The sequence below is a fragment of the Diplotaxodon limnothrissa genome, linkage group LG20 (assembly GCF_057381915.1).
Source record: "Diplotaxodon limnothrissa isolate DT_005_m linkage group LG20, D_limnothrissa_male_GT1.1, whole genome shotgun sequence".
NCBI classification, from domain to species: domain Eukaryota; kingdom Metazoa; phylum Chordata; class Actinopteri; order Cichliformes; family Cichlidae; genus Diplotaxodon; species Diplotaxodon limnothrissa.
In genome coordinates, this window is record NC_140615.1 from 33281986 (window position 1) to 33544086 (window position 262101).

The following is a 262101-nucleotide window of genomic DNA, read 5'->3' on the forward strand; positions in this document are numbered from 1 at the left end:
TTTCTCACTTTATTGGAAGAGGGAGTGATGTTACTTTCTTGGACACTGAAAGGAGATACTGAGAAATCTGTGGAGATTGCCTAGGTTCAGCTGGGGGGGGGGGCAATGTAAATCATTCTAAGACTTTCAGATTCTTAATTGGTAACCACAGTTTTGTAATCCATGCCCACAGGTTTGTAACTAGTGAGCACAAACTTGCAAAAATGTATTTCCTCAAAGAACAAGTTATGGAGCATTTGAAGAGCCAGGTTCAGTGATCCCCAAGAGAAGCAAGTCCAAGTGTGTCGTGGGGTTTTGTGACAACCTAAAGCATTCTCATTACACAATGTAATTTTGTCAGATGCTGCCTGTGTCTCCCTGTAACTCATAAGGTGCCCGTGCCTGGCCCAGAAAGCCGTAGCGAGATAACGAGAGGCTATATGCACACGGGCCAACTGAACACAGGTGAAAGTGATTAAACACAGGTTAAAGTAATGATGGAGGGGAAAAGGAGAGTAAACAAAGGAAAAAATACTGGAGACGTACAGTGTACGCTGCTCTTTTCCAAATAAGTGAAATAATAAGTCACTGAAGAAAAGGAACAGAGAAAACCAGGGGAAAAACTTAGAAGGCTTTGTATTTTATGTTTACTGCTTAAAAGATTACATATTTATTGGGCTTTTTACACCAAAACCAAGCTTTCATCCTGAAGCTGCCAGGGAAGTCCTTGATGTTTGCAAACCCGCTGGCACGGATTGCTCAGATTGTGAACCTGAGAGCTCGGTTCAAAGAGAGTACAGATTTGCACATGGCTTTTCTTTTCTCAGCTGAAGCAGTGATCCAGAGATTTCAAAAAGTAAATCAGTGAAGATGATTTTCTGTATAAGTCGAGACATTCTTCCCTAGTGCGCAACATATAAAACAATTTGCTCAATTAACCAGACCAAGATCGGTATCAAATATGCAATTATTTCAAATCATTTTGCAGTGAATTAAATTCAGCTGAGTTTAAGACAACAGTCACCTTGAGGCGCTTCATTTTAATAGGAAAAGACCACAATGTTGGAGGAAAAACAATCAGATAATTCCCTGTGAAGAGCACTTGGCAATGGTGGGAAGGAAGAACTCCAATTGAACTATGATCAGGGAGAGCAACCAAAACTTTGATTGTTAATTAAATTTTAATTAGAAACATGAAACAAGTCAGACTTAAGAATAAGAAGTGCGAGAACCAGAGTGTAAAGTTGAATATAGATTCAATTTAAGGTTCACTGTAAAACAAACAATCAAATAAAAGTTACTCCATAGAGTTTTAAATCACTCCATGATTTTCTTTCTCCAATCAGCTGATTGTAGCGAGTAGCAAATGCACATTTGATGGTTCGATGATACGCCCATCAGATAACCGAAGAATCTTTGTAACTTCAATAAGGAACAACATAACAGTCACTATTGAATTCACTCACTACTCTGATTGTTGAATATGGTGCAGTAATGAGTCACAGAAAAATGTATGTAGGTGTATTTTCAATAACATTACACCCGATAATGGTTAGGTTTAAAAAAAATAACATGGCTTCAGTTAAAATACAGTGGTTGCCAGGGTAACATGCCCTACTTTGTCTGAAACGGGGATGTCAAACTCATTCAGCATCGTGGGCCACTTGAGAAATTACAAAGTTAGTATAAAAGAGTTGCACATTTATTCTCTGATATATCTCAATATGAGGGGGGGAGGGGGGGGGGGGGGGGGGGGGAGTGTAATTTCAACAGTGCGTCTCAGTTTTTCGACATGACAAAGAAATGCTGCTGTAGTGAATAAAAATTTTCCGTCACCACAAATCTATGCTAATTGACTGAAATGTCCTTTTTGCAAAAAAAACAGACGTTTCTATAGTAGGTGGTGAAAAAGCTGTAACTTTCTGTCATTTAATTACTTATCTTTTAATGAATTACTTTGTTGTAGCATGAACAGATGTGGGGAAGGTCTTTATCAGTAGGAAAGGCTGTAACAGTGTAAAAATACAGTTAAAAGTTCAAAATTTTTGACCTCGTTCACATTTTCCAAAGACATTAAGTGGGCCAGATTGGTGTCTTTGCCAGGCCAATACTCGCCCTCGGGCCTTATGTTTGACACTACTGGTGTAAAATATCATTCTTGCTAAAATACATTTTATTAATCCTTTATTTATCCAGGTGAAAAAATCTCATTGAGATTAAAAATCTCATTTCCAAGAGAGACCTGGCATCATAGCAACAAAAGTCACATACCACATAGGTATATAACATTTAAAACAAATACAATATCCCATACAAACATGTGTAAAATATACAATAACAGATCAAATTAAGAGTACATTAAAAACAATCACACTGAGTAAAAGAGCTGTTCTCTCGTTCCTTTAAGACAGACTTAAACTCTCCCAAGCCCACATTAACTTGCATTAAGTCTCTGACATTTCTTGTTCATGAACACAAGCACAGAGATTCCTTTTTTATCATCATTTCAAACTTTTCTGAGACTGAGTTGCAACTTCATCGTGTGTATAAATCAATTTTTGTAATTTAAGTATCTTCTGAACTTTTTAGAATTCTGCATTGTTTCCACGAGAAGTTACTAAAAATTGAGTATTAAGGTATTAAAGTCTTTAATACTCTTAAATATATGGACAATATGTGGACTTTGGGACACATTTCTTAAGCTTTGAGTTCAGGTGTTTTCAGATCCTCTGCCTTTACAAATACCTGTGAGAGAATGGGTAATTCTGAGGAGCTCACTGAATTTGAACGTGACACTGTTTGGATAGGACACCACCACTCTGTCATTTTCATCCCTATTTATATATTCCACAATCAACTGTAAGTCATGTTACTGCAAAGGTGGAAGCGACTCAGCCACAATGTAAAACCACATAAAGTTACAGACACTGAGTCCCCGAGTGCTGAGGGGCACAGTGCATAAAAGTCACCAATGCTCTGCTGACTTAGTAACTGTAGAGCTCCAAAACTCCTCTGGCATTAACATCAGCACAAAAACTGTGCAAGGAGCTTCATGGCATGGTTTCCAAGGCTGACAAGCTCCTGTAGGTGTAATGTTGTAAGTCACCAACTACTTTTGTCCATAAATTGTATTAAAAAGGTTTATAAAGTCAGCTGAAAACACATTAATGACAGTCTTTTCTTTTTTTATTTATACTTTATGGTGGCATTTTCTTGAATTTCTGGAGTCAGGTAAATTCTGAAGTCTATCTTGATATCTATCATTGGTACCCCAGTTTGTTTTCAGTTTAACTCACACCACCACCATCTAAGACTAAATGTGATTTACATGTCAGTTGCAATACATCTAACATAGGTTAACCTCTGTGCCAACGCAGAGTTTTTCTGTACCTGTGTATGCTTGTGCCTACCATCTGCTCTTTGTCTTTTGCTATGAAAACAAATATTTTCCACAAAAATTCTGTCTGTAAAAGGCTGAAGCAGTGCCAGATCTCAGTGTTTGTGTTGTTGGCTTCATAATCTTGGAAAATTTACAACATATAGAGCGATTACAAACTAACTTTGGGAAGGTCCCATGAGCATCGGTGAGTCATGCAACTATCAGGAATTGTGAAACAGTTTGAGGTGTGTGAAGTATGCAAAGCCAGATTTCGGTGAGGTATGCATTATGTACACATGTCAAACACAATCAGTACACAGGTGTGTCTAGTTTTAATTTGTTTTATACAGGGTCTTCTTTACAGTTTTTTCCCCTCAGCATGATCTCTACAGTTGACTGTACGCTATAATGAAAACTGTCTCTCAACTTGAACGTTCATTTCTTGCCACCCTGACAGCCTTCGTGCACTTGCTTGGTTTGCTGCACAGACAAATACTCGAGGGGCTGCAGACAGCTGCTCCGAGGGGGAAAAAACTCTTCACAAAGCTGCATTTATCCATGGTGGGAGCTGCATGGGAGCTTGACCGCTGGAAATAAAGACACAGTATGTGAGCAAGTATCCAAGGAAATGCCGTCACAGGCAGTTGTCCCTGGACAGGAGCACACAGCTGTTAGCCATACTGCTCCTCACTCTGCTCTGCTCTGTGCAGCAGCATTATATTGGCTGAGCAACCGTGAACAGTATGAGCTTACCATCAGTGCCAAGCAAAAAGGCTCCAGCAGTGTGTTCTAAACTATATGTGCGAAAACAAGTTTGTTTTGCTGTAACAAATACCACAAGACTTGAAAGTTTTATCAGATCCTTGGTACAAAATGCTCTAATCCATGTTACTCCAGCAGAAATGTATCAGAGAGTAACCTTGAAGAGTTTGCTCATGCTGATGACGAATGTTTACAGTAATATGAGCTTTCTAGCAAGTTTCAACTCACTGCGTAAGCGTCTAGCCCATTAATTTACTGTAGTGGTATCGTTTTTTAGTAAAAATCTGTAAAGCAGCTGCCAAGCAGCAACCTCCAGGGCTTAAAAAATTAAGCTTGCTTCTTGAATTCCCACTTAAACAGCATAGCAAATTATATCGGTAACCTCTCCTCATGTTCAGCATCTTCAGCCCCTTAACCTGCACGCTTTAGTAGAGGCAGCAAGGCCAAGGTTAGCCTTCACCTGCAGGAGGATTTTACCTGAGAGCTCTCACCAACTTCTCTGTTGCCATGGCTCCACAAAGGCTTTGTTCAGTCATTTGGGCCCCGAGACGCTTTCAACTTCTATAGGAAATAAGGCTGTTTGCCATCCTCTGGCTAGATCTTGATTCTTGGTTTCCTTTAATTTATGTCCTCTCAGAGCACAAGATGTGGTTGTTTCTATCTCTTCTGGGAAGACAAGCTTCTTTCTGAGATCTGCTTGCATCTCCTACTCTCTTGGTGCAAAATAGAAGGTAGTTTTTTGATACTTCTTCTTGCCTTTGAACCCCTGTCTCTTTTCTTGTTGGAACTGAGTGATCGGCTCGATGCATATTAGTGTTGACCCTCTGAAAATCTGTCCATTTGACGATTACTGTGAGGATTTTACTTTGCCTCTCAAAGCCAGTTAAAATGTGGTTAACAATGCACAGGACTGCTCCACAGTGCATCCTCTTTTTTAAGGTTCCAATGTTTCCTCATAGTAAGCTGATCAAAAAGTTTACTTTTGAAAAGACTTCATAAAATTATGCCATAAATAAGTTGATCTTTTAATTGCCAGTTTGGACAGGATGTGTTAAATGTTGATATACTAAGCAGGTAAGTACAGTATTAAGACAGATCTGGAAACCTGTGAAGTTTTCCTTTAACACATGCAAGTAGGGACAAAGAGTTTCCCCGCCGTCAGCACTACTTGAGAGTTTTATTCATTGCAATCAGCCCGTCACAAATCGTGTGCCACGTAGAAAACAGATTATATTGCCTACCAACCCCGTCAACCCAAGCTTGTCTACATGACATGTTTCGGCATTGTTCCTGATGCCGTTTGCGCCTCTGGAGCTGAGTGAGGAAACATAGCAGGAGGTGGGCTCGTGCATACCATTATCTCACAAAGCTCTCATTATGGGAGTATTCCCATATCTTCTATACCAGCAAAACATGTCACCTCATGCTGTGTGCCTCATTCTGAACACCGCAGCGCTCAAACCCAACACCTTTTTGGCACGGGGCTCTGCTCTAACCATGACTCATTTGAGTGAAATGCCTCAAACGTTACTGATGCCAAATTATGAAGTGAACAGAAATGTATGCATGGTGCCAGGCCTCCTCTTCCTGTAAGTCAGGGAGGGGGAGCCACTTGCAACCCACCTGCAAGCCCCCTTGTTATCAAAACATTGTGTCATGTTTTGCTACCATACATCATTAGGACATATATTTAATTTACTGTAAACACCAGAGCAATAAAAATGAGGTAAGAGTCTGCGGACAAAAACATGAAATTACAGCGACTGTAATTGCCCAGGTTAATTACATAGGCTCTGTGCCCAATGCTTCAACACTAATTAGAGCATAAACACCAAATCCAAGCTTTCATCTTGCAGAAAATCTCCACATTATCTGTTTTTTCGTTTTCTTAAAAGCATGTAAACGGGGCATGCTTCTTTTATAAGGTAATTGCATGTTTAGTGGCTCCATGCCATAAAATTTATCTCTGGTTTCTCTACAGTTACCACGTGTTAGCTGTGGCATCCATTAAATCTTGTTAACTTTAAAAGCTACGATCACACTGATAAGCAGCTACAATTAGCTAAAAGTATGCTGCTGCGAGATGGAAACAATTTCCTAGACTACAGTAAAATTAAATCAAATGTAGAAGGAAGCACATTAGCTATTTGGTTTATCGAGCCCTCATCTTGAGAGCACCGTATCCGACAAAAGCAGAGTCGCAGACGGAGCATCGCGGCAGACTGGAGCGGGACTCAGGAGAGCTGGACTTGTCAGCAGCTGTTTCATTCTGTTGCACAGTGAGGAAAAGCTCTGTCATGGCCTACCTAATGGTAATTGTTTGGAGCGGTGAGAGCACAGCGTCTTGTCTGCATGCTGGTATCTCAGGAGTTTGCTGCAGAGGAGACAGCGCTTATAGCAGGGGAGTAAAAAGGGTGGGGGTGGAGGGTTCTGCTGTGGTAGTTGCTTTTATAGCTCTTTAAAAAAAATGTTTGTATCCATGTCAGTTATATGTAAAAGAAAGTAAAGACAGTGTAAAACTTACTAGCCAGAAGAATATAATTTTTCTTTGCTAAAGGAAAGCTTTGTTCCAGATATTAAGGGAACAAAACAGGCTATTCTTAAATAATAACAATGTAGCTTAAAAGTGATTAGGAGAAAATTCTTGCCTCTTTTTATCAAACATGATCAGTTGGTGATATGGAGGGACCACATAATAATAATAATAACAGTAAAAGGACTTCATTTGTATAGACTATGAATAGACACACATTACATATTACATTCGGAGACTGTTTAACATGTGAGTGTTTCTTCCTGGTCTGAAAAATGAAGCAACACAGAGATCTGCATTCTTTCTAATGGTCAGCAGGGGGTGACTCCTCTGTTGCAAAGAGAAGTCTGTGGGGGAAATGGAGTTCTAAACATTTTCCTGGGCTCATTTCCTGTTTTGTGGTCATTTTGAGTAAAACCTGAAATTCCTTTTGCAAAATATCGTCATTAATTTGCAAAAAGAAGGATTTTTAGGATATGCTAACTCGTTAATGACTTCAATCACATGCTAGTACTTGCTTATCACATCCAGTTTCAAAACCTTACGTCATGGTTGTGCTTTGTGTCAGGCTTGGTTAAGACCCAAACGCCGGACTCAGAGACAGAATTATTAACTAAAGGCGGCAGTTTTATTGCTGGAAAATACATGCTAATACTAGGTACATGAACACTGAAAAGGAAACAAACAAAAGATGAACTTGAACTAAGAATCTTGCGCCAAACTACGAATGACTAGACGAGCCATAACATGACGTGGGTATAGAACACGGCGCTTACGCAGCAAATGCGCAGGACACAACAACAACCAAGACAAGACACAGGACTTAAGTACACAGAGGGATAACGAGGGAATGAGACACAGGAGGAGAGCACAGCTTGAAGTAATCAAACACGACGAGATCAAGGGGAAGCAAAACTGAAAACATTAATACAGGACACCGACTGTCAACATAAAGCATGACGTATGCACAGCGACACGGGCTTGACACTGAAACAAGACTGACTGGATATTAGACGTGGAACACAGGAAAGACAGTGACTGCAACTAGAAGCTAGAACAACAAATATAGCATCCAGAGAACTAAAACCATAAATAACAATAATCGAGAAATATAAATTAAAGACAAAATGGCGTGACACCTTAGGAGCCAAAGGTTAATGTCCATTTTTTGTACTGTCTCTGATAACACATTACTTGAACTTTTGTATTTCTATCCATCCATTTGCTTCCGCTTATCTTTTTCAGGGTTGCGGGGGGAGCTGGAGTGTTTCCAATAAACCTAACCCCACTAACTGCATGTCTTTGAACTGTGGGAGGAAGCTGGAGTACTCACACAAACATGGGGAGAACATATAAACTCCACACAGAAAGAGCCCAGCCTGATGGTGGAATTGAACTCAGGACCTTCTTGCTATGAGCCAACAGTACTAACCACCATGCCACCTTTTGCATTCAGATTAGATTAGATTAGATTAAATTAGATGAAACTTTATTAATCCCTGGGGTGGGTTTCCAGTAGCACAGCACCGACAGAAGTTGCATGTTACAGGTACAATAAAGGGGAATGAGAGTAAGGATATAAGCATAAATATACCATATATACACATATATGGTATATTTATGGTATATGATATATACATACATTTATCACCCTTAATTTAAAAATATAATTTGCAGAATAATCACATTTTCATTATATTTGGCAAATTTTGTCTAAACATACTGTATGAAAACATTAGTGTGAAGAATGGTTCAAAGGCGCAGTGGAGCTGTGCCTTTACAGTTTAATAATTAAATGATTTTCATTCTGTCTGCGGAGAAAAACAGAGTTCGGATCCCTTTTGTTATTTTTAGTTTTGCTGTGTGTCTTTGGTTGAGACAAGCTGGGATTTAATATTTATAAAGCTACCAAAAACATAGTTTTTCTAAAATACTATTTAGGATTCTAGTCTTACCTTCTCATAATTATTACGCTCTCAATCATTTTAACATCAACTTTCAATTAGTCCCTCAGTTAAATGCCAGGTTACAGTGTAAACAAGCGTCACATTGGTCTTAACTTTTTCAAAGACTGTGTTAAGAATTACAAATCATTAACATGTTGTTCTGTAATTATGTCCTTTATTAATGTAATAGAAATGTGTTTGACATGCAGACTGATATATTTCTTATTTCTGCTCATATGTTCCAGACAACCAAGTGTAATTTCTCACGAACACTTTCCAAACCCAAATTAGTCAGCAGATGATCAGTCATACGTGGATAATTACTGAGCGCTGTTGTGCCACTGTTTTGCAATGAGTGTAGATGGACAGATGACGAGTCTGCAGACTTCTTGCTGAGTCCTAAGAGTACTTTTTCTGTACAAACTTAAAAAAAAACGTTCCTGTTCTTCAGGTGCTTCAGGTACATTTGCACCACCAGGGAGCTGTGCTTCATTTGTGGGAGTCTTGAAATGTTGTTTTTACGTGTGGTCTTGTACATGTACATTTTTATTCTTATTTGTTTATTTAATGTTTTTTTTTATTAACAGCTACCTCAATTTCCTCAAGAAGCTCTGCCTTAATGCAGGCTGTCTGGAAATAAGAATTTAATCCTAACGATTTACCGAGTTCACTCGATGTACCATCTTCTGATACAAATTGGTATTACACAGAAGTACATTCCTCCCATAATTCAGCTTCAGCTGATAAGCTCCTTTTGTCTACTTAGCAGATCGATCCAGATACTCGATTTGGCAGATTTTTACAGTAGATGCCCTTCCCGATGCCACCCTCCCATAGATTTATATCTTCTCCCAGGCTTTAAGTGAGGATCTCTTGCACGCTAGATGAGCATGTTAACCACTATACTATGAAGCCAGTATGAAAATCAATAGGGATTATTTAAATTGATTTATTATTCCTTTGAATGACTGTTATCAACTGTTCTCCATCCTATGCTGGATTTAAGGTGACAGACGAGCAGTGGGCAGCCTGGAGAGAATAAATGAGCTGAGCAATATCTTTAACAGATCCTGAGTCTCAAACAGGAGAAAATACAAGTGTTATGGAAAACATCTTCCCTAGTTCCCATTCCAGAAAAAGTCTGTAACAACTATCAACCAATTTCTCTTACGTAACATATGATGAAGGTACAGGAGAGACTCATCTCGGCCCACCTGGACCAAATCTGAGTGAATAATGCAATCATCTAAAATGCTGCAGGGAGCAAACTGCAATCTAGATAGGGATGCCTGCATATTGAGTATCACTTTGTTTAATTACTCAAATGCACTTAACACCACCCAGCCACTGCTACTAAAAAAGAAGCTATTGGAAATACCACCAAACTCTTCGACCATCCCGTGGATTATTGCTGACCTGGCATGCACAGTCTCGCAGACTGAGCAGAGATCTGTCTGATTAGGTGATGTGCAGAATAGGAACTCGATGAGGGATCATGCTATCTCCACTCCTGTTTACCTCGTCCCCCCCCCCAGACTTTCAGCACAACTCTGGGTCATTCCACAAATACTCTGAAGATTCGTCAATTGTCAGACGTGTCAGTGATGGGCAAGAGGAAGACAACAGTGCAGTGAATGGTTTTGTGGGGGAAGAGTACAACTATAAGGGCGTCGACATCATCAATGTGTGCGCTTAAGAAAAAGAAGCTACTCTATTATTCAGGTGCATAGGCCTACCCTGTTAGGTAAGCTTCTTTAGTGGCCACATGGAGCTGCCTTCAAAAGTGAGTTGATCCCCAAAGACTCTGGTGTCAAAATGACAAGTTAGCAGAATTGAAAATAATTTTCAAGCATTTGATTGACTTAGATTTCATCACCTCTGTGATTCATCGGATTACCCACACAGGTAGCTGCAACCAACAGTTCCCTGCTGTGACTCACCTTTACTAAATTCAAGTACATAGAGAGCATAAAAAGAGAACATTCTTTGTAGTGGCCAACAGCGGGCGACTCCTCTGGTTGCAAAAACGCATACTTTAGCACAGAGGTTCCCAAAGTGTGGGGCCATTGCAGGGGGGGGGGGGATGAAAAGAGAAAAAGAAGAAAGTTTGGACACTGCTAGCATAATGGACAGGTTTTTGTCAGGGCTCCCACACAAACGCAAAGCAGGAGATGAAGCATCACCAAATATGTTTCCAAACCAATTTCCTTCCAAGCCAAAGACTAGAAAATATGGTAAAGCATATCTTCCCTTTGGCTTCACCTGCACAAGTGCCGAGGTAGGTCTCCTCTGCAGAATTGGTTTTCCCTGTTGGGAGCACATGCTGGGCTCTCCAAATCACGGACAAACAGTATCCCACACTCTTGATTTTTAGTTCACAAACACTTCTTATAATGACTAACTACTCCTGACATTGGAGATGTTACCTTATTATACAGTAAAGTTACAGTGGGATACAAATAATATCAGGCTGATCCTGCCACAATTTGTTCCCCCGGTTCAAATCATGGACAAACAGTATCCCTCAGTTGTTTATGTTTTTGAACACATTTTGCACAGAGAGGCATTTTTGGAAAAATGTATTAGCAATGTTGAATATTATTACACAGGAAAAAACAACTACATGTAAAATAAACACACCGTGACGCCTCTGCCTTTCTAAATAGAGGGACAGTAACTGCGTGTGTATATGTAAGCGTGTAAAACCTGAAGATAGTCAGATTAACAGTATTTTGTCTCTATCTGCCATTCTGCAATTCATCTCATGTAAACAATAACGTGGCGCACAGCGTGACGTGAAAAAAGGCACATACCTTTGACATTGCGTGAAGAACTCTGTATTTCTCGTCCACACGTAAACGCAAAAATGGATTTTTTTTAAAAATCCCCGTTTTCAGTGATTTACGCCGTTTACGTGTGGACGAAAGGCCCAAACACATAGAAACAGCTGCATTTTCAAAAATAGACTTTTATAAAAGACTTTTACTACTAACTATAATGTATTTTATTTGTTTTATATTTATTGTTTACTTTTATTTGTTTAATAAATAAGCCCTCGGGTCCCTCACTAAAACTGTTCTGGGAACTTAATCAATGAGCACTTCTATGTCATATTAAATAAAACAAAGTCAGAGTTATAAAGTTATTATTAGAGTTAGAAAGAAGGATTATACAGAAAAATCATATCTGGTGTTAAAAACCCAAGAAAGGCTCAGCTTGAGACTTCACAGAGACACTGATACATCCATACTTTCCAGACTTTTCACTCGTGTTTTTATCTGACAGCAATGTGACCTGCCAAATATGGTCACTTCTGACTCCAAGAAGCCAAAATGGTGATGGCCAGAATGAGGTTTTGAGGTCTCAAATGCAGAGTTCAGCAACCAGTGAGGTTGTCTGTCAAGGTGGCTTATTTATTTGAACCAATCCAATATCGTTGTGGTTTTTTGCCATGGTGATGGTGTTGCAGTTTTCTCTTTTTTAAGTGCAACTTAAGGTTCAGTTTAACAAAATTCATATATTACCCAAGACAAAAAGAGTCATAAGGAAAAAAGTGGGAGCAAGGGAGAGGAAGTGTCAGGAACAGAGAGGGATGGCGTCTCAGACAGACTGTCTGGCTGCAGTGGGATCTCCAGCACTCAGCGTCATATGATTCTCAGGTCAGAGGTTATCCCCACTGATGAATATCGGGCCGAGCCTCGTCTTCCTCACAAAAGAAAGGGAGTTGTTTTCGCTCTCTGGGTCTGGAAAGTTTATTTCAGGAATCTATCCTGCCAACACGAGACTGTAAACCTGTCTCGAGGCAAAAGAGTTATGTCCACAAATATTACTACTACTTTCTTTCTAGGAAGGGGGGGATTTTATTAGCCTGCCAAAACATCTCAAAATGCTCTTTTTTCATTCAAATACATATTTGGGTTTAATCACATAGCAGTGAGAGGAGGAAAGTAATGTAAAAGTGTGCGTATTTACTTGTGAAACATATATCCCTGTGATTTTGACAGGATTTGGAAGATTATAGTTTTCAGTCTGTGAACTGTGTGAAAATACGCTGGTGTTTTGTGTTTATCCTTTCATACCGAGCGTCTCATCCCACAAGCCATCTCATTATATCCCACTGCCTTAAGATGGTAATACACCAGATTCTTGCGCGACGTAGGCGCACAACAGTCGCAGCAAGTGAGAGAATATATCAGATTTTTCCCTTGAAAGGAGTTATTTTTGTCCTCAGTGTTATTCTGGGTATCTTCCTCTTTAAAGAGCTTCCCACACATGTGTAAACTCTATAATGAATAATCACAGGGCATTTCAAATAACACTATCAGCAGGATTTCTACTAAAAGCCTGTGGGAGATTATAACTGCCCAGGAGGGACAAGTGTGATATATGAGATCACACATGTGAACAAATGGACGGCAGACGCCTGGGTATTTATAAGGATCAGCCTCCGTTGAGATATTCACAGTCGTTTGACAGTCTTTATTTGAGTAATGAAAAATCACACTGGCTCTCCTGCAGAGGCAGAAATGCTGATCTGACACCGATTCAAGTGTTTTGGAGGGTCAAGCTGGCAGAGGGAATGAGGAGGAGGCAGAGGAGGAGGAGGGTTGTAGTGAAAAAGAAGAAGCCTCTTCCTTCAAGCATAAAGTGGAGGAAAATCACTGTGGTGGATGTTAACAAGCCAGGGTGGGGCCAGGTTTTAAGTTTACACTTCATTAATATGCTGTCAGCAAGAGTAATGAACGCTAAAGGGAGGAAGATGTGGAAGGGTTGTAAAGGGATTACATGTTCACATGCTGTATCCTGTCAATAGCGGGAATTAAATCAGTGGAAAAAATTAAAAGTGTTTCAGGGTTTCCCACGATCAGTGACCCAGACAGTCACTCCACCTTTTTTAATCCCGACTCAAATATCTTGACAACCACTGGATGGATTTACATGAAACTCGTCCATATTTTAAAGTTTATGTAACTTTAAAATAAATGTGTTCTGAGATTGTTTCACGGCAGAAAAATGTGTTCACCATCCAGCTAAATTTGAGTGATGAAAAAATTCCTCTGTATATAAAATGAGTTGAAAAGGGCACTGATTGAATGGCCCCTTACATCAGCTCAAGTGAACTGCACTGAGAAAGAACGGGGACTGTTCTACCGAGCAACAGAGATTTAGTAGTGTTGGACAAAGGTTTAAGCAACAAATATACTGAAAAAACCTAAATTGTTCATGCAAAATCACTGTAATACTGCATCGTTGTCATACGTTCATTAATGTGTGTATCACTTTAATGTAACAGGTGGAGATGATTGTAAGTACTTATATAAAGCTGGGTAGTTTTATCTAAATTAGTTTTAATACATCTTCACAATAAATGGTAAATAATTTAAAATAAATAGAGTACATACAGTTCTGCATCTGGAATATTGTAGACTAGAAGGAGTAAGCATTAGAGCATGGAAATACTCAAAGCACAAGTAGTATGTTTTTCAGTAGTTCACTCAAGTAAATGTCAGTTAGATTGCACCACTGGACTCGAGTCTATTCTGAACCTTTTCAAATGATAAAGCAGATGCAAGGCTTGGTAAGTATATGTTATGGAGCTGTGACTGCTAATCACATTAAACCACATGTGAATCTGAGCTTATTTTTAAAAAAGTTACTAAAACTTAGCTTGCCATTGCAGAGGTTGTAGTTTATGCTAATCTTCATCAGTGTTGCTCAATCAGTCAACTCATCATTCTTTAAACACGGAGACTGAGCTGCTCATCCTATTCTGGAATCTTGGGAAAATCAGTAGGATGAAGCTAAATCGGGGAGGCCCATGACCCCTGTACATGATGTGGATGTTAATATTCCCAGGGTCCCAACTGGACTTTGATTTTGTTTTAGATCATCATTTCTAAGTCGGCGATAATTATTTTCTTTTGTTTTCCAGACAAATTCTTCAGTTTGGCCAAACGATCAGCACTGCAAATATGACACACCCGTCCTATAAAGAAGGGGGACTAAAAAGAGGATAGACTGTTGTTTCTGCCTCCGCTGCTCAGCCACCCCTCACGAGCTAGATAACTGTAGACTGTAAAAACAATGGTGTAACTCGAGATCCAGCAGCAGAACCGCTGAAGCCAATGCACTCTAGTATTTATATGGTTGTTTTGTTAGGGGAGGGGGAGGGAAACAACCACTCTTTATCACGGATTCAAAAATCCTGACCATGAAACTGATGGACACATGTTTTTTTGCACAATCTTGTAACATGTACAGTATAATTTATTTTTTTGTCCTTATAAAACAAAACCAAACACAGGCATAACCCCCCACCTGCAGACCATCTGCTTCATCATTCAGCTTCAGAGCTGTCCTGTCCTGTGTCCACTCTTATCACTGCAAAACCAAATCTTTTCCACACCGTCAACCTCAGACTCGCCACACCCTAAAACACGAGTCTCTGGTCCATAATCAGATCAACAAGTCTCCTGTTTTTTGTTTTTCTTCCCAGAGCCCCAAGCTGGAGTTGCTCCACCTGCCCCCCAACTCCATCCTCTGCTGTCACAGGGAAAAGATAATGAGGGATATTTGACCTTATTAGTGTCAGTAGAGCTATTTAAGGTTTAATCATCTGCTATATGAAGAAGCCTGACATGTTTTTCATAACAACTGAGCTTAGTATTGTTGTTGCATAACGAAGCCTGAGACCATTGTGCACACTTTGCTGCAGCTCGAGCAGCCACACATACATTTAAATATGATTTTCATGTAGACTTTTAGTCATAACCAAAAACCATTATCCATGATGTCTGGCTTCATAAATATTTAATGATAATTTAATATCTATAACTCATCTTAGTGATCGTGATCTATGAATTGATGGATCCAGTAACTGCAAATGAAGCATTTGGTGTACTTTTTATACTGTCAAAACATGTTTTGATCAGGAGGCCATCTGGAGGTGATACCTGTGGCTGCAGGAAGACCTTCCTATAGAAGTCTGTGGTACAGTTGTTCTTGGGTTTGACCCCTCTGAACACTAAGCTAATACGCTCCTACACATCCAGGTGACAAAAATCATACAGGACATAGCGTTTTATCTGCTTTAGCCATGCACTTGCTGCAAATCTGCAACCGCTTTAGCATTTCTTGTCATGCTGTATCTGCCTGACTGATACCTACTCTAATCTGCTGTCTTCTAAGATCTCAAAAGAGAGTTATGTTCAATAATCGTCTTTTATCATAGTGGTCCAGATTATCAAATTTAAAAGAGGGAACATTGCAGACATTTTTCTTAAGTCTTGTGGTCTCTGCATCTAACATATTGCTGCAGCCGCAGCGTCTAGGCACCAACTTAAAGGGACAACTTGTGCTTATCTCTGTGACGCCAGAGACAAAAGCACAACCATGAGAGCTGTATCAAAACTCTCATTTACCCATTGTCAGCAAAATACAAATAAACACATTTTGCAAGAGTCATTTTAACTCTCACACACAGACACAAGCAGAGTACTAAAGCATGAGAAAAGTCAGACCAGACAGCTTCCAAATGAGCACAATAGCTCCTGGGTCTGCGTGTGCAATTGTCCCTAATTATGACAATGATTCAAAGGAGCTCCACATTCCAGTGCCTCTTATGGTTTTGCTGTTATGTATCTTGGAGCCTACTGAGCCATTAATACGATACCAATCTCACCAATGGCTCCAGTTTGGGCCTCCCGTGGGCTCCTGAATACAACCTGTCCAGCTCAGGGGAATCCAAAAATCCACACCCTCCCTACGCTCGCGCACTTTTCTCCCGAAGAAGGTGGGCATCAGGACAAACAATCAGTACTAATGACAGATCCATGTCAGACAGAGGATAATTATGGGAACGGCGTTCTGAAAGATACGGTGTCATTAAAACCCATCGTCTCCACTCCAACGACAACAGACTCCTTTCCTGCTGCCTGTTCATGCTGTGAGGTGTGTGTGTGTGTGTGTGCTGTGTGAATATCAAGCAGGACCAGTGTTTCTAAACGTGTCCTGTGTCCTTGTATAACTCCCTGTAATTGCGCCAGAGGTTGCTGAGTGAACCTGAAAAAAGATGCCGGGATCGAGACAGGATAGAGACATGGGACAGAATTTGAGGGGCCACGCATGACTGAGGGAAGCCTCAAAATGCTCTTGACAGCTGCAATTTGAGATCTAAATTGCTGAAAATACTTACATAGCTGCTGTCACATTTCAAAACCATCCTCGCCCAGATGCCATTACTGCAAGATTACTCAGAGGAGGCGATGTGACATATTCAGTTTGCATGGGTTTGCAGAGAAGTGGTCGTGGCACTTGTTTGTGCAGGCAAATTATGATATTGTTCTGCAGGCGCTGTATGAAGACATGATCCATGTTTGTGCTTCTCTTCTTCTTCAAGGCAATAATTAAGTTACAGAGACAAGCAATAAATCACATAGTGGAAAAACAACATGCAGGAACAAATACACAAGAATTAAAATCAGCCTCTTTCTGTATCTGAGTGATGAGCTCTAGTCGTGAACTTTGCCTTCTGCAGTGTAGTTAAAGTGAAATTCAACACAAGTTATAAGGTTTTGCTTAACCTAACAAAGTAGCTTTGGCACTGAAACCTAAACAAACATCCCCTGGAAAAGAAAGATAGTTAAAAATAGTTCAGGTATATTGGTCAAAATTTCCACCACTACACAACCCACCTGTGGATATGAATGAAACTTATCCCATTTAGGGGTCACGGTGGGGCTGGAGGCAATCCCAGCTGTCATGGGGAGATCCAGTGTTCATCCTAGACTAGTTGTCAGTCTGTCGCCACAACTAGACCATTTGCATGACGAGAACACACCTCATTTATACGCTCTGGTGCTTTATTCCACAGTAGCACTAGAGAAAACAGTGGTTTGAGACCACAGCATGACCAAAATGTGACCGTGTGCAATGAACTTGTGGTCTTGTTACCTTTGAAATGGTAGCTTCAAAGATGAGGACCAGGTCTGTAACCACTTGTAGTAAGTTGCTGTCCTCAAAGCTACTATGCTACTCAAAGCTATGATCAGTTTGGTATAGAAGCTCATCTTGTAACTGGAAGTTTGCCGGTTCGATCCCCAGCTCTGTCTGTCTTGGTCGTTGTGTCCTTGGGCAAGACACTTCACCTACCGCCTACTGGCGTTGGCCAGAGGTGCCAATGGTGCGATATGGTAGCTTCGCTTCTATCAGTCTGCCCCAGGGCAGCTGTGGCTACAGCTGTAGCTTGCCTCCACCAGTGTGTGAATGAATAGTGGAATTGTAAAGCGCTTTGAGGGTCTTGAAAAGCGCTATATAAATGCAATCCATTATTATTATTACATTTTTTCAAAGGGATATTTCCCTTTGTATCTCCTTATTTCGGTCGTTGTGTCCTTGGGCAAGACACTTCACCCGTTGCCTACTGGTGGTGCCTACTGTCCGGCAGCCTCGCCTCTGTCAGTGCGCCCCAGGGTGGCTGTGGCTACAATGTAGCTGCCATCACCAGTGTGTGAATGGGTGGATGACTGGTTGTGTAAAGTGCTTTGTGGTCCTTAAGGACTAGTAAAGCGCTATACAAATACAGGAAATTTCAGGCGCTCTTATACTGAATATTTTTTCCTGAATTTTTCTAATAGAAAAGAAAATATTAGTAATAATAGTAATAATATACTATCGCGGACCGGGAGACCACGGCCTATTGTGGCCAAATTCAGTCAATTCAAACAGAAGGAACAGGTGAAGAGTCGCGGCAGAGAGCTGAAAGGAACGGACTTCAGCGTGAACGACCAGTTCCCCAAAGAGATCCTGGAACGACGCAAGGTCCTGTTCCCAGTTCGACGTAGCTTCATCCAGAAAGGCTCCCGTGCTGTCATCGCCGTGGACCGGCTCTACGTGGACGGACAGCTTTACCGCGACCTCGGCACCACACCGTGGTTATATTAACTGCACTCCAGATAAGAACCCGCTACACTCTTTTCTTATTCATTCACACTCTCTCCTTTAACATGAGTTTAAGCTAGTAATATCAATATGATGTCATAGCAGATATAACACCGTCACCCTCCGTCATTGCTTTAATTGGAATGTTTCCGTTTCGTTTCTTTTCTTTTTTTTTGTTGTCGCTCACAGTTCATGTGGTTTCTTTCTTTCTCTTGTCTTTCACTGCTGTGGCCACCTACTTCCCCACTCACCTACAAACAGCACCCTCTATTTCTCCATATTTTCACAACACGATCACGCAAACACATCAGCTCAACGGCAGCACATTCACAACAGCCTCACAGCACGCACAGACTTGCAGGACACATAAGCAAGCCACGCTTGTTCATATTAATGAATATTCACACACATAGTCAGACTTATGGAGTCTCTCACCACACTTCTTTTTCTCTTTCTATTTACAAACAAGGGATGTTTCCATATTCTCTCCACCTGTCTAAACGAAACACCCAGCATACATCATTAGACATACACGCACAATTAAGGGCATGCTGAGGTTTGTCACATGGAATGTAAATGGAGCTGGCACCAGAGGAAAGAGGTTAAAAATATTTAACCAGCTTAAAAAACTACAGGCAGATGTTGTTTTATTACAAGAAACTCACAAACCTGTCACAGGTTTAAATGAACTTAAAACACCTGAGTTTCCTAACGTGTTTGCAGCCGGTTATAATTCTAGACAACGGGGAGTAGCAATTTTAATACATAAAAATGTTAATTTTACAGTACTCGATACAGTTATAGATCCAGAGGGTAGATTTCTAATTATTAAACTATCAATATTGAACAAAAAACTATGTATTGTTAGTATATATGGTCCAAATGTTGATGAACCCTCATTCTTCCACGGTTTTTTTAGTGCACTCTCTGAACACCTTGATTGCACACTCATTCTTGGCGGTGACCTCAACCTTGGACTAAATGAAGAAATGGATAGGCTCAACACAACAGGAACTCAGCGTAATTGGCAGTCCACAAATATAATCAAACAGTATATGAACGACTTTGGTCTTTGCGATGCATGGCGCTCTCTTCACCCCACCAGTAAGGAATATACTTTTTTCTCGCATGTTCATCACTCTTACTCTCGTCTGGATTATTTTTTGGTCAGCAGCTCACTGCTGTGTGACATTTCAGACACTGAGATTCATCCTATAGCTGTCAGCGATCATGCTCCTGTATCTTTAACACTAATGCACAAGAACAATACTACGCCAAGTAAAAACTGGAGATTTAATATATCACTACTTAAAGATGAAGACTTTATTAAATACTTTAAAAAGGAATGGACTTCATATTTAGACTTTAATGACACTCCCGGAATATCTGCTTCTGTTCTATGGGAAGCAGGGAAAGCTGTGATGAGAGGTAAAATAATTTCTTTCTCATCACACAAAAAGAAAGAAGAAAACAAAAATATTCAGGAATTAGAAAAAAACATCAAATCACTAGAAGAAGCCTACGCGTCCCACCAAGATCAGGAAACATTGAACAAAATATGCAAAACAAAACTAGAATTAAATGAAACTATTAACAAAAAAACACAATTCCTTATACAAAGACTTTGCTTGCAGAATTTTGAACACAGTAACAAATCAGGTCGATTTCTAGCTAACCAGCTAAAAATAAATAAAGAAAAAATAACTATATGTGCTGCTAAAGATTTATCGGGGAACACAATATATGATCCTGGAAGAATAAACAACATTTTTAGGGATTTCTATGAAACTTTATACTCACCACAAATAAACCCATCTAAAAATGAAATTGATCTGTTTCTTGACAACGTAACTCTTCCAAAATTACTAGACAGTCAAGCAATGGAACTGGATTCGCCACTGACGCCAAGTGAACTCCAGGAAGCCCTGATAAGTATGCCCAATAATAAGGCTCCAGGTCCAGACGGCTTCCCTGCAGAATTCTACAAAGAATTCTGGACAATTTTGGCACCAGTATTCCACAGCATGTTGCAGGAAATCGAGGAAAAGGGCAGACTACCACCAAATATGAATTCTGCCAACATTAGTCTCCTGCTAAAACCAGGCAAAGACCCTTTATTTCCCTCAAGCTATCGTCCAATTTCTCTTTTAAATGTAGACCTTAAAATAATCTGCAAAGCTCTCTCAAAGAGATTAGAGAAAATGACCCCCCTCTTAATTCATCCTGACCAAACTGGTTTCATAAAAGGTCGGCACTCCTCAACAAACACTCGTAGATTACTTAATTTAATAGACTACTCATACGATAAAAACATCGAAACCATAATATTATCTCTAGATGCAGAAAAAGCATTTGACAGAGTTAATTGGAAATTTTTATTCGCAACTTTACACAAATTTGGTTTTGGAAACTCTTTCATAAACTGGATAAGAATATTATACAATTCCCCAACGGCTCGTATCAGAACAAATGACCAGACATCCTCCAGCTTCTGTCTCCTGAGGGGCACCAGACAGGGATGCCCACTCTCCCCTTCACTTTTTGCAATTTTTATCGAACCTCTAGCAGCAGCATTTAGACAGGCTACAACAATTAAGGGCATAAAATGTAAGAACATAGAACATAAAATCAGTCTCTATGCGGATGATGTGTTGCTTTTTCTGCAAAACACACAAACCAACCTCTCTGAGGTAATTACTTTAATAAACTGGTTTTCAAGAGTTTCAGATTATTCAATTAATTGGCCAAAATCTACAGTTCTCCCCATTAACTGCTCCTTCCATAATTCTTCCTCTGCCCCACTGCAATCCGGAAATATTAAATATTTAGGTATTAATGTCTCTCCTAAGCTTTCAGACTTAACTAAACTAAACCACATCCCACTTCTAAAGAAAGTAGAAGGCGATCTGACTAGATGGAAATCTTTACCCATATCACTCATGGGAAGGGTCGCCACTATAAAAATGATGATCTTGCCAAAAATAAATTACTTATTTTTGATGATCCCTAACAAACCATCACAAGATTGGTTCAGATCTCTGGATTCATATATTTCCAAATTCCTTTGGAAAGATAAACCCCCGCGTATTAGCTTAAAAACGCTACAAAGAACCAAGGATAGAGGAGGATTAGATCTGCCTAATTTTCACCAATACTTCTTAGCCAACAGGCTTCAGTTCATCTCAGAATGGTTAAAACATACCTTCTTAGTTGAGCCCTGGCTAGATGTTGAACAGGCACTATGCAAGGATCTAGAGATTTCAGACCTACCATTTATTAGCTCAAACATCAAAAGACATGAATGCTTTAAAAGTATCAACATCAGCTTTTCTCTAACAGCATGGTGGGAGTTTCTAAAAATAACGGAGTCTTCATTAATCCCATGCAAACGTACACCTATCTGGAATAACCCTGACATATTACAAAACAATAATATGATTAATTTCCCAGAATGGAGTTGTAAAGGAATTAAATACTTAGAACATATATTAGAGGGAACAGAATTTATTCCATTTGACAGACTAGTTGAACAATATGGGATCAACAAGACAAGGTTTTTAGAATATCAACAAATTAAATCCATAGTAAAAAAGAAATTTAACCTCAGTCAAGTTGAATTACAAACACCACTAAGTGCGGCACATTTTCTTACTCTTAAATCCCCCAAATTATTATCTAAAATATACAGAACACTTTCTAAATTAGATGAATCAATATCCCTTCCTACTGCAAAGTGGGAAGCAGATTTATCAGTCAACCTAGACCAAAACTTCTGGTCTCAGATTTGCTTAAAAACTTTTAAATTAATTAAAAATCCCAGTCTGCAATTAATACAATACAAAATACTTCATAGAGTGCACTATACAGGTCATCGGATGTTCAAGATGGGCTTTACATCTTCCAACAACTGCTCACACTGTCAAGGCAATACACCAGACAATTACATCCACGCTCTTTGGTTCTGTCCACCAGTGCAAAAGTTTTGGCGCGAGATATGTGAAGACTTATCAAAGTGTCTGAAATGTAACATTCCAACTTCCCCCTTAGTGTGTCTACTGGGCAGCTTAGATAATGTCACTTCAGAAAAGAATATAGCCCATATGATCTTCACTGCCCTATGCATAGCCAAGAAAACAGTCCTCATGAACTGGAAAAATAAAAATAATCTTAATTCTAACCAATATAGAAATTATCTATTAGATTACATTAGTCTTGACACAGCCTCTGCCACCACATTAGATCAATTGCTCTGGGCCCCTTTTATCAGCTCCATCACCTAGTGGGGGTGGGGGGTCATAGTTTGGTCCCACCTTCACTGTTGTGATTGGTGAGGGGGTACACAGCAAATCCAGCATGTCCAAATTAACACTGTCGGATTTGATTTCAACACTATTAAAGTGTCTATATGGGTCCACACCAGAGAGTGTTAATTTAACTCTTTTTGGAGAGTTGGTACGTTAACTCTGATTTAGTGTTAAACACCAAATCTGTCTGGAGTTGATAATTTAACACTTGGTGTTAAGAGTTTATATATTAACTCTCAAAGAGTATTTTAGTTTAACTACGGTACGTAAGAGTTATCTTCTAATTCATTCTAAAAAGCGGGAATTTTACTGTTCTGAACTTCTAGAAATTTCTTTTGGAAATAAACATTTACTAAAAAGATGCAATGGTTTTTGAAAAACATTTATTCTGAACTGTGCACCACAATTTCAAAACATTTTCTGAAAGATGTAACAGTATACATGTTCTCACTTTCATTAGAATTTTGTTTATCAAAAGGTCTGACATAGGTGAGCTGGTAAATGCAAATAACAGCATTCTCAACACTTATTTCTTCAATACAATATGCATGTCCTTCATTCATCACTTTGTGGAACTTCAACGCACTTCTGCTCTCCCCCATATTCCATCTTCACAAGCATATCCTGTGCGGAGATCGAATAAAAATTAGTTGACACTAATTAATGGCACAAATAATCCAGTAAACAATTGCAGCACAGTAAAAAAAAAAGGAATCCTCTTTGAGCCAGGTAATACTGAACTAAATGTAAAACTTTTTCATTTTTACCTAAACCGTGTGCACAAAACTCTGGAGGGATCTATGCTAACGTAGAATCCAGTCAGGACGTCAGCTACTGCTGTTTGCTCGGTTTTTTTTTATTTTTATGGCCGATCGTTTTCAGGCTTCAAGTAGCACCATTATACCACATTTCACATTCTACACATTGTTTTAGGTGTATTTGACCAAAGATTTGACTGAAAATTCACATGCAAGCTTTTTTCAAGGCTGTGGTATTTGCCCGCAAACAATACCTTTCAGCTAGCTAAAACAGAATATTATGCTATCACCGAGCAACATGGCTAATGCCTTTCACACAGCTTTGTCTCAACTCCAAAGAGCCACAGAAGTAAAAGCTCATAATAATAATTGAAACAATCTTTGAAAAAATGACTTACCAAGCATGGCAAACAACTCAAATATGTAGAGCAAAATGTTCTGAAACGGCTTCACTTCAGCTTCGATTGGAGCCGTGCTGGGGGCGGAGTCTGTGAATTTACTCTGTTGGTGTCATAGCCCCTGTAGGAGTTCAGAGTTAAGAGGTCAAGAGTTAATGTTTCCATTGTAACACCCCCAGATTTGACAGAGAAACACTCATTTTTAACACTCGATTTTAACTACTATCATTTTACACCTCAGAGTTACATTAAAAGAATGTGACTCTGCTTAGAGTAAAATTAACTCTACTTTTGCAAGAAGACTACTAACACCAAAACATTTAACACTTTTGAATTTGCTGTGTAGGGACAGGCTTAGGGCGTCGGGGGGTTCCCGGGAGGCATCTTCCTTGGGGGGCTCAACCCGGGGTAGCGGTCACGTCCGGTTGGGGGCTCTGTTGGCTCTCAGGTGACTGTTTCCTCGCGGCTGTGTGCAGCGGGGCTAGGGGAGGGTCTGTGCTGACGGACGTGGGTTACTGACCTGGCAACCTGGCTGCCCCTGGGTGGGTCCGGGATGGGCGTGAGGTTCTGGGGGCGCTCCGTCTCTGGGCTGGGGCCCGGGCCGGGCCTCGGGGGCTTGGGTCCTGGTTGGTGTGCTGCCGGGGTTGTGGGCGGGTGGGTGCATGGGGGCCCGGCCCTGGAGCAGGGTGCCGCCGGTGCGTCGAGCCGCCTGGGGGGCTCTTCAACTGGTGGGGGGGATGGTCACATCTTGCAGGAGCTTTCTTCTCTTCAGGAACTCTCTGCAGGAGGGGGAGATACAGGAGAGGTGGAGGAAGATCTCAGCCTGGGCGTTTACCGTCTTATGTAGTCTGGAAGATGTGTGGATGGTGGGGTGGGTGCAGTTTTCTCTGTGGTGGGGTTGGGTGGACTGTCCAGGGCTCTGTGGAGCCGGAGGGCGCTACTGCACTGGGCCCCGGTCTGATGGGCCTGGGCCCCCCTTCCCTGGCGGGTCGCGGAGGGTGGGAGTGCCTACTGGGGTCAGCGGGGGAGCTGGCCCCAGGGAGGGGTTACCTGCCCCTCCCTTCCTTCCCTCCCCATCTCCAGCTGCCTCCCTCTTCCCGCTCCTCCACAACCACCCACATATGCAGGGCCTTGGAGTGGGGGTATGTCACCAGGGTGCAGAGGAGGCTACCCCCCCCCCCCCCCCCCCCCTGTCCCCTTCTGGCTGCCTCTGCCTCAATTTTATCCCACAACTTAGACATTCACATTATTCACACTCTCATTACACATACATATAGGATCTTGGGGGTGGGCACAATCACGGAGTCCAAATTACCATCAGGGTGTATACCTCACCCCTGACATCGTTGCCCATCTCTCAATTTTAAATACACTTAGTCATTGAGGGCTAGCAGGAGGGACTATGCGCTTACCTGCTGCTCCTTGGCAGGTAGCTCCATGCCCTCCTGGGTTTTAATTACACCTTAGAACACATATGCATCAACACTACAATGAGCGGGTGGAGGGAGGTTTGGAGTCTTCTCCCACTCCCATTCTCTGCGGCCTGCTGGAGCGGGAGGGCTAGTAGGAGGAGTTGGCCGTCCGACTGCGGTCTGGGGTGTGGGGCCTCCCTGCTGCTGCGGAGTCGGGGTGGTCTGCCTCTCCCCACCGCAGGGAAAAGGGTAACACCACCTGGGTCTGGGTGCAATTCCCCCCTCCAGGGGCAAGGGTACCTAGACCCGGTTTGTAGAGTACGCTTGGGGAGTGTGATTGTGTGTACAGCGTCTCTTTATGTCTGTCTCCACGTTGGTTGAGTGTGGAGTGAGTGCATATGAGAGCATGAGGGTGGGAATGGATGTTTGTGTCTGTGGGTGCCTGTATGTCTGTGTCTATATGTCAGGTTGGGTATCAGACGCCACCTCTCTGGGGACACCTCAGGCCCTCCAAGGTTTGGAGGCCTATCTCCACCCACCACCACTTCCCCTGCCGGTGGCGGACTCCCTCAGGTGTCGGTGTGTTGGTGGTTCTTTGTGTCTGGGGGTGGGCGTCCGGGTACACACCGGCTCACTCCTTGGCGGCCGCTTGTCGGGGCCTGGGGCCTGGGGCTCGCTCGGGCCCCTTTGGAGGTGGGGTGCCCCCGGCCTCTCGGCCTGGGGCTCGGTCACTCAGGCACAGCTGGGGGCCGGCGGAGCTCACGGGCGCGTCACTGCAACTCCCCCTGACTTCTGCTCCGCGGCTGCTGGGCGAGCCCTCATCTGGGACTCTCCTCAGCTCTTACTGGAACAGTGGCGCGGCTGCCCCTCTGTTGGTCTTCCATGGTCTCTTGTGTTCTGGGGGCCTCTGGATGTCTGGAGTTTTGATCTCCTCCATACCCGCTTCACACCCTGGAGGACGGGGCTGTGGCCCCCCCACACTCCCTAGCAGATCATTACATGGAGAAACCTTTGGAATGCAAGCATGCTGATCCACACAGGTATGCACACATGGGTATTCACAGACGCGGACTAAAGCTTTCTTGGCTGCTGCCTCAAAGCACACTGTGCGCTGTCTATCTTGCGTGCTACACAATATCGTTTATTATTTAGTAAATATTGATATCTATGACTAGCTAGTTTATTGTGATGGTGCTTTGTTTTCTCTATTATTATGTTGCTCTTTGTTGTTTGCTGTCTCCTCTGTTTGTTTTTTTTGTTTGTTTGTTTTTTTTTTCTCCATACAGGTGACCCAGGAGTTCTTTTTTTTTTTTCTCTCTCTCTCTTCCCCCCCCCTCTCACCGTCTCTTCTCCCCTTTGGTTTTCTTTCTTCCTCTCCCCCTCTTTCTCTCATTCATTCCCCCTGTCCTATTTATAAAAAAAAAAAAATGACAAAGGATGAACTGAAGCTCTGCCATCACGTAATGTCGCATACTGCTGTTTCTGATGTCATTTAAAAAAAAAAAAATAAATAAATAAATAATATACTATCAAGAAAATACATTTTCTTAATAGATACTTTTCAGAACCTGATATTTGCTAGAATTTTAAAATTTCCTCTACCACTGCCAGGCAGAAAACCAAACTACTAGATGGAAAAGAAAGAAGTCATGCAGCCTACTATCAAATATTACTTACAGCTGGCATGAAGAAAGAACGTGTTATGCTAGAGGATTTTCTGCACCCTGGCATTCTCAGAGTTTAAATTCTTTGATTAAGAAATGTCACATATCGATCCCCAGGAATAAAAAAGTGTTTGTCTAACAAAATTGTCACATTAGAGTTCCAACTGAATGCTCCAGGTGCTGCTAAGCAAAGCTCAGGTTAATTATGTAAGCATTTATATATCAGTTTAAAATGAACTAATTTAATAAAATCATTAAAAATAGCATTAAACTAATCTTGCTGGCTTCCTCTCAAAAATGTATTACCGTTACAGTATCCTATCCATCCATCCATCTTCTTCCAGTTATCCAATTCTGGGTTGCAGGGGTGTTGGAGCCTATCCCAGCCATGTAACAGCTGTAATTGTGGTAGATACCAATGTGAACAAGAGGTTACAAGAGGCAATAATTTTAATTTGCAGAAATTCGTAGTGTGCATGAAATCATTTCCAGCATGAAATGACAGTCTGCACAAACATGAGTGAAATGTAGCCCAAGGCCAGAAGTGAACCACAGACCATTTCTGTCCAACCTGAAAAATCCCAAAAGTATAACCTCAAGAACTCTCAGAGCAAAATAACAGCTGGTCATATTTAAATTTTTACATATTTGTTTGAATTTTTTTCATTAGTAATAGTAGTATTAGTAGTATACTATTATATATTATATATTGTACATATATTTATTAGTTTCAGATGTAGCCATTCTTGTATTTTGCTTGTTTACATTATTGTATTTGCACAACTCTGTTGCTTGTGAAGCTCGCACACAAGAATTTCACTCACATGTGCTGTACCAATGTACCTGCACATGTGATGTGACAATAAAAGTGATTTGATTTGATTTGATTTGATTTAGTTTGTTGTGTTATCTTTAACTGTGTTTCTACTCAGTTATCGTTTGTTTGGTTCTCTGCTTTTACTTTATATAAATCAGTATTGCCTTTTGGAAAAGAAATGCTGACAACCCCAACCTCACTGGACTGTGTGTAAGCTAGGTTTTTCAACCTTAGTCACTTTTTAATAATTCTCAAAACAGCATGAACCTGATAAAAAGCTGACCTGTTTTACATGGGAATTTTTTTCAGAGACTGATCTTTAGAATTCACAAAATTTAAAGGGGAATCTAATGTGATTCTCAAACTTCTCTGAACACTTGGTTTTAGAAAAAAAAAACTTGTCTTTTTCTACTCTTACCTCTATGTGTCTGAAACACAAAAGGCGGAGGAGATGAAAGGCCTTGGCATTAAAGTGCTATGCAGTAATGTGTCAGTTTGTGTCTACACATTCAGACTCGAGATATGTCCTTCGGCCAGACTCAAACCTGTGTGGTACTGTAAATACAGGTTTCTGCTGAGCTCATCTGTGCTGTCAGAAAAAAGTGTTGGCTGGTGATTTATGTCAGAGAAACACATAGGTTCATGTCTAGCTAGAGGGCTCTTGATATTCTGTTTATTTAAAATTTATCAAAGATTTTTAATTGGGGTTATCTTAAGTTAATATCAGCACCTATGCATTTGCATGGACTACAAAGCAACCTAAGAAACTTGATTCTGTTTATCTAGACGTAGGGTTTTTCTAAAAATGCTAAATCCAGATAAATAGAATCAACATTCTGGTATTTTCTTTACCTGGATGATTAAGCATGATCAAGGAGATAACAACCTTTTTTTTCTACGAGGTAGATAATCCGGTCATATCATATGATATACTTGCAGAAATTGACAAATCTGCAGCATCTGGAACAGACTGAGTGAAATATCTAAACAAATGTAACCAGTTATTGTCAAAACCATCTAATGTGGAATACTGGCTAAACAACAACAGCTAGTTAGCTAAAATTATGCCAGCTAATGTCAGGCTAAAAATCACACTTTCCCTCTGATAAACCGTTTGATTACATTCTCACATTGTATAAGAATTTATTCAGAATGTCTCAGAGTCCAACAAAGTTAAATAGACTTCAAAGACTGTTTCACTAACAGTAGCTAAGAGCTGCTAACAGTGGCTAACAAAGGCTAACAGCGGCAAAAAAAAAACAGCAGTCTTACTGACAGTCCAGCATATCTAAATCCACTTACCTCAGTATCACTGTTATCAGTAAGAAGTGAGCTTCTCTGACTCACTGACCCATATCAGATTCTTTTCACAAGGTTTTACAGCCTCTTCCTGAGTAAATAGTCATGGAAACCTCTCACCCAGCTTAGCTAAACAGTGGACTCACAGCAAAACATGTTTGGCTTCAAAACTAGAGCTCAGTTGACTGCAATCTGCAATCTACTCTCATCTAGCAGTGAAAATTACTTTTAATTGATTTTAGACACTGTGACTTTAAATAGTGATCAAATTTAACTAAATTCAATTTTATTTATATAGTTCCAAATCACAATAAGGTGCTTTATATTATAAGGTAAAGACCCTACAATAATATAGAGCAAACCTCAGCAAAACCTCACCCCTTGCGACCAACCACTTGGTGAAAGTGGGAAGGAAAAACTCTCCATTAACAGGAAGAAACCTCCAGTAGAACCAGGCTCAGGGAGGGGTAGCCATTTTCTGTGACCAGTTAGAGGTCACAAGTGGAAGAGCTCCAGAGTTTAATAGTACGGATTAAATATAAAGTAATATTTTAACATATAGAGAGAAAACAGGTTAGCGAAGAAGAAACACTCCCAAGCATCATGGGAACCCCCAAGCAGTCTAGGCCTATTGCAGTGTAACCACAGGAGGGTTCAGGTTCAGCCAAACGAGGATCAAGGATCACGTCCTAACTGTAAGCTTCATCAAAAAGGAAAGTTTAAAGTCTATTGAAAACTACTTGTTTCAGCAAGTGGATGAAGGACTACAGCAAGGTTCAGTATAGCAAAAACAAGGATTATTTTTAACGCTTAATTATGCAAAGCCACTCTGGTAAAGTTTTAGAAGTCACAAAAAATACCTTAATAGAAAGCAAGCTGCTGTTAATGTGGAAAACCAGCACATAATAAGCATCATTGCACTGCATTTATCTTTCATCACTGCCTCTACTCAGAGGACGGTATCACGGCAACAGGTTTGTTTGGAGCAACTCCGGTATCAGCAGGACTTGGACTGCTCAGCTCTGTTTGGAGTTACTTAGGCTGCTGTGAAAAAATCTGAGGCATGCTAAAAACATAATATACAGGAGCCTGGCATCCCTAAGAGAGTCTCACTGTCTGTTTCTCTCCGCAGGTAGCCATGTTTGGAAGTGCTGACAAATAGAGAAGAAAGACAGAAAGCATGGGGTTCAGGACGGTGGCTGGCCCCTCGCCAAAAATGTCACATCCTCTTCATATTTGGACTCCAACTATGGTCACCTTTCATAACTCGGCTTGATTGCATGCTTCATTGTAACTAGAAGTGATGAAAGAATTATTTCCCTGCTTTATAAGAAATGTTGGCATTTGTAGACAAAACATGAGATAATAAAAACGTGTGTTGCCAATATAGGGTCAAACTAAAGTGAGAGACAAAACGAGCTCCAAATCATTACATTACTAAATACTTTTACTACAGTTTACTTTAGTTGGCTGAGAGTGGATCCTTAATGACTTCAGAGCAGAGTTTTTTGGGAGATTTTGCCTGAAGAAGCAGTGTTATGAAAAGAAAGAATCATTTTATCTCTCTTCGGGCATTTATCAAGAATATCAAGATTAAAATTGGCATTGAAAGTCAGGAACTAAATTCTTTTCACACCTCGTCTCACAGCAGAATATTTTTCTCTTTTGTTGACACTCAGCCAATGCAGTCACAAAGTATTTAGACATTCCCTTTTGCACACTTCACTGTGTTGCAGATATGTTTTCAAACTGATAAGAACCAATAACTTTCCTGTCAATCTACACTCAATAAAACATAAATTTAAATATAAAAAAGGAAAGACTGAAAACTTTGGAAGATGTGTGGTCAGGTTTATCCAGTTTGCTTAAGTTATTATTTGTATATGTCTTGAACTTCCACCCATGGCAAACAGAACTGACAGCACATAGCTTAGAAAGGATACAGCCTACGTAACAACCCAGAATTCATGCTGCATGCCAGGACAACAACCATGAAGTCCAAAGGACTCTCTTTAGCCCTTTATGATAAAATTACTGGAACAAATCAGACCAACAATATAAAAGCATTTCTGAAGCTCTGAATGTCCCCGACATCAATCATTGTGAAGTGGAAGTTTGAAACTAACACAACTATTCAAAGTTGTTGGCCACTGGTACAAATTGCATAAGAGGCAACAGAGACTTTTGTCAAAGCTTCCAATATCTGTCTCTGTCCTTTTTTTATTACTATTATTATTATTATAATTTCCTACTGTCACACCACCAGATCTTTTGGTTGGTAGCAGCTTCATAACCTGCTATCTTGCTATTCTTGATCTGCCACTTTTCAAACAATTCCTGTTTCCAAGTCACAAAAACGTAAAAGCTGGCATTGTTTTCGTTTCAATACTGTGTGTGTTGAAGAAAACTTTATTATAAAGCACTGTGTGAATGAATATGTACATACATGAATGTGACTTGTAGTAAAAAGTTGCCTTGAAGAGCTCAGCTAGAGTTGAAAAGCACTGCATATAGTTAATCTGCCACTGAAATTAAGACCCAGTTATGTGGTCTGAGTAAAGAGCCCATCATTTGATGGGATCAAACCAGCTGGAACGCACCATGACCCCACCCATAGGCTGCTTTATATAAACGAAGGGCATGTCCACGATGGTATATTGTGAAGAACTGAGCTGAATTTTTTTTGGTATGTTGCTGTTTTAAAAACTGGATGAGGTGGGTGAATGTGACTGGGAATCTGGTAGACCTACCCTGGTTTAGTCACTTTTTTTACCTTGATGGGGGTGATTGTTTAAAAAACAGATTTCATGTTGTACTTAATAACACCTGAAACTAACAACTGAGACCATAAACTTATCAGGAAAGTGTTTGCAGAAGTTGCAGATCAGGGGAGGTGAATTCCATTTTCCCACTGACTCACATACAAATGAACTTATTGCAACCAGAGGCATTGTCCCCCTGGTGGCCATTAGAATGCATTTTAAGACATTTTCACTTTTCAGACCTACAGCAATGATCACCATTCACATAGTCAAATTAACTTTGCTTTTTAATAATCTACCCAGATCTTGTGAAGGGAACTTGAAGAAAAAGGCATCTAAGAAGGACATCAGTTTCACCAGAGCAAATCAAACAAACTTTATGTTAGATGAAAATCACAAGTAAGAACCAAACAGCGTTTTGCAGCCCGTTTTTCTGTTTTTTGATTTGTGTGTGTGTGTGTGTGTGTGTGTGTCTCTCCTCGGTGCCAGCCCATTTCTCCTGTGGAGCCAGTGCAGCTGACTTCACTCAGCAATCAGCACAGTGTTTGAAAGCTGTAGAGAAGAGCTAGCCAGCCCCAGTGGGCCTGTTTCAGTAGTGCAGTGAATGTCTCCAGCTAGACAAGCAATATGCCTTTCACTGAGTGATCCTTTTTTCCAGCATTTAGCATTTGGTGTTGCCTTTCTTTTGTTCATATTTTATATGACACACATACACTATATGCAAAGAAGTATTATTCCTCTTGATCTTTGAATTCAACTGTTTTTTGGTCCCATAACTGCTGTTGCATAAAATCAGTCACCTACTCATGTAATCTGCCTTTACAAACATTTGTGAGCGAATGGGTCGTTCTAAAGAGCTTACTGACACTTTTATTGTTATTCTCTTCATCTGGTAGCCCTTTCCAGGAACATAACACTTGGGTAGAACTCCAAGTACCACGTCTGGACACTGGTCATCTAATATTATCCTGACTGTCAAGGTGGTGGTGGAAGCATCATTTTATGAGGGTACTGCTCAGCAACAGGGAGAGGGAGACTTGCCAGATCTCAGCAGCCAAATACAGAGGTTACTACATAAAACCTGCTTAAAATCTACTTTAAAGTATTGCTGTAAGCAGCAGTGAAGGTTAGGTGTGGTCTCCCTGAACTAGAAATAACAGACTAACTACTGATAATCCAATGGATTTAGTTGAGGGTTGAATCTGATTGAGAAATTAAGGGATGGTGCACACTCCCAGGAAAGCAACTGGACACTTCATAAAATATACCTTAGATTGTCAACCATAATTTTAACAATAAACATCATGCTGAGTCCAATAAAACATTAAACTTGGGAATAAGAACATAAACTCATCAGTAAAGCGTTTACTGAGGGTACAGACTGAGCGAGCCGAACCCTGCTTACCCATTCACCTACATGTAACTGGACTTCCTTTGTGATCAAAGGTGTCGCTTCCCTGGTGGTCATTAGATAAAAAGTGCATGTTAAGAAGAGAGTGCTTTGGAACAATTAGAGCAGCCACATACTGAATCCACTGAATATAATCTCCCTCAAAGCATCTTTTACACATTTCTTTAAACTGCAGCAAAGACCAGGCCTATATCATAGGCCACAAACACCTTAAATAATGAGATTTGTTCATACTTGGTTAAAAAGGCTTAAAAAGTGGGGAACAAACTGCGGGATGGGCCTGACTTCACTTTAACTCATAGTGCATTGCATTGTTCACATGAAAATTTCCACAAATAGCCAAGTAACGAATGGAAAAAGAGAGCTTAGACATTTAGTGCCTCCTCTCTCACCTCCTCATAGCTGACCAATCACTGAAAGAGGCTGGTTATAAAGAAATATTCAATCAGTGGCTTTAGAAACACATAGACATTTTTTTAACAGTGTAGAGGTTTCAGAAGTAATCCAATGTGCAGTTTGAACACTACATAAATCCAGCTAATGTCATTTTATAAAGTTCTTACACTCCAGAAAGACTTCAGAGCTTTCAGTTGTCTGGATTAAAATCTGATAAACATATCCTTTAGTTGTTTTAAAGAAGCTGTACTAAGAGGGATTTGCGTAAAGCCATCACCCAATGAGTCATTGACTAAGGTAGAGGAATCTCATAATTAAGGCCTCATTAAAGCTACACAGCCCAACTATGTTGGTTTACAGGGCAGACAGGAACCTCAGAGATTCACAATGGGGCCTTTCATAATACCTCACTTAGGGGAAAAGAGAAAAAGCAGTTGCTCTTAGCATTTGGGCAGATGTAATTGCAATCACTCAGCTTGTCTGATGCTGATAATGGGGCGATGGGAAATTCCTGTCAGAGTCGTGGCGCAGGCTGGTTTCGCAACCACTTTGGCAGGCTCCGTGTTCCACTGCGGGGCAGCGAATGCGTTACGGCATGCTCGCATAGCTGTCATTAAACACATTTTGGAAAAAAAAAAAAACATAAGACAATCAAAACTCACAAGTGTGTGCCACTCTCCTGCTTCTTGAGCAATGAAAAGGCAAATATTATATCGTCTGTCATCCCTGCACAGTTAAACCTGTTGACAGACTACAGCTTATGAAAAAATGGAAAGTGAGTATGCTGCAGCAATCCCACTCACCTAATACACTCAATAAATCCTGGCTGTGTTATTTTCAGCGTCTTTATTCCTCTTGACTGGTAGAAAATTAAATTGTGGGGGAATAAGAACAAATATTACGTGGTACCTAAAAATGTTGGTCAGCTCATTTCTAAATAAAAATGTAATGTTTGTTTTCCAAATTTTGGGTGTGCTTCTTCAGCAAGCAGCTTATTCCTGTCTGAAATGTGTGCTACAGTAGGTGGCTGGAATAGCACATGGGTGCGACGTTCTTGTGGTCGGTCCTTGGGTACAGTATGTGACAGTTGGCATGTCAGCAATGCTTCTTTGAGAAGCCTCTGTTGTAAGATGTTCATGCAGTGATGCTAACAACCTCATTTCACTGGCTGGACGTGCATTTGTGGCTCGTGAGACCACCCAAGAAACAATATGCTCGTATCAAAGCTTTTTAATAAGCACGGCAAGAGTAGCAATAAAGACCTGATTTATCAGGATGTTGTGAGGGACAGCAGCTATCTAGTTTCAATTAAACTGGACACTCGAGGAAAACAAAACACGTGAAAAGTAGCCTGGACAAAACAGCCATTATATTTAGCTCTCAGGGGGGCATTAACCTGAATGTTGTGTAGTGTCTTTGGCAGTTTTAGCAGGTAGGTAAATGCAGCCGTTTACTTGGCAGGCTGCCATATTGCTTGCAGAGGTATTTGAAATATTTCGAGTATTTTACAATTCAAATAAAGGCACAGAGGCATGAAAAGCTTTGTTGTATTGCAGAGAAATAAAATACAAATTCTGATAATGAATTTCTGAAATGAAGATATTGATAATTTTCCTCACATCTTAAGCAATCAATGACCATAATCTTGTAAGGAGATGTTTAAATTATGTGCAGACACCACGTGGCAACATTTTAAAGAGTTTTATTTCAATTTACAGAATATTTTAATTAAAAAATAGTAAAGTTATCTTTTAATTCTGTGGTATAGATTATGGCATTAACTGTGGATCTCAAACATAAATATCAAATTTCAATGCTTCCCAAACTTACTAATATATCAGTTATGATAAATTACAAACATGTATTTGTCAAGAAAAACATAAAATACAATAAAAATATTTAAGGTTTGTAAAAGATAAAACATAGGGGACTGTATAAAAAAATCTTAGTTCATCCAAACATTGTTCTACGTAATCTTTAAAAAGCTGTAAAAACACAATATTTTACAGGGAAACTGGAGTATATTAATTTCCTTATACACTAACTGACCTATAAATGTATTGCATTGACCATTCCAGGTGTAAACATGAAGCAGAAGAATGGCTGCTTGAGAGTGAGATAAAAAATGGCAAAAAGAGTGAGCCTTTGACTGACAATGGTGGTACTAAGGTGCTCGTGACATGACATTAAAAACTAATAATTTATTGGCATTTGTCGCAAACAATATGGACACATATCCAGGTGGTGGAAAAGGAGTATCCACACAAGGTGGATGAGATCACAAACTTTTAACTTCTTCCCTCTCAGATAAGTTGAAGATAAAAATGCTCAGCAGTATTTGCAAAACTCTTCTTTCTATAGTCTAAAAGGCTAGGTGTCAACCACAGACTGTATATGAAATATGGATGTAGTCAGGCACTGGTTTCGAAAGACTCATTTTGACAGTCAAGTTTTTACCATCACCAATAGAAACTGACTATGCTGCACATGAATCTGTTGTTCTTAAGCAACTGGCATTGTTGTGTACTGGTCACCACACAGAGCGTTGCAGACCATTGTCTACATGTTTTAGCTATTTGCTGTCACCAGAGGGCAGCTTGTGTTGTTGTTGTTGGACCTTCCGCCAACCACAGAGAAGACCAAAGTTACAACATACAAAGTGTTGAAGTGAAACTGTTACAAATGTTACAAACAATAAAAAGTGTCCACTGCAGCCAATGTTTGATCTTTAGTGGGGGGGGTTGCTATTCCTACTCTTTCTTCACTCCCTTTCCTTTTTTCAGCCAATCAGCATTCTGCTTATCTGTTACATGCTGATGGCTTTTCTCAAGGACTCCAGTCAAGCATACACAAAATCCTTCACTCAGTGTAGCAATATACCTGCACAAATGGACATGAACTAGGAATTGGTAGTATGAATTCCCGTTTCAGCAAATAAGAATACGCTGCATAATCCTCCTTACTTTTTCAACAAACAAAAAAAAGTTGCCCCCCTGCTGGCCATCGATAGAATGCAGTTTAAGGTACGTTGTAGTACTTTCATTTCTTAAACATCCATTTTTTATATACAGTCCATGGTATTAAATTGGTGACGTTTAGCCACGGGGATGTTAGCATTTGATAACTGGCACTAAAATGATGCCATAAACAAAACTGTGGGACAAGTCAAATTACCATCTGAAAAGATCAGGAATCACAGATGAAATTAGCTTACATTTTATTCTGGAGCAAACAGTTAATTTCATTGCATTATTGTTCAAATATTTAACTCAAAAATGATAAATGTAAGCATCACGTATTGGCTGTAGAGGAAAAGTCAGAGGATCAGCAAAATTTGTGGGATTGTGGGATTGTGGGTCTGTGGGACTCTATACAACTAATCCATCCTCTCACCGTTGAATATTTCAGTCTTAACTGATGCTAAAATGGCTAAAAATGCAGCAACAGTTATGATACAATACCACATGAGGCCTGTCTACTGAGCATATTTTAACTGTCCAGTGTACTCAAGGAGTCTATGTACCATATAATATAATAAAACTGGATTTTAATCCAACAAAATTATAGTTCATGAGTGTTTAGACAATAGATAGAAAAGACAAAAACATGAATGTCAATATACATTAAATGCACAAATTTACTATTTTGTGTTCCCTAGCTCTTTCAACCACTACAGAGAACATTAAAAAAATCTTGGTTTACTGCAAAGGTCTTCAACAACCATGAAAAATATACTGTAACAAACATATTCTCCATTTTATTTTCAGGTTATTCTATCTGTGAAGCAACATGCGTCCAAGTTCCTGGGGGGGAGGTGGAAGTGCACTGTGAGAAACAAACTCAGTCCATGAGTGCTTCACACTGTCCTTTCACTGACTTTCATCTGACAAGCAGTCAAGTCAATGTCAGCCTTACATCCTTCCTTCAAGCCTCCCCTGTGGTTTGGTCCTGTGTGGCGGTGCTCATAAGCAGTCCATTGAAAGAAAATAAAAAAATAAAAGGCAGCAGTGGACAGCTTGGAGGATGCCCTGCTCGTGTTTGAGGCTATACACCAAGCAGCATGCCCATGAAATCTGAACCGTTCTGTATTGTAATGGAAGCACCGGCTGCGTTATCCACAAATATGGAGGTGTACTGCCCAGCCTGCAGAGCAGAAACAAATAAAAATAAATGTAGAAAGAGTGTAGAAGAGTACTTTATGTCTTACTCTTGTGTGTCCCTGAGATCACCTGCAGCTCCAGCAGTCCCTGCACGCTGACAGTGAATATCTTGCTGTTACTTTCCAAGCCAACGATCATCTCCAGTGAACTGCAATCAGATTAAAAAATAACATTTCTGAGTAATTTTCAAACATGTCAAAGCTGCATTCTTTAAAACCCCATGAACTTCATCCAAGTGTAAAAGGCCTTATATTAAAAAGATAGTTAGTCATTGGCCAAATATGCATGCTCACTTTACTGCCAAGTTTTAGATGAGAGGAATTATTCCTTTGACATAGTTTAACGGTAAACAGGGAAACTATGTGTTGATTGTTTATGCCTATTACACATTGGCTTGCGGGGTCTATTGGTAAAATGTCAGGAAAATCAACTGCTCCAAACTAAAAAAACAAACAAACAAAAAAAACCTTGGAAAACAATCAAAATGTATTCTCCATACAAATCCTGGATCTGTATTTTTGAGCCATTTGATTCCACTGATCACATAATACTCTTTAATAGTATTCAAAATGCTGCCATGTGCCACACGTTCCATGGCAAACCAGTAGCTGATGCAAACTGAGAACTTCACCATCAAAGTAAAAGTTGTGTCAATATTGCAAAGAGTGAAACTTTTACTTTGAAGGGGAACAGTCCTTGTTTCTGGACTGCAGGCACTCTTCATAGTTTCACGACCTCTTGGCGAGTAAATGGCAATTATTTGCAGATAAGTCGGCATCTTCATGCAAAACACTGGTGACCATAGCAACCTGCTAGGAAACAAAGCAACCGCAAACAGGTTTTTGGTGCCACACCATGTACCTCTTTGTGACCATTTTTCCCCAGGGGTTGCCACCAACCTCCAGCATCTTCTCGCCAACTGGTTGGGAAATATGTATTTTTCATTCGTGAATTGCGCATGCCATATGGCTGCTGTCCAGCCTTTAGGCCTGTATTATTCAAGTCTTAGCTAGCTTCTTGTGGCAGCTTCAGAATCCATGATACAGTTGTTTGAATAATCTCAATCTTCTTGTTTGACTCTCAGAAAGAAAAGAGCATAAAGACGAGTTTGACCCAAAGGTCAAACTTTTCCTTGAGCAACTGAGCACTCTCAGAGGCTGCACAGATGGCTGTAACATAGCTGCAGCCTTTAACCACACAGTGAGAGCACTGGCTCCTGTTTAGTGGAAAATGATAAATTTTTATGGCAAATCAATCATATTGGCCTTCCCTCCAACTGCCATCACAATGAGCCTCATTTCACATTCTCTGCATTTTCATGAGTGGGAGGGCGAGACTGGCTGGGGCTTTGGCTCAAAAAAGCAAAAGCCAAGCACTCTTTTGGGTTAAGTAACCCATCATAATAATATTATTTATGCATTCCCCTCATTGTACCACACTGAAAGGGAGGCTGTGGAGCTCTGCACAGTCCAGGGGAGACTTCAGGGAACAATTCATTTCAACAGCTTTCACTGACTTTATGTAAATAGAAATTTTGAAATACTGGAAAGAATTTGGATTTGGTATGGTTTTGTAAAAACATAAAATAAAATAAATGTCCTTCAGGCCCACCCTATCTGATGCTTCGTTATTTGCCTCGCACATCCCAAACTAGAGCAGTTCTCTGCTGTGCTGTTGTATGTAACAGGCTGCCTGCAGTGTCAAAGGTGAGTCTATAAAGATTAGTTAGGCGACAAGGACAAGGCCTCTAAATGAGAGGACATTTCCTTTTAGAGACCTGCTCTGTTTTTATACAGGAAATGCCAAACTGGTTCCACACAAAGTGTAACAGACAACCCCTTTTACAGCTCGTAACTTCTGGTGAAAGTTAAGGAAGCATTAAACACCACTAAAATATGACTGTGAGAGGAGAAAAGCCAAACGTAAATTGACAAAACAAGAATCTCAAGAATGCAAAGGATGACTGTAGTAATATTGAAACCTACTCAAGATTGATTTTATTTGTGATTGGTGGCGATATTATTCACTAACGTGCCAAAACTACATTGTTTCAAAGATTAGGTGCATAATTGAGGGGATTTGGGGGTGAGTCTGTAGGAGACTGAGCTTCAGGATATTTAACAACCTTACAGGATACATACGTGTATCTGTGGCAGAGGGATTCGATGCAGATCAACACCCGAATATTGTCCCTGGCCTTAAGCTGGCTCTTGCTCCTCTTCACCTCATTGTGATCTGTAAAATGGTCAGTGATCAATTAAGATAGGACAGCAAGAGTTACAAAAGTAGCTAAAACATCAAAAAGAGTCTATAAGGTTAGAACAGGCTAAAATACAAGACAAAGACGAAACAGCATAGGTCAATAAGGCTAAAACTACACTAGAAACAAGAAAAAACTCTTAACATTTCAAGATTGAAGTGCAAAGGTTATGAAAAAAAGGAAACTTTACAAGAAAAAAATTGTAAATTTGTGGGGATGTGATTTTTGCTTCTGAACGTGTTACTTTAATCTTTTCCTTTGACATTTTACCCCCATTTCTTTTTCTTTTAACAGATGCAATATGTCATTTCAATAAAAAAAAGGATCATTGCATAAAGGATTACCAAGATTTAAGTTATCCTTTATATGTAGGAGTCTTAAAGGTATAAATCTTAAACTGAATTTCGATAGCCTTCAGTGTTAGTGATAGACTGACATGCACCCCGCCTTTCAACCTATGACAGCTGGGAAAGGCTCCCGTGCTCTGCAACCCTAAGTTGGATAAATGGTTAAGAAAATGGGCCTCACAGTATGTATATCTATATACTATAATCACCTTCTTAATTATAAACAGGCAATTAAATGACTGGATTTCCACACGTAAGGGTTCAAATCAACTTTTATAAATGAACTTTTTAGGGATTTATAGTTGCAATGATACATCAGTTTAGTCTAGTGTTACGGTTTCAGCCACACTATTTACTGTAGCTCAAACATTTCCCACTACTCCTAATTTAGACATTAAACAAACGGTGGATTAATGGTGAAGTGGTGACGCATTTATTACAAGCTAACACCAATTCTTAAAAACCCATCTATAATACAAAGCCAAGGATCATTTTTTTCATGTCCGACAATGGGCCAGATTTCAAACATTCAAGGATCAGAAGATGATAAGATGACAATGAAGTGGTCAGACGAATGAGACGCTACTTTTTATTTGCACTGGACGAAAAATCATATCGCAGCTTCTTATGGCACGAGAAGTGGTTCGTCAAACAAACAGAGCTTGTTTGGGTGTTCTGTAAACAGTTGCTTCTCTGCTAAGCTGCTCAGAGAGTCTCTGCTTCAGCGAGGTTTCAATAATGTGTGTATGTATGAACTTGATTAGAATCAAGGCTTCTTTTCTTATCACAAAACTGTGATAAGTTTAACTGTTTTAACAAAGCCAACAAAAGCATGAAGAGGAGAATGGAAGCATGCCCTCACTCCTTAGTGGAGGTCTAATCATCTGGGTGGTCTATTAGTGAGCAGGGGCTTTAAGGCTTTGCTATATTACAGTAATAAGCTTTATAGGAAAGTTACTGTGATTTACCAATATGGACATTAGCAGAGAACTGGTAGATCCCTGTGATGGGAGCTGTGAACCTCCCAGTCGACTGGTCCATTCCCGACCCTCTGAGGAAAGCTCCTTTAGCAGGCGGCTGGAAGCACAGGAAAAAAAAGATTATGGATTATGGATATGTTTTATGGCAACAGTATACAGGACCACAAAATAAAGGCCCAGCTACAGAGCACTAAGTACGGTATGTCTTCTGTGTGTGCTTCCAGGGCACTTTAGCAGAAACAATCCTACAGCCACTGCCCTTTCTCATCACTGTGGCACAGTTATGACAGAACTGCTTCCATGGCTCATTTATGCACAAGGTGTTGCATGGATTATGGCATTAATGAGACAAGGCTGTTCCATTTTTCACATGGAGGTTTACTGATGTGAAGGAGCATAAGCTATTTTCGCCTGTTCCCTTATCCATATTGGGTCGCCACGATGGGTAGCAACACATGTTAGATTTGGCAGATTTTTTTCTTTACTCTTCCTGATGCAACCCCAAAGGAATTTGTGCGTCCTCCCCAGGTCAAACCAGGGATTTTTCACTCGTTACACAAACATGCAGCTACTAAACCTAAATGTTGATGTAGCATGGGAACGCTGAGGACCAGGCAGGAGGAGAATAGCAAATCAAAGTGATAAATAGGAGATTGCTGGTAGGAGTGGGGACTGCTCCCGGCCATCTTGATAGACTGTGAACTGTGTTCCCCATATGGGCTGGATTGATCCATCCACTTTTTTGGCAGGAATTTAAAACATGCCTAACTGGCAGTGACTATTGGTTATTTTACCCGCCCTTTATATACCACTGTTTAGTAATTATTAATATTTACATTCTAATGCAACAGTTCCATATTTTATTTTTGGATTACTGCATAATTCCCAGTTCAAAATAATTTATCTTACACTGGACCTTAGTGCAGCAGCCCCCCAGTTCATTGTTTGAAACAAGCTTTTGTAGCACTTTCAATTCAATTCAATTTTACTTATATAGCGCCAAATCACGACAACAGTCACCTCAAAGTTCTTTATATTTTACGGTAGACCCTACAATAATACATAGAGAGAAAAACCCAACCATCATATGAACTTCTATGAGCAAGCACTTTGGTGACAGTGGGAAGGAAAAACTCCCTTTTAACAGGAAGAAACATCCAACAGCACCAGGCTCAGGGAGGGGCGGCCATGTGCCACAATCGGTTGGAGAGAGAAAAGGAAGACAGGACACTTCTACTTTAAGACCACCGTCCCTTTAAACCAAAGTTCTTCTGATTGACTGCTGCTCATAAACAGGTTTGATCGGCGGCTGTTTGTGGCTTCTATAGATTTTTTGTTTTGTTTTATGTGTGTACAAATATTTGCATTAAAAAATGTTAGAAATTTTTAAAAGAGCACACATTGTGTCAAAATTCACAAAATGTGTTATCCCTGAGCACATGCAGCACATGAGTTAAAGTATATCACATTTAACACATGGAGTCTAAACCATGAATCTCTAATAAATAGGGCCCCTGGACTCAGACCTTATTTTTATCCTTTGTCTCATTGTGTGCCTCTATAGTTCTGACTCTGCAAAAATATTAAAACTTTCCAAAGCCATAGTAACACGTCTTCACTAACATAGCTCTGTGTTTGCATGTTTAATAGTGTGCAGAGCCCAATGCACCCTCCTCCAGCCTTGTCAGCTAGTCCTAACTGGGCATAGTTCTTCCACTACAGCATGCTGTTTCAAACAGTGTCTATTTCTGTCCTCTCCCCACTTTATTCCAAGTCTGAGACAGAGTGCCTTTTGTAAGCTGCCCAGAGAGTGATGTGTAGAATAGAAAAAGCTGATATTTTTGACCAAAGAGGCAGTCTGAGTCTTGGAGTGGCACTGCATGCTTTGCCAGTGCCAGTTACCAGTGAGGGGATGATCCCCTCATAATTCTCCCACATGCAAAGTAAGCAGTGATTAGCAAACACTTACTCTTTCAGGGTTACGACAGAGAAACAAAATGTGAAACCCTGCAGAGGATGGTTAGCCAAAACTTTAGTTTTTCAGCCGCAAGCAGGGAACAAAGCTGGACCGATTCATAAACATTTACTCGGCTTCAAACAAACTTACTGTCTGAAAGTTCTGGAGCTCCACCAGAGTCTTCTTGTCGACCACTACGGGTCCCTTGAGCTTGCAGTGGAAAGCTTCTTCTATTCTGCGGTACGAGGTCATCCCCTCCAGGGTGAGGATGGTTGTAGGTAGCTGGCTGGGGCTGATTTGTCTGTCCAAGGCTGCTGTTCGCCTCTCTGTAGCCTCTGACAGAACATGCCCAGCACACAGTGACTCAATTGGATTTTTTTAACTATTCTCTCAGGATTATATTGTAATTTTAAAAAAGGTGTATAACTGTAAGATGAAGAAAAGAACAACCTTGTATCCAATAAAGGAGAATAAATGAATTGGGACAAAAAATCAACAGGCTTCTACCTTTAATCATCTCTTTGAACTCCTGCAGGAGAACTTCCTGAGTTACTTGAGCCCCAGGAGAGCCAGGAGGACCCTGGGGACCTGGAGGACCTGGAGGACCGGGTGGGCCTGGCTAATGGAAGACAGAGACACAAAAAATAATCATGTATCCAACTTAGCATAAAAAGTTTGTACATAAAATGGCTTAAAGTGAACATTTTTGAATAACTGTGGGACAAATAGCCTATCTTCTGGGTTTACCAGTGGTCGTTTGCGTTTGCGACATTTTCCAGGAAAGTTTCCAACGGGTCGTTTCACAAAGTCCATCCATGATCCCAGTGGATCCACCCTCTGGTGATCAGAACCCTGCACCAGAACAGAAGTCTGTATAAATTATTAGCGCAACATGAGTGTCGACTCATAACGTCATGATTGCAATCCACGCACGCCCTCCGTCAAGATTTCAAGTCAGACAAACCTTTAAAAAGTTTATTCAATTTATATAATAATCATATATTTTATAGTAATTTTGGTCAAACAGGGAAATGTCTTTCTTTCTGTCTCTCTTGCTCAGTCAACTGCAACGCTTCTCAACTGCCCATCAGTCACCATCGTCCTCCGAAAGCTTTACCTTGTGCTTATTTTTTCATTCCAGATAATTCACTCGTGTGCCACGTCACTTCTTATTTTGCCCAACAGGCTGGAATGAATGTAAACAAACTTTGTTAAGAGTAGTTGGTTTTTTTTTCTTTTCAGCACATGAAAATTTCCATGAGCACCCTGGTGAAAAATGAGTCTGCCTGTCTATGTGTAATGTCGATTCTGTGGACCGCAAGCCTCAATTACTGTAGTTTATAACAACATGTCAAAGTGGCCAACACTTTCCCCCTCACTAAAAGACAAACCAGTATTTTTTTATTAATACTGCTCATTAGATCTAATGATGGAAAATTTAATAAGTAAGATGGCATGAATATAGTATATAAACAAAGGGTTGTGTGTTTTCCAATCAGGGTGTATGTTCTCAGATAACTAATTAGTAAGAAACTGCTGTTTAGGTGAGTGAGATCTCACGGGGGGAAGTCCTCTGGATGAAACGTTTTTATACGTAGTGCTACAACTTGCTTGTTTTCATTTTGCTATAAAATGTGAGGCTGAATGACTTCCAATCACAGCAAGCTCACAAACTTACCCTAACCCTTCCCCAAATGTCAAGAGTCTTCAGCTGAGATGGAAGAGGAGATAAAGACGAGCCATGAAGGTGAGCTGTCTGAAATGGAATTTGTTTAGGTTTGGCAGCGGGACACGGATCACTTATCTGCTAAACCAACATGCCCCTTTCTTCACCGTTAAAGACTTGCATCTTGTTCCACCGCAACAGAGTAAATCCTTGTGTGTCTTTTTGTTAGGCTGGAATAAAAAACTGTTTCATGTTTGGGGATTTGCAGCACACACACACACCGCTTTTCACTCTCTGATTTTCTCTTTTCTCTGACATCAGGCAAAATAAACCACTTAACAGGCGCTGCATGTCAAACTGATCTTTGTTTTTGTTGCGATTTTGAGGCTTGGAAGACAGATAAAAGGGATTGATTTGGGCAAGAATACCTTTACACTACTCACTCAGTACGGTTTCCAAAAAACTGGAGGCCAAGTTATTTTATGATATTCGTTAACATAACAATACTATAAGCTTTTAAGCAAATGTTTAACAAAGTGTGCTTTTTTTGCTAAAATATAGATGACGAGATTGATACTACTTTTATTTCCATCTCCTAAATATGAAGCAAACACCACTGGCTTGTTAGTTTCTTTTAGCACGAAGACTGAAAACAGAGGGAAACAGTTAATCCAACACTTCAAAAGTAAGAAAATCCAGCAGCTCTCAAGCTCACTGATTCAATGCCAGCTCATAAATAAATAAATACATTTTTATTTATATAGCACCTTTCAAGACAGAATCACAAAGTGCTGCACATAAGATTACAAGTCATGAAAAGATTTAAAAAGAGAAAATAAAACAGGCAAAAAATTAACCAAAAGCAGTTTTAAAAAGGTGAGTTTTGAGTTGTTTTTTAAAAACAGCTACTGAGTCCACAGTTCTTAATGTTTGGGGGAGAGAGTTCCACAGTCTCGGGGCCACAGTGGCAAAAGCTCTGTCACCCTTAGTCCTCCTCTTAGTATTTTTTAAAGCAAGTAAGCCCTGATCAGATGACCTCAAAGACCTGCTAGGGACATAGGGCTGTAGCAGATCAAAGATGTAGGCTGGTGCCAATCTGTGCACAGCTCTGTAGGTCAAGACCAGGATCTTAAAATTGACTCTAAATTTAACAGGAAGCCAGTGTAACTGAGATAACAATGGTGTCACATGTGAGTACTTGGAGGATTTTGTCAAAAGCCTAGCTGCAGCGTTTTGCACAACCTGCAGACGATCCAGAGAACCTTTGCTTAGACACATAAACAGCGAATTGCAATAATCCAAGCGTGACGAAATAAATGCATGTATAGCAATCTCCAGTTCAGAGCAAGATAAAATCGGGCTTAGCTTAGCCACATTTCTTAAATGATAAAAACAAGCCCGAACCAGAGATTTCACATGCCCATCCAATGTGAGACTCGAGTCAAAGGTGACACCTAAATTCCTGATAGAGGATTTAACATAGAGTGAGAGAGGACCGAGAGCTTTCACTATCTGCGATAGAAACCTATCAGGGGCGCATACGAGGACTTCAGTTTTCCCCTCGTTGAGTTGGAGGAAATTTGCAGCCATCCAACGTTTGATTAAATCTAAGCAATCATTCAGACGCTGAAGCTTAGATAAATCCTCGGGCATAAAAGAACAACTGAATATCATCAGCATAACAGTGATAAGAAATGTCCTCAAAAGAGCCTATTATATGCTGGAGGGGGAGAAGATATATTAAAAACAATAAAGGCCCCAAAACTGACCCTTGAGGGACACCATAAGTGAGGGAGGTAGAGGATGACCTAAAATCGGAGACTGCCACAGAAAAGGATTGGTGATGGAGATAAGAGGAGAACCACTCTAATGCAGTTCCAGATACACCAACCCAATTTTTCAGCCTTTCAATGAGGATGTGATGGTCCAACATGAGTAGAACAGAGCATTTTCCTGCATCATTATTCATCAAGACCTATGAACCTATGAACGTGTCACATTATTTTCAATGTGCATGGTTCAGGCAGTTTTAGTATCTGAGCCCAGTATTGGAACCAATCAGCTAGTCTCAAATATTTTGGGGCTCTGAATGAATAGAGATGTAAAAACAAATGAAAACCTAAATTGTTTACAGACAATAGGCAACGGCCTTCCGTGCTCTGTATCCAGATTTTACCTTTACTCAACTACAGGCTGCTCAAATGTGACTGGTGGCTATTACTCGAACCTAATACAGACTAACAAACATGCTCATATTTGGATGTCTGTTTATAGAGATTATTCTGCACCTAAACAAATGGTTTTATTCCTAGACTGAAAAGTGAAAACAAACCTTACGTTGACCTTAGAGGGATAAAAAAGAATCCAAAAATAGGACGCAAGTCTCGGTTCAATTCTGCTTCATCTATATAAAATATGAAGCAAATCACAAACAATCCTCCCAAGGAACTTTATATTGTCAGGTGAAGATCCTACTATAATGGAGAGACGCGCAAGAGAGAAAGACAGCATGCCCCTGGCAACAGTGGGAAGGAAAAACTCCCTTTTAACAGGAAGCAACCTCTAGCAAGAACACACTCAGGTTGGAGGGGGCAGCCGTCAGTCGCACTGACAGTGACAGATTTATGCCATCATCTCCTAACATCCATCCAGTCCCCACGGTATTTTCTTTTAATTTAACAAAAAGCAAACAAACAAAAAACATGATTTCTATAAATTATTTCATCGCTGCCCTCCAGTAGACTGGTAACCAGTCTAGGGTGTACCCCACTTGTCACCTTATGACAGCTGGAGAGGCTCCGGTGCTTAAAAAAACAAATATAACTGAGCTTAACAGGTCCTGGACTTTCTGATAGAGCCAGATTATATCTTTCCAGTCTATATACTATGCTATGTTAGCCACCTGCTGGCTGTAAGTTTGATTTATAAATCTGTCAAACTCTCAACAACAAAACAATATTAATGTAACATACCAGCTCTGTGAGCTTGAATAAATACTATAAATCAACATGCTGATGCTGGAACTGTAGACAACTCAGTACAATCTGAAACAGACCCACAATGAGATGATGAGGCGGACCGGCAGGCTCTCAACTGAGAAAAAGTAAACACTTAACATTTGTTCTTGGTCAGTGTCAAAGATATAAAACTGTTAATTTGGCTCACACATGTGCCCGGTAATTACACCTCTTATCATTGCCAGGAAATCAGCATGCTCTGAGCTTGGCATCCTCTTTAATACACACCATTGCAATTAAACCATTAAACCCTTGCCCTGAAGGATTTTCTGTGCTCAAAGAAGAAAGGCTTTGACCACGGTAATTATAACCTTCATTTCTAAGCTAAAATATAACTGCAAATCACTGTATAAATAATTTAATCATCAACTTTAGAAACTTTTTTCTATAAAATATACTGTGCTCTCTTTGTGTCTGTTTCTACTGTCAGTAAAGTGCATCACTTGCCAAAAATTGTCTGATTCATTGCATGCAGCTGGGTGTATGTCTCAACCGAGAACTTCAAAGACTCCACACATGCAGACATGAAAACCATATTGCTGTATGACAAAGAAGAACCTGTCGAAAGGCCTTCAATCCCTCACTCGCTGCTATGCTGTAAAGTAAACTATAGATTCCTTTGCATAGCTCAGTATCAGCACGTATAGGTGACGAACAAACAGGGAGGGGATCCAGGTATACGTCGTAGAGTTGATGAAGAACACCGGGGCTCTGGCTTTGATCACCGCTGATGTGTGAGTGCCTCAAAGTGGCCTCGTCTCTCAGCGGGTATGAGCACACGCCTTTCCAACGCAGACCATGAGAATGTGTCAGGTATTCTGTCTGAAGGTGGGAAACGTTAAATCTTTTAGACAGTGTTTACCCTGGTCGATGATGGGGCTCTAAATCACGTCTCATTACTCAGACTCTCATCTTAAGAATGTAAAGTCTAATATCTATGGATGGATGTTAATTTAATCCATTAAATTATGATTTTAATTGTTTCTGGCAGAGAAAATATCAAATCCATCTCAGCGATTTTAAAGTTCACAAACGACTTATGACTATATCTTATTTGTTATGCAAAAAAACAATACAATTCACTCTTCTGAGTTTTCTGCACAGATTAAACAAGTTACCTTGTTTCCCCCTGCTACTATCTCTGGAGCTTAATTTCAACTTGTAGTTGTACAAGCATGAATGCATGGTCATTTGGGGATTTTAATTTGAGCAGTTCTTGGCCAGCACGGTGATGCAGTCGTTAGCAGTGTTCGCTCTGTTGCCTCACAGCAAGAAGGTCCTGACTTCAACTCCAGTATCTGTCCAGGGCCTCAACCTGATGTTCTCCCTGCAGGTTTGGGTTCGGTTAATCTGTGATTCTAAAGGTGTAAATGTGAGTGCAAATCGTTGTATGTCTCTCTGGCCAGCGTAAGATTGTACCCTCCCTTTCGCTCGATGGCAGCTGGGATAGGCTACGGCCCCTCTGCGACTCTGATAAGTATAAGTGGAAGAGGCTGGATGGGGCTCCTCTTCTTCTAGAGTGGAATGATTATAGAGCATTCATCTTTAATGACTTTTAAATAGAGGAATTGTTGCACAATTTTGACTTTGTGGTGTTCCCTAATCTAATATTCATACACTCACTTAGTGGTAATGAAGGTTCTATAAAGTCTTTTAATACGACAAGGCAAGGCCTATAACCTTTTTCATTATTGACCATGATTGACTACAACTGGTACTTTTTCTTCACCGGCATAAAAAAGATGTGTTTGACAGCACTCGTTGGACTGACCAATAGTTTATTTTTTCGCAGTGTAGGAACAAAAACCACTTGACTATGTTTAGTCTAATTTCTCTAAACAGACATCTGAATGTGCAGAAAAACAAACTGGTACTAAAAGCTGTTCTGTTTTGTTTGTTCTTAGAATAATAGGAAAGTCTAAGCAACTTCAAATCCTAGGTGAGTACAAGTTATTCTAATGTGCCACCACTTTGCCAAGGACTGGAAGAAAACCCAAACTGTCACCCTCAGATAAGAGGAAATTGGTCAGGATATTCAGGAACAATCCAGGAACCACCAAGGCCTCAAGCCTGCCATGAATTGGAAAACACCGGAACACCAGCGTCATGATCAACAGTGAAGCCAGTTTTTTATCATCGTGGAATGAGAAGATGCCGACTAAATAAGCAGGCCCTGCTCCAAAATGAACACCTTCAGGTTTGACCTGAAATTTGGTCACCCACACAGAAACTGACCGATTTGGCCACAATCACAAGAGGTTTGATGGGAGGAGTTAAGGGGAAGTTTTTAAACCTAAGAATACTACAGCAGCAGGCACTTAGGGTGGAGGTAGTGTCATGCTATGGTTCTGTTTTGCTGCCTGTGGTACTGGTACATTGCACAAAAGTAACAATACAAAAGTTTACATCTTATAAGTAAAATGCTTGCATTCAATATTTTGCCTAAAAAGAGAACTTTTAGTTCATTTGTTTATAGGTTATTTATTTATCGAAATTTGGTAGCTATAGTTTGGCTTAGCATAAAACTGGGAAACAGAGAAACAGCTAACATTGCTGTGTCTTAAGATACAAAAGTTTATCTGCAAGCAACTCTAAAGCTCATTCATTAATGCATAATTTGATCTTGTATTATAAAACAAGACAAAATCAAAAGCCTGGCTAGCTGTGCTTCCTGTCTGTGGTCATCAGCTTGAGCTAAGCGACCCAGCTCTAAATGGCAGAGAGAAAGAAATCCTGTAATTTATTTTATTTATTTCATAATATTGTTAAGTAAAGCTTGTCAGTGTTTTAGGATTAAGAATAAAAATACATGTTTTCAGTGTGTGTGTTACCATTATGTAAGTGTTAAAGCTGATGCATTAGTTATTTATAGAGAAATGAGAAAGAGGCAACTTTTCTGATTTCATCAAAAAGTAAGTGTTCATTTTGCATGAGAGCAATTTTTAAAATATCTTTATTCTTTTCTATTCCTTTTTCAAATTGGTAGTTTTTACTGCTTCATGTTCAAAATCTTTAACAGAGTGAAGTAAAAAGCACAATAGTTGCTTCTTAAACCGAATAAAGTTGAGTACGAAGCAAACAAACTTCAAATACTGAAGTGAAAGTGCTTAAATATTGTGCAGTACTTATTATTTGAGCAAATACACCAAATCATTTTCCACTGCTTGTGCCTGGCATCCATGTCTTACCATAAGAGTGAAGATAGATGGTTTTATTAACCAGCAGCATGGTGAGTTTAGAGCTTTTGGATCAATTAGTGGATCAGTTGTGATGATTGTTGATCATTCGCAGAAGCCTATAAGATTTTATTATCCACAGAAGACCGACCTGGGCCTGCACAAATAAATCTTTTCGTACGACGCTTTAAATGTGTTTGTCATGTATTTTGGGGAAAATTAAGTAGGATTTATTTGAAGCAATAAAATGGGAAATATTTCCCTGGGGCAGCGTGCCACCAAAAACACAAACACAACTGTTAAAACATGTCTCTGGGGCTGCAACCAGATACTGAAACTCTACTCTTCTGCAGGCAGCTCCTGAATTCTTCCGTGTGCGTACAAAAAAACTTATCTTATTTTCACTTCTGCCTTATCTGTTTTTCTACCTGCTCGTACACACTCGACAACATGAAACATTTTGCTGATGATAAAAGTGTTCCGCATGCAGGTTTAAGGTTGGACAGGATGATTAAGAGTCATCTCTAATCCCTTGTTTTTACATCCCTGCACTGCTCCCTGTGCAGTCATCCATGCATGGGTGGAAGTGCCTTACGCTGGGCCAACACCGCCCCAGAAGGCAGGGATCCCCAGGCTGTGTGGGACGAGGGGATCCTGCTAACCTGCGTGCATCTCAGTTGTCATGCATCCGCCCACGTGTTCCCCACCGCTGCGCTTCACAGACACAGATTGATTCGAAGATTTATCACTGAAGAGGTAAATACAGTTAAGCATGCAATGTTGACTCGGCTCTCTGCACACTGTGTTATTACTCAATTGGCAAACACAGTGTGCAAAACATAATTACTCTATCACACAGGGGCATATTTGGAAGTGTAAATTAAATGTAGTTATTATTTAATGATAAGGTCAAACATTCTTCTCATAATATGTCCTGAGCTTTTTTCTAACTGCCTCTTTGTTGTCCCAACAAAGTTGCACTTCTAGCATACGAGAGAAAGTGAATAAATTTGTGTTTATGCTCAAGACAATCTCAGCTTCCTCTTCATATAAAAAGCAATCTAAGCTGAAAGACACTTTGATCGTTGTGTCACATCTGTTTTGTGTACAAATTATAGCTTTGAAATTGGAAGTGAGTGCTCATTTTCCCTGTGGTAGGTAAAATGAGCTGTTGAAAAGCATTACCTATGCTGTGCCATCACAGATCACAGTTTGCCACTTCACAGTAAAAACTCATGAGATCTTCCTCTTTTTACATGATTCCAATACTGTTCTGGACTATGTTATATAACCACATACTAGGAACGCTCCTGGTGACTAATTTACAAGTCACTTGAATGCAAGAAAAGAGTCCAAATTTAGCAAAACTGAATCTGTCCAAGGAGCAATCCGGCAATGTTCTGCCCTTTATCCAGTTTTCGGTCGTTGGGGCAGCAGTCTAGGTAGACAAGCCCAGACCTCCCTCTCCCCAGCCACTTCTCCCAGCTCATCCGAGGGAACATCAAGACATTCCCAAGCCCGCTGAGAGATATAATCCCTCCAGTGTGTCCTCGGTTTCTAGCTAGCATTAACACAAGCTAACATTGACCCGGGTAGTCATTATATTCAAGGTACAATAAAAAATAAGTAGAGTGGTTGCTCCTCCACATCGAAAAGAGCCAATTGAGGGTGTTTGGACATCTGACTAGGATGCCCCCTGGAAATTTGAGGCAGACTCAGGACCCGCTTGGGAATGTCTCGGTGTCCCCCTGAATGAGCTGGAGAAGGTGGCTAGGGTGAGGGAAGTTTGAGCTTCTCTGCTGAGAGTGCTGTCCCCACAAATCAAACCCAGATAAGCAGCAGAGAATGAATGGATGCATGGATGGATGCATGGATGGATAATAAATCAGCTAATCAAACCTGAAGAAATACATAGCACTATATACTTATACACTATATACAATACTTTGCCTCTTCCTCACTCATATCGGAGTGCGCTGTATATGCATCTACATTATCGGTTCTCAGTAAAATCCTGCCATGATTAATGACCTCTGCAGTTGGTTTTTGTTTAAGCCACAGTTGATGAATTTACTGCTGAAGTTCTGGATATAGCAGTTACAGAAACATGACCAACTCATGATAAGAATCAGGCAAGATTAAGGGATTTTTATATAAATCCAGCATCAACCTGAAGCTGCAGACAAAATCCAAATAAAACAGCCGCTCTGTGTCTGGGAGGTGAAAACACAACAGTGTGGTTTATTTTACTGCCCAAGTTCAGATGTAACGCAAAACAGTGTTTGTTATTTGTTTCTTTTTCCCTCTGTTTTATGACTCCATTAGGTTAAATAAGCATAACCTTTTTGACTGTCTGACAGGCTGAAACTAGAGTTTACTGTGGACTCTTCACACCAACGGTGGGAGGTGTGTGCTCTCACAGTGGCCTTGTTTCCTGAGGGACTCAGTTTTGTCTCAATGTGTGGGTTGATCCAAAAGGTCCCACACGCCGCTGTATTAATCATCACTACAGATGAGAGAGAGGAAACAAAAACCCTCACCTCAGGCTAAACCCAGCCATTACTCAACACGCCAGGCGTGATGTTTGACTTGACTCCCTCCATTACAGTCATCACAGATCCTTCACTGCGCTCGGCAATGACAGATTCCTCTCATCTTTAGAGCAGGGTGCACAATAAGCCTTGTACTTTTAACGCACTGTACTAAACCTCTGAGACGTGACGGCTCGCAGAGATCACGGTTGTTTGAAATGTTCATCATCTCATTAAAAAAATTCCTCTCACAGCGTAGCTCCACACCTCACTGTTGTGATCACTTTCAAATGGAAAATCTCCAGAGGAATGCAGGGTTTGACTGCCCACTGCCAGCAGCCCACACACAGGATTGGTCAGATAGAAAACGAATGCCATCATAAGAACTGTTTCCACTGGGCACAAGGGGGAAAAAATGTAAATTTGGAGTGTAAATGTTTGGCTTGTTTGAGAATACAAATTGCTTGCCAAGACAGCTCCAATGGACGTGCTGTTTTCTCTGAGCCCTAACAGATGTGTAATAGGATAAACTAACAAACTACCCAAGACAAGCAAGTTTACCACTTTTCATGATGTGTGGCATGCTTTTTTTTTCTTTCTCTATACCCGCCAAAAGAAACCCAGAAAGAGTGGCACTGACAAATGCAACCTTCAATGCAACCTCTTCCACAGATGTCACGCTTAAATCTCAGGTTCTATCAGAGGTGACAGTGTTTGGCAAAGACACTGTCGGGCATAACACTGCGTCTTAAGAGTGATTATGCCATTACCCTGTGATTGTGGGAGATGAGATGAAAAGAATGTTAGAGAGGGAGGCAAAGGGGGATAATCCTCACAGAGGTGTTCCCTTTCAGGGCCCTTTCTATGGGGCTTTGTGAGGGGCTTACACGGCATGCTGCCCCAGTTTTCAGGGCCACACCGCCCCTATCGGATGTCCCAGACACAGCGGAGTCGGGGTAGGCCTGTGAATGACAGCGTCAATGGGCTGGGAAAAACATCACCACAGGTACTATAATACCTCTCCAGCTAACTTTCCCAGGAGTCACATCACTGCCTACAAGGCAATCCAAGAGCAGCAGTGTTTGTGAGGACACCCTGCTCCCTGTGGGACGAGGCAGACCAGCGAGATCCCGATGGGGTGCAATCTTCAGCAAGATTCAGGGCTGACACAAGGTCATCCTTCATAGCTGTTGTTTTTACTGGGCGAACCAAGTCAAATAAACAGCGCCAGGCCACAACCACCTACAAAGTGTTCTTAGAGACACAAAGAAGACCTCACTGTGTGGTTTCTAGAAGAGGGGGGAAAGGAGTGGAGGTTACCGCGAGACTGGCTGGTATATAGGGCAGTGAGAGTTACATGAGAATGCCAACATAATGGGTGGGCTGAAAGCAAAACAAATAGCCTGTTGGAAAGTTTCACAAATATGCAACACCAGCAATAAACCAATAAATAACAGAGTCAAGGGCCGACTGTTGCTCCTGAAAATGGAAGTGTACCGCAGCAATGTTGTTATGTAAGCGGGATTCATTTCTAATAAAAACACTGTTCTTGTGTTGAGAGGTTTGTAAATACCTCATCTCGCTTTACTGCACCCTGAATTGTTCACATAAGCTGAAACACTGGAGGCAGGCACCCGCAGCGCACACTAATTGACGCATTGATCACCCTTTAGATGTCCACATTCCTGGCATGCCTTGGGAAGTCATCTATTTAGAGCTTCACACATTTTGGTCCGTCAAACTGTATGAGGCCTGACCTGGCAGGGCACACCTGCCCCGACCTTTGCCACACTTTATTTATCTATTTCTATACAGCCTGTGCTGACAGGTATATGTCACATATCTGCAAGGCAACCTTAAACTAATCTGAAGTCCTAAATATATATTAAAAAGAAATTGCATTGGAATTTAATACCTTGATGGTCCCACCAACTTCTTCACTGTTGGATAGAGTTGTGTTGTACGTCTCTGTGTGCTGTGGAGTGGGCTCCTTTGGCCTCTTCCTCTCCTTCTTGGCATCCACTCCATCTAGAAGGACACACTGGGTCCAGAACACCACAGCCACTACGGCCAGAGGCATAGCCCCACACCACATCTTCACAGTCTTTCAATCAGCACCTGAATCCCTGCAGAAACAACCCGAATCTTCTGGAAAAGGACCAGTCGTGTGGTTGGACGCAAGCTGAAGATGCCCACGAGGCTTACAAACACAAGAGACTGGAGGAATGCAGCTTCAGGGACTCCCTGTCCAAGAGACTGTCTGACTGACTGCTGCTCCCCTCTTGATGAGCTCTGAGCCAGCCCAGCGTTTGCAGGGGCACTGCTAAGTCTAGCCAGACTTCCAGGAGGCTTACTCAACTATGAAATGTGTCAAGCAGAATGGTCCAAGGGAATGACAGATCTGTGGAGATCTGACAGCAAATAAACCCATTAGTGAGATTTTTCACGCTTTCTGCTCTGTTGGGGGGGTGGAGGTGCTGAAGGGGGTTGGGTTGGGGTGTTGTGGAGGGCACAGGGGGTCAAAAGAAGAGGCTGAGAGGAGGGGCGTCCAAAGCTGAGGGTGGGCTGTAGGGACTTAGAGATGGATGGCAATATTCTCTTTTCCCTCGCTCTCCCCCGCTGCTTCTTAAACTCAACAATAGAGTCCAGGCTCCAGCAGACTGGTGTGGTAGCTGGAAAAAGCTGCAATATCCACAGAAGTTGGGCTCAGATCAAAAGATGCAGATCAGCATTCAGATCAATCTGCGTGCATCCATGGGGATGCCAAAGAGAAGACAGTTGAAGTCCTGTATTGATCTTAGCCGGCCTTATTTTCTCCTTAAAGTGGTCACTCAGGTGCTGCCTACTGACTGTCCCAACAAGTCCATGTGCAGAGATTTGGTGCCCGGTGGGTCTCTTTTTTTCTTGCTCCACTGCACTCCCTACCTCTCTGGTCCCAGCTGCTCCTTTGCTTTCTGACTGAGCTTACAGGAGGGCTCACAGTGGAGTTTTATCATCACCCATTCTCCCTCCCCCTGTCCTTCTCTCTCTCTCTCTCTCTCTCTCTCTCTCTCTCTCTCTCTCTCTCTCTCTCTCTCCACGTCTCTTTTGACTCTCTCTATTGGCAGCCTCAGCTGATTCAGCTCTGTTTTATCTCACTTCTGAAGAGCTTCTTGGCAGACAAGTTATGGGATGTGTACAAAGTTGTCTATGCCTCAATACAGGCCTGATTTACCAAAGCTCCAAGCTAGAAGTAAAAACTAATTCATGCACCTTTTTGTGACCTTAAGACATTATCTTGTGTAATCTGTTGTTTGAAAGTATGCCAGGGACAGAAATCTAGACTGCAGTACATACCTGTTTGTTTTACTCAGTGTTGGTGTTCAATTCTTTGAATACTCCCAGAGGAAAGGAGTAGAAATTGCATGTTTCACTAAATAATCATGGCTGATGTGAATAAATTACTGGTCTGGGTATTTCTACAATCATTCATCAAAAAGGAATTCAACCCTGCCAGATTGTTTCTAATAAATAACATGTTAGCTCATGAGTGCATACCACATACTTTTTTTTTTTTTTTAACTTAAAATTTTAGACTGCCGTTTCATTTGTTTGCCAATTTTACATTTTAAAGCAGTGCCATCTAGAGGTAGCGGCGTGAAATACAAACATTTACCAGTGACATTTTTTTTTTTTTTTTTTTTTTTTTTTTTTTTTTTTTTTTTTTTTTTATTTTTTTTTTTTTTTTTTTTTATTTATTGACAAAGCACAAAATACAAATACAAAATAGGAAACACAATGTCAGGGGATTCGTATAAATAAGCAAAATAGACACAGTCTGTTATAGAATCACATAATATTGAACAGGGAACATAGGTTTACGGTTTTGACAGCTTTTTGATTTTGAGAATGTTGTATGGTTTTAACATATTGTTTGGTTTCATTTAAAAAGCATTTACCAGTGACATCTCACTTCCTGCCTTTTGTGCGAAGACGTAGCAGGAAGTTGCAGCCAAGAAGCACCAAGCTCAACAGCAGACGACAAAATCAGTCCAGGAAATACGTGATCTTAAATTCAAAATAAAAGGAAAAAGTCTTACGCTCAACATAAAATAAAAATAAATAAATAAATAAATAACGTTTGGCAGTTTGGAGCAAATAGTAAAACATGTGTAAGGTTTTATGGTTTATGGTTTTTATGGTTCTTGTGTGTTTTGTGCTTTTTATAGCTTTAATTTTACCACACACACACACACACACGCACACACACATAGATCTTAAGGTGACATTAGGTTCTTCAATTTTTCATATTTTCCATTTTTGGCTTAGTAAATTCAAGATGCCTAACTTGAAGCTTTGAGATATTAATTTCAATTTTCAGCTTAGCTCCCTGGCATTTACTTTTTGTTTACAATATTGACAGTAATTTCATTTAACTAACCTTTATGCTTTACTTTTTTTAAAAATTAATTATCTTTACTCTAAATATCTATTAAATTTTAATATTTTCTGTTTTAGACCACTAAAATAGACCACTGATTACTTATATCTAGCACTATTTCCACTTTTAAGATAAACCTTTATTAGTATTTTAATGTTACTTTTAGCATTACTGTCAGTTATTTTGTAATTTTTTTTGTACAACTGTTTATCTGTTGTTGTTCTAGTCATTTAATTATACTCAAAAGCTAAAAATGTTACATTTTAGTATGTGTTTAGTTGTTTTTAAAATTGTATCTATTGCATGGGCTATGTATCAGTTTCTTTTAGTTTTTTAAAGTTTTGTCTATAAGCTAACTTTTAATTTATTGATTAATTTTAAGTGTTTAAAGATTTTTTTTTAATATTTTGCTTTTTTTTAAACTTATTTTCCATTTTTTTTCTGAATCTGTGAGCTATCAATGTACAGTGCTGTGAAAACGTACATTGTATAAACAATTAAATGTTTTTTTAATGATATATTTTATTTGTTTTTGTTTTTTTTAATATCATCAGTCAAATTCTAGACAAAGATAACCTAAGTAAATCCACAATGCAGTTTTTAAATGATGATTTTAAAAAACTCTCCACACCTGAAACCTACGTAATTTCTATGTGAAAAAGTAATTAATGATCCTTCTGGGGAAATATTCTGTTACATTCAAGCTTTCCGTTACATCTAGTGTAAAACCAACATGGCCTTTCATATAAAGTCAAGCAGACAAATATGGTGGTGGTAATTTGATGGTCTGGACAACTTGCTGTAATAGTTGAAACCATGAATTCCGAATGTTCATCAGTTTATACGCTAAACCTCAAGCACACTTGGCTTACAGCAGAATAATAATACGAAAAACAAACCCAATTCTTGCTGTTAGGAGTGGCAGAAACAGTTATAAGGTTTAGGGAGCAAACACCTTTTCACACGGGACCGCTACTTAAGTTTTTATACCACACTCCTCATACCCCCACATCCATCCTTTTACTTTGAAAGGGCTGACCGGAAATTATCCTGTATTCCCAGTCATCCAGCGGTGTCCGGTTAGAGACAGCCTCTCTTAATTTTGACACTAACTGGAACCTCAGCTTGGACTTGGCGACTGACCTGGGTCTGTCTGGGCTTGTTTTCAGACTGAACCATCCCACACTTTGGAAAGAGAGTGTTGTGTGGTGAGCCACGTGTACAGGAACTGGATCTAGAGGAACCAGCGAAGGTCTGTTTGACTAGAAAGTTACTACTGGTATTAACAGCTAACTGGTAAGTCCAGAACTTATCTACAAATCATTTTCTGGTCATGTATTAAGGTATTGTTAATCTCTGCGATCACTGTCTTCCTTTACTGCCGTAACAACAGTTATTTTAGTTCCTTAGCAACGAGGGCTAACGTGTTAGCCTGCCCGTGCTAATCGTCAGTGTTTAAAAAGACATGACGAAGCTAAATTAGCATGCTAGCTGTTGTTTGCTTTACTAAAATGCTAGTGTTCGTGTAACTTTTCAGCTCCCAAATGAATATTAAGGCGGACATTAGGCAGGAACGTGAGTTTAGGCAGAGTTAAAATAAATAAATAAATAAGTAACGTTCCTGTTCGTTTGTAGCTCGGAGGGGGGGAGAGACATGTCCTTACTTACTATATAATTAAGTCTATTATTAGTTTTATAAATGATGAATTGCTAATAAGTCTGGAGGGTTTTTTTTGTTAAGTGATCTAATAAATTCGTTAAATTTATTTTGCTTTGGTGAGTTTGCTGACCAGTGTTAATTTATGATGGCGCTTGTTTGTTTAACTTTTGCGTATTTTTGCATGTTTTTTATTACTATGTGCATATCTGGTGCAGTTTTCCTCTGTTGTGTCCCCGTGGTCAATATTTCAGCAGAATAATGTACAGAAAAATGGCTTTATGCATATTTCTGACAATATTTACTGGGTTTAGAAGTGGGCGTGTTTGAGTTGCGAAAGTATCGATTTGTGTCGTTGCGACACTGAAGTCGATTTTTGTTTGTTCGTTTCCCATTTTTGTATTTTTAATTTTTTTTGAAACCCTGAATGGTATTTAATTTAAAATGAGCACATGGAATATTGAATTAACCTAAATACACTAATGCAGTAAGTTTACCAGAGTAGGAGAGAATTTTAAAAAACAAAACAAAAAAAAACTAAAATCTGAGTGATTATACTCGTCAAACAGAATAGGAAATGGGTTGTTGTCTTCAGCACTGAAACGAGCAAAGGAGAAAATGGCAACATATATATGAAGGCCTTACCAACACAGAAATGTAAACTGAATCGCTGAAAAAGCACAGCATTCATACTGATGCTCAAGAGGATGGAAGGGTACAACAGACAATGGTGGAGGCTATAATTTACATGTAGATGTTTAAATAGAGACAGAAAAGATCTCATCAAGGATCTGGATGACAACAATGTAGACTCTATATTGTAGATTAATGGGCTGAACATGGTTTTTGATTGGCAGAGCACACGTAGGGAGCTACAGACCGCCATGGAGATTAAAAAAAGAATGTGGTATTACTGGTCTGTTTGTTGTAGGGTGAAAAGAGCTTTCCATAGGCAAATGCCTACGCAAATGGATATGGCTGTGGTACCATTTAAAAAGAATAAAACACTGGTAAAAACAAAACAGGGTGATAGGATAGGGTCTGAGGAATAGAGACTCTGCCTCAGTATTGTTTATCAAATGATTTCTTGAATCTATCAACACACTTTAAACACATATAAAAACACCTTTGTCCTTTAGTTTATATTTATTGGATTTCTTGCATATAATTGTCTTAACTTATGATTTCTTTTCAGCCAGATTATGATATAAGTAAATATTTTATTTCCTCAGTTTTAGGGGTAGGGAGTAGTGGGGCCGTTTTCTAGTGTTTTCTGGCAGTATGACACCTATGACAATAACTCAACAACCTGTATTTGTTGAACGTTTAAGAAAATAGTTCTAGAATTTAAGCTGAACTAAATCTGCTGCCACCTTTCGAGGAATGGGTTTGGGATTTTAGAGAAGGGGAAATGCACATTTATATAAAGGAAAGGCAAAATTGGTGCATAAAAAAAGCAGGACAATAATTGTTATGTCTTGATTATTTTTATAGCCCTGCTTTGACCTTTCATCCAGAGGTAAACATGGCTGTTTGGAGGAAACTGTGGTGCAGAAACCTCCTGGCTGTCTCTCTGCTTTTCTACATGCTCCTCCACATCATCGATGTGCACGCACGGCCAGCCAACATGTCGGCCTCTAAAGATAAGTCTCCATCCAGCAAAGACGAGAACGAGATTCTTCCCCCAGATCACCTGAACGGGTTGAAGATGGAGCTGGACGGCCACCTCAATAAGGACTTCCATCAGGAGGTTTTTCTGGGGAAGGAGATTGAGGAGTTTGATGAGGATTCAGAGCCGAGGAGGAACAGAAAGAAGCTTATTGAAATATTTACCAAGTAAGACGTGGTTTTAATTCACTGAATAGCACTTGAGTCACAGCATTCCTGAGCAAGATGCTCAAGCATAGCTGCAGATCAAGTTTGACGCAATAAACCAAGCATTCAAGTGTTGTTAAGTCAACGTCATCCTTCAGCTCAAAAAAGCAAAGAAATATTGACTAGTGACCAGTGTGGCTGTTCTCACAGGTGTTACAATAAAGTGTAATGTCCGCACATCCATTAAAAGAAAAAAAATGATTTAGGAGATTTAGCAGAGCTGATATAAGAGGATAAGCTTGGTTCTGGGTGAAGTATTTCTTAAAAAAAATGCAGCACTGCTATAACTTTGGAAGTAAACATAGACAGAAAGCTAAAGACTACTAACTTGGACCCAGTTTTATATGCTAATATAAACACTTTAGTTTCATTTTTCAGTTTTATTTGTCATATGCAAGTTAGCACAGGGTCAACATTGCAATGAAATGTGTTTGACGAGCAGCAGTCACTCAGCAGCATGGTACAGTAGAAGAAAATATAATAAAAAATAAATAAATAAATAGAAAAATAGTAAAGAGCAAAATATTAGAGAGACGTGGTAAAAGAGAAAAGATGACTAAATATATATGTATCTATAAATATATGTACACTAGTGATTAAATAAGAAAATCTTGAAAAGAAATATGAAAGGGGGGGCAGATGGGATATTGCACAGGAATGAGCAGCAGAAAATTACAGTATTGCACTTTTTAAATATAAATATCAATAACAATAAAGTGGAGTAACCAGTGCAGATTAAACAGAGTACTTGTGAAGCTGCAAGGTAGCTTCTGAGTGCGTCCTGTGGACTGTGTTGTGTGTGTTTAAGTGTTGTGTTTGAGGTGTCGTATGGCTTGGTGGTAAAAACTGTTTTTAAGTCTTGTAGTCCGAGCAGACAGACTCCTGTAACCTCTGCCAGATGGTAACAAGGAGAACAGCTGATGTGCTGGGTGGCTGTGGTCCTTGATGATGCTGTGTGCTTTACGGAGGCATCGCTGAAGATAAATGTCCTGAATGGCAGGAAGCTGTAGGATGAGGGTTTAAATTTTTAATTGTTCTCACTAAAAGGAACATCATATTGTAGGAAGATTACATACAAAGCTTCAGACAAAAGATCATCTGAGAGGAGCCCATCCCCAACAGTTATGAATACATTGCTGCGTAGCTTGGATTACTTGCTATGAAAAATGAAAACATTGCTATGTTCCTAAGCTTAAAGTCTTAGTTAGCCTGAGAGCCATTCTTACTTGGCTCATGACATGCTGCACATAAATGGTAAAAATACAAAGCTGGAGAAGCAAAGAATGGCCGCTGATTAGTTTGCCTGTCAGTAACAAGATGAGAGCCTCGTCCAGCACAAGAAACACTTGGAGCCGGGTTGCAGGACTTAAAATTCCAGATGTTAGGAAAAATATCCTAGGGCATGATATATGTGTACCTACTACGGTTGTTGTAGAGGTGCATTTGATTTTGTTATGTACTAGGTTGTAGTTGTGGACCCTTTTGCTGTGCTGTTTACTGCACAACATGTTTATCTGCGTAGAGGGCAAATTTCAGAAATACGAGGCAGCACAGCTGTATCCAATGAAGCAATATACTGAAGTAAAGCAAGCTTTGCACATATTTCTTCATGTAGTGGTCCTTTATTTTGAAATTAACTTAGTAAATTTCCTTTCGTTATTTGACGAATTCTCAGTAGTATAAGACCATTAATGTAAGAGGTCCCAAGGGTTGGGAAATTCCTGTGTTACAATATGACAAACAAATAATTCAACCTGATGTCTTTTCCAAGCTTTCCAAACCAGCAAATTTTGGTCATTGGGTATTGGACAGCCAGGGGTCAAACCGTGACTGCCACCCAGAATTAGATCATGGATACAAGTGGTGTAAAGTGGCTTCCTCCAAAGGACGAATGGACTCTTTAGAGAGAGTGAAGAGCTTGTTCATTCAGAAGGGAATCAAAGTAAAGTTACCCCTCTTCTAAAAGAAAAGAGCTAGGTGAGGTGGTTCAGGCATCTGACCAGGACGCCCCCTAAGCACGGATCTTTCAGCATGTCCTATTTGAAGGAGGACCCAAGGAAGACCCAGGAGATTTAGTCTCTTGGCTTGGTCCAGTCCAAGCGTCAGTAAATGTTTTTATTCGTTCATCCATCCAAAGGCAGACAACTTAAAGGCTGAATTTATTAAATGGAAGAAACTAATTTATTCTCTGGTTCTTCTGAGTCACATGATTCATGCAGCTTATCATTGTCCTGGATGTTTTTAATCTATCAGCTTAAATGGCAAGAGGAAAGATTCCTGTTCACGCCGGAGAAGCAAATTCATGATAATAATAGAAAAAACAAGCAGATATACTGTAAATATACAGCCAGGGTCATAAATCACTCGGTCACTTCAGGGCTAAAGTGCTTTACATGTGTGAGCCAGACAGACAAAGCCTTAGGTGGGTCATTATCATCGTTTAATTAGACGCCTAATGGAGTAGAGACGCTGCTAATGTTCAGGAACTGGAGCTAAATTGGGAACTAATTTATTATTTTAATGATTTCCTCACAGGGTCGACTTCAACAGGGACAGGAGCATAAGTGCCAAGGAGATGCAGCGCTGGATTATGGAGAAGACGGAGGAGCACTTTCAGGAAGCCAAGAAGGAGAACAAGAACAGTTTCCGTGCTGTCGATCCAGACGGCGATGGTGAGAGTCACAGACCATGTCCCAGACTTAAAAATACTTCCTGTCAGGTCAAATCTAAATTCTGATTTCATGGGTTGTGTGTAGGTCACGTGACATGGGATGAATACAGAGTGAAGTTTCTGGCCAGCAAAGGTTTCAATGAGAAAGAGATTGCAGAGAAAATAAAGAATAACGAAGATCTGAAACTGGATGAGGAAAGTAAGTTGAGTTTTTTCCCGTCGCAAGTAAAATCTGCAAAGCTCTGCTGTAAATCTGACTGTGGTGTTAATATTTATCCGATCTTCATCTCTACAGCTCAGGAGGTCCTGGAAAGCCTGAAGGACCGCTGGTTTCAGGCTGACAACCTTCCAGCTGACCAGCTGCTGAATGAGGAGGAGTTCTTGTCTTTCCTTCACCCTGAGCACAGCAGAGGCATGCTCAAGTACATGGTCAAGGAGATTGTGCGTGACTTAGGTATGTTTTACTTATAAATATTACTTTATAGTTGTACTGTCACAAGATAATGGTGTATTTACACACTGAGCAGATGTGGAGCAACCTAAGGATTAACAGACAGTCAACCTTTTAATGGCAATAAACATTTATTGCCATTGCATTAAAAAAATAAGTCAAAGAGAAGAAAATGCAACAGAAGACAAATAAAAAGAGTAAAAATTCAGGACAACGTTATTAAACATCTTACAAAATCAACCTAAAATGGTGAGTTTTGCTAATTTTTTTAAAAATGAGGAACTGATCTCTCAGTAAGAGGAAGTTTTTTTTTCTACAGCACTGGGACTAAAACAGTAAAACGTTACAGTAAAGTTTACTTTAAACTTGCGTTTGAAACTGTAGTTGATTCTCTGATCTGAGGTCGGGAGGTAGCATGAAGTGTTAGGAGTACTGAGATGTAAAGTATAGCTGGACCAGGGAGTGATTTTTGAAGTAAATCTTAACCTGGGTGATTTCTGCGAGGTCTGGACTCAAGTGTTTTGTGAGGCCTCTCACTGCTTTGTACTGACTGCAGAAACCGCAGCATCATGCCGACATGTATGCAACGAGTTGTAGTAATATAATCGTGAGGAAACAAGGGTATTGAAGATTATTAAATTATTTGTAAGTGTGAGCTGTAGAGTGGTACAGATGTTTGACATGCTGGTTGGATTTCAGATTGCTTTATGTTGGTTATTAGTTGTCCGAAGTGTGGAGTGACACTAATATAGTGATAAAGACCAGTACAAAAGAGTTTTATCTGAGATCAGCTAAAGTAAATTAGAAGGCAATGTAATGAATTATAGTGTAAAGATGTGCTGCACACACACGGCTGTTTTAAAACATCCTCAACCATGCAACTCCAGCAGTGAGTTTGGAATTGCTTTACATTATGAAATTAATGTATCCAATCAGAGAGTCGCACACCACCCTTCAGCTTGTAACCTTCTCTTTAGTATTTGGAGGGCTGATTTGGTGATTTTTTTTTTTCTTCTCTTTTTAAGGCATTAACAGCACCATTGTGCTAAAATGTTTCGCTTCACAGTTTCTTAGATAGCAGGACAGTTCATTTGATAGAGAGAGGGACAGAGAAAAAATAGAGCAAGCCTTAGCTTTAGGCAATCACGAGACATGAGTTAACAACTTGAACTGATACAGCTCATTATTATTGTGGTCCTCTAGCTACCACGCCTAAGTTTAATAAGAGTTTCTTGAGGGTAAAATTGCTCCATGTTAAAAGAGAGCTTGAGAATGCCGCACATCAACATGGTCTCCTGAAGCCTCGTTTAATGGTTGTTTGACACAGAAACCGTGAGATGTTCAAAGCCCTGTAAACATTTATACTGATGCTTGAGGTGTGTCAGTCTCGCTGCAGTCTTCTCCTGACAGAAAACCTACAGCATCAGCTTTCCTGGTAGAGGAACAAAAGAAGTCAAAACAGGATAATAGTTTCCTGAGTTTTTACAGCCGTTGCAGCATCTCTTTCTCTTCCTGTCATTTGGGAATCTACAGTGTGAGAACCTGCATCACTGAAATGCTGGTAAAGACCAACCTTTCAATGCACTTGTGTCTCCAACTCGGCCACACATGCACAAACTGTGCTTATCTGCTGTTGTGACCTAACCTTTGCTCCATGGCATTCATAAGGGCGGCAACAGTGCACACTCATGTACTGAGAGTCAGTCCCTCCCTACACTTCCCTTTTAGTTCAGAATCGGAGGTGAAGTTATTGTTCCCGAGGCAAACACTCCTTATTCACTAAAGGTCCCAGTGTTTGTTTGTTTTTTATCAAGAAGCTGTGTGTTGTGGAGCTGGAATAGCTTTTAAAGAAACCTGATGATGAGATGAGAAGGAACGTGGGCGACCGTGGCTCAGGGGGTTGGGAATCGCATCTGTAACCGGAAGGTCGCCGGTTCGATCCCTGGGCTCTCTGTCCTGGTCGTTGTGTCCCTGGGCAAGACACTTTACCCTACTTGCCTACTGGTGTTGGCCAGAGGGGCCGATGGCGCGATATGGCAGCCTCGCTTCTGTCAGTCTGCCCCAGGGCAGCTGTGGCTACAACTGTAGCTGCCTCCACCAGTGTGTGAATGTGAGAGTGAATGAATAGTGGTATTGTAAAGCGCTTTGGGTGCCTTGAAAAGCGCTATATAAATCCAATCCATTATTATTATTATTATTATTATTATTAATTATAACAAGGAAATTATGGTAAAAACACTAAATAACATTCAGACACCTCATATAGTGGAGAAGAACTGGATAGTAATTTTATTTAGAAAGAAAATAAAAAATAAATGTATACAAGAGACGTACATGGTTTTTCCTGCTTAAAAATAACAGGTTACCTCAAACTTAACCATAGTTGAGCCACATGTAATTAAAATGAGCTTATTTTACATTATTAGATATAAGCCTGTCCATTTAATAAACAGAAATGTATTTTATTCGTGAGAAAATTTAACCCCACTTCATTAAATACTGGTTTACAATCCTTTCATCTCAGTCCTGGTGGTTTTTCTTTCACAGAGGGACTAAAGCTCTTGCATGAAAAGCATTACTGAGATATTTATTTGACAGAACTGGTTTGGTCTCTCTGTTGGCACAGACAAGCACTGTTTGTACCTGTTGGCATTTTGTCACACGGAAGTAAGCATTAACTTAGTTTTATCTAAGTGATATTTCAAGCCCAAATATAACAGGTTTTCATTTACATCCCATATGGGAAAAGAGTAAAATGTCCCGTTCCCTAATTTTCCATCTTCTCCTATAGTAAATGTTTAACGTTCTCATACTAGGATTGGCAGTTGAAAGTGGCCCCACTTGCAATTTTCTCATGCAGCGTAATGTTTACTTTTCATTTTTCTCATGAAACATAATTTTATGAACAAACAGGGCTGCTGTCATTAGGAAATCTTATACAATGTAAACATTTCAGGCAATTTTTTTGTATGTTCTTTCTTTTCCGTATGGAACTAAAAAAAAAGAAAATGCAGTTAAAAACCAGAGGAAGGCATCAGCTAATGTAATATTTTCCTTTATTTATGTCATAATAATAGTGTCACCAGATCCCAGCAAACTAAATGTGCAGGTGTGGGATTAATGCTAGGAAGTTATTAACATAAAGATAAACACACTATGCAGGTTAGAAGTTTAACATGTGAAGGACTGAATGGCTGCAGCTTTCTCAACCAGTACTACAACAAAATACTTTTATGATCACTGTAGCTGTTAAACTGGTGTTAGGTTAGGTTTTTGTGCTGGCTCACTGTGGTGATTGTGACAGCTGATCTAAACAGTGCGCCGTATAATTCTGGGGTTTTTCTTTCAGACCAGGACAGCGATAAGAGGCTGACACTGTCGGAGTTCATTTCTTTGCCCGTGGGCACTGTGGAGAACCAGCAGGCTGCAGAGATCGAAGATGAGTGGGTCAGAGAGAGGAAGAAGGAGTTTGAGGAAGTCATTGATTCAAACCGCGACGGCATCGTAACCATGGATGAGCTGGAGGTGAGCGATGAAAAAGCAACTATAACCATGATAGATACAGAAATGATATGCAACATAATTATTTGATTGGTTTTGTTTATTTGTTTCAAATAGAAACACAATGATTGAGCTGATTAACAGAAACAACAGATCTCAACATCTCTACATAAATCAAAGCACAGAAAAGAACAAATTGATCAGTAAGGGTCCAATAATGCTCACCGGATTGATCACGTTGCACACAAACAGTCGCCACAGATCCGTACCATTACATACTAGTGATGAAGGCATGAGTACTTATGGCAGTACTCTCCACTACCACCACAATCACCACTCAGACAAAATGCCCATGTTAGTGATGGTATAAGAGGAGCAAAGATTTTGTTTCTTTTTTCTTGTTTTTTTTTTGTTTAGAATGCCTAAATTTTTCAAACTCTTACAGCATCTGCCTCTGTCTCTGAACTCCTGTACGTATTATATATTATTTATGTTATATATGGTAGTAAAAGGTGACTTGGTCATGCACCCATGTCTTCAACCAACGCAAGATGATAAAACTTCAGACGTGGATGCCGAGCCAGAACGACACCAAACTGCAGTCACAACAGCGAGCGTAACCAGGCCATAACATAAATACTAGATATGGTAATTGAGAAGTATATAAACAATGGGAAATAAAAAAAGTAAACTAACATTAAAGATGATGGAAAAACTGAGTGAGCTCTTAAGTGTGATTTGGAGAAATTAAAATTAAATTAGTACAGGTTTTATTGTAATTTGTTGTAATCACAGTCTGCTCTGAATGAGCCCTGGGACTTCAGGGTTTGAGCTGATGTTGTCAGCAAGGTTATGCAAAGCCACCAAGCCAATTTCACAAAATGAGGTGGAGCGTGGCAGGAAGGAAGAAGCCGTGAAGTTGTTGTTCAGAGCCAGGTTACACTCCTTTAACACTTTGTTGGCAACTTGGAAAATGCCACCACTATTTTCCAATGTTTTAGCTTTTTACATTTGTCACTTTTTGTCAAGTTTTCACACATATTGTTTTATATGGTTCCACACTTGATAAAGGATTAAAGATGCGAGTGAGTAAAAAAATGCAAAATACAAAAGCAAAAAATAAAAGAAACCCTTCCATTTATACTTTGAACTTTTATAATTATTACATCAAAATAAAAAGTAAATCAACGTGTGTGTGTATATATAAAGAAAAAGTGACTTACTGAAAAAGATAAATTACATTTAATTTCACTTTATATGTGACTTTTCCTTAAAAGTTCCAACTGCAGGTCTCCTTTATATGGCGTGTATGAAACAGCTCAATAAGATGTGGGCTGAAATATCAACATTTTATATTCTTAATTATTAACACTTTCAAAAGGAGTTGATAATTAAGCTTCTCTTCATAGTCCTTATAAATTCTCCTTCACGTCTTTTCTTGACCTCATGATGATTATCTGCATTGTGAGTGGCTGGAAAACCTCCAACAGGAGGTATCCAGGTAGGCGTCATGGTCAGATGTACCAGCTCCCTCAGCTGGTTCTTTACAACGTGAAGGATTTAAAAACTAGTAGAGACAGAATAAAAACATTCTTACATATGTCCAACAAAATAGCTACAGCAGGTATAGCTGATATATTTTCCTGTTTCTCCGTGTTTCATCTTTCAGGAGTACATGGACCCGATGAATGAGCACAACGCTTTGAACGAGGCCAAGCAGATGATCGCTGTTGCAGACGAGAACCAGAACCATAACTTGGAGCTGGACGAGATTCTCAAGTACAGCGAGTACTTCACAGGGAGCAAGCTCATGGATTATGCCAGAAACGTACACGAGGAGTTCTGAAAACAGATCCGGCGTGAGAGACAAACCTGGAAGATTGGCGACGAGATGATCAAGATGTTCTAGTGTGCAATTCTGTATTTAAAAACCCTAGCATCAGCAGCCTCTGTCACTGCTGAGTCCAGTTAACACACTCCTCCTTCAACCCTGGACCAGTGAAGCTAACACAGTCTGCCTTTTGCGTGCCATTGGACTGTTTGAAGCGTTCTTCATTTTAAATTTAAAAGCGCTGCACCGATTCCAAAATTTATTTTTTTTTAAACCGTGAAATGTGTGTATATGAGGAATTTTCATTGCTGGTGCAGTGGTGAGAGAGACTGAGCAGCTAGGCGAGCTGTTTTTCTGCAGGATCTGTTGTCTGTATACAGTGTAAATATTCACATTTATCACACACAATGCGTCTGTCAGTGGGAAAGATAATGGTGCTGAAGGGTGTGACGCTTAGAGAGACACTAATGGAGTAAAAGCGTATATTTGTGCGACAAGATATATCACATAATTGCCCAAACTTAAGAATTTCATTTTTAGTGTAGTATAGTTCCACCGCTTTCCACAATAGGTCGAGTCCGTCCTTCCACTGTACTTAAAAACAGGGTGTTTATGTATATAAGAAGAACTTAAACTAAAAAATCTGTTTGTTGAAAAAGATTAATATATGAGTATATTTTGAAGGAAACTCAAAAGCAGCATCTAATCATGTCATTTCACCTGTGTCCGTTTCTAAATCTTTACTACAACCACTCTAATTCAGACTTAATGTTTAGATGTGGAAGAAGAATACCTTATATATAAATATATATTATTATTTTAATTTTTTTTTTTTTTTTGCATCTTTGAACGTCATGCAGACGTGTACTCATTTAGTCCTGGTGTCTTGGGTCTTATTTACCTCTTGAATCTTTAAATGCTCACAGTCGATCCATATAATTGATTTTCAGCTGCATGGACAATTATCGGATTTAACAATTTTCGCTGCATTTCTGTTTCCAGTAACCTGTGGAGTGTTGGCATCCCGCTGCAGTCTTTTCTGTCCTCTGTGCGATTGTAAAATAAGATTTATGATAAGAGAATGTGACACAGCTTTACAAAATGTACTGCAAATATGCCATAAACAATAAATATTTCTTATCAACTGATGACTGTTTGCGTTTGAGTTATGTTTATCCCCAGGCAGGAGGCTAGAGCCCTTTGGTCCTGGCTTTGAAAATGTACTTCAAGAACAGAAGAGGAAAGCCAAACTAAAGCACTGAGTGTTTGTCAATTTTGAACTTTGTTCAGTGGAACAAAGTTCAAACATGACCTTTTTTAGACATGGTACCTTAGGCAGATGTTGCATTTAATTACTGCATTTCAATGTATCAGTCTGAAACCTGCATTTAAAAAGTAACTTTAAGTTAAATTTAGTCCCATTTAGTATCTTAAAGTCATTCGAACCCTTCGCTAATCTCCAAGACCCAAATCTGTCAGATTTTTCCACCAGTGTGACAAATTCTAACACAATGATGCCTCATTGTGTGTTATGTATCTAAAGCTTCTTAAAGATTATTTTATTGAAACCGTATTTGCAACAGTAACATGTAGGGGAACTCCTAGTGTTTATGTTGATGTGTTACAAAGTAACATCTGACTGGGATTTCAGTATTTGTAAAAAGATCAACTTCTGTAAATTAATATCTCTGTTCTGAGCTTTTGAGAAGAAGAATCAGAGAGAAATGTGTTGAAGAAAATCTGCCAGTGAGCAGGTTAAGTTCACAGGCTAACTCTGAGTTTAAGTAAACCCTCTTTTGTAAAACAGAAAACCCAGAGTTTCCCTCGTTTTTGAGTTAACAAACTCAGTTTTCACTAAGCCTGCTTCCTGGACCTAGGTCCTTGACTGCCGCTGGTTTTTCAATACTTTCCTCTTGTCATCATTCCCTTCCTCTCCTTCACTTTTTTTTCTTGCCCTGGCCAACTGCCTGTATCAGAAATGACCGATTCAGTAATTATCATGTTCAAAACCATGTGGGAACTTATCGTCTTCAGTCTGAAGGCTTAATTTATGCTCTGCCCCAAAAAGCTTGATGGAATTCAGGAAAAGGGCTCATGTTTAAGCTGCTCCTGTTTAACTAAATCTTCACCTGGTTTTACTAAATGCCTTTCAGTTGATTTTAACTGACCTGGACCTTTTTAAAGTTTTAGTGTTTTCTTTTTTTTTTTTAAGGTTCAAACTCGTTTAAATCACCTTTCTTCTTCATTCTAATGCTTAGTTTGACATTCAGCAGGTTGTCTTGACCATACCGACATGCACCGAGTTGTAGCCATGTGATTGGTTGATAAAATATAATAAAGCAGTTGAAAAGTTGTTTCTAACAAAGTGGCCGCCTTCTGTGCACTGTTGTATGTAATGTGTGAAAGTATCGTGTTTTTAAAGCACACCTGAGGCTCGTATCCTGTTTTAATAAGGTTTTTATTGCGTATATACGGGTTAAGGTTCATTGTGTGTTCTATGTAATGTAGCACTTCACAACACAGCAGGATTGGAAGAACAACCATCATTTCACCAAACCAATGATTTGCTTAGAAGCAGTGACATACTGAACATCAATTAATTCTTATTTTTTTAATATAAATTGTCCTTGTCAGATTTGATTATTCACTATTAAAAATGCAGCACTGTGAATTTTTTAATCTAAATGGCTTCAGCTTCTACGTATGCCATACCCAATTTCATTTTATGTGCACGCTTTACTCCACAGACATCACTTCACAAGACAAGAACTTGTACATTTTCCCAGTATTATTAATGTGTTTGCCGTACAAATTAAACATTACTAATCTGTCTACAAACCAGCACGGCTGCAGATTACAAACCTCCCCTGAATGCTACTCCATGTCAGACACATGCAACCTTAACATTAAACTAAAAAACAGACGAAAAGAAAGTCTCCTCTGATACACCTACTCTATGCAGAAATGCATCATTCAGTATAGCAAACATACAAATATAGTCAAGTTAATGGCCAGTACTCAAACAATAAAAACACACAGACACATCATTATACAGTACAGTACGCTGCTTAGTCTCCATTAGCTTTTGTAATATAGTACAGATAAAACACACACATACATACAGTACATTCATAAATAAAACATAAAACACAGCAAGGTAACTTATCACAATGCGCAGACTTTTAAATTAAAAGAAAATGGTATAATTAAGTGAGGCATTTGTTTATATGTAAATGTGTCATTTAACCCATTATTTGATGAATGTGATGATTATTAATATAGCAGCATAACAGTAGAGTTCCACACAGCTTTCGTAAAATCAAAGTATTAGGTTGATATGTGACAAATAAATTACAGTCTGTAAGTAAATTTAGCTTTATCTTCTGCTTGTGTGCTCACAGCACGCTAACCTGTGACATATGACGCAAAGAAACCTCAAAGGTAGAGAATATTAAAGTAAAACTTGACGACGATTAAAATAGTAACACACTCTGGGCGGCAAAAAACAGTTGAGTTGAAGAAGAAGAAAAGTAATAAAAAGAGTCCGATCACAGTCGCCTGTGATGAGCTTGTGCTCGTCTCTAGTCGCGGTCTAAGTTTGGTCTTCATCAGTGTTCACAGGTAGGGATATTGGTTGAGTTTTCGCTGGTAAGCGGCACCGGAGCGTTGGAAAGGCTGTGCTGCCAGCTGTTGCTGCTGCTGCTGCTGCTGTTGATGGTTGTTGCCGTACTGTCCTGGAGCAGACCCCCCGAGGGCTAAGCTGCTGTTCTTCTGAAGCAGAGCCAAAGAGGAGTAAGCCCCGCTTGCCCTGCCATGGCGGGATGTACCGCCCTGCATCTGGTCTACAGCCTGAGACACTGAGGCCAAGGCGGCAGACGCCGGGTAGGCATACAGATTTGGCGTCGAGCCAAAGAGGGTGCTTTCGTGGAGCCGGTAGGACGAGTGGGAGGAGACGGGAGGGGGATATGTGGGCTGCCTCCTCAGGGAGCTACTGCTTGCTGTTTGCTCGTGAGAAGATGGCATCACAGACTGCTGCAGCTGAAATGAAAGACAAGAATGGCTTGTGAAGTGCAGAGTCAGTCTACAATACCTTTGGCCAGAGAATGCTAAGTAACGCCGTGCACAGAACATCATGCTGTTGAAAGCCGTTACCTGACTCAGATTCAGAGGCTGAGATCTGCTGGACGCAGCCCGCTGATTGCGCTCGGTTGTGGAATCTCCTGACCGACCAGACGCTTGTGTGGATGCCTTTTTGGACTTTACTGAGCCGCTTGTAGCTTGATCTAAAAAAAAAAAAAGACAGCCAAGTGTTAGCACTCAGAAGATCAGAAAAATCAATAAAACATAATTTTTTTCTTATTAAACTGCTGTTGAATAATCCAGTTTTGCATCTGCAGTAGCTCAATCATTTATGTGCTGCCTTTTAATAGGATGGTTCATGTACACATAGGCATGTCAACTCTAAATGTTTTTCAATCCCAAAACCAAAGAAGAATGTTGCACACAGTTTTCAAATTAAATGAGCCCCTCTGTTTGAACCGGTTTTGGACCTGAAGCTGCTGGAGCCTTGTGGGTTGTGCTTTCTCCAGGCTGGCTTTTAACTGAGGGCATGATGACTGCTAGAGACTTTGTAGGCTGAGAGGAGGTTTTGGGGCTCAGGGGGCTGCTGGTAGAGGAGTCTGAGTCATGGGAGTCGTGCACAGTCACACAGCTGATCACATTGGTTCTCTGACTTGTTCCAGAGCTGCGGGAGAAAAGAAGAAGAGTAAAAGGTTTTAAAAATAACATTTTTATTAGACCCTACTAAAAGTTGGGGAAAAGAAAGCAGTGCAACATAAGGTGACCAGATTGAAAACGAGGCTCACCAGGCAGCAGGAAACTTTGTATCATCCTCATCTTCAGAGTCGCTGTGAATGGTGATGATGCTGACGGCAGGGCTTGGTGTGTCAGAGATAACAATGGGCTGAGACTGGTCACCGGCAAAGGAAGTGCTGTTGACCACATTGGTGGCTGATTGTACTGAGGACACCGGCCTGGAGGAGAGAATAAGCAGCACACTGACTGTCTTAAATCAAATATAAACATATGCGAACAATAAGGTGAGAAATGAAAAGATCGACAGGATACCTGGGTCTGCTCTCAGCGTGTCGAGCCTTTGATCTCTTGCCCTGTTGGGATCTCGAGTGAGCGGCCCCTGAGCTGTGGTTTTGAGTCCCAGTATGACGGCCAGCACCAGAGTCGTGCTGGTTAACGCTATCGTATTGGCTGCCATGGCGACCCCTACAAAGCAGAGATATCGCTTTAGTACAAGTAAGCAGTTACACTTGTGAGAGATGCTGTTCCATTTTAACTCAAAAATGAGCACCATCAGAATAAACTACCTCCAGCCTGAAGTCTGCTGACTGTCGGAGATGTGGGCTCCCATGGGTGGCTCTGGCACCACAGCCTGCCCCGGGTTGTGAATGGACATGCCAGGCATCTGTTGCCATGTGGAGGGGATTAGAATCTGCTGTGTTCCCGCTGGCCAGCCCTGCTGTGTGAGCACATGTACACAAGCATGCTGAAAAACTGTAAGAAACAGGTGTTAAGTGCAAAACAGAAATCTGAGAGAAGACTCAGTGAGCACATGCCTCTATCACTATGCCAGCTGAATAAAAGGCAGCATGGGTTCAGCTTACATATTGTTTTCAGATTTATTGCTGTGTGTAGAGAGAGATGTATTTTTAACTGCTAAAAAGGAAAGAGAAGTGATTTAACAGCTTAAAAAGAAAACATTTCACATGGATTATGATGCCAAGCATTTATGCCACATGAATCTGGGCCAAGCAAACGCTTTCTTTGTAACAACAATAATCACCAAAGCTTAGACACAGACGTGCACTGCTGTCTTCCACCAGGTGGCACCAAAGGTTTGCTGTATAAGTATGCTAGTAGGCTAATAGGTTAGTAATAAAGAGTCACAATTGTGTTTCCCACAATTATGTAGGAAAGAAGAAAAAACGGAAAAGAACTTGTCCCCTTGGACTGAAAATGTATGTCATCAAAGATTTCTTAAGCAAGACAGGAGGACCTGACTGGACACAGGCTTAAGCCAAAGGACCACTTGAGCCCCTTTTCCATTAGTACCTCCTCGGATCGACTTGCCACGGTGAACCATGCTTTTCAGGGTTTTCCATTTAGTCATAGTACCTGGTACCAGGTTCTAAAATAGTACCTGTTCAGCCGCGGTTCCAAGCAATCTGAGCATATACTAAAAGGTGACGTTGTCAGACTGCATGCCACCAATTGGTTGGTCAGTGACGTCACTCAATCATGAGAGCATCTCATTTACGAAAATCTAAACTGCCATTTTTGAAACCTGGCAATGCTACAAAAACAACACCGTGGTCTCACAGACCGAGCAGCTGGAATATCATTGCTTCAAAGTCCACCTTTGTTGTAGGGTTTTGTGTTGCATACTAATTACGCCAAGGATGCTCGGATACATTGCTATAACAACAACCACGCACATTAGCTGGTACTTGATTGTAATGGAAAACCAGTCGATCCGAGTCGAGTCTTGGCATGCCAATCCAAGTGGGTAATGGAAAAGGGGCTTTAAAGATTGATAACATTAAATGATCTGTAATGCAGCATTTTCTGTAAGAAAACTGTAGGCATTTCATTTAAACGTTTTAAGTACAGCTGTCAAATTTAGCAATATTTCCTTCTTAAATCATAAAAAAGTAGTTGTAAATGTAAATGTAACATGAGTAACACATACTAGTAATTTAAGCATTTATCGGATCCTACCTGTGCCAGCATGCTGGGCTGGATGTGAAGAGACTGGGAGGACTGGTTCTGAGGGACTAAGGGTACTGAGTTTTCCATTCTCACTGGGTAAGCAGATGGCTTGTTAGAGGTTTGAAGACCTGCACGAATGTCAGATATGAAGAACTGGTCACAAAATATAGGTGGAAAAAGAGAGAAAACATAACTTTTTGTTTAAACTGTCCCATCATTTTTACCCTGGATGGTTGGTGGGCAAACAATAAGTGTCTGCTGGAAGGGCTCGGTCTGGGTGCAGAGCTGGGTGGGTCTGGTTTGCAGAGGAACTCCCTGCTGGGTCAGACCAGGGATGTTGATGGTGGCCTGCTGGTAGAGGCCAGGCTGATAGTTCAGCAGTGGGACATTACTACTGAGAGACAGGGACTGGCCTCCTGTAGAGGTCATCTGGAAGACACGACAAAGGAAAATTTTAAATTAATGCCTAAAAAGATGAATTGAGATTTTTACATTTTTGTATGAGAGTTGCATTTACAAGCATACAATGTCAAAGTCTTCAAGTGCCTAAAGCCAGGCTATGAATCAGAAATGGAAAAGTTTCTTTGGTGCATTCCTACATCTAGTACTTGTAAATAAGTTGTTTTTAAATGTCTCGCCGTTTGAAATGAAAGCGTCTGTACATAGAAGTGTACAAGCTAATAAATTAGCATTGTTCTACAAAATAACCAATTACATCTTCAACAGAAATTATGAATATAATCTTAAGATCAAACTGTTCCCGAGGCAGTTTAGAGAGGATCTTCTCACTTGATTGTGCTGATTAAGTTGGCTACTGAATGTGACAGTGAGGTTTGTTGCTGCACTCGGGGTGTTGTTGCTTGCAAACATATTTTTTCCGTTCTCAAAGGCGCTGCATCGGCGTTTACATATATCCATATTTTGGAAGCAGGACTTCACGCTGTGGAATAAAAACAAATACATATAAATATATACATTTAAATCAGACAGAAGCTAAACAACAGTCATCACAATCTGTAGCTTCATTTCTTTATCCACGCAGGTCTTACTGTGAGCTGTGCGGGAAGTGCAGCAAGTGGGTCATGGTAACAAATGGGTGGTTCAGCGTCTTCATAGGTGTGATCCTTTTGTCAGCGTCGAGTGTCAGCATCTTCTTCAGCAGGTCTATAAACTCCCGTCTGTCAGCCTTCTCTGCCAGGATGTCTGTGCCCTCCAGGTTTGTCATGTTCACCTGCAGGAAGTCACGGCCCATGTGACATGTTCACAGCACAAAAAAGTACCTCCTTTCAACTTTTACTAATTACTTTTCCCTGGCCTACATGGAAAACATGAGCCTGGTTCTTTACACCATGCTCCTTTAATATGCATAGCAGAACCTCTAGTAAGAAATACCAGATTATTCCCAAGGTTGTTATTTAAGTAAAAGGGAAAAGGGGAAAATATAATGCTTGTCACATTGTTGCTCATCCTGTGCATCATTTTGTTTCCCTGATTAAATGATTCAGTGTAGCTCCTGCCTTTCCAAAGCTTTTTGATGACCGAAGACAAATTAATTGATCATATTAGAGGTATCAACACAACAACAGCTATAACAGCAGGTTATGACGTGAAATGGTGTTAGTGTTTGTTGGATTGTGTACTGCTATGAACTGTGTGACAGCACTGTTTCCTTTATTCATAGAGAAAGGTCCAGTGTATCCTCTGCTAAACAAGGTAATCCAAAGAAGCATTAAAGCAAGCAAAACTCAATCAGGAGAAGAAAAAGTACACGTCACAGGGGCAACTTGAACTCCTGACCACTCGCTCTGAGATCTATTTCTTATCTTATTACACATTAACACACTTAGATCACAGTTACCAAATTAGCTAAAGTCAAATGTCGGTCTATTTAACAAAAATACAACAAAAAACAGACATATGCATTTCATTTCTTTGTTGCAATGATGCAGTTGCTGCAGTTTTTTGCTTTGTTGATATGGTCTGACTGGGGCTTTACCTGGAAACACTGTTGTTGTCTAAAATCTAGGGTATAGTTTTTGCCATCATGCCATTTTGGCTGCTGTTTGGGCCATGTTTGTGAGGGTCCTACTTTGCCCCAAAGAGGGAGCAACACTTAAAATATCTGCTTACAGCAGCTGTCTCTTAGACAGGATAACTCCTCACCTGCATCATGTCATCCAGACAGTTGAAGATGTATTTTCTTGCCTCCTTCGACTTGATGCCCATCTCTGCCTCGTGCTCTGCAGGTGTCTGCAGAAAAAGGAACCACAGCAACACTTCAGTACATGAAGTGTTTTTTCTCGTTTGGGGACTCATATCTGTGTCACCTACTTTGAGCCTCCACAGCGGGTAGCTCGAGTCAGGGCCTCGGTTGAAAAAGCGGCTGGTCTTGGTTCCTGCACTAAGGAGGTACTCTGCTGGAAGACCCTGGGTCTGAGAAATGTAGCGAATCTGAGAGAAAACAATGAAAAATAAGTATAAAATAGTGGTTAAATGATGGTTAAAATTAAAGGCACTGCCTCTTTGGTTGACAGCTGTCCCAAGACAGGCAGCTGTGTCTGATTTTTATGTAAATGTCAGTGTGTATAAGGGTGCTGCAGATGACCTGGTCATACTCTGAGGCACCGGGATAAAGGGGCCATCCTAAGAACAGCTCAGCAATGACACATCCCAAAGACCACATATCGATGGCTTCACAGAAAGGAAGGCCCAGGATAATCTCTGGAGCTCTGTAGGCCCATCAAAGCCAATAAATGTGAAGATCACAGCAAGTAATTCACAAGATATTTCATAGCTCTAGGCAAAAATGCTCACCTGTAATATCGAGACTGCAGGTAAGTTGAGCATACAGCTTTGGAAACATGGCTCGCCGAGCCGAAATCAATGACCTTCACCCTGTATGGCTGCCTCAGAGGGTCTACCAGCATGATGTTTTCAGGCTTCAGGTCAGCATGGATCAGCCCCAGGCTCTTCAGCTTCATTAGCGCGGTGGCGACCTGCTGCAGGATTGGCCGGATGCACTTGAGCATCAGAGGGCTGAACTTGCTGTGCTTCAGAAAGTCGTAAAGGTTCTGCTCCAGCATCTCAAACACAAGGCACGTGTGATTCTTGTGCTGGAAACACTCGTACGAGCGGACAAAGTTGAACTCATCGGCATTTTCCGTGCTCAGCCTGCTGAGGATACTCACCTGCAAGTAGGAGGAAGATGATATTATGTGGTAATAAACAGAAAAATGAATGCGAAAGTAACATCTTCCTTAACAGGCCAAAACATGAAGGTTCACAGAATTTATCTTCGGTACCACCAGTACTCAAAATCACATATCAGCCCTATGGCAGAAACAACACAGAGGATCAGAGAAGTCAGTAGGATTCATCCTCCAATTAAAACATATAAAACAAAACCTGTACAAAATTCTGCGGCAATCAAATAGATTGGCCACTGACTGAAATATCTAAAGTTCAGGTTATTGTATCTGTATTCCCGTAGCTGGATGTTGGCTGATCTCAACCATAACTGCCAACCATGCAGCCAGACCACTAACACTGCTTACAATATAAAGCAAATAAAAGAAACCTGCTTTTGGCTGCTCCCATTTGCACAAGGGATCACCACAGCAGGTAGCCATGCTCATTTGATTTGGCAGATTTTCATGCCGGATGCTCTTCATATTGTGTTATATTGTGAGCACAAGCGTCTCTATGGAGGTCCACGTGCCTGACAACTGCACAGGAAATATGACAGCTGTCCATGTCTACAATCTAGTATAATCCCTGCCATGTATCAGTGCTTCAATTCGCTGTAGTCTAGTCCTGAGGTAACTATTGATGTCTTATTAAAAACAAGGTGGAGGCTGACATGGTCAAACAAGCTGAAAACAGGCCAAAAGCACAAGTAGGATTGCATTTATGATGTCATATACATGCACCGCCATTCCCAATTTTCATATTATATGAAATTATATGCTAATAAAGGCTCCTTTCATCAATTTTAACAATATGTACTCACCTCAATTTGCCCTTGCCGAGCATAAGAGGGATGGTTCTTCAAGATTTTAATGGCCACTATCTCATTTGTGCCCCGCTTCCAGCATTTAGCCACCTGACCGAAGGTGCCGCGTCCCAGAAACTCGAGCACCTCGTAACTGTTGGACATGGAGCACAGGATCTCGTGCTGCACCAGCTGATAGTCGCCCTCGCTGTGGGAGTTGCTGCTCTTGGTGGTGGAGGTGGAGTGTGCTATGGACTGAGCAGTGGTGGTTCCCCCGCCACCGCCACCATTGCGGTTTGAGACCACGGGGGCGGAGAGCTCCTCCAGTATCTGCACGCTGTCGCTGCTGTCCACCTCCTCACTCTTCCTCTTCAGGCTGTACTGCTTGTGATAGAGGTCGGACGGCTGGGAGGAGGACTCTGCATCCTTGATTCGCCGGCTGGAGGAGGAAGATGAAGAGGAGGATGAAGGAGGCCCGCAAAGGCTGCCCGTGCTGTCTGCCGCCCGCACCACCGTCTGCTCCCTTGAGCCGGCCGTTGGCGGGTGGACCTGGTTGGAAGTGTACACTTGGTTAAAGTTGGAGCCAGAGGTTGAGGGTGCAGCTCCCTGGGTAGAGCTCTGCTGGTAGTAACCATTGTCTCCCAGCTGGCTTGATGCATCCCAGGAGGGGTTCTCCACTTTAAGTCTCTTTGAGCGAGAGTAGGCACTGGAGGACACAGAGGGGGAGGAGAACACCTGGAGCTGCGACGCCATGTCTGTGGAGGAGCAGGAAGTGGGTTAGTTTTGTTTTAGAGCCTCTATTTATATTTGTGTGTGTTCTTGTATGTTACTCATTTATTTATGTTTAATTATGTGTAAACAGACAGAAGCAGTTAACTGTTTTATCCTCAAGTTTGGAGCTGCAATAATCAATCAATTAAAGAATTATCTGATTAGTGCCAAACATCAAAGGTGATCAGTGGTACTATTTACGCTTGACTTTTGACCTACTTTACATCCCATTTCCTTTATATTTTCCTCTTCTGGAGTACTTGGCAGCAAAAATCATCCTGCAGGAGTAGACTTCACCTAAGCAGGAAAATGATTCTCATATAGTCTACCTAAAATCAGGTCTTTTAAACCCCGTGACTCTTTTTTTCCCCCCCAATTTGTTTTCTATTAATTTCAACAAGTCATTGGGATGTTATTTATGATTAAAGTGGACGTATTAAACTAATTTCCGGCTCTGTATTTTTATTCTTGGATTGTAGCAGGGTAGCTATCCCTAATTCCTTAAGTCTGAAACAAGCCGATTTGATTCCCGTAAAGCAAATTTCTTCTGATTAGTGACCCCTCCCATAAAAGCAGGTGGGTGGAGCTTCCGGGCACACAACTAGAACTGTACTCTACAGATGAGCACACGTCACACAGAGCCAAGAGCAGGAAAAAAACTGTCATGGTGAGCGTTTACAGCAGAGTGGAGATTTTGACTCACAGGAATTACTGGTACTTTTTTGAAATTCAAATAATCTGTAGGCCGATTAGGCATGAGTTTCATCAGTTAAAGTTAATTGTGAGTGACATGTTGTTGGTAACTGTTAGATATTGGGGGTGGACATTTAAATCTCCAGAACTGAAACCCGTATTTGATTGGTTTAATGAAATAAAAGGACAAAAATGATCACATTTTCACAAGAGACCTGGACTGAGCTATATACTGTTTATTATTCAGATTTGTGATATTGCATTTATTAGCACAGAAAAGTGTGATTCCAGTGTTTTGACCCAATAGAAACTATCAAGCTGGGGCTACATCTAAAACCACTTGACTTAGACATCATTAACATGTGTTTCCGCTAACTGGCAGTAACTAACCCCAGCAGCATTTTCCCAAACCTGACTGACAGTACCTGTATTTGCTGACTCTGCACACCGTTGCCTGTGTGATATTAAGGCCTCGTCATCTTCTCACCGAGCAGCTCCGTGTGGTGCAGCAGCGGGTCGGCGGAGCTGCTCGCTGCCTGCTCGGAGCTGGAAGGATGAGAGCTAACCGAGCTAACAGCCAGCTAGCTTTTTCACGAATATCTGAGTCATACCTGACTCCGATCCGCTGTCTCACATCGCGCGACAAACCCGCATTACGCTTGTCGTTTCTCTCGAAATGTCAGATAACATCCCGATGAGCACCGTCTCCGGGACACAGCTCCATCATCACAGTCTGCTCGCTCCACTTCCTGTCCTGCCGACGTAACCGGCGGCGAGATGTGACGGACGTCAACGGCCACGTGCGTCTCCTGCAGTCAAAGATCGTGTATCTCCCAAGTGTATCTCTCTTCCTTATTTTCCTATCTTTATTAGACTGATCTGGTTCTCTTTTAATTAACCCTGTGACTATATATGTATAACTACATTCGTGACATTTTCCCTGTAGTTTCTCTCTGAGTAGCACTGGTTGAACTGTCTGTCCTGGGACAACATGTCTATGTGGTGGAGGAGTCCAAGTACTTGACTGAAGACTAGTACAGAGTCTGTATACAAGAAGGGGATGAGCAGGCTCTGTTTACTAAGGAAGCCGAGATGCTTAATGTGTGCTGCAAAATGATTGAGAGTTTCTATCAGTCAGCTGTGGGGAGCAGAGTGTAGTTTTCTGTAGTTAGTCTGGCTCTGTGATTGGCAGCAAATTGTGCATTTTTGAAGCTGTGATAGAAAGGTGGACACTGAACAAACTGTTGTCCATAGTCTGTAGTCCTGACCACCCTCTGTGCCACTTGTACCTTCTTCAGTACTGGTGGAGCCTCAAGGACCTTCTATAAGGTGGTAGCACTAGGTTGTTAATGTTGTTATTAACAGTTATTTATATTGTATTATTATTATTATTATTATTATTATTATTATTATTATTATTATTATTATTATTATTATGACATGGAAACTAGTGAAAAATCATCAGATTAAGTGACTAATATACAGTATAAGTTTATAATTCTGTATGGAGGACCTGAGAAGCAACGTTCATGGCTGAAAAATGAGTCCTCCCGTGGTCGGCTGAGGCTGGCTCCAAAAGGAGTTAAATCCCCAAGTTCACAACATTAAGAAAACCGTCAGTATACACTGGATCATGAAAAAGATTATTATTATTGTTATCATTATTATATTGATGTGATTTACATTTAAATGTAAGGGTGTGGCTGCTTTCATTGACAGCTTCAGCCAACAGCTGCCAGAGAGGCCTCACCTCAGCTGAAGTCACTTAACTTGACCCCTTGACTGTCCACATTTCTCTTTTGGTGAGTGAAATTGTAGAAGTTTATATCTGTCAGATGCACTCAATACAGTTTGAAAATGCAGACGGCTAACTTTGCACTGCACTTTTTTTGTCTAAATATGGTCACTTCTGGTTCTAAAAGGAACAAACCCCACCTCCAAATGCAATGTCCAAAATCTGATAGGTGATGCCACAGTGGCTACGCCCATCTTTTTTTAAACAGTTGATGGACAGTTACCATGGAAATAAAGCATTAAATTATGATTTTATTATTTTATCTTCTTAGACAGCATTTTTAAAACATTCCATTCGTTATTTATATATTTAAAAATGTACTTTTTTAACCCATAGAAATTTAATATTGTTTTTGTACACCTTTTAAAATTAAACAATTTAGAGATAGATTATCTTTCACCCATCTATCCATTAATTTCATTACTTACAAATATATTAAACAGAAAAATAATGTGTAATCAATTCATTTATAGAAACTGAATTACTGAATTTTATAGAAACTGAATTACTGAATTTTATAGATAGATATACATCTTTATATAGAGAGAAAGATGGAGTTGGATGTGTGTGTGTGTGTGTGTGTGTGTGTGTGTGTGTGTGTGTGTGTGTGTGTGTGTGTGTGTGTGTGTGAGAGAGAGAGAGAGAGAGAAAGATCACATTTTAACCACTGGTACCTTATTATTTATTTATATTTTTTAAATTTAGAATTTTGTTCTCCTAATTAAAACTTGTGATAATGCTATTCTAGCTAAATATTCCATGGAAAGGTGGCTGTAAACACCATATTGACAAATAAACACAAATAAAGACTTATTGGGAAATTAGAAATTATTAGCAGACATATTGAATTTATAAACTGTATAGCTACAGTCAACTGAAATTGGGCTTCACTGTATTTTTATTATTCCCTAATTAAAAAGATCAATTTGTCACACATTTCAACACAAGGAGGCGCTGTTGTCTCAGCGACAAGGAAAAACGGAGTGAGTCGAACAGACGATGTTTATTTCCATCCATCTCTCATCTTGCCTTTTCAGATATATTAGCATTTTTATTTTTGTCTCTACAGCTTGTTTACAGCATCAGAAGCACTGCGTTTTATAGTGGTACACCACAGTAGACAAAAATACATCACCAAGACTACACCAGCATAGTCGATGCAAAAACAAAGGATAAAGAGAACATGTTTCAGATCAAAACTGCTTATCAAGATGATAATAACTAATGATATTAAATTTCTTATCCTTGAAATATAATAGGAGTACATGCATGCAGTACATATACAATCAAACATACTGGAAAGTATTGATGTAATGAATCAGCAAAGAAATGATGGTTCATACAAAACAAGTGCTCAACTAACAATGTATTTATACACATATATATCTGAGAGGAAAAGACCAGCAGATCCTCATAGAACAAAACCCTATCAAAATAAAAGTTGTAACTGAACTAAAATGCATTAATTTCTTCACTTTAATGAACTTTAAATGTGACGTTTATTTATTTATGCATTTTTTGTAGCTTTCTCTGTACACAGAGAAAGCTACAAAAAATGCATAAACTGACTGTATAGTATACTGTGATGGCTGAATTTATTCAGCAGCATCAGGCTCCTCTTCTCATTGAAATCCAGCTGTGGTGAATGTTTGGAAGGCTGCATTTTTCAAGTATTTTCTCCCTCTCTCGACTCTTGAAGGACTACCTGAAGGAGTGTCGGAAGTGCAAACTCCTTCTTTTCAGCTTTTCTGGGTTGTGGGAAGCCATGTGCGAAAATTCTCGGAAGATGTCAAGGTACGTGGCGTCTCCTGATGAACAAAAAGAGAAAACACAACAGGAAGTGACGATGAAAACCACAGCCCGAGACCCAAAGCTCTTTGAAGAGTCAAAACATCTTTCTAAATGAAAGTTAGGAAGGAAACAACAGAGGAGCCTTCTGAATGAAGGGCCGAGGCACCATGAAGCTTCCCCTCTTTCAACTTTCCAAATACTGAGCCTCTACTTTTCCTGTTGTCATGGTGACCGCTGAGCCCACCACCGCTACTACCACAACAAAAGCAACTCAAGTCTTTTGTGTCCGTGAGAGCTGCCAGGCTCAGAAAATTAAAAAGGGGATGAAAATTCCTGGTTTTCCCAGCTTGTTTCTGAGTCAGAGAGTTCAAGGCTCCTGGTATTTATGGAGGTTTCCTTTCCTCTATAGACATTCCTTATTGAGCTGGTTTTCCTATCTGTGTTTGGCCTTTGCTCTCAGAATATTTTACAAATGTTTGTTCCCACAGTCTTAAGAGAATTGAGGCAGTAGAAAGGATTTTGTTGCCTCTTTTTTTTTTCCTCGAATAATGAACAGAAGGATTTTTTAGTAGTACCACTTTATTAGGTACAGCTGTTAAGTTTCTTGTTCATGCAACTATCTATTCAGCCAATCACCTGGCAGCAACTCGGTGCATTTAGGCATCTAAAACCGGTCAAGATGACTTGCTGAACTTCAAACTGAGCATCACAATGAGGAAGAAAGATAATTTAAGACAGCGGTCCCCAACCTTTTTTGCGCTACGGACCGGTTTATGTCCAAAAATATTTCACGGACCGGCCTTTAAGGTGTCGCAAATTAGTACAACAAAATAAAACCAGTACCGGTACCAAAACAAAGAAGTTTTATTCATAACACATGGGAAAAGACCCAGGGAAACAGAGTTAATGATAAAAACAATAAAAACCCTGAAAACCATAAATTTCACACCCAAGCCCCAACTGTCGCGGCCCGGTACCAAACGACTCACGAACCAGTACCAGGACGCGATTTGGGGACCGCTGATTTAAGAGAGTTTGAATGTGGCATGGGTTGGTCTTAGTATTTCTTTGCTGACCTGTTGGGACTTTCCCAAACAGTTAGGCTATTTCTAGAGTTTACAGAGAATGGTCATAAAAAGAGAAAATATCGAGTTATCCATACTATTTGATTATTTTGCCTGCTGAATTAATACGTTTGCTCACTTACAAAGAAATGAACAGTCTCTCATTTTTATGGTCGTCTCATATTACTGAAGAGAAATTGAATATCAACCAAAAATCCCCCCCCAAAAAAAAAACCCACATTACATAGAAATTATAAATTTATTTGTTGGAATGGAAGAAACTGATTCTGTGGACTTAATGTCGCGACTTAATGAGTTGAGATCAGGAGTATCTGTTATTGATCGACTGTCTAATCAAATACTTAAATTATTCAATGATACACAATTCAGTTTATAACTTTTATATAATGTGTTGTTATTTTTATCTATCATACTGTTTAATGCACTAAACAGCCCCCCCCCTCCAAACACACACACACACACACACACACACACACACACACACACACACACACACACACACACACACACACGCCACTTCAAATATTAAATATATTAGTTATTTGCTTCATAGTTATGCTTTGTGGTAAAGTTAGTAAAGCAAGTGAAAGAAGAAATAAAGCACAGAAGAAAGAGAGAAGTTAGTGATTAGTCAGACCTTTTGTTTATTTTTTAGTATCATATTAGAAGACACAAAGAGGAAAACATAGGTAGAAGTTAGTGTTAACACACACAAGTACTGTAAATTCTGAGATGCATGTTTTTGTTTGTTTTTTTTTTGTTTTTTACAATATTACAATATTCAAAGAAATTGTACAGAAAACAGTCAAGAGACAGGAAAAAAGAAGTACAGGAAAGTTAGAAATGGCCTGTTAGAAGTTAAAGTGTTAATAGTTTTTGCGTTTATATACACAACAGTCACTGTAGACACACTGAGCTGTACAACACCTAATCCTTCAATGGCTTAATGCTTTGTCGACGACATCATTCATCTTGTAAAAACTGAGACCTTTTGGAGAGTGTTTTGGTGGTGTTGACACCACGTACTGCACAAAAAAGGAAAGGCTGAGAGACGGCATGTTTTCAAAGTGCGGAAATGAGCGAGCTACCCTTCCTGTCAATGTCATATCGTTTAAACAGTTTTACCTGGCAAATAAAAGAATGGGACTGTACAAAAATTATTAGGAAGGTTTGTGGAGTCAGAAAATAGTTGGCGGCAAAATAGTTTCTCCAACTAAATTTACTCAAAGGGGCTAAACCAGTAGCTGTAAGCATTGGGATATTACACTGTCTAAGCTTATCATAAGACTTTTTCTTTAGTGTCAATTACAAAATAACACCATTAGGCTGTAATGATGCTGAAATTCTTTCCAGTGGATAGCGTTTATATAAACTAATCTGGAAATCACAAACATCTCTACTATAATCATCTTTAGACAGTCCCAGATTGTTAAGATTCTCCATATAAAACTAAAATTGGTAAAAACATTTCTGCTCTCTAAAAGCTCTGCAAGCTTTCTTTGGTTTGAGCTAAACCCCAACAGTCTGAAGGGAGTCTGTCTGTATTTTTATGTAGGCTTTGGATAACACACTGTCGCTAACTGCAAGCTAGCAAGCGGATCAAACAAAAAGTGTTGAGCTGCCAGGTTCACTGTTCTTGTCACCCAGCCAACAGATGATTGCAGGAGAGGGTGTTCAGTCTGTTTGCATTAACTGATTTCTGCCATGGATGTCACCTCATGCACTGTTGTCGTGATTTGGTATTATATAATATGGATATTAACATTTTCCAACAATATTCAATGTTACATATTCACGTATACTGGGTACAGAACTTTAAAAATAAGCAACTGGGCTTCAGTGGACCTGGGCATCAGCCACCCATGCAATATAAACTAACAAACAATATAAGCCTAGGCGTGACACATCTGATTACCATAAACAAACATTTTAACATACAAATACTGTATATACAGTAACATGGTAGTTTAGAGTGACTTATCAAAAACCTTCCAGTGTAGTTTCTCCTAAAGAATAACTCCACCAACGAGTGATTTTTATATCATATTGGGAACATTAATATCGTTCTGTGTGGTTGTGGTGTTAATCCCCCCCCACCCAAAAAAAAAAAATCTATATCCAGCTTAAAAAAATACCATCTGCCTTGCTGTTAAGCATAATACAAAAAAATACTGATTATCTGTACTGAAATAGTCATTGCACTATGGCTCTGAGAGTCCTGTCATATATTAAAAAAAATTAAAAGTGCATCATTTTGCGTTTAATGAAAAATAAAAGCTTTACTTAATCAATCTTTTAATCACTACGCAGAAATAATTCTCACATCATTTTCTCTCCATTACAGTTATTGCAGCTTCACAGTTTCCCCTCATGAAGTTATTTAAATAAAGAGTTCCTCCACTATTTTATTCTTTTATTAAATAATGGGGGTTAATTTTTGAAAAATTGATTCAGTTAAAAACAAGTAGGAAAGAGAAACTGGCTGAACCCCCCTGCGGCTGTTTTTTTTTTTTTTTTTTTTTTTAATTATTACTGGTAAACAAACACATGCTGACTCCTGAAGGGTTTTTCCTCCTTTGGTTTCAATATTTATAAGATTTCTTTCATTTTAGTATATTTATAATTCAACCAATTTCCTATTACAGTGGCTCTTTACGCTATGCTAACTTTCAAAACATAGTTTTTCAGCATTTAAATAAAACTGCTGCCCCTAACAGCTATTTTGCTCCTGAACCATCTTCAGCTTGCTGGCTGACCTTAAAACTTTTATATCCATCAGCTTATTTGCATATGTGAGGCAGTGGATAGCATCCTGTGTACCATTTCACACTGTAGAGGTGCAAGTTTCTGGTTTGCTAATAAGATAAGAAGCTACCATATTAACGTCATAAGACCTGAACTCATCATGGCATGCATTTTTAATTTCTCTCTGCTATTTGGGCTGATTCGACCTGATGAATGTAAAAATAAAGAATTATCTTTTTACCTGATTTTGCTCTACAAGGGTCTGATATCCATATATGAGGACATTTGTTTTAAATTTTGATAGAACAGTGGCAATATAATGTCTTTGTAAGTGCATATCAGGCCCTTGTAGAGCAAAATTTAGTATAGTTAGTAGTTTTTAGTCTAGACAACCCAAAATGTGATGTCCACATATGTGGACATATGGGGACTGCAGGTCCAGGAGGTTAAAGTTATGGAAGTCTATGGAAGACATTGCTGTTGCTGTTGTACGTTCCTCACAACTTTATAGGCTCAAACTATAGTTTCAAGTAATACTGAGTAAAACTTGCATGCAGTTAATGTTGTACATGTTGGTCATTATTCAAACCATAAAACTCTATATATGACTTGTTGTCTTGACCTTGAATTGGGAATAATACCATAATGGTATTAGAAACCAAACGTTTATAACAATTAGATTGTGCATACAACAAGCTTGGGTTTGACAAGCAGATCAGATTTTCAGCTTTAAGTAGATGGCGACCATGTTTTCAATCTGCATGTGTGGAATTATGGGATTTATAGCAGTAAGTGCTGTTTGGAGTTCAAGTCCATAAGATAAAGCACAAGTCTAATGATCTCCATTTGGTAAAGTTTGGTTTCTGTGTACAACTTGTGGGATTTACACACTGACAACTGGAGACATCATATGTAAGTTGTTATTCTTACAGTAGTACATCCTAGTTCACTTTGAGGACACATGCATAGTTAGTGGTCTGTTAGTTTAAAGGTCAGCATTCACACTGTGATCACAAAATTTACATGACCGGCACCCTCACTGATAAGTCTTAAGATTTCACACGTTTTGCTGTGCTGTGCTTTGTTTTAAACAACTTCTAAATTCCTGGGAAATCTTTAAAAGAAAGTATAGTGTGTAAAGTTAGCATATACCAAAGAGCCACGTGACAGACAAATATACAGATATCCTCATCACTTTGATCAACATCATCATTTTTCCATGGCACACATCTCTAATACAACACCTCCATGTGTCTTGGGTAGTTTTGCCATGTCTACTAGAAAAAGTAAAGAGGCTTTTACTTCAGGAACCAGCCGTGTCTAAAACAGGGAATCCCACAAAATATACACCCCGACCACATGATGAAATGAAACCTAACTCTTTTGAGTTCTTTGGTTCAGAGCTCCCTGTATCCTCTGAAACCCTCAAAGTCCTAGATTGGTCCCAAATACTCTGCTGATGACATTATTTAAGGTCCACTCCTGGCCTCATAATAACTAATAGATTTCTAACGTTTCCCTGGCAGTGATTTCTCTGCCACACCTGGCCAATTTATTTCTGTTTTTGGTCCAAACTGACATCGTTAAAAGTAGATTAGGAACACTGAGTTGCTGTTAGAACCTGAGAAGGGAGCGGCCGGCTGCTAGGTTTGCGGAGAGAAACATGACAGATGTAGAGAAGAAGAAAATTGGGTAGTAAAAAGTCTTTCAGACGAACATGAAGCCTAAGATCCCCAAACATGTGTCTTCATGCATCTATTGGCACCCCCTACATTAGTTCAACCTGACCTGATTATTATGAAGCTGCTATATTGAGACAGATAAACTCCTGAATGCATTTCTTATACTGCTGCTCAGTGGGGCTGCTGATTGGGTATTGACCTGGCTGTCCAAAGGGTCCTTCTGACTCCCGCATCTCATCGTTCATCCGGGCAAGACGCAGCCTGAAGGAAAAAATGAGAAATCAAAAAGAGGATTTAGTTATTTGAAAAACACTTAATGGACTCTATAGTGCGTAAGTAAAACAACATACAGCGTGACTATATCTGCGTTGGCTTGCTGCACAGCTATACTCAGCGGATCCTGGCCATCTTCGTCACCATCGTTCTGTGTAGCTCCTCGTTTGAGGAATAAACACACCTGCCTGGAAAGACAAAAGAAAACAAGATCAATTATAACCAGAACTCAATGGTAATCATTTTTTAAAATATTTCAACCACAAGTTAGGTCACGTTTCTTTTACACTGGATGTATCTGTAAAAGTAAGGAAGGTTTAGTCTGTTTCCTTGTTGCAACCGGGGCCCACACAAAAACTAACCAAGGGCCGTGCTTTGAGAAGCCTGGCACTATTGGAGTGAAAATATGATTTATAGCCACTTTCAGTCAAACAATGGTTTTCCCGGGAGAACAACAAGCCTGAACTTCTCATAAAAGGAAAAGTCAATTCTTTTAAATCACTCATGCATGCCTTTTAAATAGGTTTCCTGCACGAGGCTCATTGTCCTGGACAAGCTTAGCATCACTCCAACAAAGCTCGCTTTACTAAACTGTAAACCATGTGTGAAGTGGTTAGAAATGCAGCAGGGAGAGTAAAACTCCTCATGACTCACCCCGTGTGTCCCAGATACGTGGCATGATGCAGGGGCCCCCTCCCTCTCGCGTCTCTTTGGTTGACGTCAGCAGCGTTCTGGAGCAGAAACTCACAGGCAATCAATGAACCCTAAAATAAAGCAGAAGTGAAAAGATGTTTACATTGGATTATGTCATAATCAGATTTTTTGTCTAATGAAAGACCGATGTGAGAAGTTTCCAGACCTCTTCGGTCGATTCACTCACCCCGATCACAGCCTGTATGAGGGGCGTTTTTCCTTCGTCTTCCTCGTTTACTAAATTGACATCAGCTCCATGAGCTAGCGCTGCAGCCATGACGGGGAGGTTACGAGCTTTCGAGGCTTTATAGAGCAGGGCTCCGGGATGAAGATCCCTTAGGTCCTCCAGGTCTGACGTCTCTGGCTCGGCCTCCAATTCAGCCTCTCCGCTCGAGTCCTCGGACACCTCACACTCTGAGGACAGCGTAACATAACTCAGCAACAGCATACAGACATAAAAGCAGCTCGTTACAGTTCATCCCCTGGACTCACCCTCCTCTGTGACGCTGTCCACTACTGAGCCAAACACCAGGATGTCTGTGCTGCCGTCTGTACTGCCTCCCAACCCGCTGTCGCTGCTCAGACCTGCCGGACCGGGAGGCGCCACAACATGGACACATTAGTCACAGCTGTCTCTTTCAGAGCAATTAGTGTCATTTTAATGGTGCAATAGTGAACACACAATCCAAGCTCTGTATTCCCATGCTTTAAAATGTGTGGTACAAAGGTGTGAGTGTCACAGTAGGGAGTTGCTTACTTCGAGGCCCAGATCCCGTATCAAAGTAGGAGAAGAGGGAGTCCAGCTCATCGGGACAGAACAGAGATTCTCGTCTGAACTTAGCAGCTGCTATGAGAGGAACAGAAAGAAAGCTTTTATATGGTGTCTAATTTGTATGAAAAACACTGGAAAACTACATCGCTAAGCTGCATTTCACCTGACATACCTGAGGAGAAGGTGGAGGGGGAGGTGTTTCCAGGCTCCTGTCGGTATCTCCGCCGTGTTTTGGGCACCGTCGTAGCGCTGTTGTGTCTTCGGCATTTCTTCACACTCCACCGCCGCTCCGACTTCCTCTCCCCGTTGATGAGTATCTCAGTGGAGCCCAGCTTCTTCAAGAATTTCTTCTCTACATATTTTGCCTTAATCCAGGCCTCTTTTTCTTGCCTGAACAAAACCACATGACATACGACTTTTGATGTTAGTGCCTCAAAGGTCACATGTTTATAGATCAGATTAGCTGCGCTTCATCAGTTCTCACCTTGAGCTGGATGGTAATGGTTTCTTAAGACCTTTTTCTTGGCAGGAGCCTTCATAGATGTGGTTGATGACGCTGTTTCCGAGTTCACACATCAACTACGAGGAAATATGACAATGATTAGGAACTTAAAGTAATAGTTTAGGAATTATATTGGGCTTTTTGCTAAAGGGTAGCTGAGATAACCCAGATCACTCCCTTGTCTTTTTGTAAAATATAAATGCTTGCTAGCTTAGCATAAAAACTAAAAAGGGAAACTGCTAGTTTATCTAAGCTAAACAATCTCACCGTTGGTTTAACATTTCTGTTTTTAAACTAATTAAACAAACATAAAGCTCGTATTGGTTTCAGAGAAACATTTTGATATACATTTTGTGTATTTTGAGTAGTTGCCTTTAGACCACAGTTAGGGCTATGCGATATGACCAAAATCTCATATCCCGATATAAGAATTCTATCATCCCGATAACGACATAAATCACAAAAATGTAACATTTTCTGTAAATTCTGTGAATCTCGGGCAGCTCGACTTGCGGGAAGTGTTTCCAGCTGCGCGTCATGTAGCTGGAGTCGAGTGTTTTAACAGATGCATGAAACTATACATTTTTAGACATAAGTTGTAAAGGCCGCCATTTTCTTTGTGAGTATTTATTACATGGCGTGCTGCGGGGAAAGCCTGTTCTAACGTTTGAGTCTAAGGTTTATTTTTTAGCACCTGTCGGCTCTTTTTTGCTTCTCATCCGTAAATAATCTGCTCTTTCACGTGATTCAGTTTATTTTGAAAAGTCTCAACAGTATCTTGAGCTTTATTGTGAAAGGTTTATGTGGTACATAAACAAGCGGACACGCGATGCTGTTACCGTCGTTGTTGCTAACGACAACGCATAAAAACAGGCGCTAATCCGTCTGTAGTGTGGTTATATTAAATCTAAGAGAAAGAGAGAACTTTAAGAAATTAATATAGTCACTACAGTGACCATCAAAACAATGAAAAAATATTGCCGTAAACAGTTTATTTTGAAACAAACGATAGCGTAAAATGAAACGATAGACGTTTTTATATCGTCATCCGATACATATCGTTCTATCGAACAACCACAGTTAATATAATTTTAAATTTTTCTGTAATTTCTTAATGAATTTCAACTTTTGCCTAAATATTATGAACCAAACTGGAGTTTCCAGTTTGTTTCATATTATTTAGTTATAATAGTTTTTATTTGTTTTAGTGTTAGTGACATAGAAGCCTTTTTTTTTTTTTTTACATTGATACATTATATACAATATAAAGTGGGTTATTTTATAACAACGTATTATGTTACGATATAAATACTTAAGTAATGGTCATGTAGATATCACATTCTCAAGAAACATGTTCATAAATGGTTTTGAAGATCAAAACAATTCCTGTATTTTTCTCTGTTTTAGATCATTTTATCAGTGCAAACTATCCTTTACTTTTATAAAAGTCTTATTATTGTTTTTATTTCAGTTAATTCAGTGTTTTTAAATCATTTTTTCCAAATAAGGTGTTCATTTTAGCTGGTTACAAGGATACTGCTTTGGAAAAAGCCAAACAAATAGGTTCCTCTTTAGTCTGACTTACTATCATATCTTATATTTTTAATGTTTATGGAGGTGTGCATGCACGACGGTCTGTTTGTCTGTTTGAACAGGTACACTCGTGTTTTAATGTGGGATTTCATCCAAACTGTGAAGCCTTTTGTCACAGTAGGTTTTAACAAGTGCTATAAGACAGTGATATCCATTTTTCATCTTCAGGTTATTCTAGTAATGTGTTAAAAACTGCCCCATGGCTGTTTAGCTGAGACTAATTGTACCTTTAATAATTCTGGTTCCCACGAGTCCAGCGTGAGTGAGCGCACCTTTGAGCAGTGAACTCCAAGACTCCTGCAAGAGAAACATATTCAGAGTCCAGAGATGTGCTGTTGATGTTCTGTAGTCAAACTGTTTAGTGCTTAAAGGGGAAGAATTTCACTTTGTTAGGACTGTAAAGCAGCAGATGGCGTCCAGCTCGACAAAACAAAAAGCAGTTTATATTCTTCTAATATGAAAAGATGCACCATGGCGTTGTGTGGTGACCTGATTTGAATCCCGGGCTCCTAATGTCATGCAAATCACTGTCTGGTATCTAGGCAACTGTTGCACGTTAGAAAAAAACTGCACTGAGCTACAAGAGGCCACGTCTGATCTCTCTGTGAGAAGAACAGTCCAAAGGAGGAGCATGAATATTCAACAGGTGGGCACACACGCATTCAGGGACGGGATTTGAGATTACATAAGCAGTGAAAATTGTGGCTGCAAAATAAACAAAACTCCTAAGGGATCAGACGCCTGAAAACGACCCTCAATGACGCCACAGTGTGATGGAATGAAACAAAAGTGCAAAGGAAGTGTCTTTCTGCAAACATGGTGCCTCCATTCAGCAGCATTACATCATATCCAGCACTGAATTCAGCTATTCAATGACTTATCACTCTGTGAAAACTCTCACTCAAGGCACGACTGATCCAATAAGCAGTGTCCTGCACTTTAATCTGTCAGCAGCGTGTGTGGCAGAACGTGCTCTCCCAACTTTAGCAGGCTGCTGGCACCTCTTCCTGTCCTCAGAGCCAGCAGCCGCCACACAGCACGAGGCAGGTTTAGAGGAAGCGCTCAGATTCTTTAAGTCCACCCTAAAGATGCTTATCGTGCTTAATTGTGCAGTTTGACATTGAGAGGCTGTTTTCACACTCTTCTTCTGTTGGGAAGTCAATATGACTATGATGACCTTCCCTTTAACGTGACACTGGCAGACTCCAATGCTAAGCTAAAAGTGACAACCTACGGAAAATATGACAAAAACAACCCAGGACTGTGGAGCTGCTGGAATACTATCAGACAAGAATGAGTCAAGGTTCCTCTTCCAGAGGACTCAGTTCCCACGTGTTTATAGACTGTAGTTAAAAGAAGAGGAGATGGTATAGTATAGTAAACATGGCCCTGTCCAAACTTTTCTGAGAATAATGCAGGCGTTTTTTCTACCTGTGGATGCCGGAGCACTCGATGCACAGCAGGATGCCGAGGTTGATTGAGGCCCAGCGAGGGTCGGCCTGACCGCAGTCGCAGCACTGCTCGTTCCCCGGCAGACACTGGATCCGCTGCAGGATGGTCTCGCCCCGGGCGCTGCGCTCCCGTGGCTCACTGGCTGAATCGATGCTGCTTGTGGATGGAGAGGCTGTTCTGTCCAGATGCTACAAACAAATGCTATCAGTTAGGACGGAATTTCATTCAATTTTAGTGAAACAAAGTATTATTTGTTATAAATTGAGAGGAAGTATGTGGAGTTGTGTCGATGTGAATTAAACTTTACAGATTAAACAAATGAGATAAAACGTTAAGTTTAAATATCCTAATAGGAACATCTGCTACGACTGGACTATTTTTTTATAACAGGTATTTTAGTCTAGGGCATTGCAGCATAATTTATTAACTGATCATAGAGCAACTGTGGGTGTTAGATAAATAGATTATAGTGGAATAAAAAGTACCATATTTGAATTAAAACATGGAAAAACATCCCATAAACAAGCATTTTTTCCCATTAATTTTGACTCACCTCTATGTAGTACGTGTCTGGGCTCTCTCTGTAGGCTGAAGCGATGCTAGCTTGAACAGCCTGAATCCACAAATGTCTTAACTTCTCAGACTCAGCCTGAAGCATACAGCTCCTGAAAGACGCCCACATTATATTCATGAATCAGAAAAAGGATTGTTGTAATATTTATGATTACCTAAAGCACAGATTAAGAAAGAATAAAGTAAAGCAAGCCACCTCCTGATGCTGTACCTGCACAGCAGTGATTTGAACAAAGCAGTCAATATTTAATTTATTTTTTTATGTGAGTTTAAATTTAGAGATACTTAGTAAATTGAAACTTTGTGATAAGTAACTTTAAAATTTGAGATATGGCCTGAATTCCTGTATTTATGACTGAGGTAGGATCTAGACCCTTGATGACCCTAAACTGGATGGATAGGATTGATTGTTGTGCAATCATTTTCTCTTTCAGCTATAAAAGTCTCACATAGATGCGTGCTAATTTTGGCTAAGATTATTACCAAGGAACAACTTCTGATGGGAAAATTCTAATCCCAATATGATGACTTCTGGCTCTAAAAAAACAACATGGTGGCAGCTAAATTACTATGTTGTGGCTTGAAAATGCAAAACGCAGAAATCAATGGGTCACTTTGCTACAGTCTATGATTATTACTAGACAAATAAACATGACACAGACACACTTTGACTTGGTGGCGTCTCTAGAGGAAAAGTTACAGGATCACCATAGTCAGACCACAGTGATCTGAGCCATTGATCCCAGTATGGTCACCAGTTTATCATTATCATGGCATCGTGCTTATTTACTTGGAGGGGGAGACGACTTCAAAGCAGAACCTCCTCTCGATGTCCTCGCATGGTTTAACAGAGCATAGCCGGAGGTCCTCCACTACCACCGTCAGAGAATCCTGCAAACACAAAAACATCTTCTCATTCCTGATATCATCAACACAGAAAACAGCCATTTTCCTTCTAGAATATACATTTTTCCTGACCAGCTGTTGGCTCCCCCTGAGGGTACACTGAGACCCGAGAGGTTAAGCATTCAGGCTAAAACAGACAGAGCAGTTTTTATTTTATGTTTATTAATCTCTGACCTGCTTAACATGCATAATTCAATGTAGATCACCATAAACAGCACTACTAAATTCTCACAAGCCACATCATCCCTAAAGAAAGCTGACATGGACTAAAGTGGACTTACCTTGAGCTTCTTCTGATAGACCAGCTGACTGTTTTGTATGGAGAACCACCGTCTAGACAGAGGGAGAGAAATAAAAACATTTGAAATGGGATGCATCACATCATCACAACCTTTTTAAGGTATTTTACTCTTTATTAGTAGTATTATAAAGTTTCTAAAGTAGGTCACCTCCTCTGTTTTTTGGATTATGTTTGGAATAACTGACTAAAATCACGGAGCCAAACAAATCTCCTGTTTTATAAAGAGATTCTCTAAGCCTTAAGAGATACAGGACCTTGACATATGGTTAAAAGCTCTGATCCCAGAGAACAAACCTTTGAGCTTCGGCTGGCTCCATCAAAGTTTGGTTGGCTGCTCTAACATATTCATCCCTCTATATTAATAAAATCTTAATAACACCATGAATTCACCTTTAACAGCTTCTGTCTCTCCTAATCTATCCTTTGCTTAGGAGAAAGAGTCAAGCAAGCCTCCAGCAGGTCCTGGTGATGTATTGACGTCACAGTTTGCGTGATTAATGCATTATGCATAGCATGAGCTAGAACTGGTCCCCACTGAGGACTCGGTTAAATGCAGAGAACACATTTCCCTACATTAATAAAAGATAACATAAAACATTTACCATGTATTTATTTACAAATGTATTAACTATGACTATGCATCTAGTCTAGAATAATTTTTTTGTTCCTTCTGCTTCAGGTTTTGCATTAAGAAACTCTTTAATGGCCCATCTATGTTAAAGGAAGGTAATAAAAATGTATCTTCAAGGCTCTTTCTGACTGGAAATTCAAGATTTTATCCTCTTTAATTGAATCTGAGATTTTACTTTATAAAGACAATTCATTATATTTTCTAAATTATGTAATTAAAATGAACTACTAATAAATTCTAGTCCTATTAGTAAATAGGAATTTTCTTTATTTCTACTTAACCTTTTTCCTTCATGTAGTTCCTGCCTATTATGAAGTATTCTATTGAGCAATATATACTGAGCCTGCTTATTAATGCCATTTGTTTGGTTGTGTTTATTGTTTCGTCCATAACTACTCGTTTTTAAGATATTTTCCTAACTATTTTCTTTACTCGTCATTTCACCAAATTATTACTAGTACTTTCGATAAGTTTGTCATTTTTGTGACTTAAAATATTCCCTTTAAAACTTCACTCGGTTTTCAGAGTACCGGGGTTACCCTGGTAACCAAACTTTTCTTTATTGCGTGACATATTGTATAATGAAAGTAAAACTGCTTTGTCAGATCTCTTTGAAAAGGAGATGAGGCTTACGTAGCATAAATGTTTGTGTGGATTTTTGTAGTTACCTGTTCCAGGTCTTAAACGCATTGCTGGCCCTCTTGAACAGGTAGCCCTCCATCACCACACCATTAGGAGCATCCACGTTAAACTCCACCTTCGATTCGTCATAGGAAAAGTCCTGAAGGAGAAGAAGGGCAAAATAAATCCTGTCTGTCACAGATGGAAGCCAAAGGCCTATTTACTGCTGGCAGGGTGTCGTTTTAACCTGTTAATGGCCAAATGAGGAAAACCAAAAATTTTTCTGTAGTGAAGAGGCTGCATCTGAGGTATTCCTCAAATACCAGCATACATACTGTATATAAACCATCTGAATCATCATAACTCGTGTGATGTAGAAATGGTCACATGTGAAGCTGCATGCCTACTAACTCTGTGGCACATTGGGAACAGATGTGACTGTGATGCAGATTATTACATAAACACAGTGATTCATGTGAAATTCGCCTTCAGCCTCTTTCATGACTGCCTTTACCGCTGGCCAATGGAAAACAAAAGCAAGCAGGTATGCAGGGGTGAAGGCCAAGTCGAGGCCCTGAAGGGTTGCAGGAAGAAATCATTTAAACTTCAGTGTTTTGGTAACCTACATTCTTAAAAGTAATTTCATATGCAGCAGGACAGAATATTAACTTATCCAGTATTAAATTTCAGCTTTGCATGCATGCAGCCCGGAGAAAATAGCAGACCTAAGCGTCCCAGCAGAGCGGGTTTTAGGCTGTTTCTTGTTCAAATGTAGAGAACACATGAGCGTTTCTGCTGACGCGACCCTTCAAACTACTCTGCTGTTTCATAACAATGGGGGATATGCACACCATTAGCTTCTTGCTGCTTGTTTAAATAATAGAACAACTTGCTGCATTACACACGTCCCCATTTTGAATATATACACATGAATGAATTCCAGAGCAGAGACAGGGACTTTGAGCGGAGTAACCAACAACTCATGGAGGCTCATAGGAAACAAAAAAACAAACAAATGCACTTGAAAACTTAAAAATGAGTCATTTATAATCATTTTGTACGCACCTCCTGCCTAAGCTTCAACAAACAGTAGACATAAAATCTGTCCAACTCCCAAAACTTTCAAAAAGGACTGTACATAAGAAGGAGTCCTTCAAAATCTTTCAAACTCAAATCTGTTGCTTTCCGTTTGCAATTAAAGTAAAAACTTTTACTACTTTTAGTATTATCTAACATACTTAGTTATATTATATTTACAGGATAACAGTTTTCCACAAGAAAAAGGGAAGTTAGACATCCTTTCTTTCGATGTAATTTTCAACGATAGTTACAATTACATGACAATTCAGAGTGGACAGTGACACCCCAGAACCCCCCTTTTAGCCCAGCCCATGCACAGACAGAGAACACTACAGGCATTGATATCACGGAGTCACAGTCTGCTGCAACCAGTCAACACAAATCTCGGCTAGCACCTGAGGAAACTATCACATCAGCAACTCTTTAATATGAAAAACTCATCATGTTATTTCTTTCCACATCCTCCACCACTTCTCCAAGTTTAATGAAATATAGTCAGGTAGACTTACAGTAACTTTATTAAACAAAAACAGCAATGAAACATAGCAAACATACCTTTGATTAGGCTTCCAATCAACAACACATGCCAGAAACCAAAATGAGATGACAAAATAAACCTGCTACAAATGGATGATGCAAAATTCCCACGCAAATCCACAGTTCAAAGTTTGCATGAATTTGAGCTTTTTCTGCATGACTGCATTTTCCTGTGTCCATTGCTCTTAACATTAATACGCATGTACGCATGTGTTACTGAGCATTATGACTGAGAGTTTAATCGGAGACTGTGCCAAGAGACAGCTATGTTAGAGAATAAGTAAGCTAAAGATAAAGGGAGAAAGCGACAGGATGTTATAGCACAAAGCATTTACCAGCACTGCTTCCTTTAAAGTAATAGAAAACAAGAATAAAGATGAATAGTGTGCAAAACCACCCACCAAACTACGGTCGAACCGGCAAAAGATCTTCATTCTCAAACGCTTCAAATGCTCCGATAACATTAAAATGCACAAAAAAAACTTGTAAAACGGCTCCTGAAAAGTGGATTCCTCAGAGTAAAAGCATGTCTGTCTCCGTGCTGCAGCTCTCACGCTTTGTGCTGCTGCAGTCCGATGAGTAATTCCAACACTGACATGTGTGCCTTCCACTACAGCCACCTGCCTGCCACCCTGTGAGCCTCCAGATTATGGCTAATTACCATACAGCTGCCAATGTATCCCTGGCAGGGAGGTGTGGAGGAATTGCGGACTTTGCTATGCTGTCCTGTAGCTGCTCTTGACCCTCCAAAAAAGCAAGTTTCAACTCCCTAAACACACCTCCCTTACTGAAGAGGACCCACTGAGAATCCAACAGGCAGCCAGCCAAGACCCCAAACAAATCCTACAACTGAAGGCTTGATTTACCGGCCACACTGACAGCAGCTCTGCCCACTTAAATCCCTGAAATGTAACTGATAAGCCGGCGAGAAATCAAGTCGACACAGCTTACCTGCACATCGCCGCACGCTGGAGGAAACACTGAACAAGCTCTGCACTCTGCAAGCTTTCAAATCCACAACAAAGATCATCTATTTTTAATGAAGCAACGTCACACAGACCAAAAAAAAAAACCATCAGTGAATTATTAAACAAGCAGCCGGCCTCAAAGTATTACGAGCAAATATGTAAACTGATGTGGAACAGCAGGCAGGAAAAAGAAAAAACAGATGGGAACACTGGATGATGAAAACACAGTGTCCTGATACTTCATCCACCTGCTGCTCCTGTACGCAGGTTGGTGTGCAAACCTAATACACCAAATGGTGAGCCCAGTTGGCTGTAGTGATTACACAGTCATCACTCATCTGCAGCATCCTTCTGTTCTCATTAATACTACAGTCTGACTGCTGTCATACCTGTAAGACATCTGCTTAGCCACTTCCCACTAATCCTCAACCAACCTGCTTGGTTTTTTCTACAAGTTTCCTGAACATCCTTTAAAATACTAAACTGATACTAAACAGTCTCCTGGAACTGATCTGTTATGCCAACATGAAGGAAACAACCACAACAAGACAACAACAAAGAACGGCACTGGTCACACATTAAGGTTAATGCTTTAATTGAACAATGAGCTTTAACAACATCCTCAATAGCAGATGTTGATGGATTAGCAGCTACCTAAATCCCTGACTGGGCTATAAGAAAACTTTCCTGTGGAAATAAAGCTTCTCCCCAAATACCTGGAAATTTGTCTAATGAGGTCTGAGTGTTTGGACATCATCTAATCTGAGAAAGGAGAAAAGTATTTACACAGAGCAGATCTGGGGCACCTATTACTTCAGAAAATGTTAAACGGGACAAAAAAGAATAGCCATTATTGCATTTTTTGCTTGGAATTTTAATAAGCCAATAAGTTAAGAAACAATTCTGTTTTTTTATTTAACAAGCTCTCAAGGAAAATATCATTTAACTGGAGTGACGTAACCAACTTACAGAGGAAAATATTTCATCATTACTAAATCACAAACAACCATGTGGAACACCTCATAATTAAAATAAACTTGGTGATGCATAAGGGGCAGCAGGCAGAACTCCGCTGGTTACCTAAATCTAGGATAGTAGGCAGAGCTTGGACAGGACTTCTCCATTAAACCTGTGGTTAAAAATGAATGGCTCTGGCATTTAGCTATCTGCACTGTGCAATGTGTACCCACACAGCAATAGTGACAGTTCTCAGTTGGAGTACTTTTAACTCCCTTTCTACCCCCCAGTTGCCCCTTTGCCCTGTGTAAGTTTACACAAACCTTATTGCACATGCTCAGTGTGATGAAGAAGAAAAGAGACCAAATGACAAAGTAGGCCAATACTGATCTAAAAGCAGCTGACAGTAAAAGAGGCTGAACATCCTACCCTCAAATCAAATCATCAAATGAGCTTCAGGGAAACTAGACATTAATTATTATAATGTATATAAATGAAATAACCCAGGGAATCAGTAAAAAAAAAATAGAGAAGCTGACTGATTTATATTATACTTTAAAAGCACATTCTGTGGTAAAATGTTAGACCGGTGTCTATTTTAGTACACCACCATGATCTCTCTGCAGAGGCCCATGTAAGAGACAGGTTCTACATAGGCCTTTCAAGCTAACTTCAGTGTTTCTAATTGTTTCGTATAAATGATTCAGGATGCACTTCAGCTTGCCCTCAAGGCTTCAGGAGTCCAACTACAGCTGCAGAAAACTTCAAAGGAGTTTGCCAATGTTCCCTGCTAACACTGTGGGCTAAGCTGCAACTGCCTCCTCTGACACTAAAATAAAGAGGTGCTTGAAGTAGAAAAACAGAATTCACATGGGAAGACAGATGAAGGCATACTCACCTGCATGAGGGTCTGGGAGGAGATGGTGGCATTTGAAACATACAAGAAGAAGAAAAGAGAGGAGAGCATTAGCACCACCAACAGCAGACTGGTTAAAATGAGGATAATAGGCTAATCTTTCAGTTTCAGCGCGCCTCTGATTATCCTCATTACTGGATTTCCATCACTTTAGGAATGAGAAACAAAACACACCTATTGAAATAACAAAATGTTTTCATTCAGTGCGGTTTCAGCTAGTTTATTTACCACTACAGGCCCCTTGGTGATCAATGTTTGATGAAGCTTAGTGTCTAACAGATCAATAACTGGCCCCACATGCTACCCATCCCTTCCCTGTGGGTCTATCCTCAGCCCAGACCACAATGCCTGGAGGCTGACCAGAGCTGACTGACAGATGGTCACTGATCCTGGGGTCCAGACGATCCAGACCCATGCTGAAAATAAGTCTTTGTAAATTATTAAACATGCCTGCCATGCCTAACCTTGTCGATTTTGTTTTTGGGAAAATTATTAGAAAGCCAATAATACTGACAATTTAAAAAAATAAACAAGGTAAGTTATACTCTATTTACTCCAAAAGTTGGAAAATTGAGTGTCACAGCAGACACAATCAACAGAAAAAATTGCAAATTTTTGAGACAATTGAGGATTTTAAAAGGGGAAAAAGCTCAATTTTAGTTACATTAAAAGTTTATAGAAAAATGTAAAAACAAAATTAAACATTTGTGAAGCAAAAATAAATAGTAAATCAAAGAAAATACAATAGCTTAATAAAATAAAGGAAACAAGGCAAATAGTTCAACAAGGTAAAAAAAAAATACAGTAAAGAAGAACCTCAATTAAAATATGTTAAATATGAGAGCTCACTGAATAAAAAAATAACAATTAAGTAGTATTTAGTAGATACTACTTAATAGGATTGGTATTTTGTTATGAAACCGTAGAGTTTCTGTACATGACATTGTGGGATCGTAGCTAAAATAGTTGTTAGCTAATAATGGTAAACAACACAAAGAATTGACAGCTCTACTTAAAGGTGACAGTGTTTTGACTCTACAATATACTTGTTGCTATGCAACCAATTAAAAATAAAGACTTGATGAGATATAATGTTTAACCTGAAAAACATTTTTATTTAACCTGTGTTAAGGAATAAACCTAAGTTAGTTCAAACTATCACCTGTTAGCATGCTAATGTTAGCTTATTATCACTAGTACTAATAGCAGTTTTTGTTCACTATAGCTAGCTAGTTTATTATTCTTTACTTCTGGTTTCTATTGCACTTTTTCATGACTGCTCAGCTGCAAGTGTTTGCAGACAAGTCCACATCTTCTATACGAACTACAGACCACCGTGGCAATCTGCCTGTGATCAAAACAATCACAGGCAATGTGGCTCAGCACCCTCTGTGTGACAGATCTCACCCATTTACAGCCAGAAGACACCCAGAGGATACAGTGTTGGTAGAGTCAAGTTTTTTTTAGAGTCTTTTTATGGCACCAAAATACAACCCATACAGTCAGCACTTTACATGACTGCTTATAAATCAGCTTATAAAAGTGCTGACAGTTACCATTCACAGCAGACAACAGCAGGATTAATATCTGTTAAAACACTTAAATCTACCTGCTTTAATGCTTTAATCAATGCCTGGAGTTTGTTAGGGGGATTAATCAAACATTTCTCAGCTGCACAAGTCTAATCCTTTTCCAGCCACAACAGATCAACTGGTCCAAGTGGCAGACTGGATCTCAGAGGTGTGATATAGTATCAATGTGACTGGAAAGTCAATTTAATTGTGTATATTTTTCCCTGAGTGAATTTGAAATATTTTATTTCAATTTATTGTATCATAATCAGCTTTTATCTATTTAAATTAGTTCATATTTTACTTTTATTGCATTTAATTTTATTTCACAATATTCCATTACATATTTTCTTATTTATCTCCTTCAAACTATTTTATTTTACTCCTTCTGTTATATGTTTTTGTGGGGGGTTTTTTAATCTGAATTTCATTCATCTTTATATTATTCTGCAAATTTGAGATTTTGTTATAGTTTTTTCATATATGGCATGACAAAAAGGAAAACAGGGAAAAGGGGTAAAAAAAATCTAATCTCTGGGAAAAATTAATAAGGAAAAGCTGTAAATTTACAAAAGAACGAGTGATACAATTGCTAGGACAAAGGTTAATTTACAGAGACAGGATGAAAAAAATGGCCAATGTATATGAAAAAAAACCTAACAAATTTGTGAGAAAAGGCTATTTTGCAAATATAAAAGAAAGAAATAGGAAATTATATAACAAAAAAAGGGTTAATTTATGTGTGAAAACAGACAAAATTACCAGGGGGGAAAAAACGTGCAAATTTCTGTAATAAACTGGGAAGAAATAAACTAGCATAACATTTTTTTTTTGAAGAGAGATATTACACGATACAACGTCCCCAGAGAAATGGTGTTGTTATGTTGGCTCAGTGATGAGCACAGATGGCAACATTACAAAGCAGAAGAAACAATTTTAAATGAAAACTCCAATCCAAGACCTTTGACCTGTGACATACTTTCTTTTAAAATCAAACTTAGTTTATTAACTATGTACACATTCTATTTAATCAATCGAGGGAAAACAAAAAAAGAGGAACTCACCCTCTGCTGAATCGTTGCATGTTTGTGCTCCATTTCCCTCTTCTCCATGGCTGAATCAATCACCAGCTGATCCAACTTAAAAGTCAATTCACACAAAAGAAGAAAAAAATCAGTTGTTTCAGTATTCATTCTGCTGTTAAATAACTAAAATATACTGTAAATCCTGTAAATACAGTCAGAGCTGGGATGATTCAGATTAGCTGACTATAACTGAGCCTTTTCGGGTAACCGAGAGAGTCACTAAATGGAAATTGAAATTATGTAACAGGCTGGTATCAATAGTTAAAATGAGGACCAATCAAACCAGGGTGCCTGAGGAAATGAGTGGTGGTGAGAACAATCACACCTCTCACCTCTGCAGCCAACTTCTTCATGTAGGGGTCGATCTCATCCAGCAGGTTGTAGCCCTGCTGGAACAGCGAGTACTGGGCATTCATAAATGACAGCATCTGTGTAGGAAATGAAAATTAACTTTAAGAAGTGCACAGATCCTTCATGCTTTTTTTGACTATATTAAAAGAATAAAATATCGGCTTACAGCATCTAGGATCTCAAATTTCTTCTTCGCCTGAAGTACATTGATCTGCAGAAAAAACAAAAATGAAGTGTTTATAATTAACAAGGGAGTGGTCATTCACCCCACCCACTGACATTTTGAATTATAAAAATATTTCTTACCATGAATTTGCAAATATGTCTGATTTCATATGTAAATTCTAATTTATATAAATTAATAAAACCCAGAAGATAGACTGCATTAAAACATTATTAGTATTAGTATAAGTATAATATGGTCAAAAATAACACCACTCTCCTTTAAGTCACTCAGGGTTAACATTATCTTTTAGTTGAAGCCCTTAACACTAAATATTATTTGACACAAACTATTAAGTTAACGCCCTCTGGTGGACATTATTATCTATCTATAACATGACCAACAAAAATAAACATCAGCTGGCCCTATGATGGGTTTGTTTCCTTCTCACTGCTGTAACAAACAGCCCTTATGCATCAGTTGGGACACAGAATGCAAAGCCTTTGCATTCTGTGTTCCAACTGATGCAAACCTAAGTGATATTTTGTGCTACGTTTAAGAGGTTACGTCCATATAGAGCACATCGCCCTGCAGCTTTAACCTTTTCCACCTCGAGACACTTAAAGTTAAAACTCAATAGATTAAGATGTCTAAGAGCTGTGAGAGAAAGCTGCCGGCAGACAAACTGAAGAAAGGAAAGAGGGCACGGCCATCACGGCGATCGCTCTGAATCAGTCTCCTTTTGTTCCCGCGGGCAGTCCTGGTAAACGTGTGGGCAAAATGAGCCCATGCTAAATGCGACCAGAGCAAAGCATGCACCACTCAAGCAGAAGGGCTCTGGCAGACGTCGCTGCAGGCTGACAGGCTACATCATGGTCTAATTGTAATGGCAACAAGAGGCTGTCTCGTGGGGGTGCAAATGAGTCTGAAGGGATTACACTGCTTCTTAAAACTTTACTCTTTTTGGGTAACTGAAACTGAAAATGATGCTCAAAATCAGTGCCTGGGTGTAGTTTTCATGATTTGTTACTCGGTACATTCTTAGATCTTAGTCCAGTGAGAGTATTTAGTACATCTTATATGTTGTCTTTTTTCTTTTTACAGTGTTTTTCTGACCTGTAGCACGTAGTCCAGAGCGAGGTGTCGGTAGCACTTGCGGGTGATGCTCAGCGCGCTAGTGGCTTCTTCGACCTCGTGAGGCTTGTTCCTGGGTGCCTGAGCGTTCTTCACCTGTGCTATTTCCATGTCCTCACGCACCCTGTCAAAGTGCTTTTTTGTCTCCTTGAATTTTCGAACATCCCTGACAAACAAAATAGAACAAAATACAAGTGAGACATTAGCGTTGCAGGTTAACGTTACGTCTGAAAAAACGTGTCTGGGCTGCAAAATGTTGTAGCCTGTTCTATATTTAAACACTTAAGAAAGGTTTTTGGGGGTAACAAGGACATGTAGGCCTTTTAAAGGTTGTGGAGTAATCCTTTTCCCACCTGTATTGAATATTTTATACATCTAAATATCTACAGGGATACTTCAGCAAATTGTAGGTTTACTTACTCTTTCACAAAATTGTGCAGCTGTTGCTTTACAGACCGCTGGGCTTGATCAAACAGGATCTGAAACAGGTCACAAATAAGACATTAGATGAAATTTATAATACTTTTAGACATTGCTAGTTCATTATTATTTATTCTTTGGCTTATGTCACCATAAAGTTATTATCACGGGATTTCATTTTGGTCATGGAAGCTGTGACCAGTAAATTTAACCAGACACTTTAGACAAGAGGACCAGAACCAGCCTGCCAAAGGGAGGGTATACATTCTGGCTTTTTCGCAGTTATCTCATATTCAATTTTACAACAATGATATCACCCATGACCAGCCATACTACCCCAATGTAATTAATATACATATATATAAACTAATAAAAAGCAAAAATATTGACAATTATACAAGGGAACAACTCTGGAAATATTACAGAAAAAAATCCTGGCTAATTTGCAAGAAGAAAACAGGAGGAAATTTACAAGAAAAAAAATTTTTTAGAGAAAAAAAAAGGTCAAAATTTACTAATGAAATATTTGCAAATTTACAAGAAAACTGTATTTCAATTTTACAGGAAATTCTTTGGCGAATTACAGTCAAAGAAATTTAATATATCAGAAAAAAACTGCCAAAATTTATAAAACAAATCAAATAAGGATAAGTTTATGAGAGCAATGTATATAATAGATAAACTCTTAAAACAGACTATTCAATTAAACAAGAGAAGTACTTTTAGTGATTTACATTTTATCATTATTGCTTTTTATTTCCTACTCTAACATTTCTTTCATCGGGCTGGCTTAGTGTGGAAAACATCTCATTGCTCATCATCATTTTTGTAAATGCATCATTTATAAAATGTGAATGCTATTGTTTATGTGGTCCACAAAGTAAAAAGCTTTCGACAAACCAGTCAGCAGACTAATATTAGAATAACTGTAAATAAATAAGTACATATTGAAAATACCATATGTTGATGCCCAATCAAATTAGTGCAGCAAATGTATATTTATTGTATTGCGTGATGTATGAACTTAGTTCAAATTCAGGATGAAATGTAATGTAGCATTTCTTATTCCAAGTCTTTTGGAAGAAAGCAACAATGTTCCTATTGTGATATGACTTTCAAAGTAACCAGCAGAGGGCGACAAAGCCCAGCTGTTTTCAAAAGATGCTCGTAAATTATGGAAATCAGACATTAATGCCTGTTTGAATGAGTGGAGAGGCAATGATGCTGTGACTCAAACACCCCTGCTCCAACACAATAACATGCTGCCTTCAGTTTGGCGTTTTACATTCGAGATCCCTCCTCTTCCCTTTCATGCTCAGAGAGTACAGTCAGTGTGCAAGAGCTGCTGCTGCTAAATAGGTCACTCGGGCAGAGAGGGAGGGAGTGAGGAAGTAAGCAAGAGGGAGGAGAGGAGGATTCTGGTACAACACAACACTGCAGTCTGCATTCAGCACAGGGTACAAACCAGTCAAACTGCCAAGGCCCACGTGTCCTTACCACAACCGAGCAGTTAGACTGCTTAAAGGGTTTCACCCTCATCCCGCTAGAATAATTGGATACATGCGTTTTGGTATGGATTAGAAGATTTGAGTTTGCCAGGCTGTATAAATAGGCTTATGAGTGTTTTAACTCAGGGATTATAGGCGCGGATGATGGGAAAGACACTCTGCTATTGTTGTTGCTGTAAGCTGTGTATAGAGGGTATATGACAGACTATTAGGGTCAGTGATGGAAAAAAAAGAAGACATTGTGTTGGTGGTTGTGCAAAAACACAGTTTTTTGTTGTTGGTTTTTTTTATCTGTGGCCAATACACCAAAAATGGTCCCATAGTTCCAGCTTTTTCTCTTAAATTACATTTTCTGTTTTAAAAATTTTGCAGGATTTTCATTGATAATTGTACAATTGCCACAGCCAAAATTTGCCATTTTTTTCTTGCAACATTTTTTCCCCTCCTAAATATGTCATTTTAATCTGATAAAAAAAACACGAGTTATCTCATGAATTTGCTGTTTTTTGTCACAAATTTGCCCATTTTGTTGTAAATTAACAAGTTTAATCTAAAAATTAAAAAAAAAAATGTCAGAAAGATTCTACAAACTTAACTGTGGGTCAAATGGAAGAGGTACTTTTAAATGGATTCTCTTGATGCCTCAAAGAAACGTGTTTGTTTTGATGGTAGCAGCCCACCCATTCGGCACTTTGCTGTAATGCTAGTGAGGCTAGCTGAGTAACCTTTCCTGCTTCTTGGAAAGTAAAATGTTTAAAATGGCACCCTGTTTGGCAGTAAACAGGTCTGATAGTGCATATGTGGTCTGCCTGTTTCCCTGAATGTATTTTAACAAGCTCTCAGAAAAGTGAAAGTGGTAGCTGGAAGTTTGGGCCATCAGGAGCTTTCTCAAACACGTGATGCCTAAAACACGAAAATCAGCAGTGCAGTGGTGCATGGCGGTCATAAACTCTCCAGGGTTGGATTAGTTTAAGCGTCGAGCAAACAGAACTGAGGTGGACTGCGGTTTAGAGCAAACCGCAGTCTTTAAAAGTTGTGGGCTCACCCAGCACACCTCTGTGATGTTTGTGTGCGGCAGGAGAACTGCTGTGAAACTTCCTGGCTTGGGGGGAAGTGCAGCCTGTTGCATTCCGGAGCTATTTTTGTGGCAAGCTGACACCCTTGTTTCACCGGACCAACATGCATCAGGTTGTCACTGCATAATGCAAATGTAATGTAATATGGGGGTCTGGGGACTGGTTATGATTTATGAAAAATGATGGAAATTGTCAGACTGGACTTCAGAGGTTGATTCCTACCTGTCACACTTAAAAAACGGACCCAGTTTTCCGTCACTTCAACTTTAGTTTGAACCTAAAGTCACAGTGTGGAGCTTCAGACTAATAAATACAGAAAATGTGTTTTTTCCATGTTCCCATTTTTGGTTTTTATGTAGTCAGAGATAAGATATTTCTGTTTTGATTGTCTCACATGGCTCCACAGAAACACTGTTTGTGGCCTTAAACTATAGTAAGCATTAGGTAATTTGGAGGGGCAGAAAAAGCTACTAAAGATCAGAAGCACTGTGACAAACCAGCTAACAGCTGGTGGTAGGTAACAGACACTGGCTTGCAAACTAGTTCAATTTACATAAATATTATGTTTTATTTAATTTACATTTTTTTCGATCTAGACTAAGAAAATACTTGGAAAGTGTAGATTTTTAATACAAGTATACGGATGCTTTATCTTTTAAACATCAAATATTGGCCTGCTATACATTAGCATGTAGTTAATATACTAACTGTACAACATCTAATTGCCATCATAACTGTATTAACAAAGCTGGGATACAAAAGACAGAATTACAACTTTTAAAAAGTATTTTTATCCTACATTTCTCATAAGTTTAGTGTTCAACAGAATACTGAATTCTCTTTTTTCATAATCTTAGTCATATATTCAATTTTGTTAATTTTTTCAAATCTTATTTTATTACTGTTATATTATTCTATTACTGTTAGCCCTGAAACAGGCTGGTGCCCTGTCCTGGGTGTATCCACCTCTTGCCCTATGGCAGCTGAGATAGGCCCCAGCCCGCACACGGCCCTGAATTGGATAAGCATAAGAGAATGAATAGATGGATGGATGACTGTTATATATGACATTTTTACTCACTCACAGGATAAAGCCTTCAGTATAGATCTGTGGAACTTTTAACAATGTTTGTTTTTACTGTATTTTTTATTGTAACAACAAAAACTGTATGATTCTATTGTCTATCTATCGTTGCTTAATGGCATCCCACCTGACAGACCAGCCATGTTAATTATGACAGAGTGCCACTTTGTTTTGACTTGAAATCTTCTTAGCAGTTAAATGTTGAGAGCAACAGACATTTCATTTCCATATTTGACAGATAAGCACAAACTGTAGAGTTAATGTCAAACATAAGTAAGTCCAAGAGTATCTGGCACACCTTCAGCATGCTGACATCAGAGCTAAGGAATGAAATGGTTGAAGACACCATTACAAAAGACTACTGTACTGACTATCACTTTTTTAAATCCCTTCGCTGATTCCACCAGCATGTTCAGACAGAATGATGTGATTTAGTCAGTCAAGCAATTATCTCAAGCCCACTCTGTGCACAAGAACACCTTTGTCAAATCGGAGTGGGTAAAAACACACTGTTGTTTTTAGACTTTATCCAGGAAACCATGCATGCTTCGTGTCTCTAGGTTTGGATTTGACTGTGAAACTGCAAGTGCGTTGGGTAACGACTTGTGACTGAGAATACTACAGTTAATCCTCCTTTCTTACGGTCAGCAGAAATTACAAAACCAAAATGCAGCATTTGAGCCCATAAACTCCGAGCTGGGAGCCAAAGGCTGTTGTCCCACATACTTCTATACAACCAGATTACATAAAAATGGATTTAATTAAAGATGTTTTAGGCTGGAAATGCAGGACAAAAAGAAGCACTTATTTGTATGCACTATGGGAATGTTTTTCCTTTTTGGAAATTATTTGGATTGTATATGCCAATGGTTGAAGTGTGATTTGTCCAGGGCACCAATGATCTATCTCCTTGAATGCATTTATAAAGAGAGCACTGATGGTGGGTCTAGTGACTTGTGCCAAACTAATCCTTTTGTTTTGGAAAGAATCTCAAACTCTGATAATAAAACTCCAAAAGGTTGATTCTGTTCATCTGGACGTATCGTTTTCAGTGGGACTACGTCCAGATGAACAGAATCAACCTTTTGGCATTTACTTACCTGGAGGATTGAGTAAGCATCAAGACATTCTGACAATGAAAATTTGGACTGAACAAAAGGACACTGTTGCTTGTGAAAAAAAACATTTGGGAAGGGTCATTTGTAAAAAAAAAAAGAAAAAAAAAAGGGATGGTCAGGGAGCAATCAAACAGGTTTTATGAGTTATTATCTAAAGACAACGGAAAAGCATTTTGTGATGCATGTCTGACAGCATGTATTAGATATTTGGCAAGTGAATATTACCCAGTAAATTACTCTAAAAATTATATTAATCCACATCAGTGTCTTTGAACTTCACTTTTTCTTTTTGTTGTGTTTTAATGTTTTGGATTTAATTCATTTCAAATTCTGAAGTATAAAATTCAGAATCTTCTTTACAAAAGTAAGTTTTTTTGCAATCACATACATCGCCCCCTGCTGACCTTTAAAGAGGATGCACATTTATGGCACTTTCCAGATCAACACGCTACACCCATTTTTTATACTGTTTAGAGTTTTTTCACATAATTTAAAGCTACAAACAGCAGCTGGTTCCTTCATTCAAAACTCTGGAAACAAGGAAAAACAGCTAAGCTAAGGCACCAGTGAAACAGGCCTAGAGACCAGTCAGTGACCCCTTTATCTAATTACTTTTGTCACTAAGAGGTTACTATGGTTGTCAAAGGTTTACATGGAAGATGCAGACTTGTCCACAAACACTTTCCACAAACTGGTCATGTATAGATTTAAAATGTGCTGGTTGGCACAGCTTTTATTTTGAAGGTGAATGTTATCCATTTCTGGCTTGTAAGTAAGTAAAGTAAGTAAAACTTTAGTTATATAGCACCTTTCAAGATAAAAATCACAAAGTGCTTCACAGAAGCTAAAACCTAAAAATAAAAATCAACCAAAAGCAAGTTTAAAAAGATGAGTTTTTAGCTTGTGGCTTGTGTCTCAACCGTTAACTTTCACCACAGCTGAGGGAGTAAGTGTGGAAGTTCTGCAGAGAAATCGGCGATTTTCATTGGAAAAAACTGCAAGGTGACCACAGCATCTGCTAGCAACCAAAGCAAACACAAAGAGGTTTTTGATGCAGCACCCTCTTAGTGACTGATTTTAACTCGTGCCAACATCGTCCAGTAACTACGCTACGTGAAGTAGCCTTTAAATTATATATCCCTTGTTAATTAATCCACTTTAAATATGCTGGTGACACCATTTTCTTTCTTTAACAGGTGAAGACATTAAGACTGTTTCAATTTTTTATGTTTGTGTGCCTTTAAAAACATGAGATGGATCCATGGGATGGATGAAACACATCACTGAAAAAACAAAGAAAGTATATTTGTTCAAGAAGACTGTTGCTGCATAGCATGGCTGATAAATAAACAGCTGTAAAAACTGATCTTAAGAAATTGAAGCATAGATCTAGTTCTGCAGCCTTATCTAGAATAATCTGGTCTGCAACGGCCAAAAAGGAAATTAAAACTACTCACAAAAATTAGAGGCAGAAATCTCTAAGGAATCTTAAAACAAATGACTACAATGAGCCTTACTGCTATTTAACTTGATTTCCATGTAGTGGTGTATCTAGAAACACCGGTTGATAAAAAATAGGCTAATTCAAATTGTATTATAGCAAGCTGGTTGATTTTTTTTTTTCTTTTTGCACGAAACCCTAAACATATTTTCTCCGGACCGCAAATCCCATCCGTTTTTGCATTATGACCTCTTTCCAGTGCACAAAGATTCACTCACATCATATTCTCCCTGTGTCAGCCCTCCCCCTCATGCCTAATGTATGTTCAGAGAGTCAAACACGTGTCAATAATTTATCGAGTATTCAAATGGAGCTTTATGGCCCAATTATGTTGATGCTGCCGCCTGTGAGAAAGAAAAATCTGTTGTGAAAACTTTGAGGGGAAAAAGACTCTCAGGATTGGAGCTATACTTGGCCTGCTGGTGACATTCACACAAACAGAGCCTGTTTGTTCTGTTGTGTGGTACTGGACTGGCAATAAAGCCAAGCTATCAGGAAATGGAAGGAAGCAGGGCCAAGACTCTTTTAAACTTGTCCCGTGTATGTGCTCAGACGCCGTTTTGTATTTCCTTTCTGGATTTTAAAGGCATCCGAGTATGCCTGTGACAAGGGCGGCTGGCACTCCGTGGCCACATTTGTACCATGCCAGATATAACGGTCATCATTTCTTATTCATTGACGCTCTGCTGGAGTCCCTTGACTACATGAGCGCCACGCAGTAAAAATCACACACAGTGTCGTTTCTGAATAAAACACAAAAATACTAAATAAATTAAAAATAAATGTTCCTACACATCATTCTCATATCTCAGAGGATTCCCTTCTATCACAGGGTTTCTGCAGGATTTTTAAAAACCAACATCAATTAGTGTATTGAGATCAAACAGTGCTGAAATGATGCATTATATCTGGGTTTTTATAAGCAAGCTATAACTACTAGCTGCTCACGATTATTTAACACAATTATTAAAAGTAGACTAAAAGTAGTCTATTCATTATACTTAACAACCAAACAAACAAAAAACTTAATCTTAATTTTTGGGGATTTTCCTGAACTTTAATTATACTTCAAATGAGCAAATGAAATAAATAAATATGAAGTTAATTAAATCTGCCACAGTCTGGTGGGGAGTGAATTTGGACTTTTATGGAGAAGCAAAAGAACAGGATGTGCTGAAAGGCAAAACGGGAGATTTATTGAAAAACAGACTGTGGCACAATAATCGTTTTATCAGCACGGCCCCAGAGCCTCTTTGGTGGTAATTCATCAATACTGCTTGAACTATAACTGGAAACTAGAGCGCTTTCTTTACCTAAACTGTTGTTGCTTTCCCACCAATTCTACAAACTCATATTCAAGTATCTCATTAGAAAGATTACACATTACAAAACTTATTCTTGCGTAAATTAAATTTAGAAATGAGCCCCTTTCTTTTAGATGGCCGACAAAGCTCATCTTGATTCTCCTTCTGCCTCCTTATGTGTACTTTTTTCGTTTCCCACAGGTGTGAAAAGTGTGGCTGAGCTTACACTCCAGTGTTTGTATTTGTTGAGAAGGTCATGAGGATCAAGCAGCAGGAGGTTAACGGCCGCTGTGGGGATTGAGGTTGTTAAAAGAGAGTTAATTGAGCTTAAAGTGGACTTTAAGCACAATTAACAATTCCACCTTCATATTCTCGGACTCTACTAGAGGAGATTTGCATGATTTACAGTTTAAAAATTTCCTTCTTTTTGTTATACTGCCTCCTGCCAAAAGAAGATTTTAACTGCTGGTGGATGGAGATAAAGGTTGGGACTCTCAGATGACCACAGAAGAAAGCTGTTGATCACTGACTCACAGGCGTTACCTGAACATATCCTGACTGTATTATTTGAAACTGTGGGCATCTCTAAAGTGCAACGTTTTTCTGGCATATGAAAAATGTTGGCTTTCGACCAAAGGGAAATGACCAGAACTGCATTCACGAAAAACTGCATTTACATGCAAAGTCACCCATCCAAAGGCCTGGTTTAAACTTGTAAAAACCCTCATTTATAAAAGACAAGAAGGAAAATCCTTATAGTTCCCCTTTAATAAACAGGAGAATTATCTTCGCTGTGAAATGCTAAGGTTTTGTTTCTGCAATCTCAGCCTCTGACACCGACTGCACTGTTTCTGCCAGGAACTACCAGGAAATGGAGATGATCCTCTTCCTTGCACTTCAGTTCATTTCAGTTTCACCACTATCTCATTCTTAGTTTCTGTCTACAAAAGCAAAAATATTTCAAAACTTTCTAAATTTATAACAGCTTCTAAGGTTTTTTTTTTAGAGTACCTATACCTAGGGCTGTGCGATATGACCAAAATCTCATATCCCAATATAAGAATTCTATCGTCCAGATAACGATATAAATCACAAAAATGTAACATTTTCTTTAAATTCTGTGAATCTCGGGCAGCTCGACTTACGGGAAGTGTTTCCAGCTGCGCGTCATGTAGCTGGAGTCCAGTGTTTTAACAGATGCATGAAACTACACATTTTCAGACATAAGTTGTAACAGCCGCAGTTTTCTTTGTGAGTATTTATTACACAGCGTGCTGCGGGGAAAAGCCTGTTCTAACGTTTGAGTCTAAGGTTTATTTTTTAGCACCTGGCGGCTCTTTTTTACTTCTCATCCGTAAATAATCTGCTCTTTCACGTGATTCAGTTTATTTTGAAAAGTCTCAACAGGATCTTGAGCTTTATTGTGAAAGGTTTATGTGGAACATAAACAAGCGGACACGCGATGGTTTTACCGTCGTTGCTGCTAACCACAACGCATAAAAACAGGCGCTTGTCCGTCAGTAGTGTCGTTATATAAAATATAAGAGAAAGAGAGACTTTTTAGTGGGGATAGGTTAATTGGTTAATCCAAATTGCCCATAAGTGTGAATGTGCGAGTGAATGTGAGTGCGAATGGTTGTCTGTCCCTGTGTGTTGGCCCTGCGACAGACTGGCGACCTGTCCAGGGTGTACCCCGCCTCTCGCCCTATGACAGCTGGGATGGGCTCCAGCGCTCCCCGCGACCCTGAAAAGGATAAGCGGACGCGAATGGATGGATGGATGAAAGAGAGAACTTTAAGAAATTAATATAGCCACTACAGGGACCATCAAAACGATGAAAAAATATTGCCGTAAACAGTTTATTTTGCGACACCACGAAACAAACGATAGCGTAAAATGAAACGATAGATGTTTTTATATCGTCATCCGATATATATCGTTATATCGAACAGCCCTACCTATACCTATAACAGAACACAAAATAATGATATAGTGACAGACATGCACACATGCCTGTAAGACACTGACATACAGGTTTATAGGCTATACAAGGCTTCTTCTGTCAAGCAGCTGTTCAACCTACTCAGTCCATTAAGCCTCCATTTGTAATGCTGACCTTCTTCTCTGCTTCCTGATCGGCAGTGAAGGAAGAGGAGGGAGTCGCTGATCTGCGACGACACATCTTTCTCCTCTCCCTCTCTTTCTCTTCTCTCTTCCCCTTCTCTTTTTTATTATGAATATATTTAACTCTGAATTTTGCAACCATGCTCAAAAAGTCTCCCTTGGATATCAAACACTGCTTATATGTCCCATTTAATAGAAAATATCCTTCTTGTCAATTCCTAATACAGTTTTATTCCTGTAATATCAGCCTTTAACCCCATCTGCATTGTCTCTTCTAGTGTATCCACTCAGAATTTTTGCATTGTGGAATAAATAATATTAAGACTTCTTTGGAAATCAAACATTCTCTGCATCAGCCATTATGACATATGGAGTTCCACACAAATTTATTCTGGGGCCTCTACTATAATACTATATACTACTGTCTACAGGAGTTTCCAAGTTAGTTTCTTGGTTGTTTCCAATCAGTCTACTACCACTTGAGACAGTGTTAGCAAGCTCCCACTGCTTCCTTGTGCATTAAATAATACAGTATGAAGTGGCAGGTTTTGTTTATTGCTACTTTTTGTCTTTAATCCCCACAGTTGTAGTTCATATATCAACTTGTATCAACTGTGACTTTTTTGTTTTTAGATCAAAGCTGAAGACTTCACTTCGAGAACTGTTGACCTCTGGTACTGTCTGAATGCAGGACAGCTTGTTACTGCGCCGCTGTACGCAAGCAGTGTGAATGTCTCCATTGTAAGTTTAGATGTGCTACATAAATAGAATTTAGTTATTTATTTCTTATTACATTATGACTTATTTGTACAAGCCTAAAACAGTTAAACACAGCGGAGCAACATGAGGAACTCAGGAGTTAAGGAGGAAGAGTTATTTAGACATTACGTGTGCCTTTTCACTGACTTGAGAATACTTTTTTTTTTTCACCTTCCACTTTTTACCAAATCTTTACGTTATTTAGATGTCTGGCCAAGTTCAACATCTTTTTAAAAAGCATTACTGGGTGTTTACACACCGTCAAAATCTTTAGATGTGGTTTAACCGGAAGGTCGCCGGTTCAATCCCCAGGCTCTCTGTCCTGGTCGTTGTGTCCTTGGGCAAGACACTTTACCCTACCGCCTACTGGTGATGGCCAGAGGGGCCGATGGCGCGATATGGCAGCCTCGCTTCTGTCAATCTGCCCCAGGGCAGCTGTGGCTACAACCGTAGCTTGCCTCCACCAGTGTGTGAATGTGAGAGTGAATGAATAGTGGCATTGTAAAGCGCTTTGGGTGCCTTGAAAAGCGCTATATAAATCCAATCCATTATTATTATTATTATTATTATTATTATAACTGAAATACTGTGGTATTTCTGAGGGTCTGCAGAAAAACTGGACAAAAATCTGTCTATTTAAAACCATTGAACATTATTTGATCATTAAAACCTTGAATTAAACTACAAATTTGATTGCTTACTTGTGAGTGAGAAACCCAGGAGGATTTCTTTATTAGGCTTACTAAAAGGAAATGAAAAGTACCTGCCAATGGGAGATTTTAATAACCTGGCAACCGTAATTTTGTTTTTATAAATGGCCTTTAAATGAGCTGTAAAGGATAATTTAATTATTCACTAACCATTAACACAACCTTTATTAAAAGGTGCCCCGTTGGTGAGTATTTCCATATAAAAACAACCTAAGGAGACACTGTCAGTGTCTGCCTTTCAGTGTGAGCTGTATATACTGACATTAATGCAGCCACAGATGGTTTCAGTGACCATCAGTGTTAAAATAAAAGGAATAAAAGGCCCTAATGTAGCCTTAAATGCCAGTTAAAATTCGAATGATACCACTCTGTCTCAGTATAATGTATATAGAGTGCATGGCTGGCTTACCATGTGGTAGTTTATGATCTCTTGCAGGCTTTCCCCGCATTTTTCCAAGCACTCCTGCACAGAAAATAACAAAAACCAGTCTTTAACTGCACAATACATCCAGAAAAATTCTCATAATAGTCTCACGCCACAATAGTTTCATTTTTGTGAATAAAAGAAGCAAATAAAATCTGTCAGAAACTAAAACCATAATTTATATGAATTCTGCATGGAAGAAAATAAAAAGATCCACAAAGCTAAAAGTAAGTCTAAGCTGGTTAATGTCACTGAGCTGTACCATGTACAGGAAAAAGAGCTATAATTGCAGGACTGATTCATGCCATTTATTTTTATTCGTTTACAATGGAAACTACAAATATGAACAAGGCTTTAATAAGAAACTCACAATTAGTCATACAGTTGAAGCCAAAAAGGCTTTTAATAGTACTTAATGTCAGTAGCAATGAAAACAGTTCAAGACGCCGGAGTCGTGAGTCGAGCCAAGAAGTAAGTTTCCAGGCCTGATTTGATCCTCGCTGACTAATCTGTTAGTAATCAGGTTTGTTCACACAAAAACAATGTCCGAGGCTTCTCCTCGGACATTAGCTGCTTTTTGAGGCTAAAAGAGGCTGATTTTTTTTTTTGGCTGATTTTTGAGGCTAAAACCTTCCACAACCATATCGACTAAAAGACAAATGAGGCCAATAATACCAGATTAAAGTCTGTGATGGATAAAACCGAGGCTTTGTTTCAGAATCTCACCGAGATCATTACGTCCTTCTTGCACTGCTGAGACAGATCCCGGATGCCGTTGACAAAGAGCTTGTTGGCGCTGACATAGGCCTTTCCTGCTTCGATCATTCCACTGCATAGCTTCACCAGCTGTGGACAGAAGACAGACGAGGGGTTAAATGAAAGATGTTGAAGCTTTCAACACACGCATCGTATTAGCAGGGCTGTAGTTCAGCTTAAGGAGATGACGATGGGCAGGCCTTGTATATCAGAAAGAAAAGAATCTGTATAAGGCCAAGGCCTAAAAAAAAAAAAAACTGGATTCATTTAAGAAGGAGAGGTCATTTTAACCGCTCTGAGCAAGTCTTGAATGGTCAAAAATAAAATAAATTAAAAGAAAGATGTTTACAGCCTGGCACAAAAATCAAGGTTGAATTTTTGATATTATCCATCTGGACACTAGAGTCTGAGGTATAACTAACTTCAGTCACAGGTGTTGCAACCACATCCGCGTGTTCACTTGCACCATCTAAGGCAGGGGTCTTGAACTCCAGGCCTCGAGGGCCGGTGTCCTGCAGATTTTAGATCTCACCCTGGGTCAACACACCTGAATCAAATGATTAGGTCATTACCAGGCCTCTGAAGAACTTCAAGACATGTTGAGGAGGTAATTTAGCCATTTAAATCAGCTGTGTTGGATCAAGGACACATCTAAAAACCTGCAGGACACCGGCCCTCGAGGCCTGGAGTTCGAGACCCCTGATCTAAGGGTTTTAAAAGCGATGGTGTGACAGCAACTTATCAATCACAACTCGTTAGCCAAAGACTATATCTTGGATACTTCTCCTCTCAAATGTTGACTGAAATTAGCAAATAGGCCTATAAACAGAGATTTACAGAGATCACAGGAGAGGGCTGTTTTCCTATAAATATCCTATAATAGTTCCAGTATCTATTATTGTAACTTGACTCTCTGCAGTATAACTCAGATCTAAAAAAGTAAAGTTTATTAAACAACTTATGATGGATAAACTGCAAATAAAAACATGCTATTTTCCCTTAAATGCTCGTCTAGCAAACCTCAGATGTGATGAGAAAATCCCTGCTCATGCAGTTGCACATGAATGGGGATGCGACCTGGCCAGCCAGCAAGCAAAATTAGCCTTTTCTGGTCCATCTTTCAGTTTCTTGTAAACCTAGCGAAGCATTTAATCTCAGGTTTTATCATTTACAAATATATGTACAAGTGTCTTTTTATCTATTTGCTTTATTGCTAACCTATAATAATTCAAAGAAGGGATACTGTTTGTTTATTTTATATGAATTTGCTTTTGGTTATGTTAATTTAAGTTTTAAAATTTTAGTTGAATAAAAAAAAAGAAAATTCTGGATTGAAATCTTGGCCTGGTTTTCATATGGTGTTTCCCAATTGCACAACATCGAATGACAGTTTTGCATATGAAGGTGTTGCAATGAAGACCTGCCTCCAGGTATCCATGAAGAAGAGTGTTGATGAGTTTGAGCAGGGTTAGTAGAAAGCCAGTTGACATCTAAAGAGCATATCGAAATTACAACGTTAAAATAAAATCATGGCAGCGGCATCGTGTTTGAGCGGTTAACGCTGTTGCAATACAGAAACATTCCTGGCCCAACCTGCAGGTCAGCTGGGGCCATCTATTGAGTTTGCCTGTGTGGGTTTCCTCCAGGTGATCCTCCCACAGTCCAAAGACTGGATTGCGGGTGTTAAAATTATACTGCATGTCCATGCATGTCTCTTGAATGTAAATAAAGATCGCACTTTCTCCCATGTGTCAACACCTATGTGGTAAATAGAAGTCTGCTTAACATGAGGCTCCGTGTGACCCATCACTGAGGTACGATCCACGCTTAAGGCCAGCGGTTTTTATAACTCAACATCACATGCTCGAGTCACAACACTCAAGCTTTTGTTTCTCTGCGTTTTCAGCTCGTCATCGCACCTGAGCCCCAGACGGGAATGGAGTCATCCAGCTGCATGTGTGCTGTCTATCCATCACCTGTGTTCACATATGGCAGTGTGTGCAGGTGGGCTCCGTATGTCAGCCCCTGACATCAGCTAGCCACCCTGCACGCATGTAAAAGAGCCAATGTTATCCAGGACTGGATAATGGACAGCAGACACCGGCAACTCAGCATGAATGTTTTTGTGCATTTCCAAGAACATTTTCTCTGTCAGCAGGTTTTTTCTGTCTGCTATAACGGCTGCTTTGTTTAGCTTCTGGTTTCATGAGAGGAAAATTAATCTCTTCTTATTTTTCACTCTGTGTTCTAATGCCAGGTTTTCTGCTTTTCAGCACCCGTCTTCTCCAGCAAGACTCATTTCCTCCCAGCTGCTAACCAGACATGAATCTGATGTGGCCTTTTCTTTGGTTTATAAGCAAACTCACCATTAGCCTAGCATTATGACTGAAAACAAGGCTTTACCTATCCTGCTATTAATAATATTAACAAAAAGCTTGCTAAAGCTCACCAGACAGCCAGTCTGCAGCACTCCCCATAGATTTGCAAAGAGATTTGTGTAGAGATAGACTGAACAAAAGTATAAAATTGCTTCCTGGTCTTAAAAAAAAGAAGGGGGGACTAAAAGTCCCTTAAACTTGCATCTCCCAAAGGTCTTTAAAAGCCAGAAGGGGATAACTTCAGAGCCATCAGCTCTCTTACTCTGTGCCCTCTTTAAATGCTTTCCTGATGACTCTAGGTGCATAATCACTACTTTCAAATCATACTGAAGTCTATTTTGCAAATTCTGATTATGATGGAGTCAGAAAGGAGGATTTTGTTCAGTTTCACAGTCAGCTCCACCCCTTAGTGCAGCAGAAACAGGTGAACACCTCATCACAAACCAATGGGAGGCGGTAGCTGAGTCCATCTTTCATGCGGTCTATGAGTCCCACACAGGCCTAGAAACCAGTCATTGTGTAGTCTCCAATAAGCTAGTGAGTGGTTGCTGGCTAGGTGTAACTGTTCACAAAGACAGTGCCACATCAAAAATCTCCTTGAGATTGATTTGCTGCAGTCACCCGTAATTTGCCATCAACTCACAGAACAGGAGTAAAAACTATAACACAAACCACAAACAGATATTGGTCACCATCAAAGCAAAAGCTGTGCCTTAGTCCTGCAAGCCAACCATTCAAAACAAGCTGGTTGCAGAGTTGTAGGGTTTCAAGGCAGGTCTGCAATGTAAACTACAGGTGACCTCAACAATCCCAAGGTTTTCCATGCAGCACCGTATACTTCTTTGCAACTAATCTGACCCAGTGACTGCCAGCAATGTCCAGTACTCACTTCTCAATCAGTAAGGAATTACACACTTTTCTGTCCTCTTGTGCAGCGGTCCCCAACCTTTTTTGCGCCACGGACCAGTTTAATGTCAGACGATATTTTCACGGACCGGCCTTTCAGGTGTCGCGGATAAATACAACAAAATAAAATGATATGACCAAGACAAAAGCTGTGGTATTTTGTAAATATAATAATAAATGCAAATTCACTGTGTAATTGTGTAACTTTTTTTAGCAGCATCCTCCTGAAATGGGCCAAAAACACTGAGAGTAACATCCTCCTCTCTGCCCCTTAACTCATTCACTGCCATTGACGTCTATAGACGTCAATTGAAAAACTTACGTTGACTGCCATTGACGTCTATAGACGTCAATGGCAGTCAACGTAAGTTGAACTGAAGCCCACCAGCAGTAAAAGTAGACCTGCAAGGAGGTGCAGGGTTTGCGCACGTAAGGGATTGCGCAGTGAGACAAAAATGTGGTGCAAGTCTTGTTGTGTTTCACTGCCAGCCATTTGAAAATGGCTGGCAGTGAATGAGTTAATACTCTCTGGTAGCTATGGTATGGTAACGCGTAAATATTTATTTCAAAATAAGACACACAACGACAACACGGAAAAAGAGCCAGGGAAACCGAGTTAACGATTGAAAACCCTGAAAACTATAAATTTCACACCCAAGCCTCAACTTTCGGTACGAAAGGACTCACGGACCGGTTTTTTCAAGTAACAAGTAAAGTAAGGGATTACTATTGCAAAAAAGTAATCCGATTACTGTAACTTTCCTGTTAGCACGCTGCGTTACTGTGTTACTAAACCGCGATTTTGTTTGTGAGAGTGTCTCATGACAATGACGTACGAGCGCGTGACGTCCGTGGCAGCAACAGACGTGTGCAGATCAACATGGATAATATGGAGCGTGGGAGAGAGTATGACCATGCAGCGTTTAATGCTTGGAAGTACTGACATTACTTTGAGTTTGATTCTGTAAAAAGTGACAAAACATTAGCATCTGTGAGTGTAAGTACAAAAACATATTTTATTTTATATGCTGGAATATGCAGAAAATATGTTTAAATGTTAAACAAACCTTTTTCTACCTATATTACCCAAATCTTATCAGCTAATATTTATGTAAATATTTAGATTCACGTAAGAAGTTAGCTTTTTATGCAATTTATTATTTACCATTTTACTATGCAGTCTTATACAACTGATGATCAAATTTCATGTAAGCCTCTTTAGAGTATGTTGATGGTTAAATGCATCTTTGTGAAGACCCTGGTAGATGAATATTAAAAATGACAGGAATGCCTGTGGTCTGGTATATGAACTAACAATGGAGGTTCCCAACAATGATGGCAGTAAAAGAACAGCCTGATTAGCGCTGGCTCTTTCTGACACATGCAAGTCAGAGTCAGGGTCAGGGTTAGGTTGAGAACAGCACCAGATGGACCTGTGACAGGAGCATTACAGCTGGAACATCTGGATGCCTTATTACAGGGAAACTGCACGCTCTGAAAGCCATGCAGTCTGATGTTTTCTGTAATCCCCATCTTGCACTGCTGCCACGTCACGTTTCAGCAAACCTGAGCTGAACTCTTCAACTGGGCCGAGCAACAATACCCCGTCCATTATGCTAGCAATGTTAGCACTAAGGGATTAGGCACTACACAGTGATATAATCCTGTGTGTAATAGGCAGGCCGTGGCTAAGGTCTGCCGCAACTCAATATAGTGTGACAAAATGGGGAAAGAGACCAAAATTCCTCTTTTTCAGCCATTAGTTCTGCAGTATTTCTACCAATCAGGGCTGCAGTCAGTGTATGTTTGCAAGGATTCCCTCATTAATAATTAAAAACATAAAACATGGGATAGGCTTCTTTGGCACACTAGGTGGGCTTCTCCAAATGTTTCTAATTTACAACAGAGTTTGGTTTTTTAAAGGGGAAAAAAAGATGATTTTATACTTCTGCAAATGTGCAAACTGAGATATTTCTGCTAAAAATATAGTTGAGATGCTCTCATGGAGAGAGGTGCATGCACGGCTGTGTAACTCTGTGGATGGCAGCAGTGTAAAAGATTGCTTTGCTTCACTTTTAAACTATCCGAACACGCAGTTCTGATAGTTCAGATTTTAACATAAATATTAACAAAATATTGACTTTTAAGTATAAAAATTCTCCTTGTAAGAAAAAAAGAGAAAAACAGAAAATAACTTGTTTTTTTAATCTTCCTAAATATATGACTGGCATCATTTTAGGGGTCTGATTACAAGCGCTAAAGGCGATCGTGGCTCAAAGAGTTGGCAGTTCGTCTTGTAACCGGAAGGTTGCCGGTTCGAGCCCCGGCTCGGACAGTCTCGGTCGTTGTGTCCCTGGGGAAGACGCTTCACCTACCGCCTACTGGTGATGGCCAGAGGGGCCGATGGCGCGATATGGCAGCCTCGCTTCTGTCAGTCTGCCCCAGGGCAGCTGTGGCTACAACTGCAGCTTGCCTCCACCAGTGTGTGAATGAGTATTGGAATTGCAAGGTGCTTTGAGGGCCCCGAAAAGCGCTATATAAATGCAATCTATCATATATATATATATATATATATATATATATATATATATATAAAAATAAATAAAAGAAACTGTCTTTACAAAGTCTTTCAGAAAAATCTGCAATAGAGATTTCTAATTTAAGAGTTTCAGATCACCTTTTTGATTGAATTTTAAGGGAAAAAAAATCACAATCTTTAAGACTGGACGATTTAGCTGAAAAAATGTTGCAAGTGAACGTTTAGTATCAGCAATCTTACAGCTTGCCACACTGACACTTAATGCAATGACCTCATTATGTTTGCTTTTCTAAAAAAAAAAAAAAAAACACACACACACCAAAAAACGTTGGTGCCCCTAAGCTTCATAAAACCGGACTGGCTTCTTTAAGGCGGCAGGTCTTGTGCCTTCAGGTGTGCTCGGGGCTGAGTTTCTGTTTCATTTATTCTGAACACGTTTTTGAAAAAGCTATTGAAACTTGGCCTGGTTTCCGTTTACTGCTTATAGAGCAAGAAAAACAAAGCAAGTACTGACAGCGTGGACTGGGAAAACTGAAAACATTATAGAACGCTTACTTTGTTTATCCAATATTGTTTTCAGTCTTTCATTCGCAATAACTTCTTTATGGAAAGAAGCAAAGGCAAGACACAAGTAGAAGTAAAAAGAAAGCCCACAGACATAAATATTAAGACAATTTGCACTACATTTTTCCCTTTCACAACATCTTACAGCATCATCTTTGTATGTTAACTAGTTAACTAGAAGAACCGTCTTACCTTATCTAGTTTTGCCTCGATCTCCACCACCTCTGTTTCTACCTCATCAATATTCGCCCTGAAAAATAAAAGCAGGAAAAATCCATTATTATACGTGTGGTAATGTGTAACAAATTGAATTATGTTAACTTATTGGAAAACAGTTGATCTGCAATAGTCTTATTATTCCCCACATTCCCAGAAATGAAACAGAGTTTTGCGGAGCCAGGCGAGACTCCGGGTGTGTTTTTAATGAGCGAGACGCCATCCTGGGAGCAGCTCAGCTCTGTCAAAACAAAGTGATAGACATGGTCTCTCCGCAGCGAGGGGAACATAGCTGTCTGGCTCATCACACAACCCCCAGTCCACCTACTCACTGTCAACACTGAAACCGCACCCAGCCGCATCTGGAGCTCCCCTCTCCACCCTTGAGAGACGTGTGATTTACACCCAGAGGCAGCATGACACAGGCCTTATGAACACCACTCAGAGGCTCCTCCGCATGCTGAGGTCATGTCAGAGTATGTGCGCTGCAAGCACGTCTACGTTCACCGCCCTTATGTGCCGCTCATCTGTTACGGTATGTGCTTCCTGTTGCTGATGGTTTAAATATGATCTACAGCCAGCTTCTTCATGTAGTCACATTTTCCAATTTTTAGCGTGAACCCCAGGGATGGAAATGTTGGTCAGTCGGTCAGACTGGATCTCTTGTTCCAGGCAACACAAATATCCAAGCAGCTGTACAGTTATCTATGAGGCCTAGAGCACACACACTGTTAAAACTTGGCTTTACCGCCAAATACCAGCAGAACTAATTACACCCAAATTCTGTGTTTGCAGATGGCTGAGCACAGCTGATTTGTCCTGTTTGGGATTTCAAATCTGGGAGAACTGGCTCATCCAGTGCTAGTGTGCAATTTGGAAGTGCTGTGTGTTGAAGTCTTCCTTCACTGTTTAATGATAAGGACTTGTTGGATGCCTGGTTGCTCAATTTAACCACCTTTACAAGCAAATGTGCATTACTGCTCACCCCTAAAGACTCAAAATCGTTTGTTGCTTTAATGCACGTTGAGCCAAAATGAAAAAAGGGAGTGACGTTTTGGAATTATCCAGTGGAGTTAAAACGCACAAGGTTAGTCTACCCAAGCGCAAGCATGTCTGCCATCTTGAGCCGCCCGTCAGAAATCTAATGTGTTCATAGTTGATGTGAATATCTACAGACTTAGAGGGAAAGCAGTAAACAACAGGTGTTGTTTGCATGGCAAATTTGTATAGCAAGGTCGATTAATCCGCTTGAACAAGCTCATGGGACGGAGGATGGCACATGTTCTCCAACCCCCACAGCTTCTACTCCCTTAATATGGAACCGAGAGGATTGGGGGAGAGAAATGCTCCAGAGAGGAAATGTCTGTCAAAAGCTCTAACTCGTGCAGAATGGAAACATGCATTACCTAAATAATCAATACCATATTATTCCACATGTGGACACGTGCTGTTGTAACCTCAACTGATCTCCTGCTGAACGGCTCTGAGCCCAACCACGCCCAGGGATTATCTGCCAGTGAGCGAAACTGTTTTCATTGCTGATGTCATTTTAGAAGCTGCTCTTTTTAAAAAATGTGATAGTGCAGCGCTTAGCAGGCGCTCGCTTTTCAAAAGGCTAGTTCTCCTCATGTGTTCATGGCTCCAGCAGTTCTTGGGACTGATTTTAATGTCATGTTTTATTTGCAAATGTCCACAGAAGAGTTTAGATGCTTAGGGTGGGTTTTTTTTTATAATAATCGACTACTTGTGAGTTATTAAGAAACGAGATAAGGTTAAAAATAGATAGCAGCTGTTCTAGCAGACTTGCTGCCCTAAAAAAAGTAGTTAACTTCTCAGGGTGATTGGTGAGGTGGATCGTGAGGTGTATTGTATTTTGGGCCATGTCTGCTGCGGTAAAGCAACAGATGAACCTGAAGGAGAAGCTTTTGATTTACCAATCCATCATGTTGTAACCCTCAACTATGGTCATGTGCTCTCAGAAGTAACCAATCTCATTATTTTGGAGTAACCAAAACAATGAGGCTGTTGTGAGAAAGGGTGCTTGTGGGAAATGTGATTATGTACTCATGCTTTCATTTTTTCATTGTAGGTAGAGAGGATTAGAAAGCTATGCTTAAACTTGGGTGATTTTGTTTAGAGTGCTGAAGTGGGGAAGACCGCAGGCAGGACAGTTGAAGGGGGGGTACAATGGGCGGGACACCAAACCCATAAGACTGTGTTGACTTCCAGTTGTGAGCCAGACCTCGCTAGACGTAGTGGGGGTAGGTTAGTTAGCTAGGTCTCCGGATCCATCTGTATTTTATTTATTTTAAGCGCAAATAAAGACGTCTGATTTTGGAAGTAAAAGTTTCCGCCTGATCGCTACCATCAAAAAGAATCCGTGAAATCGGCGTACTTCAACACTGTGAATATAAGGGTCTCTGTTTCTTCGAGTCTAAAGGAATCCCAATCAGGGGAAGACCAGAGCTCGCTGAAAAGATTGTATGTTTCATTTTGTCCAAGATTCAAGATTGATGAAGGATGGGTGGATGGATGTTCAGATGATCCTTCATGTGGTGAGAGTAGAAGCTGTGGTTATCAAGGTCGACCACTGGGCTTAGGCCAACCCTTCAAACCAGCTTATTTTTCATTATGGCTTTATCTGCTACTCATTATTTAAATCCACTAACTGATTATTGGATAAAATACAGAAAAATACTGGGGAAAAAAATGCCTACCACAAAATTTACAATGGGACATCTGAACTGTTTGATGAGATAAACCAAAGAAGATTTACTTCTGCTCAATTTAAGTTTTCTTCTTCTCTTCACGACATACAAGGCGAGTTCAGGATCAAAAATGGGTCGGAAAATTAAAACCAACGTGCCATTTATTTATATCCTACTGCTGTCACTAGTTCTGTGTCTACAGTTTAAAACTAAATGTCAAAACTGAAAATTAAAAGCTGAAAATACCTTCTGCTGGCTCACCTGCAGTACCATGATAGTCCCCACACTTTTGGAAATCACAGGTTAGTCAATGTAATGTTTGTAGGTTTTGTCTAATAAATAGAAATCTGTGATGTTTAGCCCTGCCTGACGGGGGGTCAACTTAGGCCAGGCTTTCAAAACGCTGGCAAAAACCCTGATCATGGAAAATGAAAACCTCAGAATGTTTGGCATGATAACAAATGACTGAAACTAACCAAGTGTTTCAGTTCCAGTCTGTTGGGCAAAGTGGAAAAATCCTCTCAAAACATCGTGTACACAAACACAAAAGATGCCACAAACATTAAACCTCAGTTACGCTGGTCTAACAACACCATAATGTGAACAATGTGTGTCTTGCAGTGATGGACGAGTTTCGGGTACAGCGTGGTGACACCCCAGCTAGCCGTCCCAGATGTGCAGAGACCGGCTCGTAGGACAGCTGCTCCCTCCAAGCTGTATCCCCCCCCACTCCCCTTTTTTTCTGAATGCACACGCCTCCTATAATACATGCAGATGGAGCCTCGGGCCTGTAGCCACGGTAACCGTCTCTTAAGTGGGCCGCAGAAGTCCCTGATGTGCTTGTGAGCTGACCCTCATTCACACCAAGAGGAGCGGGGAAGCCAAATAGTGCCTTACGCGACTCATTACAGGGCTGGAGCGACAAGAGACCACCTCCATTAAAACCTCATCGGGAGCCCATTAAACAGCAGTACATCCAGATGTGGTTCACACAGATGCCACCAATCAACTCACGTAAACACGGCGCTCCTTAATGGCTGATTAAGACCCAACAGCAACACCCACAGTACATTTAAAACACGCCGTCTAAAACATTCATCCGACATGAAGCCGTGTAGTTAAGCCACGGTGTAAAAACATAATAAACACAGAGATTGTGCTGAGCAAGCTGCAGGTCTGGTGGTTTCTGGCTGGTGGCGTGCTGACTGGGCATCCAGGGGAGAGGCTGAGGTGCCTTTTACTGGCCCAAAGTCACAGAACACCTCTGTTTCTCGTTAATTCGAGAACCACTGCACGTCTTAACCAGTTCCACCTGATGCTAAACGGAGATCTTTTGAAATTCTGGAAGGTAAATAAGTGTGATGTCCATGCTGGCCAGCTATTTTGTGGTTTAAAGTATCTTCTCAGGGAAAATGTTTTCAGTTCAGACAGCAGTGGTGGAAAATTTTAGTCACATCCTTCACTTAAACCAGGTTATTTTTGTGTCCACCTTTGGGTTCTGAGGTTAAGATGTCAGTTCAGCTGGTCTCTAACTATGTCTTAGTCGTGTACCGAGGTTATTTGGAGCTTTTTATCTCAAGAACAGCTGCTGCAGCAGCTTAAGAGCAGAGACCGTGATCCAAAACAGGAAAACAATAAGCTGAAATGCTAATGCAAGAGCTGCAGATTGAAGCGATAATTCTCTTTACAACAACCTTTCTCTCTAATCATATTCCACTGAAAACATTACATAAACATTACAGTGAAATAACATGTTTGTTACAAGTAAATGAAAGGAAACAGTCAGATTAGTAACATGTACATCACAATCATTCTAGACCTCAGCTGTCAAACGTGTGGTTTGGGGACCAGAACCAATCCACCAGACGTTCCAATTCAGCCCACTGAAAATTACAGGAAAGTTTAATTGGTAAAGATGTGTGAATCCCTCACCAAAGGCAAAACAGACACACAGGACACCGAGCGAAACAACACAAACACAACCTGTTTGAACAGGTGAGTTTTAAGCTGCTCTTTATAGGCTGTCACAGAGTCACAGGTGCAAAGAGAGAGTGGGAAGCTGTTCCGAAGTTTGGAAGTTAAAATTTGGAAGTCCCAATCACCCTCAGTTACACAGAATCACAGGAAGGCTCTTATCCAGGGATCCGAGAACCTGGTTTGGAGAAAAGTGGGAACCAAGATTTTAAACTGAAATCTACATCCAACAGGAAGCCAGTGCAAAAGTTTCAAAAATAGGGTGATATGTAAAGATTTATGGCAGTAAGTTAGTCAGTTTACCTGTGATGATTGTTTACTGTTGCTATGACAATCACAACAGCAAAAACATCCATCAAAATGTCAGGAACGCCTGCCATCAAGCATTGAATGAACATCAGTGTGAATCCTGACTTACTGTTACAAGCCTGGACATTTAAACATTTAGACAACCTAATCCACAAATCACCACATCCCAACAGCTCCTCTCACGAGTGGTGGGTCCCCAGCAGGATGGACTCATTTGAAATGAGTCCTGCCAACCACCACGTGTCTCAGCTGGCTTCGAAACACCTATTTGCACTTGTAATATGAATAATATGCAGGATCTTAACCTGTCAAGTATTCAGTATAAAAAGTCCTCAAATAAATGTGAGAGAAAATGTATTTTTACAGGTTTGCAGTAACACAACAAAGGAATGGAGATGAAGGAATACCTTCAGCGTTAGTTAAAATGTATTGTTTTGGCTGCAGTGTGTGAAGCTGTGTGTGATGCTGATGAGCATTCATATCAGAGAGGGTTGTGTTTTGGAGGGAGACACTGAGGCAGAGCCACCTGGTGGTCTGGGCGGACAGCAAGCAGGTGGGATGCTAAAGAGACTGCAAACACTGGGTGCATGTAATGACCCCTAAAATTCAACCAGACCGACAAGCGTCTTCCAGCTGGGGCAAAACCTGCGGCTAAACCTCCAGACAGCAAGCCCACTGGGAGGATGAATTAGCCACTGAGTGATGAAGCAGTGTCAGCACACAGCTGTGCAATAGACCCACTGTTATCTTTGAGTGATCATCAACAATCAGCACACTCTTCAGCATGTCCGCATCATCATTCAAACCCCAGTGAAGCGCGGAGGAAAGGTGGGGTCGGATGAAGGAGTGGAAACGAGGGACTGGAGACGGCACGAGCGTATCTGTAAGTCTGTCTGAAGGCGCGGTGATGGAGCACTTTCTGTCTGGAGAAACTGCATTTTGTCACAATATTGATTGCTTTAGTGCCCTAATTGAGGCTGGACTGCATGGCTGAATGGTTGATTATTGGAGGAGGGAGGGTGAGTGTACTCAGCATACCCCCTTCAGCTACAACTTAGGTTATTTTTAGCTGCATGGCTCCTAATGCCCTCTGCCCCCCCCCCCCCCCCCCCCCCCCCTCTTGCTCTTCCAGACCACTCACTGCGTGAGCTAAAAGCAAGATCACAGAGTCACCCCTGGCTATGCCATGCTGACCATTAAATATAAATCTACACAGTCCATTTTCAGAGCTCTAACTCAAAAATAACTTCCCCTGAGAGATGACTGGCAGGACTTTCAAACTGTGGATTTCTCCCAATGCTGGAGCACTGAGTGTCCTCTACTGCAGCCTTTCTAAAAACCAAAAACACTAGAGCTAGAGATAATAAGATGTTCTGTTCTGCAAATGATAGCTTTTCCTTTTTAAAATTGATTATTTTTAATGTGATGTTATTTCAGTTTTTAAAGACTGCTTTGCAAAAATAATGCATTAGTTGGAGGCGGCGATGGATGGCAAGACGATGGTCAGACACCAGGTTTTTTGGTGTCAGTTTCTAGTATTTAATTTGTATTTTATCTATTTAGCAGATCTGAATCTGTGCAATGCATCAATACAGTCGCTTCAAACTAAGATGACAAAAACCAGGTGGTTTTCATAAGGGCTCGCCACAGAAGGTACCTCCATATGTTTGATTTAGCAGATGTTTCGCATCGGATGCCCTTCCCACCCCAATGGGATGTGTCTCCTCCCATAATAAAACCAAGGGATCTTTCGCTTGTTAGGCCATATTACCAAGAGTCAAAGTTGTAAAATGGAAGTCCACAAACTAATCAGTGATGTCATGGTGATTAAACCTATCATTTGTTTACAATTACTGAACTAAACTGACAAGTACACATACATGACCACAGGCAAAGTTCTGTCTGAACATTTTCTCCTTCTCATGAATCACCATGTTGGAAGAATGCTACATTTTTTCCCGTGATATGTTATTTGAGTTGGGACTATTATTGCTGTGTGACACATAAAGCTGAGGAGGAATAGAAGCAGCCAATGAGTAAGTCGGGGTAAGCAAGCGACCTACAACTACAACCAATGATGCATTCACCAACCAAAATCCTGTGACCTCCGTAGAGATTTTTGTATTCATACAGTTGGTGTCACATTTATTTCATCTTTTACCAAGACTTGTGCTTTTCTACGGTCTGCAGTAACCCAATCATTTACGGTGCAGAGGGAGTTCAGATGTTTGCAGTAAAACCCTTCCCAACATATGTTCAAAGCCCTGACTATTGTTTCATAAGCCTTGCCTTTATTTTCCACTTGAAAGCTTAGATGTGTCACTCATACTTAAACTGAACGGCTTTCTGTTCTCCGACAGCTCAGCTCAAATTTCTGCCACAGACTGTGCTGACTGCGTCGCCGCATTAAACCCCCAAACCCTCTTCAGGAACACACATCTGTGCTAATGGCTTCGCAAAAGTGACGTGTCTGCTGCAGCGATAATGACTCATTTATGCTTCAATTGCAGCATCGCTGAAAGTAGAGATTTAGTTACATGTACTGGATGTGTGAGCTGTCACTGGGTTAACGTGGATGTATCCAGATAGGAGCACGTTCAGGGCATACTCTGCAAGTGAAGGGAAGCGTTCACCCCCACCACCAAATATCTGTTTTATAGCCAAATAGCTGAGTGGCAACCATTCACCAACTCTGGCAGACAGACTGCCCTCCAAGCCCACCCACTCATTTAGTGGGTTAATACAGAGATCACCAAACGATTTCAAGTCTCTGATCTTTGCCTCTGTGTATGGAAACTCGCTGGTGTCAAGTTCAGGGAAGGCACGGACCATTAAAATGCAATTAATCAATAAAACAATAATAACAAATGGACTATGTTAGTCAGCTCAAGATCAAAACTGATATCAGATCCAAATATTGAATCCCCAGCTTCAGTGCATGTTCTTTTATTAATTATATTGAGTTTCATTCTTTGAAAACTTTGTTTCTACTCTTCACTGTCAAAAAAGATGTTAACAGTGGGCGTTGGAATTAAGGATGTTGGTGTTTCTTTAGTTAAAAAGACCAGTATAAACATTAGACATTGTTGACATTAAGCAGATTTTAATTTAGTGAGTGTGAGCTACTACTTTTGTTTTATTCTATTATTTCACTGCTGTAAAAGCCAAATTCCTCTGCAGGTATCACATTTTTAAGTTCTGAAGGTGAAGATAAGTATTTTGCTCCAGGGGACACCTGAACTAACAGATCCAGCGGGATAAGCTTCAGGATGCTGGTTATTTGGGATCGCAGGGGCTCAGTGAAGCCCAAAGAAAGGCAGACTGAGTTAAAGCTGCTCTGTGAGTGTCAGAGCCTCTCATATGATCGTCTATCATCCGTTCCTCCCTTATGACTTCACTGTAAAGAATTCACCAGAGCCAAAACTCTGATAAGATGTCAGGAACTTATCGCACTGTATGCATGTGGAGCCCAGCTGAGCTCACTGCTAATAGGCCGCCATCAGATCTCCGCTGAGACCACTGAGAGACGTCTGGCCCAGAAACAAAGGCCAGGAGAAGCAAAAGAGAAAGGTGAAGAGATAGGGAGGATATCTGGACTGCACACGACCTCTCCAAAACCAACACCTGATGTTTTTTCTAGCCAAGTGGGATAGAGTCTGGCTGCGTGTTAAGCGCTCCACCTCAGATGACCAGTCTGCCTGCTGTGGCTGAACTTTTGCTCGTCTGCTCCCTCCACCATCACCACCACTTCCTCCTCCTTTTCCTCTGTCTCTGCCAGACCCATGCCAGCTCTCCCTCATTCGTGCTTGCATTGGCTGTGTGATACTCCTCCGAACACCACAGACCACAGCACATAAATCCTGAGGGAAGCAGCACGAAGCTTGAAGCTTCTCCTCAGAAAGAGATGGAAAGGCACAGCGAAAAATATTCAGCGTAGAAAGAAACTAAAGAAGATTCAAACAGAAGCATTAACGACTTTTTGAATGCCAACAGTAATACCACAGGGACTCATTTATACTAGCATTTGCATTTTTTTTTTTTATATAAGACCATCTCACTGTCAGAAACTATAAATATTCACTGTTTCTTTAATATTTTTTTTAATTCTGAAATGGCAATTACATCTTCATTTGGTCCCTCTGACTCCACAGGAAAAACCACAGGTAATTAAAAAGGTTCACAAAAAAGCAAATTCAACTTTTATTGCTGGTTTTTGATCCAGCTGTGGTTAGAGACGGCCATCCATCATAATTTACTCTCCAAGTCTTGGTGAGCGATCTCGTCTACAGTGATGATATAAAAGATAGATGATCCACACACAGTCTAATGGTCTCACAGCTCGGAACACATACACACTTTTTCTTTTAAAACATACAACTTAATACCACTTTACCCGACTTACATGATATCTATTCACTTCTATCTGCAAGCCTGCCAACATATGTGGACTATCTGCAAATCTGTATTAAAACTGTCTATTTTACAATGTTACATTTTTTTAAAAAGTGAAAAATATTATGTAAAACCATAAAACTGAGGTATTAGTGTTTATGTGTTTTTCCCATATCTATTTGTATTCAGTGTGTTAGCTCCTCCGGTCTTTATTTTTGGTGAAATCTGATTTAAATCATCCTCTCTTTAGTATCATAATGGTTATTTTTAGACTTCAAAAATGTCTCTACAAGGCCTTAGAAGGTTTCATACAACTTTTACACTTCTGACAGTGGCTAAACTGGCTTCATCTGCAAAATTACTGGAAAAACAAGACTGCAAGAACAAAAACGCCAACACATAAGCCAATCAAACTTTGCAAGCTGTGCACGACAGATTCTGATTTTTTATGCTCTCTCTCTCTTCCGTTAGTCTGTTATGTCCTGCTGGACCTTGAAGAATGCGTGCATATTTTCAGAGCTTCCCTTGGTGAGAGACTTGAGCTCTGATGCTGTCCATCGGCCAGCTGATCACAGGCAGCAAAGCGACAACGCAAACAGGCAGGGAAACACAGAGCAGGGGATAAAATTCCCACATAATCTGAGCAGATGAATCCCATCTTCTCAATGCTGCACGACAACAGAGAGACTCTTCAGCAGAAACATTCAAATCAAGCAACACTCCTGCAGCCAAGTGTTGCATTTATATCCTGCCAAAATGAAGGATGAAAATCAGTATGTATCTCATAACAAAGCATGAGATAAAATAAGAGGACTAGTTCGGCGTTTTAGGATTTTTTTTTTCCTGCTGATCTTGCAAAGCTTTAGATTTTTTTTAAAGCCTAGTCGTTTTGAAAGCTGTGTCTTTCCTTTGTTCCCTGGTTTCTCCTCTATTTTAACACTCTCAAGTTTCTCTTTACTCACTCCAGTCACTGCATACAATTATAACCATCTACCAATGTAACCTGGCCACCCAAAGCCTGATTAAGTGGACGGGTCTTCACATATACATGCTAGTTTGACCATGAAAGAATTATTTTGCTGTCTTAGCTACTGCTTCATCACTTCACCTCCTCTACCTGCAAAGACAGAGTAAAGTGAGACTTTATAGAACAGAAACTATACAGTTTTATCTTTAAATTCTAATATTTCAATTCCACTACTGTATAAATAGAACCCAAGCCTTTTTATTGCAGCTCAAGAGGTAGAGCAGGTTATCTACTAATCAGAAGGTTGCTGGTTCAATCCCTGCCTGCTCCAGTCTGCATGCTTTGGGCAAGATACTAAACCCTGAATTGCTCCCAATATGTTCATCACAGTGTGAATGTTAGATATAAAGCACTTAGGCTGAAAAAGCATACAGCGGGGAAAATAAGTATTTGACACATCAGCATTTTTATCAGTAAGGGGATTTCCAAGTGGACTATTGACACAACATTTCCACCAGATGTTGCCATCAAGCCAAATATTGACGTCATACAAACAAATCAGAACATATAAGTATACAAGTTAAACCACAATAAATAAAGTGAAATGACACAGGGAATAAGTATTGAATACATGGAGATAACAAGGGGCAAAATGACATAGAAAGCCAGGAGATCACCTGAAATCTGTCAGTATTGATAGAGAAATCCTGTCCCCTATCAGTACTAATTGATATCAGCTGCTTTAGTCCTAATTGATGGCCTATAAAGGCTCCTCATTACCCAGAAGGCACACAGGAAAGACTTCATGATGGGTAAAAGCAAAGAACTCTCTCAAGATCTTCGTAATCTTATCGTTGAAAAGCATTTTGATGGGAATGGTTATAGGTGCATTTCCAGAATGCTGAATGTTCCTGTGAGCACTGTGGGGGCCATTATCCGGAAATGGAAAGTGCATCAGTTCACCATAAACCTGCCACGATCAGGTGCTCCACGCAAGATCCCTGTCCGAGGAGTCCAAAGAATAATCAGGAGGGTTCTCCAAGAGCCAAGAACCACTCGGACAGAACTTCAGGAAGACCTTGCATCAGCAGGTACTGTTGTTTCAAAGAAAACTATAAGCAATGCACTGAACCGCCATGGCATCCATGCACGCTCACCACGCAAGACTCCATTGCTGAACAAAAAGCATGTCAAGGCTCGGTTAAACTTTGCGCAACAGCATTTGGAGAAGCCTGTGGATTATTGGACGACTATAGTATGGTCAGATGAAAGCAAAATTGAACTTTTTGGCAGTCATTCTACACACCATGTTTGGAGAAGACATGGCACTGCTCACCACCCCAAGAACACCATACCAACAGTCAAGTTTGGGGGTGGAAGCATCATGGTTTGGGGCTGCTTTTCAGCAAGGGGTACTGGCAGACTTCATATTATTGAAGGCAGGATGAATGGAGAGATGTACCGGGACATTCTGGATAAAAATCTGCTGCCATCTACCAGGAAGCTAAAAATGAAAAGAGGGTGGACATTTCAGCAAGACAATGATCCCAAACACAAGGCCAAGGAAACAATGAAGTGGTTTCAAAGAAAGAAAATCAAGTTGCTTGAATGGCCCAGTCAATCACCTGACCTAAATCCCATAGAAAATCTATGGAGAGAACTGAAGATTAAAGTTCATAAAAGAGGCCCAAGGAACCTTCAAGATTTAAAGACCGTTTGTGTGGAAGAATGGGCCAGAATCACTCCTGAGCAATGCAGACGACTGGTCTATCCATACAAGAGGCGTCTAGAAGCTGTAATCACCAACAAAGGCTTTTCTACAAAGTATTGAATAAAGTGTGTTCAATACTTATTCCCTGTGTCATTTCACTTTATTTATTATGGTTTAACTTGTATACTTATATGTTCTGATTTGATTGTATGACTTCAATATTTGGCTTGATGGCAACATCTGGTGGAAATGTTGTGTCAATAGTCCACTTGGAAATCCCCTTACTGATAAAAATGCTGATGTGTCAAATACTTATTTTCCCCGCTGTATATGCATATATATATATATATTATAGATTATCATGATTATGAATAGTTTCTTCCAGTAATTAGCCACAATCATGCAGCCCTGCTCTACATAATTAAAATAGATCAACCGATTTCAAACTTGTTATTAAATCATCAGATACTTGCAGACCATGAACCACCTCCTGTTAACAGTTGAAGAAAAGTCAAGAGATCACTAACGTCAGTACAAGTCGTCCTCTGGGAACCACAAACGTCCGTTTAATATTTCATGGCAATCAAGCCAACAGATGTTAAGATATTTCAGTGGACCAGCTGTTAACCAATTACACTTCCAGTATAACTATATAACAGGCGATTTTTTAACATTTGAATGTAACACTTGCTCAGAAAGAGCTGCACCTTATTCACACTTAAGAGTAAGCACTGACTGCCAAACCCCGACCCCGCCGTGACCTCTGAGCAGCTGCCCTCGGCCCTCTTCTGCAGCACAGAGGGACTCAAAGACAAGAGCAGGGCTCGTCTGCCAAAGAATCGGGAACGTCACGGCATATCTCCTCCGTTTGCTTCACAGCTGCGCAGAAAAAACAGCTGAGGTAGCCTTTCCCGCTCTTTCTGAAATCACGCTCGCTCAAATTCGTAACCGTCTGCTTGAACACATCCGCGAGGACGCCGTGCCGACACACTCCTAACAAAGACATCTACACATTTTGGACTAAAGGAAAAAAACATGTTAAAGGCAGTCAGAATAATTACCACATGATAAAAGGCTCTTTCATGTACAAAATATGCAAATATGTCAAGTACAGCTGCCTCGCTCTCATTGAAGTCATCCTCTGAGATTCTTCTAATAAGGAAAATAACGTTTCCATTTATAACTCGTCTGGCTCGCGGACTTGCGCCAAAGAGAAATGGCAAAACATCTGGATTATCTAATTTTAGCTTCTTCTCAGACAGATTAATGTTAGGGTACACAAACCTGAGTTATTAGCTGGATTTCAGGGCTGAAGACTTGCATCAAGAGTGTGTAAAAGCACAGCCCCGAAATCCACAATTATAACCCTGAAAGTCTCTCTCCTGTTACATCGGAGTTGGATCCGTGATGGTTTTCTTTCCCGTGTCAGCCTTTCCACTAATATTTCAAAGCTTTAACTGCAGGTCAGCTTTGGAACAGACGTCTCCTGCACAATATCTCCTTTCATTCTGCAGTCAGACAGCTGGATGGATTTCAGCACTGAAGACAGTCAGGAGAGAGTGTCTAAAAGCAACATCACATCTCCATCATACATCTGACTGTGGATCTCTCGCTTTTGCCTTTACGAAAAACATATTTTCAGAGACTCCTGATCTATTTGGATAACCTGAAGGGAAGCAGTCAGATACCACGTGTGTTCACTGGTACTGCTGAGTAAGCTCAGATTATTTCCAAATACATGAGCAATAAGGAGGCTCTTGAACCTACCAGCAGCTCCAGAATCAATTTCTCTGATCAGGGCTTGGGCTTGTATATAAAGCTGATGACTGTACAAGAAAGTGAAGCCAAACTAGGCCCAGTGTTTCTCTCAAACAGACTGGACGAGTGTATTTTGTGACTCATTTTAGCATTTCTTTCACCTGGCTTTTATTCTGAAATTTGATGGCTAACAAACTAGTTCCAGAGTTTTTATAGTTTGGCATTTTTAAATAAGTATAGTTTTACTGTTAGTTTTAGTCTCCTCAGTTAATATTAATATATAACTAAAATATTTTATGATATCTAATACCCCCCGGCTAGCTCCAGCTCTTCCTATCTCATGTTTCCCCACAAACTGGCTGGACACGTAGCTAATGTTGTGCTCATGAATGTCATTGGGTTGCTGTCCAGAAAGTCTATCGCCCTGCAAACGGCGCTTCTCTAACGTCGCTGACAGCGGTTCTTGTTCTGTGAGCTAGAACGCCGCCCAAACCAGAACCTTCAGCAGGTGAAGAGCAGCTCAGAGAGACTTAAGTGAACTAGGACTACTGCCTGCAGTTGCAAGTTACTTGCTGTGGGAGTTGTGTATTAAACCTACACAACTGGCAAAAAGCAATGCCAGCATTTATACTTACGTACGTATTGCTTTACAGTTTTGCAGACAAAACATTTGTTGGCAGTGGAAAGTGTCTGCCCCACCCAATGTCAAACAAATCCACTTAAAAAAAAAATCAAAGATGTTTATAACTACAGAAAGTAGTTCAATTTAGCTGAAAGAAAAGAACAAAACAAATAATATATATATTATACTGTAAGGTGCTTAATAAAGGATAAACCATCTGTATCATTTTCAAACCACATGAAGAAAATACAAAAGAAATGTATAAACCACCATAAAAACTAAAATTAGTCTTTACACACTGTACGACACATCACACCTTTAAGGCTCTTAAAAACCTCTGGAGCTTTGAGGTTAGAAACCCATTAGCTTCCTAATAATATCCCTAGTCTTTAGGGATATTATCTGAAGTCACTGAAGCGTATAAACACAACAACAGACTCAGAGAGGAAGAGAAGATGAGGTCCATCTACAAATGTAACCACCAATTTCAGCGTCCGGTATTTACAGTCGATTTGGAAGCAGACATGTTTCGAACTTCCCGCTGACAGCGCTGTTCTTGGAGAAGGGAGACAATGAACGGGAACGGAGCCAGCGAGTCCCGCGTGACCTTGACTTGTTGCAGGTCGGTGGTGAAGCTATTCTAGGGATTTCATAAACAATACGCTCCCACTTTGCTCGTAATACATGAGCGCACAACAATGCAGGTTTCACTCTCAGCGCTGTAATGGATAAAACACAAGTGTGAGAGCAAAACCACCGCTGCGCGCCGACGACCAGCGCAGTGTGATGCAACAGCCTGCGAACACACTTCAGCAAATGTCACAAAGAAATTAACACACCACATTATCTTTCTGTTCTTCTGACGCTGTGGTCTAGTGATCCCAAAATGGGAAAAAAATTAAATGTGAACAGTTAATTATTCATTCATAAGGATGAAACTACAGGACAGAAGGAAGCTGTAATAACCTTAAAATATTTAGCCTCCAGTTTTTAGCTTAATCTGGCAATTGCAACGCTACAGTCTACCTTTTATGAAAGTTCACACCCATGGCCATATTCAAACTATAAAGATTTCGGTCTCTGGTTAAATATCACCATCACTTTAAAATCCCATGTAGAACACATATCACAAAAATTGAAGACATACATTGGAGTTTTGCTGCTCACCACAGTGGATCATCTGCATGTCTAGCATCCTCCCCTGCCACACCCACCCTCACCATGTCCTCCTTCATTACATCCGTGAATCTTTTCTGTTTTTCCTCTTTTCCAACCAGCTGGAAACCTGGTTGGAAATGGTCGGTTTAATTCTAGACTGAACTGGTGGAAACACTCTGATCAGCTGCTAAATCAACTGACCTCTTCTTTGAATGGATGCCAACATCACTTTCTTGTATTCACCTGAAACCTTGCTGCGTTGAAGATTAAGTTGACTGCAGGTTTAAAAGTGTCACCACTGCACAATTAGAAAAAAGTGGCTGCAATTAGCTTTTTAACAAGCTAATTGCTTGTTAAAAAGTTTAGCCACCATGCACAATGCAGCGCCTGCTCCATACATCCCCCTTCAGCTCTGAGGGTGGGAAGGGGGTCATACAATTAGGCCACCACAGCCCAAGGGGGAAATGGCAACAGTCACGTAGGGGGAAATGTGACACAGATTAACCCTTTCAGTAGAACTCCACCCCTATTTCAGGAGCTGGCCTACAAGTTCTTCCTGTGCATCATAAAGGGGAAATGGACAGCCTCGGATTGAGTGTTTATTATTACATAGGAGGCAAGAGGATATGTGTGACGTCACAAGAGTATTGTACAACCGTCTGGGAAGGAGGGACAGGCCAAAAAAAGGTCAGGATACGTGAGGTCTGGGATGGCGGCGTAGGTTTATACTAACTCAGGGTGGTCCGAGATGACTGCAACACACAAAAATGTCAATGAAGATATTTGGGATGCAGGAGACTAAAGAAAGTCAACACACACACACGCACACACACACACTGAGAGGCCTGAGTTGTGAGAAACGTCCTGGACAATGTTCCATTGAAGGGAGGAAGACAATAAAGCCTACAGATGTGCTGCTTCTCTCAGCCTTTTTCTAGGCAGCATACCAGGCTGTCGGAGTAAAATACCAGCACAGAATAGCTCACAGAAAGCCAAACCTACAGTGCAACACCCTGACATTTTGGTGAAATAGCTGAAATCCCCCTAGTGAAAATCCCTACACAGGCGTGATGTGTCCGGCTGTGACAGGGCTGAGCTGGGAGTCTTCCCAGCATTTTTGTGGGTTAAACATGCAGCTTGGCTTCCACTAGAAAGACATACCAGACGTGTGAAGCATTCAGCTCCTTCCTGTCTAGAAGCTTGAGAGATGGTGCTTACAGAAACAGCAGCTTCGACACGGCTTATGCTCACATCCTTTTCAGGCTGCACAGACTTTAACTGGGCTGTCTGATGTCTTAGTTTTAATCCAGAAATCCACAAAAAAAAGAATTAGCTTATTGACAGACAGTCAAAGATAACAGGAGAGCTGTCACTTCCTGCGAGGTTTCCCCCAGGTGTTTCCTATGCACCGTGTCAGCAACATGCCCCTTACGTCACTCTGGACCCTCTTAACCTAACCCTGCCCATGAACCTGAAAGTTGAGGTGACCGTCAGCGGTGATTTAACCAGACCATGACACTGCCAGCAAGGAAGCATAGACAAAGGCAGGCAGGGTACAGGGTTTGTTCTGCTATTCAGATGTGAAAAAGTCACACAGACCCGCAATCCAACAGCAATTCAGCGAAGTGCAGCGTGGTGGGACAGTTGTCTGCGCTCAGTTAACAATGCAGAAACAAGGCACTGAATACAGCCCCCCAGAGAATCGCAGCATTGCCAGCTCTGCCAGACTCAGAGCGACGAAAGAAAAGAGCAGAATTACACAGTTTTGTGAGAAAACGAGGAGAGAAAAAAATGAAGCCGAGTCACGGCTCATTGGCCTCTTCGGCAAACTCAACTCTCAGAGGTGAGCCGCAAACAAGCATGGAAAACAGTGAGAAAACAATGAAAAATGAGTAAAGTGGAATGCAAAATACTGACTGCGCTGTTGGTTTAGCAAAGGTCAGTGAAATAATGTGACAGTTGGTGGTTTAGTGACTGGAGATTAGGTGGGTAATACAACAAATTCTGCAACAGAGTCGGGTTAGTAGGTCGTCTGACGCCAGTAAATGTGACAGGAGTCAGAGAAAAAGCACAACTTTTAAACATTTCTACACTTTTCTTCATTATCAAAGCTAAACCAGTGATAGCGGTCAGTACATTAATGCCGATGGCAGGAAAACAGAGACCATGATTAGAGATGAGCTGAAAAGAAAGGATTGAGTATTAAAGTCAATTTTTAAGCTGTGCATCTGCAAGCTGCTTTGCAACCCACCACTGCCCCAGCTCCTATTTCATGATATATGTGATTTAGGCTACGTCTACACTAATCTGGTCGTCTAAAAACGCTCCGCATCCACACTATCATTTTCAATCGTTTCCGAACAGTTGTTCATCCACACTGAAACGACTGAAAACGCTTGCGTTGCTGTATTGCACATGCGTGAAACGTAAGACGATTCGACCTGTCTCATTTCTGTCTGCCGTTTATTTACTTTCCAGCTCTTTGAAACTTTGTTTTTTAAATGGACTAACAATGAGGTGGAGTGTTGCTGCAAGTAACACAAAAGTACAAAGTTGCAAAAGCGAGTGAGAATTAAAGAATTTGAAGAAAAGCTATCTGGAGCATGTACAAACTGATATTAATCTTTAACAATAATTGCAGGTTAGTCAACCAGAAAATGAACCAACTGATCTACACAAAGCCAAAAAAAATTACAAATCCTCACTTTAAGGATTTGAGAGTGTGTTTCTTCAGTCACAGCAGTTTTGTTGGAGTGCAAAAAGGAAAACTCCGTCTTCTCCTTTTGCTCCTCGGTGGACTTTTAAGTTTTATTACTGCTGGAAGATATTTAAGAGATTTACGTTGTGAATCAGAGCTAGGTGTCATAACCGAAGACTCAGCAACATCCTCACACACATCGTCTCCCCAGCGTTTTGCCCTTTATGCTGAACCTGCTTTCAATATTTCAGCAAACTGACGTACTTCCTGAACCGTCCCCAGACCCTGTTCTGGTCCAGGCGTGACCAGAAGTCTACCCCCGCACACATGGGAAGGCAAGGGAGGACGGAAAGGGAAGAAAAGGGGAGAGTATGAGGCAGGGAGTGAGAGGGATGGAGCAAATCAAAAACAGATGCTTGTACACGTGTGATTCAGCATTGCAAATCTGAGCCGAGTCGAAGCCCAGCGAATTCCTCCTGCGTCTACTTTTCACACTGTCGGGGTAACAGCTTCGTATTTTCGTTGGATGTGCAGTCACTTTTCATTCCTTGGGTAGCGACAAACAGCCACAGCTGCACTGTGAAATTCCCACTACAGTCGATAACATTATCCTATGTAGCTGTGAGCTGATGTTCACACACCTGGAAGCCACCCAGCCAGGGAGGCTTTCCATGCAGCCCGGTCATCAGGGGAGCCATTATAGAGACATGACATTAAACAGAGAAAGCTCTCCAGTCACATCTTTCTATCTGTCCTATTAAACCTCAGTTAAAATCTCTGTGAAGCTTATTTTATGTGTAAAGAATTCAGTGATAAAAAATCCCTAATATGGGTTATCATGTCTGCTTTCTGTGAGTCTGCTGACAAATGACGCAGAGCCATAAGCTCACAGCCAAACCCAGAGGACAGCTCCTCACATGCTGCTGCTTTCCACTGGAGGGCAAGTTTAAAAAAAAAAAAAATAGCATATCAAAAACACAGCTGACGCACGACAGGCCACAAGATCGAAGCAGGTCAACCGCCACACGCTGAGGACATTAGGTATTTCTGATTGTCTGTCATTAAGAGATCAATTTTGGATGGCAAAGCAGATTTTTATCATCCAAACCTTTTGTCATTTTTCTGTATTGCCCAATCATGAGCGAAGGCATTAAAAAAAAAAAGAATACCAAGAAAAAAATCCATGATGTAAAATATTTTTATGCTTTTTACACCCCGTTTCAGTAAAACTGACACAGCATTTCAAAAAAAGATCAATCATGGTCAAACATGGTGGTGGCAGTGTAATGTCTGGGGTTGCTTTGCTGCGTGAGGATATGAACAACTCGTCATAATTGATGGAACCAGAAAATCCTGAAGGAGAATGACGGGACATCCATTCGTCCAAGTTCACCTCTGAATGGCTCAATACAAAATCAAGGTTTTTAAGTGGCCCAATCACTGCAAAGTTCAGAAGGAAATTAGATTCAAATGCTTTGCCGGACTTTAAACAAGTTGTTTCTGCTTAAAAACCCTCAAATGTCGCAAGACTAAACAACTCTGCAAAGAACACTGGGCCAAAATTTCTCAACAGTGTTGTGAAAAACTCTTTGCCAGTTATCTCAAACACTTGATTACAGTTCTTGCTGCCAAGGGTGACACAACCAGTAATTAGGATTGGGGGGCAATTAGTTTTTAAACACAGGGCCAGGTAGGTTTGGATAGCTACCTGGTTTTTAAATGATGGAATCATCATTTAAAAACTCGGGAAAACCGCTGTAAATTGTTCAATAAGTGTAAAAAAGTGCAAACAGAACCATCACATTCAAAAGTGCTTTATCTGATTTAAACGAATCACTGGAAAGCAAAACAACCTTATTGCAGACTTTGTGTATTCAAATCAAAGTGGCTGTTTAGCATTCATTAAACTAATTTTCCAGCTGCTAAGTGAACTCCAGAAACATTTCTCCTTTTGCTACTTTTCTCCTCCACAAAGCCCCAGAAACTGTTTTTTCTTTTTAAATCTAATTAAGTCTTTCCATTTAGAATTGCTCAATCCATGAACCCCAGCAAAGTTGATCTAAAAATGTGAGCTGTTGTCCACATTTTAAACAAACTGAATCATCCTTTCTCAAGATTTTTACTTTTCAGTCTGTCCAGTTCTTTCTTTATTTTTTAAATATATTGTTGGGGCAGAAAAACTGGAAGAAAGACCAGTGGGATTATATACAGCAAATCAGAGTGGATTCATACCCATGCCTCTACATTTCTCTTTTGGTATATAGGTCGCCTTCTCAACCTGGTAAGCTAAACCAGCACCCAGCTAGTTGGTTTTAAATACATTTGATTTCTGAGCACATCTTAGAAAACAGCTTAAACTGGCTGCTTAGCTTAAAGTTAGGTAACAGTTAACCAGATCCAGTTATTACAAAAGGTCCACAAAGTTTAGCATTTCAGCATTTAATTAGGACATTTAATTTGCTTAATTTGTCCAGATGCTGCCATGTAGGAACTTCATTTAGCTGTCGCGTAACTACTATTTCTTGAACTGAGCAGATGTCGAACTTTGAATAACCCAAAATAAGACAACCCACTAACTGGCGATAGTTGTGTTAAGCTGTGAGCTTCCAAATTGAAATTAAATGGATTTGGTTTGTTTCTTCTGACAAAAGCGGCATGTTTTTATGCTAACTGGCTGCTAGGCACACTTTCGTACTTTGAGCTTAAACAGACACCCAAAAGTGATGCTAATCCTCTCATCTTACTCCTGGACGGAAAGCAAACGAGACCATTAATTCCTTTAATGTGAAGTGAAAGCAATAAAAAAAAGAGAGAAAGAGACAGATGAGAAAAGAGAGGAAGAAAAAGCCACGCCGCTGTCCTCACAAATTACGCCGGCCTGTGCTGCAGTACATCCGACAGCTGGAATTCACAGTGTGATTAATCCAACAGGAACGTTATCCAGATTATTTATATTAACTCAAAGTTATAGTCCATTTCAAACAGCGCTGAGTCACACTGAAGCCCAGGAAGAGCTGAAGGTGAGTAGATGAAACTAGTGCATATTTCTCTATTGCTAGTGACACAGGTTACATAAGTTTTCACTGTTTCCCTTAATTTTTTTGGATGTTTCCCGTCATGTTTTTTCTCTTTGCCAACAGTTGAACAAACACATGATGCGGACTGTCTCTGGGCAAATTGGATCCCTTCTCCTGCATATCAGGGGAAAAGTTGATTTTCTCTTGAAAATTGTACGAGACATCTGATATCTGCAGACATAAAGAATTAGCATCAGATGTTCCATAATCCAATCTGTTGGGAAAAACAAATGCCAAGTTGTGAGAGGTTCTGTTGACCCACACTGTGAAGTAAGACCAAAGGCTGGGATTATCAGCATAAAAAGCTGCTCAGTGTCTGTGTGATCCTGTGCTTACTGGCCCAGCTCTTGTTTTCCATCTCTCCTGGCCCGCATTAGTCATTGCTTTTGCCGCGGGTTGCGCAAGGAATACTAATCTCAATTTACTACAACTCATCCATCATTTAGTTGCCACAGTGCTGATTCAACGTCTGCGGCGCAGCACGGTCAACCTGCGGAAACACCGGGCGGCTGATCTGAAAGCGAATCGAGAGGAACTGAGCAGCTGTGAGGTCGGGCTATTAGATTTCATTGCACTTGATAAACTGTCCGTGCTCTTGGTCTCTCCTGGCCGTGCAAGCGGCTCTGGGCCTTTGTGATCTCTCGGGACAGATCAGCACAGCACTCGGTATGCGGCGCCCTGCTTTTCACGGCTCTTTGTGTGCACAGTGTGTGAAACGTCTTGCTTTTCATTAAAATGAAATGAGGGGGACAGACGAGCGGCCTCCTTCGACACAAAAGGCACAAAAGGGGTGACATCATCTCTGCATCACAAATAGGTTTTACCAGGGATTCAATTCCATTTACACAAATCATCAATTAACTTTCAGGATTTAGACGCAGAAATAGTCTAACTTAGGTATGCAAGAGGGGTTGGCAACCTTTACTATCAAAGGAGAATTTGGGCCACATTGTAGCCAAAAAACAAGAATCAAAAACGAGAATCAAACGCATATTTATCCTTTTTAATATATACTATTGAGGTCTGTACCATCAGGTGGCTTTGACGTGCAATTCAGTTGGTGAAATATTCACTTTCTCCTTTGACTCAATGTGTGACGAGCAAGAGGCAGGTCTGACTGCGAAACCACACCCTCAGTGTCACCAGCTAATAGGCAGGTGATTGACAAATTACCCTCCTCTCTTTCTTTCCTTACTAAATATAAAGTCTTGAGCAGTCAGTCAAGTTCAAAAGAGACCCATTCAGCTGCTGTGTGACCTTTTCTTTTTCACAGGTCGTCATTAGCTGCCTGACAGCGACACATCCAATCACAGAGTAACAGAGCATCCCTCCGGCTTATCCACCACGGCACCAACACTGCGTCAAGTTCAAGGACTGTGTGCTCGTATTTGGCTTATCTCCACCTCTCACAGTAACACTGCTATCCAACTCCCAGTGTGAGAAGGCATCATCAGTTTTAATTTGCCCATCTTTATATTCGTCGAATGGTCTGAACTGGTGAAAGAGATCTAACATAAAGAGACCTCCATCGGAACTTTAAATTTAAAACCAAAGCTTTTAATACCACAAGGAAAACAAAATTAAGCTCCCTCTGTAATAATAAAACAACTTTGAGCTTTTATTCAATAAAGCAAAAAAGGTGATCTCAGGTCAAGCACTGCAAAAGCAGTCCGTCTCCTGAGCTCTGTCTTACAGATGTGTTTATCTGCTGCTTTTGTGTTTGCAGAGACATATTTCTCCTTTAATAATCCACCTTCCTGCGGCTGCTCTCCTGATGCTTTGGAGCATGCAAGAGCTCTTCATCTGGTCTCATTTTAAAAAGATAAAAGCCTCTCCAGCTAATAGCGCTGCACATTCTCAACAGGAGGGCAGCAACGATGCAATTATAAAGCCATATTTCCCTGTGTATCATCAGATCTGTTTTTGATGACACCATTTGGATATTAAGCCTGCAGGTGTGTCACCTCGATGTTGAGTTTTTGAGCGGGCAAAATGTGGGGGCAATCCCTGATTAAGACACGCATCCAACCTACTGCTCTGTGCTGACTTAATCCACTGTCATTTTCATTACCTGCAACACGCAGAGCTGCTGCCCTTAACAAGACGGTGAAAAAAGCTGAAAGCAAACATCACTGAGCTTTCTCGACATGTGAATCAAGCGCATAGACTTAAAATTAGAACAGCAGAACCAACTTACATTAATGCTGGGGAAGCTGGCAGAAAAGGATCTAATGTACGACTCTCACAGGGAAGTCATTAAACTGAACTTCATGTTTCCACATGAGCATAAATATACAATAAGATACACAAGAGACGATGTAAATTAATAATAAACTAAGGTTGTGTTAGGAAATGGAACTGACGGGGAGCAGGTGGTTATCAGTGAAGTTTTTTTGTTTTTTTTTCTTTTACAATTATGGCGCGTTCCCCACCCTCGATTGGCCGGGAGTCACCATTCTGGGAGGAGCACTCTTGGCTGAGCACAAAGGCCACTGACACAGATTCAAGATGGAAGCGGGTCAGTCGGAAATAGAGCAGAAGCAACAAGACCATGCCGGAGAAATCCCTTCCAGCAGCTGGAGAAGTAGAAACACAAGCTTGCAAAACACAAAGATGATCCGTCACAGTCGTGAACCGAGACGCCTGGATTCATCGTGACACAGAGCATTTAAGATGATTCTGATACCATTAAGAATTTAAAAAACCTTGCAATTATAAAGATTTATTAATTCATGACAGAGCAGCAAGAGCAGACCCAGATATTTTAAAATCAGGGTGTTGAAAGGGTCTTTTACACACGAATCAGTATGCACCAGGAAAATCAATCAAACACCAGCTGAAGAAGCAGAGCTGGTGATACATTAAAGGCCATTGGTGAAAATTACTTTCATTTAACTTGCTGACTTATTTCTCAATTAGCCATCTGTTCTCTAAAATGACAAAGGAACTGTGATCATTTACTGTATAAATAAGCTGTTATAATTGAGCACAACTCAACACGACATCTTCAAACGCATCAAATCTGGGACATAAAGCAAAGGCTTATGACAGCTAAGATCAAGGACTGACTAAAACCTAATGAGCAAAGCTCTACATGGGCTAACACCAACCTAACATGCATGTCTTCAGACTGTGTGAGGAAGAGAAACTAGACAGGCATGTGGAGAACAAGCAAACTCCAGCTCCAGCTCCCTTTTTAAAATAAATTGCATAAAAGCAGTGAAGCTTTAGTGCACTGGATGTAAATTTGCATGCAGTTACTACACTGTGGAGTCTTCATTATCCTTAGAATCAAATCCAAATCACTGAGAACTTGTTGCTCAGACTATAAAAGGATCTGCTAAACAATGTTTTATTATTTACTAAAATCTCTACTAAACCGAGGCAGTTAATTCTAAAAGACTGTGACATCCTCTCTCCCCTTATCCCGTCATCTGACTGTGTCACACATTCATCTGTTCACTCGTTTTCTCACAGACGCGATGAGACTCAGAAGCAGGGAGCGCCACAGGTCACTGGCCTTGGATTCCCCGCCTGCCGGGGCTCTCTGCTCTGCTGTGACTCAAAGCAAGCCCCTCATCACGACAGCAGCCTTGTCTCAGCTCGCCGCCCCCAGCTGTTGACATGGGAGGGGAAGAAGGATCATCTGGACTCTTTGCCCTGGGCCATTTTGACGCAGAGAAAAGAGTCTGTTTCTCAGCGGAAGCAAGAATCTTGCTGGACAATGGTCATATTTTTCTGAAGGACTGGAAGCTCACTGGAACGGACGCGCCAAAAAACCCGCCAAATCGCAAAACAGCCATTAATGAAACATCCTTTTAGCTTTCGGTAAACTTCTTAAGACTAAAGGATGTGTTAACTGTAAGAGTCCTAATGTTAATTTTTCCTAAAAGTTCAACTAATGTCTGACATTTAGAAAGTCTAGTTAAATAATCACCAAAATATTTGCGATTATAATTTCTGCCATCGTCACGCAGTCGTAATGTGTGAGAAATACTGGGATCAAATTTCTTTTGTGAAAAGAATAAAGGAACACTCATGTGTTTGACTCTCAGCTCTCTCAGTCTGTGACGTCAGACTAACACATCAGTGAGGAGAAAACAGCTCAAACGTTGCTCATTGCCAGTAACATGCCAGAGTAAACACAAACAGAGGGCCTCGTGCTGCAATGCAATCCTCACAGACCGGTCCAGATGTGTAGAGCATCGCTGGCTGCAGTCTCACATCTGTCCTGAGAGTGAAGGCAACATTTGTCAAAGAGATTTTAATTCTTCATATTATTTGATGAAATCAAAACTATGTGATATTTGTGTCTGATAGGACTTTCAGATGTGTCATGTTGGGTGATTATAAACACATAAATGTGTGATTAAGAACATTCACAGCTTTATGCCTTCACCAGTGTAGGTGCCAGGTATAAACAAACAACAGCATCTGAAAACTGTGTGTGAGATAACAGCTGTACAGGCTGTAATGGTCTCCATCTTTTCATCTGTCACTTTGCCTCATGCAGTCCAGAAATAAAGAGGGAGGCTATCATCAAGGTTGAGATGGTTTGGACATGTGCAGAGGAAATATAGTGGACAAAGGATGTTGGATATGGAGCTGCCAGGCAGAGGGAAAGGAGGAAAACTTGGATGATGTGAAGGAGGGCATGCAGAGGGTCGTTGTGACAGAGGAAGATGTTAGTGAGAGTGAGTTGGAGACAGATGATTCTCACTGATTCACCCTTTAAGAGAGATGCTGAAAGAAAAAGAAAGCTGCACCAAGTTTGCATGATATGTTTTTCTTATTCTAAACTGGCAATTTTTGTGATTTGTGATTTCCACATCACGTTGGCATTTAAACCTGTTTAAATAACAGATTTAAACACAAAAATTGAAGTTTGATCCATCATTCGTCCAATCAATCCACTGCCTTAAATGTCCAAACCATTTCACCCTCGCTTCTCTAACTTTGTCTTGTAAAATGTACAAAAGCAACCTGTTTTGGTCTTTGAAACTAATTACCCACCTCATAGCATCTTCAACAAAGAAAGAAAGAACAAACTGGTCTCCTCATGTCGGTAGTCCACAAACCAGAACATTCTGTGACAGTGGTTACGTACATCTTTTGTATACAGTCTATGTATGCATTTCAGGTTAGGCTACTTTTCTTGCAAGTGTGAAAACAGCACATTAAAGTGGAAGAAGAAGAACCTGACTGTCTGCAGTTTTTGCTCCACTAGCTAATCCATTAATAAGTCATCCAACCTTGAGCTGGGAAACCGAGAAGGCAGCCAAGTGTCAGAGATAATACTTCAAAACTTATTTCCTGCATGATTTTACACGTGTGGGAGGCAGGAATGAATCACGCAAGTCCCAAATGTAAAAAAGACCCGATTTCCCTGCTGCTTCCTCCCAGTCATCCACCTCCAGGGTTGTTACATAACACAGCATACTGTAGCTCCGCTTTTAGCTCCACAAAAGAGCCGTTTGAATGGTGTCTGAAAACACTGTTACAGGCTTCAGCGCCTGCGAGAACATACGTTTACTTTACTTCTTTCAGCATCTCTTCTAGTCATTTAAACATCCTGGGCAGCAGATAAAAGACTCTCCACGCACTGTAAACTGGAGGACGGCTCACTTATGAGAACATCTCTCTGCAGCAGGAAAGGAAAATCTGAAAACATGTGCAGCATAAAAAGGGGAGGAGGTACATTTTCACTCCATATCGGCAGATAGGAGATAACTTTATCCACCCATTCATGACCCAGTGAGGCTTCTCCGAGCTCTGAATAATGAGGACGGTGGCTGTTTAACATGCAGCTTGTCTCGCTGTGGCCTCGCCGCACTGCTTTGCATATGAAACGAGGAGGGAGAAGGTCGTGATGTGCCTTCCTCCGGCTCCAGATGGGAGTCATTAAGGTGCTGCTGCCAAGTCGGGAAGTCTTTGATTTGGAAGCAGAGATTTTATCTCAGGGAGCAAACAGTAAAGTTCAGTGAAGTATATTCACTGTAGTAGACTTTTAAGGTACTTTAAATGAGAATTTCCATTTCAGAAGGAAGTGCTGCACATTTATCAGAGAGATTTTGCAATAAGCTTTTAAATCACAGCATACTCTATGGCAAAGAATCCCCGTTATTACAGCTGAGGCCCATAACAATAAAATGTATTTATTTATTTAAGCAGATTAGATAGGATTACACAAAAGTTGAAGAAGTTAGTCTGTGCAACTATTTGGTTTTTAACTACCCATCCTCTTTTTGCACCTTTTTCTATAGTCTGACTTCACATTTTTGAAAATCTAGCACAAAAGAAAATCAGATCACATCATGTTCCTGCATCATGTCCCACATAGCCTTGTTACATACGAGCAACAGAAATTCAACAAGTTGCATTCATTAAAAAATCTGCAAGAGACAAACTAACTCTGCAGGATTAAAATATACCCAGTACCTAACTTTTGACTGCATTTGCCTGATTTCAACTTGCACTGTTTTTACTTTGATGCACTGGTACTTCATCTCTGAGTATGTCTAAGTATCTTTCAGCACTGCACTGGAGGGGGAAATGACCCTGATTCCCCTCCCCATCTGACCGGCTCTTGACTCTGTTGGAAGCACAGGACCAGGTTTGCTCTTGACTCTGTTGGAAGCACAGGACCAGGTTTAGATGTGGGTGTAGAAAATTCCTTACTTATTTATGTAACCTTTGGAGGACCCCTGTCAGGGGCTTTGGCATAGTCTGTGTGGAAACCTTCAGTTTCCTCTGATCCAGGGATCCCCTACACAATCAGACAGTCTATTCGATCATTTACCTGATTGCTGTAGTGAACGTTTGCTGCTTTTCCTTCTCTTATAAGAAAATTAAACTATTTCAGACCAGTAATCAGCTAATCGGAACATAAATGGGAAGGAGCTCATTCATTATGGAAATCAGTACAGATGATGCCAGGCTCTTGATTAATTCTCGAAAGCTTCGCAGTATTTCCCCTAAAAATATTTAATTGCTTCAGGGGCGGGATAATGATATCTTAGATGTCAAATGGATGCTAATGAATTGAAAACTGGCGCTGTGAGCTCAGATATCAGGAGCTTCAGAGTCAGCCCATGTGACAACTCATGTGGCTGCGTTGCTCATCGTTATCAATCGTGCTTACTGTAAGAAACGATGCTGGAAAAAATGCGCACAGTCTGAATGACGCTCCAAACTGGGATTGTAATCTAGCATGTACCAAATAAAAGTGCTGATCACTGTGACAAACCAGCGTGGCGCATTTTAATCTGAGAAAACACATGTTAAGATTTAGGGGGGGAAACACCAGCAAATATGGATAGAATTAATGCGTTCAACAGTTCAAGGAGACATTTAGGATACTGAGTTCTCTGCTCTCACCTAAACCGGGGGGAATCTTTAATGCAGTCCTCAAAATCCACCGTCATCTTGGACTGGATTGGAGTTTTCCACGAGGTTAAAACACGGATTTCATCTCCTGGGAGGATTAAAGTAGAGATGCAAGTTAGTCCACAGCGATCCTGTCTGCGTCTCCTGCTCCTGCAGCAGACCGTAGCTCGCTGACTCGCTCAGTCCTGCTCTGCTGATCCTGAGCCGCTTCACTCAGTACTAAACCCGTTGATGCCTTCAGTGGCTCCTCACAAACTCGGATTTTAGAGCTTCAAGGTGCTGAAAAACACAGTCACGCGGTTTTCATATAGAACGAGTGCTTTAATTTAAACTTGGGGTACTACTTAAATATAAAATATTATTATTATTATTATTATTATTATTATTATTATTATTATCAAATATAATAATAATAAGAATAATTAGTAAAATTAGTAGTTGTAGAAGCGGAGGGAATGTTTCAACCAACATTGAAAGGAGGAAGGGCAATGATTTGTTCTTATCTCCTAATTTTGATTTGCTTACATACAACTGGCAACAAAAAAATGAACAAAAAAATATCTTTTCTTCAGTTTCAGTTGTTTTCAGTGGCAGAAATAGGCTTCCATAAATTGCTAATTGTGGAAATTATAAGTCATCATTCTCATGCAAGTCATATCTGGTAACCACTATGCATATTTATTGAATTATATTTATATTATTATCTTAAATTCAGAAAGTCACATGAATCCAAACAGATAAATGTAGCAGATTCAAAAGTGAAATATTTGCTGATAGAAGAAATTTAAAAAATTAAAATAAAGAAATTCAAATGTAATCACATGGTGCAGCACTAGAGGAAATGCACAGTACTTTCCACCACTGTGAATAGTTGCAGCTTTTAATTATTTTTCAGATTTTCTGTAATCTAAAAATAAAATTCTATGTAAATGAGAACTTATAGCTACAGAGGTGAGACTGACTCAGCATCACCGATCTACAGCATCATATTCATGTAACAATGAATTCTTTTACTTGGTCTTCTCACTTTAGGTAACATAAAGTCCTGTAGTGCAAAATTCTTTATTAGGTTTTAGTAGCAATATTTGCTGCTAAGCTCAGTTTTCACAAAAATTCAGTATCAGTTCAATTGCAAACTGTTGATGCAGTAAAATATCTACACAGAACTGTTTTCCATGAAAGAAGAAGCCTCAAGGCTATTAGGTCTGAACACCATGCAATAGCTCTGAAGTTCATCATATCACAGTCAGAGGTTTATAGTAGATAGTAACAACACTGTTAATTTAAGGAAGTAGCATTACCAAAATGTAGGTACAAATTTTTATGTAACGCAAAATAATGGTTTCATGACTGAAAAAAATAACCACCAGAGTTTTGTAGAGAATAACAGATTGTCTAAGGAGATGTACCCAATTTCCAAGTATATGTTTTTCTTTTCTTTCTTTCTTTCTTTCTTTCTTTCTTTCTTTCTTTCTTTCTTTCTTTCTTTCTTTCAATATCAAAATGTAAATGTTACAGTAAATTTGAAGTTTTGACAGCTGTACAATATTGTTTCAACAGCAATTCGTAACAGCTTTACTATGTTCGGTGTAACTTGAAAGCAACATCGCTGACGTCACATTCCAACTTGAATTGAATGAACTAGACAACAATACACCGGCCAAAAAGATTGCAACATTTTCATTATATTTATATTAAAATTTAACAAAAAAGGAAAAACGGAAAAAAAGAAACATTGAAATATGTAGGTAACTGTAGTACCTAATAACAATGATAATGTTCATCTTAATCCAGTTCTTAAATTTCCACAAAATCCCAAATGTTGGGATACTTTTAAACACTATCTAACAAAACTAGCTTAAATAAAGCAAAATAGAACATGAGAAAACAAAATAGCTTAAAAAAAATTAAAACAATTACAAAAAAGAAAGGAGTTAATTTTTTAAAAACAATCTTTAATTAAATAATTACAAATATAAAGTAAAATGTATTCAAACAGGAGTTCAGTAATTCAAATCTAAAGAAAATATGATAAAGATAAACATAAGTTAAAAATACATAATAATAATAATAATAATAATAATAATAATGATGATGATGATAATAATGATGGTAATAAAGAGCTCAGTAAGTAAAAAATATAAATAACATAAACTAAAAATAAAAAACATACATAGTGAAGTAAAATAGATCATTAAATAATAAAGGAAAATAAAACAGAACATATCTGCGTTACTAACTGTAGTGCAGAAAAAGTGCACAGCAAATGTTAGATGACATTACAGTGGATATTACAGTGCAATGGAATGTAAAGTCTTGTGGCCAGTGCAATAAATAAAAATAAAAGAAGATTTTTTAAAAACTGATAGTCCTGTGTTATATGTATATTCATCAGAGAATTGGGATGAAAGTATTTTTATATTCTCTGGTGAGCAGATGGTGAATAAGCAAACGCCCACAATAGGTTTGGTTATAATTTCTCTTAACTTCCACACTTTTGATGAATTATGGTTTGTTTTCATATCAACTAATCATATTTTGTCAAAGCTGCAAAATCTATATCATGTAAATTCAAAAGAGCACTTTACAATGGCCTTTAATCCTGTATCCCACAACTTCGTTTTTCCCATGCAGCTCTTAAATGACTCTCTGTTAAGTACTTCCACTTCCTAAGCAAGCCTATTATAAATGCACAGGAAATGGGAAAGCTTGGAGAAAGAGCGCCTGTTTGGGATTTCTCTGCAGGTTTTCACTAAGCACCATTGTTCCTCCTATCCTGGCTTTAAAAAGGCTGCCGCTCAGGCCATGAATGGAGATGATCTCACTCTTGGGAAGAAATGGCATCATCTTTTAGCAGGAATGACAGAGACATCAGCCTTTGAAAAATATTTAATACTTTCATTGGCTGGTCTTCAAGCACTTTGGTTCAGAATGAAATACTACTGTATGCATTGCCATGAACTTCAGAACAGACATTTATATTCTCCATATAAAGAATCCTACTGCTTTTGGCAGTCCACTGCCTATTCATGTGTTATAATCATGACATTACCATTTTTATTGATTGAGTAAATCACATGCATGAAGCCCCCACCCCCCACCCCCAAACAAAGAATATATATATATATATATACATATATATATGATGGTCCTTGACTTTCCAGCTAGAAGCATGTGTTTCCATTTATCTTGTGGAAAATCTGCTCTATAAAAACTATGTAAAGATGTAACAATAGTCACATTCCCCACACTGACTGGTGACTCTTTGACTTTTTGTTTAGTAAGACAAGTAATTAATTGAATGAACTTTTACCTCAAATTTTTCTCATCATTGGACTGGTACCACAGTTTTAAAGATATTCGTGGTCATCTCAACAGGTGATCCAGGTGATATATATAAAAATATGTATTTTTTTTGCCCCCCCCCCCTTTTTTTTTCTTTGCCCTTCATCACTATTCCTCTTCCCCGCTGTCTTTGTTTCCCTCCCTCCCCCCGTCATGTCTGTCCCGTCTGTAACAACTGAAAATAAAATAAAATAAATAAATTTAAAAAATAGATAAAAAAAACTAGTTTGTCCAATATTTTAAAAAATAGATATCTAAAAGGACATTTAGCTGCACGTCACATAGCAGGAACATGCATTTAGCCATGTAGACATAGTCAAGATGACCTGCTGAGGTCTGAACTGAGCATCAGAATGGGGAAGAAAGGTGATTTGAGTGCCTTTGAACATGGCATTGTTGTTGTTTCTTTTGCCTTGTAAATTTTGAATTTTTACTTTTTATGTAAAGCTTACTTCGTCCATCATGCTTATGAATATGATTATTGATTTTATCTTCTACTTCAGCTTGAGTAAAGAAGATTTCATGGTTCACGAAAGTCCTCATCAACTTTGTCTCAGTTTTCTCAGTCTTTGCCTTACCCCCGAGCTCCTTTTACTAATCTGAGATCAAAGCACTCCCCTCCTTCTGAAGCTGTTGAGTCAGCAGTTGGCTGATCCCAAAATGCAGACTGCTGGAGAAACTTAACAGCAAACTTGGTAGCACACATATTTTCTAGACTGTTCTGGGTTTTATTATAACATCACACGATCTTGGTAGGTGATGCATATGAGCACAGGCTTTCCTTTGAAAAAGTGTGATGAAGTAACAAGTACAAATTTAGGAAAATATGCTTATTAAAGTTCTGTACTAGCTGGATGAGAGGATATCCCTATTAAATGTTATTAAATATTAAGTAATAGCAGCAGGTGCTTAGCCTCAGCTCAGTTTCCTTAAGGTCAAACACAGAAAACAAACTGAGCACGTATGAGGGATTTTGTATGGGAATCAAAAATGCACCTAGATGGTAGCAGTTGGTTGGTTTCTCTCTTAGTGCCACCATGAAGTTCAGATTTTGTTAAGGTTCATCACTGAAATTAATTAAAATGTTCACGCTGCACCATTATTAGATTCAATTTTAAATTTGTTGTGTATTTTACAATAGCTTATACAATAAATTAAATAATGAACATTATGATGACCATGATAACTCAGACTCTAAGTTTTTATATTTACATTTTTTAAAGCTTTTTCATGTTTAGTACATATACTTTTGTGCAACCAAGTGCAACCACAATTGTGTGTTGCACTCGAGGCTAAGTTATCTTCTTTGGTTTCTTAGTGTTTTAGCTCATTAGCTACACTCAAAAAAATCAACTAGGGCATGTGTTTGATTAACAAAGTAGTAATATGTTTACATCACATGAAGAAATCATTTTTATGCTCATTAAATGATTCATTCTTTTTTGTTGAATATAAATCAAAGAAAACTTTGATGAGTTAAATTCGTTCATGGCAATCCAATGAGAATGAGGTCCATCAAACCAAAGGCTCTGATAGCGTCATGTATTGCGCATGCTCCACGCCCACCGGATGCGGAAAGGTCCGTTGAGAAGTTAACGAGCGCACGTGGAGTTACTTCTTTGGCATACCTGATAGTGAGGTAAGTAATATTTCTTGATATATTTATTTAGGTTAGTGGAGTGAGAGATAAATACTATTAGTTAAAAATTTTTACCTGTGTAGTGTGGAGATTTATATATAGCAGGGAGGTTGTAGACCCAAACATTTTTCAAATGTAAGTCGGTGAATTTAATGTTTTTTTAAAAAACTTAACCGGAGTCGCTAATTGTTGCAACAGAGCAAAAACTGATGAGGTTATTTTGGTAAGTTCGTTTTTTTGTTTTTGTTTCTGTCGACTTTGAATGAGGTGTGTTTCATGGTTATCTGCGTTGGTAGGACTGTTTTTCTTCTCTGGAGTTAGCTAACTTTGAAGAGCGGGAAAGCCGCGTAGAGCCGTAACGTCTTCGCATATAGCTCCATGAATGAAGGGTTACTTTCTGCTTAACCGGAGTTGGTGATTGTTGGTAGTAGTGGTAAGACTGACCGACATGGTTTTGGTGATTTTATGAGTGTTTTATGATGCTCTATCTAAAATTCCTGTTTTTGTCAGTGGAGTTTAGTCGCGGGCAACCGCATTAACTGGATTGATGAAAGGTTTAATTCAACTAAACCAGCGTTTAGGGGAGTTAATAACAAGGAGTAAGATAAAATCTGTCACAATAATTGCATGTGCATTTTCTTTTTTTGTAATATATTCACTTAATTTTTGAATTCAGAATGATTTAGGTGGATAATTGTTTGGGTTATAGTTTCTCTGGTGCTCTGCATTAGGCTGACTAACGGTGCGTTCACACCGAACGCGATAGATGCCCCTAGCTGATCTCGTGCACATTTGCACCTCGAAGCGCGTCCAGCATGAACTGGTCGAGGTTTATATGCAATTTTCACTCGTATGAAGAAGAGATCTGGGAGGAAGTAGTGCCAGACGGTATGTTATTAAAATGGCAGCTGTCAATCTAGCGTTTGAAGAAAAAGTCTCCCTTCTCTATTTGCTGTGGAGAGCAGAGCAGTGCCTAAAGGACGTCCTCACTGTACCTGGGTCCATCAGGTCTTCCACAAGCGTGAGCAGTTTGGTGAGTTTCACCACTTGCTCCAGAAGCTCCGTCTGGATGACGGCCGCTTTCAGCTGTACCACCTTCTGTCCCTTGCCGAGTTTGAGAAGCTGCTGTCCCGCAGATTTTACCAACTCGAGCGGTAGACGTGATAAGCGCGAATGCACAAAATGCACCACACAAACTGCAGTGCGTATTTTACTTCGCGCTTCAAAGGCGTCAGTCGTGTGAAGTAGGCAGAAAAGCGTTTTCTCAATGCAAATCTGCTTCCGAAGTTTAGCTGGACCCCCAGTCGCGCTTCATCGTGCTCCTCCATTGACTTTACATGTAAACCTGAAGCTCTGGTCGCGTCTATCGCGTTCGGTGTGTACGCACCGTAACAGTCTTCACATTTCACAGTATGTAGATATTAACACAAATTTGTCAGAGTAATAACTTTGTTTTAATTAATTTCTCTCCCCAGAAATACATCACAAAATAAAGCCACATTCCCATGCTCTGAGATTCTTATGCACCTCCTCAACAATACATGGTAAGTTCATGTTTGCCTTATTATTATTATGTTATTTATTTATTTTTTTTGGATGATGCAGAAGTTTAATCTCCTTGACGTTTTCTAATGCATATTTCATTTTTTATCAGTGACGTGTATGTGGCAGTGCAAGCATTGTGTTACCAGAGAGAGCAGCAGGTACAAATTACTTCAACATTATAAACTACATCATCATTACGGAATAGGTCAACATTATCTGTGCATATATGTTAATTGTCCGTGCACATTTAAGACTTGGAGTGGACTGAACACTCATGTCTATAAAGCTCATTCATCTCAGTTTACACAGACAGCTTCAAGTTCAGTAACTTTTAAATGTGAGTTATGTGACTGCAGTGACGTCTTCTCTGAGAGAGATTTTTTTGTCCATATTGGAACACATCTGCGAAGTAACGAGACAGTTAGTTGTGTGTTTCTTGGTTGCCCTTTCAAGACAAATATTTACAATACATTTTATACACACAAAAAGAGGAAGCATCATCCACACACACTTAAAGATTTTAAAGCCAGTGTAGTTACACGTGTGGACCCAGTTCAAGTGATAGAGTCCTCTGATAATGTAAGGGCTAGCTGTTCTGAAGATGTATCCTATGGTGAATTTGAAAGTGAGTCAGTGACAGAATGTGATAATAGTGCTGTTGAAAATCAGCCCGAACTAATTGAACGGAAATTAGCAGTAATATTGTTGAAATTGGAACACATATTTCATGTTCCAGCAAAAGGATTAGATGAGTTCTTAGAGGAGTTAGTTTTTCTGTTGAGTTCAGCTAGTGTACCTCTGACAAAACGTACAATTACAGAAATTTTTAAGAGCCATAACCTCCATATTAGTCAGGCTGTTATTGAAGAGCTTGCAAATTCTGTATGTGTTTCTAACCCTGTGGCTAAAATATTGGGAAAGTGTGGCCCTCTTGCCACTCCTTATAAAAGAAAACTATACTACATACAAAATTTTAGGGTTGTAGAGCCTGTTGAGTATTTTTTATCGATAGACCAAAGGAAGTCATTTCAGTACATCCCTTTATTACAGTTATTGCAGGAAATATTGAGTCACAATAAATTGCTGGATAGAGTGATTGAAGAACAAATAGCTCAAGAAAATAGAGAGAATCTGAATGGTGATCAGAGGGTTTACAGATCTTTTCGAGATGGGGAGCATTATAAAAGAAATAGCTTTCTAGATGGTGAGAAGTTGAGAATTTCTATTAACCTTTATATTGATGATTTTGAGGTTTGTAATCCTCTTGGGACCTCACGGAAAAAGCACAAGCTTTGTGGTGTATATTGGGTCTTGGGCAATTTACCACCTGGTTCTCATTCAGCCCTTTCATCCATTTATTTGGCAATCCTTTGCAAGAGTGAAGATTTGAGGACATTTGGGTTTGAAAAAGTCTTTGATCCACTTTTGAGAGATCTGGTAACTTTGGAGCAACATGGTGTGTTCATCAGTCAGTTGAACGAGTGTATTAAAGGTAGGGCTGAACGATATATCGCATTTGCGATAATATCGCGACATGATCAAGTGCAGTTTTCTAACCGCAAAGGCTGCGATTATACTGCGATTATATTATACAATTCATGGGCTGCATCCTCCTGAGGCCGCATTTGTAGACCGATTACGTCACAGCGACGCGCCGAAGGCTGTCCAAATTACTACCATATCCCAGAATTCATAGCGCGGCCCAGCCAAACTCCAGTTTCCAGCAATGGCGGCCGCTACTAAGTTTTAAAATTACTCATACTAATCTTTCTGGGTCACAAAATAAACTTTTAACATATTTTCAGGCGAGAAAGTAGTTGTGTAAACATCAAATATCTGCTCGGTTTATCAAGATATCCCATATTTGCAAAAGTGCTTCGACGTTTTCAGAGGCGTCTGCTACCCACCAGCTCGACAGCTAGCCGGGAGCTCGAGGATTACTGATGCGGCCGAGAACGGCACAACTCCCGGCACATCATTTTCAGATCACCGCGGAGTTTCGCTGCTCGGGTTAAACGTAATATATAAGTCACTTAGACAACCTAAAAATGTTATTGTTGGGCTTTTTTCAGTGTTTTGTTTGTTCGTGAGTAAATCGGTTTGGCTGAGATTAAAGTTATTAGATTAGATAAAATAAAACTTTATTAATCCCCCGGGTGGGTTCCTCCTTGGTTTTCACACAGCTGACTAAACGTCAAACAGAAAACTTATTAAACAGAAGTATGAGACAGTCGAGAATTTACGCCAGTGTCTGGTTATATTTTAGATAGCAAGAAGCAGACGGCCGAGTTTATTAAACTCCACCGAGACAGCGGTGACGCTAATCAGAACTAGACCGTCCAATTTCACGCCTTTAAACTTTAAAGGCGTGTTTGTGTGTGTGTTTATACAATTGCTATTATGTTTGCACTTTATGTGTAATGTTACTGACTGCAGAGATCAGTAAGATGTGTGTATTTTTTATTTATTAGTTTTATTTATTTAATATTATTTTTTAATTGAATGACTGTCTAGTAGTTCACAGATGTCGAAAAACTGAGTGTGGTAAAGCCACTGATTTTGTTTATGTATATTTCTGCAATCTGCACATTGTACTGACTTTCATTTTAATGTTTACACCAGGGTTCCTTGTCAGCACTTTATGCTCAGATGTCTGTAAGCTAAAAATAAACTATTGTGTATGTTCAAATATACTGCTGTGATTGAAGAAGTTAAATAAAAATGTCAGTCATCAATTCATGCATCACCTCATGTCATCATAACAGAGGTCTGTCTTCCAGGAAAGAACAGTTTAAAATTAATGTAATATAGTATTGGCCATACTATATGATGTATTGCTTGTCTTTGTTTAATAATACAGAAGACAAATACCTTAAAAAATAATCGCATCGCAATCGCAATATTGGGGCAAAAAATCGCAATTAGATTATTTTCCATAATCGTTCAGCCCTAATTAAAGGAACTGTGAGCTGCGTCATAGCTGACAACCTAGGAGCCCATGGGCTGGCAGGTTTTGTGGAAAGTTTTTCTGCTGAATACATATGCAGATTCTGTACAGCTAAAAAATCTGAAATAAAGTCTGTGACTGCTGGTGATTTTGAGCATAGAACACCGGAACTTCATGAATTCCATTTGAAGCGTGCACAAGAAACAGCAAGTGCTTGTTGTGGAGTTAAGCGAGATTGTATTTTGAGTAAGAATCTGAGCCATTTTCATGTCACTGCAGGCTACCCTCCAGATGTAGCACATGATCTGCTAGAGGGCATAATACCAGTGGAGCTTGCGCATTGTTTTTCTTTTTTAATCTCTAAAAAGTATTTCACCTTAGAAAAACTTAACAACTTGATCCAAAATTTTGAGTATAAATGGGCAGATAAAACCAACCGGCCTCATGCAATTCCCCAGACTTTCTCATTAAAAAAAAATATTGGTGGAAATGCACATGAAAATTGGTCTCTGCTTCGTTTGTTGCCTCTAATTATTGGTCCACTTGTTCCAGAGGATGAACCTGCATGGCATATTGTTTTGGATCTGAAGGACATTGTGGAGCTTGTTGTAGCCCCTGTCCAGTCTGATGAGTCGATTTCCTACCTTGAGTGTAAAATCAGTGAACATCGCCAGAGATACCAAGAACTTTTTCCAAACAACAGTCTTCTCCCTAAACATCATTATTTGGAGCACTACCCTGCTCTGATTCGGCATTTTGGGCCTCTTGTCCACAAATGGACAATGAGATTTGAGGCGAAACATAGTTTTTTTTAAACAAATTGCTCGCCATACAAACTGTTTTAAGAACATACCTGTTACACTTGCCAAAAAACATCAGCTCGTGATTGCCTCTGACTTGCACTCTTCTGACCATAAGACACCTTTAATGGTAAATGTTGGCTCATCAGTACCAATTGATGTTCTGAAAAGTGATATCGCAGTAGCTATAAAGCAAAGATTACCAGATGAAACTGATGTCCATATTACAAAAAGCGTGTCATACAATGGCATGAACTACAGCACAGGAATGATAGTTGTTCATGGGCAAATATTTGGTTTGCCAGAGTTTGCAGAAATTCTGCAGATTTTTATTTTGCATGGCAGAATATACTTTTTTGTAAAAAAGTTCTCTGCTTGGTATCGAGAGCACTTCAGAGCTTTTGAGCTTGACATGTCACATGCGAGAGAGGTGTCTCTGATTGAGCATGGGGAACTACTCGATGACTACCCGTTAGCTGCCTATTCAGTGGGAGGCCTGCGTCTGGTTACTCTGAAGAGACACACTAACTTGCAGGGTAAACAGGAGTGATGTTTGTAAGTATTTTCCCCCTATATCACCTGGCACAGTAAATAATACATCATACTTTGCAGACCAATTGCTACTTAATTTATTGAGAGTAGATTTCTTTTAAGCATCTTATGCAAGAATTGTCATTAATTAGAAGAATGCAAGACAAATCTGGAAAATGCACTATTCACTTCTCCAGTAAAAAAATTCCTCGAGGCCAAGGTGACATCATCAAATTATCGTTGACATTAGAATTTGTTACACACACTCGCACAATAGTCAATGAGTACATCTTTATTTATTTTTTAAATATTTGATATTTGTCCAGGTCAGCATGATGCCCCAGCCCATAAGACTGAGGATCATTCTCGGAGAAGATGATGCCAGGAAACTAATTTTACCAGCTGGGATATCAGACTCCATTGAGGAATTGTGTCAGGAAATAAAGACAAATTTTGGAGTGCAACAGGATTTTCGTCTTCAATATCAAGATCCTGATTTCGGAAATGATTTTGTAAATCTGACTGCGATCTCTGAAATTAATGATAAAGCAACTTTAAAGGTTGTATACTTGGATAGTGTGCAGTTGCAAAGTTTTACAGAAGATGGAGTGACATGTCAACCAGTGCGAAGTCCAACACATTCCTTTTCAAGCTCTTCAGACACAGACAATACAAGGCCCGTTTCATCGTCAGGTTCATCACCGTCTACAAGACTGTCAGTGTGGCCAAGTGTCTTCACAGTCCCTTGTTTCAGCTATGAGGCTGAACTGCAACTTGAAAAGGCCAATGCTGAGTTCATTGCTGGTGGAACTCATTTGACCCCCTCACCAAAACTGAAATCCCACCTTTTAGAAAGGCTGGCTGAAGAAATAATAAAATTTAAAGTCTATCCAACTGACAATGACCTGAATGAAGTTGCAGAAGCCCTTGTCAAACAGCATCCTTGTCTGAGGGAGCAGGGATCCTTTAATGGCTGTTATGGTTGGAAAATTAGCCTCAAGTATAAAATGGCCAATGTCCGGACCAAACTAAGAGGCCTGGGCTGTGCTGAGGTGTTGGTAAATTCACTAAAGAACAAGGCCCAAGACAAAAGTAAGGCAGCATTGAATGTGAAAAAGCCTAGAAGAGCAGAAGTCAATTACTGTCCGCAGTATCCAAAAGGAGAAACCACTGACAGCCTGGAAAAAGAGAGAATTGCACTGCTTTCAGAGGTTCAGAAGAGAAACAATGACAATATAGTGACAATGAAAATGCAGAAGACTTTTTCGTACAGAAGGCAAGAAGTTATTCAAGGACAGCCCTTTATTGCAGATTTTAAAAGCAGATGGCCAGCTCTGTTCACCGAGAAAGAGGTGCATGTCCTATATGTCTAACTTTTAGAGTGTGTTTATGGTTGACCAGTTATTTCTTGCTTCACTAATATTGACATAACATAGTGATAAAACAGCTAATAATTCCTGGTATGTCCTTCCTCTGGTGCATATTATAAGTGCATTGTTCATGTTTTTCAGATTGACAAGGAATTCCTGCGCATATCGACAGTACCGCTGCTATCTAGATTCTTTTATGAGCTAGACTTGTACACTCCACGCATGATGGAGCTCTTTCGAGGCAAAGGTGGGGTGGCTGGCAGAAAAATGAGACACATCATGGTGGCCATCTCCAAGGTGGGTTAGATCTGTGCTTAAGAACTTTTTATGCCCATAATCTGGCAATTTTATGAGCAAAGATATCTATACATATGGTAGGCAAAAGTCCTAAGAGGTTTTCATATTTTATACAAATTATATAAGCATCAGTCTTATATTAATAAGTAATTGATAAAATCGTATGGTTAATTTTGATCAAAATGGGGAAAAAAAACCCCCAAAAAAACATTAGTGTTGCCTCATTTTGTGTCTGATTTGGTTTAGACAGATGTTTTGAGGTGGCTGTAGCTCAGGTGGTAGAGCAGGTCAGCTACTAATCAGAAGCTTGGCGGGTTGGTCCCAAGCTCCTCCAGTGTGCATGCCAAATATCCTTGGGTAAGATACTAACCCCAAGTTGCTCACCGATGCATTCATCGGAGTGTGAATGTGTATGAATGTTAGACAGTAAGCACTAAACCCGGTGGCGCCAGTGTTCGACAGCCTCGACCTCTGTCAGTGCGCCCCAGGGTGGCTGTGGCTACAATGTAGCTTACCATTACCAGTGTGTGAATGTGTGTGTGAATGGGTGGATGACTGGATATGTAAAGCGCTTTGGGGTCCTTAGGGACTAGTAAAGTGCTATATAAATACAGGCCATTTAAACAGTTTAGAAAAAGTGATTGGGTGAATGAATTGTTGTATAAAGGCAGCTTTGAGTGCTCTGAGTAGAAAAACGCTATATAAGAACCAGTCTATTTACCATGTGGCCTTTTGGACTCTTCCAAACTAAGTATTCCTTTTTCAAACTGCTGCCTAAAAGTTAAATATTGTCATTATGGATTCCCTTTTTTCTTAGGATGACACAATACATACAAGACGAGCATGCATCCTGAAGTCCTTGTGTGTCTACCTGAATGAAGACCATGAGAAACTTGTGAAGGAATATACGGTCAGTTATATTCACAAGTTGTTCTGTGTTATATAATTTGCTCCAGGAGTTATGGGTAATTTCGATATATGAAATGGTAAAATGTGACACCACGTGTGAATAAAAGATATTGCAATTGGTCCTTGTTTTGTTTCATGTCAAATTTCTGAGGTGTGAAACCAGAGACATAGAATTTAGTAAATATATCAGCATATTCACGCTGATTGCTGAATTCCTTTTTTTTTTTTTCATATGTAGACTCAAACAAATGTATTATTATATTTTACGTCACAGAACACTGAGGCCAACACTGAAGCCATGGAACAAACTGTGATGGGAGTGTATGTCATACATCAGGAGGGTGCGGAGCCTGGAGATGACCCAGAGAACATCGGTGTCCTGATTGAAGGCGTGGAGGTTCTCACTGGTTTGAGGAGCATTGCAATTGCTTGTGCTCTGTTATTTGGACTGATATACTGTCTGAACCTAAGCTACCCACCGGAGCTCAAATGCACTTTTGAAGTCTTGCAAAAGATTATCATGAAGCTGGATGGACAGAGGTTGTCATCCAAGGCACAGTTCCTAAAAAACAAGCTAATGGGGTGAATGAGCTTGAAACGGACTCATGCAAGCCAGATATTTTTTTTTTTTCAAGGTTTCTGCAATGCAAATATGTGTTTACTGTTTTAAAGTTTAAAATTGTAAGTTATAAAATGTTCATATAAACTATGTGGTTTGCTCTGTGGCTATTACACAAAGATTGTTCGTCCATAACTTAAAGTCTTATACACTTGAAGTGTAAACACTGATTTTTGCCAGATGGCAATTGTTACAAAGGCAAATGCACACTGGTTTTCACAAATTGTTTGAGTGGAGCAGTTATGCTCAAAATTGAATGTTTTCTCCACACGTTAAATAGCATAAAGTCACTATTAATGGATACAGCCTGATTAAATGGAGGACTAATGTATGCAAGCAACATAGTAATGTTGTAATATTATAGTAATGTTGAATGTTATGTCTGAGCTTTAAATTGTGTTAAAATTCATATTGTTGTTTGCAATGCATATTTTACTACATTTTACGAAAGTTGCTTTGGGGATAATATTTTTTGTCTGCAAACTATTCAACAGACTTATTTCATTTTTATTATTAGGGTTAGGGTTATTTTATTGTATTTTTTCTTTCAGTCAGCATGTCTTGATCTGGAAGTTCTGTGGTCTTGGTATGAGATCGTTAAAGGGGAGAAAGCTAGGCTGAACTGGGATCCTGCCAACTGTTTTAAGAATGTTCAAGCAAAATAAAAGATGGTTTTGCAAGTTATCATTTATGTATGTTTCATTAATTTAATTAAAAGTAATGTTTACATAAGCAATACAAACACTAACTGAAACATGATTGGTGTAAGTACTACAGACATAAATTACATTTGTTCATTCAACAAGATTAACATTGGTGTAACAAACAAATATTTTACTAGTTCATGTAACAAGACTGACTTTTGATGTGCCAAAGTGTTTAAACAATATAGCATGAATTTAAATTAATTTAATTAGACTAACTTGGTACAAACATGTTAACTGAATAAAAATCAAATTAACTGAATGTTAATGTTTAAATTATGTTACACTTACAAACATATTTAGTGTTGAAACAACACAATCAAGATGGATTGATTTAACATGATTTGTTTAGATGGAATATAGGTGGCAAGATGAAATTAAGTTCATCCAATGAATAATTTTTTTGAGTGTAGGTAGTATGAGTAAATGTACACCACTAAAGAATGTATTTATTTATTTATTTTGTTGTCCATTGGTGAAATATTTGATTAGGTACCCAAAAATTTCAACTTACTGAGAAGTAACTCAAAAATTAAAGATACATGGCAAGTTAAAATTTTGACATAAACTAGCAGAGATTTTGAGATTTTCAGTACCTTTTTTAAGTAGTAGAAACAAACATCCATACATCTACTACCATCATCAAGACAAACTTATTTAGATTATCTATAGAATACTAACCTACATTGGACATTAATTGTGACTACCTGCTAAATATTAACATGCTAGGACGTTTATGTTAGCAAACCATGTTTTCTAAGATATAACCTTGTATTGAAACAGTGGTTGGGAGACTGTTTTCTATATCTTTACACTAAAGCTCAATACCTATCAGTACTTAATTCTAATTTTAGATATTAAACAACTTAGACATCTTCTTATGGTGCAACCTCAAAATCAAAGGCTAATTTCGCATATGCTAATTAACAAATTTATCCTCACTCACTGAACTTTAGCAATGAGCACAGTGATATTATCTTAAATATTTATATATTGTTTTAGTTAGCATGCTAACTTGGTCAGAAGCTGTCCTGAATTAAAAATGAATTCATATTAAAGGGGAAAAAACGAATAGAAATCAGTAAAAGTGATAATGGCATGGTCTTCAGAACTGACAGTTTGCTAACCAAGCATGCTAACATTAGCTGACTTAGCACACCACTGTTTTTATATAAATATAGTGACTTCAGGTTCCAAAGAAACTCTAACATAGTGACTGTGCAGAAATGTTGCTTATGTCCCTGTTTTATATAGAGTTGAAGAATTTGTCATCATATTTTCTCATCATTATTTCTTTGTGCAATGCACCAGTACCACTGGCATCAAAGTATGCCAAGAGCATGATGCTACTGCCACCATGTCTGACAGCTGGTAAAGTGTCCTTAGGTTTGAAACCTCCAACATTATTCCTCCAAGCATGCTTCTTGTCTGGGCCAGATAGCTCAGTCTTGTTCTCACTGTAAAGCTTTACTACGGAAAGTACTTGGCACAAATTTAGTTGTCCTTAAAGGTGTTGATTTTGGCCTAACTTTTTGGTCAGACCTTGGCAAAGTGGTGACACATCTCGATGTTAGGATCTGCATGTGGCAGGGCGTGGTCTGTGGCGCCACTGTGGGGAGGCTGACACACCTGAGCGGCATCAACAATTACGCCTCACCTGCATTTAAGAAGATTGAACACGGAGTCCTGTTGCTGTTGTTGTTGTTGGTGTGTGACTGACAGCTGAAAAACTGTGGCCAAGTACTGTTGAAACAGCAACCAAACCGATCTGAATAAGCTATAATCTTATGAAACCTTCATAACCCAAAAAACAAGAGCAATAAAACCTCTAAAACCTTTAAAATAGGGCAAAGGCACCAAATTTTGCCCCGCAGTTGTCCAAGCTATTTTCATCAGACGTGACTCTCTTCATGTTTTTTTCTGTCCCACTGAAACTACATGGTTCTAACCATTATTTTCCACAGGTCTTGTTAGCCCCAGATAAAATGAGCAGGGACAACACCAGGATGCCCGCAGCGGTGAGCTTTCAATGGCTGTACCTTTATATTTTAATTAGAGTTATGAAAGTAGTATTGACCTTAATCTAAGATAAGTGCATTTTCCAAAATGTCAAACTCTTCTTTTATGATTTGGATGATGAGATTTATGGGCAGATTACAAGCCATCATATCAGTAGTAGACTCTTCATGTTTCATCTCCCGTTGCCAACTCTGTGTGGCATGTACCAGGAGCAGGGATGAGTCCTGCCTCTGTGCAGGGAGGCAGGCAGCCGTCGGCTCCCATTTTTGCTTCCATCGCAGACTCGCTCTTTGCAGACATAAGCACCACTGCGGCATCTCCAGGAGAGACATGTGGGTCTCTGGGATGCTGACCTACTTTTTCTCCCCTTTTTTGGTCTGCTGGAGAGAGTCTCTCTGCTGAGCACACAGCTTGTAACACTACAGATGAGACATGTACAAATGCCGCATGGATGTTTTGTATTATGCATGCATATCTTCTCAGCGCACTTACTTAAAATTTTAAATTCATTTTAATCTTGCACTAGAAATGCTGTGCTCATACTAATTGCGTACTGGCATGATGTATAATACAGTATTTGTGTGTTACTGTCATCTGGCTTCTTTATCCAGCGTAAAAAGAAAGAGGTTAAAACTGAAATTTTGCAGTTTGATATTTTAGGCAAAATGTCGACATTTTCTTCAAATTAGACATAAAGATTGATAGTATGCTTACATTTGTATGTTGAAAAAAAGCCAGAAAATATGATAAAAAAAAATCAGTGGCTGCCCCTGAAATATTACCCAGAGAGCCAATCAGCAGCTGAATTGTAAAACATGTTATTGTGGTGGTGAGTTCTGCTGTATTTTTGACCTTTCCGTAAGTCATCGTATGTATTGTGAATTATCGTGGCATTTTTTTAGTGTTGTCATCAGATGAGCACAGACATAGATTGTGTTAACGCTCAGGATCGAGCTTTTAATAAAGCTGTGAAACTAAAACCTTGGAGGAAAATACAACCCTCTTAAGTCTCATTTAACGCAATGTCAGCAAAACCTTTTAGGCATGTTTTTATCTGACTTGACAGGTGATTTCATATATACAGTTGTTATGTCCCAGTGAGCACTGAACTTACAGGGAAGGCAGATATGTGACATATGACCTTTGTGAGTTTGAGGTGCTCTTTGCCAGAAGCTGTTTACAGTCACTCTGAGATCACTGCTGACTTATTTAACAGTCCTGCCAATGCACATTAACCCGGGAACTTGACATCTCATCCCGAGTGCTTCTCTCTGTCACCTCTAGCTGTGAGACACCTCCCTGCATGTGTTCAAATCCATCGCTGTTGTTCAGGTAAAATACCACGGAAGATATTCTGAATTTTCTTTATATTTAGACTGTTCTCTATTAAGTTCACGATGACCTATAAATGTGGATCATTTACAACCCACTCAAGAATTATATTACAAATTTGTGGACACGAACAGGACAAAGCCAAAGATTCGTCTACGACACTCTTCAATGCAGCACATTGGGCAAATATAGATACTAAATATGAATAGATATAAAATACAATGAAGTCCAACAATGTTCAAGATAAACCCTGATTACATTGTGATGTTTCTGTACTTAAAGGCCACTTTAAATTTAGTCTTATTCCTATTCACGGCATGGTCTACAGCTTTTGTTGGGTCATTTTGAGCTTTCTGTTGGGACTGCTTAGTTCATAGTTCTAGTTTCTCTAGACTCTGTTTAGATTTAACTTCATGCTACTTCTGTAAACCAGTTGTAGGGGGATGCGAATTAGTCACTTGATTCGTTGATGTTTCTTAACATACTCCAGAGAACATTAAAAATGAACTAAAGCTATCACAAGACCGATTAAAAAAATAGGTAAGACTCTCTACATAAAAAGATGTTTATGAATTGTTTTAAAGTGGACATGAAAAACTACATTACTAATCTCTGGCTCTCTTCCACAGCATGTCTTTATCCTGTCTTCCTTCTCTCACCCCAACTGGTCAGGCAGATGGCCCCGCCCCTCTCTGAGCCTGGTTCTGCCGGAGGTTTCTTCCTGTCAAAAAGGAGTTTTTCCTTCCCACTGTCGCAAAAGTGCTTGCTCATTAGGGGTCATATGATTTTTGGGTTATTCTCTGTATGTATTATTGTAGGGTCTACCTTACAATACAAAGTGCCTTGAGGTGACTTTTGTTGTGATTTGGCGCTATATAAATAAAACTGAATTGAACTGAATGTACTAATGACTAATTTACACCACGGAGCTCAGCTCTCAAAAACTGATTGTCACGATCCTGGGTCTTAGGACCCAGTGTTTTGAGTTTTAGTTCATTTTGATGTTTTTAGTATGTTAAGCTCATCAGGTCTCCTATGTTCATTTGCTTATTAGTTCCCCCTTGTGTTTTCTACCCATGTTAAGTCTCCCCTGCCCTTCATGTCTCTCTGTGCCCCCTCTGTTCTGTTTATGGTGTGTCTTTGCATGTTTGAGTTTCTTGTTTTCTGTCACCCTGCATTGTGCATTATGTTCTCATGGTTGGTCTTTTGTTACTCCCTCTAGTCTAGTCTCTTGTGTTCAAAGCTGAGTATTTCCCTCTGTGTATTTTGGTTCTTAGACCTCTGCCTTATGGTTTGTCTCTGTGTTTCTTAGTTGCTGTCTCCACTGTGTCAAGTTCGCGTCTCTGTGTGATACTTCCTGTTTTACTTTGAAGGTCCATGCCTCATGTGAGTGTTTCTAGTTTTGCGTCTCTGTCTCGTCCAGTCCTGATTTCTCCCAGCTGTGCCCTCCTTCTGTGTCTCATTCCCTCGTTATCCCTCTGTGTATTTAAGCCCTGTGTTTCTCTTTGTCAGTGTCGTAGTCTCCCTCATGCTGTGTGTGATTCTCCCCGTGGTTCCTGGTATACTTTATGTTTAGCTTTCCCAGTTTAGTTCAGTGTTTTGTGTTTCACCTTTTGCCAGCATTAAAGCTGTGTTTTTGAGTTTACGTTTTGTCTCCGTGAGTTTGCGTTTGGGTCCTTCTCCTGCCTGCCACACAGCCGAACCATGACACTGATATGGATGTGATACTGTTCATGTTGCTGGATTTAGGAAATAAGTGCTTAAAATTAAAGTTTTAAGAACAGGTTTAGCTCCATCTTCTGTCAGGACAGAACATGACATCGTGGGTTGGTTGTGGTCAGTAGACTTATATTAGTTTATGTTAGCTGACTAGTAACAGAAAATAAGGACACTAAAACTAAAAATCACTCTAAGGGGATCACTTTTGTATTCAATTTTATTTATATAGTGCCAAATCACAACAACAGTCACCTCAATGCGCTTTATATTGTACAGTAGATCCTACAATAATAGATACAGAGAAAAACCCACCAATTATATGACCACCAATGAGCAAGCACTTTGGCAACAGTGGGAAGGAAAAACTCCCTTTTAACAGGAAGAAACCTCCGGCTCAGGCAGAACCATCTGCTGTGACCAGTTGGGGTGATATAACCAAAGTTGAAATGGGGTGGTACATTCCTGTAATACCAATATATATCATAAGATGGTGCAGTGAGTCAAAGTAACCTTTATTTAACCACATACATGATTAAGAGCAGTTTGGGTATAGGTTCAAAATTAAATATTAGAAGTTAAAAGAACAGCAGCAAACAGTTAAATACACCCACTGGTAAAACACTGCCTTCTGCTGGTGAAGGTTTGAGTGGCGTTTTGCAGAGGGCGATTACAAAAAGTACCTTTAAGATCATAGCATACTCAAAAACAGAGTTTCAGTGAGTAATTAGACGATTTGACCTTGGTTCTATTGCATGTTAATCGTCTTAGGGTAAGCCTAATTGCTTAAGGAATCGCAGGCTTTACAGTGCAAAGCCCTTTAGTTCTGCAGCTTTTCATCTACTGCAGTCTGTTGTTCCTGTCAGTGATTCCCCGTGAGGGAGAGAGCGACAGGATATCATTACAAGAGGAGAAGGTGAGTGTTGGGTCAGGGATGGAACTTTAAACAAAGGAAAATACTCTTCAGGAAGTCTGTTTCACTGAGTCAGCTGGACTTAAGTCAGGTATTCCGAGCAATCCACATCATCACCACAAAGTATGAGGCCATCAGGGACTGGGTCATCCAGAGTCACACGGGTCAAACACTGTCATATACGTCATCTCAGCAGAAAAGCTGACCTCTTTAGAAAAAATAATTATTGCACTAGAGCTTGGGTCACTAGGTAGCCATTTCATGTTTTCCCTGTGCCCATATGGTTCCTCTTCAGGTCTTCCTGTTTCCTACCACAATACGAAGACATGCAAATCATGTTAATAAGATGTGCACATGCACAGTTATGTCTCTCTACGTTGGTCCTATGATGGGCCAACAATCTGTCCCTACACCTTACTTCACCCCAAAGCCAGCTGAGAGGCAACTTGGTCATCTGATCATAGAATCAACAGTCTTATTTTAAATCCAGAGGTGAACATTTTTTCTTGTGCTAGACTTGTGTAGAATCATTGAATTAAAGCTAAAAGTCTTGATTGCTGAGATCCACTGTGGTGCTCTACAGAGGCAGTATTACAGAAATTATGTTATTAAAAGCCTCAAAGCCTAGCCGCTGTTTTAAAGTGTCCTTTTGATTTTGAATTGCTGTATGCCACTAAACTTTCTTCAACTTATCAGCATAAAATCAGAAATCCTATTGTTCAATCCCACAAACCGTATTAATATCACTGAGAGTTCTCTTGGCCCCTTGTCTACTAATGCAAAGCTCATTGCCAAAAACACAGGAGTTCAATTTGGTTAACTTTGAACCACAATAAATACATTAATAAAACCAATGTTTTCAAACTCAAAACTAGAGAAAGTCATTCCAACATTTATTTTCTCAAGACCTAATTATAGCAGCTCCCTCGTCTTTGGCATGAATGAAAAATCTCTCTCTCCTCCATCTGGTTCAGAAAGCAGCAGCTCAGCTGCAAACTGATTTTTGGAGACAGTGTCACATTTAGGCCCTTCTGGCAAAAGTCAAGACCATGTTTTTGCTATCAGAGACCCTTCACTTTTAAACAAACTGCCCGAGGAGATTAGGCTTGGAAATTAAATAAACTCCTTTAAATCACCTCTTAAAAGACACTTTTAAAGACTTGCTTTGATGTGGTTCCACATGTTTTACTTGGGAAGGGGATGAAGCAGCATGAAGCTCAGATAATGGATGAAGTGGACAGTTTTCAGTGATTTCAACAGTAGGTTTCAAGTTTCAGGTTCTGTTTTAAGTAGCAAATTTTAAAACAACAGACGTTAGACCAAATTGCTTTATAGGTACACTCTCATGCAAACTAAAATGAGGAACAATAAATCCTTAAAATCTATTTAAAACTTCACACATTTCCAGGAATAAAGAAGTTCTTAATCTATAAAGAAGATTTAGAACCCTACAAGGTTGACCCTACAGTAATACATACAGGGAACAACCTAAAAATCATATGACCCCCTATGAGCAAGCACTTTGGCGACAGTGGGAAGTAAAAACTCCCTTTTAACAGGAAGAAACCTCCAGCAGAACCAGGCTCAGGGAGGGGTGGGGCCATCTGCCACGACCTGTTGGGGTGAGAAAAGGATGACAGGACTAAAGACATGCTGGCTTATCACAGCACACAGCTGCAACATGTACACAATGGTCTACAAAACATAATTAAATAGCACCATACCTCTGCTCAGGTGGTCAGTGCCTCATCTCGCAAGAGCTGTAGTGGGTTGTGACATCTCCTCCAGACCTCAAAAAGCGGAAACTGCATTTGTAGGTCATGACATCACTTCCAACCAGCTGCATAAGTTTGTGGATTTATCACCAAATACCTACGGTAGGTAGTGGCATCATCTCAAGACAAAGTGCTGTGTCAGTTTGGGCATCATCTCCAGACAGAGGCCACTGCTGCAAGAGATTGTGGCATTTCCCTCTAACAGAGACAGCTACTGTGGTGGGTCATTGCATCACCTCCAAACACCAGTAGGTTGTAGTATTATCACCAAATAGCTGTGGCAGGTTGGGCATCAATTCTGGACAGAGGCAGCTGCAGCAACAGATCATGGCATCGCCCCAAACAGCACTAGCTGGTCATGACATCTCCCCAAAACAGAGACAGCTGCTGCGGGAGTTTGTGGTATCACTGCAAACAGCCAATGCAGGTCTTGGCATCATCCTCAAACCACAGCATGCACCAAAAATGATTGAGGGCTGTCCTCTAAGTGCCACAGTCAGCTGCCGCTGCCACGTTTTGACCCCATCTTTGCTCCTGCAAAGCTCTGTGTAAGACAAACACACAACCATGGTGGTCCCTCAAGGCAGTCAAATAGAAGGTTCTCCAAGTCTCTAACTACATTTCCATGGTCTGAATTGAGTTGCTGTGCAAAATAAAGGAGGTCAAATATCTCCGGGTCTTGTTCACAAGTAAAGTGACATTGATGTGTGGATAAGTGCAGCGTCAGCAGTAAAGCGGAAGGCAAAGCTTTCCAGCTGCCGTCCTTGTTCCAACACTCATATAGTCACGAGCTTTGGGAGAAAGAATGCAGACACCAAGCGCCAAAATAAGCTTCCTCTTCAGGGTGGCCCTAAGAGACTCTATGACGAGCAGAGTTATTTCTCCTTTTTGCTGAACACTGTCAGTTCATGCCTCTTGGTTGCTTTCCATTGGAACTTGATCCTTCCAAATGGTCAGATACCTGAGGGTAGACTCAGAAGATAATGAAGAAATACTACATCTCCAAGGATGTCTTAGCCTAGATATTTAGAATAAAATGTATGAATATGGATTTGATGTTATGAGAGCTTTAGAGGCGCTGCTAGTTGGATTTTGTTACCTTTTAAGAAAACTGTTTCATGAATAATGCATGTAGCTGCTCCCCAACGAGCCAAAGGTGCTTATCTAAGTAAGGTTATACAAACAAACAAAATGAGTGCTTTTCTGTGTACATTTTGTCTAACACACCTCATGACATCTCGGTCAGTATATTTTGCCCATTTCATCAGTTCTGCTCAGCAAACACGCCTGAACAATGTTTTTGTTTTTCCCTGCTCGTTGTTTTGGGGGGGAAAGTAGGGCAAGAAATGCTGCAGGCTCATATAAGTCCCCGGCCTTTGAACACACACACTCACACACACACGGATCAAACGAACACGGATACATGAGCTCTAATAACTTCACTCTGATATCGTCACAGTGGAATGAAGTAAAGGGATGGCTAAGCAGGTTATGTTAGTGGAATGATTTAATTTTTTTCTTCCATCTCTGTGACTGTTTTCACGTATTCTGCTCTGAGGACATCAAAGGATGGATTTAATATCAAATGACCACATGGGTGTGAGTGTGTCTGCAAGATTTTGAGGAGACAGGGAGGCTGGTGTTGCTAGGTGATGGCTTGGCGCTACTGAGGGAGGCGGGATGAGACATGATCAGAGGAAATTCTTGCTATTGAAGTCTGAGCCTCTGACTCTCCAACACCTCTGCTGGCTGAGGTCCACCTGACTCATGTGCCCATGAGGTGCTCTTAAGAGCAGACAAGATGCACTTTATTTATCCAAAAGTCAGGTAATTCCTTTGTCACAGTAGTTAAAAATGAACCATAATATGAATTTAAATACAAACTTTGAGTAATAATAAATGCAAGAAAGAAAAAAAAAGCACAATTTATGTAATAGCTTACTAAATGTAGTGAAAACAGAATAGCAAATATAAAATGAAATTAAAATTGTTTTTTTTTTTCCAGGTCAATTAAGAAAAAAAAACTAAACCTCGGACGTGTTGAATGATTTAAATTTACATACATTAGCTTTAAAACAGCCCGTGAGTTCAGGTCTAAGACAAGTGGTTTCAGGTAATCAATCGAAGCCAGCTTTCCTCTGATTGGCTGTTCCTTGCAAACAGAAGGTTGGTACAGAAAGTGGGTGGAGCCTCTTTTTTCACAGTGAGAGCTGCGTGCCTTAAATGGGATCCACTCTTAGTGACGTCCCGCAAATCTAAGAGTAGGTTTAAAAGAAAAAAAGGACTAATGGCATTCATAAGTGCAAACTCACATACATCTATCATAAGACATAACAGTTCAAACACTGAGCTGCTATGTCTGCTCCCAGATTGACACTTTGATGTGAATTTCAGATATTTTAGACTCCCAGAGACTGGCTTCAAAGTTTTTCAGTTCACAGAGTTGTTGCGTCAGACACATGAAACCTGCAGACACCACCACTGAAGGAGTCATGGAGATTACTTGTACACCCACTGACCTCGTATTTGCAATAAACAATATATGACAGGAAATAAGGAAAAGCATAATATTTTGTCTTAAATCATTAAACCATTGGCTTTTGCTTGACATCGTGAGTCAAGCTCGACCATTGGGGACTAATTTATTTATTTAATTAGAGATTCACAGTGACCAGAAGAATCCCACTGACCTTTAATATCCCATGATTTCTCCTTCAGCACCATGATTAAGTGAACTGTCAGGACCACTACATAAAGGTTACCCTCTCAGTGAATTGTAAAAATCTTGGGATGTCATGTAACTTCATAACCACAAGGGGGCATTGTTGCCTCACTGCTGCTGTAAAACTGGTTTCCTTTGAGCTTAAAAGCTGGTGAAAGAAAAGTGAGGAAATATTTTATTTTTAGCATAACTGTGGGTTACATATTAATCCATGGGTGTGTTTGTAGAGTTACAGCTCTGTCTGGTATTTAACTCGGACTGATTATGTCTTTAGAGAAGACACAGAGGCAAAGAGCTGATATCTGTTGAATTTTTTTGTAAACTTTACCTCAAAAGGTTTGCACAGTTTTTCTGTGGTTATGAAGTGCCCTGTAAAATATTTGCCCTCTTCCTGATTTCTTAGGGGATTTTTTTCACACATTTGTCACACTTCCATGTGCAGATCATCAAACAAAAGCTACCTGGCTGTATCTAAAAAAGTAATTTTCTCCTAAATCTAATAATTTGTCGCCACTCTTGTAACAAGAACTGCCGTCCTGAAGCCATGAAGCAACCCCAGACCATCACACTACACATGTTTGACTGTTGCTATGACATTTTTATTAAATCATGTGTTAGTGTTAACTTTTCAGTCCACAGAATATTTTCCTATGTCTTGGGAATCATCAGGATGTTTTTTGGCATACGATGAGCCTTTATGCTCTTTTTGATCAGCAGTAATTTTCACTACTCTCCTATGGATGCCATTTTTGTTCAGCAGCTTTCTTATTGTTGAATAATGAACTTTGACCTTAAATGAGGTGAGCGAGGTCTGCAGTTCTTTAGTTGTTGTTCCGGTTTCTTTTATGACCTCATGGACAAGTAATTTTGGAAGGTCGGCCGCTCATGAGAAGGTTCACTGCCGCTCCAAGTTTTCTCCATTTGTGGATAATGGCTACTGTGGTTTGCTGGGGTCACAAACTTGGGGCATCGTTGTCTACCACACAAGAGCTATAAGCAAATATTATTTGCCCCACTCATAATTTAGAACAATCTAAAAAACATTAACATAATATTTCTCCAACAGAGAGTTAGATTTTTGTCATTGCTCAATGTTATATGGTAATTGTATCATCTTGATGCATGCTCAATCATCCAGGAAAGTAAATCTCCAAAAAGTTGATTCTGTTCATCTGGACGTAGCGTTTTGTGGGAGAAACGTTTCGTCACTCATCCAAGTGACTTCTTCAGTCTCAGCTGACTGCAGGTTTCGCCAAATCTTATAACCAGTGAGAATTTGCATAATTAAGATTAAGGAACTGACCCCCCAGCCCATTGCTCCTTCAGTGGGCTGGTTTCAGTCATTATGCAAATGTACTGTTTATAAGATTGGGGAAACCTGCAGTCAGCTGAGACTGAAGAAGTCACTTGGATGAGTGACGAAACGTTTCTCCCACAAAACGCGACGTCCAGATGAACAGAATCAACTTTTTGGAGATTTGGTAAATTTCCAAATGGAAAAATACGTTTTCAATAATGTTGAAAAACAAAACCAAAAAACAACAGATAATGAAAAACATTTATTGAAAGTTTGGTGGTTTTAAAAAACTGTATAGAAAACAGCTTCCCTGAAAGTTGAACCGCCTGGGCTGTACCAAAACTGTAGCCTCTTGCGCTTGAACTGTATCTCAGCAAATACAATGCTGCCACCTTGTGGTCACTTGTAGCACCTGGGTCTTTAATGGCGATATCCACACTCTGGATCCAGACTCTTCTAGATTTTGAGAAACGTCTTCAGGACCTAAAGCTGTCTGATCGATGTAATGTTACGACTGAGGCTCTTTCTTCATTTCACAGCGTTAAGCTGCATTTGTGGTAACCCATGACTGAAGAAGATAATAGCTTCAAACAGGATTCTAGTGCTTGTTTTTGTTTCTTCACATGTGAGGTATCAATTCATTTCTTCAAGGGAGCACAATTAGGACCTAACTGTAACATCTACTCTTTACTTGTAGCAGTTTATAAAAAGATGAAATTAATATTGAGCAGAATTGATTTCAGCTCATTGGTGCAACCCTCCACAAAAATCCGAGTTTTCTACGTGGCAATTTGGGAAAATGAATTGCCCACCCCTGCTCTAGATCATAGACTGGTGCAGTTTTGCTATTTAAACTATGACATATCCCATGATCCAGCTACTCAGAGTTTGTCGTAGAGCTAGAGATAAATTATACAGATTTGAACATTAAATTGTGACACTTAGAGAGGGTATAAAGCGGATATGGTCTTGAAGCATTCATGTGGTTATTTCTTGTACTTGGAAAATTACGAGGGGTCACAAATACAGTATTCATAGTATGAATTTTACACGACCTCATTACTGTACTAAAAGCTGATTCTGATCAGGTGAGACGGAGCGACTTTTCTTCTTTCACTTGTCAGCAATGCAGAGTTTAGGCTGCACGTTTCCTCCTCCCCTTCTTTCTTCTCTTTATCTCTGAAACATACATTCACATGCGTTATACAAGCAAATGTGAAAATGTGAGTCTTCGCATCTCAGCATCTCAGCATCACAGCACCACAGCACTGACAGTTGTTTACTTACTGACTGAAGTATGGCTGCTTTCACTCTGATTATGAGCTTTATCAGTTGGGACTGGAGGCTTTGATGCCCTCAGCAGATATTTTGGTACATGCTGAAAAATAAGAAACATTTACAGAGTTCAAGAACAGCTTCATGGGAAGATTAATTTATGATGTGGAACTTATAATTACATGAATGCATTTTTTTTTTTTTTGCCAAATCCATCTTTGAAAAAAACAGCACAGTCTGACATCCTCCTCTCTGATGCATGAATGTTTAAAACAATGTCTTAATTGAAGTCATGCACCATGAAATGTTTTATAGCACATTAATTCTTTTTAATATTTTATTTTTATTTTTGCATATGAAAATGTGCAAAAGAGGGATAGTGGATATACTGGACAAAGGATGTTGACTATGGAGCAGCCAGGAAAGAGATGAAGGGGAAGATCACGAAGAAGCTTCATGGATGTAGTGACAGCAGACATGCAGATGATCTGCTGTGAAGATGCCAAAGCGGCGCAGCTGAGAAGAAGAGACAAAATAAAAATGTAGAGAAAAAATGGAGGCAATCCCACGCAGTAAACAGTCAGGCCAGCTGGGAGTCGAATCGTGGACTCGCTGCCGAGGGCGATCGAGTTACCCAAGCAGAATAATCTTTGGTATTTTGTATTGTTTTCAGTTTGTTTTATGGTTTTAAGATATGTGACAAAAAAGATATGGAAACATTTAAGCTCAATTTCAGCTCCACATGTTTTTCCTCTACTTGAGTTCAAGGATCACAGTGCACAAACTTATTTATGATGTCCTGAGCTTCAGTTCATCCTTTGTCTAAAAAAGCGGTTTCAGCTCCTCCCCCTTTAAGGCCAACCTCTCTTTAAGCCAGATTTCTTGTGATTGGCTGTCAACAGAAGGTTTTGACAGCAGGGTGACAGGGGCTTTTTCAGAACATGTAGAGCAGCCTGAAGCCAGAGCTTCTGGGGCTCAGCTGACTTAACTAGCTTGACTTGGGGAACCTACTTACTAGTTACTTTTGGGAAAACCCACAAATAGTGTCACGCAAAAGTTAGTGAGAGGAGGAAAAGTGCACCCGATAGCTGACATATTTACTCTCCTCTAAGCCCATTCAAAGTTGAATCATAGTCCTCAGCCTGCCCACAGACGACGACAATGAGCTTGTTCTCCATGTCTGATTGCTGGAATCCTGTTTTCAGCCTTTATTTGTTGAATTCATACTGAATTATGTCGCTGCAATGACTACATCTACTTTTTTCTTGGTTTTTTTATATTACTTTTTGCTTGTTGATATTGCAGAGACTAAATCCTACACCAATACCAGGTCTCAGTTTTTCTAAAACTGAGTAAGTGCATCAGCAATAAAAATTAATTGGCAGTATTTAGAAGTACTGTAGCATATAACATGAGGCTGGGAATTACCAAGGAGGGCAGCAAGAACATCAGCAGGTGCATGGGAGGATGTGATCAAAGGTTTCCAGTCAGAGGGTAAGGCAAGCAGGACTTTTATAGATACGTGCAAATTTGTGATTATTTCTATAAAAAGGTTCAAGGCCTCAGCCCAAAAGAGTTGCAATTCATCACACAGATATCCACTGATGCATATACTTCTGGGTCTACTAAACCTACAAGGAAACTGTACCATAGCATCACATCACTGAACAACTACACTGCAAACTGTGAAACAATGATGTGAGAAAGACGTAAATGGTAAATGGCTTATACAGCGCCTTTCTACTCTAAGCTGGCAGCAAGCAAAAACAAAGGAAAACATTAAACTGCACGTACAGTTGTGAACTGCACTGCTAAACTCTTGCACATTTTTTTATTTTCTTTTGCAAGTCAGGGGCTGCCAAAGTAATTTCGTTTTGTTTTTTCAAAACAAATTGTCAGTACAAATTCTGAATCTGCATCTCCATACCCTGAAACAGTTAACATATTCTATACATCTCCACAAAAGCACATCTTTCCATTTAAATATGCAGAAGTTTTCCCCCTTCTCCTTTTAGAATGCATAATCTTGCATTGACTCGTGCTTCAAATGACGACCTGTTGTTCGGTTTCTTAATTTGTTTTGGTTTTTTGGTTTTTTTGCATTGCAGAAAAAGCAATTTGCAGGACTCTGAAGCTTGAACTTTTGGGATATAAGGCATATTCGTACATACTATTGTAAATGAGTATCCAGTATTCCAACAATATCTATATTTAAAAATGTTTTTTAAAGGAACAAAATAAGGAAAAGAATGACAGTTTCTTACTCTAAACTTTTTTTTTTGTTTAGATAGGACCAGCAGCAGCTGCCCTGTTCTTCACCAACAGGCCTACTATAGACGTGTGTGCAGATGCTTGACAGGTGGAAACATCTTCATGCACCAACATTAGTGGCATATCTTCAGGAAAAAAAACAGTGAGCAGAGTAGAAAGTGTGGTTAAACACCGCTGCGCTGCTCATACAGTAACAAGTATGCACTGCACGATTGTTAACATCAGAGAAACCACGATCGAGGTCTTCTCTTCCTGAGTGTCTAACACCTGGTAACTTAAGTTAAGTAAGTGTCCTTTGCTCTTACTTTTATTTTGGAGTCCTTCAACTTTACAACAAACCATCCACAAACACACAAAGAAAAACTAAAACATCACATTAAACAGGGTCTAGGTGCTAGATTTGTGTGCATCAGTACATCCTGTTTTAAGGGTCACATGCTTCAGATATGTCCTTATTTAAAGTGCACTGTTATTAAATAATTGTGATGAACTGTTTGTGAGACAATAGTCCTAATGAAGACTTCAATTATCTGAATCTTTTCCTCAGTGTTTATAGGATGAATGTCGTTCTCTTCACTGTAATAGTGACAGAAAATGTGCTTCCTTTGTGCTGGAAGCCAAACTCTAGTGGACAATGGAAACGAAATATATTCAGCTCACTTTAAAAGATGCCTATGTCTTTACTTTTTTAGAAAAAGGATTCTTATCTTTGCAATACACGATATTTACAATTTAGCTTGTAATTTGCATTAAGCCTCAATCACACAGGTCTAGGAACCAGTTGGTGACCCTTGGCAACCGGTTCCTCCTGTTGCCAGGGAAAATATGCATTCCCTGATTAGCTGGTGAATGGTTGCTGGAGGTTGCTGGGTAAAACTGGCTGCAAAGAGAGTGCTGCAGCAAAAAATGAAAAATTGTGAGAAACGTTTGACCTCAAAGAAAAATTGTGTTTTTCCCAATTCATCAATAACAACAACAGTTCTTTGAATAGAAGCAGTCTGCGTAATACTGAACCCACCCAGGAGGTTTGTGGTCCATAGCTTGGCCTGCTGCCGCCTCTGTTCTGGATTCTTGCGCTGCATCGCCGTTCGGTGGAGCTGCTGGGCCGATTTGTGGAGGAGGGCCGAAGACGACTGCTGGTAGAGGGAATTTCTTCCACTTCAGCCAGGAGATCTGTAAGTTCTCCATCACTGATCTCCTCCTCTGTCAGGGAGCTTTCTGTACAGCAACAAGTTCACAGAAATAAATGTGCTTTTAAAAAAAAGGAAACACTGAACGCTGAAACACTTTAACTTTGTTAAGAAAAGTGTTATATAAATAAAGTATTTATATACTTTATTTATACTTAAATAAAGTAAGTACACCCATGTGATAATGCCATCATGTGATAATGCCTGAGTTTTTGGTGCTTTACATTGTACTTACAACAGGTGTCTTACCTGCTGTTTCTGTGTATGACTGGTCGCTGTTTTTTTTGGCAGGAATGATACATCGTTTAGCCACAGTTCAGTTGTGTGTATGCAATCTGCTAATGGCCAAAGCAATTGCAAGGGGTTTTTGGTGCAGCACCGTATACATTTTTGGGATTAATTTCACTTATCAACAGCTTAAACCTCCAGCAACAAGCAAGCTGGGTAATTTTCTCCTGGTGACTGGTGCTTCCTGAGAGTACCGGTCCAGATCTGATTTCAAACTGACAGCTATTGATATTAACAGGATCATAAACATAATGTACTGATGTACATTTTTGCCCTCTTGAGAGGAAAAACTAACATTTCTTATTACTGACACTGACCTTTGCTGCTCTTCTCTTCTGTTGCTGATTTTGTTTGCTATTGATAGGGCTGTGCGACATGACCAATGCACAAAACCATATTTTTATGGCCCTAGCAGGGCCTCCAACAGAGATTGCCCTTGTGTGGGTGTGTCCCGCCATCTCTCCTGCCTCAGGTGCCACTTTTTTTGTACAGCTGACTCCCATCAGCAATTAGAAGTACTTAAAGCCAGAGAAAGGTGAGCTCTAGTGTCAGAAACCCATGTTGGGTTGCAGCTAGTGAGCTGTGCGTGTTTGGTGACTAATCCTTTTTTACTTACTTTTCAGTTTACTGACCAACACCTGAGTTTTGGTTTGTTTCTTTAAATGGTGATAGCAGCTTGACCATCTCTTTTAATTCAGTTATTAATAGAAGCATTAAAAAACCTCTTTAATTTAACCATTCTGCCTCTCTCCTTCATCCCCTGGACCTTTTTAGGGGAACGCAACACATACATTTATAAATATATGTTGTAATGGCCGCTATCTCGTTATCTTCCTGAGTCTTTATTAAATGGCGTGCCGCTGGGAAAAGCCTGCTCTGACATTTGAGTTTTATTTTGAGCACAAAATAAACGACAGAGTGAAAAGATAAGTGTTTTAATATTGTTAGTCGATATATTTCATCACATCGCACAGGCCTAGTTATTGGTTTAAACTTAGTAAAATGTCATGTAAGTGCATATAAGGAACATAACATTTTTAATGGCTCATTATTCTAGCCGTGAACCTTTAACTACACACTTTTACCTGTAACATGAGCAGTCACTGCACACTCGGGACAAACCCAGTCACCTTCAGGTCTCGTGTTTAACGTTGGTCTCAAGCAGTGCATATGATAACTGGAAAGAAAAAAATGTAGTTCTGTACATATGAGCACCAGCTGGGACACATGCAAAACATGAGTGGCGCTATTCAAAAAGCATCACAGGGTGGAATCACGACAAATCAAAACATGTGAAATCATACCCTGAATCACAGAGTATGCACACCAGAAGCCGGTGCCTCCGGTCTCCACGACCACATTCCTCACAGATAACCGCAGCACTGCTCCCCTCCTCTTCATCACCACCATCTTCATTTTTTCGTACGCTCACTTTGATCTGGGGAAGCACAAATACCTCAGCCCACTGTTCACATATATAATGCTGGATTTCCATATGCCACCTCCATCAAACCTTTTTTTGAACGTCGTCTCCAGGGCTCCGTCTCTGGTAGATTAAGGTAAAACTGATGCGATCCACTGGGCAAGTGTTAGCTGTCTGAAAATCAATAGAAAGAAAAGAAATCTGTGAACACAGCAGTGTCTTAAAATTTCATTCACATATGTTTGTAACTACTCACTATCACTTTGGAAAAAGTGAAAACAGTGGAAAAAACACAATTCTCAACACATTACATTACTTATATTTGGCCAACAGCATAGAACTTCATTTACAACAATTTGCAAAAATTATTTTATCAATAAAAAAAATAAATCAAATCTAAAATTCTCACCTTTAAATTGTTAAAATGATTAACCGCATTAACATTATGTTCAGTCTGTGTCAGAAGAAGCCTTTTTGTTTATATTGTTTTTATGCTGTGCATGCACCCTTTTACCCAAGCGAACTTTCCTATTTTCCATCAAATGAGCTGGTATGGCTCTTAAAGAATGTTAAACAACATTTACGACTTTAAAGTATCTGTGAAAGGTGAGGGGAGTTTACCTGGGACCACTGGAGAATACATTCAAGGCAAAAGACGTGCTGGCAGTTCTCCAGAGAGCCCACAGTCTGCTTCTCAAAGGGATTCAGGCAAATGTAGCATTTCACTGAATCACACATCAAATCTTCGCTTTCTGCACCAGCTGTATTCAACACAGGGGATCTATCCATCTGTTTGTATCAGTTGAAACCTTTACTATCAATATGACTGATGTCCGCAATACCTTACTGCTTACACACCGTTAAAACGGAACAGTTATAACCAAACTCCATTTCAGTGGTTTCTTACAAAGAGTCACTGATCGACCACAACAGCAGGTCAGCTAGCATTAGCCGCTACTATCATTTCCTGCTGCCGCGTTAATATAAATATATATCAAAATATGTGTAGCCTCATTATTAAGTGATTCGTTCTTTACTTAACTTGTGTGACAGGACATCAATTATATTTAGCCCGTAAAATTAAATCTGTAGCTTCTTTACTACTGAACTATTTTCATGTTCCCCGCTACCCGTGAAAACATCCGGTCCTTTTCTTTCAGAATAAGAGCGGTTAATCGCGCTTGGTCTCTTTCACTTCCTGTAGTAAAGAGATAGTTATCTTAGAAACCAACTTTTACAAAATAAAAAAAATAGTAATTGAAAAAACCGGAATGATCAGTGAATGCCCCTCTGAAGTTTGAAACATTAGTAGAAAATATTGTGTTATATTCTGAATCCCTACTGATTCAGCTGACCCTGCAGAAACATACAGCATGCTCAATCCCGCCTATAAGAGTAATAATAATAATAATAATGATAATAATAAAACAACAACAACAACAACAACAACAACAATAATAATAATAATAATAATAATAATAATAATACACTTTATTCGAAAGTGCTTTTCAGAACACTCAAGGACAATGTACACAGCAGAATAATAAAAGCAACATAAAAACAAGCAGTTTACACAATCATAAAAGCATAAGACATAAAACAAATTTAAAATAGCAGTGTGGGGAGGTTATGTGGGATAAGCTATTTTGAACAAGTGAGTTTTGAGTCTGGACTTAAGGAGAGAGAAGGAAGTAATATTTCTTAAATCAGGAGGTAGGGAATTCCAGAGTCAAGGAGCAGAGCAGCTGAAGGCCCTGCTCCCCATGGTGGCAAGACGGGCAAGACGGGGAGAGGGGACAGATAGAGAAAGAGAAGAAGAAGATCTGAGACACCGAGATGGGATGGTGATCTGAACCAGATCAGAGTTATGGAGGGGAGAGATGATGAATAGTACCATCTACATTAGTCAAAGAGGTCTGCAGTATGCATCAGTGGGCAAGATACTGAACCCTGAGTTGCCTCTGATACATCTCCCAATGTTTTAAACTGACAGAAAAATAAAACTGTATTTTGGAAGTCATTATTTTTCAAGACAGAAACGTGGGACTACCTTGCACTCTCTTTACTGTGTTTTGACAACTGACTCAAATCAGTCATTGGGCTATGAGTCCTTAAGGTCATGGAAAGGAGAGCTTTTGCTTTACAGTGTGTTGGCTTTGTGTTTGTGTCTGTTCATGCCTACTCAGTGAAGAGGAGCTTTGGGCCATTTCACCTTCTGACTAGCTTTCATTTTGTGACTAACTTCTAGGGTTTTCATCTGTGCTCTTTGGTGGGTATAGTGGCTTGGCTGTCTCTTTCAGTTTAATAATAACAAAAAGAAACTATATTTCAGTCTGAATTTTTCCTAATTATAGTCTGCAGTATGTATCAGTGGGCAAGATTATGAACCTCAAGTTGCCCCCGATACATTTGTGTGACTGAGGGTATCAGAATGTTGGAAAATTAGCTTAGGCATAAAACTGGGTTCTCAATTAGAGTACAAAAGTACTATATAATTATCCAGTAATGGGTAAAGCTGGATCCCTGAAGTGTGTGAACAGTTAGTTTTTAATATTTCACCCACTTATGGTGACTGCAGACAAAAATGTGTGCTTCACACAAAGAGATGATATGAATAGCAGCACTTATACCATATATTCACTTCCTTAAAAAAACCCAAAACAACAGGCTCTATCACTTTTTGCACCCTGTTGTGATACAGACAGTCTGCAATCATCTGAAATGAAAAACAAGATAAACTTGCAACATAAAGATGCAAAGATGTCATTCTTACTACAGGGCACACTGCAGATTACTCAAACCTTGTTAATGAGAGCTTTCAGTTTACAGTTTGCAAGAATGATTTAAATCACGTTTTCCTTTACCATCATGAGTCACTGGGTGTATAATGATGCAGTTTCATTTAGTCAGTTTCACCTATTTAACACTGAAACTACTACACAGGCTAGAATGGATGTGTGTAGAATGGTTTGATTTGTCAGAAACGTCCATTCCAAAGGTTGTACAAATAAGTAAAATTTAAAAAACATTTTTATCTGCATGGCAAGCCTTCAGGTACAATATGAGAGAAAGTGAAAGATGTTTGTGTGTTTTGCAATATTAAAAGAAAAACCACAACACCAATATGGCAACTCTCAAAGAATGTAAAAACTCCATCCAGCCTGATGGAAATGTTGTCAAATTGTGGGGGAAGACTGAACAGCAAATTTCCATTCACTGCAACACTTTGTATATTTTTATAGTATGTAAATGATGCTTTTGGACTGACGCGAAAATGTTCTGCTTGTTTTACACATGCAGTACTAAGCTAACACATTAAAAATACAATCAAAAATAACCACAAGCTGTTAAGCTGTATACATTTACACTGACGAGGGTGGGTGATAAAAGTACACTGTAGACCGTCATGCTTTGGTTTCCTGTGCCTGTCTCTTTGAAACAGGAAACTACACTGTCTGAGCAAAAACCAGCATGTTACATACCCTCTGTAGTCAGAGAGAAGCAGCACAAACAGGAGGTTTCATCGCGTTTTTGGTCTGCATTTTCTGCATGTGGATATCAAACGGAGTCCATAAACGACTTGGTGAGCAATTTTATATATTAATGATAATATTCCACATATATACATAATTTTAGTAATTTATCTATCAAAAAAAGACTTTAGAAAATGTTTCACAAAACCTGCCGAGATTGTAAAAAAAATCTCTGTTCTCTTAAACTTTACAGCAGAAAAGTAAAAATTATTAAACATCTAAGAACACTTTGTCATCGTTTATTATTGAAGATGATTTACTTTATTGGTTTAATTTGTGGACGGTGACTTTCTGCCTTGTTATGCTTCACTTTTGTTAATTTCTTGAATAAGTTAAGTATAAAATCCTAAATTACTCTTTGTTTTAATAAACCAGATGAAAGCGTTTTCTGGAGCAACAACAACGTGTTAAAAGCAGAATCTACTTTAAATGTTTCTGATCAGCTTGTGTTTGCTGTTGTGTGGAACTGAAAGTGGAAAAACTCTGAATGGAAATGTGTGTGTGTTTGTGTTGCAGGAGACAAACTGTGATGCTTCATTTTTGAGAACCATCCTACGCTTCTTTTGATATGACCAAGAAAAATACCAACCTGCCATGATGAATGTGACAAACGATGACTGCAACAACCAAACGCAAGAGTACGAGTATCATCTATTCCCGGCCGTCTACATCCTCGCCTTGCTTGTGGGTTTGCCGGGTAACCTGGCAGCCCTTTTCGTCTTCACCTTTAAGATCACTCACCGCACGGCCTTCAGTATCTACATCAGCAACCTGGCGGTGGCGGACATCATCATCCTTTGCGTTCTTCCCTTTCGGATCCACTACCACATAAACAGGAACAACTGGCAGTTCGGGGACTTCACCTGCCGCCTCACAGGGACTCTCTACTACGCCAACATTTACATGAGTATCTGCTTCATGACATGTATCTGCGTGGACCGCTATATGGCCACGGTGCACCCGCACAATTACCTGAGGATGCGGAGCCCCTGGTGCGCTCTGATTGCGAGCGTGGTGCTCTGGTGCGCTGTCGGAGTTGCCATCCTGGTCTTCATACTCATGGGGCCTCTGAAAACCAACTCAGACAATTCTCAAAACCTCAGTTGTTTTGAAAATTTCGCCAAGATAGAATGGGACACTCGTCTGGGGCCATACAGCATACTGGGCCTCGTCTTTGGCTCCTTGGTGCCCACCATAATCATCCTAGTGTGTTACCCGCTGGCCGTGAGGCGCATTTCCCTGATCCGAACTAGAACAGCCCAAAAAGCTGTGAGGGTCATCTACACCATTCTAGTTATCATGCTGCTCTGCTTCCTGCCTAACCACATTGTGTACTTGCTGCACCTCCTTTACCGCTGGGAGATGATCCAAAACTGCTCCTTTGGCAGAGCCATCTACAACGCCCGGCGGATCACCATGGCGCTCATCACCCTCAACACATGTCTTGACCCTGTGCTCTACTATGTCACCACCAGCCACTGCCACTGGGAGCGATTAAAGATGACATGGCTGTGGGGAGCGGTGAGCCGGAGGAGGGGGGTTTATACCATCGCAGTGAACTGAGGACGGGGGCAACAACACACTTACTGTAAATACAGCTGTAAATAAATAAGACTCTATATAAGTGTCATTATCACTGGACATGTAACTGGAGGACTGCAAAGACTTTTCGATAAAAGTGTTTATTTGTGCATCAAAATAAAGGGATAAAACAGAATTCAAATGGTCTTTTTTTCCTCAAACTGAGTCAATAATACGAAAAAAGCCTCTGTGTGTTACATGTATAAAGGCAGCAGCTCTTTTGTTGAAGTTTACATGTAGACATTTCAGTTTCTCTGCACTTGCATGGAGATTTTAACTAAAAATGAGCTTCTTCTAGTGTGAATGTCCTTTGAGGCTAAAAGTTGCTTCAGCAGATTCCAGATGGAAGACCCTTTTTCAGCAGGGATGAGAGGAAGCTCCCCAGGTCCTCATCCTGACGAAAGATAAGAAAACAAACCAAACATTTTAGGGAAATAAGAAAGTTAGCATCATGTTTGTGCTTGGCACAAATTAGATTTAAGGAAGTAGCTCAGGGGTTTCCAAACTTTTAACCTCATCGGGGTTTTCCAGCCTCATATAGGGCCTGGCTATACATGAAAGTATGATTGGTCTGCGTACAGTTAAGCACAAATAGCCTGAAATACAGGGAATGCACATACTTCTATCAGGTAACACGATGCTTTGCAAATCAATAAATAAAAGCCCCAAATATTTGAAATAAAATTCTCATGATTTTCTTTTGAAGAAGGCCAAAACCTCGTTCACAGATGGAAACCTTACTTATAGGTCCTTAACATTAGAGAATAACACCTGCCACAGATTAAAAAAAAAGATGAAAATAGCAATTAAAAACATAAATTGTTTCTTACTCTGGTCCATCTTATTATGACTAACTCGTGCTAAGCTCCACTGATAAATTACAGTGAATTTGCTCTGTAGCTAATGATTCTTGTTTGTTAACAATTAATCTTCAATTATATTTTATAATAATTAGATTGTTAATTAGACCAAATGAAAAGAAAAATGCTCATCAAAATGTCCTAAACACCAGAGTTGTTCAGTTTTAATAGACATTACAGACTGAAAAGAAAACCATGACATTTGAGAAGCTGAAACAAAAACATGGTAAAACATATTATTTTACAAACTATTTAATATATTTACCATTCAAATTATCTAGTATATGTGTATTTATCCTTTAAACGTCTTAATTTTAGTCAACCTCTGAAGCACACCTCATTGGATTTCATTTCATGGATTAGTAACAACATTCCTACAATCAACTTCGAAAAGACCACATTTTAAAAAACACTCCAAAGGGAATCTAACCAATAATTACATTTTGGATCTTACATTAATACACTGTCGACACATCTTCCACTTGTTTTTTAGAGGGTGGTATCTTGATACTTCATCTTTACTGTGTTTTCATAGAATGTGCAAATAAGTCAAATTAAACATAAAATAATATTAAAACAGTAATTTTATAATAATTTCACTGTTAGTCACTCAGGCTTTATTTATATAACACTTTTAAAATAAAATGCAATTTAGAGCACTTCACAAGCAACTGATTCATCGTCTATAACTAAGTAAGCGGAGGTTACCACTACAACTCACCCGGTTGAGTTGGTAACCCATTGTACTGAAGACTAGAACCCTTACTGCAGATACCTGGAATTGAGTCTACATGTCTTATGTGCCATTTCTCTTCCATTTGTCTACTTTTTTCTCCGGTTTTGTCCTGTCCTGTCAAAATGAAGGCTAAAATTCCCCAAATCTCCCCCTCCAAGACCTCCTGCACATGATCTTTTGCAATTCATAAATAACATTAATTGTTCAGCGCAAGTCTTATTACACCCATACTTTTCCTGTCATCAAAAGGATCCTTCAGCCTTCTTCCTTGAGGTTCTCTAAAGTTCTCAATTACACCTCAACTACTAATCAAAGAGATTCGATATGTTAAGTCATCAAAAACTGTAAAAATAAAAACTTTCTTAGTTGAACCTGTGCAACACCACTTGAAGTTGCAAGACATAAAAGATATAAGAAAGAGGCATAAAATGCACAGTAGAATATTTTGTTTTTTTTACCCGCTGCTCTTTGCACGGAACGCACAAAACCACAGAAACCTCTTTTCTTCTTTCCACTGTGACGGAGTTTAACAGGCTGGTTTCCCCACCTTCTACTTTCCCCTTATTCTCACTTTCAAAGCCCCTACTCTCATACTGTCCACCTACGCGACTGTTTTCACTCCCCCTGGCTGAACTGCTCACCATCAGGCCTGTGTAGGCACATCTTAACAGAAGAACTGTCATCTCCTGAGCACTGCGGTCCCAATTTTACTTGAGTCCATCACTGATAAGGATCTAGGACAGTAAACCATGATATTTACATTAACCTTTATCAATCTTCTTGCACTCATTGCGGTCACAATGGATCCCTTGTTTCACGTGCCAAAATAAATCACATCTTGCAAATACAGTTGGCCTCGTTCTTGATATGAGCTGTCGGACTGCACTGTAACTCTTTGAATATTTCTGCTGCATGCATTAGTGTGACCCAGCTTTAATTCACTTGTACACCTTTAAAAAAATATTTACAAAATTCACAGTTCACCAACTTGAAAAACTGGAAAAATCCAGATAAAGTTACTAGAATTTAAAATTCCTTAGGAGCTGTACAAGACTATTGGGGGAAAAAAAAGCAGGAAATAAATTATACCAGAAGCAAAGAAAACGTCCCTCACAGAGCTCAGTGACTTCAGATCAGGAAGATTAATGCCAGATTTAGACCAGATCCTTTAGGTGTGTTTTGGTGGTATTTCATAGCGAACCGTTAGCCTCCACAGCCCCACACATACAAACTAACACACACACACATGGTGTTCGACAACAACTAAATCCAACCTTGACTTGCTTCTAATTTTATCAGATGAAATCCAAACACACACTTTTAGTTCTACCACATCACATTTGTTGGAATAAACTTGTGTAAACTTCCCCGAGTGCAGTGAGTCACCAGTTCTATTTAACAGGAAGAGTTAAGTTTAATATCAAACACCTCCGAAACTACTGAGTCTTTAACACTTGCAAAGGTTAACATTTGAGACCAATCTCATCCTAAAACCCTGAGTGTGACATTTACGTGCTCACTCTTTGGACCAGAAGACATCGTGATTTAGAAATGACTTGTAAACACATTTGTTTTGCATCTCCCTTTCTTTTTCTAGCAGTCTTTCTACTTATTGTTTTATTTTAATTTATTTATTTTCTCTAAATGATTTTTATTTCTTTCAAAGAAAAAAAATAAATAAAGCGAGTTTACATTAACGTTTAAGAGGAAACTGGAAACTCACAGGTTGAGGATGAAATTAATGTACAGTCATGATTCATTTAAGAAGAAGGTGCAAAAAGGCATGACCGGAAAAACTCTATTCAACTGCAGCATCAAGAACAGAAATATGACATTTATATTTGTTTTTTGTATTAATTTCAGTGAAGGTACTTTCCATGGCACGACACCCCACCAGAGGTGCAGAAAGGAAACCTTGTTGCCACTTTCCACTGCACTTTGTGACACTTACTTTTGCTTTTCTTTTGGATAGGGCGACTATATTATGTACTGAGCTACAGAAAGCTATCAGTCTAATCATCTTTAGCTGATTTTAGTCTGTGTTAGGTTTGTTTATTGGTAAATTACTACATGTTAATGGAAAAAAAGAAATTATAAACAAGGTTACAACTAAATATAATGTTACCCACAACGAGAATATTTACAGGTCAGAGCAGGTCATCCAAGCCTTTATGTCTTCAAGATCTGCTGTTGTTTAATCTGTAGTTTAAAGTTTGGAGTTGGCTGAAGTAAAATTGTAAATATTTATTATGCTTGAGTTCTGCACATCTAATTCTGTAAGACAATAAGAAGACTGGAATTACCAAAACTTTACAACTACGTCTAATCCACAGAGCTGGAGGATGCTCAAGTTGTTTTTCAAATATCACACGCAACTTCTTTCATTTCCTTAAAATGTGTGTCAGTGCAGCGATGATTTTAGCCACCATTAAGACCACATTTATATTTGTTAACCTATAAAGAAATAGACCTTAACACTACAACTCTCGGGGACTGTCATTTTTACGCCTCTGTCAGTGCGCCCCAGGGTGGCTGTGGCTACAATGTAGCTTGCCATCACCAGTGTGTGAATGTGTGTGTGAATGGGTGGATGACTGGATATGTAAAGCGCTTTGGGGTCCTTAGGGACTAGTAAAGCGCTATATAAATACAGGCCATTTACCATTTACCATTTACCCCATCCTGCAACTACAGGAGCAGCAAGAAGTTATTTCTTGAAGAAGTTGGTAATTTCTATCTATTTTTTGTAATTAGAAGTAATATATTTAAGACTATGTTTTAGGGGTTTTACTAATGATTTTGATTATTTCACTACAGACTGCAAAGTTACACTGACCAACCTTGTGTTGTTGATGGATTACCTCAGATGTTCCCCAGACTGAAGTCTGGTTCATTTTCAGCATCTTTTTCCTGCCATGTCATCTCTGCTCATCAGGAATCTCACATGAACTTTTATTGAGGGGAAAAAAATCCCCCAGCCTCACTATGCTAATGTGTTTATATATCCTAACCAAAGCTCTGTAGCTAGCCACCAGGTAGCACACCATTATATATTAGTGTCTTCATTTAAGTCCAAAGTGATACCAGAGCTGTGCGTTTTAGTTTTTTAGAAATCCCTCAGTCAGAACATTGCGTATCATCTCGCCTTGAGGCGACTTTTGTTGTGATTTGGCGCTATATAAATAAAATTGAATTGAATTGAATAGATTGAAACAATCGAGCTAACACCCTGCCAACTTCTAACTCTGTTACTTTGTAAATCCTCTTTTTCATGGATGCCTGGATGATAACTTTGTTGTAACACCTGGAAGAGCAGCCGCTCTGATCATTTTACTGAAGATTAAAGAATCTGGACCGTTTTTAACTCTCAGTGATGCCACAGTGTTTGTTTGAATCTGGGAACTGAAGAAGAGTTTGGACCCAGAAAGAGCTAATGACGTCAGACTTAAGAGGTGGATTAGCTAAGACAGCTGGATAAAGGAAAGATTTTTTAAGTAAAGGCTCAATTATAACCTGTTAATAAAGATCAAGCGATCATATATAATCTTCCGACATATTAAGTCAGTATAACTTTTTTAATTGCAATATGAGCCCCTATTTGGACCTCTTTAAAATGTTTAGTACCTCCTCTCAATTTTTAAGTCCAAAAAAAATGGCATAAAATCTCCTGTACACTATATACATTATATCTCATGTTACATGTCTATCTTCTGTTTTCCAGCATCCTGTTGTTCCTTCACAGAATTTCATTGGAAAATTATTTCATATCTCAAAACAGTGATTCAATAACTAGATGATTAGGGGAACTACCAGGCTTCGACTGCATAGGCAGTCCTCTAATGTATCTTTTTACCACCCCACTGTATGTCTATCAGTTCTCTATCTTGTTGCTGTTCAGAGCATTTAAAAGAATAAATAATAACGAAACGCTCCAAAAATAATGTCCATGTTTTCACCTGGTAACTCCAGGAAAGCAGCAGGACTTTGGTGTTGGAGTCTTCGGCAGAGGAGGAGACTTTGATGACGATAGACTCCACGATGACTGTGCCATCAGGGAGGTGCTGGATGGTGTAGCCTTTTAACACACTGAGGCAAAGAAAAGCAAAATGATCTAATTTGATAATTATACTGAGAGAAATCAAGCAGACTTTAGAACAAGCAGATAATAAGGCCGACACATTCGCATTAATCATTAGCTAGTGGCAGACTAGTGACCTCACTCTCACCTCTTAAGGTGCGTGTAGATTCTGTGGAGCGTGTCGGCGTCGCTGTGTGGATCCTGGAGCTGCACGTGGCAGGTGAACCGTAACTGATGCTCATTGAGGCCCAGCTCCTTCAGGGCCTGCTCTGATGATACCAGCTTCAGACTCTGTGTAGTGAAAGCCACAAGGGGGTAATTATCATTATACAGTAAATAATAACTGAGCAACTGCACGCCACAAATGAAAGGGATACAGCTGCCAGTTTATTAGGTACACAGATCTAAAGTTAAACCACACAACGTGATGCAACGTTACTGAAATATATCAAAGCAAGTTCTAAAATAACTAGACACAAAATTGAGTCCTCTTAAAGGTAGATCTTGATCTTCATGTATATTTTGGCGTTTCAAAAAAATTAGAATCTAAAAACATGTTATAAACCATGAAGCTTACGTTTTCCTTCATGATGAGCGTTCCGTGCATGGTGCGAGGTTTTTTGGGATCAGGCAGCGGCCCTACAGCACAGCAAATAAGATACATCATTGTATAAACTGCTACTTGTGGTCAAAATGAACAAAACAGTGAACAACAATACAAGTCCTGCAACAAAGGCTGTCAGTAGGGTGAAGTTCAAGAAAAGTGAGCAAACCTATATTAACCTCTTTGAACTAGAGAGGTGGTCTGCTGAGGAAGTTTCATAGGTTAGTGAGGTAAACTGAGGGTAAAGGGTGTCACAAAGGTAGTTTTAACATAGATCACCATGGTAACTTATGCTGAACATGTAGACTGGTCTGGAGAAGGTTCAGCGTTTCAGTTAGAAGCTGTCTGGAAGCGCCACATGAATTCACAAGTTTAATGATTTCCTGCCAGCATTCTGCCTCTTCATTATTCTTTTATTTGAGGTTCCAGGGCTGACTTTTTCTACTTTATGTTTTTTATTGTCCGTCACCCATTCCTCTGACACATGTCTGACAGATGCAGGCGGAGCTCAATCTGTCAATTCTGTGTAGAATTAGAGCAAAACGGTGCATCAAAGGCCCCTTTTCCATGTGATCTTTTGTGCAGAAAGCCTGGGTTAACACAAAAGGTTGCTAGCCAGTGTTGCAACTGGGGTTTCAGGTATCATCAAGCCAGCAAACACAAAGAAAGCCTGGTTACGTTGAACTTGATTTATAGTACACCTCTCTGGAGGCCAGGCACTATTGCTTATAAAACCAGTGCCATTTTGAAAGGTTTACCAAGGAGGGTGCTTTCACTGAAGAGGCACCTTCTATAACTAGAATGAATGTGGCATTTGTTTGACTTCCTTTATAGTGAATCAAATTGTGTTAAATTGTAGTTTAATGTAAAGAATGTTTATAGCATTTAATGTATTTATTTATTTTTACTGATGAAGTAAAATTGTTAATATTTGCTTCAGTTGAGCAGTAACCTCACTCTGTATTCGTGGTAAGATGAGTTATCTTAATAGAAAATCCTCCCGAGTGTCCACAGTTAGCTCTGTGGACACTCGGGAGGATTTTCTATTTTTGTATTAGGTTGTTCATTTTGGCCTCACAGTTTGAAGTGGTTACTCACAACACTTGGGGATATTTTTATTCCAGGTGGACATTAGAAAGAACAGCCCAAGGCTTATGGGGCAAATAATTCAACATCTAATTGGAATTAGATGTTGAATCTTTTAATATGACAAGTTGTTTTCAAATCTCATGAGCTACAACAAACAGATTGGCCACCATTAATCCCACATTTCACATTTTAGAAAATGAGTACAATGACCATCTGTTTCTTTTTTAATATGTACAGACATACTTTTAGTTTTTGTGCATTTATATATTTTACTCTTGCAGAAGTACTCATATTTTTTTTAATGAATGACCATTTATGACCGTAAGTCTTTTACCTCGTTATCACGGTATACTTCTGATCAGGAACTGAAGATTTACACTTACTAACTCCAAAAGAGAAAATGCACTAAAGTCTAAAATACCAGGAACTGGGACAAAATTCAGCAGTTCTTGGAAATCTTAAAAACTAGGTGACAGTTATACAGTCATAAAGCTGCTGCTGTTGTAATGTCCCCACTTACTTAAATGACATTTGCCATTACCACAGCTAATGTGGGTCACAATTCTGAATGGAGGTGGCACAAAAGGTGAACAACTGTCTTCTGCCAACCAATCTCAGGACAAATAAAGCTAAATCTGAAGTGAAACTAAGTAGGCACATTGCACCTAAACCATTATTACCACAGAAAACAAGTTACCTCCAAGAGCCATCTCCCTCTTCAGTAGGTTTAGTGAGATATCAACGGGAACGCTAGGGTTTGTGGTCACAGTCGTTGTCTCTCCATTAGCGGGCATGTAACAGTCGATACCTGTCATTAAAAGAAGGGAAGCATTAAATGTGAGCATGTTTAACTGATTTTAAGCTTTACTGATGAGCGGACGGTCTGCACTCACTGAACTCCTGCTCGATCTTCCCCTTTAGGAACTCCATTTTTACCGCCTCTCCGTGCACGAGCAGCATGTTGCGAGGCTCTGCCATGCGAATGAGCTGCATGATTCCTTTGGCGTCTGCATGTGCACTGAACGACATGTACTCAACCTGCAGCTTCACATCCAACTGTAAGAATCACAGAGAGATTTAGAGGCAATGTAGAGCGTTGGCTATGCTGATCAGAGACCTTACAGGATATTAAAGAAGACATTATTGCCTTCAGGTGGTGCAACTAAGCTTAGTTTAAAAAGTAGGGCTAGTTTCACAAAAATATTTAAAAGAGGTCTAACCCAACAGAACAATCTTTCTAATGCAACTTAGTTTCTTAGGCTAATCTAACTTAGCTTACTCAAAAGCAATAAAGAATGGCTCATTTAACCTAAAAAAGACACATTTTACTTCCATGCTAACTTTAGGAATGGTAATAATGAGTGACATTTATCTATAAGCAACAGTCAATAACAAAACAATAAAAACAAAACTTTTGTGGAAAATGTTATAGGTGTATCGTCCTTGTAACAGTGGAATTCTTCTAAATGATTGACAGTTTCTGCAAAGATAAACAGATAATCAGTAAGATACTGCCACCTCGGCAATCATTTTTTTCACCTTTAAAAAATAAAATCTTATTTATGACTATGCAGTTTTCTGTAATGGATGAATTTAGGTATCTATCTGAAGTCTGACTATTTTGTTAAACTAAACTATAGTCAGTCAAGGTCTGCTGTTGTAAAACCAGATACATGACACATTACCAAAAAACTTATTGATAATAACCATAACAATTAAAAACTAAAAATATATCACATTATTGTTGTTTTTTGGTATCGTTTTCTAAAGGTCGAACGTTACTCTCATACTAGAGTAAATTATTTTCCAAGAAAAGCGAGAAAACACACATTATTAAAAAAATTGCCATTAAAGAACAAAAAAAAAACAACCCAAAAACAAAACCCCGTCATTAACAGGAAATATTTTGTCCCCTAATAACTGTGTAATGATGTGACAGGGCTCATATGTAACACAGCAGGCTTCATCAGTCTATTAAAGTGATGGTGATCTGTTACTCAGGTCAAGGTCACTTAAAAGTTTATGTGGTTTAAACCTTAGAGCTCAGTACATATACTATGCACATGATAGTGCTGTGCCATATAATATTCTCTGCAATAATACCAGTATAAACCTTTATGGGATATAAAAGTGTCATATTGTTACGCGTTTACATTATCTGAGAAAATCTCACAGATGTCTGACATCTGTATCAGCCCCGTGTCCACTTCCAAGGACAATTTAGTAAAAAGGGAGCTACTTCAGCGATCTTTAACAAAGCACAGGGGTTTGTGGAATACGTAAGGAAAGTCTTCCTGCCAAAAGCGAAAACAACAAACTTCTTTCACCCAAATAAACGTTATCGTTATAAAAGCTACCGTGGATTTTATGAAGGAACACGAGGAAGAGATGCTAGCAGGTGGTGATGAACAGCACCGAAGTAAACAAATGACTCAGCCAAGCAAGAACAAACAGTGGATGGAAATTACTGATGCGGTTACATGGAGCCTCGATCCAAAAAAACATCGACCCAAGTTACGACACCCAGGGTAAAAAATAATTTTCAATTTCAGTTTTATTATGTTGCCATGTTACACTTTTCCACTGAAAACACTACTACTGCTTTGTGCTTTCATTTGACTTACGGTGTGTCTGTCTATATACTGCTGCACCACTCTATAATGCTGCTGCTGGCACCTTGTGGCAATATCTTCACACTTTGAATCAGGTAGTCTATCATCAGTGACAGGCGTTAAATGGAAAAGGAGGATGGAAAATGCCCTTCATTTTTTATTTATTTAAATACTGCCACCTGCAAGCTGCACTCAAACAAATGTTTTTCTCTTTGAAAGTGGTATTGCATATTTCCTTCAAATATTGCGATACACTTTTGAGGCTATATCGCCCAACCCTAAGATACGGCACAGACAAACATGAGTGTGGCCCAGTAAAACTGTCTTTTCATGCTACTGTTGAAGGTTTTGTGAGAAAAACAACTGAAATGAAAGACAGACGTGCAGACAACAGCATTAGCCACTACACTCACATGTAGTGCGAAGTGGTCAGAAAATATAATTGTGTGCATGCTTGAAAGGGACCATAACAAGCTTCAGATGTTTTTTTCCCCCAACATACATACATATATATACATATATATATATACATATATATATATACATATATATATATATATATATATATATATATATATATATATATATATATATATATATATATATATATATATATATATATATAAAACACCCAGCACGCCCCTGCGGGCGGTTTATCCTTCAAGCTCGGGTCCTCTACCAGAGGCCTGGGAGCTTGAGGGTCCTGCGCAGTATCTTAGCTGTTCCCAGGACTGCGCTCTTCTGGACAGAGATCTCCGATGTTATTCCCGGGATCTGCTGGAGCCACTCGCCTAGCTTGGGAGTCACCGCACCTAGTGCTCCGATTACCACGGGGACCACCATTACCTTCACCCTCCACATCCTCTCGAGCTCTTCTCTGAGCCCTTGGTATTTCTCCAGCTTCTCGTGTTCCTTCTTCCTGATATTGCTGTCATTCGGAACCGCTACATCGATCACTACGGCCGTCTTCTTCTGTTTGTCTACCACCACTATGTCCGGTTGGTTAGCCACCACCATTTTGTCCGTCTGTATCTGGAAGTCCCACAGGATCTTAGCTCGGTCATTCTCCACCACCCTTGGGGGCATCTCCCACTTTGACCTCGGGACTTCCAGGTTATACTCGGCACAGATGTTCCTGTACACTATGCCGGCCACTTGGTTATGGCGTTCCATGTATGCCTTGCCTGCTAGCATCTTGCACCCTGCTGTTATGTGCTGGATTGTCTCTGGGGCATCTTTACACAGCCTACACCTGGGGTCTTGCCTGGTGTGATAGACCCCAGCCTCTATGGATCTTGTACTCAGAGCTTGTTCTTGTGCTGCCATGATTAGTGCCTCTGTGCTGTCTTTCAGTCCAGCTTTGTCCAGCCACTGGTAGGATTTCTGGATATCAGCCACCACCTCTATCTGCCGGTGGTACATACCGTGCAGGGGCCTGTCCTTCCATGATGGTTCCTCGTCTTCCTCCTCTTTCTTGGGTTTCTGCTGCCTGAGGTATTCACTGAGCACTCGGTCAGTTGGGGCCATCTTCCCAATGTATTCTTGGATGTTCGTTGTCTCATCCTGGACTGTGGTGCTGACACTCACCAGTCCCCGGCCCCCTTCCTTCCGCTTAGCGTACAGCCTCAGGGTGCTGGACTTGGGGTGAAACCCTCCATGCATGGTAAGGAGCTTTCTTGTCTTTATGTCAGTGGCTTCTATCTCCTCCTTTGGCCAGCCTATTACCCCAGCAGGGTACCTGATCACGGGCAGGGCGTACGTGTTGATGGCCCGGATCTTGTTCTTACCATTCAGCTGACTCCTCAGGACTTGCCTGACCCTCTGCAGGTACTTGGTAGTTGCAGCCTTTCTAGCGGCCTCTTCATGGTTCCCATTTGCCTGCGGGATCCCCAGGTACTTGTAACTGTCCTCTATGTCTGCAATGTTGCCTTCTGGTAGTTCAATCCCCTCAGTTCTGACTACCTTCCCTCATATATATATATATATATATATATATATATATATATATATATATATATATATATATATATATATATATTTATCAATAGGCCAGAAAGAACAGGTACATGTAGAAGCCTTTTTGTGTAAGGTAAAACTGACCAATTGCCTTAAATATATGCAGACTAGCGGTGGTTATGTTTACAGCTACTGGCCAGAGGCCCATTTTGAGCCTTTAGTGGTTCTGTTAGACAGAGACAAGATAGCAAGTCCGGTTTTTAATCTTTAAGCTAAACTAACATCTTCCCAGCTGTAAATGACTATTTAAGTGGTAATACTTGCTCATCTAAACTCTCCTCAATATAATGGAAAATTTGGAATCACTCATTTTAAGATCTTTGCTACAACCGAGTTCACAGAAAAATGAGACTGGATGGAACGACTGAGGAGGATGTGAATAAACGATGTGACTTTATCTGCTCACCCCCTAATTTTTTTTTCCATCTTGAGAATATAAAGTAAGTCTTACCGTTGCTCTGCCTTCCATCTCCAGTTTCCTTTGCCCATTTAGGATTTTGTGACCGATTGTTCCCTGTACACAGTAGCCAGGCATGATAACCTAAAAAAAAACAACACAAAAGCACACCTTTTAGGTTTTAAGTGTTACAGATTTCAAAAACGCTGTCCACTTCCTTACAATACTCACCATGTTCTTCTCATTGCCAGCCCATTTCTTGAATATCTGCAAAGACTGACCTGCATGCAACATACCCGGTGTTGCAAACACCACCTGAAAGTGTCCACATTATTTTACTTCACTGCACTTTGACCTCTTCAGTGAGAAACTTCGCATACTTTTGATGTACAATGGGACTCACCATAGGACCGGGATTATCGGCGTAGGAGCGATCAAAAGCCTTGATGTGCTTAAATTCAAACATGTTTCTCTGTACAAAGGTTTTTCGAATCTTCTGATTGGTCCACGTTATGAAAAGCTTGTAGTAATGATTGGCTTTCTCTGTCAGTCCAGTGGAGAAGTAGATTGGGGCCTTCAGGTTCATTCTCTCCCTGTGTGGTGAGAGGGGGCAATTAGAGCGTCTGTCCAAAGAGCCAGTGAAGAAGTTAATGTGCCACATTTATTCTATCAAGCTTAATAAATTGAATACAGCTACTTTAGGGAGCTGTCCAGACAAATATCAGCCCTTTTTGTATTGTAATCATGTGCAATTACTCTACACTGAAAGGACTTTTTATTTAATTGGAATGTCAACAATTATGTGCTAGAAAAATTGCCTTTATCTGATATCATTCAGCCAGAGAACAGACCGCGATTATCTTCACGCATCACTGTCTTTGCTCTCTTCTTTCTAGCCTTCACAGAGACTTCCTCCCTTTTTAATAGAACCCATACAGCAAACAGAGATAAAAGGCACACTTGCTAATGCTTCTGAAGAGTCTTTTAAAACAGATCTGTACCAAAATGTTTCCAGCAGGATGCAGAGTTCTTGTGCTCGACCGAGGGCGAAAACTGGAATAAGAACCTGGAAGGTTGGGAAGAAAAAAAAGATCTTAGAAAATATATAATACTAAGATGAAGAAAACCCGACTACTCGCAAAAAATGCAATATTCAATAAACTTTAACCGTTACCTTTCCTCCTCTTTCTATGCTTTCATGAACTTTCTTCAGAAAGTCCCGCTCTCTGCACCTCTTTGAGTCACGGATGGTGGTGGCGTATGTAGACTCAGAGATGAGGATGTCTGGGCGACACTTATCGATCCACGCGGCACTGTGAATTTACAACACCAGCATTATGAAACTGTCACAGTCAAAAGCTTGGAAAAACCTAAGAATTAAAAGATGTTTTAATTATAATTTTTATTTTTTAATTAGGGAATAAAACTAAAGACATCAAAACAAATAAATGAACAAATGTGGATTTATACAGTTGGCGCTAGAGGTTTAAACAAAGTGTGTATTTAATGTATGTGTAGAAAAAGTTAAGGCAATGGACTTAAAAATTCTCTCTAATGGCCAGCTATACAACCCAGACATTCAATGTCCAGGAAAACTTTCTTTTCTTGTTACTGCTGAATGTCTTGTAAGCTAACCAACTGAAACAAAAAGCGAGACATGCAGACAACAACATCACCCACTCATCTATGCTATTATCTTGTGGTCAGATTATGTAATCATATGCATGTCTAATAGTGACGTTGGTGCTTTCCTCCCTTATATATGTAGTTATTAGGCCACAAAGATACATGCACAGTTGTTTTTTAGGTGAAGGTAACAGACATTTGAATCATTTTGAGCTTTTTTGTACTGCTGCTTATGCTAAACTAAGACCTTCCTGGCTCCAGGTTGATATTTAAGTAGTACTGATTTGGTCATTTAAACATCCTTGAAGACAGTGGAAAGTCTGGAGCTACATCTTTCATAATCTATGCAACCCAATCCTAAAGATTACATTGCTTTATACCCCTTTTGACTACAGCGGGGCTTACACTTTACAAAATAAACAAGCTGTACTCAGTAAGACTTTAAGCTAACATAGAAAGGTCATAGATCAAGTGAGCAGTAAGTATGTGTGACTGCAATACATTGGTACAGATATATGCCCTTTAGTGCTGAGTAACAGACTAAAATAGTAAACTTTCGTTGACCAAAACTGAAGCATAAACATCTTGGACAGTCTGTCCCAAACAGGAAGCCATAATATTTCAAGTTCAATCAAAATGCCGTGGCAGCCGTGCCATTTTTAAATATGTCACCAACAGTGTCCCTCACTCGCCTGTAACTAAAATCTGACATTGGGACCCATTCGACCGAAGTCATGATTCTGACTCAGCTAATGCCTATTTCTTGTATTTCTTAGTCCAGGCAGTACTTCTCTTCTAATTAGTCTCCCTCAGTAGTATATACACAGCGTCCTCCCTGCAGCTTATGTGGAGATCTGTCGCTGACTGAACTTTGGGAAGCATTGATGTGCCTTCTGATCTGAGCTGCTATTAATTGGTGAAGTCTGAGCCCCTAATGAACATTTTCTGCAGCAGAGGTGACTCTTAAGTCTGTCTCTCCTAAGGCAGTCCTCACAAGAAACCGTTTCATCTGGGTGTTTGATGTTTAAAAGTTGTTTATATTTTCTGGTCTCACTCACCTTCATGTCTTAAATACTTAAAAGTGACTTTCTGTTCACTTTACTTGTTTGATTAAGGGTTGCTTTTAATACCTGCAGCGGTCAAATAGGGCTATTTACCCACTCACCCCTCTGTTGGGGATCCCTTTCCATGAATGACTGCATCAATGCAGCATACTGTGCAAGTGATCAGCTTGTGGCACTTAAGCTCATCTGCATGAATAAGGTATTTCTCAGCTTCCTTTCTCAAGTCATGTAATTTGGCTGGCCAATCAAGGACAGTAATGTCATGATTAGCAAACCTTTTAGTAGTAGTTTTGGCACTGTGGTCAGTTGCTAAGTCCTGCTGCAAAAGGAAATCTGCTTCTAATAATACATTTACCCTTTAAATAAGCTCAGTGAGATCCCAGCTTTGATTTTTTTTTTAACACTGTTTAGAACAAACAGACCGGCCTCTATTGAATATTGAAATTTATTACTGAAAACCTCCCCATATAGTTGAATAGTTTAGTACAACTAACACGTTCTTTAATAGTTTTTATGTTTTCAGTTGCTGTGTTGACCCCTAAAAGGGTGTAGTCAAAAGAAGAAAAGGATTCAAGCTTAAAAAAGAAACAGAATTAATAAAATAAAGCCATGGGATTCCAAAATTACAGCTTATTTTTCAACTTCTGATCATTTTTTTGATCCAGAAGTTATTTTATTTCGCATCGCTTGTGAAAAAAGCAATTTAACGGATGTACAAGCCATTAATGGAGGGTCAACCTCAACACGCAAATTGTCAGAAGAATAAAATTACTGAATGAAAGCAAGAAAGAAATACTGCATCTTAGGCTTTTGCGCAGATCAGAGTTAGGATTTTAGGAACGACTCAAAATAAGATTTTAAGAAATTCAAAATGGGCACTGGCAGTCTTAAATTTGTAAATGTATGATCTATTTTTTAAAGAGTTAAATAACTAAAAGAAAAACCTCAAACAAGTAGGTTCACTTACCCTAAATGCCTGTCCGGTGTCATGTTATAGTCACCCTAAAATAAAAAGAAATTATTCTCAGATTGCACTTGATAAATTCACCTACTGTGACAGAGTGCACACTTGTTTACACTCACAGTGTAGACCACAGACTCTGATCCCACTTTGATGTGAACCATAGCAGCTCCCAGGACATGGCCTGCATAGTACGCCTTGATCTCCAGCTCATCATCCACCTGCCACCAGCACAAAACAGCTTGAATTGCCATCAAAAGAGAAGAAGCAGCTGGCGCAGAAGCAACTATTAGACATGTGTGCGTGTGTGGTCAAAAATGATGTCAGCACTGCACCTGGACAGTCTGGTGCAGGTTCAAAGGAATCACTTTCTTCATGCAGTCCTTGATCATCTGCGAAGTGAAGAAGTTGGTTTCTCCCTTTTTGTCAACGGTGATCTTCCGGAAATCTTCCAGTAAAATGGGGCAAATGGCTTTGGTGGGATGGGTCATGTAGATGGGTCCATCATAGCCCACCATCTCACTCATGTAGGGCAGAGCACCACAGTGGTCCAAGTGGAAATGGCTGAAAAACGTAGAAAGGTGTACTATGTTCCACACATGGTTGAGATTATTTAAAAAAAGGTGCAATATGAAGAACATAACAAATAAGACAACAAACCTGATGATCAAACAGTCCAAGAAATCTGTCAGACGCCCGTTCTGTGTTATATAAGAAAAGTCTGGGAAACGTCTCTGCAATGATAAAACAATCTGTTATAGGACTGTTACTGAATGGAAATCATCTTCTTTCAAAGGTAGAAAACAGTGCATTTAAAAAGGAGAGTCTCTTTCTTAGAAGGACTGTTTCATAATAGCTGTGTTTAAAATGCATTCCAAGTCAGAATGTACAGAAATACCAGCAGTTTGCACAGAGAAGCCCAGCCCACCTCTGCCAGCTTGGTCATACCTTTACTGCCAATGTAAGCGTTGAATAACAGAGTCCCACGTCACTCAGTGTCTGGGTATTGTGAACTGTCATTTAGTGCGCAGACACAAACGATAGTCACTGTGCGTTCCCTGACTCAAAGCTGCAAGGAAGCAACCCTCTCATCCATTGGGGAAAACCTCAACGTACAGGTAGGGAACACAAGCTGTCTGCTCTCACCTACTGTAGGGCAACTCAAGAGGTTCCATTGCCTGAGCTACTCGCTGAGGTGAGTCCAACTATATCAAGTTTGAATCTCTCATCCTCACACACCAACTCAGGCTCCTTCTCCACCCAAAAAGTGATGTTCCATATACCACAAGCTAGTTTTGGAAACCAGGGATCGTCAGACCTCAGACCACCGTCTGATCCACCAACCCCCTATGGCCCCTCTTTGTCCTTTTATTGCAAAATATTTGATGGTAAGGACTAAAGACAGTCCAAGACAGTAACAACTGTGTTATACTGCTAACACATCATCGGTTCTTCGAAAACATCCCGCTGACAGCAGGCTAACACAAAAATACGAAGAACCCAAAGTTATGTTCAAGCTGAGTGAATGCAGACGCAGGCCCAGCAGGTAGAGCCTGATCTTCAACATGTAACGAAAGCATTGATGAGCAGTCAGACTCTTCTCTCTATCTTCTTAAGTAGAATCACTGTGGTGACCCCCTTTAAGCCGATTTTCAATTTTACTTTGTGTTATTGTTGATTTTAAATAAGAAATATCATTAGTGTCCTCATTAGGATAGGTGTTTGTGTCAGTGTGTGGGACTAATCCTAATGAAAATCTTAACTTCTTCAGACCTGCCTCCTGTCTTTTTGTCAGCAGATCTCACTACAGTCTTGTAAACCTTCCCAGTGTAAAACAGCCTAGTTGGTGTTAACTTTTGCTGTCATATTTGAAACACTTCTGTTTCACTTTAGAGTCTTTTATTTTGCCAAAGTCTCATGTAGGGTTTTGATTTGGGATTCTTGTCAGTATGCTATGTGCAGGGTGCTTATAACTACCAATAAGATAAAGGAAACCAATAAGGGTAAAAAAAAAAGAAAAAAGCTTTTGCTATAACAAATGCATTATGTCACTCACATCATCGTTGTAGCCCATGTGCATCCCACAGTCCAGCATTATGTTTTTGCCTCCGATGGAGACGAGGATGCAGCTCCTGCCCACATCCTGTCCAGCACCTTGGAAAGGCAGGACAGAAGATAAAAGTTCAGAATTACACTCCTTTAGTAATGGTAGTAAACACACAAGTGCGCAGCGGTAGGATTTAAAGGCTAAGTAGCATCACCAAATACAAACAAATCCCGAAGTGGTTTCTTTTCATAGCAAGGCAAATACTTAAATAGATCTTAAAAGTTTTCCAGCTCATGTACAATATGAATGTTGACGGAACTGAGGCGCTAGCTAGCTAGCATCTGTACTCACCGAGTGGCGTTACTTTTATTTCAGGCATGCTTTCTCATTGGGCAGCCTTTTTTTTATATACACAGGTAAATGACACCAAGGTTACCTAAACGTCCAGGCTCTGTCAGCTGAAAATAACTTCTGAATTATATAGGAAAGTTTATTGTGTGTAGCTTTAAAACATGCAGCTAATATTATGCACTGACTTTATTTTTTAGCAGCGTTGGGCTAACACGCAAGACTTCCGGCCAGTGCTTTCACAATAAAACCCCCTTGCTACGAAAGGCTGCAGAAAACACAGGTGGAAAGGTTTTGAAGACTATTTCCATATCTCATTTTGATAATCTATACTTCCTTTCAAGCAAACCTTGAAAACAAATTCAACTATCTATATTCCTTCAAAAATACTATGTCTTCCACTTTTAATTATACTGAACTGATAGATGTGTGAATAGATTTTCAGCATAAGGAATATGACACCTCTAAAAATGATTAACCAAGAAATAGTGGCATCACGTAGTCTGGATAGCACTAAGAATGAAAGGGGAGGTTTACAACATGCTAATAAGACCTGCTATGGTTTGGAAACTGAAACGGGGTCACAGGATAACTGGCCACAGTGATATTTAAAGTCCTCTCATCCTGCCTTGCCTCTTCTTACTCTTTGCTTACTTATTATGCTTCACTGCCTACACACCAGCTACCATTTCATGTGACATTTCAGGTAGCAATTCACCCGTCTGGAGCTCTTTTTGACCTAATTTCAGCACTGCCTACAGAGATTTCAGGTGCATTCATTTATAAAAGTTCATTTCTGGCATACAAAGGCTATGCTGTTTGTCACTTTTTATTTTTCACACATCAGTGACGTTTATGCAACAAAACTATTTGTTTAAGTGCGGCGGGATCATGGTTTGGGTTATAATAACTTCTTTCAACAAGTCTAATAAGCAATCAAGGTACAAATTTCCCTTGCTTTTATTTTGAAGATAAAGTCGCCAATTTAGAGCCTGCGCAGTAGAACCAGATAAGAACAGACAGGATCTGTCGCTTCACGGTGTCGAGAAAAAGAAATGCGTAATTTTCCTTTCAATTTTAACTTTTCTTGTAGGTGACGAGTTCACTTCTTGATCGTTTACCACAGGGCTTACATTTTTACACAGTTCCGGTTTGTTTGTAGCCCCGAAATACATTTTTTCATTCATTTTTTACGTGCCTGTTTGTGTCATTTGCACTTCCTGGTAGAAACCATGGCAGGCTCAGAAGACCAGAAGTTCTCCCTCCAGGAGGTCCTAGACACTTTTAAGTTGTGTCTGTCGGAAAATAAAGAAGTCTATCTAGAACAGTACGTCGCTGGATGGCGTGGGCTTGTAAAGTAAGTGGTTTGGTGGTCCAAATATTCTCTGTGTGTTCTTACATCAGTGTAGAAGTAAAGTAAGGCGAGCAGATCACAGCAAGGTAAATGTAGGACAGAGAGCGTTTACTATAAGCTAAGATCAAGTCTTGAGATTTATATCTGATCCAGCTGACTCTTCATCTATTTAAAAAAAAAAGAAAAAAAAAGTAACTTTCGTATGTTTAATGAATAAAAAAGTGTCACCTTCATGCCATGAAAACTTTCCAGGTTACAGACCCTCAAAGAACATAGGGATAGGCTAAAATTTTCTTTTTAATTAATTATTTTATGAGTCCTTGCAGCTTCATAATTACAGGAGATATCCACAGATTTGAAAAACACATTAAAGCTCTGTTCAAAAACAAATAAATTGTATAACCTGAAATCAAACCCCCCTTTTGTTCAATTCTGTTTTCTGATTCCAACTTTGTGCCTCAGTATCATGTCTCCTTTCCCTCAGCCCTAACTGCTTGCACCAGATGGCTGCCCCTGACTGAGCCTGGTTCTCCCTTTTAACAGGTTTCTTCCTGTTACAAGGAAATGTTCTTTCCCACTGCTGCCAAAATGCTTGTTCATAGGGGGTTGTCTGATTGTTGGGGTTTCTCTGTATTATTGTAGGATTACTGTACCTTATAGTTTTAGGCACTTTAAGGTGATTTTTTTTGTGATTTAAATAAATAAAATTGGATTGTATTGAAAGTTATATTGTAGTTTCAATTGCAAAACTACAACAGTCAAATGTCTGTGAAACAAGGGTCATCACAGGCTGAGATAGGTGGCTGATCAAAACAGGTTATAGCATATGAAAGGGTCTACTTTACCTACAGACTGATTCCAGAATCATATTCCTGGTAATAGTGTGCCTTCTTGGCTAGGGCTAGGTCTCTGTGGAAAAAGAGATTTTATTCTCAGTGGACTTTCTGGTTTTTAAAAAAAAAAAAAAATCAATAAAATGTGATGACAGAAGCAGGCCGACAAGTATTTGCAAAGCTGGTAATGCTAGCATGAGTGTTCCCCTTTAAAAGCTCCATGTTTTTCTTATATAAGAGCAATTAAAAGATCCAATAGAAAAAAGAAACAAATACCAGAGCTGTATAGTGAGAGTTTTGACGGAGAGTATAGTTTGGACTCTTTTCAATTAGGAAAAAATGAAAGTAAAGGAATCAAAGGCAACACAATAGCATTACGAAACAGGCTGAGGCACAATAACTGCATCTTGATAATATTTTAGAAATGACTGGAATTTGTAATTATAATTGAAATTCAAATTGCAGCGGCTTTCATAAATGTTGCATTTTTATTGTAAAAAGTATGAAATATTTTTGCAGCAGGAACAGCATAAAAGGGAAAGAGTTGAGCTTCAGCTCTGGTCTGTGAGTGAATTCTTGGAATTTCTCATGTGAACTGAACCGATTATAATTTGCAGGCATTTAGAATTTACTGCCGTAATAGTAGACCAAAAGGACACCCAGGTGTTAACTGAGTGTGTTTTTACTCCTTGTAATAGGTTTCTGAACAGCTTGGGAAGTGTCTTTGGCTTCATTTCTAAGGATGCTGTCAGCAAGATCCAGATCCTTGTGAATTATATGAATGGTGAGAACGCTTCTCACTATGCTACTGTGCAGTCGATGGTAAAATACGAACTGGACAATAATCTCGTGGATGTGAACAAGAAAGGAAGCCACCCAGAGTCTGGCTGTCGTACTCTGCTGAGGCTCCACCGCGCTCTGAGATGGCTGGAGCTCTTCCTGGATCGCCTGCGCACCAGCACAGAAGACAGTAAAACATCTGCCCTGTGTGCAGAGGCCTACAACGAGTCCCTCGCCCAGCACCATCCGTGGATGATCCGTAAGGCTGCGGGCATGGCCTTCCTCGTGCTTCCTGGCCGCCAAACCTTTTTCGAAGTAATGAATGTTGGCCCACCTGAGCAGGTTGTGGCCAAGCTGGGGGAGGCCCTACCTCTCATCTCTGAGGTGTACCAGATCACAGAGGACCTATATGCTCAACATAACATGCTTGATTTACCTTAGAAGCAAGAAGTGCTAATATCTGACACGTCATACTTTATATAATTAAATATTTGTAACTTGTCCTTGGTGAAAGGCTGCTGAACAAGATGCTTCTGCTGCTTGGTGAAGGATTGTCATAATTAGCTGTAATACCACTAAGATTAATTTCGAAACTACTGTATACATGTTTTAACATAAAATTCTGTACATTTTCCTCCAAGTAATGGACCTTTGAATGTATTTTTATTAACTCATCTTTTGCTTTTAAATCAACAGTTCCCAGTCTAGGGTCAGCAATCATTTACAGTATATTAATTAATATTAATATATTGTTTGTAGTTAACTCAGATTTTGAAGATTTTACATTTTTAGACAGAAATATATAATTTAAAAAGCTGCACCTTTTAAACTTTTGACCATCCACCCATCAATCTTTCTGAGTAAATGAGCCCAGCCATCTCTCAGAGGAAGGTTAAACATGTAGGATAAGATCCTGTTGGTTTAATTCTTATAATATTTAACAGAATAAAATCCTTCTTCTAAAATAACCAATCTTAAATAATAAAAATCAGTTTATTATTTCTTTTTAAATCCTTAAGGACTTTTTGACTTGGTTTTTAATTTAGTTTAAAATTGCAATTAGATCTTTATACGGTATTTGAAAAAGAAACTGATCCTGAATTTACCTTAAATCCCTTCATTAGTTAGAATTTTTTTTTTTAAGTAAAGCTGCTGGAGAAACACTCTTAGACAATAAATTAATAAAAGTTAAAATCTAAAAGAGTTTTTAGACAGAATTTCAATTTTCAATTCTCTCCCAACAGTCAAGATTTAGAAAACAACACGGCAAAATAACTACTTCTATTAAAGCGTAAATGACAATACTGATACAAAGAACTACAAACAATACAAAACAATGTCTTTTTCTTCAATTCTAAAAGGCTTTTCATACAGTTTACAATACCACCTTAATAAATGGACTACACAACACTGCTTTACCTGGGAATGCTGTAAGTTGATTTTTAAGTTACTTGTAAGCACACATTGTGTCGCTTCGTCTGGTCTGCCCTCCCTTGTCTCCTATTATTCAAGGAGTTCCCCAGGGCTCCATATTAGGACCACTATATATAACTTTTCCATTAATTTCCGTTAATTTATTAAATGCTGCGTTCTGTTTTTATTCAGTCATCTATTGTTATAAATTATTTACTGTTATCATTTACTGTTTAACTCCTTCAGTAGTACAGACCCTGGAATTTCTGCACTCATTCTTTGATGTTCTCATTTGATCTCATTGTGACTGTTCTAACCTCAGTAACACTTTTTACTTTGATTTAAAAAAGAAAATCTGAATTAATGAAATAAAAGGAAATATTGATCTGCTTGAAGTTTTCGGATGGAGGATGTTCAAATTACAGTTTTCCATTGTGGTCATGTTTGGGAATAGCTGCTCTGGATTGTTTTGTTTTTTTTAAATTAATTTAAAAATATGAAGGGAACTACAGTGGGTCCCTGAAGTCTTGGGCTCCCGTTTAAAGCTGCTGTTTTTGCAACAACATTTATTCAAAGGAAATAAACCAAGTTTGCATTTTGGATTTGAGATTTCAGCATTAAGAAGTAATGAAGAAACAATGAAATGACAAATTAATTAGAAGTGAACAAATGTTTGGCTCTCAGATATGAAAACAGGCTGAAGAGATTTAATATCTTAAGAGGATTAACAGAAAAGTTATTTACTGGCATGATGATGATATTTTGTAATGCTTAAAAGACCAAACATTTAATTGGGGAAACATGACACAAAGTAATAATGAATAATAGTGAGGTATACCAATTATGAAAATTGTATGGAATAAAGTAAACTGTTACGTCAGTTTTTCAGCTGCTATGCAGTATTTAATCCAGTGTTAAAATGTTGAACCTTCTGTTGCTGGTAATCATTATTAATGACCTTTCTATTTAGATATATTACAAAATATTCCATAAATATGGGATGATGATATATTACAAATGCAAATGGACAAACATACTTAATTGGGAAACAGCATGTTGTAAATCATTGATTAAAAAGGTTTAACTCTGTACATTGTTGTTTTCCATAAATTCATATCACTTCAGTGTTTTACTACACATCTGATTTAGGTTTTTTCTTGTTAAATGAAGATTTGTATTTTTGTTACATGCAAATGTTTATTTATGTCCACATGAACAAATGTTTTGCATTATGAATTGATTTATGATTAATGTACAAATATTATGATAGAATATAGCATTGTATTTGGAACAAGCATGTTCTGTATTCTGTGTTATTATTCACTCAAACATGTAATAAACATTGCAGGTGAAAAAAGACAGATGTTCCCGTTTGGCCATGAAGGATGTACTTAAGGTTTCTTATTTTGTGAATTAAACTTTGTCATGTGATTTTTTTTGATTTTAGAAAATAAGTCATTGTAAGTGCAGCCATCTCACTGTCCTTAAACAGCATCTTGAAGGTGACAGAAATGAACACATATCATTACTATGAGACTAAATACACTCACCGGCCACTTTGTTGGGTACACCTGTTCATCTACACATTAATGCAAATGTTTACTCAACCAATCACATGGCAGCAACTAAATGCATTTATGCATATAGACAAGATGATCAGCTATAATTCAATCTGAGCATCAGAATGGGGATGAAAGGTGATTTAAGTGACTTTGAATATGACATGATTGTTGGTGCCATATGGGTTGATTTGAGTATTACAGAAACTGCTGATCTGCTGGGATTTTCCCACACCACAGAGTGGTCTGGAAAAGAGAAAATTGATTGATGATTAAGGCTAAGGATATTTTTCCTACATTATTTTATTTTAGGTAGTTTTGTGAGAACACATTATTGTTTCAGTTAGTTTTGGTTTTGATTATAGTGAACACGTTTTCAAACCTAATTTTAGCTTTTAGCTCACTAAACAATAAAATAAGCTTGCCACCTTCTGTTTGCATTAATGTATGAAGCTGCAGTTGCATGTTTCCAACAGCAGGGGACTCCCACTCTCCAACCACAGGTTGTCAAGGCAACCAGAGTGTCATGGCAACGTTGCTGACGCTTGAGAAAGGACTTAATACCCAAACTGGGAAGTAAAGCGCACAAACGCTAATTTAACTTGTTGACCGGCTACGGAAGCGTACATTTATACGTTTAACCAGTGCGATAGTTTTTAAAAGCTGTGCTCATAGCCTTTAGAACAATATAAACTTTCTTTACTCTTTTTTTGTAAAGCACTTACGCCGAAACACAGCTGGAAATCTTCAAAGCAGCGGATCTTCGATGCATCTAACAAGGCCAAAATCCTCTAAGGGGCGAAGCAGACCTGCTGTAGACAGCTCACTGTATCCAGGGGAGGCGAACAGCATCCACAGGGAGCCGGGGTCTCCTGAGTTCCGCAGGCCGGACAGAAACCTTCGCTCCCGGTCTCAGCCCGTCATGTTGCAAGCTAACCACCTGAGCCAAGAGGAAGTTTTGCACATGCTGCAGCGTACTCCTGCTGCTCCGCCACAGTCCTTAAACAAGTACAAAGTCCTTCCGTCAATAGAGAAGAGAAGGCAGTCAGAGGTGAGCCTGCACAAAGACGTGTACAACCTTAACCTAGCAAAGGATGGTGATGATGTGACCAAGGTCTGCAGCCCCAGTGATTCAACGGCAGAAGCTGGCAGTGGCAGTTTGCTTCTTGCTGTAAGAGCTCCATGCGGAAGGAGGTTTCAGCAGCCCTTTGACCCCACACACACTCTGCTAACAGTGAAAGCCAGTGCAGAGGCCAGGTTTGGAACCAGGTATGAAGATGCTTGCATTGAGACCATGGAGGTGCCACGCAGGACCTTTAGAGACCTGCGTATGACTCTGGCACAGTGTGCCATTCCTAACAGATCCGTGCTGTGCATCTCTCAGAAAACTGACACTATGGGGGGACAGGAGTAATATGTGTTCTTTGAGGTCTGTAACTGTGCATTTTGTAGCTTCACTTGAATATCTGAACTTCACTGTGCAAAGTTTAAAAGGCTTCTTTCGCACCAATCTGTAGCCTCTAAGATTTTTAATGCCAAACTTCGTCCAATATGCACCTTACTCAAGTAAAATTAAACTTCTCGTGCTCAGGATCTGTGTAGCAGAAGAGATGTTTTTCTGCATTGTGTTCATGAACCTGCACGGAGTTGTGATTCTTCAGAGTACTTTGAGATTATATACATTTCAGGATGTATAAATAAATGTTTCATAACTCTGGAAGCTCAATGAGCAAATGGGGTTATATATTTGGAAAATAAAATATTCACAACGACGTTGATTCTCAAAAATGATTTAGGTGGTCTTTACGCATGTAAAAGCTCAGTTTTGCAATCTACATTTAATAAATTTTAGTATAGCTCCTTTCAATTTGTTTTCCCAAAGTGTTCATTAAAACTAACTTATCATAATCAAGTTTTATTATTAAATGGAGGAAAGTAATCTTTTGAATCATTTGATTAAATTTAAATTAATAAAATGTATCCTTTTTCCAGGCAGTTCATGGCATGGGCAAGCAAGTATAACATCTTCCAAAAAAATAAGTTTAATGACAAAGTAAAATGGTAGAAGTTTTACATTCATGTCTGCAGTATATACCGTTTATATTTAGAGTTCAGGGTGCCTCACATCCCACTAAATGATATTTACTAGTTTAATTGCTTCAGTAAGATTTTGCAAGCTGGAATTGTACAGCCTGCTCCTGAAGGCATCATCAAAACCTTATTACTCAGGTGTACTCATTAAAATGTAAGCTATTAGAACCACGCCAAGGAACTTGGAGTTTTTCACCAGAGAACTTTTGAATCCATTTAAATTGCTTGTGTGTTTGACTTCACAGAAATGGTAGTCAACACCAAAGTGAGTCAATTAGTCTGCTTAACTGAAAATACAGTTTTACATTTTAAATAAAATTATGCTCAAATGTGTTTCAACAAACTCATAATACCATTTGTGCCAACTCTGGAAAATTTATTGAAACAATCACACAGTAAAGTTAAAGGGGGAAAAAGCTATCAGGTCTCTCCCTCTGTCTCTCTTTTTATTAACTTATTTTTTAAACTTTAAGTCATCTTCTCAGCAGGCTTTAACAAGATTTTTTTTTTTAAATCCACAAAAAAAAAAAAAAACCTCAGCAACATCCTCACATGAAATTATGACTCCCGCTACAGTAAGACAGGCATTTTAAACTTTTAAAATGCTTTAAGCCACTCAAGGATAATTGATCAAACTCAAGTCATGCAAACATCTATACTAACTACATTAATATTTCACTGCACAAATAAATGAAAGAACACTGCAATCCAACACTCCTGTATGCTTTAAGGTGACGTCAGTGAACAAAGGCAAACAAAATCAAAGTGCAAACTTTGTTTGGCACAGTTAACACACGCATGCATCTGTAAACAATAAAAGTGCAAACAATAAATCCTTGGGGGAAGGGGGGTCATTAACATTTTAGGCAACATGTCTGGTTGTTGCAACTTCAGCTTATCAGGTTCTCCATTTCCTCCAGATTGGAGGTGTCAAGTTTGATGATTTTCCTGTCTGTAGGTGAAAGGAAAAAAAGAGGATGCGTCATTAGGATCTGGATTCTCTCAATTGTATCAAGCTCGAGTAAAAAAATGGAACATACCGAAATGCATCTCAATCTGTTTTATAATGTCCATGCTGTGCTCGCTGTCCACCATATTAACAGCAAATCCACGTCGGCCAAAACGGCCGGTACGGCCAATGCGGTGAAGGTATGTATCATTGTCAGCATTCCCGTCCAGATCAACTGGGAGTTCGAAGTTCACCACCAAAGACACCTGTTCCACATCAATACCTGCAATCCATGTAAGCAAAATAGTAAGTGCTGGATAGGGCTGTTCGATATAACGATATATATCGGATGACGATATAAAAAAGCCTATTGTTTCATTTTACGCTATTGTTTGTTTTGTGGTGTCGCAAAATAAACTGTTTACGGCAATATTTTTTCATCATTTTGATGGTCATTGTAGTGACTATATTAATTTCTTAAAGTTCTCTCTTTCGCTTATATTTTATATAACCACACTACGGACGGACAAGCGCCTGTTTTTATGCACTGTCGTTAGCAACAACGATGGTAAAACCTTCGCTTGTCCGCTTGTTTATTTTCCACATAAACCTTTCACAATAAAGCTCAAGATCCTGTTGAGACTTAAAAAAAAAAAAAAAACCCTGAATCATGTGAAAGAGTATGCAGAGTATTTATGGATGAGAAGCAAAAAAGAGCCGTCAGGTGCTAAAAAATAAACCTTAGACTCAAACATTAGAACAGGCTTTTCTCCGCAGCACGCTATGTAATAAATACTCAAAGAAAACAGCGGCCGGTGCAACTTATGTCTAAAAATGCATCCTTTAATAAATCTGTTTTTTTTAAAACACTCGACTCCAGGTACACGACGCCCAGCTGGAAACACTTTCCGCAAGTCAAGCTGCCCGAGATTCACAGAAAATGTTAAATCTTTGTGATTTATATCGTTATCGGGACGATAGATGTCTTATATCGGGATATGAGATTTTGGTCATATCGCACAGCCCTAGTGCTGATGGACATGGACTTCAGGGATCAACAGTGGTTAAAGTGATCTACACTGGCTCACTGATAAAAAAAAAAAAAAAAAGGTTTTAGACAATTTCCCCACTGATGGATTAAATAATAAACATTTTAATAAACCGAATCTGCCTCACTTTAAAATAGACGTGTCCACCTCTAGCTCTACATTAATGGGTGCACACTTACCACCATTGGTATCAATCATTGGCAATCAACTCTCACTTAATAGCCTTCTTACCTCTTGAGCACACATTCGTGGTCACAAGCACTTTCTCTTTGCCGCTCCTGAAGCGTTCAATGACAGCAGCTCGCTGCTCCACTGTCATTTCACCACTTAGCAATGCCACCTGATGGCCCTCTTTGGTCAGACTTTCTGTCAGCCAGGCAGCCATCTTTCGGGTCTAAAGAAAGAGGGTAAGAAAAGAAGTTATAACCACTCATACTTACAATTTAGCCACTAAGGGTTTGGGGTTTTTTGGGTGGGTGGTGGTGGTGGTTGTGTGTGTGTGTGTGTGTGTGTGTGTGTGTGTGTGTGTGTGTGTGTGTGTGTGTGTGTGTGTGTGGGGGGGGGGGGGGGGGGGGGGGGGGTGTTGATGAACAGTGCTGACCAAAAGTGTTGTGCTTGTGTCACATTTCTCCCCTCAATTTTAATAGCACTCTAGTTTTCACACAGTCATACTTACTTTCTACATCTCATTCACTGACATATACCAACATTTGCACCACTCAACAGGTCATTTTTAATACGGACAAGCAGGGAGAGGCACAGGTGGGTCCTCTACATCCCATTTTTCTACACCCTGCCTGGTGCCAGGTTTGGCTGGCCCTGGGGATAGGTTGACTGAATCCCGGGATCACTGTTGGCTTTTTTGCTTTTTACCCCTTAGCTTTAATAGCTCATCGCTCCTTCAGCCAGGTGAGTTAAAACTGATCATTTATTAAGTGAAAAGGTCACACGAGTCTGCTTTTTCTAAGCTCCAGCTTCCTACCTAGAGCTACAAGCAACCACAGCCTGAAAAAAAGGATATTTCCTCTGTCAACAAAAACACCGTGTCTTGCAGCCAAATAAACTCGGGGCTCATCATGCACTATTACTCTACTACTAGTACTGGTGTCTTCAGCTACACTTTATCCGTAGATTAAAATTTAGGATACTAACTTACTGACATAAAACCCTTCTTTTTGTGAGCTCTCTCCTTCTCACGAGTTACAGTGCTTTCAGTGCCAAATTAAAACCATTAAATCATAGTTTTTGTTAAGCAGCTTTGAAAACACCTGACTTACCTTGCAAAAGATCATGGCCTGTGCAATGGTAAGGGCCCCGTATAGATTGCAGAGTGCCGTGAACTTGTCCTCCTTCTCTTTGCAGTTCACATAGAACTGTTTGATGGTATCCAGAGTCTCCTCCTCACGCTTTAGCCGGATTATATTAGGTTCAGAAACAATTTGCTCTGCAAACCTCCACACAGAGTCCTCAAATGTTGCAGAGAAAAAGAGCATCTGACAGTTCATCGGCAGCTGTCTGCATAAGTGTGGAGACAAAGTGTGACAAAAAACACTTGTTTAAACAAACAACAAAGAATGTTAAGTCATTAGACCTCTCTTTTCAGTTTATTGTTGTGTGTACATTGGTATATTGAGACGGAGGAATGTTAATGTGGCTTTTGATATAACTGATTAACAAGTGTTCCCTGTAGTACATTTTTACATTAAAAGAAACATAAGGTTCCTGAGATAAACCAGACTGATCTTAGTGGAAAGCAGAGCAGCACGTTGAAGCTGGTACTGCAGGGTTCAAAACTGTGCAAACTATTAAATGTAATACAGAGATGGCATGTGTGAATAAAATATATTAATCAACAAAGAAAAGGCTGATGATGCCAGCAGTAAAAAATAAATTAATAAAAATGACAAAGTTGTAGTTCATGGTGGAGCTGCAGCCTCTCCTCTCGCACTCACAAAAACACATGCAGCAAATCTGAGGCCAGTGACAAAGGGGATTTCCAGAGTCGAACAGAAGGGTTCACTGTGACTACAATTAGAATCAAAAGAGGACTGTGGTGGAAAATTTTACATTTGTGCTTCCATAACATAACACGATTAAAAGAAATTATTTTTTGTATGCTGGTCTTTAAGAGTTCCTTCCTGTGAGAACAAAGTCTTCATGTTGCTTGGCTCACATCTAAAAATGTTAGCTTGCCCTTTTTGCTGTGAATCATACTTTATATATGTATGCATGCATGTATATATTATTATCAATCTCCACTTTGATGGGCCACCTGCTCAACAAGTTTAAATATGAAGCGATCTTTTCACTGACACTCAAGCAAAAAATGCTGTTTAAGAAAAAGTTAAAACGACAGGATTGTATGCAGATATAAATATAGCGGATATCATGTTAACTTGGCTGCCAGCTTACATCGTCTCTGCTCGCTCTTTAATGAGTTTTAAATGATGTGAAGTCCTCTCCATGACCCCTTTTAAACTCATCCCTGCATGCTTCAGGTTATCACACAGACACAGAGGGAAAACTGCTGTCAGCTCTCGCAAAGCATTTTGTGACATCAGATTTAAAGACTGCGTTTTTATTCTAATTTGTTCTTTATTAGCTTTGTCGCCGCAAGAAGGAAATCAAAGGTGTATGGGAGGAGGTGAAAAGACTCCTCTACTCACACAGGTGGTTCAATAAACAATACTTATTTACAGATGTTCTCATTGCGATTTTAGGAACAAGCACTGATGCTGTAGACTAGAACAATATTTCTTCTCGTCCACCTTCACTATTATCTTGGTAATAATGCTGGCTCTTTGCAGACTGCCATGTGTGTTTAAGAGGAGAAGCTTCAAATACAACAGGATCATCTTCATTCCCGCTGTGTTATGAAACTTTGTTGAGAAAAGCACAAGTTGCCTAAGCCGAATCCTTTTTCCCCACATCTCTCTCCCACAAGTAAAATCCACGTGCATGTATATTTAAGTACAAATGTGAGTGGAACGCCTGCACTGTGGCATCAACCAGTGCTGTCTTCTTACTGTGTTTTCAACACCAACAACAGGTTCTGTAGTTCAGAGGTATATCTTTTATTTTTAAAACTGGCAACTGAATAAATTTTTAGTGAAGATTCGTGCCACTTTGGTGGAAATAAAGTTACTGGCCACAATAAGCCAGAAGCAGGCTAATCTACCTACCTGATGTGCTTTTGTTGGTTAAGCTGAACCTACTATGACTGATAAAATGAACTATGACATTATAGATTATGGCACCAAATACTAAGCAATTAAAAACCTGCTTCAGGTGAACTGTACTGCATGCCATATTTACCAGCCAGTGTTTGTTATTGTAAAACTCTGGAAATAAAAATATGAACATAAAGACCGAAAGGAGTGCACCTGTGGATTCGAATGCTCTGGTCCCGGTGGCCCTGGGTGGCGATCATCACATCAGCCTCATCCAGCACAAACATAGTGATCTTTTTGGGGTCAATGAGCTTGTACTTGGTGCACCAGTCGTGGACTGTGCCCGGTGTACCAATGACAATCTGCTGTTGCAACTTGGCTCCTCGCTCCACTGAACACAATGCAGAGAGTCACGCAGTGAACACAGACTGGTGACTAGAAATCTTTTCTTCAGAAGAGAGTACAAACACTATCACATTCTTACTTCTATTTCCCCGAATGGCATATGCCAGCTTCACATCTGGACAAAATTTCCCCATTTGCTCAATGACTTGACCAGTCTGCAATGCGAGCTCGTACGTCGGTGCGATGCAAAGGCACTAAAAGAAATTTTTTTTGACCTAGTGAATACATTTCAGGGTCTGATAAAAGGATACCAGCTGTCTCAAGAGATTGAAAATGCTGTGATACTCTGAGGATGTTCTGCTTACCTGAGTCCACTTATTGTCAGGGTTTACATGGCTGAGCATGGCCAGAGAAAATGCAGCAGTTTTACCTGTGCCAGACTGCGACTGTGCAATCAGATTCTGAGGTCTGAAAGCAGAAAAAAGTAGACATGAAGAAATGAATAAATCACAGAAAAACCCGATGTGCTGAAGATTTGAAAGGGTTTTTAAAATTTTGACTGCTTAGATTTTTTTTTTTTTTATCATTACAACAGGACAAAAGTCCATTTAAAAAAAAAAAAAAGAAAGAAAAAAAAATCACAAACTAAAGTTTTATTAAGTAAAAACCAAAAAAACCAAAACATACCCCATGTCCTCAAGCCTCACCTGCTGAAGCCAGGGTTCCAACACACAAAAAAATGTGCATAAACATGTTTATTTATTCCCACCATTGTTTCAATTATTTGTTGTCAGCAGATTAGACTTGTGACCCTTTCATCGCGTAACAGCTGACAACAAGCTGACTAAACAACAACAAGCTGTTATAGGCTTACAAAATAATGCCTGCTAATGTTGGGCTTGAGTGTCCTATAATTTACCATTTCCTTCTGATAAACAGTTGTATTACATTTCCACATCTTATGGGAGATTATTTGCAAAGTGTCCCAGTCCAACAGCGCTGAATTCGTCAAAATCGGCTAACAGCATTTATCAGAGGCAAAAAAGCAGTGCTGTCACAATACTAGAATTCAAAGTCAATACCAATACCCAGGAAATTATTCGATACCATTATTTAATGCCACACACAAGATTTTAACCCAATTTTTTTTGAGCCCATCCTGCAACACCATCCTAACATCAGAACCAATAACCACCTTTATATATAAATAAAGTAAAAACAATATAAAAGACTAATAAGGGCAGAAAAGTATGTATGTCCAGTTGACTAGTCACATACCATTATGGTAGCAGGTATAAATTTTGGGCCATTGTACACTATATGCAAAAAAGAAAATTAATGGTTGTTCTTTTATAGATAATTGTGAAGCTTTTATGCAGCCATGACACTAAACAAGTATTTTATTCTTTTTTCTCGACTCGGTCATTTAATTTTCCATGATTTGCTGGTTTGGAAGTCTTAAAAATAGAAGCAAACTTGGGGGGTGAATTGTCAAGCTGTGCCCTTAATGACTTTTTGCATCTGTATAAGCTTCTCAAAGGCACAGATCATCGTTTTGGAACCTCAGCTTCTCTTACATGTTGAGTTCCAGATGTTTCAATCAGGGCTTAGGTTTAGTCTCCCAAAGGCAGCAGAAGTAGATCCAGCCTGTTATTTACTCCATCTGCTCTTGTTTTTAAGAAACATTTTAAACAGTTGTCTTCCATTAATTGTGGCAACAGTTATGTACTTTGTTTTTTTCATGGCCAACTGTATGTATGCATTTTGCTAGACTGTCTGTACAGCATTTGTTAATTTAAGGTTCCTATATGCAAGGATCTGTTAAAGAGTAATTAAATATTAAAATATTAATAAAATAGTGTAACTTTTTGGCACAAGGCACCATTATAAATGAACACAAGTGTGACATCCACACACATCTTTAAGATGAAAAAAGGCAAATGGTTAACATTTTTCTGAAATAACTTAAAATTGCTGTTAAATAAATCTCTTAGAATATTTATCAAGTTAATTGTTTTGGCACAAATTCAAAATTAGTGAATATGAACTCACAGCTGTGCCAGCACAATGGGCAGCTAGCCAACTAGCATTACCCAGCATGTCTTTTGATGGTGTAATTTTCTAAGTGAGCAATTATCAGTATTAAAAATAGGTAATTTTTTTTTTTTTTAAATCACTATGCCCCATGTTTCCCCCTGATGAAGTGTGTTATTTTTAAGTTATTAATTGCTGTAATGTAGTAATTTATTTATTTCATATGATTAGAAAAGTGAGAGAAAAATACATTTAACACAGGACCCCACAGGAACCGTTTCTCAGCCCTAAAAGTGGTCAATAATGCAAAATACACAATAATGTAAACCACTTGAAAAACCACAGTGCACGTTTTTTCTGGCCACTGGAAATTATGACTGTACGCCCTTAACACCATTTGTTGAGATGACAGCAAAGAGATGTCCATTAAAGTGCCATTATTATCAACCTGATAATTTACTGAGAAAAAAAAAACTACTATAAATTTTAAAAGAGCACGCTACTGTAACATTTACGAATTTAAAACAGACAGATACTTGGGATTCTCCCCTCAAACAACTTAACTGTTTTCAGTCAATAAATCAAACAGATTTCTCCCTTCGCTACTAAAACAGATGACTAAAAATCTGACTTATTATAGTGTTGCATTTTCTAACTAGTAGTCATTTTCCTTTTCCATTCATTTTCTTCCACTTATCAGGGTCATGGCAGGGCTGGAGCCTATTCAAGCTACCACTGGGCGAGAGGCAGGGTACACCCTGGACAGGTTACCAATATGAGGCAGGGTTAAAACAGCATTAGTCCCATTTTCATTTTGTTTTCAACTGAATTTGCCATTTCAGTTTAGTTTTTATTGTTTTGATGTTCGGATACTTGTCAAAGGCAAGATCTAAGAGGTTCAGAATAGCAAATACAATAAAACAACACTTTGAGAAGGCAGCTTACTCATTATCACTCACGGCCTCATATAATTAACAAGAATCTCCACCAGAGCCTCACCAAGCTCAACAAACTGGACAAAACAAACAAACACTAAAATTAAATGGAATTCCCTTGTATCTTTGAACTTCGTGTAAATCAACAAATACAAATTTGAAACGTAGTTTTTTTTATAAACAGACTTACGGCTGTGCCAACATCATAGGCAAAGCGTTTTCCTGGATCCTTGATGGTCTGTTAAAGCCCATATTGTACACCCCCTTCAGCAACTCAGGCTTCCTATTAAAAATACAAAATAAGGTAATTTTATAAAAGTAACACACAAAGCAAACGAGCATGATGGAAGTTTTCCTTGCAGACTCACAGTCTCAGCTCCTCAAAGGTCTTCACCGAGTACAGTGGAGAGTTGGGGTCCGCCTGCAGGACCTCCACCTGGTTTCTGTTCCTCACCAGTGAGCGGCGGATTAGTTTGTTCAGCAGAGACTGCTCGGCCAGGTTGACTCGCTCCTCTCCCCATCCTCCATTTCCGGCCTTCACGGGCATGATATTCCCTACACAGGTGGCAATACCAGCAACCACCATGACAGCACAATCATAAGTTAGCAGTTAATTTAGTTAGATGTGATTTTAAGGAGGAAAAACGAATAGTTAAGTTACCGTTTATGTCTCCTATCACGTTGCGTGGACCACGAACTCCACTGACTTTTTTGGAAAAGTCAAGCTGGTGAAAAAAACAAAATATGTTTGAAATTTTTTTGGCGCAAATAACGCAGCAGTGACAGCGAAGTCAGCGTTAAGCTAGCTAGTTAGCACGCGTTTTGACCCAACAGTTTGGAAGTTGTTGGGTAACCTTTAAAAGTTACCTGTGAGGATGTAGCCTCCTGAACATCCACTGCAGCTGCCCAAGAGTTTTGGGACATTTTCAGGCAGTTTTTGTGTAGTTTTTTTTTCCGAGACGAGCAACCTTTTTTCTTTTTGTGCAAAAGTTTGATGTCAGCATGAGCGATGTGCGTGAGCGCGCCGCTGTCCCGACCTGAACCAACCGCAACCTGCTGCTGGACCACGCGTGTCGCATTCACAAGCGTTGGAAATATTGACTATATTAAAACTTCAGCCCACAGACGCAACTAATCAAAGCAAAAACAAGCTGAGTAGTGGTGCTTTTGCAGCTTTTCGTTTTGAAGCCAATTCTTTGACGTTTCTTTAGGTAAAATGTGTGAGAGAGCTTTTAATCAAGTTCCATCCACAGATAGTTTATAATGTGATAAATATTTCTAGTAACTGCGCCATTTTCATCTTTCTTTTTGTGTGATACAAGAAAGTAATTTTTTCCACAAGTTTGGAGAAACATTTCGTTTGTTTGTTTTGAACTTTTAACGCTTAAATACAAGCCACGATACGTTTACGCACTTTCTGAGTGATACGTGAATGCACCACAATGAACTTACTGACACACCCTTCATAGAAGATGCAACCAATTACTGCGCATCGACAGGTATTTTAAATTTTATCACTTAAACTGCTAAATGCAAAAATACAGCACTTTATAACGTAAACGTGTGTTTACATACGTAATGTTTTAGTGCTAGTTTACTAAATGCGACTATTTTAATGTAAAGTAACATTCATTATTTTCAAGCTAAGGTTCGTGTTAAAGTTTACAAATAGATGGCAACGCACTACATATTTAAATTTAATTTAAATATTTTCTAAAGATCCATATTTTCTAAAGATCCTTGTTAAATTAATGTTAATTTAATCCGTATAGGCTATTAAGGGCACTTCAAGACACTTAAATTTACATGTTTATATTAAAGGGTTTTTTTCACACCGAAACGACCGTAAAGCAAGTCTGCAGTTACCAATTATATGCACTTTGGTTTACAAATTACTTATGTTTTTGATAAATTGATTTTTCATGAGCCCTACTACAGACTGGCAACCTGTACAGGGTGTACCCCATCACTTGTCCTATGGCAGCTGGGATAGGCTCCCAGGGACTTCCATTCAGCCCCAGTGGATGAATGGAATCAGAAACATCAGGGTGGATACATGTAATTAATGTTGGAAAAGAAATGACACCAACCTCTCCCACAGGGGAACTGTAGAAAAGGGGAGAGGCCAATGTGGTACCCCAAATTTATAGGGTTGCACCAAAGAGGAAGAAGAAAAGGATGAGGAGGGGCTCTAACTGATAATGAAGATAATTACAGGTTTGGAGGTCCTAAAAGTCAAGTATACCAGGAACAGTTTGGGGTTTAGAACACATTTTGTGTAATTATAACAATATGTAATTTATGACCCAGTTACATGTGTGAGATGGACGATTCCTCTAATTCATGAGTCAGTCATTTAAATAATTTTTCAGTGCAAAACTAGAGACGGTTTTATCAGCTTCTCAAGTGTGAGGATTTGCCTATTTTTTTGGTATCTTGTGTCTTTAGAAAGTGGCCAAAATAAGCAACCAACATTTGGGATTTTCTGACATCTTATAGATCAAACGATTAACTGAAGGATTAATCAAGTTGAAAGATGACAGAAGCAGTTTTTATTTTTGCAAAAGAAAAGCTCTGGATTGACGTGGGGTTTTCCTTTACCATTCATGCCATGTGGATGTGAGAAATAGAGAAAGAGAGGTCGAGAAACAGATAGAAAGGAAAGCACGAGGGAAGGGGGGAGGAGGAGGGAGCTTTATTGGCTGCAGGTTAATTCAATTTGGAGGCGGATGTTGAGTTTCAGCCAACCCACACGCACACACGCACACAGACAACGATCTACATGTTTGCAACTATAGTAAAATGATTTTATAATGACATATTAATTGTCATGGTAACCTCAAGCAGAAAACAGATGGATGTAATAGAGTGATCGCAAAACAGAGAGACAGCCAAACGCCCACACTGGATTAAAAACATTAAGGGCTTTCCAATCGCACCACAGGAGAGATTCTAGGTGATATGAGGGAGACCTGTAACGCTGTATTTCCCACCTCTCTGCTCCTGGTGTTACAGTACATGTCAGGCACTGATCTCATGTTATTAAAGAGGATAACTAACACACTGTCATCGAGGGCTTGAATGAGTGGGTGGTGCTTTGAATGGGGATGGGAAGGGGGATGTTTGGACCCTGTGTCTCAGTCCCTCTCTCTCTTTCTGTCTGTCTCTCTCTGAAACTCCAGCGTCCACACAGTCAAGAAGAGGAGGAGGAGGAGGAGAGAATAAATGAAACAGTTTTTGCAACCACATGTTGCTGATTGAGCCGCTGCAGCAGCTACCCTTCCTTTCTTGTGGCCGCTGCATGTGTAGTTTCCACCACCTGTGGCCACACTCCTATTTCCTCTACGCCACAGAGAGAGAACAAAAAAGGGGCATCTGAGAGAGGTGGAGGAGGAGGATATCTTTCACGACAAGTGGACTTCTGATAGAGAGAAAAAGAGAGAGCGAGAGGGAGCTTACTGCATGCCAAGTTAACGCAAATGAAAGGTAAGATAATGAGAGATCAAAAAAAAGGGGATCTGCATATCAGATATGTTTTCATGCTGCAGAGTGTCTCTCTGATGGCCCACATCTCAAACAAGCCTGTCATTTGTTTTAAATGAAGAAAAAAGGTCAGCCAGTGTGATGATGATTAAAACTGCCAGTGCTGCGTCTCAGTGTAAACAGACTGCGTTTCAACAGGTGGTTTTCCACAGCATCCGCTCTCTGATTCGACACTAATGAGTTCAGAGGACGCTTTAAATTTAAATACCAGCAATCAGTTTTTGGCAGACAATCACTTTTTTGGCACAACACCGGCTATTGCAGTTAATAATACAACAGCTTCTTGCCATTTTTTGTGTTTCTTTTTATCGCTGTGTAACTGAGCTCAATTGAAAGCCTGCATGCGCTAGTACCTCTTGCCACAAGTTCCCAGAATCCTTTGCGGTTTTATCCCTGAATGACGTCACATTTTTGGTGGGCCGGTCTCTAGTCAAAATGCCCGGGCCGATTTTTTGTCCCAGTCAGCCCTGTTGGCAGCTACAACCAAATTGAGCTATAGATGTAAGAACTTTTTGAATTATTTAACAAGGCTGCACATGCTAACTAGCGGTATATGCATTTGCTAGTGGCAGCTAGCAGCTAATTGACTTAATTGACTTGTTACTGTTGTAGCAAACAGATGCCAAGTTCCTAAATTCGGTAGCCATTATTGAGCTCACTAGTTTGAGAGAGGCTAGCTACATGTCAATGTGGGAAATTCCATCATGACATTAATAATTCTAGTTTTTTTTTTAAATTTCAACCTTAATACCAATAGTTCAGATTTTAAGTTTCAAATTTTTCTGTTATATTCACATACCACTGGAATATCATTAGCAGTAATGAAATAGTTAATATAGTTAAGTGGATACATGTCTATGTACATATACATATACATACAGAGAGGCAGTGGGTAAGGGTCCAGCAATTTCAGTACAAGTGCAAGGTATTTAGATTTTCAGCAGCTCAGTAGCCAGATGGCTTGCTGGTATAAACTGTCCATCATCATCAGTACAGGAGTATCAAGCAGATCTTGATGCTCCTGTATGAGTCAGTCACATCCATACCTTGCTAGGATTTTCTAGCTTCAAATGACCAAAGGGGAGATTTGAAAATGCTAAGCTTCAATGTCCATCTATTTTATTACTACATTGCACATAGATATATGTACACACTTACATACCTAATTCTCCCCATTTGCAAATGTTTTATGACTGATGAATGTTTTCTTTTCCCACCAGCATCCTAAAACCACCACAATGCCTGGACTCATTAACAAGGAGAACCGGGGCGCTCTGCCACTCAGTGTGTCTGACATCAGTTCCTGTGTCAGGGGTTACACTTTGGCTCTGACAGCTTCTATGACCTATGAAAATATTGAGGATCATGCAATTGAAGGTGAGCGAGACTCATTTGTCACTTCAGTAATTTGATGGCTCACCACTTTCGGCCAATTTAGATTAACCGCATGCTCTTTTAGGCACTTGTAAAATTCATTATTATCGACTGAATAGGAAATGCTTGGTTGGTGTGTCTGGATAAAGCTCTTTCTTATTTTTGTTTTGTGTCTCTCTCTTACTGTCTTTTAGGGATCTTCATTTATCCACTGGAGGAAAATTCTATTGTTGTAGGCTTCGAGGCTATGATATCTAGTCAGATTATAACACTTCAGATCAAAGACAAGGCAAAAATCGACGACTGTTATCTGGATTGCTGCGGCACTTCTAATGGAGCTCTCCAGAGTGGCAGCGGTAAGACCAAGCAGCTCTAATCAATACTGTTATATCAGCAAAAGATCAAATGAGATGAGTGAAAGTTAAAGGTGTTCAAGTTGAAGAAACCACTGAGAAGCATTACTCCAGTCTGCAACTCCCTGCCAGCTTTGTGGAGTGGTTTAGGCTCGTTTATATCTTTGAATTGGTTTCACAGCTGCAGTTATAGGGTGTGTTTTGTTATCTTTCAGAAACCCCACATTTCCTCTTTGGTAATCCCTACCAGATGATGCCAGAGCAGCTAAAAGCCAGATATTTCCCTCGGGAGCTGGTGGAGACAAAAGCAGAGTAGTTATTGGATTCAAGTCATTAGACCTCCAAAAAACAAAATAAGATCAAAATATATCAGTCATGTCACCACAAGGGGTAGTACTTAACCTGTCAGGCCCTGTGAAATATGCATGGTACAATATTTGCTTTTGCTCTGGGGGGAGCTTCCTGCAGTCAACAAATGGGCTTCAGGTGCATTAGCATGTATGAGGGGACGCAAAATTTACCATGTAACAGTGGATGTAGCATCCAGCTTTGTACTAAGCATGGGAAGTCAGTTTATGCTCCACCCGGCTGCTTCAAGCTTGATCATTCTTTGCTTAGATAACAGAAAAGATTTCTGGTCTCCCTTTTTTCTCCATTGATAATCAAGTGAAGCAAACTGCGTCATTACTTGAAAAAACAAAACAAAACAGAGATACTGAAAGTGACTGACATTCAATTTTGAAGTAACCCTAAAGATTTTTCAATGCCCAGCATTAGGATTGTGCTTAAAGTCCTGTGCTTAGGAAAGGTGTACATTGGAGTCAAGAGACGTAAGTGAGATTTTATACATCAATCAATCAGTAGGACTAATTGTTTTAGAAAGAAAAAAGGGATAATTCAAGAAAGTAATTTGGTGTAAGAAAACGGTTGAACAGTTTTGTTTAATATTTTATACATGCAGGATCGTAGTTACTGTGGTTATAGTTTAAAAATCTGCTGTTTCCCCTTCTAACAGGACACATAGTGATGGATGAGGATTTTGAGAGGACCGTGTTAGTAGTTAACCTTGGGATCATCCCTCCCATGGAGACGGTCCACATTTTGGTCAGTACCTCCTCTGAGCTTTCCACTCTGCCAAGTGGGGGCATCAGAGTCTCATCTCCACCTGTGTGTACGCCCCGGGTGCAGAGGTCCATCAACGAGGAACAGGGACTGTCCCCAAACTTCTCCAGAACGTAAGAAAGTTGAAGAACAGCAGAAATCACTGTCTGGTTGGCTTAAGATGGTATATTTCTAAATGGCATCTGGCACTTTAGGCTCTTTAAACTCCAGTTCTCATACTTCTATATGGTTTTAACATATCTATAATTTTCCCACTTTTAGGCGGGACAGACAGACCTCTGCTTCAAGTCCTCATGACCAAACTCCCAACACACCTCAGCTTTGGTTGGCTTTATTGCTGGAGGAGGAGGCCATCAACTCCATGGACTATGAGTTTAATTTCCAGCTTGAGATACGAGCTCCCTATCTCCTCGCAGGTCCGTCAAATTTCTCTCATGAGAATTTCTTGAAAGTGCATCTGTCTGCAGTAAGAAGCAGCACATTAAGACGATTACTGCAGTGAAGTGTGAAAAACACGTGTTTGCAGAGATTTGATCCTGCTATATATTTTCACCGACTCTTCTAAAAGAGGGGGACTTGGCCTAGCATAGACTATACAGAATGCTACACAGCTAGCATGGATTTTTGTTCTAGTACCAGCAATTCTGAAGCTCTTGAATGAGCCTACAAATATTAAAATATCAAGTGGGCACTAATGCTTGACTAAGCTTGTGTCTCACCATAAAGTTCTGAGATATCTAGTTATGACTAACTAGATATCGCTGGTTTTGCTGGTTTCATTGTGTTTTTTTGTTTTCTTTTTTTATTATCCTGGACTAAACTTAAGTCTCATGAATGAAGCTTCATATTTAATCCACAGATTTGAAATTAGTACATTCTCTTATTATGTACGGTAAGTATTAAAAGAGAACAAATTGACCATTATTATAGGCAGGCAACCAAATTAAGCTCTGGACAGTTCTGGCGGATCTGCTAATCTCAGCCAACATTAGCTGATGGCTCAGCAGGTACCGCTGTGCACATCCATTTGGCAAGTTACATAGCCCTCTATTTAAGCTGCTGTAGTCTGCCTACAGTTGCAGCACATCTGCAGGCCTGCTTTCATGCTCTACCTGACTTAATATGTTTTGCTACTGAAGATGTTCTGTTCTTTAGTGGCTTCAGTTTAGAGGACTAACAACTTGTTATTTGATCTGCTGTGGATGACGCTCTGCGCAGGTGTGGAGAGCCCTTCTCACGCCATCCGAGCTGATGCAGATCCTCTGGCCCGCTCTGCTACCAGAATTGTAATCACTCTGGCAGACAAGTACACTTATGACTACCCGGTCGTAATCCTCATCTACCCAAGCGGTAAGTCTTCAACTTAAAAACAGCCCCACAATTTTGTTCTTCCACCCTCAAGTAAAACAAAACCAAAAAAAAGTTACTTCAGCTCTGTGAGACTTTTACTGCAGCCCATAATAAGATCAGTGAAAAGGTGATTCACTGCCTCACGTTGTGTTTGTGAGTGCCTCTTCAGGAAAAAGGTCTTCTGTTATTAATGTATGACATGCCAGTAGAGCCAGACTCTGCCGTGTGGGTGGGTATTGTCAGTTTTCTGGTTCTTGTATTTCCCTCACCGTTGTCTTAACCTGCAGTGTGTGTGTGGGCCGTTTGTCTCCCAGAGGTAGGAACGAGCCCCGCTCACACTGATCCAATAGGCCTCTTATGAAGGCTTTGTTCACAAACAGACCTGCGGCCAGAGTCGGGCAATTTAATTCATCTCATACGAGTGCTGCAGTTTCAATCACAACATGGACGCTCAGCCAGACCAGAGAGATGGAGGAAATTGAGGTGCAATAGGAAAAGAGGAACAGTTGGGTTTCATCATCAGCTTGGTTGATTAATTGCCTAATTGTGTCAACTTATTGCTGAGTTTCTGAAAGGTTCAACCTTTAAATTTAAGGATTTTAATACTTCATGTATTGGAAATTAATATCTGATTTATGACCAGAGAAAAATGCATATTAACAAAAATCATAAGAAATGAAAAAGTATTTCCAAATGTTATTTTCTATCAATAAACTGAGCTTATCAGCAGCATAAAATGGATGGATGAAAGGATGGGTCTCTCAACCAAGAAAATATCTAATAGTTGGGTTGCGGTCACGTGGTTCTGATGACGTGCGGAGGCAGCGCGATTTTTGAGTGGAGGGCGGAAGTAAACATGGAGGACACTGTGGAGAGTCAGGAGAGCAGCTATTGTGCAACTTTAGACCCCGTTTCTCGGGAGAGATATAAACAGATAGTTAAAAAATATATCGGACGTGATCCGTATTCTTTGAAAATGTCCGAATACACCACAGAAGTAAAGGATTTGCCTACTATCGAGGCTGTGGATATCACCAACTACTTGGTCCTCCAGACTTCTTACTACACTAGGCAGCAAATGAAAGCTTTCAAGAGTCTGGAGGCGTACAATTTTTTTGTCAGCGGGTGGGTCCACAACCTTGGAACAAAACGTCTCCGTGATGGATACAGTTTGGTGTTTGCAAGGGTGAGTGTTTGTTCTTATATTGCTTTATCTTAAACACGCTAACAGTTAGCGGTAGCGGCTTTAACGTCAACAAACATGCCACATCCTTAGGACTTCGTTAGAGTGACAGTTGTTTGTTTCAAGGTAAACCATTCTCAGCCGTCTGTTGCATATCCAAAATCGCCTCTGCACATCGATGCTGTTCTGCCTTAAGCTTCATTCTTTTCTCTCGTTTGAGAACTGATTCCGATCTGGGTTTTCGTTCGTAGCCGAGATTGACCGTCGGAGCCCAGTCCTCCGACTCTTCGTCATCCAAAGCACTTGGGCAGCCTATAGTCCCAATCAAGTCAATATTAGACTACTAACTTAAAAGCACTAAGTAAACGAGAATTTAACGACAACCTAATGCTAATAAGTTCGTTTGCAAACATAACATTACCTCTGACGAAGTGGTCGCTGCAGACACGGGCATTGGCAGACTCTGCTCCTCCCGACTGTAAACGTAAATTTAAAATCCATTTTTTCCTACGTTTTTCGGTTAGAATTTTCCATTTTTCTCCTCTTCGTTGGGCTATTTTTGGTACCCTAAAATACCGTTTATCAGTTTCTCTGGTCGACCTACTGGAGCATCCGTAAACACAACAGGACATAGGCATTTTGCGTACTGTCTGTCTGTGATTTTGCGCTTATCTTTTTCACTTCCGACCGCCAGTCAAATTTCGCGCTTTACGTCGACGTCACGTCTACGTCAAATGAAACCTAGCTATTAATTGAACTTCCTCATGAATTTTAATGTCAGAAGTTTTCTTTAATAACACAAAAGCGCTTTTCTCTCATTGTCTGCAGAAAGCTAGAAAAACATTTTGGGCATTTTAGATATGCTTTAGATAAGCTTTTTCAAGACCTGCAAAGTCTATGCAGAGAAGAAAAATAACAGTTGAAATCCCCAAGATTTGCACAGATGCCTGAGCATCGTTTCTTTTTTTTTTTTATCTGTCACCTCTCAATCCTAACAGTAACACAATGTGTCTGGTTCAGAGGGAGAGGAACCAAACACATATAGGTGCAAGTTTAAAGAACACAATATAAATAAATATTACCAACCAACCCATCTGAGAATTGGTTAGAATTTCAGCACTTTAAAGGAATAATTTAACCGTGGAAAGACCTCCTACGTATATGAACATATATTAGGAGATTTACAGGTTTTGAAAGAATATACAATGTCTGACCCAGCTATGTGATCATTTCCAGAGGAAGTGTTTATTTAAAGAGTTACAGTTCATCGCTGAAACTGCTCTAGTGAAGGATACTGAAGATCTTTGTGCTTGACCTTGTGCTTGATCTTTGTGGAGCGCATTACCATTGATCACATTTTGCTGCAGAGACAATGAGTCTGCAGGGTTTTGTGCATGCTTCTCAGTATCATATTGTGGTCTTCCATTTTTCCCGCCTACCTAGCAGCTTCATATTCAGCATCCTTTGTTTCATATACTGTATTCACTATCCCTCCTCTGCACATGTCCAAACCATCCTCGACTACCAGGCTTTGTCTCCAAACCGTTCATCCTCAGTTGTCCCTCTGATACACTAATTTGTAATCCTGTCCATGCTGGTGACTCCCAGAGAAAATCTCATCATCTGCAACCCTGCCACCTTCAGCTTAGCCTCGTGTCTTTCTGTTAGTACAACCATCTCCAAACCAACCATCATAGCAGGACTCACTACCATCTTGCAAATCTTTCCTTTCATTCTTCCCTTTCTATCTTTCTGACTCTCGTCTCCACCTGCTCCACCCTGCCTGCAGTCTCATCTTTATCTCTTTCTTCATTGTGCACTGTCTATTGCTTTGGTTGTTCCCCTCCAGGGATTTAAACTCATCTGCCTTCACTGTCTCCACTCCCTGCAGCTTCTCTGTTACAACTATACCTATAAAAACAAGATGATGCAAATGAATTTGTTAAACTACAGACATGTCTTAAGGATATAAAAGCCTGTGTGACCTGTAATTTTCTACTCATAATTTCCCTCTTTTCATTAATAAGCCACTACTCCATGTCATGAACTTTTATTCTTTCTATCGTTTGTATTTGGACCCTGGTCTCTCTGTTAGTTGTTCATAGGAAATCATGTGATTGTTGTGTTGCTTTCTTCAATATTTTGAGACGACTGCTGTTTTGAATTGGTGGTATATAAATAAAACTTAAAGTAGCACTTATCATGTGTAGATTTGCATATAATGATTTTGATACAGGGACAATAAGGATACCTGCAGTAGTACATCTTATTGCTTATTGTGAATGATATCCTGGAGCATTACTCTGTAAGTGGTATTTTATGCTTATAACTCTAGATGGTGGTGGTTTACATTTTAAATGATGTGTTGGGCAATGTTGTTGCCATAAAATATGAAAGGATAGGGCGATAGAAAGTACGAGACACAAAAGGGAAGAATGAGGAAAAAAGTAATAAGGCCAAGACAGTGAAAATCTGTATTTTTAGATTTCCGCACTTTCCTTCCCTTCAGCTTCAGACATTGTCCATCTGCTTCATAATCTTGTCTGAGGCATTTATAGTAATGTCTTTGCCATGACCAACTGTACCACTTTAGAGCCTCATGTGCCGCATGTGCTCATTGAGAACGGTGACATGACACAGGAGGAGTATGATGAGTATCTTCACAGCCGGAGCGATTTCATCAAGGCCACCAAGAAGGACTCCAGCAATGAGAGGAAAGTGAGTGTCCATGACATGAGCACCACACCTGAACTGATAAGCACAATATCACACTGCTTTCATTTTGAGCATGATATCACAAATATTTCCCTGTGAAAAATATTATTTATTTGGCTATTTGTTGCAATTTAGTGTTGTATAATACAATGATATTACGCACTGCGGTTTCAAAATAGGGTTGAATTGGCTCCTGTGTGGCATAAATACTGAAACTTCCTTTTGTATTATGAAACTTTATTAAAGTTGGCAGGTAAACTATGACAGAGATTTTTTTATTTAAACTGATCTAACGACAGTAAGTGCCTTAAAACCCAGACAGGTAAAGGAAAACCTCTACTGTGTTCTTTTTGTTATATTATACAGTTTGTTTAAAGAAATTTGTGTGATAATCAGCATTGCTGAAAATCACACTATAATTAAATGTATATGTTAAAACATTAAATTTAGTATCTTAAACCAAGCTTAATGCTGAAAAGCTACTACTCCAAAGCTAAGATGGTATTAAATACTACTCAGTTACGCTAGTTAGCCATAACTTTAACCTTTTTGTGAGACCAATCTGCAGGAACAGACTGTGTGCAGTGTGAATAGTGGACCCAAATGCAGACGAACGAGTCTTTATTACAGCTGATTACATGAATGCAAAAGCAAAGCAACACAAACTGTGGCAAGAAATAAGCTAAAACATAAACTGGAAAAGCTAGGAATTACTATAACAACTATGAACATGATTTTGAGCAGGAGGACGAGAGAGACTATGAGACCAAGAAACATAAACATGCCCTGAACAAAACCCTGGAAACCTGACGAGATGTGGTGGGAGGTAACACAGACGACCTGACAAATACTGAAAGAAAACAGACTAAATAGACACAGGAGGGGGTCAGAGTGGAAACACATGGGGAAACAGCTGGCACAAATAATCATAATGACACACCAGGGGAAGTAAAACAAAACACACTGAACATGGAGACACCTGACTCTTCAAAATAAAACAGGAAAACACTGAGACACGTAGACATGACACCACAGGCTTGACAACACAGACAAGAAATACACGAGACTAACAAAGAAGACCTAGGTGAAACATAACTAGTATAAACTCAAAGCAAACGAATAATAATCCTATAACTCTACATTATCTCAAGATATAGCATAAGAACATAAACTGAAAACACTGACATTTTGTCACTCATGATTACTTCCCTGCCCTTAAAACTTGTACACAGTTAGCCGTTCCAACAGGACAACAATCCCAAACGCATAAGAAATGGATAAAGAAGGCTGACATTAAACTTTTAGAATAGCCTTCACAAAGACCAAAGAATATGGTTCTATTAAAAAATTATGGACTATACTTAAATGCCAGGTGTTTGCTAGGAAACCAACCAATTTCAATGAATTCTACCAATTCTGCCAGAAGCTTGTTGATGTCTACCAGAAGCATCTGGTCTAGGTGGAATCTGCTAAGGGACATTTAACCATATTAGTGGCAGTATTTGTATATATTTGAACCTGTGTGTGCACTTTTGACCCTGTGTGGATTATGGAAAATCCCAAATAAATTCAAATAAGTCCATCAAACTCTTGTTTTTTAGAGTCATTAAAGATGAATATTGTACAATTATTCCTTTGCTGGAAAAAGAACAGTTCAACTCCAGCTATGTTGAGCTTTTGCCATCCAGTCAGTTAGGAAGCATCTAACTGATGCTTCATTCTAATATGTAATTAAAGCACTGCTAACTAAATGTTTAAACTAAAACAGATAATATTTTTATGTTAAATAGCAAAAATCTGGGTCCATAGTAAGTAGATAAAAAGGCTCGTCTTTTGAGTGGCTACTTCGGTCGTTGCTGTGCTTTTTTTTGGAAGTCGAATTTCCCAGAGGAACCCACCCGAGGGATTAATAAAGTTCTATCTTATCTTATCTTATCTTATCTTAAATAACTGTTAATTGGTAACTGGTTAAAAGAAACATGCGATTCTTCTTTTGTGAGCTTTGCTTGGAGATAAAGCACAACATAATTTAGGTAAAAGACAAAGTGTTATTTGATAATGAACAAAGAGAGACTTCTCTGGGCTTCAGCTCGTTAGCTCCACTTTCACTGCTGCGCCCCTGGTCATGCATGTGTCCATTCGCGTCTCAGCTATGATGAGGTTGTTAAGTGACCAGCAGCAAACAGGAGGAGGAGGAGAGAGCACTTAGCCATAAAAATGTGTTTCTATGGAAACACTCCAAAGGCTCTGCACAGTCTGCTTTGACTTTTCCAGCACATATACATAGAATAATTGATGTGATTCTTCTACTGACCTGATAACTTGTCACCTTTCTTGCTTCTTCAAACCTTTAATTAAAGCCTGAGCAAAATTGTCAGTCAAACCGAACCCCATTTAATTCATGCTTCTGTTTTGCTGCCTTTATAGGTAGATATAATTCACAAGAGACTCCATAAGGATATCCTCCACAACCCTGTGGTTATGTTGAACTTCTGCCCTGACCTCAAGTCCATTTGCTCTGACTTGAGGAAGGTTCACGGCGAATTCATCTTCCTCATCGACCGCAGCGGCAGCATGAGCGGGGTTAACATCAACCGTGTGAAGGTATTTTAATCTCAATGCGCCATGCGTTGCTATAAAGGTGATCTGCGAGCAAACATTAAGATGCATGCTGATTTACATATAAATTACACACCGTATCACATGCCATCAAGAGTTTTTTCATTAAAAAGTATTACAGTTGATGTCAAACACATCAATATACATTTTCCAAAGAGATTAAATGCAAAGTTAATCAATCACATGTCGTTAAGCGCTTTCAAATAGCTTTTTAAGCTCAAGGTCTTAGTGTTTCTGCTATCTGTGAAGATTGTATGTGCTTAATCAGCTGTAGGAAGGCATGCATTCAAGGATATTGATCGTACAAATCATTCACTATCCGCCCATCTTCCAGTTGCTAGGATTTGAAGTCTAATCGGTCTTCAATAGGCTACCTATAAAGCTAACTCAGGGTCATTCAAGGTGGATATATTTTTTACCATGTTTATTTGGCTGCTTGTGCACTGAATGTGTCCTGCGATGTGATGCTGGCAGGTGTGCATTTGTGACTCATACCCTGGGTTTTATTGAAGGTGTTACTACACAGTCTGGGCTTAAGACCAAGGTGAGCCTGACTGCGATATAATACATCTATAAAATTGGAACATTATATTTCTGTTTCTGAACCTGAAGGAATGTTTTATTGGAGATTGTGCAGTCGATGAGGTATTTGTGATATCCACCTGAACAGAGGTTGAGATAAGTGGTATTCTTCTAGAAACGGCTCCTCTCCTGTAGAAAAGACGGTGATGGACGAAATGATTCTGTATGATGGCTCTCACTCCTCTCAGGCAAAATCTGCCGTGGAGCACTGACAGCTGTGTAGAGCACATGCTTCCATTTAACCACGCATTAAGCAGAGGAGTGTTTTATTTTTTGTTTTTAGAATTTCAGATTTCACATCAGTCTTTGTTCAGGTCAGGAACTAATGCTGCTCTCGGTCTTTTTTTGTAGGATGCCATGGTGGTTAATCTGAAGAGCCTGGTGCCTGGCTGCGTTTTCAATGTCGTAGGATTTGGATCTACATTTAAATCACTATTCACGACAAGCCAAAGCTACGAGGAGGTAATGCTGCTCTTTATAACGATAATGAGATAATCATAGCTAGTTTATCGGTCATGGGTTGTAGAACCCAGACAAAGCCTTCAGGGGCAGGAAGTAGGGTAACACTGTGCAGCTCAGAGTGGACATAAGTATGTGTGCGCTTAAACGCCACATAGCCAAATATACAGATTCTACCTTGAAGATGAATGTAACCTCTGGATCTAACTTGTTACCCAGCGTAACAAGTCAATTCAAAGCCATAAGCTATGAAGATTTTTGTGGAATATGGTAAAAAGATGTACAAGTTAATGGACAGAATCCAATTGAAAACTCCTTACAAGACTAAACAGCAACTGAAATTAGTATCAATAACAGTTTTAAAGGTTCTAACTTTCTTTAACTCTCTTTGTACTTACTTGGTGAAAAAGCTGGTAATGTTGCATTCAGTTAAAACAATCAAAATGCCTCTTGGGATCAGGTATATGTCCTTCTCACTCACTATTGTTGGGATTTAGTTGGCCAAGCTTTAAAAACCAAAACTGTTACTTCAGCCAGGCCGAAAACATGTTTGTTTCTGCATTAAAGTTAAGCATTTTAACACATAAGTCTATGGGACTCACTTTTGGATCTAGCTTCAAGCGGCCATTTGAGGAACTGCAGCTTTTAGGACACTTTTCTGCATTGCCCTTGTTTTTTAGCCCAGTGGATACATCTTGTGTTTTTTTCCCTTCCTCCAAAGGAGCTCAGTGCTGTAGCCACCCACCAGAAGGCTATCAACATATTTTGGCTTCACTTCTAGGAGCTGTCATGTCTTGACAGCTCAACAAAACATCAGACATCCCCATACACAATCCACACAAACAGTGTTTTATTTTAACAATGAATCTCATTGTTCTTAACATTAAGCAGGAGGATATTTTTACATCAAACTCCAAATTAGTTTCTCCGTGGCAAAGTCTAACAATCCCTGAATCACAGCCCTGATTAAGCCTAAGGACTTAAACTGTAGTTTACCTTTTATTTTGAAGGCTTTTATGATTCACTTTGAGCAATCTTTATGAAACAGCCAGCTCATTTTAGCTTCAGTGCTGATTAATAACTGCTCAAATCTCAGAAATAATACAACCCTGTCTTCTTATTTTAACACAAACAGTTTTTTCTGACTTGAATAAATATAGATCTTTGCATTTTGTGTGTTGTGTGAGTACAGCAGCATTATGTCTTGAATTAACATCTTATTTTCATGATCCAGGATGCCCTGGCCATTGCTTGCGAGTATGTTAGAAAGATAAGAGCTGACATGGGGGGGACGAACATCCTGGCACCGCTCACATGGATCCTGAGGCAGCCTTTGATCAGTGGACACCCCCGCCTGCTCTTCCTGCTCACAGACGGTGCTGTCAGTAACACGGGCAAAATTATCGATCTGGTCCGCAGTCATGCACGCTACATCAGGCAAGTATTAATGTTAACACACGCTGAATGTTAGACAGAATAACGAATAGCATTATTAGGGATATCTTCACTGTAAAACCTGTTCTGGTTTCCAGACATATACAAGCAACCCATTTGATGCTAAAGACACTATGCTGTTGTAATAAATCCTTGCTTCTTATGCAGATAGCAAATGTGGAGCTTGCCTATACTATAAAATCACATCTCAGGGTTAAATGTAGGACCTGATTCTGCAGCTGTAATCCTTTCAAAATGAAATCTGGCAACATGTAGCTTGTGTTATTTCATTTCAGCTTCGAATTCTGATTAAAAACCAACAACAAGTCAGTGTGAATGAGGAATTAAAAAAGAAAGAAAGGAAGCATGTGAACACCGGGTTGAGCTGCCGAGTGAGAGGGAGCACCAGTGGAACAATAGACCTGCAGTATGCTGGGAAATCATTTTATTTTGCCACCTGCATCTAAGTCTCACACTGAAAAAATCCTGTCCCTCTGGACATAATTGACTTTTGTCTACTCCCTTTTAATGGATGCCTCCCCCCAGACGATTGCATTAGGCACACGGAGCTTGGCCAAACCATCAGCACTTCCTGGGCCGTAATCGCTCTAGGCTTGCAAATAAGAGGCGCCATTCAGAAACAGGCACAAACAACGATCAATCTACATTTTTGTGAATCCACAATGGATTTTTAACTGTGTCGAGGGAGAAATTTCTTTTTTCAGTCTGCACTCTCTGATTTAATTAAAAATGCAAGCTGGTGCAATGAAATTAGGCAGCTCATCCCTCTGTGGAAAATGAAATATGAATTGTAAAATCGTTTGCTATCAGCCAATCTGCCTGGAGAACTATTTCGACTTCAGTTTCACCAGAAGATATTGTAGGCTTTTACATAAAGCTACTGAAGAATTATATTATTTCTAGTTCATAAATGTCTTTGCAGCATCTCGTTAGTTGTCTTTGTGTTGTGCTCGCATTTTGCTGTCATGCTCGTGTGTTTCGTGAGCTATTCGTGGAGCTGCAGTGTTTAATGTCTTTGTGCAGATGTTTTACGTTCGGCATAGGACAGAATGCTTGCAGGAGGCTGGTGCAGGGGCTGGCGACAGTTTCCAAAGGAACAGCGGAGTTTCTCGCTGACGGAGAAAGGCTTCAGCCCAAGGTACTAATTTCCAGCTTTGTGTTGCTCTCCTAACAACAGCCAACTATTCCGAGGGCCGCTGGAGAGCCATTATGCAGAGGTTTCAAAGCACCAAGTGTCCGCCACTGATGCCAATTAGGAAATCATATCTCAGAGACACAATTCACTTTATGTTTTGGTCAGAGAGAAGCTGGCTTTTATAGTGGAAAGTCTTTTTTAGTTGGCTTGTTTTCACTCCACAGATGATAAAGTCCCTGAAGAAAACCATGTCTCCTGTACTCAGCGACATTTCCATCGAATGGCTCTTTCCTGAAACCAAAGAAGTGCTGCTCTCCCCTGTGGGCAACACTTTTCTGTTTCCAGGGGACAGTCTGATTGGCTACAGCGTGGTTTGTGATGCCACCCGCTATCACGACAACCCCAAATCTGTAAGACACCTCTTAAAAAGTGACAAATGACAGCATGCGTGTTGATATTCTGTTTTGTAAACACTTCAGAAAAGGAACATCAGATCACACCATGTTTTTCTTGTGTTTATGTTCAGTGTGATAAATCATTTAATCATTGAAGTAAATCCTGATGGAGATATATAAAAATATAAAAGCAGCTCTAAGGAAGCTTTTAATCAAACCTTGTGAAAAAGTCTCTTTTTGCATGTGTCACCTACTCAAAATCGAAACAGGATAAGAGGAGGCGATACAGCATGATGCGCTCTGTTGAGTCAGCCAGCTCAGTGTTTTACCACTCTCAAGAAGAGGACCCAGTGAAGACAGCTGGTGACAATCTGGGTTCACACAGGGAGGGCCATTCTGGAACTCTGTATGATTCCTACCAGGACTCCATGATAGACAGCAGCCCTGTCGGCACAGACCATGACCCCATGGGTAAGAACTTACGGCAGAAATGAGTGGTTGACTCCTGAATGAGGGGATTTCTGTTTTTCTAAACTATAGGTTTGCAGAATGTCAATTTGTGTGCTCCTATTCTTGCAAATTGCTGTAATTTAGGTGTAACTATGATTTCCATCCCAACTGCTGAAGTGGTGTGTTAGTCAGACTAAAATGTGTGTTATATGATTGACAGGAAATTTTGCACAGGTATTCACGGAATTCACAGGATGAGTCATATTGAATTTTATGATCCTTTGACATTTTTCATCCAGCGCTGCTATGAGGTTTATATTTGTGGTTTTGATTGAAATGCCTTGACAGCTGTTGGATGGATTGCCCTCAAATTTAGTGCAGACATTAATGTCATCCTGAAGGTTTTTAATAGCTGTAGGTGTCCTTTAACTTTCTATAAGGTTAAAAACAATTTGTCTAGTACTTTGCTTTATCACCGAAAAAAAGCAAAACTATTCCCAAACCCACCAGTCTAATTATACCTCGAAGTGTAGGAGGTGAGTGTGCTGATACGCTAATCTAATGGTTCTCAAATGTTTTCTGGCATGTCCCACTTTGGAAGCTGAAAAAAAGTTCATCCCACACGCCACAATTTTTATTGATTGCAATGAACAAAGGATCCATGTTTTATTACATTTTACTTAAATAAAAGTGCAAATCAGCACAGACTCACCTTAGTTTCACTTTATAGATTTTACCTGGCTGTTTATGATGGCTGCCCAACAGTTTGAGAACAACTGCATGAATCCAAGCATGGTAATATTGCCATTTTTGGCAAGTTGCTATGTGCCTGTGAAGGTTCGCAGTCATCCAGGTCGTCGTAGTCTAAGGAGCTTGGAAAGAAAAGTATCTGGACTTCTTTAAGTTTTCTTGAAGATGTTTCACTTCTTATCTGAGAAGCTTCTTCAGTTCTAAGCGCAATTGGTGGAGAATCCTCGATTTTAAGCCTTATGGGAGTGTCCACAAGAGGGTCATGGACCTTTGTCTATAAATCAGGGAGTTTGCAACCAGAGATGTAAGGTCCATTGGAAACAAATGTGGTGAACTTGGCATTTTGATTTAGTAATTACCATTTCAATGTGGTGGAACCTACAATTATGTGTTTCACGGTGTTGTGAATTCGTTATCTTTGTAATTTTGCGGGCTTTTTTCATTTTTGAACAAAACATCAGGTTTAGATAAGACATCACCGAGAAGGCGTGCCTATAGTACCAACCAGATATCAGACTACAACCCAGCAAAGAAGGTCTACACTCCCAGTGACTCCAGCTCTGTGGTGGTGAAGAATCCACTGAGGAGAGCCAAAGTCCAGGAGCTGATAGGCCAGATGAGCCCTGAATATGATGCACAGTGGAGGAATGACTACCAGGTGAGCTTTAACAGTAACAGCTTCCTTTTTAGTTTGCGTTTTAACTGATTTAACGGCTGAAACATGAGCACAAAAATAAACCACTATCAGCTGTACAGGCAGGAGACTTTGATGATGATGGAGTTGTCATGATGTCATTGTATAGAAATTGATATTTATATTCAGACCCTGCTGACAATTAAACCGAGTCTTGTCTGGACTGAAGTATAATCAAGGACGCACTAATGCGCTCTCTTCAGTAATGAAGGGCAAAATTTATGAATTGCAATTAAGTCCGACTATTACTCGGGGAGCGTGTCAGTATAACTAAGCAGAATTCACTGGACTGTAAAGAAATTATCTTCTCTTGTGAATCCAGTTGAGGATTCAATATATTCTTGCTTGATTAACTGAGTAAATATAGCACATTTCAATTTTCTGCACAAATTAAAAGACTAATATAAAAGATTTGGAATCCTCGGGCTTTTTACACTAATCAAAAACTCAATGCTGCGATGGCCATTCTTCCTTTGTTACGCTGACATTTTCTAAACTAGAAAATTGTCAGTTGCCCTGTTGCAATACAACGCATGGTTTGCAGAGTCCTTATGTAATTATTCACTTGAAAGCCCCCTGAAACCTGAGCCTGAGTGAGCACACAGAAATGACCAGAATTACAATTAGTAGGCGAGGTTGCAAACCTTATTAGACCTGTGATAGGACCAGGGTCTTTCGAATTAAAACTCCTTCTATTGTTTTCAGCCGCAGCTGGCAAGTCTGGGTACCACATCTACCAGGGGGCGTTCTGCCAGCTGTCACAAGCCGCTCCTTCAACAGGAGCTCTTTCTGCAGCAGGAAGCCGACTCTGAGCATCATTTTCATCCCCAGCCACAGGACGATCCTCCGCCCAGCGGCGGCAACGTGACGCCTGTGTCTCGCAATGCTGCCAGGGAAGATGGATCCAGATCTTCCACAGACAGCCCATCTCTTGGGAGCATTGGAGACACAGGTGAGAGGGAAAGTAGAATTGTTTTGCATTAGTAGAAATCTCTAAAAGAAAGTAAACATTTTGAAGCTGGCCTGATTTTTATAGTGTAGCAGCTAATGGGTTGAATGCGGAGTGCATCGTTTTAGAGGGGCTTAATTACAAATGCACTGTAGCAGTAAATTAACAGAGTTAGAGAGCTAGAGGAGAACATAACCTCCATCTGTACAAATATATGACTTACAGTGAGAAATTGGCTAGGGCAGAACGGTGGTTAGCACTGTTGCTCCACTGCAAGAAGGTCCTGGGTTTGAATCTAGAGCTGGAGTTAGATAAATATTGGCTAAACTGGCTGTAGATGTGAATGTGAGTATGTATGGTTGTCTTTTTCTGTGTTGACCATGTTAAAAAAACATATTTATTTTTTAAAACATGTTTAAAAGGGGATGTTCATATTCAGAGGGAACCCGTGCCACCTTAAAATGATGGACCTGTCCATAGTTTACTTGGACTGTGGTACACATGTAGGGCCAGCACAGAGCTCCAGTGCTGCATCAACAACAGTTTAAGCCATAAAAAACACAAAACAAACAAAGGACAAATCTATAAAATGTCTTTATTAAGTAATTAACAAATATGTAAGAGGTCAGTGTGTCACCGCTTCCCCAATAAAGCCACCAAATGCTGAAATGCATGAGACCTATGTTCTGTAAGAGCCTGGGTTGGCACCAGAGCTGGATGGGCGATCGACTTTGATAGAGGCACATTTGATTCAGCTCACTTTGCTGTTTCATTAAAAAAGAGAAACGTGAACACAATTTAAAAAGATGCATGTCTTAAGAAGCATAGTATAAAAACAAGAGACGTTTTATGATGAGACAGAAGTAGATTAATGAACTCATCACATACGAGGTCACTGACTGTGAGCACAGAATATACTCAGAATATTAAGATTTGTTTTGCAATTTTCAGGTCAAATCATGCTGTAAAGCCAGCTGCACAAGCTGATGAATAACCTCTTTTTAGTTCCAAAGAGACACATGAGGGCTACTTCCCAAACTCTTGACTTACATAGGCCCATCCACTCCAAAAAACTCCAGTGTTCTTGTTAGTTAGTGACCACAATTGGAGCACATGTACTAAGCTGCTATTACCCAAACAATTGACTTGAGCTTGAGCTGCAATACCTAATTAGACATGAGAGTGTTTTAACTTTTTCATTATCAAAACTGTACTTGTAGTTGCAAAAGTATGTCAGTAGAATTCAACCGAATTCAAAAAGTGACCTTTTTTGGATAGGCTTGGATCCCAAAAGTCCATAATGTTGATGTTGGCAAGAGTGCATTTAAAAAGCTTGTGTGTGCACATGAAAGAGAGAGGGATAAACATATATGAAATGTGCTACAAAAGCTGAGATGCTGAGATGTGACATGTTTGCAGCTTGGATTGTTAAGGGCAGTGTCAACACAGGCCAGCAGGGAGTCAGGAGAATAGCATGCTCAAGCATGGCATGAGGTAAACATGATCGTAAATCGAAGCTCTGACACTCAATTCACGGGAAGAGCAGGAAATGTTTTTCAATGTCTGGGGACAAAGCACAAAATTATCTAGGAGATGAATGATAAACAGAAGAGGTAGAGTTTTAGAAAACAGTTATTAAAGTAGAAAATCAAGCAGACAGAAGAGCTTTGGAAACAGGAAATAAATTAATTCAGCACAAATTCAGTTCCATACGAGCAGCAGCAGGTAATAAGCTTAAGAGAAATAAGAGGTCCTCGCACGGTGGGATTGATAAATCCACATCAAATCTTGCTCCTGCGATGTTTCAGATGGTTATGGACACCAGTTGTGCCGAGCAGAAACCCCACAGGATACCCACGCTGCACATCTGGATGCTGCCAACCAGCACAAAGGTGACTGCAAGGCTGTGGTGTCTGGACTGCTGTGCGGAAAACCAATGAAGTGGGAGGTTGTGTTTGATATCGAGCCCTTTCTGAATGGCCGTGAACGTGAGGAAAAGGTTCACGAGGAGCTGTGGAACGAGACCTTCCACCACCTGGCCGGCCGCTCCATCATCAACGACTTTGAGCACATGGCCGATAAGGAGTGTGAGATTGAACACGGTGAGCTCTATGGGGATTCCAGTGTTTAGAAGGAGACGGGGGTAAATTTTAAGATTAAAAGACTTTGCAGCAGTAGGCCTCCTGCTAATTCAGATTTGATATTTGGCTGTCTGTCGTCTGGTTTTGGCATTTTAGATATAAAACTTTTCACGAATAGTTTGACATTTTGTCTTTCTCACTTTCTCACCAAAAGCTTTTAGAGAGGACTAACATCACTGTCGTGTCTATCCATTAGATACAGTGTTAGGTGGTATGAGGTCCTTTAGAGATCCTGTTATGGGATTTTTTTCCCTTTGCATGGAGCCAAGTGAGCTGTTTCTTCCTCTTTCCAAAGCAGTGTAAATTTTCTGATTTACTTCCTTACCCGAAAGTAAATAAGTATATGTCATTTATAATTTACTAATGTTTGGAATGATTTTATTTGATGTTATATAGTATTATATATAATGCTCATTGTGTTTCACAGGGTCTGGCAGGAAGTACCAGTTATACGGTATTCACACCAGCAAAGCCTGCAATATACTGAGCAAATACACAGCGTTTGTTCCCATTGACCTGGACACAAATGAGTATTTGCAGACATGTATTGAATACTTAAACCCTGGTAAGTAACACAAATTAGGCGTGACAAGGTTCCCTTAAAAAATGTTCAATCAGCTGCTTATTTTTTTAGAAGACTGCTGCTGTGCCTGACACAGCAATCTAAAGTGTGATATTTTTAGAAATGCCTTTTCTTTTCTTTTGCAGAGCATTTAGAAGAAAATATCAATGTCATTCTAACATCTCGCTGTCAAATATGAAGCATGAGATGAAAAAAAGTAAACTTCCTATGGCATTTATAGTCATTTTTTCTAAAACATCAGTCTGAAAGAGTATCTAGCCTTGATATGGGTATTTCAGGCACAGCTCATTGACATAGCCGCATTAACATCACACACTGGTTTCAGTATCCACATTTTGAGGATTAAGCATTAGTATTTTGGCTACTATCATATTTCTTTTGGAGCCAGACGCCTGTACAATCCACAGAGACCAAAAACATTTTGTGTACCAAGCTGTAAATGCTGTAAATATACTCAGAATAACAGTTTAACATGTAAGTCTTGGAGCCAGCTTTAAGTGACACCTGAGGTACTTTAGTTTTTAGCACGTCTATGGTGGCTTCATTTTTTTCAGCTCCTGTGGTTGCCCCTTGTTTGAACCTTTCGCTTGTGAAAAGCAGTCAGTCAGAAGAAACCTGTCTTAAAGGAATCTTTGCCTTTTAAAGGAAGACGTGCTAACACGACATGTTTCAGACAGTCAGTGACCTGGAGAGCTGCAGTAAAGCTCACTATTGGGTTAACTGGGATTAACTTGAAGTGTGAATTATGCAAAGCTGCTCCAGGAGAGTCCAGAGCTGGAATTCAGCATGATAGGCTACCAAGAGCCCAGAAGCGATTTGGCAAATAGAGATCATTAACTATAAATTAAAGTAAGTGGCATGTAGCAGAAACAGACAAACAAACAAGACAAACTTGTGATTTAAAGTGGGTGGATACAAAATAACCAGGTAGCCTCAACCAGTCAAGCCTCTACCAATGGGAGTAACAGATATCTTTAGTAAACATAGGATGGCATGTAAAAGGGGCTGCTTGCACAACCAGAGTGACGGAAAAGAGAGTGAGTAAATTTGTGGCAAAAGATTTTGTGGGCAGCAATCTACTAAAATAATTCAAATAATAAAAACAATCACTACTTCCTCCAGTTGAACATGGTAAATTTTACTCTTATTAAACAAAACCACCATGAGTGAGTGGGGCAATGTACACCATATTATTTTAAACTTCTTACCTAATTATATATACTTTTTTTCTTAAAATATCTGCATGCATCTATTATACTGATACTGGTTCCTTTCCTTTTCCTGTAAAATGCACTAATGTAATTTATAATTTACTATTTTCATTCATGTTTATGCAGAAAGGGATCATTTATACTCTATAAATACAGGATAGAAACCCCCAAGAATTCTGCAACAATGGATTTTGTTAGCCATGACTGACTGCAAGACATCGCAATGTAATAATTCAAAGTTGAAAATTACAGTAAAATCAAAGCCTATAATGTTGAAAAACATATTGTTGCCACACCACATTACCAGCATGTCCAAAAAACCTCCCCAAAATCTGTGAAGCAGGTTTAAAAAAATAATGGTAGAGAACATTTTCATGATTAAATTTCATGTCTAGAGTTTAAGTCCCTCTTCTGGTTACTTAAAGGTTAAAATGTGTCTATGCAGCTTAAATTATCCCATGTTTATAATAAAGTGCAGATTTCTTTCTGTCTGAATTACACATCAGATGCCCACAGCAGGCTTAAAAAATGTCTCACGATCAAAAATTTGTTTTCAGGTGATGGTCTGAAGAGGAACTCACACCCCAGCTCTCGCTCAGGGAGCAGAAAGAACAGAGGTTACTCCATCGGGCTTGGCCGCTCTCAGTCTGGCGGCATGTCGGAGGAAGTCGAAGATGTCCTGCTGCACAACAGTAGGCTGCATTTTTTATTCTTGGCTCACATTTCAGTCCTAGGGAAGGCGCTTTCATTTCTGGATCAATAGCCAGCTAGAGATAAAGTAGAAAGAAATGAGACATGAAGAGGTCTTTTATTCTGATGCAAGCATGGAGTATATGATCAAAGGAAGCAGTTACAGGAGCATTATTCAATGAGGAAAGAATAAGAATCATATTTATTAACTGAAATCTTGGTTCATTCAACAAGGGAAAGGTTTCGATCTTGCTTCACCAGCTCTGGGAGCTGTGAGATGTTGAGCTCGAAAAGCCGAGTGCTACTTTACATTAAAAATAATCCAGCTTCAGCAAAGGGTCACAACATTTTAAACTGATTTTTCAGTGGTGGCATAGCAACAGCGGGAGCTAAGACGAGCACGCCACTCGAACATCTGCTAGGCACTGCCGGTTAAAAAAAGAACGTGCACAGATACAGATGAGTTGCATCAGCATTATTAGACAGATACCACCCTTTTTCCACAAAAGAATGACCTCTTAGGTTTGGAATGATAAGAAATAAAACTGAGCACAGCTGACAGTTAAAATCTTTTTCATCATCGTCTCAGGTGGAGAAGACGGCGTCTCTCCGTGCAGCACCCCCTCCTCCGCCGGCTGGGAGAAGTGTAGCTTTGCGGAGGGTAAGTGTTACACATCAAACGGTCAGTGAGTTTGCTGTGCCCCCTCAATTTTCCCTCCACGAAGACCTTTGACATGCACTGTCTGGCACTTTGTTGTCGTTTTCTCTGCGGCGCGGCCGCACTGGTCCAAATGAGAAACATGAGATTATTGACATTTTTAGTCCCTGTGCTTGTCAGTGACGACAGAAGTCGACAGAATTTGGTGGCTTGTATTGACAAATGCCGTCTGGATCTTTTTTGGAAAAAAATAAAGAAACAAACAAGAAGAGTTTCACCTGGAGAGGAGAGGCAGCTATGTCTTCTGCTGTCACTTATATATCAGTGGGTGTTTTTCAGGCATTTATTATTTCACACTTAGGAGGGAAAACTAAATAAGGTGAAAAAAATGCACTCCCTCACTTCTCTCTTTTCCCTTGGCTAACTCTGCCTCTCTTTGTGTCTTGCTGTCTCCAAGTCTCCCAGAGGAGTCCCTCTGTGACCTCCGACCAATCACAGAAATCGGTGGAAAGCCTTTTTTCTGCCAGGTGGGTGATTGGAGGCTTGCTGGCTGAATTAATGTGCTGAGGCTGTGCTACCACTACATTAGGAACTAAATGGGTATTACAATTCGACTACTTCACAGGGCAGAAAATATTCTTAACATCATCTTTATCCATTCCTGTCAGCTGATTTTGGCTTTTAGCGTAAGCTGTATTGAGGTTAATGTATCAGTTGAATGCAGGGTATCATTAGCTGTGACCCTGAACTGAGTTACAATTTCTTCTCCTCAACACAAAGAGTCCACAGCCATGCTTGCAGCTCTGCCAGGATGTGTTTAGAGCTGAGACACCTAGGTTATACAATGTGCTGATGCCTGCGCAGAGTGAAACACTGTTCAAATGAATGAAAGAAAGAGGCCAGATGGCATAACTGTAAAAAATATACAATATTTTCAGCTGGTCTCTAATGGAAAATCTCCATAGCACTGGATGAAAATTGACTGATTGAAATAGCTGAGTGAAGTCTGACTTTTGCTCACCTCATCACAAGTGGCCAATCATGTTAGTTAGAAAAATTTTTAAGAAAAATGTGTTTGGCTGGAGGAGGAAAGATTTGGAGGTTTGCATAAGGGGGTTACTTCTGGGAGAGTATACCACTCTTACAGGTAGAACATATGTGCTGAATGATGTGTAGAAAGTATTCTCTGAATCAACTCAAATTGTGACCTGATTTTGGTGTTAAATAACAGGTTAAAAGAGAAAGTTACTTAGATACAACCATACTTAATGGACAATGGAGATTTGTTAAAACGAGCAGTCAAGTTCAACATCTAAATATAACAGATTTAGCCATACGGGCAAATTTTTGTCTGCAGTCGCTTGCAGGTTAACATTATTCATTACTAGTGAAGAAAAACCAAAAGTACAAAAGGATCTGTGCGCCGATAAGAGACAAAATCATGTAAATGTTGAGACATTTTGCAAAGAAAATAATTTGAGATTATGTATATAAGTCAGATAAAGCCACTGCTACATCACTCACAGAATCTAAGCTGAGCATGTTGGTCTCACCCATATTACTGTAGTTAGATCAAATGTTGAAGCTGATGGGTGAACATGATATACTGCATTCTCAAATGAAATAACTCTGAAATCATAAGGTAGCCGTGCCCTAAGGCATACCCTGCATTTTTGTCTCTTTTTTGACCTCACATGGGTACAGTGGGTTATATGTGTTTTTATAAAATACAATATAAATGTTATACAGTTTGTTACATAAATATTTGGACATTTTGTGTAATCTTGCATCTCTACGTCCCCACAGTGGAAATTTAATGAAGAAGTGCTTGAACTTTAAGCTTATTTCAAGGGTTTAACAAAAGTATTGCATGAACGATTTATAAATTACAGTCACATAGACTCAAAAGTAACTGGACAAACTAATATAATTTTAAATATAAGAATTGTTTGTAATACTTGAATGAAAATAATTTGCAATCAGTAGACTGCATAATGTCTAAGACCATGAAAATGGGTCTCTTTGCCTTTGGTTTTGTATTTAATAACTAATAGTTTAATAAGAGATGGTGTCTTTGAGTGCAAACAGGTGGATATACAATTTCTCTGCTTAGAGAAGCTCCTTGATTGCTTTTGCAGTAGGTTTTGGGTCACTTTCCACTTGCACTGTGAAGCGCTGTCTGATCACTTATACAGCATTAGGCTAAATTGGAACAAGGTATATTGCTGTGCTATTTTTTCCAAGTATTAAAACCTTAAATGATGTTAGTTTGCCTAATTATTTTTGAGCCTTTATGCATCAAAAATGTAATTTGTAAATAGTGGTTTACAAAACCTTTGTAAAACCCAAAGGTGAGAGTGTGCAGCGTTTGATTTCAAATCCACAATGATGGAGTACAGAGAGAAAATTAGAAATTACAGAAACACTTTCACCAAGACTTTAAACTAGTGATTGAGACCATAAACTCACGAGGACAGTGTTTACAGAGCTCATAAAAAAGTGAGCCGTGTTGTTATTTTCTCATAGATTTCTATACAGTTGTACTACTTCAGGAGTTGCCCCCTAATGGTCATATAAAGGAATGCAGATATAAGGCAATTCTTCACTGATTTGACTTTTTATACCTTGAGGGTAGTTCCCCTTAAAATGTATGTGGTCTGTGCAGTTTCATATCAATCCAATAAACAGTCATTGGAGATATTTCTGCATAGACGAAGACATTTTCCATCCCTAGAAATGGAGATGCCCAGAGGCTAAAAAAATCTCATTACCTGTAAAAAAAATAATTTCCCATTTTTTATTGGGTTATAAAACATGTAAACTTTTACATAAAAGAAAAGAAAGAAGTTGTTGCCATTCTTTTCCTTCACAATCAGTGGATTACACCTAATGGTGGTTTGTGTTTCACATACTTTACACTGTAATTTACTTCTGCACCCCCCTCTCCTCTTTAAGGCTGGCCCTCAGCAGGACTCGTCTGCTAACTCGAGCTGCCAAAGGATTCATGTGTCGATCTCACAGCAAGTCTGGTGATTCAATTGGAGAGAGCGACAACGAGAACAAAGACTACATTCCTCTGGTGGGCTGCAGATCTTTACATGTGAATGTTTTTTTAACGTACACTAACTCGAGCTGACAGAGACTGTGAATCTGTCAGAGGCTGTTTAGACAGAGCGAACAATGAGTTCGCTCGTTTATGCTGCTTTGAAGAGCCCTGAGGCGTAAGGTGCACAGCATGTAAGCATGCTGTATTGTAGATTTAAATGTAGCGTGTCTGTAGTCTGACATTATATACACTCAGAATAAAAGAGACTTAAATGAAATTTCTTTCTGTGTTGCAAAAGAAATGGGTATGATTGATGGATTAATAGGGTGCTTATAATATGAGCATTTAATATTATAAGACCATGACCCTCACTTCCACTAACCAAGACCTTAAAGGGAGCTCTAATTGTTCAGCACATGGCACATTGTCCGTATATTGTTTGGCACTTCCCAGATTCAGTGGAATAAAGTATGTGTCAGAAATGAATAGCTGTAGAATAAAAGATATGTAGAATAGCTGACCATGAAATGATTTCCTCTTCTTGTAACAGCGAGGAATCCTTGGTCAGAGCATCTCACAACAAGCTGTTGATTGGAGCAGAAAAAACCCCACATTGCAGAAGAACAGCATGAATATGAATCAGCTGTGGACTTGCTCCCTTAGTCCTTATTTTCTATTGATACGCATAAAGACAAACACACAGTCTGCCAACTGAAACTGATTTTAGATGCTCTCCAAATACATGCTGCCCTCTGCTTCACTGCTGAAGGATTAAAGACTGCAGTAACTAAACAAATTAAATAATTTTCTGTACAGGTGTTGTTGCAGTTGGCTTGTGGTGCATTTCCCCTGGACGCAGCTCTGTGCGATGCCATTAATGTGCCCATGGACAAGCTAAAGTGGACGTCCCCCTTCACCAGTCACCGCACCAGCCTGGGCCACTTGTCTCACTCCAGCAGCCGCCGCGCTGAGAGTGCTGATGACGGATGCAGATCACCGTTTGAGCAAGAAACATATCAGCAGCCTGCAGATCACACCGCAGGCATTCACAGCCTGTCTCATCTGTCCAGGAGCACCTGGACGGATGCTGGTCCCTCCTCGTTAGCCAGCCCATCTGCCGCTGCCAATCCCCCGCTCTCCACACTCTCCCGGGTGGATAGTGCACAGAGCTCTGGGTCAGGGGGCTTGGAAACACCATCGCCTGTAGAAAGCATGGTGTGGGCTACAGCGGTGGCCCTTGCCTGGCTGGAGCATAGCTCTGCCAACTATTTTATAGAATGGGAACTGGTAGCCGCCAAGGCCAGCATGTGGCTGAGTGAGCAGGACATCCCAGAGGGCCGAGATTTAGCATCAGTGAAGGCTGCTGCCAATCAGCTCTTCATCATCCTCAGACACTGGGATGAAAACCTGCAACTGAACATGCTCTGTTACAACCCTAACAGCGTCTGAGGCCTGTCAGTCCAAGACTGCAAGTACTCAAACCCTAACGATACTATGCTAACTGAGGCCATGCTATTCTCTGATCAGCAGTTTGTCCTCTGGAGTCTGATTTTGCGTTGCAGTTGTGAACAATGTGTGTTTTCTTCTGTTTGTGTGCTGTTCCTCCAAACATATCACAGGCTCTTCAGAGGAACTACAGTGTGTGCAAGCTGTTACCTCGCTGGTGCCATATGCTGTATCTGGATCACTATTAGCAATGGAACTATCCGAGTTATGCCACTGATTTGAGTTTGAAAGAGAAGAATGCCAGTGTTAAATTTGTAGCATGCCATCAACCATCATCATCTGAGAAAAGCTATTACTGTCATCACATTGATGTAACAAGGAGAATGCTGCAAAACTATGGTAAGATCAACTGTTCCACTAATTAGTACACGCCATTTTTACAACAGTACAACCTTTTCTGAATTGTTTGGATTGTGCTGAGGTGAAACAAATGTTGAAAATAATAATCTGGTTACTTGCCCTCAGTACTGGCACTCTTTTCTAATGCTCGGTGCCATTACATTGTTAGTACTATTTGCCATTTTTGCAGTTTAATTGTAGCAGAGAAAGAAAAATATGCAAAAAGCTAGAGAAAATATGACATAGGTTAACAATTTGTTTGAAAAAAAATATGTGGTATATGTGGGGAAATGTGTGTATCTCTCTAGCATGTGATTTACTGTCTATATTTCATACAGTTTTTATTTTCCCGTACCTGATTATAACTGTTTTAGAGTATAAGATTTATTATTTCTTTTACTTAAAAACAAAAACACAGATGTGGAGCTGGATGCACCAGCGGTTTGCAGGTTCAGAATTATCCTCATAAGCTGAAGGTTTGCTAAGTAATAAGGAAATTTACACTAATTTAACTCTAATTCACACAGAGATCTTCCCTGTAATTTACCAGGTTTAACTGCTGTAAGCTGACATAAGCATTGTTATTAATCTGCTAGAATAAAAAAGTGATTACGCTTTAAGAGGTTTTTCTAAATGAAGCTTCTCAAAAAATAGCACGAAACCTACAGAAATAATTAGGCTTTTAGCACTAAGGACCACACTTGACTTAAAATATATCAAAAGCATTATATAGACAAAAGCATTGGGCCATGCCTCTTAAACTTTGAATTCAGGTGCCTTTTAAAATGGCTCATTCTAAAGAACCCACTGAATTCAAGCATGGTACTGTAACAGGATGTCATATCTGCAATAAGTCAGTTTGTGAAATTTCTTCCCTTCTTGCTGATTCCAAATCAGCTGTAAGTGGTATTATTGCAAAGTGGATGTGATTAAGAGCCACAGCAGCTCATACAAAGTGGCAGACCATGTAAAGATGCAGAGTGGGAT

At 39.7% G+C, this 262101-nt stretch overlaps 12 protein-coding genes across 17 annotated transcripts; 6 read left to right on the top strand and 6 right to left on the bottom strand.

The window, feature by feature from the left end:
• Positions 1 to 37761: 37761 nt before the first annotated feature.
• On the bottom strand, positions 37762 to 55948 carry c1qtnf12 (C1q and TNF related 12). The gene is made up of 8 exons (XM_085345112.1): positions 55769 to 55948; positions 44211 to 44315; positions 43971 to 44082; positions 43614 to 43798; positions 41495 to 41603; positions 40061 to 40154; positions 37989 to 38067; positions 37762 to 37902 (listed from the first exon to the last, which is right to left on the bottom strand). Exons 1-8 carry the CDS (start codon positions 55946 to 55948, stop codon positions 37804 to 37806), a joined length of 963 nt encoding a protein of 320 aa, XP_085201238.1. The 3' UTR covers positions 37762 to 37803.
• A 3397-nt stretch (positions 55949 to 59345) lies between these two features.
• Positions 59346 to 71399, top strand: sdf4 (stromal cell derived factor 4). The gene is made up of 7 exons (XM_085344363.1): positions 59346 to 59569; positions 61425 to 61766; positions 64341 to 64477; positions 64562 to 64675; positions 64772 to 64930; positions 68277 to 68452; positions 70098 to 71399. Exons 2-7 carry the CDS (start codon positions 61456 to 61458, stop codon positions 70272 to 70274), a joined length of 1074 nt encoding a protein of 357 aa, XP_085200489.1. The 5' UTR covers positions 59346 to 59569; positions 61425 to 61455; the 3' UTR covers positions 70275 to 71399.
• A 2439-nt stretch (positions 71400 to 73838) lies between these two features.
• Positions 73839 to 82971, bottom strand: hipk1a (homeodomain interacting protein kinase 1a). The gene is made up of 16 exons (XM_085343902.1): positions 82923 to 82971; positions 81052 to 81788; positions 79857 to 80230; positions 79648 to 79771; positions 79374 to 79493; positions 79206 to 79292; positions 78092 to 78273; positions 77832 to 77982; positions 77267 to 77471; positions 77052 to 77170; positions 75641 to 75792; positions 75387 to 75539; positions 75125 to 75292; positions 74810 to 75003; positions 74412 to 74542; positions 73839 to 74297 (listed from the first exon to the last, which is right to left on the bottom strand). The coding sequence occupies exons 2-16, from the start codon at positions 81784 to 81786 to the stop codon at positions 73875 to 73877; spliced, it is 3318 nt and encodes a 1105-aa protein (XP_085200028.1). The 5' UTR covers positions 81787 to 81788; positions 82923 to 82971; the 3' UTR covers positions 73839 to 73874.
• A 2893-nt stretch (positions 82972 to 85864) lies between these two features.
• Positions 85865 to 156999, bottom strand: LOC146611299 (arf-GAP with coiled-coil, ANK repeat and PH domain-containing protein 3-like). Its single transcript, XM_085343771.1, has 25 exons — positions 156813 to 156999; positions 128038 to 128095; positions 121429 to 121548; positions 120688 to 120741; positions 109095 to 109153; positions 108657 to 108840; positions 107544 to 107588; positions 107359 to 107454; positions 107006 to 107080; positions 104353 to 104364; positions 99960 to 100072; positions 98641 to 98692; positions 98244 to 98344; positions 97434 to 97545; positions 96860 to 97068; positions 95656 to 95725; positions 93818 to 93912; positions 93506 to 93723; positions 93319 to 93408; positions 93054 to 93146; positions 92749 to 92975; positions 92523 to 92632; positions 91946 to 92056; positions 91795 to 91856; positions 85865 to 86100 (listed from the first exon to the last, which is right to left on the bottom strand). Exons 1-25 carry the CDS (start codon positions 156857 to 156859, stop codon positions 85994 to 85996), a joined length of 2520 nt encoding a protein of 839 aa, XP_085199897.1. The 5' UTR covers positions 156860 to 156999; the 3' UTR covers positions 85865 to 85993.
• Positions 157000 to 168572: 11573 nt separating this feature from the next.
• LOC146611300 (uncharacterized) lies at positions 168573 to 170814 on the top strand. The gene is made up of 4 exons (XM_085344759.1): positions 168573 to 168980; positions 169140 to 169295; positions 170113 to 170205; positions 170479 to 170814. The coding sequence occupies exons 1-4, from the start codon at positions 168636 to 168638 to the stop codon at positions 170788 to 170790; spliced, it is 906 nt and encodes a 301-aa protein (XP_085200885.1). The 5' UTR covers positions 168573 to 168635; the 3' UTR covers positions 170791 to 170814.
• Positions 170815 to 184245: 13431 nt separating this feature from the next.
• On the bottom strand, positions 184246 to 190709 carry LOC146611301 (PHD and RING finger domain-containing protein 1-like). Of its 2 annotated transcripts, XM_085345195.1 has the most exons (7): positions 190370 to 190709; positions 189839 to 189922; positions 189630 to 189763; positions 189411 to 189502; positions 187866 to 188065; positions 184589 to 184679; positions 184246 to 184480 (listed from the first exon to the last, which is right to left on the bottom strand). In XM_085345195.1, exons 1-7 carry the CDS (start codon positions 190535 to 190537, stop codon positions 184437 to 184439), a joined length of 813 nt encoding a protein of 270 aa, XP_085201321.1. In that variant the 5' UTR covers positions 190538 to 190709; the 3' UTR covers positions 184246 to 184436. The 2 variants fall into 2 exon arrangements, with proteins under 2 accessions (XP_085201321.1, XP_085201322.1); XM_085345196.1 differs by lacking the exons at positions 184246 to 184480; positions 184589 to 184679 and adding an exon at positions 187604 to 187741.
• A 3166-nt stretch (positions 190710 to 193875) lies between these two features.
• Positions 193876 to 194844, top strand: LOC146611302 (lysophosphatidic acid receptor 6). Its single transcript, XM_085345627.1, has one exon. It carries the CDS (start codon positions 193876 to 193878, stop codon positions 194842 to 194844), a length of 969 nt encoding a protein of 322 aa, XP_085201753.1.
• A 131-nt stretch (positions 194845 to 194975) lies between these two features.
• Positions 194976 to 213504, bottom strand: ints11 (integrator complex subunit 11). Its single transcript, XM_085344624.1, has 17 exons — positions 213304 to 213504; positions 212962 to 213059; positions 211566 to 211639; positions 211241 to 211469; positions 211028 to 211126; positions 210912 to 210946; positions 208429 to 208567; positions 208256 to 208320; positions 207658 to 207847; positions 207486 to 207569; positions 207309 to 207398; positions 203123 to 203285; positions 202927 to 203037; positions 201114 to 201175; positions 200685 to 200827; positions 200415 to 200544; positions 194976 to 195256 (listed from the first exon to the last, which is right to left on the bottom strand). Exons 1-17 carry the CDS (start codon positions 213329 to 213331, stop codon positions 195191 to 195193), a joined length of 1806 nt encoding a protein of 601 aa, XP_085200750.1. The 5' UTR covers positions 213332 to 213504; the 3' UTR covers positions 194976 to 195190.
• Positions 213505 to 214328: 824 nt separating this feature from the next.
• On the top strand, positions 214329 to 216728 carry cptp (ceramide-1-phosphate transfer protein). 2 transcript variants are annotated; one of them, XM_085345224.1, is made up of 3 exons: positions 214329 to 214389; positions 214528 to 214657; positions 216186 to 216728. In XM_085345224.1, exons 2-3 carry the CDS (start codon positions 214533 to 214535, stop codon positions 216706 to 216708), a joined length of 648 nt encoding a protein of 215 aa, XP_085201350.1. In that variant the 5' UTR covers positions 214329 to 214389; positions 214528 to 214532; the 3' UTR covers positions 216709 to 216728. The 2 variants fall into 2 exon arrangements, with proteins under 2 accessions (XP_085201350.1, XP_085201351.1); XM_085345225.1 differs by lacking the exon at positions 214329 to 214389 and having other exon boundaries at positions 214485 to 214657.
• Positions 216729 to 220005: 3277 nt separating this feature from the next.
• On the top strand, positions 220006 to 220653 carry ubxn10 (UBX domain protein 10). The gene has a single exon (XM_085345544.1). The coding sequence runs from the start codon at positions 220006 to 220008 to the stop codon at positions 220651 to 220653; it is 648 nt and encodes a 215-aa protein (XP_085201670.1).
• A 1511-nt stretch (positions 220654 to 222164) lies between these two features.
• Positions 222165 to 230736, bottom strand: ddx19a (DEAD-box helicase 19a). Its single transcript, XM_085343807.1, has 11 exons — positions 230680 to 230736; positions 230474 to 230537; positions 230181 to 230367; positions 230003 to 230095; positions 227209 to 227311; positions 226983 to 227097; positions 226712 to 226889; positions 224606 to 224843; positions 223560 to 223722; positions 222371 to 222562; positions 222165 to 222282 (listed from the first exon to the last, which is right to left on the bottom strand). The coding sequence occupies exons 1-11, from the start codon at positions 230734 to 230736 to the stop codon at positions 222221 to 222223; spliced, it is 1452 nt and encodes a 483-aa protein (XP_085199933.1). The 3' UTR covers positions 222165 to 222220.
• A 3857-nt stretch (positions 230737 to 234593) lies between these two features.
• Positions 234594 to 260718, top strand: vwa5b1 (von Willebrand factor A domain containing 5B1). 4 transcript variants are annotated; one of them, XM_085344560.1, is made up of 21 exons: positions 234594 to 234732; positions 234924 to 235088; positions 236092 to 236317; positions 236466 to 236620; positions 237423 to 237554; positions 241331 to 241455; positions 243880 to 244056; positions 245005 to 245115; positions 246347 to 246549; positions 247591 to 247705; positions 247927 to 248112; positions 248367 to 248568; positions 249759 to 249955; positions 250697 to 250943; positions 252749 to 253042; positions 253509 to 253646; positions 255433 to 255567; positions 256155 to 256247; positions 256681 to 256750; positions 259179 to 259302; positions 260086 to 260718. In XM_085344560.1, the coding sequence occupies exons 1-21, from the start codon at positions 234594 to 234596 to the stop codon at positions 260716 to 260718; spliced, it is 3867 nt and encodes a 1288-aa protein (XP_085200686.1). The 4 variants fall into 4 exon arrangements, with proteins under 4 accessions (XP_085200686.1, XP_085200687.1, XP_085200688.1 ...); XM_085344561.1 differs by having other exon boundaries at positions 234924 to 235085; positions 236098 to 236317; positions 256155 to 256226; XM_085344562.1 differs by having other exon boundaries at positions 234924 to 235085; positions 236098 to 236317; positions 249765 to 249955; positions 256155 to 256226.
• The last annotated feature ends 1383 nt before the right edge of the window (positions 260719 to 262101 follow it).

Excerpts from the sequence above, each read along its gene's own strand:
- c1qtnf12 (XM_085345112.1), bottom strand. The coding sequence starts at position 55,948 with ATGTGGTGTGGGGCTATGCCTCTGGCCGTAGTGGCTGTGGTGTTCTGG. Across the intron at positions 44,083-44,210 it reads GCAAACGCAAACGACCACTG|CCAGGCCCACCCGGTCCTCC; the intron begins GTAAACCCAGAA and ends GTCTTCCATTAG. Across the intron at positions 40,155-41,494 it reads CTCTGCTAATGTCCATATTG|ATCACAATGAGGTGAAGAGG; the intron begins GTAAATCACAGT and ends ACCATTTTACAG.
- sdf4 (XM_085344363.1), top strand. The coding sequence starts at position 61,456 with ATGGCTGTTTGGAGGAAACTGTGGTGCAGAAACCTCCTGGCTGTCTCT. Across the intron at positions 64,478-64,561 it reads TGTCGATCCAGACGGCGATG|GTCACGTGACATGGGATGAA; the intron begins GTGAGAGTCACA and ends GGTTGTGTGTAG. Across the intron at positions 68,453-70,097 it reads TAACCATGGATGAGCTGGAG|GAGTACATGGACCCGATGAA; the intron begins GTGAGCGATGAA and ends TTCATCTTTCAG.
- hipk1a (XM_085343902.1), bottom strand. The coding sequence starts at position 81,786 with ATGGCGTCGCAGCTCCAGGTGTTCTCCTCCCCCTCTGTGTCCTCCAGT. Across the intron at positions 79,772-79,856 it reads CTGCAGTCTCGATATTACAG|AGCTCCAGAGATTATCCTGG; the intron begins GTGAGCATTTTT and ends ATGGGCCTACAG. Across the intron at positions 77,171-77,266 it reads TTGCCCACCAACCATCCAGG|GTCTTCAAACCTCTAACAAG; the intron begins GTAAAAATGATG and ends ACATTCGTGCAG.
- LOC146611299 (XM_085343771.1), bottom strand. The coding sequence starts at position 156,859 with ATGACGGTGGATTTTGAGGACTGCATTAAAGATTCCCCCCGGTTTAG. Across the intron at positions 109,154-120,687 it reads AGATCATAAACTACCACATG|ATCCTGTTTGATCAAGCCCA; the intron begins GTAAGCCAGCCA and ends GACCTGTTTCAG. Across the intron at positions 93,147-93,318 it reads TACGGGATCTGGGCCTCGAA|GTCTGAGCAGCGACAGCGGG; the intron begins GTAAGCAACTCC and ends CCGGTCCGGCAG.
- LOC146611300 (XM_085344759.1), top strand. The coding sequence starts at position 168,636 with ATGGCCAATGTCCGGACCAAACTAAGAGGCCTGGGCTGTGCTGAGGTG. Across the intron at positions 168,981-169,139 it reads CTCTGTTCACCGAGAAAGAG|ATTGACAAGGAATTCCTGCG; the intron begins GTGCATGTCCTA and ends CATGTTTTTCAG. Across the intron at positions 169,296-170,112 it reads TCATGGTGGCCATCTCCAAG|GATGACACAATACATACAAG; the intron begins GTGGGTTAGATC and ends CTTTTTTCTTAG.
- LOC146611301 (XM_085345196.1), bottom strand. The coding sequence starts at position 190,537 with ATGGATAGATCCCCTGTGTTGAATACAGCTGGTGCAGAAAGCGAAGAT. Across the intron at positions 189,764-189,838 it reads GAGACGACGTTCAAAAAAAG|ATCAAAGTGAGCGTACGAAA; the intron begins GTTTGATGGAGG and ends GTGCTTCCCCAG. Across the intron at positions 189,503-189,629 it reads TGCATACTCTGTGATTCAGG|TTATCATATGCACTGCTTGA; the intron begins GTATGATTTCAC and ends TTTTCTTTCCAG.
- LOC146611302 (XM_085345627.1), top strand. The coding sequence starts at position 193,876 with ATGATGAATGTGACAAACGATGACTGCAACAACCAAACGCAAGAGTAC.
- ints11 (XM_085344624.1), bottom strand. The coding sequence starts at position 213,331 with ATGCCTGAAATAAAAGTAACGCCACTCG. Across the intron at positions 211,640-212,961 it reads ACATGGGCTACAACGATGAT|AGACGTTTCCCAGACTTTTC; the intron begins GTGAGTGACATA and ends TTATCATTGCAG. Across the intron at positions 211,470-211,565 it reads TTGGACTGTTTGATCATCAG|CCATTTCCACTTGGACCACT; the intron begins GTTTGTTGTCTT and ends TACGTTTTTCAG.
- cptp (XM_085345224.1), top strand. The coding sequence starts at position 214,533 with ATGGCAGGCTCAGAAGACCAGAAGTTCTCCCTCCAGGAGGTCCTAGAC. Across the intron at positions 214,658-216,185 it reads GGATGGCGTGGGCTTGTAAA|GTTTCTGAACAGCTTGGGAA; the intron begins GTAAGTGGTTTG and ends TCCTTGTAATAG.
- ubxn10 (XM_085345544.1), top strand. The coding sequence starts at position 220,006 with ATGCATCTAACAAGGCCAAAATCCTCTAAGGGGCGAAGCAGACCTGCT.
- ddx19a (XM_085343807.1), bottom strand. The coding sequence starts at position 230,736 with ATGTCCCAAAACTCTTGGGCAGCTGCAGTGGATGTTCAGGAGGCTACA. Across the intron at positions 227,312-230,002 it reads CCTATGATGTTGGCACAGCC|ACCTCAGAATCTGATTGCAC; the intron begins GTAAGTCTGTTT and ends TTCTGCTTTCAG. Across the intron at positions 222,283-222,370 it reads ACAGATTGAGATGCATTTCG|ACAGGAAAATCATCAAACTT; the intron begins GTATGTTCCATT and ends TTTCACCTACAG.
- vwa5b1 (XM_085344560.1), top strand. The coding sequence starts at position 234,594 with ATGCCTGGACTCATTAACAAGGAGAACCGGGGCGCTCTGCCACTCAGT. Across the intron at positions 245,116-246,346 it reads CAAGCCAAAGCTACGAGGAG|GATGCCCTGGCCATTGCTTG; the intron begins GTAATGCTGCTC and ends TTCATGATCCAG. Across the intron at positions 248,113-248,366 it reads ATCACGACAACCCCAAATCT|GATAAGAGGAGGCGATACAG; the intron begins GTAAGACACCTC and ends AAATCGAAACAG.